At 40.1% G+C, this 288,358-nt stretch overlaps 7 protein-coding genes across 15 annotated transcripts; 3 read left to right on the forward strand and 4 right to left on the reverse strand.

Moving 5' to 3' along the window:
* The first annotated feature begins 14,087 nt into the window (after positions 1–14,087).
* On the forward strand, positions 14,088–20,563 carry sox11b (SRY-box transcription factor 11b). The gene is made up of 2 exons (XM_041805627.1): positions 14,088–14,842; positions 17,537–20,563. Exons 1-2 carry the CDS (start codon positions 14,289–14,291, stop codon positions 18,111–18,113), a joined length of 1,131 nt encoding a protein of 376 aa, XP_041661561.1. The 5' UTR covers positions 14,088–14,288; the 3' UTR covers positions 18,114–20,563.
* Positions 20,564–44,422: 23,859 nt separating this feature from the next.
* Positions 44,423–79,315, reverse strand: kidins220b (kinase D-interacting substrate 220b). Of its 5 annotated transcripts, none has more exons than XM_041805046.1 (29): positions 79,170–79,315; positions 75,410–75,565; positions 74,895–74,993; positions 74,619–74,717; positions 73,833–73,931; positions 72,482–72,583; positions 72,091–72,189; positions 71,648–71,845; positions 71,292–71,390; positions 70,210–70,308; positions 70,023–70,121; positions 67,371–67,548; positions 67,035–67,199; positions 65,997–66,176; positions 65,737–65,902; positions 65,492–65,643; positions 65,124–65,413; positions 64,746–64,886; positions 63,093–63,330; positions 61,828–61,919; positions 61,195–61,339; positions 59,970–60,132; positions 59,679–59,857; positions 57,461–57,696; positions 55,363–55,482; positions 50,817–50,954; positions 50,642–50,740; positions 50,048–50,278; positions 44,423–49,335 (listed from the first exon to the last, which is right to left on the reverse strand). In XM_041805046.1, exons 2-29 carry the CDS (start codon positions 75,539–75,541, stop codon positions 48,127–48,129), a joined length of 5,247 nt encoding a protein of 1,748 aa, XP_041660980.1. In that variant the 5' UTR covers positions 75,542–75,565; positions 79,170–79,315; the 3' UTR covers positions 44,423–48,126. The 5 variants fall into 5 exon arrangements, with proteins under 5 accessions (XP_041660980.1, XP_041660981.1, XP_041660979.1 ...); XM_041805047.1 differs by having other exon boundaries at positions 61,828–61,916; positions 75,410–75,568; XM_041805045.1 differs by having other exon boundaries at positions 75,410–75,568.
* A 1,840-nt stretch (positions 79,316–81,155) lies between these two features.
* Positions 81,156–97,745, reverse strand: mboat2b (membrane bound O-acyltransferase domain containing 2b). Its single transcript, XM_041804506.1, has 13 exons — positions 97,549–97,745; positions 94,048–94,193; positions 92,671–92,748; positions 90,417–90,512; positions 90,258–90,313; positions 90,129–90,183; positions 88,044–88,227; positions 87,400–87,592; positions 87,114–87,217; positions 86,931–86,995; positions 86,642–86,774; positions 85,489–85,640; positions 81,156–83,392 (listed from the first exon to the last, which is right to left on the reverse strand). The coding sequence occupies exons 1-13, from the start codon at positions 97,636–97,638 to the stop codon at positions 83,215–83,217; spliced, it is 1,530 nt and encodes a 509-aa protein (XP_041660440.1). The 5' UTR covers positions 97,639–97,745; the 3' UTR covers positions 81,156–83,214.
* A 2,219-nt stretch (positions 97,746–99,964) lies between these two features.
* cep43 (centrosomal protein 43) lies at positions 99,965–136,490 on the forward strand. 5 transcript variants are annotated; one of them, XM_041805826.1, is made up of 21 exons: positions 99,965–100,122; positions 104,619–104,672; positions 104,754–104,808; positions 105,496–105,584; positions 108,206–108,325; positions 110,039–110,065; positions 114,819–114,875; positions 114,966–115,036; positions 115,126–115,187; positions 115,301–115,362; positions 117,159–117,230; positions 119,851–119,904; positions 123,740–123,930; positions 125,352–125,402; positions 127,622–127,696; positions 132,603–132,662; positions 133,120–133,241; positions 135,279–135,353; positions 135,438–135,471; positions 136,123–136,210; positions 136,301–136,490. In XM_041805826.1, the coding sequence occupies exons 1-21, from the start codon at positions 100,039–100,041 to the stop codon at positions 136,379–136,381; spliced, it is 1,584 nt and encodes a 527-aa protein (XP_041661760.1). In that variant the 5' UTR covers positions 99,965–100,038; the 3' UTR covers positions 136,382–136,490. The 5 variants fall into 5 exon arrangements, with proteins under 5 accessions (XP_041661760.1, XP_041661762.1, XP_041661761.1 ...); XM_041805828.1 differs by lacking the exon at positions 127,622–127,696; XM_041805827.1 differs by lacking the exon at positions 119,851–119,904.
* A 566-nt stretch (positions 136,491–137,056) lies between these two features.
* ccr6a (chemokine (C-C motif) receptor 6a) lies at positions 137,057–150,165 on the forward strand. Its single transcript, XM_041804685.1, has 2 exons — positions 137,057–137,138; positions 145,768–150,165. Exon 2 carries the CDS (start codon positions 145,774–145,776, stop codon positions 146,923–146,925), a length of 1,152 nt encoding a protein of 383 aa, XP_041660619.1. The 5' UTR covers positions 137,057–137,138; positions 145,768–145,773; the 3' UTR covers positions 146,926–150,165.
* Positions 150,166–162,158: 11,993 nt separating this feature from the next.
* Positions 162,159–165,726, reverse strand: LOC121521070 (kelch repeat and BTB domain-containing protein 11-like). Its single transcript, XM_041804793.1, has 2 exons — positions 165,059–165,726; positions 162,159–163,998 (listed from the first exon to the last, which is right to left on the reverse strand). Exons 1-2 carry the CDS (start codon positions 165,449–165,451, stop codon positions 163,243–163,245), a joined length of 1,149 nt encoding a protein of 382 aa, XP_041660727.1. The 5' UTR covers positions 165,452–165,726; the 3' UTR covers positions 162,159–163,242.
* Positions 165,727–210,481: 44,755 nt separating this feature from the next.
* Positions 210,482–283,859, reverse strand: kif26aa (kinesin family member 26Aa). The gene is given in 14 exon segments (XM_041805814.1): positions 210,482–210,718; positions 216,933–217,083; positions 221,927–221,947; positions 224,267–224,457; positions 228,933–232,059; positions 235,580–235,742; positions 238,399–238,555; positions 241,540–241,723; positions 244,630–244,901; positions 245,486–245,579; positions 247,181–247,393; positions 252,854–253,046; positions 279,711–279,771; positions 283,508–283,859. Coding segments are annotated over 14 exon segments (5,367 nt in total). The 3' UTR covers positions 210,482–210,530.
* Between the last annotated feature and the right edge of the window lie 4,499 nt (positions 283,860–288,358).

Genomic DNA, 288,358 nt, shown 5'->3' on the forward strand with positions numbered 1-288,358 from the left:
AGAGGGGAAAAATCTACAGATTAAACAGCACTGAAAAACTTTGGTTAAACTCATCAAAGATAGAAAAAATACTCTCTTCAAATAATAGATGAGGAAAAAATCATAGATTAAAAAAATCTATACATAGAAAAAAAGATTTACAGAAACAAAGGAAAAAACCCACGAATAGAAAAACATTCTAGAAAATAGTGAAAAAAACAGCAGAATAAAAATAAAGCTTAAAAACACTGAAAATATATTTTTTTAAACTTTAAAAACCTACATAAACTGTGGGGATATATATAGAGAGACAGATAAAAAATCAACAAAACAAAAAACCTGACAAAAATTACATGAATAAAAAGTCCAGCAAAAAATGTTCCATATAGATGATTAATAAACAAAAAAATAAATAAATAGATGAATGAGTGAATAAATACATAAATAAATGCACTGCATCAAGAAGCAAAAAACTTAAAAAAAAAAAATGAAAGCAAAAACAAAAAAAAAAATAATCTGAGTTTTACGAATTAATGGCAAAAATTGCAGCAAATAAATATATCAGTGAGTAAAAGGCATAAACACATAAAAAAAGAAAACAGTTGCATACAAAATGAACAGCAAAAGAAAAAAAAACGTATCATCCCATAAAAAGCGCCCACACCCAAAACAAAACAAATTTACAACAAGAAAAACAAAAACAAAAACAAAAAACCAGCATCCTCAGTCAACAGCAACCACCTCTGCAGATAAAATAATCTAAACATAATAAAACATAAAGAAAGATAAAAGATAAAGCTGCCACTGTAGAAAAATATAGTGGTGCAGCAAAATCTGTGCAGTCAAAACAACGGACTCTGGTCTTTTCAGTAAAGCTAATCACATTTTCTTTGGCATCAGAACAATTTATTACAATCAAAGATTTTAAATGAAAGTGCAGATTCGTTTAGGAAAAGTCAGGGACCAGCAGCACTGTAGCTTTAAATTCAACAAAGTCCTGCCTGTTATAAATGTGAAACCAGCCAACATGGCCGCCATGGCCTCTCTAGTTTTAATGTAAGGCCAGCAGTCAGCCTCCAGCACATGGACCAGGTCCAGGACTCCAGGACTGTCATCAGGTCAGAGCTCAAATCTGAAACACCCGTGCCAGGTCTGAAACGGACCGGACCAATCAGCATCATCTGAGAATGGGGCGTAGCGATCTTAAAGAACAGTGAAAGAAGAGAGTATGGACTCCTTTACCAGCACGTTTTCATGTTCTTTATGTTTAACATCCTAGCACGGTTTTTCTGATGGATAACCATCTTCTCAACGTGTCACTAGAAAAATGATGGAGGGCTAATTTGTCTCTGAACAGCTCGTTCTTCATGCAGCGTTAAAGGCTGACAGGGCCCCACCCATCACCCATCTCTGTTTAACATGTGTATGGGGGTGGGGGGGCATCTGTGAAAAAAGCCTCTTCTCATCAGCTAAACCCTCGTCAAACACAGCAGCCGCATGTGAAAGAGCTTTTACCACGAGGACAGTTGGGATCAGCTGCAGGGGGCTCGAAGGTCTCCTCATTTGGTCCGTAACCCTGAAACAGGGAAGAGCTAACTGGTGAAAATGAGGTCTTAATGGTTTACACTCCCACTATGGCCATGGTAACGTGACGTCACACTCAGGGTGTTAAAGCAGGCCAGACTGTTAAAGTCTAAGAAACATCAAGACTCTGACAGCTGATTTTGTTCTCCTGACTGAGAGGAGACGACAAAGATGAGGGATCCTGAACTACAGAGAGATCACCTCAGATAGGCTGTTTCACATCTCCGTTGCATTATGGGATATGTTTCAGCCTCTCAAAACAAAACGTCTTTCTCATTCATTACAGGCCAGCCCCAGCAACAAAATATATGATTTAATGGATGAGCAGCCCTATGCAAAGAACACATGAACATTTTCTCTATTAGCTACCTGATCTACCTTCCACAAGCTTATATGATAAGCATCAAGCAGGAACAGCACACATTCCTGCCTTTCCTGTGCCTACGAGGACAGCCTGAGGCAAAGCAGCATCAGTGACAGCAGCATGAACAAAGGAGTAGCTGGGGTGGAGGAGGACGCGCCCCGAGAATCTCTTAGGCCCTGTCCACACAGAGACGAAAACGATATATTGCCGTTTCGTTTTGGAAAAGTTTTCTGTAAAGACGGAGTCGTTTCAGAAACCACTGAAACGACTGAAAACGCTGTAGTACATATGCCAAGCCTGTAAGTGGCGCTGTAACGCTGCCACAGAAATGCACCAAAGTAGAAGAAGAATATCACAGAAAACTAACTCAAACTTTTTTCTAGTTGCCCTTCTGGTTGTTCCCCGCGTTGGATTTAGGAATATATGGTTTATGCATTTCGCGGTGGTGGTAAAGGAGCATCAGATTTTGCTGTAAAAGCCGTAACAAGCTGAGTAGCTTCTGCAGCACGAACACAACCCTGTAATACGCCATTATTGTTTTGACCAGACCTGCGCAGGCGCCTTAAGGGAGCTACTCTCTGTGTGACGTGATCGTTTCAAGAAAAATGTGGATAGGCGTCCACACGGAGATGAAACGGTAGTCGTATACGGATTTATGCACTCTGGGACCTGTTTTCAAAAAGTATCGTTTACAGTCACCTGAAACGCCGTTTCCGTGTGGATGAAATGCCGATCCGACAAAAAACTTTAGCATATACACCTGAATTCATTTCCGTGTGGATGCAGTCTTAATTTTTAAGCAAAAACGTAAAAATTTTTAGGGGGGGAAATGAGATTATAAAGTTGTTTATTTACAAGAAAAAAATCAAAATTTCAGAGTTTGAAGCGTAGGATATTTACAAGACAAACTTTCAATTTACGATTTTATAAAGTCTTGAATTTTGACAATAGAAACTCAAAAAAGTCAAAATTCTAAAATCTTACATTTACAGTGTTAGGCCAAAATTTACAAGAACCAAACTGAAAATAGTGGTTGGATTTTTGACTTTAAAATCTCAAAAATACTACTTTATGGTTCACTTACATTTACAACTTTCAAAGTAAAATATGTTGAATTCTTTCTTGCAAATTACTGACTTTTTAAACTTGAGAATTTAGAGATATTTCTTAAAAAAAACAAGTCCTCTTTATTGTTGTTTTCAAGAGTGGCCACAATACACTCATAGTAATGGATAGTTTACACATTAATTTTGGCAACAACAAGTTTATGTGCCTGTTCTGTTCTGATTTTGTTCATGAAAACAGTTCAAATTGATTTGAATTTGTCCAAGTGGGTCCTGGGGGGCTTAGCTTTTCTCAGACCGGGGGGGCGGCTGAGTATTCATAGAGCTTGACTGTGCACCGCAGGGTTGATGTTTTACAAGCTTTTTATGAAAAAAAGTCCAAACGAGACATGATTGTGAAAAAATAGCTGTAAGCTGTAAGGGTTAAGATCTATATTTTTAATGCTTTATTTAGGGCTGTCAAAAGGTTACTTTTTGCAGGATAAATCTAAAATTTTCTGTATTTAATTGCAATTAATTGCACCCTTTTTATGATATTTTAAAATCCCACTTTCCACTAAGAACTGTTTTTCTGAACTTTTGGATTTTTCTGTCTTAACCCATACGGACCCACCATAACACATGACCTTTAAAGGTTAATTTATGAAGTCCCTGAGTGAAACACACTCATCATTCTGATCATGCCATATGGCTGGCCCAATGGGGGGAAAAAGGGTAGATCTTTCTTGGACTCAGCCAAACAGGCGGCCCACTGAGGTCAGCAAAATCACGATCCATTCTAAAGTTAAGCTGTGATAATCATATTTTATATTTTTGAAAAAAATATGTACAGTGCTTAACAAATGTATTAGACCACCTGTCATATTTGTCTCAGAGACCATCCAGCACCATGAAGTGCTTTAATGCGGACTCTTTCATTTTCAGTCAGCTCTCCACGTTTTACCATTTTGAACAGGAATGAGGAATTTCAAACTGAATTCACTCAAATTTGAGCCGGCTCACTGGGCTTCTCTGAGAAGTCAGAAATGAATCAAGCATAACATTCAACCACTAAAACTATTTTTTCTGTTCAGGAATGCAAGTAAATAACTATAATTTGACATATTAATTAAGAAATATTAATGTGCTTTACTATTTTTTTCAGGTGTTTTTTTTATAAATCAGTAAATTTGAAAATTCATGGATAACAATAATAATTCTATTTTAGCATTAAAGATATCATTTGGGTTAAAGAGCTTCTACATACTGGTGTATTAACCTTTGCAGAAACATAAAAATGATTTAGGTAATTACCAATGCTGTTAATTTAGGGCAGCTGTGGCATAAACCTTACTTTGGTTAGGGTTAGGGTGGTTGAATAAATTTGTTAAGCACTGTATATACGTATATAAACGAGATAAATGTGGCAAAAAAGTAGCAAAATGGCCTGATATGGTAAACAGGGCTAGACATTGATAAAAATGAGTTAAAAGTGGAAACAAATGGAATGGATGTTGAAAAAACTGGAAAAAAGGAATGGAAACAGTAGTGAAAGTGTTCAAAAGAGGAAAAGAGGATTAAAGTGGAAAATATTTTCTCCAAAAAAATGCATCAAGGGGGTAAAATGGTTGGAATATGTTGAAAAGCGGTTAAAGAGTGGCAAATTGACCAAATGGATTAAAGAGGCAAAATGGGCAACAATTGGTTTTAAAATAACCAGATAAACCAGTATAAACAGGTTAGAAAGTGGCAAAAAAATTAGTTTATACTGGAAAAGAAGAGCTAAAAGTAGCATACAGTCACAAAACTTTAATTCTAAGATGGGCAAAAAATGGGTTACAGAAAGGCAACAATGGTTGGAAAATGTTGAAAAGGGGTTAAAAAGTGACAAAAATGGGTACAAAGTGGCAAAAAAGTTGCAAGAATGACCAGATGAAGCAGGAAATTGGGTTCAAAAGTGACAAAAATGAGTTTTAAGTAGAAAACATGGGCTAAAACTAGAGAAAACATCATAAATGAGCAGGAACAGCGGTGAAAAGGGGTTTAAAGCCCATATTCTACAGATCCAGCACACATGCACTGATGTCATAAACAAATCATGACTGCAGAGGGCCCATTTACTTTGTTTTATGTGTTGACTTTTGTTGATAAATCTTATTGATTTTGAACTATGCTGTATAAATTTAAATGAAAAGATATAGTTAGTGTTGTGCCCCCAATCATTTTTCTATCAGGAGAACTGGGTGTGGGTCCTTATGGGTTAAACTAAGGATGATGACTTTTCTCTTCATGCTGTTATAGGTAGACTGAAGATCATAAAATCAATCAACAACAAAAAAATGAATTTGTTATGGATCATAAAGGAAACAAGTGAACAGTAAAAAGGTAAATCTTTGATAATCAAAGGTTCAGAGGACTTCTGACTCGTCCACTGAGCTGTCTGAGAGTTTTTAAAGTGAAATGAGACATTCAGGAGCAGTCAGGACTTATTTTACATCACTGTGTCTGCAGAGAGACGCTGACCAGGATTAACCACAGTGGGCTGAAAGTTACAACAAAGCATGAGATTAATCAGGATTAAAGAAAATAGTGTACTAATTGTGGACCTTGTTTAATTGCAATTAGCTCAACTAATCTTGTAACTCCTTCAGAGGAGTCATGGGTGTCTTGGTGGTCTCTCTCTAGTCTCCTTCTGGAGGACGGTCTGATCTAGGCAGATTTACACATGTGGATTTAACAGAACTCTGGGGGATGTTCAGAGTCTTGGAAATGTCTTTCCCCTGACTTTTTAATAACCTTTTCTCTAAATGGCCTGGGGTGTTCCTTTATCTTCATGGTGTAATGCTAGCCAGGAATACTGATCAGCCAGTGACTGGACCTTCCAGACGCAGGTGTCTTTATACTACAATCACTGAGACACATTCACTGTCCTCAGGAGATCCCCATTTCACTTGTGAGACCACTAGCACCAACTGTCTGGGCCTCTGTTGGATTAGGTCGGTCCCTTTAAAGAGGGTGAGTATTTATGCAGTCACTAAAAGGGTTTGACATCACAGGGGTTTAGTACTTTTAATAGGCACTCTAAGTTTATGAATGCATCCTTCTTTATCATCAATAGTAAAGACTCCGTGTGGGGCGTTATTTCTTGTACTGGCTGGTAGAATGGATTCCTTTTCCCCATGGGACGCCCCGCCCTAACACAGCACCACTGTATCTGTCACAGCTATGAAACTAAAGAGAATAAATGAAAGATGTTGATTCTGACAGATGGAGTTTTCCAGTATTGTCTGGGTCCATCCTCCACCGTCTTCATGCTCCTGCATCAGGAAGACTTTTAGAGAAATGGAACCAAATGAAAAAGCAAAAGCACTGCAGCACATTTTCTCCAGCAGAGTTTTCTGCAGAGTTCACGTCCTAAACATCGAGCCTGAGTTCAGCCTGAGGTCGACTCGTCTTCTGCAGCGACGCGACAGGATGGAGAGGTGTGTGTTTGTGTGTTTGAGTCTGCAGCAGATCAATAGAGGAATAAACAGAGACAGCAGCAGCTTCCTCTTTAAAATTCTGAGCACTGACAGTTCTGCTGCACCTCAGCGAGAGCAGGCGGGGACAGACGAGGACGGATGAGGACAGACGGGGGAGGACAGGGAGAGCCTATAGGACAGCCTAAGGAGGCCAGTTCAGCAGCTGTGGACAAAGGGGGATAGGGATCACATGAGCAGGTATGATGGATGCTGATGAAAACAACATGATAGGATATAGGATGCAGTCCAAAAATACACAATCCAACACTAACCACTACCACAGGTACGAAATACCTCACAACAAAATACAACAAGGTAACTTACATCTGCCTAGTCTAGTGGGGGTGAGTGAGGGCGCCTCCCCCCAGCTCTGCCTCCCCCACCCTCTCTCTCTGTAGCTTTAGGAGTCATGTTGGTGATAGAAGTCATAGTCCTGCTGTAGTTGGAGTCATGGTAGAGTCAGGCTCCCACAGAACCTGGGCCCCTGAAAGATCCAGAGAATGGCCCCCCATGTTTGGATTTATTGATATCACTGTGTGTTGGATCAGTGGTGTTAGCATCCCGGCTAGCAGCTCCCTCAGTTTGGAGCGGAAAAGTGTGTCGATCTATTACTGGGCTCTGATGTTGGAATGGTTTATTTGTGGTGCCACTTAAAACCCACTATTGCCATTTTTACACAATGTTTGCCACTTTTGTCCAAACTTTGCCCTTTCACCCATTTCTGACAGTTTTTTTAGACAACATAAACATATTTCCATTTTGGGGGCCACTTTTAACATTTTGCCCCTCTTTAATGCCCACTTTTGCAACATTTTATTGAAATTTGTTGCCGCCTCTTGCCATTTTTAAGGGTTTTGTGCTATTTTTTGGCCGTTATTTGACCATTTTTGCCATTCTTGCCCATTTTTTGTAACATTTGGAACTTTTTTGCCACTGTTATTGTGTTTTTGGGCCTTTTTCACCTCTATTTGTAACATTTTTACATCTTTCTGCCTACTTCAGTTGTTGTTTTTTTCCCCTTTTTGTACAATGTTTTTGCCAATTTTTGCTGCATTTAATCCAGTTTTGCTGATTTTTGCCCATTGTACCCCTTCTGACTCATTTCTTGCAGTCAACTTTTGTCACTTTCCTTAGATTTTCTCACTTTGAGCCCATTTTGCCCATTTATGCCACTTTTGATCATTTTTGCATGTTTACACCCATTTTGCTAATTTTTGCGTTGTTTTTTTTTTTTTTTTACCATTTTTAAACCCTTTCCTCCTTTTGTGCCCCTTTCTGCAACGTCTTTTTGCCACTTTTGCCAGTATTTGCTATTTTGTGCCATTTCTTGAAGCTTTTTGTCAATTATTGCCACTTTGAGCCATTTTGCCCAATTATGCCACTTTTTGACCATTTTTACCACTTCTTTTTTAACCTTACCTCATTTTTGCCACTCCTTTTGCCACTTTATAGCATTTTTTAAAACAAATTTCCATTTTTGGGCCATTTTTAACATTTGGCCCCCCTTTGTGCCCATTCTACAACATTTTATAACATTTTTTGCCACCTTTTTGTCCACCCATTTTTGAGGGTTTTTTTTTTGCAACTTCTTTACCACATTTTTGCAGCTGTTTGACCATTTTTGCCATTCTTGCCCATTTTGTTGTGACATTTGAAACTTTTTCGCCACTGTTATTGTGTTTTTGGCCTTTTTCACCTCCATCTGTCACATTTTCACAACTTTTTCCCTTTCAGCAACATTTTTTGCAACTTTTTGCCTACTACAGCTGCTTTTTTCCACTTTTTGTACACTGTTTTTGCCCATTTTTGCTGTATTTAACCATTTTTTAAATTTTTATCCATTTTACCCCTTCCTGCCCATTTCTTGCAGCTTTTCGTCAACTGTGTGCCACTTTTCACAGATTTTTTTTATCTCTTTGAGCCACTACTCCGCTTCTATGCCAATTTTTGAACATTTTTGCCAATTTTTATCCACTTTTTCATTGATTTAGAAATATTGCAAAGGTCACGCTCACACAAGGCAACCAGGGCATCCAGACCCCCGAGGGTGTTTGACTAGTCTGAGTAATCGACACGGCGCTCAGGGACCGTACACCTGGCTGAGTGTTTGTCAGCTGTATCAGACCTAAACAAGATAAGCCATGATGTGAGTAAAGTCAGATAAACGTGAGAGCAGCTCATCGAGAACTGGGGAGGGGTCATCACGTCTCAGCATAGTATGAAGGTGAATCTGCAGGGAACCTGCACACAAACATTAAAATAGTTTTAGAAGAGAAAGAGCTGATAGGCAGAGCTGCTGTAGGTAGAGTGTGGACCTCACATAGAGACGATCCTCCAGGTATCACCCTGACAGTCTGGTGCATGTCTCACTCTCTCCAATTATCCTGATCTCTCTTCAGCTATCAAGAAAAGGACAGCTATGGTGAGGTGAAGAACACACCTGTGGAGATGATCGAAGGCTCACCTGGTGAGGATTTGTTGTTTGTTCGACCTGAAGCAGAACATCTGTCAGGAAACATGAGAAGAGTCTGACTGCAGGCAGGAAACTCAATCACTGCAGACGGCCCAAACATGAACTCAGCACATCTTTCTACACACATATTTCATATATTTATTTTATATATTTTTTAGATTTTTATTATTTATTTTAATTTTGTTTTGTTTAGTTTTGTTCAGTTTAGTTTATTTTTACTTTTTGTTTGTTTTATTTTATTTTATTATTTATTTTATTTTATTCTATTTTATTATTTATTTGTTTTATTTATTTATATTTTATATTTTTCATTTATATTACATTCACATATTTCTACCGTTTAAAAGAGACTGACATTTCAGGAAATTATGGATAAAAATAAAAAAGACCAACAGGTGTGGAGTTTGGCGAGTCTGCAGTGATCTAGATCATTTTACATTTCAGCTGAGGGGATTTTAAAAATGATCCTAAATTCATGGAGACCTTAAAAAACCATGAGCATGTTTCAGCATTAAGTCATCATCAGGAAGTCCATCCTGTTCATGCTGGTTTGTTGATACTGATCCCTGCTTAGATTACCAACTTCAGGGGTTGATGGTGAATAAACATGCAGTCAATTGGAAAAAAAATAAAATCCACAAAAATTGGGTTACTGAGTAAAATGTAAATAATACAGAATGGACCAAAGATTATTGAAAATGGACTGAAGCAAAATGGAAAACTTTTCTGTGGTCACATGAATCAAAATTTGAAATTCTTTTGAAACCATGGACGCCCTGTGCTGTGGACTAAAGAAGAGAGAGAGCATCCAGCTTGTGTTTCAATATTTAAAATGTTGTTTATGTTCTATTGTGAATAAGATATAGGTGTACAATACAATACAATACAATACAATACAATACAATACAATACAATACAATACAATGCAATAACTTTATTTATCCCCGCAGGGAAATTCAATCGTCTGGAGTCTCTCTCATCTGTTTACGGTAGAATTATAAAGTCTAATTGCTGATGGTATAAAAGATTTTCTAACTCTTTCCGTCCTGCAGCGCAGAGGTAGGAGCCGTCCACCGCCGTTGTTTCTTTGGTCATTTAGGGAGATATGAAGTGGATGATCCATGTTCCTCAGAATGGCCTCCACCTTCTTCATTGTGCGTATGAGATTTGGCAATCATTGCAATGTGTTTTATTTACATTTTACTCAGTGCTCCAACTTTTTTGGAACTGGGTTGTAAGAGGTTGTATTAATATGTGTAATTATGTGAAAAATCTGACTGGGCACCATTACTCCTTAGGGTCAGATTAGGCTCACAGAATAAAGTTAGAAATAAAGAAAATGATAAATCAGTAGCATCTAAATATTAAATAAATGTTTTTACAAAGATTCAGATGATACATGGAGAAAAATAGAATAAATATATTTAGTTTTAAAGCATTGCTTAAAGCTATACACATTATAACAGAAACAAGTATTAAAGGATCATCGTGTGATAAAGACAGAGAGGTTACCGACATTTTCCAACTTATTTAAAAAGTAAAGCTGTTTCCATGGAGAGAAACAGACCATAATAAGAGCACTAAAGGAGGAACCTTTACAACAAGGTGTGACAATCACTGTGCCTGAATGTTTGTGTGTGAGAGGCATTCATGTGCAGATCAGTGAGGAAGGAGCTGAGATCTCTATCAGTGGCTGATCGAATACCAAAAGACTGGCAGCTGATTGGCTGATGGTTTGTTTGTGTGTTAAAAGGGAATAAAGCCTGCTGTATAATGCATTAAACCTGCCCTACACTCAAAGGCCTACAGCCGACGCTCACCTCCTCACACAAATAACTATGTACAACGATTTAGACATCAAGCCATGTGATTGGACAGATGGGTAGCAAAGGCAAAATGGAACCAATTGGCAAGCATTGGGGGCCAAAAGATCGGTTCTTATTTCTGAGCTGAGTCAAGTAATCAAGATCGTCACAATTCCCATCACATTTAGCAAGCCTGGCCATAAATTGAGCCTATAGTGTTTGTTCAGGCCGCATTATTGAGATCAGCTGACTGCCAGCTGATCTGCTCAGGCATGTTGCTGGCTAACCACCCCCATGCTGTCAAACCGCTCTAGCCTGGCAACAATTTGCTGTGCCCTCTGCAAGCCGCTTTGTGCAACCCTCCTCCGCCCCAGCTACTCCTTTTTTTCTGCATCTGACTTAATCAGTGTCTGCTGTTGTCATCGATGCCTGCTCTGCTCAGGGGTTTTTCCTACTTCTCTCCCTGCCTCAGGCTTTCCTTGTTGGCACAGAAAAAGCAGGAACATGTGCTGTGTTGCTTTCCATGTTGATCCTAGAACATCCAAACCGACAAATATAAACAACAGCAATGAGTGCAAATGAATAGACAGGGCAGTCTGTAATGCAGTTTACACACAGGGGCGTAGCTAAGGATTTTGGGCCCCCAGAAAGAATTTACACAGGGTCCCCCTTATCTAGTGAGACAAGCAACATATGTTGAGTCTTTTTTACAAATATCTCTGCATTTCAATGTATTTTTGAAATATAATTTCCCCCATTTGTGAGCAACAGTTTTACTATGGTTACATTAAATTTAACTGCAATATTTCGCAGCACTGGACTATACCATTTGGACATTTTTAAGGGAGGAGCAGTATTGTAATTGACTCTATTTTATGTGGATTTCAGTCTGTTGACTGGTTTATTTAGTCCAATGTTACTCAACCCTGCTCAATTAAATTGTTGAAAAATGTATTTGCAAGAGCCACAATCTAAGTGGTAAGGCAATTAAGATACATTAAAGGTAGAAAAAAAGGGGCCAAAAGTGGCAAAAATGGGAAGATAAAGTTGCATAAGAGAGCAGAAAGTGGCAAAAAATGGGTGGGAAGTGACCAAAAAAATGAGTTAACAGTGGCAAAAATGGTCCCAAAGTGACAAAAAAATGTGTCAAAAAATGAGTGTAAAGTGACTTAAATAGGCAAAAAATCAGAAAAAGAATGTGGGAAAAATGGGGGAAAAGTTGCATTTCATTACAGAAGGCAGCTTAAATAGGCCAGAAGTGGCAGAAATGGGCAAAAAAATTGCAAAAAGAAGGATGAAAGTGTCAAAATGGGTGAGAAGAGGCAAAAAGAAATGGCAAGAATTGGCTTAAAGCGGCAAACACTGTGAGAAAAGTGGAAAAAAAGGGTGAGAAGTGACCAAAAAAATGAGTTAACAGTGGCAAAAATGGTCCCAAAGTGACAAAAAAATGTGGCAAAAAATGAGTGTAAAGTGACTTAAATGGGCAAAAAGCATGAAAGAGTGGTAAAATGGGAAATAAGTGGCATTTAACCATACAAGGCAGCTTAAATGGGCATTGACGATCACTGCTTTAGTCTCTTTTGATTTAATAATGTCACTAATTACTAAGAAAAAATAAATCCAAATACATTTCATTACAGGCTTTCCAAGGGCCCCTCCCTACTGTGGGCCCGGGTAATCGGTACCCTTTTTACCCCCTGTGCTACACCGCTGTTTACACAACCAAAACGAGAACACAGCATACAAGTTTGTGGTATCTGACGCCCTGAACAGAAGCTAATCTGAGATAATACGACATCTAAACGAGGTCAAACATGTTTAAATAGGCCTAGCACATCATTACAGATGCTTGGCAACGACAACAATTAACATCTGTACAGGCGTATACAGAGAAAGTGTTGTAGGCATGGCGCATGTTGCAATGTTTGGATATTTGCTGATTTCCACAGGCTAAAATCATGACAGGGTTTTTTTTAAAAACAGGACATATTGGTATTTTACTGATTTTTGTCGCGACATGTGACACAAAGTCCAAAAACGGAACTGTCCTGGCTAAATTGGGACATATGGTCAGCCTAGTTCAGAGGTCTAATCTGTGATAAAATATCGTATAGACCTGTTTCAGAAGTAGTTATTTGAACAGTGGCTCCCTTTAGCTGTGCTAGCTTTACCTAAAGCTAACATAGCTAAGCTAGTTATGTAATTAGCATTACTACATAAGACAATGTACTGAAAAATTTGCAACGGGAGATTTAGCAAATATAGCTAAAGCTGACTCAGCTACGAAAGCAACTAGTTGTTTAGCTTATGTAGCTGCTTTTTGAGTCTAGCTTCAGCTATATTAGCTATGTAGCTATACCTAGCTTACACAGCTAAGAGGGCTACCTCAGCTATGTTTTCTGTGTTAGAAAGTTTTCATGAAGGACAAGCTTTTTTGTCCTGACAGCAGACTGTTTACGTGGCCATCGTTTTGTCAGTGGTTTTGCGGGTCTTATTTTTAACTTTTAATATTAAACATAAGATATCGAATCTATTACCCTAAACAGGGGTTTGTTTTGGTAGTTTTAGTGTGTATTTCTATTCCATTTTTGCCTGGGTATACTGAACTTGGAGAAAGGCTGGTCTAAAGATTTTCAGAAATCATTAGATGATGAGTGGGGAATAACAAATTTTTATATCCCCAGCACAGAGAATAAATGGGTCAAAATCGCCAAAAAAAAAACAAAACAAAACAAAAACAAAAAAAACAAAACAAAACAAAACAAAACAAAACAAAAAAAAACAAACAAAAAAAAAAAAACAACAACAACAACAATCTACCATGGGGGAAAGGAAATGCATAGATGCATGTCCGTTTCTCTGAGCTACATCACTGATTTTTTTTTGCCACAACTGCAATGTATAACAAAAATATGCGTATGTGTCATTTCTCAATACAAAGGTCAACACAATACAGTCAATATAGGCCTACAGAATAATTTACGTAACTGTGTAATGCACACATTGAAAATTCATAGAGGGACTGAAAAATATCCATCTTAAATGTGTTTATTTTGATCCAGAGGCTCTGTGAGTGTCGCCCCTGTGATTTAAACGTAATAAACATCGATAAAAACCCGTTAAATATCGATCACTTTCACTGGATTCACTGAGCCTATCAATTGAAAATGAAGTAACGGCTAGACGCTTGTGGGAGGGGAGACGGGGGAAGGCTTTGGAGAGCTGATTGGTCGGGAACGCTGCGGAGGCGGGAAGGCTTTGGAGAAGAAAAGTGGTGATTGGTTGAGGGCGGGAACGTTGCGCGCATGATCAGCCGTTTAATAAGACGCCGGTTTGGAAGTTTAAACTGATAAGAGATGCGGTCTGACTGAGGAGTAGGATCACGATAGGAGAACACGACAACCGGGCAAAATTTAAGTCGAACGGGATAAAACAGACAAGGTGAAGCCGTGTTTAACTGGTGGAAAAATTAACTGGGTCAAAGAAGAACGAGTCCGTGGTGTTCGAGAGATTCGGAGCATGGTTCAACATACGGAACATGGCGGGTTGGGGATTAACAGTCATCCCGAACAGAGAGCGTTGCTGCCGGCCTCGGCGTGCAGTCCTGTGCCGCTGAAGCCGGACTGGTGTAAAACGGCATCGGGTCACATTAAACGGCCCATGAACGCCTTCATGGTGTGGTCCAAGATCGAGAGAAGGAAAATAATGGAGCAGTCTCCTGATATGCACAACGCGGAGATCTCCAAACAGCTCGGTAAACGCTGGAAGATGTTAAAAGACACCGAGAAGACGCCGTTCATCCGGGAGGCCGAGCGGCTCCGGCTCCAGCACATGGCCGACTACCCCGACTACAAGTACCGGCCCAAGAAGAAGCCCAAGACCGAGGGAGGAGCGTGTCCAGCGGGGAAGTCTGCCGCTCAGTCCCCGGAGAAAACAGCCGCCAGGGCCGTGAATAAGTCCCACTCCGCCGCCAAAAAACTGCCCAAGATTAGGACCAGCAAGCCGGCTGTGTGCTCGGTCAGACCCGGGACAAACCTCCAGCACCTCCAACAGCACCAGGACCCACGGTACCGGTATGTGATAGGGCTGGGAAACAGAGCCAGTTTTAATTTTTACTCAAAAACTTTAAAATGAGAAACCATGTAACGATTGATCTAGTTATGTCAGGGCTGCTCATTTAAAGCACAAATCAGATATTTTCAGCTGAATTAACATAAATTATCAATAAATCTGGATTTGTTTCTGTAGACATAAATGGTTATTACCATAACAGAGTGGGGAACTCTCATATGATTAAAGGATTAAACAATTTGTAACTAATATAGTCCATTGTAGTAAAAGTAGTGGTCCTGGTTGCCTATTATTGGACAGTGTCATTTTTAATGATCAGAAATTGCAGGCAAGTACCTGCATGTTGACTGATATGAACAAATATTGTGACAACATTTAGGAAAAATGGTAGAAAAGGGGGTGGAACTGGTCAGCAGCAAGGGTCTCAAGGGTTCCACCCACTTTACACAAATATCCCCAACCTATCTGAGCAACTTAGAAATTCACCAGCAGTTATTTTTATTCTAACTTGAATAATAATGACTTTATTTGTATAGCACATTTAAAAGCAGATTTGTAAGCGCTTTGATGGTAAACACAATTACAGATAAGACAAAGCACCATCACACAACAGGATAACAAACCCCAACAACAGAAGAACCCATGAAAAACTCAACCAGCATTGTAACCCCAACGTCAACAGAACCAAGGAGACACATTATTAAAAAAAAAAACAGAACCAAAAAAAGAAAAGTGCATATCCTCTTAAAATACACCGTAAAGACCCAGAAACCTTAAGTCTAGAGTAAAAAATAAAGACCCAGAATCACCTAGACAAACTCAGGCAACACAAGAACCCAACTACATTAATGGAGACCTGAGGACCAGAGCATAAGATATTAAGAAGTGATAAAACAGTAAGAAAATATAAAAACAATTCCAGTGTGTGGAGGCTGATAAGTAAGAATACATAAATTAGGAACGGTAAATGCTCAAATCAAGCAAGGTATAAAATACAGAATAGAGCAGTGTAGCTGCAGGATAAAATAAGGAAATTGAGAAAGTAGAAATTTTAAGAGAGGGAATTGACAAAAAGAGGGAGGAGATGATTTAAAGAAAACGGAACACAAAAGCTAGTCCACAAAAATGAGTTTTAAGAAAAGCGTTAAAGGAGAAGACTGATTCAGCATGCTTTATCTCCTGGGGCAGGTTGCTCCAAAGTCAAGAGGCCTAATGGAGAAGGCCCCATCACCTTTGGTTTTAAGTCTCGACTTTGGAACGGCCAGGAAGCCCCTGCCTGAGGCTCGTAGGTGGGTTAAAAGTTCCGTTTCGTAGATCGGCGCCAGACCCTCAAATACTAAAAATAATGAGTAAAACCATAAAATCAATTTTAAAACCTTTAAGGAGCCAATGCAGGGTTGCTTAATTGAGGTGATTTGATGCTTTCTGTTAAAACCAGTAGGAAGAGTTTTTAGTCATTAAAACAACTAGCTTAAAGACCTCAATATAATCTATTTAAAACATTTAGGCAGGGAAACAATCCTGTCATTTTATGAAATCTAAGGAGAATCAAATACTAATACCTGTTGGACACCATGGAAACAAGAATAGAAGTCATAAGCATAAAAGTTGGGCACTTCATTGTTTACAGTCTTTAAAAATTGCTAGCAACTTACTGCACACTTAAATATCACAAATACATTGGAATACCAGGAGAAGTGAATGAAACTGGCATGAAGCTGTTGCCGGTACTGAGTTTTGAAGATAAGATTGTCAAACTTAAGTTTTTCTTGTATTAACGATGAGTTTATTGCAGTAGGAATGGGCAACGGTCGTCAAATATTTATCTAATCTAAAATGCTTAAAGATTCTGAGAGTAAAGTCATCTTTTATCTCAACTTCACCAAAAGCCCACCAAAACCTTTATACATCCATGACATGAGACTTCAATATTTACCTTTCATTTTTTCATATTACCCTTAAAGAGCAGGTTTCAGTGCAAATGGTCACAAAATATAATAGATCTCACTCTCAATAATTTTATTTTAATCAGGCATCTACAAATTCACCTTTTTCTAACATTTGTCTCTGTTTACAAATTTTGCCGCCCAGCAATCCCTTCCCAAGTAGTATCAACGTCTCAGAAGACAATTCTTAAAATCTGGAAGCAAGTGGCATAGATGAATTCAGCCAGTGTCACCAGTTAAACAGTAACACTGGTGAAATAAAGATGATGATAAACAGATGGTAAAACTTCTTACTGTATGTTGTTACTTCTCAGACTTTAAATATAACTTTAAATCAAGTATTTTCTGACCATCTAAAAACAAGATTCAAGTTTACATCTCCGTGATTTTTAGAATTTGATCTGTTCGTACATCAATGGCCATTTCGATGACCTGGAGCTGTCGGTTCCTGGGGCTGAATTTTTGTCTTGCTTTAGCCATAGAAAGCACTTACTTGCAGGATATAAGGTTTTCAGAATTAAGTGATGGAATTTAATCCTTCAAATTAATAGATGAATTTAGATATGATTTTGGCTAAAGCAGTGCAGCCCTAGATGGGGGTTTGAGATCAAAAACATGGCCCATGAATGGTCTAAAAGTTGGTACATGAACTATTAAACACGCATCCTCAGGCAGTGCATGTGGGGAAATAAAAGCAAATCTGCCGTTTTAGATCAGTGATGAATCTGAACTTTCGTTTGCCCCTTTAAGGTTTAAACGGGAATTCACTGATGATGACGAGGATGACGATGATGACGATGATGATGAAGACTCTGAGGAGGAGCAGGAGTTTAAAACGGAGGAGGAAGAGTGGAGCCTGAGTCCTGCTGCTGAGCCAGAGGGCGGGCGCCTGTACGAATCATCAGGCCGGCTCTTCTACAGCTTCAAGAACATCACCCGACAGGGCGGGGGTGCCACCACCGCCTCCTCCTCCTCTTCCTCCTACTCGGCCTCACTCTCTCCGGCCTCCTCGTCCCGCTCCGGCTCCACCTCCTCCTCCTCCTGCTGCGGGGACGACCTGGACGAGCTCCCCGCCGAGGGTTCTGACTTCACCCTGAACGTCCTGGCCGGCCTGCACGCCTCCTCCGAGCCGTGGAACTCGTCGTGCAGCTCAGCTGCGGGGAACTTAAGCCTGTCATTGGTGGATAAAGACCTGGACTCACTCGGCAGCGAGGGCAGCCGCGGTTCCCACTTCGAGTTCCCGGATTACTGCACGCCGGAGCTCAGCGAGATGATCGCCGGCAACTGGCTGGAGGCCAACTACTCGGACCTAGTGTTCACATACTGATCTTTGAGGAGGGGCCTATCAGCGTCATTGGCCCTGGAAGAGGCTCTGGAGGAGGGGTGAGGAGCTCCAGAGCCCGTCAGGGAGTGGGCTGATGATGCTGCCTAGAAGAGGATCACCGTTTTCAGGGAGGCATGCTGCGGTACTTCTGCAAAAGAATGAAATAAATCACCACAACAGGGTTTTATGGATTTAATTTCTGTTGCTCGGGTCAATCCAGAACCCGATCTATGCATTAAGGTTATCCAATGATCCGATACTTAGGTCCTTTTTGATACCACAGGTGTTAAAATGTTACTCTCAGTTATCAAAGTCATCAACAGATACCCAGATTTTAATAACATTTCACCAGCAGCAATGTGGGCAATACATTTTTACAGTTTAGAGGAGTTTACCTGCAATTTTGATCAATGAAAAAAGAAATAACCCGAGTATACTGAAATACTGCAACATTGCCATTGTACTTTTGCAATTCCAACCATGCACAGGAGTTTGCCTAACATTTATGGTGATTAAATACTTCTGTTTCAACACTCAACTCTGGGCAGTTTCCCAGGCAATTCACTAGTGTTTAACTGTTTTCCATAGAACTGTTGGAGACTAAAGTATCTGTTGAAAATTACAGGTAAATCCCATGCATACAGTCTAAATTGCACAAAAATGTTGGCAATGTTGCCCTACAGAGAGATTTGAACTTCTATATTGCTTTTAAAAATTCCAAGTAAGCTCTTGCATGGTAATCTTTGTAGTTATGTTGCCAATGTTTTTGTCCAATCAAGACACGGTGCAGGATTTGCCTTTGATTTTGGTTGTTAAAGACCAGCAAAAAGGTCTTTGAGGTGTCATGCTTCAAATTCCCAAATTAACTCAGGCATATTGCTGAAAATGCACAAATATATTGGAAATATTTTTGCATTGAAATGTTGCCAGCGTATAAGTGCATTTTGGGCAGCATGCAGGATTTTGTTTGCAATTGTCAATATTGGGTGCCTCCAACTGAAAAACACTGCAAGTAAGGCTGTGCTTATCATCAAATGTGCATGAAAACATTGGTAAAGGTTCTGCACAAAGACATTGCCAACTTGTTTGTACAATTAAGACCATGTGTAGGAGTTTGCCAGCAATTTTTTTACAGTCAATAACAAGAAATTACCCAACATTGGTTGTCTGAATTAAAATTCTCTTCAAGTTGCTGTGCCATAGACTTAAATGAGTTGAAAACAAAAACAAAAAAAATACCACATGGAAAAGTTGCCAATGCTTCTGTGCAATTCAGACAGAATGATTGTTTCTTGCAATTTTTGATGATCACATTTTTATAATATAGACTGGCACACAACAAGTTGCACAGAAATCTTAAATGGCTCTACATGGAGATATTGCCAACGTTCTTGTGCAATTTTCAATAAGCTCTTGTACATTTAGTTGAAAAAACACATCGTCAGTGTTTCCATACAGAAGTGTTGCCAACAATTGTATGCAATCTAGAAAAAAATCCATGTGGTTCTTGCAGTTTTTAAAAACACAGTTTAAAAGAACCTAAGGAAAATTCTGCAAGCTTCTAATAGTGTAAAAACCCAGTCCAAGATCCCATGTGGGAATGTTGCCAATGTTGTTGTGCAATTTAGGACAGCAGTAGGAGTTTTGGGCATTTTTGTTGATTGAAGTAATCCAGTGTTGGGCGTCTAGGACTTCTCTTTCTGTTGCTGTGGTATCAAAAAGGTATCGGTATCGTTTGATTTGGTCCAACTTCATATCAAAGTCTGTACCCGTCTATGCATCCCAGTCCAGATCAGAACCGGACTTAAAATCAGGACAAGACTCTTTATGTTCCTCCACGCCTTCAGGAATCTTCTACGGGACTCTCTTTAGATAGTTTATACCAAGCGGGGCGCTGCCATGAAATGTTGAGTTCCAGCCCCACGCGGTATGGCAGGAAGCTTTTTTTTATATTCTCCAAACCGGACATACCTCATGTTTTTTTACAGAGTTCAGAATAAAAGTATTTTCAGGATTATTTTTGTACAGTCAAAGGGAATGTTCAGGCACTTCTTCTACATTTTCATTCGGACTGATGATTCTTTGTTACAGAGCATGTTGAGGGTTCGATTCCCTGCAGCCTGCCTTGTTTGATGCCTTGCTGTTGTTTTAAACCAGTGTACAGACGAACAGGAAGACGAGAGGAGCCTTTATTGTGAAAGGGTGTTGTATATGTTGTGTAAAATAGTTAAAATTTAGGAGTTTATGTATATCCGTGTGAATGAGTCCAAACTGGATCTTCTGTTACATTTTTCATATCCTCGACGGCACATTTTTATTTTTTCTCATTATTTTTGTGCAATATAAGAAAAAAAGGAGCAGTCTGCGTTTTTTGTAGCAGAAGGGAAACTGCGTTAACTCGTCCTTCATGATGAAGTGTGGATGTGACATCTGAATAAATCAGCTGGAACTGAGACGTCTGCTCTGTCTGATTATTGATCTCTGATTGATTATTGGGAGGGAAACTTAAAGAGCTAGGACTACATGTTCTCTCAATAAGAACCTTACCTTACACTATTGATTTTTCAAAATTAGAAAAGCAAAGCTTCAAGGGGAGCTTCATATTAGGCATCCTGGTCCAGGTCAGAGTATCTACTAACTGAGACTGCAGAGGCAGTCTGGGAAGCCTGGGATCATCAGTCCTGGACAGGACTTTTCTGGGGGCCTTGAACTTTGAATTTTCTCCTGTGGTCCTTGAAAGTCAGTCTGACCTGTTTCCAGGTCAAAAGTAACTGACAAGTGTTGAGTTTAGTGCTTCTAAGGTCTTCATTTAGTAGATTTAAAAATAAATGTTCCTTTCTATTTCATATAAGCCAGGGGTGTCAAACTCGATCACAGCAGGGGCTGGATTCTGACGTTGGGTCTAACCTGAGGGCCTAGCAGGGTCGATATTTAACCATGAAATGTCAACCTCGCTTTCACCAGAAATGACTTATGGGGGAACAACTTAGCACTGATAAATAATTTGATATTAAAAAAGTCAACCTGATAAGTCTAAAGGCTCAATCTAAGATGAAAAAGTCAAACTTGTTGGTCCAAAGGGTAAAAACATGACATTTAAATTCAAAATAATGCATTTTAAAGGCAAATATGAGATAGAAATTGATATCATGATTATTGATGGTGAATATATGAGATAAAAGTCAAAATCACAAGTTTAAAAGGTCAAATATGGGATAAAATTGAAAATTGTGATTTTTAAAGGTAAAAAAAAAGAGATAAATTCCAAATCACTAGTTTTCAAGGTCAAAATAATACGATACAATTTTTAATCATTAGTTTTAAAGGTCAAAAATAGATATCAAAGTCAAAGTCAGGAGTTGAAAATGTGACAATGTAAGAAAAAAGTAAAAATCGTGAGTTTTAAAGGTCCAAATATGAGATACAATTCCAAAGTCAAAATATTGCTCAAAATTTGAAATTGTTGGTCTGAATGGTCAAATTATAAAGAAGGTGCTAGTGTGAAAAGCGAAAGAAACTTTTATTTTCAAATCTACTGAATGAAGACCCAAAACACACTAAATGTCAGTTACTTTGACCTGGAGAAGGATCAGACTGACTTTCAAGGACCACAGGAAGTCTGTAGGTATATTTAAGGCTCAATTTCATGTGTAATATTGTCCTTGTTTTTCTAAGAGTTAAGTGTTTTCCAGGTCCTTGAATGGTAGTACTTTTCCAGGGCTTACTGGGAAATTTTGCATTTGAAGCATTTAGAACAGGGGTGTCAAACTCAATCACAGCAGGGGCTGTGAATCTGGATTTAGGTTTAACCTGAGGGCCTAACGGGGTCAACATTTAACTGAAAACTGTCAACCGTGTTTTCACAGGTAATGAATAACAGGGAAAATTAAAGTGTTGATAAATGATTTTAAGATTTCTAAAAGAAAAAAAAAGTTAAAATGAGTAAATATCAAAGCATCGATGTTAATGTGTGTCCATGTCAAATGCTAAATAAATGAACAAGTTAAAAGGCTCAGAATCTAACATAAAAAGCCAACTTTACAAGTCCTAAAGATCAAAATACAAAATTAACAGTCAAGATAAGGTTTTCAAAAGGCAAATATACAAGATAAATTTCAAAATCAAGAGTTTAAAAAGTCAAAATAAAAGATAAAATTCCAAATTGTGACTCGAAAAGGTCAAAATATGAGATAAAATTCTCAATCGTGAGTTTAAAAAGTGAAAACATGGGATTAACAATCAAAGTTAGGAGGTCAAGATTTGATTTAAAATGAAAACTTGTCAATCTAAAGGTCACAATATGAGACAAAAGGTCAAAATATGAATTTGAAAGGTCAAAATATGAAATAACAATTCAAAATCCTAAGTTTCAGTCATAATCTTGGGATGCAAAATGAAAGCACAAATTAATTTCTTTCCCTCTAATTATTTCTACTCTCTACTTTTTCAGATTTTTATGAATTAACAAGGTTTTTTTTTTTTTTTTTTAATCTTCAGGGGTTAAAATTTACATTTTTATACAGGAGTAAACCTGCAGACCTCACAGCAGCAGGCCAAGTCTAATTAAGATATGATCTCGCGGGCCGGGTAAAACTGCACCGTGGGCCGCTTTTGGCCCCCGGGCCTTGAGTTTGACACCTGTGATTTAGAATAAATTTGTTAAGACTCACCAAAAGTTTTTGAAAGACCTTTAAAAGCGTTGAACACCTTTAAAATCCAAAAAGAACACCAAATAAAGGTATCAGTGTTATGAAGCATACAGAAGGCACAAATATATGAAAAACTTCCTTGTTCTTCAGAGTTAACATTTGACAAAAACATTAAAAATCCTGGACTTGTCAGGGTTTTTCCACGGCTCAAAGAGCATCCTTGAAGGACAGCCCGGTCCTCTGTGATTTTCCAGGTGTAAATTCACTTTTTGACACCTTTGTATTTAACACCTCAAATGTCTGAATTTTAAAGTCTTGACATTTGTTGTTAGGGTTATTTACATAAAGATAACGGGTGTTGTGAAAAGTCTTCACCTAGCTTTGAAAGGTATTGTTGTTCAGTAAAGATGGTAGATATTGGCAGTAGTTAAAGATACATAGAAAGAGAGAAACACATTAAACAATCTAAAAGCTAGAAGCGAGGGAAGCAGAAAGATGTGAGTTTGTTGTAAATCTCCTTAAATAAACAGCGAGGTGTCACGTCTTATCTCCGCTGTGTTTAACGAGTCAACAGATTAACGAGTCGACTGAGACGAGCCGTCCAGACGTCTGATGATAAATCTGATTAACGTGGCTCTTTAAACACCGTCAGCAGAAAAAGGTGATTACTGGGATCAGCTTTAACAGTTTGACGGATTAAAGATGTTTTTGTTTTTGAACGCAACTCTTCAGTCCTCACAGCAGGAGGGCGAGGAGCACACGAGACCTCTGTGGGCCTGAACCGTGTCCCAAATGTAGACGTAGACCAGCAGTCCACATTATTTATGTGGAGACAAATCTCAGATCCAACATCCTGGACATGGGCATGAAGTTCTACAGGTTCATCTAAAAATCCACAATGTTGTGAAAAAACATCCATCCATCCATTCATCCATCCATCCACCTTGCATCCATCCATTCATATACCATCCATCCATTCAACCATCCATCCACCTTGCATCCATCCATTCATATACCATCCATCCATTCATCCATCCATCCATAAACCATCCATCCCTCTGTCCATCCATCTTAACATCCATCCATAAACCATCCATCTGTCTGTTTGTCCATCCATCCATCTTACATCATCTTTAAACCATCCATCAATCCATTTGTCATCCATCCATTTACCGTCCATTCATCCATCCATTCATCCTTATAGAGATAGAAACACATCTCTATTAATCCCAATGTAACTTTGAGACTAATCCATCCAGGCATCCATCCATCCATCCACCTGTTCATCCATCCATCCATCCATCCATCCATCCATCCATCCATCCATTCACCATCCATCCACCTGTTCATCCATCCATCCATTCACCCATCCATCCATCCATCCATCCATCCATCCATCCATCCATCCATCCATCCATCCATCTCTCCACCACCAGGATAAGTTTTCCTATCGATAGGTCTTTTGCAGAGGACTGTATGCATCAGTTGAGAACTGCAGATGGGGGGCAGGTAGTGATTTCTGCATGGATAAAAGCTACCAAAAGGCCATGATAGCAGCTTTTCATGACTATGCCAAGTGTTTCAAAAATGTTCATTTAGCTTGGATTTAATTCAAAAAGTTAAACTTCTTTATATTCAAGATTCAATTCAACAAAGTGAAATATTTGAAGAGTGTAATCTAGTGATTGCTAAGAGGAACCATCGCTGTATGGGACAAATAGGCTTCCCACATAGGACAAACAGACTTACAGGGTGTCTCCTGGTCACCTCCTTTATATAAACTGCTAACAAGGATTCCTGGAATTTGTCAAACATTTTCTGGATTTCCCAAACCTTCACGAGTCTCAGAAATTTCTCAGGATCATATAAATATTTTTCAAAAGTGAATTGGTATTTTGCCATCTTTTCTGTATCTTGCAGAGGTTGGGGGATCTTCTAAGCATTGTAATTTTACTACAGCTGTCCCTTTGGTAGCTGTGTGGACCTAGAATGAGGTTTCTTTGTTTTTCTTAACATCAGCTGATTTTATAAAGACATTAGCCCATCAGATTTGAACATCTTCCCTCTCTGCTCACTGTTTCAGCGTGGTCAAAGATCATTTGGTTTCTCCACATCATAAAGAGTGCTGTCTGGGGTGTCGGCCGGCAGAATAATCCGGTGTGATTGGCAGCTCAATATGAGAGCTGTTGTGATGTTCTCGTGTCTGGATCAGTTTAAAGCTGGGGCTATGACCTCTCCTCGTCCTCTTTAAGGCCTCGATGAAAGAGAGCTCATTTTACCTGGAGCAGAGACAAAGACCCAGTGTTTGGTACGGTGAGATCATAGGCCAGAGAGGACGGACAGCGCTCAAATGAGCCGTCATCAAATACCAGAACGTTCACCGACCTCTGCTCCACCAACGCTCTCCTGAGAGGGACTAAAGGTTGTCAAAATGTCTAAAAGACTTTTATACCATGTTCTTTCACAATGACACTGTAGGAAATGGGATATCAGAACTAAGATCTCAAACACTGCTGGATGAGTATCATCCATCCATAAATAATCCATCTATCCATATACCATCCATCTCTCATCCATCCATAAACCATCCAGCCATCCATGAACCATCCATCCATCTATTCATCCATCCATGCATCCATCCATAAATCATCCATCCATCCATGAACCATTCATCCATCTATCTTTCCATGAACCATCCATCTATCCATCCATCCCTGCATCCATCCATCAATCCATCCATCCATAAGCCATCCATCTATCCATCATCCATCTATCTATCCATCAAGCTATCCATCCATTCATCCATCCATCCATCCACAAGCCATCCAGCCATCCATTCATAAGCCATCCATCCATCATCTATCCACCAATCCATCCATCCATACATCCATCCATCCATTCATCCATCCATAAGCCATCCATCCATCCATCCATCCATAAGCCATCCATCCATCCATCCATCCATCCATCCATAAGCCATCCATCCATCCATCCATCCATAAGCCATCCATCCATCCATCCATAAGCCATCCATCCATCCATCCATCCATAAGCCATCCATCCATCCATCCATCCATCCATCCATCCACCACCAGGATAAGTTTTCTAATCAGTAGGTCATTTGCAGATGATTTAGGTGTCGGTGAAGAACGCCATGATTTTAGCTGTTCATGACTATGCCAAGTGTTCAAAGTGCAGTGTCCTGATTATTGATAATTAATATTAGGCAGAAAAACAAGTTAACATAAACTCATGGAGAAATGGCAGCAGGCAGGAATGAACCCTCTGAGCCCTCAGCAGACATGATTTCAGAAAAATGTGATTATTTCCACTGGGATAGCTAATGATCAACATACTTATAGTAATGCTTGGTTAAATTCAAACCTCTGATTATGCCGGGAGGGGATATTTCACATTTCTCTTTATCAAAATATGTGAAATAAACAAATGTTCACCAGTATCTAAGTCTCTCCTGATTGAAATGGGGTGTCAAAACGTTACCATTCTTAGCTGCTGCTATTCTCAGATATTCAGTCGTGACTTCTTGTTGGATACAGACCTGCTTTTATTGGACGATCAGATTATAACATGAACTTGCCACAGAGCATACAGGAAATAAGTGAACAGTGCAAAGATAACACAAGGTTCAGATGATTTCTGACTCGTCCAGAGATCTGTCTGTGAGTTTTTAAAGTGAAATGAGACATTAAGGAGCAGTGGTGAACATAGACTAACTGATGTGTGTTAAAAGGGACAATAAAACTTGCAATTAATCAGATTTCAAAATTAGTGCACTAATTATGTTTCTTGATCGATTAGGATTAATGCAAAAATAATAACATAACATAGAGTTTGAATAAAACTGATGATAAAACAGATTAACATGTCTTGCTCATTCACCACTGCACAGGTTAAAGTGAACTGTTTCCCTTATTTGACTTCAGTAAAGTTGGCAGCCTTAGCTTTAAATTCTGCAGTAATGTTGGCTGTGAGAAATGTAAATATGCATTCAATCAAAGCAGACATGAGCACGATGAAAATGAAGAATGAAGACCACGGCTGATCCAGTAAAAAGGTCTGAACTCTTTAGTGTGGGTTTTTGTTCTGCTGATCAAAGCTGGTGAACACACACTCACACGGATACGGTGTGTGGATATGTAGGTCAAGTGTTTAAACTGTGTGTGTGTGTGAAGCTGCACCAGAGAGATGCTCAGATTTAATTTCATGCACACTGATCCCTTCATTTTTTTCATATCCATGTACATTCATAGCCTCTGAACTTTGGGGTTGCTGTGATAGAAGAATTTTGATTTGATTCATATAAAAATGAAGCTTTGAGCTCGCTGCCTGAGTCGGCATCCACAGTTTTCAGTTGGTTGGGCTTAACTCTAACCTTTATCTAGGGTTTACACTGACGTCTGATGTCAAAGAACTAAAACATAAACTTAAACACAGGAACAAATACTCTTCTTCTTAAAGGGACATTTCAGAGTTTTTGAAGTTAGGTTGTTTGAGGTACTCTGCAACAGAAGTGCCATGACCCTTTAGAGCAGTGTTACTCAACCCTGCTCAACCAAAGAGCCAAATTGTTGAAAAATACCTTTGCAAGAGCCACGATGTAAGTGGTGAGAAGTGGCAAAAACAGCTTGAAGTAGCAATAAAAAAGTAAAGGTGGCAAAAAATGGTCCAAACCTAGAAAAAAAGTGGCAAAAATATGAGAGAAAATGGGCAAAAATGGTGAAAAAGCAGCCAAGAGTGGCAAAAAGGGCAAAAAGGAAACAAGTGGTATTTAATGGCAAAAGGTAGCTTAAATAGGCAAAAAATGGGATAAAAGCGTCAAAAAGATGTTGTAAAAATTTGCGAAAAAAATGGAAATAAGTGATATTTAATGGCAAAGGTTAGCTTATACAGGCAAAACTGAAAAAAGGGGCAAAATGGGATAAAAGTGGCAAAAAGAGGTTGAAAAAATGTGCAAAAAAAATGGAAATAATATTTAAAATAATAATAAAATAATATTTAATGGCAAAGGTTAGCTAAAATGGCAAAAATGGGATAAAAGTGGCAAAAAAATGAGGAAAAAGAAGCAAAAAGAAGTTGCAAAAATGGCAAAACAGGAAACAAGTGGTATTTAATGGCAAATGGTAGCTTAAATGGGCAAAAATGGTGAAAAGGGGCAAAATGGGATAAAAGTGGCAAAGAGATGTTGCAAAAATGTCAAAAAAATGGAAGTAAGTTGTATTAAATGGCAAAGGGTAGCTTAAATGGCTAAAAATGGGATAAAAGTGTCAAAAAATGGGGAAAAAGAAGCAAAGAGAAGTGGAAAAAATGGGCAAAACAAGAGTAAGCAAGTGGTATTTAATGGCAAAGGGCAGTGTGAATGGACAACAATGAGGAGGAAAAGGGGTGAAAATAGTGAAAAGGGCAAAATTGGGATAAATGTGTGAAAAATGGGATAAACGGGACGATTAAGTTCGACAATTAAAGCCTTCTCTATAAGTCTGGGTAACAACTGATCACTGTGCTTACTTTCTGAGGTCAAAGTTTCCCTTTTTAAGGTTTTCTGGGGGGAAATATTTCAAATTAAGACACAAAAGAGCCACAAATAATCACAAAGAGCCACATGTTGAGTATCACTGCTTCAGAGTGTTGACCCTTTTAGCATGACACACTAAGAAAAGCTAGGCTTTATGGGTAGCAGACAGGTAAAGCTGCTCTGCATCATTTAGCAAATCTGGGTAAAAATGGGCCAAAAGACAGTACTGGCTCAATTGTGTGGCCTTTCTGTGTGGAGTTTGCATGTTCTCCCCGTTCATGCGTGGGTTCTCTCTGGGTACTCCAGCTTCCTCCCACCACCAAAAACATGCTCATTAGGTTGATTGGTGACTCTAAATTGCCCGTAGGTGTGAGTGTGAGCGTGCCTGGTTGTCTGTCTCTATATGTCAGCCCTGTGATTGACTGACTAGTCCAGGGTGTACCCCGCCACTCGCCCAGTGACAGCTGGGATAGACTCCAGCCCCCCGCGAGCCCCAATGGTGTAAGCAGTATAGAAGATGGATGGATGGATAGTGCAATATGGCCTCATTTAAGATGTAGACCCCTTTTCTTGAAACTGAATTATCTTTTATGAAGCAAACCATTTGGACGATAAAATCAGACATCAGAATTCTCTCGAAAAATAGAGAAGAAGAAACTGAGCCAACTCTGGTGGAAAAAAATTAAATAATTGCAAAATGACATGAAAATTAGTGACATATTGTCCCTTCTGATGAGGCAGCTGTTTATCAGCAATGTGTGATGATGAACAGCAATCAGGTGGCGTCTCATTTCTTAACCCTTAACACTGTTTCGAGGGGCAAGGGGAAGAGGTAGACGAAGGGGAAAGGGGTAGAAATGGGATTGGCCCTAAATAAACCCCCGGCTTAAAGCTAACTCCACACACTTTGGACTTTTGAAAAATGCCCAAAAAATGGACGGTTTGGTACTGAGAGGAGGGAGGGGAAAAGGATGGGGTTTTCCAGATGAGGTGGGAGTGACGTCCCCTTGCCAGAAAGTGACACGGACTCCTGCAGCACTGCTGCCTCAGAGTGATCTTTAGAGGTGGGGGATTTTTCCCCTCCAGAGTCCCCTGAAGCAGGCTATTTCTATAGTGTAGTGGTAGACCGTGGTGGTCCTGAGCACTACATGTTGGCTCCAGCACCGGCATTGCTAATACTACTACTACTACTACTAATAATAATATAATAATAAACTTATTTATATAGCACTTTTAAAAACAAGGATTTACAAAGTGCTTTGACATGCAGAAAAACAAAGCAGCAAGATTAAAACAACAAAACAACAACAAAATGAGAACACTTAAGGGGAGGGAACCTAAACAAGATCAAAACCCAGACTACATGTTCAGCTCAACAACACTGTTACTGAGACATTTTTAGAAATAAAATTCCATGGAAGTCATTAGAGCTTTGATAGATTTCACATGACATCGACAGAGCTGAGACAACCTGAGACGTCATTAAAACAAAGACATCATAAGGACCCACGATTACTCGGCCAACACATGAACCCAACCACAGAACCTGAGACCAAAGGACTTAAGTTTTAAAAAGCAAGTAAAAGACAAGCAATAAGAACTAAAAGATTAAGAGAAGTAAAACTGTACTATTGGATTTTGTTGAAAATTCTCTAAAGTTTAAACTTCACACTGAGGACCCGATCACTTACAGTTCACAAAGGTTCCTCTGGTTCGATAGTAGACACAATAACTCTGCTTCATGTTTCCTGTTTTTATGTGTCAGCACGTTGACTCGTCCAATGACAGACAAAGAAGTCAGACGCACACACACAGTTACACACAGATACACGCTGACAAACGCACACGCTGTAAAACCCAGACGAGGTCAGACAGGGCCAAGCGCCTGCTTCCTGTCCCTCATTTCCCACCTTCCTGTTCTGACCCCGGGCTGTGTGAGAGAGAGAGAGATTAGGTCCTCCCAGTTCACCAGTTCATCAGTGTGAGGCAGAACTGGGCAGGAAGTGGAGTTAAAGTAGGCCGATGATACACACAAACACAGCCGTCCCATTTAATGTGGAATTCCAGCTCTACTTCAGGGATCAGATCAGTAATCAGAGACGGTGCTTTCAGATCCTGACCAGCTCTTTATCCGGGACCATTTTCACTTCTATTAAACCGAGCAGATAAAGCAGGAGTTCACCAACAGTTGAAGTTAAAGTTACAGCAGTGGCTGAAGAGTGGTCATCAGAGTGACTCTGAGTATTCAGTATTCTGGACAGGGTTGTTTGTCAAAGAAACATGACTAATCAGTGAAGCTCAGATTCATTTCATCCTCTGAGCTGTACAGAAAACGTGGAAGAAGGAAGAGAGTCAGTGTTGGTGTAGTTTTTGTTCTGACTCCTCCTGAGTGTCAGAGTCGTGGGCGTCCACGTCACGCCACGCTGCTGCTGCTAATGAAACCTTCATGGTCTGTGGAAGAGGAGGATTTAACCTCCACGCTGACACAGCAGAGGAGGAGAGGATGTAGGAGGAACAAGTTTCATTCTTTAAAAGCAGAAATGTCAGTGTTGTGTCCAAAGGTTCCAGAAATATCAAAGGCTCCTTCAACAGAGTATTTTTTTCCAGTATTTGAATCCTCTCTGTGTTCCTCTGCTGGTTTTAATGGGAGCCAGTCTGGAAACCATTGACGGCGTTACAGTCAGGCCTCGCTGCTTCTACTTCCTGCTCTGCTGTGTTTATGGGACGTTTGCTCACATTATTTCCTCTGTTTGAACCAAAGAACTTTCTGGAAACACAAACACTGAGCTGGTCTTTTCTCTCTCTGATGTCTTTGGTTTAAATATCTGAATATAAAAGCACCATAATGGCAGTTTCAATCATTTTTAAACCTTCTGAAATGAATTGATCATTTCAGTTTTCTCAAGGTGATGAAGATTTTTATTTACAAGTGACAAAAGTAGGGCTGTACATCATTAATTAGTTAATCACTGAACTTCAGTTGTTAGTCACAATTAATCTCATTTAAAACCTCATCAGTTTACATTTTAAAACAAAGTATTACACTTATATTGAACCATGTGACCCTTTGTTGGCTCTCTGATTGGTCCACTGACCAACCAATCAGTGTTCTCCTACCACCAGCAACCATTACTGAGCCACGTCCTGTTAGACAAACTTTCTGAAGTCGGCGTAGCACTGAGAGTGTGACTTTAATTTGGTAATCCATGTGTTTCTTCTATGACATTAGGCTGCTATCTAGTATGAAAAAAATCTAAATTCTGACTTTGCAGCTGGAATACAAAACCTGTCAAGTTGGAATTCTGACTGAATATGCAAAATACTCTACTTCTGAGGTTCAAGATAGAGTTTTAACTTGAATCTCTGAAGAATTCTGAGTAGAAGTAAAATGGATTTAATATGTAAACTTTATACTAGTTTAAAAGTCTGTGTGCATTGATAGTATGGTTGCAAGATGTGCAAAGGCTGCAAGCATGCTGACTGGACACTGTGCAAGTGTGAGCATGAAGTGAGGACTTTTACTACAAGAAGCTTCTTAAGGTGTTTGAGTTACAGTGATTAATTAGTGCAATGTACAAATGAGATAAGGCATTGTACCACAGGTACAGTACCACTAAGTTACACTGAGTAGCTTAATTAGTCCAATGTGCATATGAGGTTGGGAATTTTACTGCAGTGATTTACGTTACAGTAAGTAGATTAATAAGTGCAATGTGCATATAAGATAAGGCATTTTACTGCAGTGATTTTAGTTACATTAAGTAGATTAATTAGTCCAATGTGCATATGAGGTTGGACATTTTACCGCAGTGATTTTAGTTACACTAAGTAGTAAATTAGTCCAGTGTGCGTATGAGGTGAGGCATTTTACTGCAGTGATTTAAGTTACACTAAGTAGTAAATTAGTCCAATTTGCATATGAGGTCTGGCATTTTACTGCAGTGATTTTAGTTACACTGAGTTTGATTAATAAGTGCGATGTGCATATGAGGTTAGGCATTTTATCACAGTGATTTACGTTACAGTTAGTAGATTAATAAGTGCAATGTGCATATATGATAAGGCATTTTACAGCAGTGATTTCAGTTACACTACATAGATTTATTAGTCCAATGTGCATATGAGGTTAGGCATTTTTTTCACAGTGATTTCAGTTACAGTTAGTAGATTAATTAGTCCAATGTGCATAAGAGGCGAGGCATTTACCACAGTGATTTATGTTATGGTTAGTGCAATGTGCATTTAAGATAAGGCATTTTACTGCAATGATATGAGTTACACTAAGTAGATATATTAGCACAAAGTGAAAATGAGATAAGGCATTTTACCATAGTGAGTTAAGATACAGTTAGCTCAATAAGAGCAAATATGCATATGAGGTGAGACATTTATTGCAGTGATTTATGACACAGTCAGTTGATTAATTAGTGCATATTAGATGAGGCATTTTACCACAGTGAATAAAGAAACGTTAAGAAGATTAAGAAGAGTGATGTATATATGAGGTGAGGCATTTACCGCAGTGATTGAAGTTACAGTCAGTAGATTAATTAGAGTAAATGAGCATGTGAGGTGAGTTTGATACCTGAGGAGGTGATACAGTTAAATGTGATCTTTCCTGCTGAGCCAAACTTCTGTGCAGCGCTGTCATCGTCTGATTTCAGCCTCTTATCCTCCAGTCGGCTCCCTCTCTTTCGTTCATTTGCATATTTTCAGTCAGCCTTCAACTTCCTCATCAGCAGACCAGGATGTAAAAACACTCAGAGGTCATCAGCGAGTTATTTTTAGAGGTCTCTGTTATATCAAGCACTTCATCAAAACCACAGGAGGATTTATTTTTAGCTGTGAAGGCCTGGCAGTAAAAGAGCTCTGCTTACATGTGATTGGTGGTTTTTAAACACTGATGTGTTCCCAAGTCTAACAGAATCTTCTTTTTGTACATGAGGAATCAAACTCCTGAATCATACAGGTTGTAAAAGTTTTTTCTGGCTGTTGTTTGATTGCTTTTCTGCTTTATTGTGAAGGCTGAAGTCAAATGATGTTAGACAAAGGTTCTCTTATGGAGCTTGGCAACAAGACGTCACACCCCGGTCTGCCATGGCGAGCTGCCATGATGTGTGGCAAAAGCTGCTCAAAAGGGGGGTAATATAGCATTTTCAAAACATAAAAGCCTTTTCTCCAAAAAAAAAAAAAATCTGTTTTATTTGTGATGTTAACAGTAAGGATGGGTACACTGACTAACATTTGGAAAGTCAGACTTTATAGCCTGGCCATGATGTGCACAAACATCAGGACACAACAGAATAAAGTAGAAAGAATTGAAACAACATCGAGGGGAGGGGGAATATTATGGCAAAGTAAAGGCAGAAATTGGTAGAGTGGGTTAAAAGTGGCATAAGTAGGCAGAAATAAGAGCTGAAAAGTTGTTAAAGAGTGTCAAAATGGAATAATTGGCCAAAAAAAGTGAAGAGGAGGCAAAAACTGGGATAAAAGCAGCGAATATGGTTTAAAAAGGTAAAAAGGAGTAAAAAATGGTAAAAACAAAAAAGTGGCATAAATGGGTAGTGAAAAGGAATTAAAATGTTCTTTGGTTAAAAAGAAGCAGAAAGTGGGATAAAAATGGCAAATATGGTTTACAAAAGGTTGGATAAAAGTGGCAAAAATTGTCATGAAATGGTGAAAGGGTTAAAAAGTGGCATAAATGGGTGGTTTAAGTAGGGAAAAGGGGTTAAAATGCTGCAAACATTGGTTAAAAGTGAAGTAACTGGCCAAAATAAGTGGTGAAAAGCAGTTGAAAAGTGTCATAAACTGAAAAAAGTTTGTAAAAAGAGGCTAAAAGTCAAATACAAATGGCAAATTTGGTTTACAAAAGGCAAAATGGGCATAATATGGGGCAAAAATGGTCTTTAAATGATAAAAAAAGGGGTTAAAAAGTGTCATAAACAGGCTTAAGATTGGCATACATGTTTTAGAATGATCAAAAGAAGGTTAAAAGAGGAAAAAGTTGGATCACAGTGGCAAATTTAGTTTACAAAAGGCCAAATTAGGTATAAAATGGTGAAAAGCGGTTAAAAAGTGGCATCAATGGGTGGCTTCAGCAGTGAAAAGGGGCTGAAATATCACAAAAATTTGTTAAAAGCGGCAAAAATAGGAAAACAGTTCAAAGAGGCAAAAGTGGGTTTAAAAATGTTCAGAAAGAGTGTTGAAAAGGAGTTTAAAAAGTGGTGTTAATAAACAACTTGAACATTAAAAACCTAATAAGAGCTTGGCAGTCTTTCCAGCACAGCTGTTAGCAGGAATGCTAGCACCAATGCTACTGATCTAACACATGCATTAAAAGCATCAGTAAATCACGGATGAGGAGAGAACATTCACGTGTTTTTCTGTGGGCAGGCCTGTATGTGGCCGCCACTGTAGCAGCTGTTAGGGGTGTTACAGGATGCACACACCTCTGTGAACTGTTGGATTCATTTTAAAAACATTTCCATGCTAACAGGTTTCTGTAGTCCAGCCGTAGCTGTGTGTTTTTGACATCCCGGCTTCTCTCACAGAGTTCGACTGTCAGCAGTCCTGTCTCTGAGCTCTGCAGGCCGCTCCTTCGACCTCATGGCTCGGTTTTTGCTCTGATATCATTGCCAGCTCTGAGGCCTTCAAAGTTAGAAACTGCTTTTAGGAGAGTTTGTTGTGGATCCATACTGAGCTGAGAAACCCCAGAGGCCTTATGGTGCTCCCAGAATCCTCTCCTTGACCCTGTCCTCCCGGGCTTCCCGCTGGCGACCTTTGTGTTGATAATCTAAAACTCTACGGTGTCATTTCCATATTCTGAAAAGCCTCTTCCTGTTTTACAGCGGGGCAGTAAAGACAGCAGCAGAGAGGAGTTAAAGATTGACACGAGCTCTCACTCCTCTCTTTTATTGTCACTCTGATTTCTGCTGCATCTTTTCTCTCCGACCTCCTAACCTTCCCGGCCTATTCACCGCCTCCTTCCAGGCTCTAAAATTATAATCAGGACTCAATTTTGAGCTCTGATGCTGAAAACGATGTCTTTGACCTCAGTGACTTCTGTGTAACCTCCTGTTCTTATTACCCAGAAGCCTCGGCGTTGGTCTCAATTATCCGGAGCAGAATCCTCCGATTTATCAGCCTGGAGAGGATCCAGCGCCGTCTTTGAAGTGCTGCCAAACATCTGATCAGAGAACAGCAGATCAGCCCGAGTATTTCCTCTGATACGCGTCTTGATTCGTGTGATTGCTCCGCCGCTTCACCCGGGATGGAAACGCTCGGGATGAAAGATTCAGGATGGGAATTTAAGAAAACACGTCCAAGCTTTGTTCTGAAATTCTTCTCGTTCAGCTTCACGAGGTCCAGATGAGAAACAAATACTGTAAACAAGAAGAGACTTTTACGTCTTTAACAGCCAAAAACAAGCCTGAAAAGGTAAAAAATGAGAACGGGATGGATAGAGAGAAGAGATAAGAAGATAGGAGGATCAAGTGAGGACATTTTTATCACTGCAGGGATGTTCTGTACTGAGATTAACATTTCTCCACAATAAACCCCTGAAAAGGAGGGAACAAGGGTTAAAAACTAAAGAAAAAGCTCAATAAATATAAATATGTCATTCCTCTGCCTCTTCTTCTTCTTTATCTTTATCATCATCACCGCCATCATCATCATCATCATCATCAACACTCCACTGTACCAGGATTTATTTAAGAGAACTGTTGCTGGATTAAATAATCCTGTAAATATCAGCTAGCCTGAATAAGACATTCAACGCTCATTTGTTTCCTTTCCTCCTTTCTGCCGGTCTTTACTTTTTCCAAACAAAAATGATTCTCTCCTAAGTTTGGACTGAACCTCCAAAGACCTGTGTGTAAATATGAGGACAGAATATTTTGGCCTTCAAACTACATAGTAAGGCTGAATCCCAATTCTCCCCTTAACCCTCAATCTTAATAACCTGACACGCCAGATGGATTTGTTTCACTCATCCATCTGGAAAACCTTCAATAGTAAACGTTTGGGAAAGGGCAGAGGCTTTAAAAAAAACTCAAGAGTGTGATTGGATGAATGTTCTGTCTGTCACATCTTTACGGGCCAATCAGAGCAACATAACACGTGACATAGCTGCGACCTAGGAGCGCGTGTGCAGCTACCGAGGAATAAGCGAACCATGGTGACTGAAGAGCAGTGATTTTCAAACGGTTTCTGCCCAAGGCACACCTAAGGTAACCTTAGTAAGGTTAAGCCAAAATCTCAAGGCACACCATATTTAAATAGATAGAAAATAGACTTTTTAAATAATGTTACGGTGGAGGTGGCCTATAAGGGGAGATAAAGGGGAGAGCTTTCTGAGGTCCAGCCAACTGGGGGATCATGGAGATGGCAAAGTTGGGCAAAAAGGGGCCAAACAATGCGTTAAAATTGGGAGAACTTGTTGAAAGTGTCAAAATAGTGGCAAAAATGGGTTACAAGTGGCCTAAAAGACTCAAATGTTATAAAAAAGGTGGTAAAAAATGGGTTAAAAGTGATTAAAAAAAGGCAAAATTGGGCAAAAAAAGTGGTCAAACAAAGACAAATATGGGTGAAGATTGTCAGAAATGTAGCATAAATGGGTTGAAAGTGTCAGAAAGGTGGTGAAAAAGATCATGAGTGGCAGAAAATGGTCAAAACAATGAAAGTGAAGTGGACACAAATTGCCAGCATAGAGCCCAGAGGGTTAAACATGTAGTCTGTGAGCAAATCTGATTTAAATGATCCAGTCATAGGTGTTAGGACAGCTGTATCAAACAGCTTTGAGTATTGTTTTATTTTCTACTAGAATAATAATATTCAAGTTTAAATTTAGAACTTCTTCCTCGTGGTGTTTTGAATATTTCCCATCGTCTGATTTTATTAAAGGAAGAAGTGAACCAGAGTCATGGCGGATGTTAGATCCTCATCATTGATCTAAACTTACTGTCATCTGTTTATCCACTGAGAATCTGTCTGTTCTTCTACTGTTAAATAAAGTTTACATGGAGAGAAACAAAGAGGAGCCTGGTATATTTGATCATCACATTATTTAACATGAAACTAAAACCAAAATAACATAGCAGTGTTTATTAACAGATGATAAATGTATTTTAATATAACATAAATGTACATTTCTGTTTAAATCAGCCTCTAAAAACTCTCAATAAAAAAACATCCAGCCTCTCAATAAACAGACCAAACATGTTTATGTTCACAGACAGCGCCCTCTAGTGGTCAAACATGACTATAACCCACTCCCCAGTCCCTCAATCCTTAACATAGAATTTATTTTCTCTGTTTAGAGCTGCTGTTTGAACCTCCAGATATCTGCAACCAGGAGATTCTTCACTTATAGTAATAATATAATATAATATAATATAATATAATATAATATAATATAATATAATATAATATAATATAATATGATATAATATAATAAAACATAATATAATATAATATAATATAATATAATATAATATAATATAATAAAACATAATATAATATAATATAATATAATATAATATGATATAATATAATATAATATAATATAATATAATAAAACATAATATGATATAATATAATATAATATAATATAATATAATATAATATAATATAATATAATATAATATAATATAATAAAACATAATATAATATAATATAATATAATATAATATAATATAATATAATATAATATAATATAATATAATATAATATAATATAATCTTGTATGGAGGCTAGTCCTCCAAGCAGGCAGGGAAGGTTCAGTCCTGATCAGGTCCGTCCACAGTGTGAGCTGGGCCCCTGACAAACCCAGAGAATGGCGTTCCCCAGGTGTGATTTATTGATGATGTCAGTGTATGTGTGATTGATCAGTAGCATTAGTGCTAGACTTTATGTTAGAGCTGAAAAGTGTCAAACTGTTATTTGGTTGTGATGTTGAAACTATACATTTGTGTTACTTTTCAACCGCCTTTTCCAGCCATTATTGCCACATGTTTTTGTCACTTTTAGCCTATTTTTTCAAGTGTTTGCTTCTTCCAGCTGCCTTTTTGCCTGGTCTGTTTGTCACCCGTTTTTGCCACCTTTCTGTGGTGTTTTACTGTTTACTTGTGACATTTATTGTGGTAACTTAGGGTTTCTGGAATCCTTTGTGCTGGCTGCTAACTTCACTCTGCTCTTCCTGAGGCCTTCCCCCTCCCCCTCCTTGGTACTGAGGAGAAGATCCACACCTGCAGGGAGTTGTTAATCTACGCTCCCTACTTCAGACCTGCTGCAGTTCTCCTCAGCGCCTGAGTTTTGTCTACTATCTCTTGTGGTAAACTCCAGCTCCAGGCACACACACACTCTCAGGAGTATTTTTTCAGAATATCTCCAGTGCTTTATCTTTGTGGATTTGTTACTGACGTGTCTCCTCCTTCCCTTCCAGTGTCTCACTCACCGCCTCACAGCAGCCCAGCTTCAGCACTCTCCCTCGTTGCCCTGACTCTCCCTGGACCCGCGGATTCCCCTTTACCCCAGCACCTAACCTGTAAAAAAAAACCTGTTCAAACTGCTCCTCTGTCTCCGGTTACTGGGTTCAAACCACCACTTTACATTACACTTTCGCCCATATTGTGTGGGTTTTTGGAAGATTTTTTTTCAGGTTTTATCTTTTTTTGGTTTGTTTTTTTTACTTTTTCCATTCTTTTCAGAAACTTCAATCATCATTATTTTTTAATATTATCATTATCATTGACTCGTTCTTTCCCTTTCTTGCCTGTATTTTGATTTTTTGTCCCTTTTCACAATTTTCTGAAACTTTTACCCATTTCTGCAACATTTTTTTGCAACTTTTAAAGTTTTGCTGCTTTTAACATATTTTATTTGTGGGCTGCCCCCCAGTTTTGCCGCTCTTGGCCCTTTTTTGATGCTAAAACCATTTTTACACTTTTAGACCATTTTTGCATTGTTTTTTGTGCAACTTTTAAGCTATTATTGCAACTCTTTTTGGCTACCTTGCCCTATGTTTACCACGTTTTTCCCCTTTTTTGCCCATATTATGAATTTTGCCCCAATTTCACCATTTTCCACCACTTTTACTCATTTCTGCAACATCTTTTTTACAACTTTTGCATACTTTAGCCATCCTCATATCTCTGCCCAATTCTTAAATTTTTTTTGCCCAGTTTTGCTTCTTTTAACTTTTTTTTCTTTTTTTGCTATTTTTCTCCAATTTTGCCACCTTTTGCCCATTTTTGCCAATGTTAGCCTCTTTGTTTCCATTTTTGCCACTTTTGATCATTTTTGCATTGTTTTTTTGCAACTCCTTTTGGCTACCTTACCCCATTTTTGGCACTTTTTAACAATTTATTCCACTTTTTATTGCAACTTTTTTTCCATTTGTGCAGGTTAAAAAACAAACAAACATGTATTTTTAAATCCATTCCTGCCACTTTTTGCCCATTTTACATCAAATTTTTAAAACTTTTTTCCTTTTTTTTTTTTTTTTTTTTACATTTTTCATCCTTTTGGACACTTTAATAATTATAATTATTAATACTATCCTTATTATTATTTACCAGTTCTTCCTTTTTTTTGGCCATATTATGATTTTTTCCCCCCCATTTTCACCATTTTCCGCCACTTTTACTCATGTCTGCAACATCTTTTTGCAACTTTTGCCTACGTTAGCCATCCTCACATTTCTGCCCGATTCTTTAATTTTTTTTTGCCCAGTTTTGCTTCTTTAGACTGGTTTTTTTTTTGCTGTTTTTCCTCCAAATTTGCCACCTTTTGCCCATTTTTGCCACTATTTGATCATTTTTGCATTTTTTTCTTTTGCAACTCCTTTTGGCTGCCTTACCCCATTTTAACCCTTTAACCCATTTATGCCATTTTTTTTACTATTTGAATCAATTCCTGCCCATTTTCATCCATCTTTTTACTCTTTTCACAATTTTTCTATTCCATCCCTAAAAGCTTGTCTCAGTTCTTTCTACTTTATTTTCTGGCATCCTGACATTTGTGCATGTTGCGGCCCAGCTATGAAGTCTAACATTACTTTCCTAATCATTTAGATGAGTTTGCCCATCCACAATGTTGGCATCACTAATAAAAAGGTGATGTTTTTAGTGAAAAGGGGTTTACATTTTGAAAAAAGCTCATCATGAATTAAAAAAAAAAAAACTGTTCTGTTGCTTTTATTCAGGTTAAAACATCTTATTATCAGATTAACTTTACTATGGACCAGGGTTTTGCTGACCTCCATGGGCCCTCAGTTGGGCCGGCCCCAGAAAGCCCCCTTCCCTCATGGGCAGCCTTGGCTCTGTGATCTCTCTCCTTGATTTCCTTCTCTGTCTTCTTCAAATAAGACAAAAGCTCAAAATAATCTTTACAGTGTATAATTGTATCATGAATGAGATTCAGTAGCAGATGAAGTTGAGCTTGTCCCCACAGTCCCAGTTCTCCCAGTGTCCCTCCTTGGTTAGAGCTCCGCAGCGTTTCCGTGTTGGACACTGGTAGTCCTGATCCTGTCCTTCCGGCCATGCCTCGTACACCAGAGGGTCGCCGTCCACCCACAGCCAGCGGTCTCCAAAGAAGCGAAGGCCGATCCACACTCGCTCGGTGATGTTGTTGTGCTGGATCTCGCTCAGGGCCAGGAGCAGTTCAGTGTCCGAGTGCAGGCTGGTGAGGTCGATGTGCTCCTCTCTGCAGTGCTCCAGAGCTTCCTCCCAGGTCTTCTTCACACCGTCCACCATCAGTTTGAAGCAGAAAATAGACTTCTGTTCGTCCTTGGAGCCAACCATGCTGCTCTTGTTCCAGTACGCGTACTGTCCCTGAGCTGGATCGAATGGAATATAAGACAAGTTGGTCGCTTTTGCTCCTCCGGACCACCTCCATCCACTGTGATCATGGTACAAGCCGACCCATCCAGTAGCATGTCGTCGTCCAACCAGAACCTGGAAAACCTGGAACTCCAGGCCATTGGTGATTGGAGAAAGATCCGTGCAGCATTTCCGGCAAAATTTCTGAGTGATCTCCCAGGTTTTTTCCCTCCTGAAATACGCATGCTTTGCAGAGAGACCGCCCAAACTTAACAGGATCAGCACAGAGAGGAGAATCTTGTCCATCCTGAGTCAGTCCACTTCTGTGAAGAGAGTTCCCTTTAATTCCCTCACGAGAGGAACATTTGCATGCATCAGCCTGAACTTGGATGTCCTTTCAAACTATTTAAATAAAGTTTCTGCCATTCAAATCCCCTGAGAGTGGAGATTAAAGGTGCTGCAGCCTTTTTGACCCTGACTGCAGAAACACGAAAGCTTCTCTGGTCGTTTCACATTACGCATAAAGATTCCTTCCCCTGGTTGTTCCACCCTCAGCTTGGAGGATTTCTGGTCTACTCTCCGTCACACTACCACCACCATGATTGGCTGTGAGCAGGGCCTGAAATTCACCTTTAGGACTGGGAGGAAATCTCACAGCACAGAGCAGCCATCTTCCCAGAGTGCTTGACACTCCCCTCTTTACCGAACAATCACACGTGACAGGCTTAGACATGGTTGACCACCAATAGTAAAATCCGCCACTAAGAAGGCTGACGTCGCAATATTTCCCTAGACAACTTTGTGTAGAAAAGCCTCTATTTCCAATTCCCCTTTAAGGCTGAAGAAGTCAGACAGGTTTTAAAAATGTTTACAGGTGAGGCTAAAGGCTCACACCAGGGGACAGATGTTGATCTGTGCCAGGACTAACGATGACCTTCAGAGGTCAGAGGAGCCTCATTTAAGGGTCAATCTCATCGTCAAAGAGTGGGGAGACTTACCTGTCTTTCTGACTTCACAACACAATCCATCATGAGTCTGGTTCTGATCCAGGTTCCATCATGAGTCTGGTTCTGCTCCAGGTTCCATCATGAGTCTGGTTCTGATCCAGGTTCCATCATGAGTCTGGTTCTGCTCCAGGTTCCATCATGAGTCTGGTTCTGATCCAGGTTCCATCATGAGTCTGGTTCTGATCCAGGTTCCATCATGAGTCTGGTTCTGCTCCAGGTTCCATCATTAGTCTGGTTCTGCTCCAGGTTCCATCATGAGCCTGGTTCTGATCCAGGTTCCATCATGAGTCTGGTTCTGATCCAGGTTCCATCATGAGTCTGGTTCTGATCCAGGTTCCATCATGAGTCTGGTTCTGCTCCAGGTTCCATCATGAGTCTGGTTCTGCTCCAGGTTCCATCATGAGTCTGGTTCTGATCCAGGTTTCATCATGAGTCTGGTTCTGCTCCAGGTTCCATCATGAGTCTGGTTCTGATCCAGGTTCCATCATTAGTCTGGTTCTGCTCCAGGTTCCATCATGAGTCTGGTTCTGCTCCAGGTTCTATCATGAGTCTGGTTCTGCTCCAGGTTTCATCATGAGTCTGGTTCTGCTCCAGTTTCTATCATGAGTCTGGTTCTGATCCAGGTTCCATCATGAGTCTGGTTCTGCTCCAGGTTCCATCATGAGTCTGGTTCCGATCCAGGTTTCATCATGAGTCTGGTTCCGATCCAGGTTTCATCATGAGTCTGGTTCCGATCCAGGTTTCATCATGAGTCTGGTTCCGATCCAGGTTTCATCATGAGTCTGGTTCTGATCCAGGTTCCATCATGAGTCTGGTTCTGATCCAGGTTCCATCATGAGTCTGGTTCTGATCCAGGTTTCATCATGAGTCTGGTTCTGTTCCAGGTTCCATCATGAGTCTGGTTCTGATCCAGGTTCCATCATGAGTCTGGTTCTGCGATCTTTGTGAAGAGACTGCAGTAACATGGGTTCTGACTTGGAGCTGTAGCTACAGATCAGTGCTGATGAAGCTGTTTTAGCTGATGACATGATGATAATAATGTTCTTCATATTTCATGTTTGCTGTTCGAGTTTCAGTGATTTGTTGAATCTTTGCGTTGCTGCTGTTCTTGGTCTGACTTGAACAAATACGGCTAGATCAATGTTAACCCTTTACCTACTGACCCAGCGCTGGCGCTGTGTTTTATATGTCTGGAGTATTATTACCGTAACTCTGTCAAAGTTTGTCCAATCAGAAAAAATCCAAGGGTGTTGGAAAGCTGAGAATTGTGGGCATGCGCACATATATGGTTGATTACGGTACTAGCAACCATCTGACGGTGGCATTCATAGCAAAACACCAGAAGTGTTGCGAGACTTTTACACAGATCTCAACACTGTAACCCCTTGAATGTTTGCTCAATCTAAAAAATTCCAACGCTGACAGAGAGCTGAGCATCTGTGCTTTCTGGCAATATGACGTGTGGTATATATATCACAGTAATGTCGAACAGCACCGCAAAAACTGCAGCTTTGGCAGAAGACGAGTGAGAAAGGAGAGTGAAGGAAGAGAGTAAAAGGAGAGCGAGCAAGAGTGGTGTTATGTTTTCAAAAAATAGCGTTAGATAGTGGCATTTGTGCGTGTCTGTCATGTGCAATAACAATATGTTACTTGAGAATGTTGAGATTGCATTTTTCCACCTTTATCTGCACTAATTGTCGCCTATGTATATAGTTATCTTTTGCACTGTGTTTTGCACACCCAGAGTCCTAGACTCCAAAATGACTGGTGATTGTTCTAAACATGTATAGGTTCACGTTTCAAATGTCAAACCTAAACTTCATGAGCAATAACACAATTTCTTCTCATAAAAGCCATGAAAAACAAATCTGTTTTTGTGTTTTTCTTCTTTTAAACTGCTGACAATTCCATATAATGTGCAATAATCATTGACCAGATGTTGGAAAGTCAAGTTCAAGTACTCCTGGGAAAAGGGACCAAAGCTCTCAGACTTAGGGCATTTCCTGACTATTTTACAGCCATAATAACAAAATATGTCCAAATTGCCATTTTTAGACTCAGTGGATAAAGGGTTAAATAAACGAAGAAAACAATCCTGCTGATATGTTATAGAACTGTCGCCTCCTGGTGGTGAAATTCTACTCTTCCTCGTTCCAGTATAAAACATATTTTCTAAAGTAGTTTGTTGGAGATTTGACATTTTCAAATACTTTATTCTTCACTGAATTCAAGGCTGCAGATTTTTCACCGTTATTTAAAAACATAAAAATTAAAAGTAAATTAAAGTCAGGCAGCTGTTACATTTAACATCAATGTTTTATTTGAGTTCATGTTAGCACAGTAAATTCATATTTAGAGCTTCAAGGACTCAAACATGGACATGCAGATTTACAGACGACACACAAACACAACATCTCTGATACTGAGAACTTTTTTTGATAATTAACCTGAAGATGTTTTCTTTTAAACGTTCATTCTTAGGTTTTATTTTATTGTTCTTAAAAGTTTTCATTATCTGTTTAATTTTAAAAACAATATTTGAGGCAACATGGCATGCAGTGATTTGTTCTACTCTTTGTTTTAATTTTTGTTTTTCATTTATTCTGTAATAATTTGGCACTTATCTTTTCAATCCTATGAAAACTTTGCCCAATCCTGTTCTTTAATACTCGATTGATTGGTGAATTTATTGACCAACGGATCAATTTAAACCTCAGTATCATCTCTGTCTGGACTTCACAACATATCAACACGATCACAGATTTGTTCGTTCGGCTCTTTGTCACAATAAAACGTCACAAAAACACTAAAACAGTGATGCAAGTTAATAAATAATACTGACAGATCAGCAGCGTTTTCACACACTCAGCATGGTTTTACTTTACCTTGTTTTAACAGCGTCAGAAAATATACATTCACATTTTTTCATTGGAATTTTCTTAGAACCCTTTGTTTAATCTTTTTAAAACAATGTTTTAGGAAAGTTGGACACTTTTAGATTATATTTTCAGAGAATAAAGTCAGAATGATTGTTCAGTTGTAATCTAAGCATAAAAACCAATGAGGGGCGTTCAACCACAAGTATTTTAAAGGTCAACATTTCATGGACTATACTGTCAAATGTCTCATTAATGTGGATGTAAATGTACGACTTTAATCAGCATTGTCTTGTAAAATAAGACGCTTTAAAATTGCACCCATAATCCTAAACAAATTCCGACTTCATTGACTTTAATCTTGTAAAATTAGGACTACTATCTGGCTTTCCTTTCATAAAACTACCACCATAATCTTGTTATAGGGCAACTTTAAGCTGGTAAAGCCAAGACCATGATCTCATTGTACTGCAACTGAAATCTTGTTAAAATGTAACTATAATCTTGTTAAAAATTTCATTTTTAATCTTGCTAAATTACAGCTTTTATATTTTAATGCTCCCTTCAATTTTGACCTGGTGAATGTGATTAAAAAACCCAAACAGAACAGCTTTGAAATCAGAGCTGAGTGTGTGAGAAACTCAACTGCCTTCACAATAAAAGCACAGCAGCTTTCACAATAAAAGCACAGTGAATCTTAAAGTTTCAACCATGTCCAGAATTAGTCCTTTTTTTCTAATTGTAAGTAAATCATGACCTTGTTCGAACTTTTCTGATGTTTTTATGAACTCTATACGATATTTTCAAACATCTACAGTAAAGATTTAATCCTGCACACGTCTGAATGCTGACATCTGATTGGTCGGTTTGACTTCAGTTTTAGAGCTTCATATTAAATTTATTTTCATAATCATTAATGATGACATTTTAGCAGCACAAACTGTTTAACCTTCACAATAAAATGTCCAGGTCCTAAATGTGAAACCGCCCTGGTTGTTTTCAAATTAAATAGATTTCCTTTGATAAAAGTCTGATTTTATTTAAATATTTCTGATCAAATTTTCTCTGATTTTAAGGTTGTTTTTTTCTTTAGCTGTGTTTTTAAACTTCCAAAGCATCTAAATATTTAAACGTTGATTCCTGGAGACATCACAACATCATCAACATGCAGCGCCTTCACGTTACAGTCACGTCTCTATTCCACTCCTACATATTTCTACTGACTAGGTTGTTTATTTATCATGCAGCTAACTGAACACTGATTAACTGATCATAGCAAAGACAGAAACTACAACAACACAGACGGCCTCTTCAAGCCCACAATTTAGTGTTTTAACATCGAGAATATTTGAGTTTCAGCCTAAACAGGAGCTGACCCGTGATGTTTTCTCCACATGTAAGAGGTAAGGTTGTCATTTTTTTAGCTTTTAACACCAATTTTTAAAATTGCAATCTGCAAGTTTTAGGGCTGTCAAGATTAATGACATTAATCGCAACTAACTGAGACCCATAAGTAGTAGATATTTTAAATTGTGATTAATTTCATGCTTTATTGTTTAATCTACCTGTAAAAGGAGGTCTGTATCCAAACAGGAAGTCAATTAGCCTTAGTTTAAGACAGTAGAACAATCCAGAATGACTAATGGTGTTTAAAAAGGGGTTGAAATTATGTGATTAATCGCAATCAGCCACAATTATTCTGAGATTAATTGCAATAAAGCACAGAAATTCTAAGATTAATAGCAGTCAGTGGTAGAAATTCTGAGATTAATTTCAGCGACTCCAGAAAAAATTGTAGATTAGTCATGATCAACCACAAACATTTCTAAGATTAATCACATTTTACTACTGAAATTCTAATGTGTATCACAACAAACCAAAGAAATTCTGAGATTAATTGCAGTCAACCACAGAAATCCTTAAATGAATCCAATTTTAACTATAGAAATTCTGAGATTAATAGCATTCAAAGATAGAAATTAATTGCAGCATCTACAGAAAAACTCAAGATAAGTCACGATTAACCACAGAAATTCTAAGATTAATCAAAATCAACCCCAGATAGTCTGAGATTGACTGCAATCAACTACAGAAATTCTGAGATGAATCACAATTAACTACATAAATTCTGAGATTAATTGCGATCAACCATAGAAGTTCTGAGATTAACTGCAGTCAACCACAGAAATTGTGACAAACCACGGAAAGTTAGAGATAAATAATAATCAATCACATAAATCCTGAGATTATTAGTGTTCAAAGATAGAAATTCTGAGATTAATCGCAGGATCTACAGAAAAACTCAAGATTAGTCATGATTAACCTCAGAAATTCTAAGATATATCGCAATCAACCCCAGAAAGTCTGAGATTAATTGTAATTAACTACAAAAATTCTGTGATTAATCATGTTTACAATACTGAGATAAATTGTGACAAACCACAAAAGTATAAGACTAATAATCTGAGATTAACTGGGTTTTACTACAAAATCACAACTGACCACAGGAATGCTGAGATTAATCCCAACAAACCACAGAAATTAAGAGATTAATTATGATTTCACACAGGACTTCCAAGATCAATAGCAATTAACCAAAGAAATTCTCAGTTTGGTAGTGATTTAAACGCAGAAATTCTGAGATAAATTGCAACAATTCACTGAAAGGTTGAGATTAATTGTGACAAACCACAGAAATTCTGCGATCAACTAAAGAAATTCAGAGGATAACTGTGATTTACAAAAGAAATTCTGAAATCAATCATGACAAATCACAGAAAATGTATCAATCCCAATACACCATAGGAATTCTGCGATTAAAACTGCAATTAACTACAGAAAATCTGAGCTAAATCCCAACAAAACTCTAGAAAACTGAAATTAATCTCAATTACCACAAAATTCAGAGATCAATCTTAATTTAACTCAGAAATTCTGAGATTAATCACAATTAACTTCAGATTTTCTGAGATATCAATTGTGACCAACTTAAAAATTCTGTCATTTACTTCAATAAACTGCAGGAATTTAGAGATTAGTCTCAATTATAAATTGTAATCTTGACAGCCCTAGTTCAAACGATTTGTTTCTGCAGACCGTCTCCTGATGCTTGTGGTTGACCACGCTGAGCTCACAGGATGCTCTCCCGCTCCTCGCCAAAGGTGACGGTGTCTGAGGAGACGGTGCAGATTTCAGGCGGGTCTCCGGGTTTCAGCCCCCTCTTCAGGTGGACGACTCTGACGTTCTCGTTGTTCGGCCCAGGTCGGGTGGCGGTGATGGAGGAAGTGGTGGAGGCGGTGCCGGAGGTCGGGGAGATAATGGCGTCACTGGAGGAGGAGGTGGTGGAAGAGGCGGGGTTGCAGGAGGAGGAGGTGGAACCCTCTGCGGGGGGGCGTGCTCGGTTGGCGTGCTGGGCGTTGGTGTTGTTGTTGAGCGTGACGTTACTTGGCGTGCGGTTCAGGTTGAAGGACTTGGATGAGGGCCAGGTGTCCTCGGGCGAGCTGGCGAGCAGGCTGCACTGGTCTTCAGAGCAGATGGACATGCGGGCGACGGCCGGGTCCTGCAGGCCGCTGAGGCTGCTGGGAACGCCTCGCTTCCTGGCCTGGCTCTCTTCATCCAGCTCGATCAGGTTGGCCCTCTCCAGCTGGGACAGGTCTGCCTCTTCATCCTGCAGCGAGTGGTTTGGTGAGCTCTCGTTGGAACGCACGCCGGAGTCGGACGAGTCTTTCTTATCCAACATGGCGTCTGACAGGTAGTCCTTCCCCTTCAGTGCCAGTGATCCTCCAGGGAGTTTTGGGTCAACTGGTTTCTTCCCGTCTTTGAGCAGCGGGGCGTTGTCAGACTCCTCGGACTCTTCGTCATCACTGGTCAACTTCTGGTAGCGCAGGCCGCCCGCCGCCTTCAGCTTCAGGTCAGCAGCGCCCTGGAACAGCCCGCCCCTCTCTGCTGAGGTCTTGCGGGTCAGCAGAGATTTGGATGACCCGTGCTCGCCCTTCTCATCCTCCTCGGTGATGGGATCTAAAGCATCCCCATTGGCGGAGAAGTCGGTGCTGTCAGCGGGTGGTTTGGCGCTGCTCCTCTTGTTGAAAGACTTGCGTGCATCCTGCTCGCTGCCATCCTTGTTCTTGTCCTCTGATGATGATGTCATAAACTGACCCGGCTGTGGTTGGACAGGTCGCTCCCCGCCACCGCCACCCATCTCCAGCTGAGCCATCTGGGCAATGTACTCCTGGTAGGCATTGCGATACTCGGCCTGCTGTTTGTCGGTCAGTTTGGCGATGTCGTTGGATGACTCCTGAGAGTTCAGGCTTGTCATGCTGGCGGTTCTGTGAGCGCCACCCTGAGGACAGACAGAGAACAGCAGAAGACTGAGTTTACCGCCATCAGATGGCCTAAAGAGAAGCCGACCAAAGAAACATAAGCAAATTAGCAGCTTTTATTCTGTTTATGAAAAGATGATGCTTAATATTCATCAATGATCTTTTACCAGAAGTAGCAATGATATGAGACTATAAGAGCCACAGATTGATTAATTGATTTATGAATGTTGGTCATCAAATCTCAGACCTTTGGAGGATGTTTTCCTCACCGTGTATCTATTGGTCCAACTAATTAAAATGAGAGATAACGAGTGTAAGGAGCTAATATAGGAAATCAGTGAGTAATGGGATCCTTATTCACAACCTTTTCTAAACTATGAAAGTAAAGTTCAAGTGCTTGTTGACAGGGATTGACCAACACAAAACTATTCAAATACACAATTCCAAAAAAGTTGGGGCACTGTGTAAAATGTAAATAAAACAGGATGCAAGGATTGCCAAATCTCATAAACCCAAAATTTATTCACAATAAATGTGTTGCTGCCATCAAATTCAAAATTAGCTTATATTTTCATGAAAAAGCAAGAATTTCTCATTTTCAACATCTGATATGTTGTTTGTGTTCTACTGTCAGTTAAATATGGTTTATGAGATTTGCTAATCATAACATCCTTTTTTTTATTTACAATTTTCTCAGTGTCCCAATGTTTTTGGAACTGGTGTTTTATTTACCATCCACTGCATGTTCCCATGTCTCGCTGGCTCGTCCAGCCCTACGTTGCTCAGCTCCTCAAAGCTCAGGTTGAAGCTGTACATCGGTGAAGCGTCTGTGTTGGCGGCACCGGCGTGAGGCGGAGCCACAGCTCGCCTTCCTGTCTCAATGTGACCGCCCACCATGCTGCCCTGTTCGCTGGCGACTTCCTCCTGCAGCACCTGGCTCTCTATGAGACGCATGTCCAGAACCTGCAGAAAAGAAAGACAGTGAGGTATAGGTTAAACATCCGTGATGCATTTTTGAAATCTCTTACTTATTTGGGATTAGTAGGACCTGATCAGCTACAGTATTTCTAAAAAAACATGAAGTCCTCATATGAGGACAGAGGGTCTGTTGTACTGTGTAACACCGTGAAGACACCATTGAATGAGGCTAACAGGTCTAAGTTCAGCAGAATTAACAGTAATGCTGCAGATATGATGTCCTCATCATAAAAAAATATGATGTCCTCATTTGAGGATGGTTAGAGGTTAAATAACTTCATTAGAGAGTAAAATGAGGACACAAAAACCTTTAGATGACAGAGCATTTCTACTCAAAGGTGGACTAACCGTGGCTCTGAAGAGCTGCCAGTCTCCAAAGTTCATGTTCATCTCCTTCTTCAGCTCGTCGATGTTACACTGAGACAAAACTCTGCCGTTAACGTTCGCCTGAAAACAACAAAAACACCCGTTATTATTGCTCTTTCAACCATTTCCTAATTCATGTAGTTCTGCACTCACTGACCTTCCTGATCGTGGCGCTGTACTGTCCCATCATGCTCTGGTCGATGCCTTCGATCTGTCGCACGCGCTCACAGACGGCCTCTGTCGTCATGGAGCTGAGAAGGATGGCGGGAGTGCCAGACACCACAGAGGCCGAGCCCTGAACACAAACGATCACAGATATTAATCCCAGGACAAAAAAGCACTTAGAAAATGTGTTTATATTCATATTTGTAAAGTTTTAAAACTGTTGGTGAGAAAAAGTCAGCTAGGACGCACAGGAGACAACACACGGGAGAGAAACACACCGGCAGTCGGAAAGGCTGGCTACACACAAGAGGATTTCAGGCCCGGTTCATGGGCTGGTCTAACTGACTGTCCAAGACTACAGTACAGATATGATTATGTTACAGCTCCTGACTGAATCAGCCACCTGAAACCGAAGATGTCAACCAGCCCCAGGATTCTCATGTCTGTCGAATCTCCACTGTGAAATCCTTACTAGCATATGTGCTGACTCACCGTTAGGCTGGATCAGAGGATTACGATGCTAAAAATCAGTTAAAACTGTCCTTTTTTCCTAGTTTTCACATTTTTAAATCTGTCAAGATCTGAAAATTGTCTCGTGAACAGCCAGCCAAACAATCATTTTCACTGAATATCAAATTTTAAACAAAAAATTCCTACCAGATCTTCACTGGCATTTAAAACCTACCTAAACCTAAATTCATCCAAAACCATTCCCTATTACTTTTTCATGAACTTGTCTTTCTTTTGGGCTCTCTGTCATCTTGTCATTATGATAAAACTGACCAAAGTTAAGCGATGATAAAGCCTGAAGGAAAATGTCTAATAGGAACATCTAAAGAAGGTAAAACTGATTCTTCTTGATTAATGTTTATTTAAAACTCTGAATACTATTTTATGTCAAGTTCTTTATAAGCAGAACGAACAGTCAGTATTTGTGCCACATTTTGTGTTTACTTTTCTTTATGATGCTTTCTTACAGCGTGTAGGCAGGGACCTGTGTGATGTGAGGGGCTCAGTGAGGAAGCAAAGGGTTAAAAGGTGCCAAAAGGTGTTTAATCTACTCTATTGAAGCTACAGGCTAGTTCAGGCAGGCAAGGTGCATGCTGGGAGTTGTAGTGGGCTGAGCACTTCAGAGGGTGTTAGGCCGTGCCCCTGTTTGTACCCCGTATTTAGATCCATGCTGGATATTCAGATACCAAGTGGAGACATCTCTGCAGGGCTCTTTGTTTATCACCGTTAGAACTCCTCGATTATGATCATGATTATACTGATCAATATGGGATCACGATTATTAAATATGTTTTCTCACTATTTTTGATTATTTATCAAGCTTAAACATCCTCAACACATGAATACAAAAACATTGGCTGTGCTTTTGAGGTAGTGATGATATACTTCTATGTGCAAAATATCAACAAAATTTAGTATGAATGGTAAAAACCTACAAACAAAACAAGTGAAACACAGCATGCAGGGTCAGAGAATTTTCCAGCCAACAGATTTTTAATTTGATATCAAAACTCGGCAGTTTCCCAATTATTGTTGCAAAAAAGGGGAAGAAAATATGGAAAACCACACCCCTGACCCTTTCAGGCAGTTCAGTTTAAATAGAGCGGTGCTAACCTGAAACGCCAGATGGATTTGTTTCACACATCCATCTGGAAAACCTTCCATAGATGGTGTTCAGGAAAGGGCAGAGACTTCGAAAAAAACTCAGAGAGTGATTGGATGGACATTCTGTCACATCTTTATGGGCCAATCAGAGCAACAAAATACGTGAAAAATACGTGAAAATACGAGGAGTAAACTTCATAGAGAACTACATAACGTGAGCCATGGCGACTGTAGACATGCCAGTACACGACTTTTTTCATTTTTGAAAAGAAAACAACTCACTGCTGTTCCTTGTTCTTCTTTTAACGAAGAAATGTCATCAAGTTCTGTTAAACTGGCACTTTAGCAGCATCCACGCTAATGTCTTCTGCCATAATTGTACCGGTCTCTTGTTGCTGCTTGTCAACATCACGGCTCCGCCGCGCCTGAAAGCACTGCCCCTCGTCGCTGATAGGTCCTGACACTTTCTAACTGGGCCGAAACGGTTCAGATGGGAGCTTTGAAAGATGGATTCACCAGTGAGAAACACGGAAATGGGTGAATCCATCTGCATTGCAAGGTTAGAGTGGTGCATTTTAGCACTTCTGGTTCCTTCATCTGAAAGTCTACAAGATTTTTGACTGAGTTTACGGTTAAATGCCTGAAATAAGGTCAGTGGTGAACACAAGCTCAAGAGAGTACGCCCCCAGGTTCGGGGCTAACTCCCCACATAAGGTCATGAGAGAAAAATTCGAGAACGGCTTGTTTTAGCACATTTTTTCTGAAAGGTGAGAGGGAGGGGATGGATTTTTCTGGTACTTGAGGGGATTGTGGACAGGCCAGAGGCACATATTTTTGTTAGAAAAGTCTGAAAAGTGATTTTTGCATAATACGTCCCTTTTAAATGAGACAGATTTCCCATCACAAGGACCAGAGAGGGCAGACATCAGCTGAAGGAAACTGGAGTAAGATCAGAGTTTAAAGTGCTAAACCATGAACTGTTCTGAACCAAAGAGGACATACACGAGCGTTGTGACACCACTCCTCCAGGCTTTAGACTGATGCTATCATCCTAGCTGCTCATGTTAACATTAGACTGTTCAGTCTCCTAGGAAACATGGTTATTACTGCTAATTCTTCACATATTGTTGTTATCATCATCACTGAAATTATCTGCAAATCCCAGAAAATCAATCAAGATGGATTGGTGGTCAGGGCAGCAAGAAATGTGCAAATCGTGAACACCGGCGCTGAAGTTTAGTCATCTTGGTATCTGATTATCCAGCATGAATGTTAAAGCAAAATACAAACAAGGTCTAAGAGTGGGAGCATACAAGAGGGGGAATAAAGGAAGTGACGTTAGGGAGGGTTCAATACCTGGTTCCGTTTTAAAGATGAACCCTTATACTGCAGACAGACAGAGACATAGACAGACACACAGACGAGTGAGGAATGAAGCACAGCTGGAGAGAAACATCTGGAAAAACACGGAACACTGATGGACAGCATGGAGAGAGGACAAAGTGAATTTTCCTTTTCCTGGTTTCAAGTTCAGATCATCGGACAGGAAGGAAGAAACCAGAGACAGCTTTTTCAAAGAAGCCCCGAAAACCAGAGAAGAAGAAGATAAAGGGGAAGAACAACAAGGAAACAACAGAGTAGAAGAAAATGCAGAAGAAAAAGAACCAGGTAGAGACCAAAGAGGAGAGGAAGAGGAGGAAACAGAAGAGGATGAAGAGGAGGAACAACAAGAGAAAGACTAAGAGGAAGATCATAAAACAAAAGAAGAAGATGAAGAAGCAAAAGGAAAATAAGAGGGAGATGATGATGAAGAAGAAGAAACAGAAGAGAAGAAGGAGGAAGAACAAAGACTGAGAGGAAAGAAAAGAAACAAAAGAAGAAGAAAAACAAGAGGAAGATGAAGAAAAGGAAGAAGCAGAGGAGGAAGAGGAACAATTTGAGGAAGACTAAGAGGAAGGTAAAGCAATAGACGAAGAAGAAGCAAAAGAAAAACAAGAGGAAGAAGAAGATGTGGCTTCCTACACATTTTTAAAAAACAGATGTCGAACAAAAGGAGATAAACAAGAAGAGTAAGAGGGAGAAAACAGGAAGAGGTAGAAGGAAAAGCAAAAGGAGTAGGAAATCAAGAAGAGGAAGGGGAAAAAGGAGAAGAGCAAGAAATGGAAGAAAGAGCGAAAAAGGAAGAAAAAGAAAGAGAGAAACAAGAGGAAGAAGGAGGAAAAGGAGGAGGTGAGCAAGAAGAGAAAGAAGGTGACAAACAGGAAGCGGAAGAAAGAGTGAAAGAGAAAGGAGAAAAAGAAAAGAGAAATAGGACAAAACAAAAAGAGGAAGAAGGAGCAAAAGAAGGCAAAAAACAAGAAGAAGACCAAAAAGAATAAAAACAGAAAAAAAAGACCATAAGACCAGGAACAAGGGAAGAAGAAGCAAAAGAAGGAGAAAACCAAGAAGAAGAAGAGTAGGAGGAGATGAGCAGAGGAGGAGCAGTGTTTCATGTTAACAGCAGAAGAAAATCAACCTAATCTAAAAGCTGGTGCTCTGATTTTGAATGTGATGTTTAATAAAGAAAACTTACACATAAAAGAAATAGTGAAGAAAGTAAGTAAATGTTTAAATTTGAAAATTAAACTAAGAAATCAGTCCTTAGTTCAACTGAAGTTTCCTTCTTCATCAGTAAAGACAAATTTAATCAGCGACAGAGTGAAATTCAGCAGGAACATAAGATTTTCTGTTTCCTTCCCTTTGATCTTTCTCTTTTGGTCTTTTTTTCTTCTCTGTGAATAAATCAGACCGGGTCTGTCATACAGTCAGTGAAACAAACAACAATAAGAACAGATGAAAGATCAAATCATGAATCACAGCATTTCATCCATGAGTCAGTAGTTATGATCCTCTGGAGCTCTGGTTCACGTGTGTTTTATACTCACGGGTGTGACGGCGTCCCGGCTGAGGGAGTTTTTGCGTGGTGGGCGTGGATGGAAGTATGATGTGTAGGAGGTGGCCACGAGTGGGCGGGGCAGCTGGTAAAGGTGATGGGGGAAATATGGCTGAAGGGGAAGGGGGGGGTAGAAAATCAAAATTCATGGAGATGATTCAACGAGAAACAACAAGAAGGAAGCAACTTAAAAAACATTAAACGGTGAATCTGTGCAGGTCATTTTAGTCCGTTTTATGAATCTGTAAAGGAGGATGATCGATGCCGTCAGCTGGCTGTGGTTCGTCTTTATGAGATGTTAGCGATGCTGCTGTAACTCCTTGATCTATTTTAATACTCCTCCTGATCTGAGGCGTGGTTGTGCTCAAGTTCACGGCATTCTGTCACCTTTCCTGCTTAATGTGTACATGAATGATCGTTCTGAGCTGTTAAAAGCTTGTAGGACTGGATGTTTGGTGGGTGACAGACTCATTAACCCTCTGATGTATGCTAATGACTTGGTCGTCCTGTCACCTTACACTGCTGGCCTACAGCAGCTTCTCAGACTCTGTTACAGTTATATTTAAAAAAATGTCATAATTACAGTAAGAACCAAAGACCATCAAAAGCGGCTCCTTTTGTTTTAACCCCTTAAAGCCTGTTGTATCATATTTGGTACATACTTTTATGATACCTCTATCTAACCAATATGATCATAAATTACTAAAAAAAACTCCTGAATACAATCAGAAAAATTATTTAAAAAACGCCCTCAAGTGGATTATCAGTTACCAAAAACACCTGCTGTATCAAATAAGGTAAAAAAAATATATTTAGTAAATTTCATGGAAATTTTGATTTTTTTGATTTCAGTAGAAAGTGAAATATACATTTCAATTTCAAAAAATGAATATTTTCTGGCAATAATTTGTGTTTTCAGGCTTTTTTAAAATTATTTTATATTATTTATTAAATATATTTTTAAATTACACTTTTGCCGCTTTACACCAATTTGGCCAAATTTTAACACATTTTTGCCACTTAAAATCAATTTTTTTCAACTTTTAAACCCTTTCCACTTTTTTTCTGCCTATTTTTGCCACTTCTAAACCAATTCTTGCCACTCTAGTGTTGGCTCTGTTGACCCATTATTGCAACTATTAACCCCTCTTTGCCACTTTTTACACCACATTTCACAATTTGATATGCCCATTTTTGTCAGTTTAACCCATTCCTTCTAATTTCTGCCTCAGCTAACCCTTTTTTGAAAGTTTCTGTGAATTTTCATCCCATTTCACTAAATTTCCACCTATTTTTGGCACTTTAATGTCATTTCAGCCACTTTTTAATCCCGTTACCACTTAATATGCCTGTTTTTGCCTCATTTATGCCTTTTTTTGGTTATTTTTGCCACTTTTATCTAATATTCAGCAATTACAACCCATTTCTGCTCTTTTAATATCCAATTTCACCACCTTTTCCACTATTTTTTTGCCATTATTAACCCATTATCAACGTACTTTAATTCCGTTTTTAACAAAAGGATTTACATTTTTAAAAGGGCTACTTGCTACACAAATTAATCAAATTTTGTTTCTTTGTTAAGAGTGGTTATTATTCAGGTTAAATATAAAATACCACAGCTTAACGTTACAATGGACCATGATTTTGTTTGGCTACAGTTTGGCTGGGCCCCAGAAAGTTCTCCCATTTTTCCCCCCTATTGGACGGCCTTGTCCACACAAACTATTCTTGAATGTGCATGTCTGTGTTCAGCCACCTTCAGGTACGGGGGGGGGGGGGGGGTCCCTGGCACATTTATTGTGGGGTTGTGGGCTGAAAAGGTTGAGAGCCACTGGTTTAAATGACTGCAGAGATTCAACGTCAGCACAGAACAACAACAAACACAAATGATAAAAGGTGAAACAGAACCAGGTGAGCCGCCGTGTGATGACATCACAGACTTACCTTCATGTGGACAGTCAAGACGAGTCGATGTTTGGGACTAAATGTGAGCTACAGCTTTAACAAAACCTGAAAACTGCTCAGAGTGGGCGTTTACGTGTCACTATGAATGACATCACCAGCCTGTGGGCGGGGCCTGAACTCACCCTGTTGTAGAAGGGGTGCTGCGGTCCAGCCATGCCGCTGTAATAGCTGCTGTGAGGCTGTGGGGAGACTACGCCCCCTGCTGACTGGTTGAAAGGACCGGTGAAAGAGGCGGATGGCGAGATCGCTGACGACACTTGAGAGTAGACGGAGGTGGGGCGGGGCTGAGCCTCCTGCAAGGGGAGAGGGGGGTAGGAAACCCCGCCCATGTTCATCTGCTCACGAGCCGCTCGAACATCTGGAGCAGAGAGTCAGAATTAGAGAATGTTTATATCAACGTTGATAAAAACAAGTGTGATGAACTTTAACATATTTGTAAACAAATTAACAATTAACAAAGTTTAATATTGATTAACTGTTCAAACCTTGAGATACAACAGCAGCAACACAACTAGCTGAGGTAATTTTGCAGTGTATCTACCTGCTATGATCTCTTTGACTTTAGGGTGGTTTGTATAATAACATCAGTGGTATTTACAGCTTCTTTGCTGTGCATTTACCCCTATAATTTCCAATTTCTCAGAGGAGTATTTGTGGTACTTGTAGCATTTTTTGCACCTTAGCTACCAAACACCATACGATCATGTTTGGAGCAGTATCAGTAATTTTCCAAGTTTTTTTTGCAGTGTATTAATCCACTTTAATCTTCTTTTTATTTTTACAGTACCAATGAGAAGTATTTATTTACCCCCTCTGATGTTTTACTCTTTCACTGATTTTATAAATCAATCATGGTCAATTTAATTTGATTTTTTTTTAACAAAACAAACCTCTTAAATGTCAAAATGAAAACAGATTTCTACAAAGTAATGTAAATAAGATAAAAAATATATAAGCTACAAAAGTGACTGCATAAATAATAACCCTGTTTTCACTTTAATATTAAAGAGTTTTTTTTTATTTGTTTTTAGTTTAAAAAATCAAATTATATTGACCATGATTAATTTCTATAATCAACAAATGAGTATAACATTCAGGGGGCTGATGTAATTACCTGCTATAATTACCTCAACCAAGGAGGTTGTGTTCAGTTCAGTAAAATGCTATTCTCTCCCTTTGTCTGGTGAATTCAGGGGTGTGTTTATAGTTTTGTTGTGATCTAGTTTACCCTTTATAACAGGGGTGTCAAACTCAAGGCCCGGGGGCCCGCCAGATCACATCATATTTTTGTTATACTGTCCCACCAGTTTGAGGTCTGCAGATTTCCTCTAGAATAAAAATATGAATTTAACATTGATGAATCTAAATATCCTTCATAAATCAAAAAAACTTTAAAAGTTAAAAGTAAATATAATTGGAAAAAGTTAGGGATGTGGGAAAAGAAACTGATTTGTGTTTTCATTTCATGCTTTCAATTTCGCATTTCAAAATTCTAACTTAAATATCTGATTTTGTATTTTTATGTCATTTTTTAATTCATACTTTTGACTCTAAATCCCATATTTTGAACTTTTAGACTCTCAATTTAAAACTGAAACTCCTATTTTGACCTTTAAACTCATTATTTTGACTTTTATCTTGCATTTTAACCTTTTAATTTCATAATTTGGATGTTTATTTAAGATCTTGCCCTCTTAATTTCATGATTTAAATATTTTCCTGACATTTTGATCTTTCATCTCCTTTGACTTTTAATCTCATATTTTGAACTTTTAGACACATAATTTAAATTTTAATCTCAGATCTTGACATTAGAGCTAGGGTTTTTTTTTTCCCATAATTCCTTACTGACGAAAATAGGATTGACAGTTTGTGGTTACATGTTGACTCTGTTATGCTCTCAGGTTAGAACTAAATTCAGAATCCGGACCCTGCTGTGATTTAGTTTGACATCCCTGCATTATAATCTCTGTTTGTTTGGACTGTAATAAGCAGTATTTGTGATGTTTTTGCATTTCATTTACCAGCTATTATCCCCCTTTGGTTGTAGTTGTATAAGTTGTATGTTTTGCAATCTATTAAACACTCTAATCTTTGTCTGGGGCAGTATAAGGTGTATTTGTGGTGCTTTTTGCAGTAATTTTACCTGTAATTTTAAGCTCCCTTTGTTTGGAGCTATGTGCAGTATTTGTAATATTTTTAGAGGTGTGTTTACTTGCTAAAAATCTTTCTTTGAATAGGGGAGAATTTGTAGCATTTGTAGATTTTTTTTGCAGTATATTTGTGTACTAAGATCACCTTTTTTTGTGCAGTACTTTTGAATTTTTGTGGCATATTTACCCGCAATGATTTCCCTCAGTTTTGGGTCCAAGTTGACTGTGCAGGGCAGAAATGTGCGGATGTCTCTGGCATTCAGGACGGGAGTTCTGGATGACAGGAAGACCTCAAAGCTGCGAACGTCTCCATCGATCTCCAGCAGCGGCTCCACATCTTTTGTGGTTGGGATATTTTTGGAAACTCTAAGAAAACAGAAAACAGACGAGTGATTTCCTGATTCTGCAGCTCATTCTGGATCAATGTGATAAAACTATAGATGAGTTTATTTCTCTGAAAATGACTACGACCTCTGACCTCTCATAGATGGTCTTGAGTGTGGCTTGATCGGGGACTCCATCAGTTTCCTCCAGGTACAGGATGAGCCAGGATGTCCTGTAGGGCCACTGCTCAGTCAGGTTGATCCAGGACGCCAGACGGTCCCAATTAAAGCTGATCTGATTGGCTCTCAGCAGACGACCTGATGAACAAACAGGAAGAGGAGGCGTTTGATTTCTGTTAGCTTCAGGATAAAAATCCTAGATATAACTTCAATATTTTCATAAAAGAATCAGAACTTAAAGTTTATTAAATAACAACAGAATAAATATAATGTGTAAGCTTCTGACATCATTTTTTGGCGATTTTGACTCAAAGTTTACGTCCCTGTAAAGTGATCAATAAAATAGATAATTTAGGTTTATTGTATGACAGGCCACTCTGTTACAAACCACCAGGCCAAATTTCAGGCAAATACAACATCTCTAAGTTTATAAATTAAGCTTCCACATTGTGAAAAATGAGGCAGTAGTATCTGCTCTAGGATGGTGTGGGCGTGGCGATTGAATGTGCCTTTTAGCATCGCAATGCTAACAACAGACAGGAGGGATTGAAATGCTCCTGCTTGGAGAGAGACAAAGCCCCAGTCCACTTCTTTTAAACAACCAGGACTAAAGACAAGTAAAATATGGATTAAAAAATAATTTCAGCAGGTAAGATGTTTATTCCTGCCTGGTTCAAGAGAAAAATAGACAAGCTCTCCAGCAATTAGCCTGCCCCCTGACCTTACAGTGAATTATGTCCAGAGCAGAGACAGAAATCCGTTTTCTGTCACAAATCTCTCTTTTATGGTGCTTTTGGTGTCTTTCATGACTAATTAACAGACTGTAGTCAGTCTAGGTCCACCTTTTCGGGTCGGATAGATATGCTTGGTACCCCAACAGAAGGATGCTTAAAAATGGGACGGTTAGGTTCACTTGTTTTGGTGCTTTCCCCAACTTTTTCCTGTATTAATACAAATAAAAGCTTAATGAACCAGACGACTTTTAACCTGTACCTCTGTTCTTAAGTCAGACTGAACCGCCAAACCAGACTTTAAAGATGTATCAAACTTTTTTATCCAAAGATTTTAATAGAAATTTCTCTGGACATATAAACATCAAAAGTCTGCTGCAAACTTTATCTCCTTATGTGCACTGATCCCACTCTTCATCGATCAGTTATGATATTGATTCTATGATTGGATAATCAGCTGATGATTTACCTGTGACAGACACGATGTTGAGCAGCCTCCTCATGGTCTGCGGGCTGATGTCACTGAACCAATCCTCCGTCACCATCAGCTTCGTAAGATCGAATGACATCTGGCGAGTCACTGAGCGTTGCATCTGACGACGCCGGTGTGTGTCCTAAAAGCACAAATCAACGAATCAGAAATCGATCAAAGTCAAAATACATAGAGTGTGCTTAGGGGACTGATTTTATTTTGTTTTTTTCTTAACTGGTGTCAAAATTGAATCAAATGTGACTAAATGAATCGGTCAACAGACTGGAATTTGTATCAAGTGGAATAAAATAAAACACTGGGGCCCCCCGCTCTTCCCTTAAAAATGTCCAAATGGTATAGTCCATTATTTGCAAAATAATGCAAGTAAATGTAATTTAACAATAGTAAAAATATTGCTCATGAATGGGGAAATTATGGTTCAAAAATACATTAAAATGCATAGTTTTTTTGTTAAAATGATGCAACATTTGTTGCTTGGCTAGCCCGCTGAGGGGGCCCTGTGTAATATTCTTCCTGGGGGCCCAGAAACCCTAACAACGCCCCTGACTTTAATAACAGAAACAGGAAGGAGCTGCAGATAAATAATCATACATGTGTACGTACACTTACCCTGCGGTTTAGCGTCGTCTTGCTGCCAAACTTGGTTAATTCTCCCAGACTGTGCTGAGATAACTTCCTGTCCAACTCCTCATGCCAGCCTGCTAACACAAAAACAGATTCATAAATTCAGATCATCATAAAATCTAGTTTACAGGTCATTCCTGTACATGAGCTGCAATCTTTTTGAACCTCCTAAAGGTTTAAACCATTCTCCTGTGTAATGATTTAAAATCCCTTTGGTAAAGTCTGTAACAGTCGGTTTCTGTGTGGCTGTGTTGCTCTTCTAGTACCATCCGTTTTTAGTGTATGGAGTTTGCACTTCTACTAGCTGTAATACAGTAGCTGAGCTCTCAGCCTGCAGCTATAGACAGACTCGGAGCTCATAAGTCGCTCTGCCCTTCTCTGCCTGTCACAGTGTTCTCTGTCAAACCCTCGCTCCACAGTTTACTTACTTAAAGACTCTGTAAAGTGATAATAAATCTGTATTTAGGTTTTTATAACAGATCACTGTTTTATGAACCCCCAGGTCAAATTTCAGCCACAGAAAACATCTCTAAGTTTATAAAATTAAGCTTTAAAATCATGAAAGATGAGGCCGTAAAATCTGCTCCAGGATGGTGAGGGCATGTCTGTAAAATGAGCTGTAGCCACACCCACTCACAGGAAATGCAATCCTCTCAGAGAAAAAAAAAATGCTACAACATGATTGGATGAAAAGTATGAAAGCACTCCAGCATTAGGCCCACCCCTTGACCTTACATTGACCTTATGATCAGAACAGCTACCTGGCTCTGTGCCAGAGAAGAGACAAAGTCAGTTTTCTGTCTCAAATCTCTGTTATGAAGCTTTAAATCAGTGTTACTCAACCAAAGGGCCAAACTGTTAAAAAGTACCTTTGCAAGAGCCACAATCTAAATGGTGAAAAGTTTCAATAAAAATAAGTTAAAGCTGGCGAAATAGGTTGAAAAACCTGAAAAACAGCGGCCAAAAATGGATGAAAAGGGGTAAAAAAGGCAGAAAAAGGCAAAAACTGGGTGAAAAGTGACAAGAACTGTGGAGAAAAAGTGGCCAAAAAAGGATGAGAGGTGACAAAAAAATGACTTACAGGTGGCCATAATGGTAAAAAAAAAAAAAAGTGGCAAAAAAATGAGTGAAAAGTGACTAAAATTGGCAAAAGCAGCAAAAAAGTGGGGAAAAATGGAAAAAGTGATATGTAATGGCAATAGACCCCTTAAATGGGCAAAAAAAATGCAATTTGTGAAAAGCATGGTTACCTTCTGTGTTGGCTGCATCCCCATTAGCAGGCGCAGCAGAACACATCTTCTTAGCGCTGGAGAGTCCTCGGCTGTTGAGGAAGACGGGCAGGTGGACGATGTTCCTCATGTAGTCGTGTCCATTGATGTTAGAGTCTCTCAGCACGCTGTTCAGGTTCTGGTTGATGGCCTTGATGATGATGTGAGGGTCGCTGGCGAAGATGGAGATGAACGGGCCTTTGGAGAACAGCACTCGCACCTGAGAGCACAAACACGTAGGTCAGTGACCCGACAACAAACCTATGAACCGTTTACTGGATGGAAACATGCTGTGAGCCTGCTGTTGAGGATTTTTTTTTAATCTGTTGATGTCTTCTATCATTTTGGGGCTTATAATGTTCATATTGTGGCTTTTTAGATTAATATCCATGCCTTTTAATATTCATGTAGTGGCTTGTTGTTTTCATATTAAAGCTATCTGCATTCTCTCAGTGCCAATCAAGTGCTCACATTGTATCTTCAGTATGTGTCTGTTGGCTTTTTGCCTGCATTCATGGCTTTTCCATTTCTTATTTGTCTTTAGTATTTTTGTTGTGGCCATTTGCATTCATGCTGTAGTTGCTTTTGCTTGTTTTGTAGCTATTCTTATTCATGCTATGGCTTGTTGCACAACTTGTTGCAGTTTGCTCTTGTGTTTTGGCTTTTTTTTTGCTCATGCGGCTTTTCACCCCCACATCAGTGCTTTCTGCGCTCATATCATGGCTTTTTACTCTCAAGTTGTGGCCATTACCCCCATGTCAGTGTTTTTTTAACTCATTTTGTGGCTAACTACCCCCATTCGAGTTCAGTGCATGCACTAATTTGTTGATTTTCTTTTTTTTTTAGCGCTCATGTTGTGGTTCCTTGCACTCATATTGCTGCTTTTGCACACGTTCGGGCTTTTTGCAATCATGATGTTGCTCCTTATACTCATGTTGTGACTCCTTGTACTTGTGTTGTAAGCACTAATTTTGTGACTTTTTGCGCTCATATTGTGGCTCCATGTACATATATCATGGCTGTTAGCACTCATTTTGTGGCTTTTTGTGCTACTTTTGTGCCTTTTTGTGATAATGTTGTGGCTTTTTGTACTCGTTTTGAGCCTCCTTGCACTCATCTTATTGCTTTGCACTCATGTTGTGCCCTTTTGCACTAATTTTGTGGCTTCTTGCATTCAAGTTGTGGCTACGCTAATTTTTTGTTTTTTTGTGCTCATGTTGTGGCAGTTGGCATGTTTTGACTTTGTACCTTCATGTTGTAGCTGTTTGCGCTATTTTTTTTTTGGCTTTTTGCACTCGTGTTGTGGCATATTTCCCCCATGTCAGTACTATTCAAGCAAAATCAGTTTCTTCTTCCACTGTTGTAGTATTTTGCCTGTATGTTGTGGCTGTTTGCACTCAGGCTGTGGCTTCTTCCGCTCTAATGTAGCTTCTTGCACTAGTATTGTCTCCTTTTGCACACATGCTGTTGCTTTTTGCCTCGATGTGACTTTTTGCATCATGTCAGTGGTATTTATACATAATTTGCTGCTTTTCGCAAGAAGAAGAGAGAGATAAAGACGAAGAGAGTCCCAGTTGTGTACAGCTGTTGTTGTAGCTGTTTGTGTAGTGGTTGCATAGTGTTGTATCGTCTCACCGTGTCGAGCATCTGCAGCACTTTGTCCTGTTCACAGGAGTCCAGACCGTCAATGACCACCGCCAGCCTTGTCTGATGCTGCGTGAAGCTATCAATTGTCTTCGCCATCCTCGCCATCAGCTCCACCTCGTTCTTCAGCACCTGAGGGGTGACATCATCACATTGAGCTGTACCTACTGCCTTCAAAATAAGAGCCCCCTGCTGGTTTAGTCGGAGGATTCAGTGGTACTGATTTCATTCTTTAATGTCAGTCAAAGGTGGTTTGATGGTTTCTACAATGAAAACGAGACAATGACAAGCTAAAAACACATAATTAAGGCAGTCAGGACGATATAACCACCAACAAAAGCTGTAAAACATTTCATCTTCATATCTCACCTTCATGAAGCCCTCGCTCTTCAGCTTGTTCATCCTGTTGGCGGCGCTGTGGAGCCTCTTCCTCTGCGAGTTCAGCACAGAGTCGGTCACCTGCCACCAGGTCCTTACATTCAGCAGCAGGGCCAGGCCCACCACGCTGCCGATGGCGATCAGCACGGCGTTTACCGTGCGGTTATCCCCGTCCACCTTAAAGACGGCAAGCAGCGCCATGCCGGTGAGCAGGCAGGAGAGTACGAAGACAAAGAGTATGAATGATGGGACGCAGCACGTCTTCTTCCACTTCTTCTTTCCTGAGGACAGAGGCGGAGCTCAGTGAGTGATTGTTCACCTGTGTGTTTTTATAGTGTGTATTTGTGTGAGTGTGTTACCCTGCGTCTCCTCCGTCTTGAACACTCTGAACAGACGCGTGGCGAGGAAGCCAAACTCTCTCTCGCAGGCGTCAGAGAGAGTGGCGATCATCTCAGCCATTGACGTCTCTCCTCCTACGCTTGATAGCCTGTTGTAGTCGGTGAAGAGGAACCTGCAGGGATGCACGATGACATCATCAGCGTATGTGCGATTTTAACCTTTAACCTCGTCAACCTGAATCCGTCCTTGCAGGTGACGCTGTTACCTGACAGGAAGTGCTCGGGTGCTCTGCTCTGGCAGCTCAGGCGGGTTTACAAACATCAGCTTCAGCAGCAGCTCCAGGTACCCGATGTGACGTGCTAAACGAGTGCTGATAAGCCACGCCCAGTTCCAGCTCTCACCCTCACGGCGCCCACCAAAGTACACCACCACTGAGCGGGGGAGAAAACTTTATTTAAACAACTGAAAAGGGAAAAGGATCCAACTTTATTCATTCAAAAAAGAGAGAACCAGTTGGTTTCTCACCAAAGAAGAGGTAAAGCAGAGCGAGCAGGCTGAGCGACACAGCCATGGCGAGCTTTGGGTCGACGGTGAAGCCGAGGACGACGGCGACAGAGCCACAGAGCAGCAGAGACAGAAAGACCACGAGCCAGGAGAACTGAAACAACGGCTCGATCTGCTGCCCAGCAAATGTCTTCATCTCATCTGAGGAAATGGAGAAGGTGAGTTAGTGTGTAACGTTTGTGTGCGTCACAGTGTAAGCATCATCACGGTTCAACTCTGAAAGGATTTTAGTCCAAATTAAAGATACTGGTATCTGATAAAAACAGAAGTCCTGGGCCTCATTTACCAACATCTTCCAATATATGTTGTAAAACCTGACATTTTGAAATCATTTGTACCTGCTCAAGCATGGATACCTGTGTGTGGAGATAGGTTTATTTTATTTTTTGTTTTTTATTTTTTTAAGATTTATTTTTGGGCATTTTTGTGCCTTTATTAGATGGAGGAGGACAGTGGATAGAGTCAGAAACAGGGTCAAGAGTGGGGGTGAGACATGCGGTGAAGGACCTCAGGCAAGATTCGAACCCGGGCCGCCTGCGTAGACGGGGAGTGCCTTTAACCACTAGGCCACCTGCTCCCCTGGAGATAGGCTTTTATTTTGAAAAAACTTGGTTTAAGTTGATGAAAATGCAGTAAAATATAATTAAAATTACATTTCATTGTGTAGGCTTTGTTTCTTGGGGAAGTGGTTCCTTTAAATCTTTTTAAAAGCAGGTTGAAGATATTGGAGGAAGATCAATCAGGCTGTAGATGTTTGACTGATGACTTTCTGCTCCGTGACTCAAGAGTTGATCTGTGTTAAAAATGTATTTCTGTTTCGTCTGTAACTCTGTTAAATGTGCTGCTGCCTGTTCCAGCCTAACGAACTTACTTAATATAATTTTTTTTTTTTCTAAGCATCCTCACTCTTTGACAATTTAAAATAATAGATAAAATGTGATATCAGAAAAGTGCTGTCACATATCTGAAATGATCACAACCCTTGTGTTTGTGACTCACCCTCCAGCTTTTTGAGCAGGAAGGACTTCCCGCTGCCCCACTGAGCATACAGACCCACACAGATAGGCGGCTGCATGGTGGGCTCGCTGAGGATGTCGGCGAGGGCAGAGCTGTACAGATCATACCCCAGCATGTCCCCGTCTGTCTCTGTGGGGGATAGATGACCTGCAGGACACACAGCTGAGAGTTAGTCTGATTTTGCTTTGTCTATGTGTGTATTTCTTTGTGTTCATATGTGTTTTTTTTCATCATGTTTGTATGTGTTTTTATTGTTTATATGTGTAGTTCATCATATCTGCATATTTAAAGTTATGTGCTAGTGTAAACTCAACATACGCGCTCCAAAGATCTGCGTCAGGATGCTCTTCTGGTGGCTGCAGTCGATGTTGTATGGGGTCTCTCCCGCCTTATTGGGCCGGTAAAGCAGGCGGCCATCTTTGGGGTTTCTGAGGAGGAGCTCAGCCAGACGGCGGCTTCGCCCACGGATGGCAATGTGGAGAGGCGTGTCTCCTTTCTGTGAGAAAAAACGGAGCAGAAAAGTAAGCAGACATTAAGAGGATAAGAATATTGATCTCTCCCTTGTAAAGATGGCAGAGGAGAGGCAAGAGTGCACTGTGTCAGACTAACATCCTACCAAATATTCTGGTAAATATATGGTCAAAAATATCTCATTACATTTGTTTGAAGACAAAATCTGCTGACAAGTCAAAACAAACATCTTATTTTGAAGGATAAAAATTTAATAGGCCTGAATTTATTCTGATGGATAAAAAATCTGCAAATAAGGCAAGAAAAGGTACACATTAAGATCAATAAGATATTTTGTGCCATGCTAATATGCCGACTTAAATGCCAGATTTACGCAGGTAAGAGCTTCTCTATTGCAAAGGATCCAATAAAGAATTTGTGCTGATGAGATGAAGACGTGAAAGTGCACAGACTTTCCCGACCCAGTGCACTCAGCCTGTGTTTTGCCACAGTGGAACAGTGGAGCATCAGTGGTTTTGCACTTAGATCACATCACAAATTGGACAAATTTTATGCTCATAAAAGACATAAAACAAGAAAAGAGACTGTAAACTTCTTCAATGAGCTGATTTATTTAAAGGTGTGATATTAATGCATGCTGCTCTGACGTTTGATATAACACTGCAAAATATAAAATGACATTTTAAACTCACCACTGCTCCTCTAATTCTTCAGCTCACTTTCAGTTGGACAATTTCTTTCAAACAAAATGATTTATCTCTTTCTTATAGGAGCTAAGAGGCACACATGGCAGCAGAGATATCTGGCTGCTAACGTGTTTCATTTTCACACATTTTATTCTAAAGTGACTAATGCTGGGTTCCTACTGGTTCCACAGAGCATTGTTGTTAAAAGTCTATTTTGGGATACACAGTAACGACTGACTGAGGTGAAAAAAGGAGAAACAAGAAGGAGAGCAGGGGAGAGAGAAATAGCGCTGATTTAACACTTGGTTTTATTTGGTGTTAAATAGCACCACTTTACTGCCTGTATCAGTTAGCACTAGGGGTGTAACAGTATTTGTATTCGTCCCGGTCCATCACGGTACGGCTGTCACAGTTCGGTGCGCGCAGTAATAAGACGAATATGTCTGAGTGAGTGTTAAAAAAAGTTGAGTTCTCACTTCAATCCAGGTGACGGCAACGAGCCTAAAAGCTGCCAGCAACCGTCATTTCAGAAGAAAGAGCAGTTACAAAAACAAAGGAAGAGTGATGGCGCATGTGGAGTTAGAAGAGCTGCCGGCTTCATTTAAATCACCGGTATAACAATGGTGCTCTGGCTCTGTGAGTCATATTAACTTTACCTTCAACTATCAGCCTCAGAGGAGTGAGAGAGGGACTCTGCAGCTGTGTCATAGGTAAAGTTATCCTCAGATTTCACATGGCTTTAACCTCTTTATCCTCCAAGATGTGCTGTGAAAAGTTCTTCCAAACTTTGTAATAGGTCTTATTAGTTAAAAAAGTAGTCCAGTGCTGAAGTCAATGTTGAAATCAGCAAAAAAGACGCTAATTTGCATACTTAAGCTAACTTGCGGTTGTGTGATGATGTGTTCAAGTTAGCTGGGCAATTTTAGTGTTTAAAGAATGGGTATAAATATGTCAATATATCAATGAAATAACCTGGTTATTAAAAAATATATTTATTTATTAATATTTTTAACCAATGAAAAACTTTTGGAGGGAGGTCAAAGCACTATTTATTATTCAAATGTAATTTATTCAGCCTATTTATTTTAATACAATTTAATTAAAAAGTGAAATTAAATTATATTTATCTGCTTTAATCACCGTACTGGAAACATAACAAACCGTGACTTAAAAACCGAGGTACATACCGAACCGACATTTACCGTTACACCTCTAGATAGCACTGGTCTTTGTGGCTTAAGTTTTATTTGTAATGAGGCTGATTTGGATCTGAGTGGAGCAATTTCACATAGAATTTTGAATATTCCACCTCCTACTACTAGTTTACATAAATGTAAATGGGAAATGGCACTCTGGATCAGCCACAATTTAATTTGCCATTATAACAGCTGAAAGAAAAACAGAGCTGTTATTTAGTTGATGTGCTCCCAAGTATCTCAAAATGAGATAGTGATTAGTTTCTAATTTAGTTTCATGAAGCTCAACAAAGCTCACAGTTTCAAAAGAAAACATCGATGTTTTTGTAGAAGTTGTTCTGCATTTTTTGATGGATTCCTAAATGTGTCTAATGAATCTGATGTAGATTCCTTAAAAGTTGGAGTATTTTTTAATGATACTGATCATTGAAATAACAAATATTTAGTATTTTTGTGTTTAAAACGTCTGATTAAAGCTATGGAAACGTTTGAAGAATGTTTATAACCAGCATGCATGGCACAATAACAAGTAAATCCATCAGTGAAACTTATGTTGAAGGGTAAAATCCAGCTTCCACTTCCTGTGGCGAACCGTTAACCTTTCTAAATGTTGTCACCTTGTCCACAGCCGAAACTTTGGCTCCTTTATCCAGCAGAAGCTCCACGATCTCGATGTTCCTCATCTTGGTCGCTTTGATCAGCGGCGTCTCTCCGTCCTGACGGGAAGCAGCACACTCAACGTCAAAGCTCTGACATCACACCCAGGAGGGGGCGTGGCCTGTGTTGGGTGTGTGGAGGACTCACCTTGGTGCAGGTCTCAGTGTCGGGGTTACACTGCAGGATGTCTCTCACCATGGTGGCGTTTCCTTTTTCTACGGCCCAGTACAGCGCAGTTTTACTCTCCTGGGACACAAAGACATGAAAACGTCACAACACTGGCACCAACTGTCCACATTAAAGCTGGCAAACCTTTTCTGATGATTCACTGACTGTGTCATGGGAGAGACAGAGAAAAACACATGTTTAAGCTGTTCAATTCTTAGTGTTGAGATGTTTTCATTGTGAAAAAAACTGTTTTGTAGTATTAATTTAAAAACAGTGTTAAAAAACAAATAAGGGGTAAACCAACCCTTGAACTTTGTTTTATTTTTCTAAAATCATTTTTTTTTTTTTTTAATTAGGCCTTTTTTAAGAGTTGTCAGGTAGCCTATTCTATATTTAAACAACTTAAAGCTGATTTAACTCACAAAACAAAATAATTTACTATTATTGTGTTTTATTATAATTGTAGAATTATCCCCAGTCCATAAAATATTGATGTTTCAGTGTTTTTTTATGAACTAGACTGAAGTATTTTACCAGTTAGGTTAAATTATAACCCTTTGTCAAACTGGACCTCTGAGAGTTATGATTTTAAACATGCGGTATAAAAAAAATTAATAAATCAGGTTTTTAAAAATTGACAATGCAATGCAAAGTACAGTAATATAGTTTGGTGGTACAGTTTCACAATCTCTAATATTTATAATTATCTCAGTTTTCCTGCTGTCGTCTTTTGATGTAAACATGAATTATTTTGAAGAGATGTAAAATAAAATTCCTGACCATGCACCGTCCAACTATTACTGTCCTAAGCTCTTTTTACCCTCCAGGCCCTTTGCATCACTCACATGACTGAAAGCTATAAATATTTATAAAACCAAAACATTATGACAGCCTAAAGTCCTACCTTATTAAAGATTGCAAGTTTATAATGTAAGGACTATTTTTACTGATAATAGCACCTTTTTGTGGACAGAAATAAAATAAAGTTTTAAAATGTGCATGAATACCTTATTTTAAGTTTCACAACCCTTGTTGTCCTGAACATCCTCACGCGCTCTCACCTGTCCTCTGATGTCGATGTCGGCGTATTTATGAAGCAAAGCTCTGACGATCTCCACGTGACCCCCCCTCACTGCTCCGATCAGCACCGTATCCCCGCTCTGCAACACAAACAGACCCAAATATGAGGTTACTCTACATAATTATTAAGGAGTGGTAACACCAAGTTAACATAATAAAAAAAAAAATAAAAAAAAGTAAAACATGGAGGCAGGTACATTTCAAAAAGCAACAACATTCATGTACACCAGTGGAGAGATTCTCCAAATTCAAGGCTTTAATTGGACTCCAAACTAACACATCTCTGAAGTTGTGCAGACAGAATGAAAAAACACTTAGAGAAATCATTTCATCTCACCCGGTCTGGGATGTTGACGTACGTCCCAGCGTCCAGCAGGTCCTGGACGATCTCGGTGTAGCCCTCCTTGGCGGCGATCATGAGCGCAGTGTTTCCGTCTTTGTCGGTCATGTTGACGTTCGGGTTCCTCTTTAGCAGCTCCTTCACCACCTCAGTGTAGCCGCCACGCACCGCCACAATCAGAGCTGTCATCGAGTTCTGCACAGAGAAATATGCAGATTAATTTCAGAGGGATGCCTGATTCTTCATAAATGAAGAGGATTTTCTGTATTAATTATTTTTGTTTATTGTGTTAAAACGAGATAAAAGTGATGGATAGGACCTTTACTGCAATAAAGAACAATACTGTGTTAATACTACAGTATTAATGGCAGCGATAGCACATTAAAGGCCAGCAGTGTTTTCTTAGTAATGGCTGTATATCATCACTGTAAGTCCATTACCGCCCCCTCCTGGTCGACATCGGCTCCATTCTCCAGCAGGTGCATCACACAGTCGAAGTGTCCCTTCCTGGCGGCCCAGATCAGCGGGGTGGTCCCATACTGTCATAAACATACACATGGAAATATTCACAACATGCACTTATGTAGTAACAGTTTATTTCTTTTTATTGGCACTGTAGCAGCAGAAAGTCTCCCTGAGGTCTGCAGGAATAAATCTGAGAACTGTGTTTGTGTCTTAAAACCTTTCACAACATTGCTGCTGTTTAGTTTGTGTTGGATTGTATTGATCTGTTTCATACTTTTATGTTGTTTTCAATGCTCTGACTGTAATTCTTGTTCTGTTTTGCTGTTTAGTACATATTTGTTTTGTTTTGGTGTAGCAGTGCCTCACCTTGTCAGAACAGTTGACTTTGGCTCCGTTCTGCAGGAGTATTTTCACGATGTCGGCGTGTCCTCGACCCGCAGCCCAGATGATCGGATACACGCTGTACTGCTGCAGACGCACAGAAGAGGCACAAACAGGCAGCAGATGTGAGTAAAACAAGATCCAAGACTTAGGATCCAAGATATTTGGCATCAGTGAGCTGCACTGAGTCGTATTTTGGGTGGAGCTTTAAGTTGTGATGATAATGACATTTGATTCTTTATCTTTACCTGCAGATTTCACATAGTCTGTGTCAAAAGTGTTTCATTCATGATGCAGTTTTGCTCTGATTAATGACAGCCTCACCCACCAGGGACTTTACTGAAGCGTAGTAGATCTGGTTCTCTAGCTCATGGTCTACTACTTTTCTCTGGAGCTCAGAAATACCTTCTCATACAACCACAGAGGAATGGACTCCTTACTATTGACGTCATGTTGGACTAATGGGCTGTTTAGGGACTACAGTGGTTTTTTTTTTCTATTTTGTTGTATTTTGTGTATTATGTCTACTTTTTACATTTTGTCTGGCCCCCTTCCAAACGCATCTGAAAGCTGATATGGGATGTCCTTTTCATATCTCTGTTCATGTTTTACCAGATTTTTTTTGTATTTTGATGAACAAAATAAAATAGATCAAATCATAAAAATGTTAGAACAGTCCAGTAGTGTTGGGATTCAGGCATTAGTGTGTTACCTGTCCTTTAGTGTTGGGGTTCAGGCATTAGTGTGTTACCTGTCCTTTAGTGTGGGGGTTCAGGCATTAGTGTGTTACCTGTCCTTTAGTGTTGGGGTTCAGGCATTAGTGTGTTACCTGTCCTTTAGTGTTGGGGTTCAGGCATTAGTGTGTTACCTGTCCTTTAGTGTTGGGGTTCAGGCATTAGTGTGTTACCTGTCCTTTAGTGTCGGGGTTCAGGCATTAGTGTGTTACCTGTCCTTTAGTGTCGGGGTTCAGGCATTAGTGTGTTACCTGTCCTTTAGTGTGGGGGTTCAGGCATCAGTGTGTTACCTGTCCTTTAGTGTGGGGGTTCAGGCATTAGTGTGTTACCTGTCCTTTAGTGTCGGGGTTCAGGCATTAGTGTGTTACCTGTCCTTTAGTGTCGGGGTTCAGGCATTAGTGTGTTACCTGTCCTTTAGTGTCGGGGTTCAGGCATTAGTGTGTTACCTGTCCTTTAGTGTTGGGGTTCAGGCATTAGTGTGTTACCTGTCCTTTAGTGTTTGGGTTCAGGCATTAGTGTGTTACCTGTCCTTTAGTGTGGGGGTTTGGGCATTAGTGTGTTACCTGTCCTGTAGTGTTGGGGTTCGGGCATTAGTGTGTTACCTGTCCGGTAGTGTTGGGGTTGGCTCCGTGCTCCAGCAGCAGATTGGTGACATCCACACGTCCTTTGTAAGCGGCCCACATCAGAGCCGTCCAGCCGCCCTGTAAACATGTAAAATAAATGTCATTACAAGACGTAGCCAAATAAACTGGATCCTAACATAAATGAGGATGACAAAAGCAGAGGGGAAAAAAAATGTTGCACTGAGAAACAATGAAGAGGAGGGATGAAGAACATGTGATGAAAACTAAAACAAACTTTTTAAAATACTTTTACAACAGTTATGGTATTATTAAGTACTCTTGTTTAAACTCGACAGCTGGGATAGGCTCCACCCCCCTTGAACCTCAATTGGAAGAAGTGGTGTAGGAAATGGATGGGTGTTTATACTCAGTATCCATGAGCACCCAAATGTAAGTACTTGTATTTCTACTTGGTCTGGAAAAATGCAGTATCGGGCATCCCTACATAGGTTTTTTCTAACATGCTCAAAAGCATGGTTTGAGTCTGTGCCAGAAGTTAAGAGAGGAACCAGAGTTCAGCCCATGCAGTGCATGTGCACTTGTTTTATTTCAGCAGAGTATCAGCGTCTTTTATTCATTTCACTGTCCTGAGTAATGTCTGCTTGTGTGAAGGTGTGGTTTTGCCTATTATCAGTAGAAGTTTTTCACTTTGGTTTTTTACTTTGTTTAAAACTCTGTCTTTCCTCTTTACTGCCATTAATTCTAGGAGCATTACACAGAAAGGTGCGGAGCCAAAGAACCCTTCTAAACACTGGTCACTCTCACCATGTCTCTGTGCTCGATGTAGGCGCTGTTTTCCAGCAGCTCCTTCACCACATCCTCATGACCTTCCTTCGCTGCAGAGATCAATGCCGACCAGCAGTCCTGAACAGAGAGAGAGAGAGGCGGTTACCATGGGAACAAGCTTCACAGAGAAGACTCATTTGTCTGTCTCCCAGCAACTCAGGTCAGATGGAGGTGTGTGTGTGTGTGGAGGCAGAATATGATTATTTTTTTCTGGGTCAGAAAAGAGAAGCCCAGTGGTGTGTTTGATTTTCTCACCACATCATCCAGGTTGACGTTAGCTCCTCTCCTGATCAGCTCCTGGACGATCTCCAGACTGCCCTGTTCAGCCGCCAGCATGAGGGGTGTCTGACCATTCTGTCAACACATAAACAAAAAAAAAACCAACAAAAAAACAAGTCAGACAGCAGTAACGGGAAACCTGGACATTTATTCTAACAAAATGTTAGAGGTTGTTGCTATGTTAAAACTTTTTTGACACCAAATTCAGAGTAATTAACAAAAGGCATTACATTACCAGCAAACAGACTTGATGGTAATGCAAATATAATAGCACCTAAACATCAGTAGTATCAATTTATTTGGTATAAAAATATATATTGAATAAAAGTTTAAAAAAGGTAAAAGAAAATGTTTATATTTGAAGTAAAGAAGAACGCTGTGATTGATAATTCAAGATAAAAACTCCTTTGAACTTAACCATTAGAGTAACAGACATGTTATCAGGTCAGTTAGATCACTATCAGTGTGGTAATAAGAATAAAGTCACGTACGTCACTGCGTCCGTCCACCTCCTTGAAGCGGTCCAGGTGAGCTTTAAGGGCGGAGAGGTTTTCCTCTTCCACGTAGCTGAACAGGTTCTGGATGGCCAGAGTGGTCATCTTGATGGACGTGGTGGTGTCCATGTCTGCGGTCTGTTACTGCGCCCCCTACTGACAGGGGACAGAACAAAGACACATCACGACTCCCTCCTTTGTCTTGAAAGGTGTTGTCATTTCAATGTAACCAGACTTCCAACAGGATTTATTTGTTGAAAAGTGTATCAGTGTGTCCTTTAAGAGCACACTTATATCAGCATAAACATATTCACACATCTTGGACAGTAAGCAGGAGTGAACCAGTAGTTTTTACTGTATTTATTCCTATCATACACATCTGATTTGTGAAAAAGGCATGGTTGTATTCATTATGTTGATTTCTGACACTACTGATCAATCAAATAAAGACTGGATTGTAAACACCATATAGAAATGTATTTCTAACTTTAATGATGAAGAATAGAGGATGATGAGAAGAGCGCTTCAGGATTCTGGTGCCCCCTAGTGGACAATCTTTACACACTAATCTCTGATACTGTCCGTGATGTTAACTTGCTTTTATTATAATATTAAAGTTCTGATGAACTACCATCCATGACATTTAAATCCTCCTGCAGTTAGCATACTCCTCTCAGTATGACTGAAGTTTGACCCTCAGCGGCTTCCTTAAAGTCAAACCTGGTGTTTCTCTGTGCTCTGCTCCACACTGATAAAACTTCACTTCAGTCACAGAGGATGAAGGGCCTTTAAGGCTGGTTCTCTAATTGACTGTCACCATGGAAACTACCTGTGGGAGCAACCAGCCAATCAAAATTCTGCTCTGGACATCAGTACACAACCCCCTGGCCTTTCAAAAAAAGGAAAATTGAGATTAAAAAAATAATAAAAATCTAGACTAAAAAAAAAGGAAAGTCTAGATATGAAAACATATAATCTAGATTTTTAAAAGGAAAATCTACTTTGAAAAACGTGAAAAAATATAAAGGAGAATCAAAGTGGGGTTTTTTTTCTAAGAAAGGTTAAGTCTAGATTTTTTTCCAAAAAAAAAAAGGAAAAAAGAAAATATGTCTTTTTTTTTCAAAAAGGGGCAGGATAAAAAAAGATGAAGATAAAAGAAATGTCGTTTTTCAAAAAAGGAGAGGTTAACCTTTTGAAAAAAAATGTAGATTAAAAAAAAGAAAAATCTATTTTACAATAAGACAACCTGCATCTTAAAAAAAATCAAAAACGATATTTTAAGGGAAATTCTAAACTTAAAACAAAAAGTAAGGCAATTTGTGTTTGGTACATTATTTCTTTGTTGTAATAATGCTTCTTGAAAATAAATCTTATACTGTTGGAAAGCCTGTTTATTATCCTTTTACATGATGCCACATTTGTAAGGAACATGCATTTGTGGGATGAGCAGCAGAGCTGAGTATGTGGGCTGTGCCCATGAAAAATGTGCCAAATCTTCTCTGCCAATGCCAAACAGCTGATTCTGCCACTGACTCTTGTTTGGTGTTTGATGGATTGGATGATTGAGGTTTGAAGAAACAAGACATATTGACAATTTAACAGTTTATTCATTTAACAAACAGGAGCCTCAGTAGCGAGTAGAAGAACCATACACAGCCACAACAGCCTGGCTCCTCCTCCTCATGCTGGTCACCAGCCTGGTCACACACTGCTGTGGGATGGCATCCCATTCTTCAACCAGCATTTGTCGCCAGTCAGCCAGTGTGGTTATGTTGGTCACTCTGGCACAAACAGCTTGCTCAAGCTGATCCCACAGGTGTTCAATGGGGTTAAGGTCAGGACTGCTGGCAGGACATTCCATCCTCTCCACTCCCAAATTCCGGAGGTAGTCTCTGATAAACCCCGCTCTGTGAAGGCGAGTGTTGTCATCTTGGAGGATAGAGTTCTTGTTGACAGGGTGAGAAAACAATATTCTCGGGGTGTTGTCTTCTTGGGACGCCCACTTCGCGGCCTGTCTCTGACATTCCCCGTTATATGGAACTTGGCCCTCAGTGTGGAGATGGTATTAGGGTTCACTCCAACTTGGGCTTGCAGAACACCAGCGTGAAGTTGCCCAACCGACAGGCCCTATCCAGATCAGTCAAACGTAGCATGCCAATTCTTGAAGCAGACATCTACTGACCACTGTAGCAGGGCCCGTGCTCACAGGTGCTGCCAATCAGGCACCTGATTGGCAGCACCTGGGGGTACCAGAAGCTCAAAACAAGAGTCAATAGCAACAGCAAAATAAGCTCTTTAGCACTGGCAGAGAAGATTTGGCACATTTTTCATGGGCGCAACCCACATACTCAGCTCTGCTGCTCATCCCACAAATGCATGATCCTTACAAATGTGGCATCATTTAAAAGGGTAATAAACAGGCTTTCCAATGGTATAAGATTTATTACCAAGAAGCATTGTTACAACAAAGAAATAATGCACCAAACACAAATTGCCTTACTTTGTGTTTTAAGTTTATTTTTAATACCTCTGGATACCATATGACACTAATGATCGGTGTTGTTATTGGTCAGTGTCACTCACAGAGGCTCAGTATCAGTCTCAATGAAACAAACATGTATTGGGCTTCCCTAGCACATGGTCAAAGTATAACTGATAAATACTAAATGTACTGGTTCCAGTGAATTTAACCCAGAATAACTGACCAACTGCAGAAATATGAGCACACATTAACAGCTAGTCTTACTTTCTAAATACAATTCAAAGGTTATACTGGGATTATGATGTTTAAATGTATGTTAGTCAGTGTTTCCAGTCATTATATTTGCATCATCTCTCATCTGGACCTCCTCATCTGTTTCTTTTATTCTCTGAGGAAAACACTGAGTGTTTACTGCTCCAACAAATTAAAATAAATTAGCTGCTGCTGTTTTTGATTAGAATTACGACCCCAGTCTCTGCTGGGAATCTCTCAAGGGAACTACAGAGAAACTGCAAGATAATTAAAGTATTAAAAACAGGGATGAAGACATGGGTCTGTCAGCATTTACAAGTCGAATTTAAACGTATTTTTGTACTGTCAGACATCCGGTTTTAGCAGCAAGGCTAATCAGTAACATGATAAGAAAAAAAAAAAAAAAAAACAAGGCTGTGATGTGATTTGAATATCCATCCACATGGTTGTTGTCATGTTTTTTGTTCCAATGAAGCAGCACGAAGAGGAATTATTTTCTTTTTTAACCACCATCAGATTATTTATAATAAAATTGATTCATTGCATATAATATTTGTATTATAACTCTGCACAGGAATGTAACATTATGTAATGCCCTAATATAAAAAGAACACCCGATTATATTTGATCACTATTAACGGCGACTGTACGCCGAAGCTCCCTGTTAAATAGAGGCTTCGGTTGTTAGCCCCGGTCAACTATTTAATTTATATTTTACCATTACACTGGTGTCATAAACGATTTGGTGTTAGTAACGTTACGCCGTGCTGTTAAAACACAGTACTAACCTAAATAACCTTCACACTTTAAGTCAAGATTCATCGATTTAACACAGAAACAATACGTTAAATTAACTGTTTTACATTATAAAACACTGCTTTATTTCACAGGAATCTAACATTTAACCGTTACTGTGATTTTTTTCTCATCGGTTCAGCGACGTCATAAGTGTCAATCAAATACTAATCGATGACACTAGAGGATGCTGTCGGTTAAAACGAAAAGAAAAAAACGCGTTATTACCTTCAGAAAAGAATCGGATTCGGTATAAATGCTCTTGGTTCGGGTCTTGAGGCCCGTTTCACGGCGAGTTTGTCTCCGTTTCCTCGGCCTGTGTTTGGATGACAGCCTGGGTTCATTCTCCATCCGCAACAACAGCAGCCATCTTTGATCAGAACAACAAGCGAGCGACACCCACTGCGAGTCGCCCTATCAAGCCCGCCGAAACAAGGCGAACACTTCCGCTTTGACGTGTCAAAATAAAAGCGTAACTATTTATGCTACATTTCGAGGGTCGAATTTTTCCGAAAGAAAAACGCTACAACTGCGTAATAAGTCGTGTTTTCGTAGCTCGAACGAGAACCTGATAGGGAAATCGATTTGTTAGTGTTCATTCTACTTGTTTTTCCACTCAATTAACGCATAGGCTAGACTTGATTATTTATTTTGAAGGTGTCGTTCTAAACCGTTACCTCAGATCGTAGTTCACAAAAGAGGCAGCTTTATTTTCACAACAATAAATGCAATTATTTATTTATAAATGCTGCGGTTTCACCTGTTGTAAAATTCCATCAGTGTTAAAGCGGCTTACATTATTTTCAGACCCATAGCTTTAATACGAGAAAAAAAGAATATGGACCAAACATGTTCCAAACAGCCGTAAACAAAACAAACATAATCATTGATTAATTACAGTGAAAAAAAGAACGGTTCTGGCAGCTGAGAAGACTGATGCTGCCATTTTGATTTTGTCCATCAAATGATAGGTGCTGGCTTTATTGGAGGCCACATAATAAAGCATCTTTCTATCAGGTACCAAAGCCAGAGAACTAGATGACATATCCAAATATGAAATAAATAGCCTACTCACAAAGCCAGCAGTACTTCATCAGCTCTTAGAAGAGCATCACATCTCAGTTTATAGTAATATTTTAACATCTTTTGGTTGCTATGACAACCAAAAGGGGCCTTTGGGGGGCTTGGACTTTGGTCTTGGGACCAGGGGTCCTCCCCAGGGACTTTTCTGGATCATCAGAACCAGTCTGATGCTGTATTATTCGCTCTTTGCTCTTATTGACATTCACATTCACAATGCTCATCTTCATCAGTGAAGATAACTTTAGCCATATACAGTGTGTATAGATATATGTAGATCATTCTTTTTCAGTCCCCCTGGATATTGAGGCCCGTGGCAGTTGCCTGCCAGTTCTTTGCCTAATTAAACAACCTATGGCCTTGTCTTTACTGATGTGTGTTTATATGTGAAAGATATTTTATCTGTAATCATGGCTATATACAGTGAATTCTGCACACGCTTGTAAAGATTACAGCCCAGTTACTCAGTAACAATAAAAATGTAGTAAATAACTGATTAACAGGTCCACACCATCCTGGAGTTGCTCTAATCCAGGTCCAGTATTGGTTTATTAGGGTGTAAAGTTCAGATAGTATGTAGCAGAAAGATGTTATCTTCCTGTTTTTCCTCTGCTGACAGGCACGTCCAAAGATGAATCCTAGCCCAAGACTTTATAAAGAGTCTATCCAACCTTCACCAACTATATATAACCCCAAATACAAGTCAAGTTTCCAAACTAATGAATGAGAAGTTGAAATAAGATTATTTCACATAAGATAAACAAAGACCAACAAACTAAAGAGAGCAGGCAGGCTGTTGTGCTCCAAAGGGCCTTAAGATAGTCATCATGGGTATTTGTATAAAGTTGCTTCAACGATTAGGACATGTATTTTGAATGTAAATGAGGGAATAGATGTAGTTATACTATTTCTGCACATAACTTTGTCCTGCCTAAGGGTGACTCACAAAAGCACATCCATACCATTCTCGAGCACCTAAGGCTGCACCCTAATTTAACTATTGACTAAGATCAAGGACACTTCAGCCTCCTAACCAACCACTGGTCAAAGCAAGTGAGCTAATATGGGTCCTAATGCAAGCAGGATACAGTTCACACCACACTTCAGTCTCATTTTCAGAGTTTATTTCTTCAAGTTTGCAAATCATTTTCCTCTTCTTTGAACCAGATCTCTTCACATCTTTCATCAAACCTCAATCTTTAAGGAGTCACATCAATGACATAAATAACGTGGACAAAAAGTGACATGTACAAATGTAAACACGATGTTCTCCTCAGTAACAAGAGTTCATACTGACTCTACGAAGAAGCTTCCTCCTTTTTCATGTAGAAACTAAAAGAAATAAGGCGTCTGAGTGGACTAGTCATTGGCACTTTTTAAAAAATACTGTGAAGATGTGGTTTAATCCATTATAACACAACAAGACAGTCTGGGAGGTCAGACTGTTCGAGGAATGTGGAGGTGAGCAATCTGCTTCTTTGTTCATTCATTTAGTCATTTAACCTCCTAAGACCCTGCATGTACGTCCTATGGTTTTCCTATAACATCTAAGAATTTCTGATATTTAAAACTTCAGAAATAATTGTCCAGAATGTTCACTGAAGTTTAGGTACTATTCTTAAAATGTTGGGAGAATTTCTTTTATAATTGTTAGGACTTTTCTAGAAAATTTCAGGGAATTTGTTTGGGGTTTTCGGACAGTTTGATTGGTAATTTTCAAGAATTTTGTGAAAACTTTGGATTTGTTTTTTTTTTTTTCATGAAAATTTTGGAAATTTGTTTGTATCTGGAGGGAATTTATTTTTAATATTTTTAATTTCTGGGGTAATTTGCGTATAAATTTGGAATATCTTCATAAAAATTTTGGCAATTTATTTTTATTTTCTTTGGAACTTGATTTTTTTTTCATTTTTATAAAATTGTGGGAAATTTGCTCCAAATTTTTCACAAGTCCACATGGAATTTTTGATAATTTTTTAATATTTGGGAATATTTACCAAAATTTTGCGGTACTTTTTCGAGGAAACTTTAAGAATATCTAAGATTTTCCACAGAAATTTGTGGTAATCTCTTTGAAATGTTCAGGAATTTTTGAGGTTTTGGAAAGGAAAATTTCCAAGGAATTCAGAACTTCAATCCAGTTGTTTATTCCCTGCAGAAACAGGACTGTCGGAAGATTTGTAAAAATCAATTTTTTGGTGATAATTTATTTCCATTTAAAGATAAAGCTGAGCTATTAAACTTTTCAGATCCTCCTAATCCCAAATCAGTGGGAGACTCTGAAAATGAATTCCAAACAAAAGCTCAGGTCTCAGGAGGTTAACCAGTTTCTCAACCTGATATCAGGCTCTTATTATATGCTCTGTTCCCTTTGCCTCCTGTCTAGTAGGGTTGTCATCATATCTGATTTTAAACTTTGATAGTAAAAATCAAGCAATGCTTGTATTTTTTCATACCACAGCAAAAAGAGTCCAAGGTTAGGTGGATTTAGCAATAATGGACTTTCATTTTGGATGAACCACTAGCCATTTAAAGCTGACCTTCTGGTTGCTGATTGGTCAGCAACCAGAAGGTGATTCATAGCAATGATTCATAAAACCAATGAAAGGGTGAAAAATTGAAGGTAGTGAACACTTTTTAGAGGCAGTGTAAATGGATGTCAGGGATTTGGTACTTTTTAATACTGTCTGTATTGAAAAGACAGGTTGTAAAATGTAAAAGACGTGGTATCAAAGCATAGCAAAGTATCAGGTACTTTGACAACCCTACTTTCTTGTCTTCCCTTCAATGATTCATTCAGCAGAACATGAAACTGGATCAGTTCATTTCTACAAAGATGGCCATGGCAGTTCAGGCAGTCTGAATAGTTCTTTCCACAGTTTCTCCACAGGAAGTGACAGAAAAATGTATTTATATAACCTCCATCAACACGCATTCCTCTCAGTCTGCCACCTTGTCATAAAAAGTTCCCGCCTGTTGGCTGTGCTGAGTCCAAACGGGGTCCTGGCAGTTGTACATCTTCGTAAACAGTTTGGTTGTGAAACGTTTCATGACAGGCCTTAGAAATCAGGACCGTTTGTGTCCTCCACGCCCATCAGGGAGCCTGTGCCCAGACCAGAGGAAGATTTGAACAGTTTTATTCCACCTCCTCATCTTTTTATACAAGTTCACAGAAATAGAAACGCTGCCGATCTCATGTGGTTTTCTCCTTGCGGCTGTAGTTGCTGTCTGTTGCCTCTGAGTGGCCCTGGACTTCGTCTGGCACCTGGAGAAGGTTCTTCTGCTGCTCTTTGAGGCGGAGATGTCTCGGTTTGACGGGTAACGCCACGGCGAGCAGGATGCAGCCAATATGGAGGCTGAAGTACCAGGACCTGCAGGGAGGAGAAAAGGGGAGGATTAGACACAATCGAAGGTTTCTGATACTCCTCAAAGATTTCTGGTCAACAATAGTTTTACTCCTTTGGTACTTTATGATCACACACATTTTAATATATTACAATGTATGGAGTCAGGGGCGTAGCTAGGAATTTTGGGCCCCCAGAAAGAATATAAACAAAGGGCCCCCCTTAACTGGCAAGCCAAGCAACAAATGTTGCATAATTTTTTTTTTACAAATATATATGCTTTTTAATGTATTTTTGAAGCGTAATTTCTCCATTTATGAGCAATATTTTTAACATGGTTAAGTTGAGTTTACTTGCATTATTTCACAGCACTGGACCATACCATTTGGACATTTTTAGGGGAGGAGTTGAGGCCCCCCAGTATTTATTTTACTGTATTTGATACAAATTTCAGTCTGCTGACCAATTCATTTTGTTTCTTTTGATAAATAATGTCAGTAATTACTCAGAAAAAATAGATAAAAACACACTTTTAATTGTAGGCTCCTCAAGGGCCCCTCCCTACTGTGGGCCTGGGTAATCAGTAACACCCCCACCCCGTGCTACTCCCCTGTATGGTGTCATTATTGCTGCAAAACATGAGACTGCATTTCAACGTATATTCAGTTCTTCCAACAGACTTCATTTTGGCTTTAAAAAGTACTTAAATTACTCAGCGATTTAAGCTGGATTCACTTTTAGCCATCTTTTTACAGATGTTAAATAATTTCTGTTAAGGTTTGGTTATTATTTTTGGGTCTCAGACATTTAAAACTTGTGTGTACAATGCCTATAAAAAGTATTCACCCCTTTCATCCTTTTACTGAATTTATAAATCAATCATGGTCAATAAAATTTGGCTTTTTTAAAAAAACATAACTCTTCAATGTCAAAGTGATAACAGATTTCCACGAAAAAATGTAAGTTAAACCAAAAGTAAATGTAATGTATAAAAAGTGATTCCGTAACTAGTTTACAGCCAATTGGTTCTAGAAGTAACACAATTAGTGAAATGGGGATCATTTAGTTGTAGTATAAAGACAACTGTGTCTGGAAGCTCCAGTCACTAGTTAATAAGTATTCCTGGCTACCATTACACCATGAAGACAAAAGAACACACCAAGAAACTCAGAGAAAAGGTTACTGAAAAGTCTAAGTCATGGCATGGATACAAAAAAATTTCAAGGTACTGAACATCCCCTAGAGTTCAGTTAAATCCATCATGAAGAAATGGAGGGAATATGGCACTTATGTAAACCTGCCAAGATCAGGCCGTCCTCACAAACTGAGTGAGCGTGCAAGAAGGAGACTAGTAAGAGAGGCCACCAAGATACCTATGACTACTCTGAAGGAGTTCCAAGCTTCAGCGGCTGAGGTGGGAGAGACCCTGCAGCGGTGAAGCACGGTGGTGGCAGCATCATGCTGTGGGGATGCTTCTTGAAAATGAATGCAGCAAAATGGTTTAAAGACAACAAGGTGAATGTTCTGGAGCAGCTGCGTCAAAGCCCAGACTTCAATCCAACTGAGAATTTGTGTCTGGACTTGAAAGGGCTGTTCATACATGATCCCTGTGCAGAGCTTGAGCAGTTTTGTAAAGAAGAATGGAGTAAAATTTCAGTGTCCAGAAGTTTGAGTCTGATCGAGACCTATCCACACAGACTCAGAGCTGTGATTGCAGCAAAAGGTGACTACTAAATACTGACTTGGAGGGGGTGAATATTTATGTAGTGACTTATTTTACATGACATTTTTGTATTTAATTGACCTTAATGTGTAGAAAATTGTTTTTTTTATTTGACATCAAAGAGTATTTTTTATATTTGTCAAAAAGCAAAATTATACTGACCATGATTGATTAATAAAACCAATTAAAGGTTAAAACATTTAAGGAATGAGATCTTCTTGATGAGATAAAAGCAAATGTCTCCTGAAGAACAGCACGGCAACAACAGGCAGAGCAAACATGATTGGTCCATCCTCTACCTGTTTCCTATTGGTTAGCACATGAAAACAAAAACAATCTAAACTCCAGTAAAACACTGACACCAATCTAGTACAAAGACAAACTCGTTCCGTTCGCTGACCTGTAAAACTTGAGCGATGGACCCACAGACAGCAGGACGAAAGGCACCACCGTGTAGCAGATGGCGATCTGGGTGGCGGCCCACGTGATGACATCATAAACCAATTTATGGGTGGATGACTGCAGGAAGTATGGACGAACGTTGTGTCGAACCTGTGACGACAAAGTATCTATTAAAGAAGCTACAGGAAGGTACAGAAAAATCTGAAATAAAGGTTCATCAGATCACAGCTAACATAGAGTTAGTGCATCTGCCTCGTACAGAATTTACTAATACACAGTAATGGTTAGTGATAATATGGGAAAGCTTCAATAGGAAACGTTTAGAAAAAGGCAGAAGCTTTGAAAAAAGCTCAGAGGGTGATTGGATGAACATTCTGTCTGTCACATCTCTACAGGCCAATCAGAGCAACCAACATGTGACGTAGCCGCTATCAAGCGACCGAGGAATAACACAAAACATGGCGACTATAGACATGTAAGTACTTGACTTTTGTCGTTTTTGAAAAGAAAACAACTCACTGCTGTTCTTGGTTCTTTTAATAAAGAAACAGTCAAGTTCTGATAAAACTGGCATTTTAGCAGCATCCACGCTAAGCTCTTCCGCCTCTCACTGCTGCTTGTTTACGTCACGCCTGAAAGCACTGCCCCTCGTCACTGATTGGTCCTGTCACTTTCTAACCAGGCCCAAACGGTTCAAATGGGAGCTTTTCAAGATGGATTCGCCAGTGAAAAACAAGGAAACAGGCATATCCATCTGCTTTGCAAGGTTAGCATGTGGTTGGTTCTCCACGAAATCCATGAGCAGAAAAACATTTCAAGCAAGGAGAGGAAGTTCCGTATATGGGCAGAGAAAAATCAGAGGGTGTTAGTTTCATAAACAAGCGAGAGGAGCAAAATATCAGGTATTAATGGAACATTTGAAGAAAAATCTGAGCATAAGATTGTTACGTCATGCTCTCAACACACTAAAATGTGCTCTTGAGTTTTGCAACAATAATGACTCCATAAGTTAGTGTCAAATCTCGTCTTCTGTCTTTTATAAAGCATCATTGGTTTCATGACAGGCGCTACACAAATCTATTAATAAACTATTATTATTTTCATTATTAGTAGTAGTAGTAACTCCTTAGCTAAGAGCAAGGACAGCTCACCGCTCTGGCAGCCAGCGTGATGACGATGCCGGTGAGGAAGGTGAGGTAGTAGCCTGGATACGCTCCATGCCACATGGCCGACAGGATGAAGGTGGCTGCTGTTGGGTGGTAGGGACAGCGCTCGTAACACACCCTGCCACAATAACACAAATGCACAAGTAGAAACACACATTAATGCTGTTACCCCATCCTAAATCAGGTTACGTTCTCTTCTCCTGCTGGTTGAGAACACTAGATTTCGACTACAGTGAAAAACATTAGAAATAGATTTAATAAATGTGGTGATCACCTTTTCAGCCAGTGAGCCGTCTGAATGTTCCAGTTATCGAGGAAAACTTTGAAGCTGGTGGCTAACTGAAACAAAAACACGAACTGTTTACAAAAATATGTGTAAAATGGATTTATCATAGCGTATGGCTTTAGCAGAGATTAGCACATCCAAGGACAGTTTTCTCTGTCCTGCTGTCCTCACCTCGATGTTGATGATCCTCAGGTTGGAGATGAGGTCCCAGCGGGGGGAGCCGTCCGCGTCGTAGCCATTAAAGCCGAAACCAGCGGCGTTGTTGATCGCATCCGCTGAGGTTAAAAAGAAATATATTAGACTGATGAATAATGGCTTCAGGTGATGTTTGGTTACTCTACATGTGATCTGCAGAATATTTTGTTTTATTTTAACAAACTTTAAGACAGTGCTACACTCAGTGCTCACACATTAACATAAAAAAACACAAAAAGTAAAGAGAGTGTCAGACACTGACCGAGCGTCCAGACAAAGTAGTACTTTGGTCTGGTGGTCAGCATGGACAGGTACAGGTAGACCACCTGAGCATAGAACGGCGTGTTGGCGATGAAATCGTCGTCGATGTTTCGTTCAACGGGGAAAACTTTACACACGGACAGAAAGACCAGCAGGCAGAAGAAGGAGGTGGCCACCTTTCGGACTACCTCAGTCTGCAGAAGCACAAACATCTACTTTTATGACTTTCTGTTTCTGTTATTCATGAAAACCACAGCAGAATTATTCTCAGCCTTTAGTTCCTGAGAAATTTGCAAAGGCAAAGTCTTTCCAGGGATTGGCGGTGAAATTGTGACCTGAATTTGGTTACTACTATGACCACAATGGAAGTTCAGATCATGAACGATCACAAAGAAAACTTAGATACGGTGCATTCAGAAAGTATTTAGGCCCTCTTCACTTTATCTACTTTTCTTATGTTGCAGCCTGATGCTAAGGTTGAAAAACAAATCATTTGTGATTTCATTAATCTACACTCATTCATCATGACAAGGTGAAAACACAATACTAGATTGTTTCTAGGAAATTTATAAAAAACTGTGGGACCCATAGGATGTGAAGCATGTTGATGGAAAGTAAGGGTATATTTTTGGCCATTTGTCATACGTTTGGCGAGGGCTCGCTCTGTCTCAGCTTGCCGTAGGACTTCCTGTCAGCCTCCTGCTCTCTGTGGCGGCGAGGCTCTCCCTCGATGAAGGCGATGTAGTCGTTGTAGGAGCAGGTGGGTCCGGCCAGGATCCCCATGAAGTTACAGTTGTAGCTGAAGTACTCCAGCAGACTAGGCATCCTCCTGAAAACATCAACACAAGTAGGAAGATTCTTTAGTGAGTCAGTAATTCTGAGAAGTGTAAAAAAGTTTAAGGATCAGATTTAGCAGCAGAAAAGAAGCTCAAACTAGGGCTGAACGATACTGGGAAAAATGACAGTGCAGTATCTTTTTTTTTTTGGATAAAATCCTGGCACAAAAAGTAGGGAAATTTGTGTTGGGTAGTTATTTCTTTGTTGTAACAATGCTTCTTGGCAATGAATCTTATACTGTTGGAAAGCCTGTTATTTCCCTTATAAAAGGTCTCACATCTGTAAGGAACGTGGGAATTTGCTTGAAAGTATGAAAAGTATTTTCATGGAAATTCTGGGGATAAGTTTGTATGTATTGTCTGGTGGAAATATGTTTTGAGTTTTGTAGGTGCATTTTCACAGGGATTTGGGAAATCTGTTTGGATGTTGGGAGAATTGGAAGGGAAATTTACAGGAAATTTGAGAAAGGTATTTATAATTTGGGGGAATTTGATCTGAAGTTTGTGGGTATTTTCATGCAAATTTGGGAACTGTATTTGTTAATTTTTGTAACGTTGATTAGGAACTTGGGCAGGGTCCTTGGTATTTCAAGAATTTTCATGGAAATGTCTGAATTTTTTTTTTTTTTTTACATTTTGGGGGAATTTCACACCATTTTCATTGAAATTGGTGGAATTGATTCGTAACTTCTTGGAGATGTGATAAGGAATTATGGGGGAATTGTGCTTTGAAATTTTGGATATTTTGGGAAATTTGCTTGGAAATTTTCAAGTATTTTCATGCAAATTTTGGGGATATGTTTCTGTATTTTGGAGTGTCAATGGATCTTCGGGGGGGAAATACGCCTTGTATTTTTTGGTGCATTTTCATGGGAATTGAGAAATCTGCTTGGATGTTCAGGGGAATTTTGTGGAAATTTGAGAAATTTGTGTCTACATTTTTAGTAGAGTTTTAAGGAAGAATTATTTGTAAATTTGGGGGAATTTGGGATGGGAGTTTGGATAGGGGTCCCTTGAGAAATTAGAGAATTATTACGGAAATTTCAGGGATTTTTTGGGGGACATTTTGGGGGAATTTCCCATTATTTTCATGGAATGTGTTGGAATGCTTTTGTACATTCTTAAGGATTTTATAAGAAATTACAGGGGGAATTTGCCTTAGAATTTTGGAGAATTTGGTTTAAAATGTTCAGGAATTTATCTGGATTTTTTGGGTCATTGTAATTGTAATGTTTTGTTTTATGATAATATTTGAGGAAATATTGGGGTACTTTTTTGCGATAGTGTCAAATATGTTTAAGATCTTTCAAAGAAATTTCATATATTTCTTTTCATTTTAAGCATTTTTTTGGGTCAGTTTTAGAAAGAGAACTTTCCAAGAAATGATATAGCTTTTAGTAGAAATTTTGTTCATCCTCTTGTTCATCATCACAATTAGCATCCATCCATCTCTGAATGACTGACACCATTTCTTACTGACTGAAGAACCCCAAAGGCTGACTAACTGGCCCACACACAGCAAAAATATGCTCTAAAGCTTGTCCAGTACTATATTTCTCCAGGAACAGGACCTTCAGGAGATTTGGAAGCATCATTTTTGGTTAAAAAAAAACAAAAAAACAACCTAATTTCCATCCAAAGACAAAGCTGATTTTAAACTTATCAGGCCCTAATTATTCTTAATAAGCAGGAGAAACTAAAAATGCATTCCAAACAAAAGCTCAGGAGGTTATTTTTGGTTTAACCACAGTTTTAGTCTTCCAATTCATGATGTTTATTTAACAAACATTGAACGTGCTTATGTTTAAATATGGTGGATAAATTGCAGAATAAACCGCTGGGTAATATATTTGTTGATTTATAACAATGAAGTTTATAAGGCACGAAAACAAACCTTATTGCTAAAATCTTCTGCCCTGGAGTCAGCTGATCCTCTTTTCTTGCCATTCCTGCAGAGGAGAAATACAAACTGAGAACAAACTGCTGCTACCAAGGAAATATGTCTTTTACTGAACATCTTTACCATCATGGATTTCAAAGGCGATGCTTGTGATCTTCTGTGTTATCACCATCATGGGGCTGCAGAGGGAGAATACATAAACATCATGGATAAAATAAATCTATCATCTATGTAAAATGATAAAAATATCTGCAGTATTCAGCTGTGTGGCAGGCGTCTCACCCCGTGAAGTCAGCAGAGTACATGCCGTAGTCAAAGACGTACACCCGAGTGATCTGACACAGACTCAGATAGCTGAGAGCCACCAGGAGGCAGTACCTGCAGATAAAACAGCAGTTAGTGCCCCCTACAGGCTAAAGGTTTCATTACAGACACAGAACGACAGCAGGGCAGTGATAGCCTGAGGGTTTCAGACAAGTAGAAACCTCCTGTGTTATAAAAATAACTCCAGTATGGCGGTGAAAACACTGCAGTTCCTCTAGCTTCCACTAGGGGCTGTCTTCTCTTGTGAGTAAATCCCCATAAAGCCCCATGTTAAGACATCTAAAGTCACAGTAGAACAAAAAATGTTTGCATAAATCCTGGCACATAGAAAACACAGTCCCTACAGCTTATCTCTCTCTTTATTTTATTGTATTGTTCAGTCAAATTTAAAACTATTTCAGGAGTGACTAAACCCCCAGACCACCCTTTTCAGCTGAAAACCTGGACATACTTATATTTAGTAGTGTTGTAATCCTCTACAGTGCTGTGAAAAAGTATTTTCACCCTCCTTTTTTGCATATTTGTCACACTTAAATGTTTCAAAGATAACATGAGTAAATGGAACTGCAGTTTTTAAATGATGATTTCATTTATAAAGGGAATAAAGCCATCCAGACCTACCTGGCCCTATGTGAAAAAGTTATTGCCTCCTAAACTTATAACTGGTTGTGACACCCTTTTAGTTATCAGTGAGTCTTTCATATCCCTGTGGAGGAATTTTGGCTCACTCTTCCTTGCAGAATTGTTTTCATTCAGCTATACTGGAGGGTTTTTGAGCATGAATGGCCTGTCTAAGGTCACACCACATCTCAGTCAGATTTAAATGCAGACTTTGAGTCGGCCACTCCAAAATCTTCATTTTATTTTGTTAAGCCATTCACAGGTGGGCTTGCTGGTGTGTTCGGGATCATTGTCCTGCTCGAAACCCAAGTGTGCTTGAGGTCATGAGCCAACATTCTCCTTCAGGATTTTCTGGTAGCGAGCAGAATTCATGGTTCCATCAATTACAGCAAGCGGTCCAGGTCCTGGTCCAGCACCATGTTTGAATGTTGGCCTGATATTCTTTTGATGAAATTATGAATATTTTCCCAGAAGTCTTGAGATTTTTTTAGTCAAACATGAGACGACCCTTTGTGTTCTTTTTGGTCAGCAGTGGTTTTGGCGGTTCTGGGCTGCAGGCAGGCCAGTTCAGGACCTGGACTGTTTTACTGTGAAGCCAAGCTGTTGTGATACAGTAGATGATGTGTGGTTTAGCATTGTTTTGCTGGAAAGAGACGTTGTCTGGATGGGAGCATATGTTGCTCTAAAACCTCTTCCTTTGGCCTTGGAACTTAACTGAGTCAGTGAGGCCTGCAGGTCTTTAGATGTTGTTCTGGATTGTTCTGGGACCTCCTGGATGAGTCGTCGATGCACTCTTGGAGTCATTTTGGTAGACCGGCCACTTTTGGCACGGTTCACCACTGTTCCAAGTTTTCTCCATTTGTGGGTAATGACTCTCACTGTGGTTGGCTGGAGCCCCAAAGTCTTAGAAATGCTTTTTTGTAACCCTTTCCAGACTGATAGGTGTCAGTGACTTTGTGTCTCCTCTGTTCTTGAATTTCTTTAGATGGCACCATGATGAGTTGGAGATCTTTTAGCCTACTTCACTTTGTCTGACAGGTTCTTAAGGGATTTCTGGATTCTAGAGGTCCGACAGTAATCAGGCCTGGGTGTGGATAGTGAAACTGAACTCAGCTTTCCAAAACAATGTGGTTAATCACAGTTAAATGATGATGTAACAAGAGGGGGCAATGACTTTTTCATACAGGGGCAGGTAGGTTTGATGGCTTTTTCCCCTTGATAAATAAAATATTCATTAAAAAAATTACTTTTATATTTACTTAAGTTATCTTTGTCTAATATTGAAATTAGTTTGATGATCTAAAACATCTAAATGTGAAAAATGTCTTAAAAAAGAATCGGGAAGGAGGGAAATAGGTTTGGTAAGTTAATAAAGCATGAATGCAAGGCATCTGAAAAGATCCAACCTTGTTTAAAATGCTTTTTGCTGTATGAATAAACCATTTCTTATAAGTCCCTTCTTCTTGTTCTCTCAGCCTGGTTTAAACCTGATCCCCCAAACACCACCTACACCATCAGACCCTCGCACACTGTAATCTGATTTTTATCGATGGATAACAAACAGTGAAAATGTGCTCTTTCTGAGGCTTACTTGTGCATGTGTTGGACTCCAGTCAGGATCATGATACCATAGGTGAGTCCACTCTGAACCAAGAAGTGAAGGGCATACCTGGAAAACAAAGTAATCATAATTAAAGCCCGAACCTTGGAAGCCCTAACCCTATTGAAACTAATGGAATTATTATTCAAATAAATTGTGTTTTCGGGGCCTCAACATGCTGACAAACTCACTTAAACCTTCCAGAAAAATGTTCCCTGGTAAAAAGGTATGTCTTCTACTGGTTTTGTACCAGTCCATTGCATAGAGGCCCAAAAGATCACTTAGGAGACTGGGTAGAAGCTACACCTATGTATAATGACTGGACAAAAAACAATCTCTTGGATGATCCTCTAAAACGTACAGAAAACGCACTACAAACAACTTTTGGTCAATTTTGGCGATTTTATCTGTTTTGCAAATTTCATGTGTTTGCGAACTCCGACGAGGGATTTCATCGGATGGACTTCAATTTTGTTTTGCTCATTCTAGACAAGTTGGGCATTACAAGTCAAAAAAAGCTTGAGTTTTTGCAATAGGTTGGGGCTGTGACCAATTGCCAAAGTTAGAAAAGTTTTTTCAGCTTTTTTGCAGTCTTCCAGGAACAATAATTACCCACAACTCTGCAGTGCTGATGTCAATACCAAACTTTACAGGAATGATCACAGATTGATCCCGAATACATCCATGCATCAGTTTCATCACTTTGTCACAGCACCCCTTCTGGTAATTGAAAATGTCCTCTGAATTTTGATTTTTTTTTTCCCCCTCAAAAACGACTTTAAACATTCAGTCCCCTCACACCATTTAACTTAGGCTTATGATTTTGGCTCTGGATATGAATCATCTTCAAACCTACAAAAAGCCTCTTGGACCCATGATAAAATCTCAACAGGATACTCCACTAGCTTCATTTCAATTTCAAAATAAGACATTTTATGATGTGCTAAATGACATTAACCTGTTGTAACTTTTGTCTAATTCAGTGTTCTTACTCAGTTTCTGGCAGTTTCACACTGAACACGCCCACATACAAACATCTCATCAAAGCGCCCTCTACTGGTAACAGGAAGTTACAAAAAGAGATCATTTGTCTAGTCCTCTTACAGTGCTGAAACTAGGAAGCCCAGAATTTGAACTGAACTACTCAATATTTTTCCACAACACTGATATTTTTATTACAGGACGCCTCACTGTTGGTGACAGTTCACTATCTCGCCAATTTCACAGGAAGTTGGTGTAACTCTCGTGTAAAACGTCTGATTTTGTTCAAATTTCACATGTATGATCAGGGTTGGCCCCTCAACACATTCAAAGGTTAATTTCATGGTTTTGCTAAGTAAAGGAGTTTGAGGTTACAGTCCTCCTCACCAGCCAAAGCAGAAGAGAGCGAAGTAGAGTCCCAGTACGGTAGCCACCACGTGTCTGATGAACGGACTGGTTTTACTAGGATGGAGAAAGAGTCGAAACCAGAAGGCTGACAGCAGAGCGCAGAGCTGACAAACCACAAAATTTACCTGCAGAAGACACAAAAAGATGAAGCTGGAGGTTAGCTTTCAGTGATTCCATTATGATGTTGGTTTCTAAAGGTTTCTGTGAAGGAGATCTGAAAATCTCAGAGAAGAGTTTATGAAGAAAACTGAACAGAAATCATTAGAGCTGACGGATCCTGATCCAACCACAAACTGTATCAGCTGCTCTGCCTGTTTTTATCTGATAGTTTCTCTCTTTCTCCCTGGTTCTATTCGAGGGTTTCACCTGTTAAACAAAGCTGCTTCACTGCCACTATGACTTTACTAAACTTTGCTCAATATTAAGCTAATGGTGGATTCATGTTGGCTCTTTATTAGCGTTAAAACAAATAATGAAGTGTAGATCTGTTGGACTTGGACAGAAGAGGATTAGGGTCACTTAACTTTTTTTTTAGATCCACTATTTTCCTATTTTGATTTTAAATAAAGCCAGAATATAAGAAATCTAAGATCAAAGTCTGAATCCTGAGATTGAAAGAAGAATTCTAAGAAAAAGGCAGAATTCTGTCTTTAAAATAAGAATGTTAAGACTAAAGTCAGGAATTCTGATGCAAAAAAGAAGTCTTTAGATGAAAATTTAGTGCGAGTCAATCTTTGAATCTACTAAATCCCAAATTTGTTCAATAGGATTCAAGTCCGGACTTTGACTTGGCCAGTCCATCAGTTCCAGTACTCCAGATTCCTTTTTCTTGGTCAAATAGTCTCTGCACAGCTTCGAAGTATGCTTGGGCTCATTGTCTTGTTGGTATATGAACCCATGACCAATCAGATTCAGTCCAGAAGGGATTCCATGATGCACTAAGACGTTGTGGTAGATGTTCTTGTTCATGATACCGTCCATTTTCACAAATTTGCCCACGCCGTATCCACAAATAAAACCCCATACCATAATGGGATCTTCACCGTGTTTCACTGTGGGTGCAATGCATCCGGCATCAAAACCTTCTCCAGCTTTTCTGCGGACATAAACACAACGATGCTGACCCAAGAGTTCAAACTTGGACTGGTCCGTCCAGAGTACCTTTTTCCAGTCATCAACAGTCCAATGTTTGTGCTCCCTGGCAAATCTGAGGGGTTTCTGGATGTTTGCAGGCCTCAATAATGGCTTCTTAGCAGCTATTCTTCTCTTTAAGCCTTGTTCCCTCAGTCGTCTGCTTATGGTCATTCTGGAGACTTTCTCAGATGCTGATCTAGAAACATTCATGTCTGCCTGAAGATCAGCAGTGCTCTTTCTTCTGCCTCTAGTTCTTCAAATCTTGAGCTGTCTGACATCTGCTTCAGTTAACTTTGGTTTCCTGCCTCTTCCTTGGTGCATTTTCTAAGTACCAGTCTCGGCAATTGACTGCAAAGCATACTTGACCACACTGTGAGAACACTTTATGTCTTTCCCTGTTTGTCTCAGAGACCATCCAGCATCATGAAGTGCTTAAATGCGGACTCTTTCATTTTCAGTGAGCTCTCCACACTTTACCATTTTGAAAAGGAATGAGGAATTTCAAACTGAGTTCACCTTTTTATACCCAAATTTGAGCCGGCTCACTGGGCTTCTCTGAGAGGTCAGAAATTAATCGAGCATAACATTCAACCACTAAAACTAATTTTTCTGTTCAGGAATGCAAGTAAATAACTATAATTTGACATATTAATCATAAAATATAAATAATGTGCTTCACTGTTTTTTTCCAGTTTTTGTGTAAATCAGTAAATTTGAAAATTCATGCATAACAATAATAGTTCTATTTTAGCATAAAAAATATCATTTGGGTTAAAGAGCTTCTACATATTGGTGTATTAACCATTGCAGAAACATAAAAAAATGATTTTGGTAATTACCAATGCTGTTAATTTAGGGCAGCTGTGGCATAAACCTTACTATGGGTGGCGGTCTAATGAATTTGTTAAGCACTGTATACATACATATATATATATATATATATATATATATATATATACATATGTATTAGGGGTGGGAATCACTAGTGGTCCCACGATACGATATTATCATGATACTTGGGTCACGATTCAATATTATTGCAATTTTAGTCATTTTGCAATACAGTGAGTATTACGATACAATACATTGCAACCTACATCGTTTTTTCAACTGGTTAGCTGATTTAGCAGTAGTCTTGCCCTCATGTTTGTCGTATTTCCACAGTATTTTATTTTCATGTAGCACTGAAAACCTCATGTGTCATGTCCACCTCATTCTTGCTACAATTATATATATATAAATAACACAAATACTACAAACTTACTAGAAATATATGTAATATAGGAGTAGTCATTGGTAATAAATATATATTTCAGTGGTAAAATCCTACATATTGGAGCTTTTTATTTTTGTTCATTTCTTTTAAATGAGGAGAACATCAGCAGAAATGTGGATCAGCTGATCCAGGAAGATCTCCAAATTTAACTTGATCATCTGAGTCCTGATCAGGTCCCTGGCTCTCAGCCAATCACAGAACAGGATGTCTACCTGTTACTGCACTGAAAAAAAAACAAAAAACCCAGAGACACACCTGACACACCAGCTGGTGATGTCTGGTGCAGCTTCTTTAGCATTTCTGACCATTTTTGTCAATTTAACAGTCCAGAACCACTTCAGTTTTATCACATTCAGACCATTAAGATTGATATAAATATAAAAATTATATTTACATACATATGATTACATGGCCTCAACATACATAGGTCAGGACAGCATGACTGGATGTAAAAAGAGAATTTCAGAGATGCAGATTCTCTCAGAAGTACAGACAGGCAGAAGTAGAGGGAGGTTTTAAAGCAACATATGCTCCTATCCAGACAACGTCTCTTTCAGATTTGAAAATCCTTGCATTCTGTTTTTACTTACTTTCTACACAGCGCCCCAACTTTTTTGAAATCTGGGTTGTTTCATGGTGTATCACCATTAAGCTTAAAAATAAAGAGATGTGAATTTTGGTCCATATCCCCCAGCACTCACATAATTCATCCTGATATAAATGGTGTGGTCTTAACCTGTTTGAAAATGCATTGATCCATCTTTAAAATTAGGATTGTTGCCCAGCCCTAGCTTATTTTTCAGCCTTTAATAAATCAGCGATTTCATTTTTCTGCTGCATCGTATCCCTGGTCGTGTTTCTGGTCTACATTCCTCCTTTTTGTCTCTTTGAGGCCTTTTCTTCCGTTAAACACGGACGGCGTCTGTCTGCACCGCCCGGTTCATCCCTTTCTCCCCCAGTACTGTCGTCTCTCTCAGGCCGAGCATGTCGCATCAGATTCGGCGTGAGAGAGCCCAGAAGCCGGCCCCAGAGCCCTGTAGCTCGGTGTTTTTCCCCCCGGAGGATCTTACCTGGTCCAGCGGCAGCTCGGTGATCTCGCTAACGGGCTGCAGGAGGCTGGAGCCGGTGCAGGCCGTGGAGCGGGGGTCTTCGGCGGCCATGGCTCGGTCTGCGGCCGGCTCGGCTGCTTCTGTGTCCGGCTGCAGAGGCTCGGGGGGCGGCGGGGGCTCCGTGATCCGCCGACGATCTGTCTGTGTGTCCTGATGCTCCTTCCTCCCCTTCTTCCTGCTCCTCCTCCTCTTCAGTCTGTCTGCCACCCCCTTCCTCTGATCCCCCTCACATCCATCCCTTTCCTCCCCCTTGCTCCCCCCTTTTCACTTTCTCCTCTTCTTTTATCATCCTCTTTAACCCTGCTCCTCCTCATCTGCCCTCTTTGTTTCTGTTTCTCTCACTTTCCCCTTTTCTCTTTTCTCGCATTGTACGGAGGCCGTCAACTGCAAAAACAAAAGCTCGACTAACGATGTATTAAAATAAGTAGCTCGAAATTAATAAAAGGAACTAATTATTTCACAAAATGAAAAACTGTTTAAAAAATTTATTTCCCCTGGATTAATAAAGTCATTTTTTTATTCCAATTATGAAATAAATACGTTTATTACTATTATTATTATTATTATTATTATTATTATTGTTGTCATATATTATTGTTGTTATTGTTGTTATTAATCTTATTATTATTATTGTTGTTGTTGTTATTGTTGTTGTAATAAAAACTCTAAACAAATAACATAAAAAACCAATCATTTTCACAAAAGAAATATTTTTATAACTCCAAAAAAAAATTTTATTGAAAAAAAAAATTACCTGGGGAAAACATGCCGCTGAAATCGTACTTTTTTTCAATTCTAAGAAAACATTGAATTTTAAGAATACTGAGATTCAAGCCAGAATACTGAGGGAGAAAAACAGATTTCTAAAACTGATTGTTTCTTAAAAACAATCACAAATAGAAACAATAACCCCCTAAATTGTTTTTATAAAAGATCAAAAGACAAAAAAAAAAATTTCATATAATGCAGAAATATATGACTCAACAAGCGCAACAAAAAAGACCATTATGATTTTTATTACGTTTATGAAATACATATGTTTATTATTATTATTATTATTATTATTATTATTAATGTTATTATTATTATTGTTATTGTTGTTATATATAACATAAAAACCAATAATTTTTATATAAGAAATATTTCATAACTCCAAAAAACTAAACCAAAAATGTATTGGAAAATAAAAAGTCCCCTGAGGACAAAATCGTACTTTTTCTCAAATCCAAGGAAACATTGAATTTTAAGTATACTGGGATTCAAGCCAGAATTTTAAGCAAGAAAACAGTTTTCTAGAACTAATAGTTTCCTGTGTACACTTCAAAAAATAGAAACAATATCCCTTATTGTTTTTTTTTTCTTTTTATCAAAAGAAAAAAAAACCAGTTCATATAATGCAAAAATATATGATTCAATAAGAACAACGAAATAGAATGGATTCTGATTTTTTCCTTTTCTTTTTTTTATGATGATGACAGAAAGATTTACAAAAATCCAAATCTACAGAGCCCTTTGAGGGACACGGCTGAAAAAAAAATTAAACACACCAAAAACTGTCTCATGAGCAGAAGGGGGGTTGTTCTATGGTGGCCCTGTAGGTCAATTGCACAAATATTCACCTGGCTGCAAAGAAAATTTCACCAACTAAAAACATGTTTTAGGTTTTATTTATTAATTTCTTAATTTTATTTTATTTTATTTTATTTGCACTTTGCATTTTGCTTAAGCTTTTCAATTTTAATGAAATCTTTTTTTTCTTAACTATTCAGGGAAGTGTCTCTGTTTTTCATCAATTTTTTAGTTAGGTGGAAAATCTGACATGAAGATTTCATAACACATAAAAAATTTAGTTACACTTCAATAAAAATATTCCACCAAGTGTAAAAATGCTGAATAAAAAAAAATGCAAAAACATTTTACAAATAACAAATAGAAAAAATCCACATTTTGAGGAATGCAAAGAAATCCATTTAACTTAAAATGATGACTTATATGCGGATATACTTCCCTGAATAAAAGCAAACAAACAAAAAAAAAAAAAAAGAAAAAAGAAAAAGATTTAAGAAAAAATAAAAAATATTGAGCATAAATTATGTCTACAAAAAATTTAAAAATTTATTTTTTTCAGTTATTACAATTTACAAATGACTCCTTATTATTTGTTAGTTAATGTAGTTGGCCCTCTGGGCCACCATAGACACATAAATAATTATAACAATTTGTGTGCCTAAACGTTTTAATGTCCAGAAAACTTTTTTTTTTTTCATTCTTGATTAATATCACTGACTTTTCTGACACAGCGGGCCCAGCAGGTGGCGTCAGTCCGCCTCAAATGTCCCCGTAAGCCTGTATTTAATAGTAGAAGAAGAGCCGCAGACTTCCGGGTGGTTTGTTTTGGTTTGTTGTCCTGACAGCAGCCGTTAGCTTTCGTTAGCATCAGTTATCTTCATCATGTCAGCCACAGAGGACGACACGGAGCTGAGAGACCTCCTGATCCAGAACCTGGAGAACAGCGGAGTCCTCAACAAGCTCAAGGTCTGACATAATTGTTGCTCTATATTCATAATTATTTATTTATTGTTAAATTTAACCGCTTTACTGGTCAGGGAGGCTAGGCTAGGCTAATGCTAGCCTGACGGTCAGCCAGTGAAGTTTAGAGAGATGTTGGCTCTCTTTAGTTCTTTAAAACTTTGTTTAAACCAGGACTCTGCTTTTCTTTATCATTTTGAATTTCTCTTTAAACAGAATTAAAGGTTATGTCGTTAAGTGTTCGCTACAGATCTACTAGCCGTTAGCATTAGGGATGCTAGCTGTGCTAATATTGTGGTTTATAGCTCTGCTGATGAGAAGGAAAAAAAATACTCAATTTACCCTCAGGGGAAATGAACAGAAAAATTACTGTTCGTAGGTTAAAGTATAATAACTTAAGTTTTAATTCACTTGAGTCTAAGTAAAGTTACCGCCCTATAAATGACCGATTTAAAAGTAGAGTCCTAAGTAAAAGCTTACATGAGTCTTATTTTTATTCTGGAGGGGCTCATTCTTTCTTGCCCCTCCACAGTCACAATCAACTACGAAAATTCGACTGCCCAGCTATGCTGTTTAAGCAAAGGATCACCATAATGATGAAACAATGCATCATCAAATGTAGGGTGAAAATGAGTCCTTTGAGCCACTGACCATCAAGTGTTTGTGTCAGCCAATCAGCTGGCCAGTTTCTAATACAGGGACTCATGACTCCCTATGTCTTACCATTTAGCTTTATTTATTTACTCAGTGATGGATGTTTTATAAAAGCAGATGAGGGCGACACTTCCCCAAAATATGTTAAAGTAGAAGAAACAGGTCTAGTTTTTGAAACTTCTGAGAAAAGTTCAAGCATACAAACACTTCTGAGCTGTAGTAGTGAGTAAACTGAAATAGTGACGTTCCACTCCTGAATTTAAGCGCTTTAAGTTGTCAGAATTGCAGTGCTGCAAAAGGCCTGCATAACATTTTTGATCACTAGACGTTGAATGGACAGTGGTGGGTCAAGAAGATGAGCTGGGGTGTTTCCTGGGCTAAAAATGTTATTAGCAAGTGCTGACCATGAGGTTTAAAGGGGATAAATTTTCCCCTTTAAGACAAGTTTATATTGTTCTCAGAGGTCCCCAAAACATGTCTGTGAAGTTTGTTGCTGACAAAACACTCCAGTATTGGATTTTTGCATGTCTAAAAATCCCTCTGTTTCAGCCCTCCTCAAAACGAGCTGTTTCTGTGGCTTTAAGTCTTAATTAGCTGTCTGACTCCGCCCATGACCACACCCCTCTCAGGAAATGGATGCAGCACTCGTGATATTGCAGACACTTTTCTTTTCCAAAGTTTAGACTGAGATTCGAGCCATCAATCTCCCAGACCGAAGTCAGCAGGGTAACCCACTGAGCTATCCAGCATCTCAGCTGGTAGCTGAGAGGATCAGTAGAGGAGGGCAGAACTTTCCTCCAAGTGGGGGAGGGCCAACCAAACCTGGGGGTGGGTGCTTAGGCCCCTGGCGAGGTCACTAGATGTAAAATCTAAGAATGGCTTGTTTCAGCACACATTTTCTAAAAGGTGGAGAAAGAGAGGGGGAGAGGGAATGGATTTTTCTGGTACTTCAGGGGATTGTGGACAGGCCAGGGGCACATATTTGTGTTAGAAAAGCCTAAAAAAAGTGACTTTTGCATAATATGTCCCCTTTAATGACTTTGAGCGTTGAGCTCAATAATCTAACCTTTCCGTCCTTGAGTCAGGTCAGACTTTTGTTCAAATTTTGATAAAAATCAGGGCTGAACAATTTGCAAAAATAGTCTAATTACAATTTTTTCCCCCAAATATTGCAATTTTGATTTATTATGCGATTATTCTTGGGTTAATCTTATGTATTTTTCGACAAATTCAAACAATAAATAATTCCATAAATAAGACCATGTGTATTGAAAAAAATGAAAGTATTTCCAAAGCAATTAAACCATAGTATTATGAATCTAAATATGGGGGTGCAGCAAGCTTTAAGCTATAAAGGAGGTGGCTGGGGTGGAGGAGCTGAGGCTGGCTACCAGCTGCTGGGGTATGACTTTCGTTAAGTACCACTAGCCTTCATCAGTTTTAGATAGAATGAGTTAACTGTTTTTGCTCATATTGCAAATGTGATGTTATTTGCTTTGTTTAAGGGTATTATCATTTTTATGTCACTCATTTTGATTAAGAAAAACATAAATAAAACCCAAAAGGAGGATTTTTGTAAATCATTATAAAAAATGGACACTTGAATGTTTGCATAATGTGCATAAAATCTCTGCCGCTGCAAAAAAATGGATTTATTAAACCGATATTTGACACATTTTAAGTTATAGAAATATTGCACCTTCTGCGATTTGAACATTGCAGCAGGTCATACTGTGATTTAATCTAATTTGGATTAATTGCCCAGCCTCCAAAAAGTCCAATAAAATGTTCCTGAGGCATCGTGTTCACACCAACAGCTCTACAGCAGCACTTACAGAAGGACTTACAACCCTATAACATAATGTTTCCAGCCTCTGGCACTGAGGCATATAAAAGACCAGGAAACCTCCTTTACATTTAAAATCTCTTTTTCAAGGATTTCCAGGCCAAGACAGGCAGCAACACAGCTGTTACAGACAAACAATCATCAGTCATACGTACAAACAGAATACCAGAAAACATGAAATAATTAAATAAGCAAGCATTTGTCCAATTTAGACCACAATCACAAAACCAATTAGATCAGGCAGAACGTCCTTTTACAGTTTATTCCAAGAATATTAACAGTATATCTTTATATTTAGGTATTTATAAAGTTATATACAGTCATGGACGAAAATGTTGGCACCCCTGAAATTTTTCCAGAAAATACACTATTTCTCCCAGAAATTGTTGCAGTTACAAATGTTTTTGTCAAACAACATGTTTATTGCCTTTATGTGCATTAGAGCAATAGAAAAAATTTGAAGAAAAAAGCCAAAATTGACATAACTTTACACAAAACTCAAAAAATGGGACGGACAAATTTATTGCCACCCTTTTAAAACTGTGGGTAAATCATTTTATTTCCAGCATGTGATGCTCATTTAAACTCACCTGTGGCAGTAACAGGTGCTGGCAATCTAGAAATCACACCTGAAGCCAGTTAGAATGTATGAAAGTTGACTCAACCTTTGTGTTGTGTGCCTGTGTGTGTCACACCAAGCATGGAGAAGAGAAAGAAGAGCCCAGAACTGTCTGAGGACTTGAGAAGCAAAATTGTGGAAAAATATGAACAATCTCAAGGTTACAAGACCATCTCAAGAGATCTTGAGATTCCTTTGTCCACAGTGTGTAATATAATCAAGTATTTTATAACCCATGGAACTGTGACTAATTTCCCTGGACGTAGACAAAAGAGAAAAATTCACAAAAGAATGCAACGCAGGATAGTTGGAATGGTGGATAAACATCCTCAGTCAACTTCCACACAAATTCAGCCTGTCCTGCAGACTCAGGGTGCAAAAGTGTCAGCTGGGACCATACATGGTCATCTGAATGAGATGAAGCGCTATGGCAGGAGACCGAGGAGAACCCCACTGCTGACAAAGACACATGAAAAAGCCAGACTGGAGTTTGCAAAAATGTACCTGAGTAAGCCTCAATCCTTCTGGGAGAACATTTTGTGGACAGATGAGACTAAGGTAGACCTTTTTGGAAAAGCACGTCATTCTACTGTTTACAGAAAACAGAATGAGGCCTACAAAGAAAAGAACACAGTACCTACAGTCAGACATGGTGGAGCTTCAAGGATGTTTTAGGGTTGTTTTGCTGCCTCTGGCACTGGGTGCCTTGACTGTGTGCAAGGAATCAAGAAATCTGGAGACCATCAAAAGATTTTGAGCCGCAATGTAGGGCCAAGTGTCAGAAAGCTGGGTCTGCGTCAGAGGTCATGGGTGTTCCAGCAGGGCAATGACCCCAAACATACCTCAAAAAGCACCAAGAGATGGTTGGAGACAAAGATGGAGAGTTCTGAAGTGGCCAGCAATGAGTCTGGATCTAAATCACATTGAACACCTATGGAGAGATCTCAAAACTGCTGTTGCATGAAGGAACCCTTCAAATCTGAGAGACCTGGAGCAGTTTGCAGAAGAAGAGTGGTCCAGAATTCCAGTTGAGAGGTGTAAGAAGCTTGTCGATGGTTATAGGAAGTGATTTGTCTCAGGTATTATTTCCCAAGGGTGTGCAACCAAATATTAAGTTGAGGGTGCCAATAATTTTGTCCTGCCCATTTTTTGAGTTTTGTGTAAAATTATGTCAATGTTGTCTTTTTCCTTTGGATTTTTTGTGTTGTTCCAATGCACATAAAGGAAATAAACACATGTATACCAAAACATTTGTTGATTGCAACAATTTCTGGGAGAAATGATGTATTTTCTGGAAAAATTCCAGGGGTGCCAACATTTTTGTCCATGACTGTAGATACTGTGACAGCCCATGTTTTACTGATTTGTTGTTGTCTTGTGCAGGCGGAGATGAGGGCAGCGGTGTTCCTGGCGATGGAGGAGCAGGACAAACAGGAGGTGATGGTTTACTTCCCATCCTGTCTGCAGACTTTTTTTCTAGTTTACTGTGTGCTTAATTTGTTTTCCTCTGATTTTCAGAATAAAATTCCTCTGATCAATGAAAACCTGAAGAAATTCCTCAACACCAAAGATGGTAATGCTTTTATTCCTTTTTTATTTTTATTTTATTTGTTTTTTATCCATCCACATACCCATAAATACGTCCATTGATTTGTCTGCCGATCTGCCTTCTTTTTTTTCTAGTTTTCTTCATTTGCTTTATTTAATACTTAAATTTCTAGACTTTATCTTTATGATTTCTTTCCTTCATGGACTACTTCAAGGTATTATTTTTGTGTAAAAGTCACCAGATGATCATCTGACTCTTCTTCTCCTTCACACTGCTGATTTTTTTGGTGTCAGCTGATTATTTTCAAGTGAACAGCACAGCTTTGTTTTATTGATGAATGGTTTGCTGCTTGTAGAGATGTTGTAGTTCATTTTTATCCCCACAGAGAGGCGCTGTGATGCCATTAGACGACCCTGAGCTGTCACCCTGGGGCTGCTGTAGTTTCCTTTAGTTCAAGTTTATCTGGTTGCAATTCCATTAATGTCCATCTGAGATAAAACAGGGAAACAGGACTAAAAGACAAACACAGACAAATCTTTACATGAAGAAATGTTTCATGATTAAAAAATCTTTATTGATAAATGTTTAACTTCACGCCTGCTCTCTTCATTTTCTATTCTGACTTTCTTGAATGTGTTCAGCAGTGAGATGAGCTGCCATGACTCGGATGTTGACCAGGTTCTGACCGTTGTTTCTTTTTTTTCCCTGCAGGTCGTTTGGTAGCCGCTCTCATTCTGGACTTCCTCCAGGTCTTTAACTTGGACTTCACACTCGCCGTGTTTCAGCCAGAGATCAACTCCGTGAGTATCCCAGAGAGCATTGGTGTGTGCGGGCTGACGCAGCATCTCTGTGGTCTGTGGCTGTAAAAATCAAATCTCAGGTGCTGTAATCCACATCCTGTTTCCTGGTTTCTGTTCACACACTGTGCCGCATCAACCCAGGCTCGCTTTGATAACCTTAATTTTCTGTAGATAATCCACCAAACGGCATAATTTCTCTTGTGGATCCATTTTTTTTACAACTTCAATCCCAAAAAAGTTGGGGCGCTGTGTTCAATGTACATGATAGTAGAAGTAAATGATCTCATTCCACAATAAAACATAAACAACATATCAGATGTTTAAACTGATACATTTAACCATTTCATAAAAATATTAGCTCATTTTGGATTGAAGTAGGGACAGGGCCATGTTCACCATTGTGTAGCATCCTCTCTTCTTTTAACAACAGACCGTAAACATCTAGGAAGTGAGGAGACCAGTTACTGGAGAGGAATGTTGTCTCATTCTTGTCTGATGATGGATTCTAGCTGCTCAACAGTCCTGGGTCTCCATTGCCACATTCTTCCTTTTACGATGCTCTAAATGTTTTCTTTTGGGGAAAGACTCTTCTACTGTGAAGCCATGCTGTTGTGATGGATGTGGTATATGGTCTAACATTCTTGCTGAAATAGTCAAGGCCTTCCCTGACAGAGACGTTGTCTGGATGGGAGCATATGTTGCTCTAGATCCTCTCTCTACTTTTAAGTATTGATAGTTCCTTTCCAGATGTTAGAGCTGCCCACGCCACAGACACTGATGCAACCCCATACCATCAGAGATGCAGGCTTTAGAACTGAGCCAGGAGAACAAGCTGGATGCTCCCTTTCCTCTTTAGTCCACAGGACACGGCGTCTGTGGTTTCCTCTGACCACAGAACAGTTTTCCATTCAGCTACACAGTCCATTTTAAATGAGCTCTAGGCCTGAGAAGACAGCGGCTTTTCTTGATCATGCATCTGACCCTCAGTGGAAAATGTTTGAACATCCTTGCCTTATGGTAACTTTCACTACTGGATCTTTGGACCACCAAGTTCCACCAATAAGGGCTTTTGTCCATAGCCATTTTTTTTTAGCACTGGAAGCACTGATAACCTCAATTTAAGAACCTCTCCCCAGTCTTCAGCATTGCTAGATACATACTTTTAAGAGAGAGCTGGGGTGGAATGTGTCAAAAATCTTTTTAAAGATGGTGTATTCATGTCTGCTGCTCATCTTGAGAAGGAGTATGGAATCCCTGCAAAGACTAATTACTTCAGATACTTCCAGGTTGGAGATTTTGTTAAAAAGATGTTCTCCTCATCCCTCGAGTTACCACAAAGTGGGTGGATAGATGGGCTATTGGACAGGAATCCAACTCTTAAAGGAATGGTTTCCATGATTTATGTGATTATCTAGAGGGTGGCTTCTCCATTTCTTGATCCTGCTCACATGTGGCCCCCTGAGCCCATGCAGGGATTTCCAGTACAGAATCATGCCTGTTTTTAATGCTGTGGCCCTTGAGGGTCCAAAGACCACCAGCATCCAGGCTTGTCCCTGGCTCACAGAGATTTCTCCAGATTCTCTGAATCTTTTGATATTCTTATGATATTAATCTTATGATATTAAAGACTGTAGATGGTGGGATATTCAACGTCTTTACAATTTTACATTGAGGAACATTTTTCTGAAATTGTTCTACAATTTGCAGACACAGTTTTTCACAGATTGGTTAACCTGTGCCCATCTTCACTTCTGAGAGACTCTGCCTGTCAGAAATGCTCCTTTTATGCCAAGTCATTTAACTGACCTGTTGCCAATTAATTTGATTGGTTGCAAAATGCTTTTCCAGCTGTTTTTCATCAGTATTACTTACTTTTCCAGGATTCTGTTGCCCTGTCTCTACGTTTTGTATAACTTATACAACTGAGGATATTGAGGACTGGACTTAGTCAGTGTGAGGAAATGTTGCTGATAAGCAGCCAGTGATCAATGATGAGTTGATTTAAAGCCATCAATACTTAAAAAGCTTATCCTTCTTACCAGGGATGCTCCATATCATCAGCATAATGCCGACATTGGCAGATATGAACATTTCTGCTGGAGTTTTTGGCTAAAACATTAGCATCACATTTAGGCATAGTTAGAAGAATTCCTTGTAAGTTGACAGAAGGGTCAGCTTTTATGCGTGCTCTCTGTTGCCCCCTGTCTGTCACCAGGTTACTCCAGCACCATTTGTATCCTCAAAAAGGCACACTAAAAGTTTGGTTTGACTTTTTAACACAGAAGGAAAACTATTCGGCTCACTCCGTCAAAGACTTTTCATTACAAAGAACCACACTTCCTGTTTGTACGCCTTCTAAATAAAAGCTAGATGAATACTATTAAAGGAGTAAAGTGACGTTCACAGAGAAGAGTCTAAACGGATACCATAAAAACAAAACACGTCTGTAGTATCACCATCCAAAGCGATATGTGTTTGCAACAAAAATAGCTGTCCTAGACACACAGTAATGGGTGATGTTTTTATTTTTTAAATCATCAAAACTTGCAGAAAAACTCCTACACATTACCCATATTCTCCTTCTTTCCTTTCTGGTGTTCATTTCTCTGTTTTTTCTGCAGCTGAACGGTCTGGATGGTCGGGATCTGGTCAGCAGAGATCTCGCTCTGTCAGAGTCCGAGGTGAACAGAAACTCTCCTCTGCTGCTGGAGCTCGTCAGGAGAAGACACAAACCCAATGAGGTGAGACTATCGACAGGGCTGTCCAAACTATGGCCTGGGGGCCAAATGTGGCCCGCAGACATATTTTGATTTGCTTGCAGCATATTCTAGAAATAAAATGAAATATGGCCCACATTTGAATGTTGACACCCAAAATAATTATATCTTGTTTTCTAACTCCCTTATGAGTTTTGGCAGCAAATAGCAGTACCAAACATTTTCCAGGGGCAGAGCCAGCGGCAGCTAGGGGCAAAGAGCACCCCCTGAAATCTGATTGGTATCCCCAAAAACCTGAAAATTATTGCCCTTTTGTCTTATCAGCCATCAAATCAAGCATTTAGCGTTACTTCAGACAGGCCAGAGAGTCGAGCTCTGCCCCAGTCAGCTGATCTCACGCAAGCTGATTTACTGTTAGCACACTATTGGCCAGTTGCTCTCATGCTGCCTTATTTAAACTTCTCTTGCCTGACCACACTCTGCTACTCTCTCTGCAAGCCGCACTTGCAACCCTCCTCCACCCCAGCTCTTCCTTTATTCTGCTCATGATTTAATCAGTGTCATATACTTCATCTTGTGGAGGCTGTGATCACCATAGCGACCTGGGAGTCTTTCAGACACACAAACGTCACGCATCAACACTCTCTTAAACTGTAACATACAAGTGGCTTTATTTTACCGTTTTTAAAGCACTCATCTGAACAATATAATAAAACATTGTGCTTTAGTTTAAATCTTGAGACAATATTCTAAATGGATCTTTTTTTAAATGTTTTTTTTTCTTTTTTTACATTTTTCATTAATCAGGTATCGCACTCTTCAGCACTTGTGCACTTTTCAACCATTTTTATGCTTTTTAGCTATTTTTATGCCTTTTAGCTGTTTATGCTAGTAATATTCTCTTCATTGGCACCAAATCGGCACCAAACTAAATTCTATATTTTGAGCAATGATTTCACATTCTCTGCAAATCAGGTAGTGCACTCTCCAGCTTTTATGCTTTTTTTCAGCTATCTTTCCACTATTTTCAGCTATTTTCATGCTATTTTGAGATATTTCTATGCTTTTTCAGCTAGTGAATGCCATTTTCAGCTTCTTTTAGGCTGTTTTCAGCTTTTATTATGCTATTTTTAAGGCTACTTTCAGCTATTTTTAGGCTACTTTCAGCTATTTTTAGCTACTAAATGCCATTTTTAGCAACTTTTATGCCATTTTATGCTATTTTTATGCTATTTTCAGCCATCTTTTTGCTTTTTGGCTATTTTCAGCAGTTCTTCCATGAGTCAGCTCTCAGCATTCCCACGCAATTTCAGCAAAAAATGCAATTTTGATCTAGTTCTGTATGTGGCCCTCAATGGAAAATGTTTGGACACCCTTGCCTTATGGTAACTTTCACTGCTCTGAAACACCTGGATTTTTGGACCACCAAGTTCCACCAATAAGGGCTTATGTCCATAGTCGGCTTTTTTAGCACTGGAAGCGCTGATAACCTCAATTTAAGAGCTTCTCCCCAGTCATCAGCGTTACTAGATATATACTTTTAAGAGATACAGATATCTATCCAATACGATGAATTTGTCTGAGCATACAGAGTTCCTTTTCAACACCTGATTTTATGGTATTCAATGTTCTTGTCTAACTAATAATGTGTTCAGTCAATAACTTGTCTGATCTGCTCACCTGTAACACCTGTAATGTCATTTTAGCATAAATGTTTTATTATTTCTTTGTTTTCAGGGAGACCGAGGAGGAGGCATCACAGCGGTAGGCTTTGTGTATTTATTTTCTTTCTTTTAATATTATATCTCTGCATGTTCTTCTATTCACAATGTTCTGCTATTATTATTCTGAGCTGGCTACATGCAAGACCATTTTGGGTCTAACTTGCCCCCAGAAAGGCTGCAGGGCTTGACCCAGTTCTAGACCTATAAATAATCCTCAAGTGAGTTTCATCCACACGATAATTTTACTGTTCAAACCAGGTGGAAACCTCGCTGATCTGGAATCATAAATATCAAACATGTTTGACAATTAAGATTCCAGATCAGCTTTTGGAATACTGACAGTAGCCAATGAGAGCAAGCAGACAAAGAAATGTCCACAAATTGATGATGTCGATTTTTACAGCTCACAAATGTAGCAGTGAACAAAAAAGAAACTGTTCTTTGTGAGAGAAGGGGAAAGAAAACCCCAAAAAAGAAGACCAACTTGTCAGATTAAGGTCTCTGCTCATTGAGTCTCTTATTTTTGGGTCTGTAATTAAAAAAACAAAACAAAACAAAACTCTAAGCTCTTTATTAACAGCATAAATTCATAGAGCATGGCAAATGGTACTTATAGTGCTCTGTAGTGCTAGGCAATCAATCAATTAAATTGATAAACTGGGCTTTTCAAAAATCAAGATTTTGAAAATTGAGATTTTCTGTTAAACTTTACTGCAGTAACACCTGAAGCAAAAATTACTTTAAGAAGCTTTAATTCTATGTTGATTCTGGTAACCCTGTAAACTTTTTTTTCTTTATACAATGCTCATGTGTAGCTACAGTGTTCTCAAACAAAAAAAACCCCATCCTGCTCAGTTTTAATAATTATTTTCACTCTGAATCCTTTTAGTAGAATCTGAGATTAAAGCTAGTTCTGTGGCAGAGATGACAAGCAATCAAATACAACACAGAAATAATCAATATTCCTCTGATGGTCTTGTTTACTTGTTTAGATCATGGGGAGACATCAGCATTACTTTCACTGTTTCTTAAGCAGAAAGAAACCTTCAGAAGATGAGTTTTAATATAAATAACCCTCCACAGTGGACTTTTAAAGACAAGTTTACAACTCCCACTTTGATGTTTAAAGGAACATTCAGTTAAATTTTGTAATGCGTCATTGATAAAAATCAAAGAAACCTCTCTTTTTATTTGAAAAAAAAGGGAAAAAAACATGAGTCAAGTTTGGTACAAATTTTTGGTGGATATCCTCATCAGACAGGGGAAAATCAGGGTGTTTAAAGTCAGGTTTTGCAGGGGGTGAGTGAGTGAGTGCGAAGGGAGCTGCAGCCGCTGCTCTGAATAATGAATCAACCATTTAAGAGGCTTGGAACGATGTGAAAAAATGCTAACATTGAACCTGTTCTGAAAGAAATAACAGATGAATCTTTCGGTGTCAGTGGGAAAGTTTGATTAAAACAACATGAGATTGTTTTTCTTTATCTGGATGAAAACATAGATCAAAAGCAGAGTCTGCCGACAACGCCAGCTGGCCTCTTTATTTTTTTTCTGAAGTCCCGTTTGATCCTGAGAGATTCTGGTAGATCTTTGATCTGTAAAAACTTCTATGTGAAATGTTACCACAAACAGTAGGTGTCTCACAGTCTGGATGAATCACCAAACAGTTTGATGTTTTTATCTTGGAAAGCTTAGCTGAAGGTTGAACGATCGTCTAAACCAGGAGTGTCAAACTGAATCACAGCAGGGGCCAGATTCTGAATTTGGTTCTAACCTGAGGGCTTAACAGGGTCAATATTTAACCACTGACTGTCAACCTAAATGATTTTGAAATTAAAAGGTCAACATGATAAGTTAAAAACTCAAAATCTGAGAAAGAAAGTCAAAATGACAAGTTTTAAAGGTAAAAAAATTACATCTAAAGTCAAAATAATGTTTTTAAAAGGAAAAATATAAGATAGGATACCGAAACGATGATTTTTAGCAGTCAAAATATGAGATGAAAATCAAAATCATGTGTTTTAAAGGTCAAAATATGAGGTAAAATGTCAAATTCATGAGTTTTAGAAGCCAAAATATGAAATAAAATTAAAAATCATGAATTTTAAACGTAAAAAAAATAGATAAAAGCGAAAGTTAAGACTTGAGATTGTCAGCAAAACTGAGAAAAAATTAAAACTCATGATATTAAACAATCAAAATGTGAGATAAACATCAAAATCATGAGTTTAAAATGTCAAAATGTGAGATTAAATTTCAAATTCATGAGTTTTAAAAGTAAAAATATGAAATATTAAAAATCATGAGTTTTAAAGATTAAAAAAATTTAACAAAAGTCAAAGTTAGGAGTTGTAGAAGGTCAAAACATGAGATAAAAGTCAAAAACATGACTTTAAAAAGTCAAAATAGGATTTAAAATATAAAATTATGAATCTAAAAGGTAAAAATATGAGATAAACAGCCAAAGTTATAAGATATTAAGGTTAAAATATAAAATAAATACTCAAAATCATAACTTTAAGTCACAACTGTCAGATGCATAAATGAAAATATAAAGAAAACACAAATTTCTCCTGCATTCCTGACTTTTTATCAAATTATTTTTACTGTTTACTGTCTCTAATTTTTATAACTCAGCAAGGATGTTATAAATCACCAAGGTTTAGTTTACATTAATATACTGGAGGAAACCTGCAGACCTCATACTGGTGGGCCAGTTCTAATAAAAATACCATATGATCTGGTGGACTGGGTATAACTGCACCACACCCGGGCCTTGAGTTTGACACCCCTGCTCTAGACCCTTGGTTCGCCATAGTGGGTCAGGGCCCAAGGTGGGTTGTGGATTTGTGGATGGAAAAAAATACAGGTGCATCTCAAAAAATTATATCATGTGGAAAATATTTTCCCCTGTAATTTACTTTAAAATTTTAACCTTCTATAAATTCCACCCTCTGGTCATATAAAGTGAAATATTTCATGTGAAAAATTTCCACTCTGAGGCGTCCCCCCTCTATTTTGGCAGCCAGCAACACAACAAAGTGACATGTTTTGACTCCCTGCAGTTTTTCTTTGTTTTGCCTCCAGTGACAACACTTGATGTCGTCTGTAAAAGGGTCGGTACAGAACACAAAGATGCAGGTTCTAGTCAGGCCTCATCATGTTTCCTCTATCTACAGAGCCATCTGTGTCTGCTTTTACTCCCTGTTGTGATGAAAAGAGACAGAACTCCTTCAACGTGACACGTCTGCGTTTTAAATAATGTTATATAAAAGTTAAAGAGAAAGCAAAAGAGAACAGGATGACCACAAAGTCAAGACTAAAATAAGACAAAGGGAAGTTGCCGACCTCTGTAATTACATAACAAATCTAAAAACAAACAAAAACCCTGACGGCTGACGTCTACACTCAGAGACTCCACGTGTTTCTAAGAACCCCACAGAGCTTCAGAAAACGCTGCTGTGACTGTTTTCAACCCCAACAGTGACTCTGACTGTCTGTGTGTGACCCCGTCGGAGAGATCTGGTGCATGTTTGGTTTCCTGTTGATGTCAGTTTGTCCTGATTTCTGGCGGTGAAGCTCAGACTGTTTCATAATACACACTTCACACTGAGGTCACCGTGATTTTAGCTTCTGCCTGAAACAATCTGTTATTTAGAGATCAGTCATATCCAAAAGTACCAAAGCTTTAAAAGAAAAGACATCTATTTATTGAGGATGATCTGAAGGAGCGGAAAGAACCCAGAAAAAATGCAGGACAACTCCTGCATCTGTCTGACTGACCCATATTTCTGACTGACAGATATGAACATTTCCGCTGATATTTAAGGCAGATAAATCAACCATACTTAGCCACAGAATTTGTGGAGTTTAATCAGAACCAACAATAAAAAGTAGCATGCGATATATTTCCAGTCTTAGATTTTTTAAAATTAAACTTTATTCATAAACAAACAGAGAAAAAGGGGCAGAGGTCTGATCTGGAATGAAATTATGTATAGACCATTTTTAGAAGTAGTAAGAGGAAGGGTGGCTCGCCTTAGCTTTGATAGCTTGGGCTAAAGCTAACATAGCTATGCTAGCTACGTGACTAGCCATTCACATTAGCCAGTATAGCTTAGTTGCCTTTAGCAACGGGAGCTTTAGAAAACATAGCCGAGCTAACATAGCTATATGAGATAGCTGCTTTGTGAGCTTAGCTTTAGCCATAGACAGTATATACGTAGACGCCTCATTGACTGTGTTTACCCACTGCAGCTATACGTCAATGTGTCCGCCATATTACCAGAGAAAAGACCATTTCATAAACAATGTTGTGATCATTATGAGTCGTTTGTATATAACGTGGAATACCTCTGGCAAGATGGCAGTGGCGTTGACGTACGGCCCACCAATGAGGCGTCCACGTATATAATGTCTATGGCTTTACCTATTTTAGCTACATAGCTATGTAGCTCTATTAGCTACATTATCTTCATAGCTACATAGCTTACATCGCTGCCTTTTGAGCTTAGCTGTAGCTATGTTAGCTCTGCTACCTTAGGTATGTAGCTGTTTTCTGCGTGGCTTACATAGCTTCTTTGTTAGCTTAGTGTTAGCTATGCAAGCTACGTTAGCTATGTAGCTGTGTGGAGTCTCCCAACTGAAAGAATCAATTAAGGTTTTAGAAATGTAAAAATTTGTCAGTATTAGCCGTGAATATTGGCATGTTTCTCCTTTCCTCCCCATTTTAACTTTTTATGATGTAAATGCAGAAAATGTGAATTTCTGTTGATGTTTCTGCTTCGTTTTCTCAGGAGCCGACTCAGAAACAGATCGCTCACGCTCGGAAGAAGTTTGACTCCTATGACAAGGTGAGCGCTAAACACCGCTTTGTGATGTCATCCTTCCACAGCCAATCACGGCCTTGGAATTACTGTTTTGTGTTTTATATTTCCTTTCAGGACGGGAGCGGCTCAGTTTTAAGAGAAGATCTGAAGAATGTGTTCACAGATTTATTCCCCAGCTTGAACAAGTTCGTCCACAGCATGAGTGTTTTCAGCATCTTTGTACCAAGATGAAGTGTGATGTAGCTGAACTGTGATTTCCTGTTTTTTCCTGCAGGAACATGGTGGAGAGGTTTGTCACTGATGAGCTGAGAGCTGCAGATAAAACCTTCTCTAAAAGTAAGATTGTTTAACATCAGTATTATTTAAGTATGTTTTAAATACAGGCAAACATGTGACAGATAAACTCTCCAGTACTTTATGGACTTAATTACACACGTTTTTGTTCACAGCGGTCGACTTCCAGCTGTTTCTGGGGTTTTACAGACGTCTGTTCTCCCAGTGCAGAAGTGTGGTGAGATTCACTCAGGGTTCTTTTGTTTTATATTACTGCAGTTAGAAAAGGTAAGCAACGGCTTCTAGTGGACCACCACTCCATGATAATTGTACCAATTGTTGTCCTAAATCCCTCCTTCGGACCAAAGTCAGCAAAAGCCGGATCATCGGATGGTTTTTAAGATTATCTTCTACAGATGATCATGTTCAAGACAGTCTTGCTGCAGACTGTTAATATCTGACACCCTTTGTTTAAGAACCAGAGCGCTGTGATGTTCTGGTACAATGTATTTCCAGTTTTAGATTTTTTTAAAATGAAACTTTTTTCATAAACAAACAGAGAAAAGAGGCAGAAGTCTAATTTGGAATAAAATAACGTATAGACCCATTTCAGAAGCAGTTAGAGGAACTGTGGCTCACTTTAGCTTCAACAGCTTGAGCTAAAGCTAACATAGCTATGCTAGCTATGTGATTAACACAACTACATTAGCCAATATAGCTTAGTAGCCTTTAGCAATGTGAGATTTCAAAAATATAGATGTGCTAACATAGCTACATGTGTCTTTGTATGAAATAGCTGCTTTGTGAGCTTAGTTTTAGCTACATCAGCTACGTAGGTATGCATCGACATTATCTATGTAGCTACATTATCTACATAGCTAGCGTTGCTAGCCAGCTTAAGAAGCTGCTTTTTTTAGCTTAGCTGCAGCTATGTTAGCTACGTTGCTATGTGAAATATGAAGCAACTCCAGCTATGTAGTGGTTTTCTGCATAGCCTACAAAAATTATTTGTTAGCTTTGCTTTGGCTATATTAGCTACATAGCTATGTAGCTAACATTGCTAGGTGGTGTAGGTAGTTGCTTTTTGAGCTTAGCTGTAGCTAAGGGAGCTATGTTGCTATGTGAAATATGAAGCTACCTTTGCTATTTAGCTGTTTTCTGCGTAGCTTACATAGCTTCTTTGTTAGCTTAGTTTTAGCTGTGTAAGCTACATTAGCTATGTAGCTATATGAGGTCACACACACTGAAAGAAAAAAAATAAGGTTTTAATGTGGGTGGTAGATTTTTGCTAACTGTGGTTGTAAGCGGGGATTCAGGCCCACAATAGGAACAATTATCTTGTAGCATGAGGCCCACTTCAGGTGGATCCCTATAGACAGACTGAGAATATGAGTTGGTGGATTACTGTGGGGTAAAATTTCACTCATAAAGCCAAATGTCTGATCGGAGTCAAAAGAACAGATATATCACCAATACTTATACTATCATGCTTTTATTTTCCTAAGTTCCACCTGGCCTAGAGACATGATTGGATATTAGGATGTGCTGAGTTTGAAATCTGATGCTCTTCTATTGGCTGATAAAGGACTGTTGGATATCTGAGTGTTTATATTTCACATATAGGTATGTTCTGTAGTTCTCTGGCTTTGGTACATGAAAATACGGTAGATGATATTTGGTTCACTCACTATGATTGACTTTAGTTGAATGCGTAATTTCCTGACATTGACTCGAGCCTCAAATGCACCAAAACCACCTTTGAAGAGATTTCCACCTGAAGCACTCAGAATGTCTTATTTTCAGCTTTTAAAAAGTCTTCAAAATGTCTGTCTCTAGATGTGGAATAGTAAAATACAGCAGAAATCGAGAAGCCCTTTAGATTTACTGCTAATTTCCTTATATAAGGATGTTTAGAGGCTAAACCAAGAAGGTGAATGTGGTTTAGCTTTAGCTGACTGTAGTGAACCTCTGATGCGTTAGACTATTAAATAGATAAAAAGATATTTAAAATCTAACATTGTTTTCTATGTTTAGGTCGTTCATGACTCTGACGTTGGTCAGACTCACGGTCCTGAAGATAAAATCAGCTCCCCATCTGTCAGTAAGGTATGTCTGCTGGTTTTGTAGTTATATTTGCGTGGTTCTGACTTTATTTTGAAGTGTGAATGCAGTCTCTTACTTCCTTAGATTTCATCGATTAATTTCACAGAGAGATTTGTAAAGTTTCTTTACAAGAAAAGCTTTGTAAAAGTTTAGAAATGTTCTAAAACTTTGAGAATATGACCATAACCATGTCCAGTCAGTTTTATTTGTAGTTTTATTTAAACAGGGATATAAAATATCCTGGTATACATGTTGAAGTCTGTTTTTTTAAAGTTGGAGATGGTTCAGAACATCCTCGTGCACAGTGATTTTGATTTTACTCAGTAAAGTCCACAGCGTGCTGTGTCTGTGCAACTTTGTTGTTCTTTTAGTAGTTTGATAATTTATGAATAATAACAACTTTATTTGTTTAGTACGTTTAAAACCAGAGCTTTACAAATTCCTAGAAATGCATCAAGAATTTACAGAGAGCAAAGTACAAAACCCTGGCCACACAATAATCTAACCAGTGCGAACAAGGAAACATAATTTTATAAGTTGCAGAGATGGGCAGAAAAGATAGTGAAATGAGATTAAAAAGTGTAAGAAATGAGTTTAAAGTGGCATAAATTGGCATAACAAATACTAAAACGTGGTAAGGATTGACAAAAATGGGTGTGAAAGGGCAGAAAAGGGGATAATAGTGGCAATAATGGGTCAACTGTGACAAGAATTGGTTTAGAGGTGGCAAAACAGGTCAGAAGTGTTGGAAAGTTATTTTAAGGGAGAAAAATGAGCTAAAAGTGGAAGAAATAGGCAGAGGAGGTAGTTAACTGGGAGAAAATTGGTAGAAACTGGTTAGAAGTGGCTAAAATGGGCATAAAAAGTGATAAAAGGGGTTAATAGTGGCAATAATTGTTAAAAGTGGGAGGGATGGGCAAGAAAGGTGGTGAATTTAGATTAAAAAGTGTCTGAAAGGGTCTAAAAGTAGCAGGGACAGAAAAGGTGGTGTAATGGGATTTTCAAGTGAGAAAAATGGGATTAAAGTAGCAAAAAATGAGTCAACAGAGGCAGAAAAATAGCTGTAAAATGGCAGAAATGGGTTGAAAGTAGCAAAAACTGGCATAACAAATACTAAAATGTGGTTAGAATTGGCAAAAAATGGGTGTGAAAGGGCAGAGAAGGGGATAACAGTGAAAATAAAGGGTCAACAGCAGCAAGAACTGGTTTAGAGGTGGCAAAAATGGTCAGAAAAAGTGTTGGAAAGTTATTTTAAGGGAGAAAAATGAGCTAAAAGTGGAAGAAATGGGCAGAGAAGGTAGTTAATTTGGAGGAAAAATTGGTAGAAACTGGTTAGAAGTGGCTAAAATGGGCGTAAAAAGTGATGAAAGGGTTTAATAATGGAAATAATTGCTTCAAAGTGGAAGAGATTGGCAAAAAAAGGTGGTGAAATGAGATAAAAAAAAATGTCAGGAAGAGGTTTTAAGTTTCAAGAAGGGTCAGAGAAGGTAGTGTAATGGGATTTTTAAAGTGAGAAAGATGGGTTAAAGTAGTAAAAAATGAGTCAAAAGAGGCAGAGAAATAGCTGGAAAAAGGCAGAAATGAGTTAAAAGTAGCAAAAATGGGCCTAACAAATAGTGAAATGCAGTTAAAAGTGGCATAAATGGCTATGAAAAGTGATGAAAAGAGGACAACAGTGGCTATAATGGGTCAACAATGGCAACAACAGGTTGGATTGTTTTTTAAGTGGCAAACAGGCATAAGAAGTGGTGGCAATGGTTTAAAAGTGGGAGAGATTGGCACAATAGTGGTATACTTGGATTTTAAGTAGGAGAAATGTATTAAAATGTGGCAAAATTGGTGTAAAGTGGCAAGCGTGAGGAAAACGAGGCAAAGATGTGCTAAAATTATGCAAAATAGAGAAAAAGCAGGCCATAATAGCAGCAAAATTTGGGTGGGGAAAGCAGTTAAAAAGTGGCACAAAGAAATGATTTCAACCTCAGAACTCAATAACAGTTTGACACACTTTTCAGCTTTAAAATGAAGTAACCGTTAGCCCGGGCGCCAGCACCAATGCTACTGATTCCATCCCCTGAGTTTGTCAGGGGTCAAGCCAAATCCGTGGGCAGGCCTGGCTCTTTTTATATTCTTCATATGTCAACCTACGGGCTGGGGTGGCAAGATGAAAGCCTTTTCTTATGAAGAAAACCCTCCCAGCCTGGCTAAATTTGCAAAAATGTAAGTGAAGTCTTCCAAATGTCTCGTCCATAGAGTATCCTCTGTTTGGACATCATTTTAAACGTTTTGGTGCAGTTCCATATTGTTTCTGTGTCAGACACCATACCATTCTCACGGTGAAGCATGGCAGTGGCAGCATCATGTCAAAACATGTCCACATACTTCTGTAGAAGTCATAGCTCTATGCTAGCAGGTCAAAATAAGCAGCTGGTAGATTTTGAAACCTGTAGCCTTACAGTGGAAGGTAGACAAAAACGTGATGACGGTACTGATCTACTTTGAGTTAAGGAGTTTTACCTAGCTTTGAAACGTTACAAGTGTAAAAGTATCAGTGTGTCACAGCTGATGTCAGTGCCAGGTGTGTGTCAGGTATGTATCACCTGATCGGTGTCCCTGTCATGCACAGATCCCCCGATTAAAAGGCCAGAATCACAGAGGACAGAGTCAGACAGCAGCCAAGGTAAAACCACGAGGAGCAGCTTGACTTTAGCTTCACGCTAACACTCACTGCTCTCATAATGATCAACACCTCTTCTTACTAACTTTAACATCACATCTTCTATTCAGAGAGACGTCATCAAAATCACAGCCCACGCAGAGCACCCTCACCGATAGGACCAGGATGTTTTTATTTGACTTTTTTCAGTCTTTGCTACATCAAGCTGGGTAGAAGCATGGGATTTAAGTAATCAGAGGGGTTAACATCAAGAGTATGAGTGAAGAAATGAAGTCAGTAGAGCTCAACAGTGGTTCCTGAAGTAAAAAAGATCACATTCATTTTCTCTGGAGTAGATTTGAGCATACACCATCCAAGTACAATATCAACCTCGTTTAAGGAGAAAACCTGTTACATTCATAATCTAGGGAGGAAAGAACTACACTACCCATAATCCTAGAGTGCTGCAGTCATGTCTCTGATTCTGTTACATTGGAAATGTTGAAACCAACCCTGAGAACTTTGGCTTTTTTGTTAACATAATAAACTGCATAAGGATGAATATACAGCCCTGATTTTAAAAACGTTGGGGCGCTGTCTTAAATGTAAAAAAACATAAACAGCATATTAGATGTTGAAACTGAGACATTTTAACATTTTCTGAAAAATATTAGCTCATTTGGAATTTGATAGCAGCAACACTTCTCAAAAAAGTAGGGACGAGGCAACGTTTACCGTTGTGTAGCGTCCTCTCTTCTTTTAACAACAGTCTGTAAACGTCTGGGAAGTAAGGAGACCAATTGATGGCGTTTTGGAGAAGGGTTAGGGTTTTTGAACTGTATGCTGATAACAAGATGGAGAGTTCCTCTCCTCTTCAGTCCACATGACAAGCGCTTTCTACATCCGTCCATCCATTTTCTATTCTGCTTGTCCCGCTGAGGGTTGCGGGGGCTGGAGCCTATCCCACCTGTCAAGATGCAGGATACATCCTGGACTGTTCGCCAGTCAATCACAGGGCTGACCTATAGAGACAGACAACCAGACACAGTCAGATACAGCCAATTTAGAGCAATCAATTAACCTAAAAAGCATGTTTTTTGGTGGTGGGAGGAAGCCCAAATACCCGGAGAGAACCCACTCATGCACAGGGAGAACATGCAAACTCTGCACAGGCCCTGTGACCAGGAAGTGAACCAGGGACCTGTTGCCTCACAGCGCTAACCCCTGCGCCGCCGTGCAGCCAGCTTTCCACATAGATTATCACATTTTGATTCATCCAACCACAGAACAGTTTTCCATTTTGCCCCATGTCCATTTTAAATAAGCTTTTGACCAGCAAAGACGGCAGCGTTTCTGGATCCTGTAAGGCCTTCTTCTTTCCACGATCCAGCTTAAACTTTCATTTGTGGTTGGCACGGCCAACTGTGTTGATTCTGGAAGTGTTCCTGAGCCCATGCAGTGTTTATACCCTGATCTGTTGTCAATTAACCTAATTGGTTGCAAAACGCTCCTCCAGCTGTTTTTCATTACCACTTACTTTTCCCAGCTGTTTGCCCCGTCCCTACTTTTTTGAGACATGTTGCTGCCATTAAATTCAGAATGAGCTAATATTTTTCATGATATCGTAAAATGTATCCATTTCAACAGCTTATGTTTTTTTAATGTTCTCTTGTGAATAAAATATGGGTTTATGAGATTTGACAATCATTGCATTCTGTTTTAGTTTACATTCTTCACAGCGCCCAAACTTTTTTGTTATGGGTTTGTAGAAGGAACGTCCATGTATGTTTAAAAAAAGAACAGAATCCCTACTGTGTGTAGTTCCCTGTTGTCACAGTGGATTGTGTGATGATAGTTTGCTGTTTTCTCTTATTTCTAATCCTGATATGTGCTGAATCAAATGTTTTATTGTCACAATTATTCAGGAAGTTTGTTGGCTTGGTTTAAGGTTTAGGAATATTGATATAAGGCGTTTGAATTGATGGAGAAATGTACTTCCGGGTAGTCACTGTTGAGCTTTATGTGACTCAAGAGAAGGTCAGATCATCTAAGGTATGTGGCGTGATGAGGAGACTACCCTTCCTGACATTTATCAGTGAAACTAACACCATCATCTCTTCTCATCATGTTTCTTCCATCATTTTTTATCATTTTAACTTCAAACAGGCTATGGATGGGTTGTTTTCAGTCATGTCACAGCGATGAACTCCAACTGGGGGGCAGGAAGTGATTTCTGCATGGAAAAAGCCTTATCAAGATGAGTGTTGTTCATGGCTGTGCTAAAAGTTCAAATTGGAAAGCAGGAGCTTCTTGACAGTCCCAAAAGTACTGTCATAAAGATGAATGGTTTAAAAGCTCACTAAACAAAGGCAGACATGGATTAAAATCCTCCAACAAGATAACACTTGTGTATGCAGCAACCACAGGGATTCTCAAGCAATCAACCTCCTGGAGTAAACAAAAACAGCAGTCATTCAGTGCTGCTTCTAGTCTGAGATTGCTGGCCCTAATGTAAAATAACTGACTGCATGAATATTCAACCCCTTTAAAGTGTCTGACCTATTTCAACAGAGATCCAGATAGTGTTAGTAATCTCACAGGGAAATGGGGATCAGCTGATCACTGTGAATGTGTCTCAGGGATTTTAGGATACAGACACCTGTGTCTGGAAGGTCCAGTTACTGGTTCATCAGTATGCCTGGCTACATTACACCATGCAGACAAAAGAACACTCCCAGCAACTCAGAGAAAAGGTTATTGAAAAGAATAAGTCAGGGGATGGATACAAAACATTTCCAAGGCTCTGAACATCCCCCAGAGTTCATTTAAATCCATCATGAAGAAATGAAGGAATATGGCACATGTGTAAACCTGCCTAGATCAGACCGTCCTCACAAACTTAGTGAGCGCGCAAGAAGGAGATTAGTGAGAGAGACCACCAAGACACCTATGACTACTCTGAAGGAGTTCCAACCTTCAGCAGCTGAGATGGGAGAGACTCTGCAGACTTTGGTCTGATGAGACCAAAATGGAGCTTTTTGTTCATCAGACAAGACGCCAAACAGTGACATTACTACAAACACGCCATCCTCACTGTGGAGCGTGGTGGTGGCAGCATCATGCTGTGGGGATGCTTCTCAGCAGCTGGCTCTGGAAGGCTTGTAAAGGTAGACGGTAAAATGAGCCGAAACATACAGAGAAAGATACACAGAAATGGTTTAAAGACAAGGTGAATGTTACTGGAGTGACTGAGTCAAAGCCCAGACCTCAATCCAATAGAGAATTTGTGACTGGACTTGAAAAGGGCTGTTTGCACACGATACCCGTGCAACCAAAGTCCAGATGTTTGAGCCTGCCTGAGGCCGATCCACACGTACTCAGAGCTGTGATTGCAGCCAAAGGTGATTCCGCTAAATACTGATTAGAAGGGGTGAAAATTTATGCAGTCACTTATTTTACATTTTATTTTTCTGTGTAATTGACATTACTTTGTATAAATCTGTTTTCACTTTGACATGAAAAAGCCAAATTACATTGGCCTTGATTGATTTATCAAATCAATAAATGGGTTTAGAATAATCAAGGTGATGAATACTTTTTTTAAGGACTTACTGTGTTTAAATTTATGGCAGCATTCAGGATGACATATCCGATTTGCATTTTGGAATTTCCAAACTTCCGTCTGAGATCAGATGTAACCCTTCGTTAGTTGTTGATCATCATGGAGCCCAAAATGTCGATGTTGCCCTCATTTAACTTTTCTTCTCTATAACACTAGCTTGGATTAGATTTTTACCCTCCACTCGTCACATCTTTGAATGTTTAACCCAGAGCTGTTGTGTTCTGTGCCATTGATCAGGGCTCATCAGACGGTGTGACATCTCAGGGTAAAGGAGACTCCAAGCACAAGCAGACATCCGACATCAAGGCATCGTCCACGGGTCAGCAGAGAGAGCGGGTGGACCTGGACCTGGAGGTGGAGGATGATGCTGACGAGGGCGACTCATTTTTCGATGACCCACTGCCCAAACCACAAAAGACCTATGGCTGGTGAGGAGCTTTCCCTAAGACTTAGACTTCAGCCAGGCATTTATATGTGGCCCCATGCCACTGTAGTCACCTGCTTCACTGTGATTGGACCAGCCTTGGTCATGTGATCTTCATCTCCACAGACTAGCTTACCATAAAGACTAGCTTTAGCCAGCAGCCAGTCTAACTGACCAATCAAGGCAGAGGCAGACCAACAACTCCAGTGGGGTCGAATCTATTTTTTTTGTCCCCTGGTGGGTTAACAGAGTCATTTATCAGCTGTTTGTGCTTAAAACGCACCTTCACCTGCAACAAAAAGCTCAGTCTCTCTTCTTTAATATCAAACGCGAAGGGCCAGATTCACAAAGAATGGACCCAGAATCTAGTCCAGCATTTTCACACAAAAACAAATAAAAAAAAATAAAATAAAAATAAGTTTAGGCTGGCAAAAATAAGTAAAAAGCAGTAAAAAAGTGGAAAAAATAGGTGAGATGTGACAAAAAAAATGAGTTACAGGTGGCAAAAACTGAGCAAAAAGTTACTAAAACAGGCAAAAAAGTGGAAAAAAGGTGGGAAAAATGGGCAAAAAAGCAGTAAAGGGTGGCAAAATGGGAGGTGAAGTGGCAAAAAATGGCAAAAGATAAAAACGTTGAAAAAAGCAGGATAAAAGAGGGGTTAAAATGGCAAAATTGGACAAAAAGTGGGCTGAAAGCAGTAAAAATTGATTTAAACTGGCAAAAAAATGGGGAAAAGGGACAAAAATTGCAAATAGCAATGGAAATAAATAGAAAAAAAAATAAAAGTTGATAATTAAGGCCAGCTGTATAGGTGTGGGAAACAAACAGATTAATGGCTAATTTCTGAGGTCAAAATTTCCCCTTTTTAAGGTTTTCTGGGGGAATATTATTTCAAATTAGGATGTAAAAGAGCCACAAATCATCAAATGATTTGTGATGTGGCTCAAGAGCCACACGTTGAGTATCACTGACCCAGGGTAACCCTAATGTAGGTCTACGTATCAACCTAGAGGAAACTTAACATAAGGTGTTATTTAGACCTACGCTTAGCCTAATGTAGGTTTCAGTCTTGTCTCATTAGGCCTACAGGTCTACGAAAATGAGTTCTGCACTTTCAAAGTTGGATACTCTTTGGTATGAGATTTATTTTTGTAGTAAGGGGGCAGTTTTGTTTGCGTGCCTTTGCACATGCTTTGAGGATTGCACACCTCTTTTCTCCTCTTTGCACAGTTTTAACAGGCACAAAAAGCAGCAAGGTCCTTTTCTAATCATAATCACCTGCAGTCATAATGGCCAGTTTCACATCTGCAGCCCTTATAAAGGCAGAACTGTAATGTTTTAAGTTTTTATTGCTCTTGACTCTAAAACCAAACTCCATCCTGAGATGTTGTTTGTTTTCTGTCTCTGCTGCCTCGTGTATCGCAGCTCTCCGTTTGGAGAAAAGGATTCATCAGAGAGGACGAACAGTCAGAGAGAGTGAGTATCAAACTGGAGCTCACACAGTCTACACATCGACTTCAGCTCTTAGGTCAAAATTCATTTTGTTTCTTTTGGTCTAACTGCAGACTGGATTTAGATGAACATATTCTTGGTACATACCTGAAATATAAGGTCTCTTTACAAAGAGAAGCCTTCTTTAGGGATTTTAGCTCACTAGCCAGCTTGATGGCTGGTTTGTTGCCTACTGTGAAATCACTAGCTAACGTGTAAAAATCGGTCCAACACAGTCGTCTTCTCTCTGGTTCTTCACAGTGAGATTGTCTAACTGGCTTCTTTTTAACTGAAGCCTTGTGTGTGAACTAATGCCATCAAGCTGTATCAAGAGAGATCTCCAGAGTTACATAGTGCTAAAAGCAGGTGACTGGGGCTCTCTGTGGAAATGGGATAGATGCCATTCTCCTTGTTGAAGACCGTCAGAACAACATTTAAACAACTGTTTTAAAGTGGAAAAAGTTAAACATTGCTGCTTTAACGTCTTGAAATAAAAATAAAATATACATTAGGGAAGCTGATAAAGAATCCAGTGAAGCAGTGTTTCATAACTCTGGGTTTTAAGACGATAATGAAAAGTTTTTCTTCTTTAAATTGAAAAAGTAAAAATCCCTCTGCTGATGAACTCCCTCTTTAGTTAGTAAACTCCCTCTTTAGTTAGTAAACTTCCTCTGCTTTAGCCTTTTGTTTTTCCTCTGCTCTTCCTTTCTGTCTCTCTGCTCCTGTTTTCATTGTGTCACCTCAGGATACACCAGACAACTTCAGAAAATCCTCAGATACACAGAAATCAAATTAATCATGTGTGCATTACAGCTATGGCTATGGGACAGCCAATATTAATTTTTTCAGAGCTGATGCCGATTCTGCTTATTGGTATGGTGCATAGAGAGAGTATTTAGACCCTTTTAACTTTTTAAAAATGTTGCAGTCAGATGCTACAGTCTTAAAATTTGATTTTTATTCCCATCAGTCTTCACTCAATATCCCATCATGCAAATTTATGAAAAAATAAAAAACTGACATGAAATTGACATTTGTATTCAGTCCCTTTATAACAACACTGTAGCTCAGGCTCCTCCCATTTCTCTGGATTTTTGTTGAGATGTTTCTACACTGTGACAGGAGTCCACCTGTGGTAAATTAAACTGATTGGACATGATTTGGAAAGGCAAATTTTGAGGGCTTAAGTTGTAGATGTTACGTATTTAAACATCAATATTACTAGTGGTATCCTCTAAAGGCCCATTTATACTCCCTTTACATATGAAAATGTATACGTCCTTTTCAAACGATGTTACCGTCACTGCTCATATACTTCACGCGTCCTCTACGTTGGTATGGATGTTAACCAATACATCCAGCAGCCCAGAGTCAAAAGTTTATGACAACAACAAACTCAAAAACAAACATGGTGACTGTGGAGGAGGTATCGATATTGTACCTGTTGCTACCCGATCCGTCCCGGAAACCCGATTTGTACTGCGCATGTGCAAACACGCATCTACAGCCACGTCTACATAAATTAATTCTAACCCTAACCCTAACCAGTGGAAATTAAAATGCTAAACCTAACCAAGCTGATCCGATAATTAGCCTGTGTATTTCAGGATACATTGACTGTAACTTTTGTCCATATATACTAATAAATTTTGTCCATATGTTCTAATAAATTAGTGGAGTTTTGGGCTGAACCATCAGACCTATGTCAGCTGAGATCTTTTTCTCTAACCCAGCGGTTGTAGACACGTTTGCACATGCGCAGCACAAATCGGGTTTCCGGGGCGGGTGGGGTAGCGATAGTACCTCTGCATAAAAGACGTATCCGTATCCGTATTTAACGTTGGGCATAAATGGGCCTTTAGATGAATCTTTAAATAATGTCATTCTGGATATCGGCATAAATCTAATAATGTGCATCTTTTATATGACTCTTTTTGAAGTGGCAAGGGGGCACCCAAAATCCAGGGGTAGAGGTAAAGTCCAGAAATGTTTGCATCAGATTTGTCCGTATCGTCTCCTGGCAGATCAGAAAAGCTGAGGCGATCCAGTGAAGTCTGGTGCATCCTGTACGTCTCTTCGAGCTCGTCTCCTCTGATGTCTCCTTTTGTGTCTTTATTTCACTGCCTGCTCTGTCTCCTTGCATCCTGACTTCATCCTTCCCTCCCTCCTCTGTTCCTGCGACTCCCCCCATCCTCACTCTGCAGTGTTGTCAACCTGAGGGAAGAGGGTCTTTCTGGGCCGGTCGTGTCCACCATGAGGCGAGGCAAAAGCCTCAGCGAGTGAGTGTGCACGCTCTCCATGTCTAACATCAGAAAACAGTCACTCAGCATAGAGAAAAGGTGAAAGAATGAGGGAGTTAGGGTGGCTGTCTTTACTTAGATGCTTTAATTTATGTCATTGAAGGAGCTGGAAGTGACAAACAGAAGTCATGTTCTAATAATCCTGCATTGTCAGGCTAATGAGAACAAGGCGTTTGCATGAGAACCAAACTTCCCTTTCTCCTCAGTGTGTTTGTTTCTCCCTTTTGTGGCTTGCGTGGTGGCATGATGGTATCTATTTCTGACTTAATGAGTTAGCTTTATTTCCATTAAACTTGCAGTGTGTTTAACTTTAAATAAAAGGTTTCATGTAGGAGAAAGTAGACCAGACGTAGCCGGAGGGAGAGAGAAATGAGCTCCGTCTCTCCCCTCGGGTTTGACCTAGTTAGAGCTGAAGGTCAAAGTTTGCTTTTCTGAATAAATCTATGGCTTTGATTGGAAATTAAGTCCACAATTTTAAATATTTCAGTTAGGGCTGCATGATTTTGGCTAAAAACAAAACCTCGATTTTTTTCTCTGAAATCTCAATTTTCTATTACGATTACGATTTTTTTGGTAAAACCACTAAGTACAACAGAATTAATTATTTCAATTTTTTATTTAATAAATTGGCAAACAATTTGAATAAATATAAAGTGCAAACCTTAAATAAAGACAGATAAATCCTCCTAGGGATTAATAAAGTGACCCCGCTTTCACCAAACTTAAAACATTTACTGTAGTTCTGTGGCTTTATTAACATAAAAGAGATGCTTTCTAATTTTTTCCCACTCATTATTAATCCTTTAGTAAAAGGGGGAGGGACCTCATATTGGTCTTTGCCCTGGGCCTCCAAATGACTAAAACCGGCCCTGCCTCACACCTGCAGCTCTCCAGACACATCATTTCACCCTGCCTCATTTTGGAGCTTTGGTTTTATATTTCTGCTCTTCTGACAATATTTATGATCATTAGTGCATTAAAGATCAAATAAACACCCACGTTTGCACAAATTTCACTAGATATGACGTTATCTCCACAGGCTGCTCTTTGATGACGCACATTGGCGTAATTGTCATAAGATCTGGGTGTGAGAGAGCATCGGCAGGATGTGGCTGGAGAAATAGTTAAAACGAGGAAATGGGAAGTTTCAGATTAAACACGACAGAACACTTTAATGAATGACCTTACTGAAGAGACGCAGCACCAGCGGACTTCCTCTTCTCTCTTCTCTTACACACACTCCTCCATTGAGCGCATCCGATGGTAATAAAATACGGATTTAAAATAATAAACGCTTAAATTTGGAAGTTAAAGCCTGTCTTCTTTATGTGGGTAACAGATTTATTGATGTGACTGCCATGAATCTTTACTGATGACAGTGTTTACCTTCATAAAGTGTTTTAGTTAAAGTTTGTGAAACTGTCTGCATGTCAGCAGACACACTCAGCCAATGGAGGCAGCGACACAGTGCATCTGGCTACTCGGGGGCTCCGTGGTAACAGAAACGAGAGAGGAAGTGATAAAATTAATGAACAGAAAAGCTCAGAGTTGTGCTTGCCCATTGGCTTTTTGAAGTTGCCCCGGGCATTCGGGCAACCGTTAATGTCGGACCCTATATGTTGTAAGCGCGCAGCCCGGAGACGTAAGGGAGAGCCGTACCGTAATTACCCTAGTTAAAGGGAAAGCCGATTTTGTGATGTTTATATTTTCCAAACTAAAAAATCTGATTACAATTTAATATCGATTTATCGTGCAGCCCTAATTTCAGTCCTGTTTATGACACCACTTATAGTTTGTATCCCAAAGCACATTAACCTGGAAAGGCAACACCTCCAAATCCCCTCTGAGGATCATCTTTCAGGATGCTACACATTTATTCCTAGACTGAGGAAGGCGTGGCCTGCCTTACTCTGTGATTGGCTGGTTGTCGTTGTTGCCTTCATTGGTTGGTCTGATACAAGGAAGCTATCAGGACTACCCAATCAGAGTCAGAGCAGGGCGCGCCATACTTAAAGGTTCTTTGGGAAAGCCATGAAACGAGCTGGTGGTGCGAATGGTTTCCCTCATTTAAATTTCATAATGATCCTTAAAACGTGAAGCCAAGCTGCAGACGCTGATGTTAAAGGTGTTCATATACTTAAGGTTTTTTTTACAATGCACTTCATAGCCTAGATGGATGTATTACACAGGGCCTTTAACCTTTGATAGGTGGCTGATGTAAAAATCATACCCACTTCAGCAGGAAATTCCTCATCACTGACCATCCAGGACTATTTTAATATTTGTGTTTTGGCTTCTGCTGATTTCCCAGCATGCCTCAGTGTGGCTAGAGAAGAAGAGAGCAGGAGAATGTGCATGTACTATAACTAAGGAAGTCTCTAGATAAACTGACAATGAGCCTCAGGCTTCTTCACTCCTGCTTTTAGATCCTCAAACATCATGGAGAAAACTCTAAGCGGTCCTGAGAGCTCGGTTTGAACTGAAATACTTTCTGCATGAGTGTGCACGACCGCCGAGTAAACACTGATCTGGATTTATGTCTTTATGTGAGATGGAGAGTTAGGGCTGGAAATAAGTGGCAGTGAAGATTTACAGGCTTCTTTAAGTATGACAATAGATCTGTATGATTTAACCAAGACAACCACGAATACCCATGTACCTAGAACTCTAATCGCTGGTTAAATGCAGTCAGGGAAGTTTCAAAGGTGTGAGCTGGTGTGATCGTTTTTCTAACCGTGTCCTAACAGTGTGCAAGCATTAGATGTCATATTTAGCAGCATCCTTTAAACTTTGCTCTGTAAATTACAGTTTCTTGTTAATCAGTGTGATCTCTAGTCCTTTTATTTTGAAGGGACGAGTGGCACCCAAGGTTAAAGTTTGCCATTGTGTTAACAGAGTCAGAGTATAACATCTCAAGCATGCATTTGGATATTTTTAATAGAGATGCATGATATTATCAGTGGTATCAGTATTGGCAAATATTAAACTTTCTGCTAATATTTAGATCCGATAATTAGCCTGTGTATTTCAGGATACATTGACTGTAATTTTTGTCCATATATACTAATAAATTTTGTCCATATGTTCTAATAAATTAGTGGAGTTTTGGGCTGAACCATCAGACCTATGTCAGCTGAGATCTTTTTCTTTATTCGTCCTCATTATTTAAACTTTAAGGTGTTTTTAAGAACTAAAGTTTGTTTCCTTAGTCATCCTCAAACCTTAAAGTGTGTCTAAATGGACTAAAATTTGTTGTCTGAAAAGCTTATTTAAATATTGGTATCAGCTGAAATGAATTGGTAAATTTCGGTATATTTGACATCAGCAAACATTGAATATCGTGCGTGCCTAATTTTTAATTTAGCACTACCTGTCAAACAGGCTAACACGCTCTATGAGTGAGAGAGGGAAAGAAAATCATGAAAACTTTTTTTGTAGGACACTCTTGGTGCATGGTCCTCTTCCTCACTCCTTCATCAGTAAACCTTTATTTAGATTTATACTGAGCAAAGTTTAACTAGGAGGACAGGTCTAGATTATTCTCTTTAGTATGCAGTTTATGAAAATCCAACATTAATCCACCATCTGCTCAACTCTAAGCAAAATTAGATTCACTTCTGTTCAGTTTAATGAGCTTTACTGGCAATTCATCTGCCTGTACTGCCAAAGAAAAACAAATAATTCTAAAGAAATATTCTATACAGTAACAGAAAAACAGACGAGGTTAGTATAATGTTTATCCAAATCTAGGTTTAACTTTACAAATTACAGATTCAAGTTCAATGTCTACATTTTAAGTTTTTACAGATTAGCATGTAAAACTATGGTGAAAAAAATCATGCAGCAAAGACAGAGAGGTGAGGAAAAAGTTCATTTGACAGGGAGATACAGAGAGGAAAAGGGAGATGCATGAAAGAAAGAGGGAAACTAGAGCAAAGAGAAGAGGGAAGATGCAAAAAGGAAACAAGGGGAGATCCAGAAAAAAGAGATGAGGGAGATGCAGAAAGAGAGACGATGGAGGTGTAGAAAAAGAAAAGAGGGAAATGCAGACAGAGAGAAGTGGGAGATAAAGTGGACAATAGAGTGATGCAGAAAGAGAAAGGAGGGAGATTAAGAAGGAACAAAATGAGGGAGATGTAGAAATAAAAACACTGAATAAATTGATAAGAAGGGAAAAGGGGGAGGTGCAGAAAAAAATGAGAGTGTATGAGGGATGGGTTGCTGCAGAACAAATGAGGGGGTAGATGAGAAAAAGAGAAGAAGGGATGCAGAAAGAGAGACACAACATGCAGTAAAAGAAAGGGGGAGATTTAGTAGAAATGAAGGAAATGCAGAGAGACAAGTAGTAGATAAAAGACTAAAGAGGAGGGTGACGTAGACGGAGAGGGGAGTAGGTTTAAGGGGACAAAAGGGAAGACATAGAAAAAAACAAGGGAAATGCAGACAAAGAAAAATGTATGGCTCTCATGACCATTAATCTGTCTATTTTCTTGGATATGGATCGAATGTAAGTAATGATGGTAACAATATGAGAAGAATCAGCAGTCATAGTCATGTCTGATAGAGGACTGAAAGCTATAATATTAGCATTAGCAGCTGAGATGATGTTGATAAAGGTGACAGATATTGATAACAGTTAAAGTAGAGCTGACGGATCCACAGCAGCGGGCCGTCTGCAGAAGATTCCAGACTGTTCATATCTACGTCACTGTGAGCGCAGAGAGGAAAATATGAATGAGGCAATGAGGGAAAAACATCACAGAAACAGGCGAATCAAACTGATGCCGCTGACACTCACTCATGTCACATACTGTTAGGACACTGTGTCAGTAAGGTGCTGTCTTTCATCTTCTGTCTCTCTTGTCCTCACTCCCTCCCCTCTCAGTCTCTCTCTCCTGGCTGCTGACTCAGAGGGCGAGCGAGACGATCCTCCCTCTGAGCTCAGGTGAGCTTCAGGTGTCCCTCTCTTCTTGCCTTGTCCTTTTGCTCCTTTTGTCTGTGTAGAACACTTGAAGCAGAGATCTGTGCTAAATTCTACTGGTTCATTTACAGATTGATTAGACAGCTGGTCATTGCTATCGGTTGTTTATTTTATAAACGTTTTTACAGTGCTAGAGTCCAAATTTTCCCTCTAAACATAAATTAGGATTCTTTTCCTGGTCCACACAAAGGTGGGTGTGTTCAGAGGTTTCCTCAAATACATCTACAACCATCAGTGCAGAAAATAACTGTTTTCAGAAAGACCCACCTGTGTCTGAACTGGACCATCATCAGAATCCAACAGTAGAGGTGTGATTTAGACAAAGTAAGAATACTGAGAGGATATTTATAATAAACTTTGAAAATGTTTAACTTTGTTGACTCTACCATCCATGACTGACTTTGTGCTCTCCATATCCCAGGAAAGCGGAGGCGTCTGGGGCCAGAGAGAGTCCGGTAGGGTCGCTATCAGAGGCTCCGAGAACAGGAGGAGGAGGAGGAGGAGGAGGGAGCAGCTTGTCGGAGCAGAGCCACAGCAGAAACGGTCAGAGTTCATTACTTCATCATCAGTTTGTCTGTAGAGTCTGAAACAATTGTTCTGAGGCTGTTTCTTCAGCTATGGTTAAAAAGATGTCTCTGTGTTTTTGGAGTTGGGTTGTATAAAGACCTTGGCAATAGTAGAGGCGTTAGCCTCCAGAGGCTTCAGTCTGTCGACAGTTTAAGGTTCGGCTGAGTAAGAGGCATGAAATATAGGCCTAATTTTGTTACTTCCTGCTGCCAGCAGGGGGCACTTGAGTTGTTTACATGTGGGCATGTTTGGTGTGATACTGTTGACCTGGGGGAAACAAAAAGCTTCAGCAACACTTGAACAACTTTATCAGATCGACACGTTTCAGTTTGTGGCCTTCATCAGGGTCATTAAGAAACACACAGCAAACATTTAACTACGAGTATGTCTGTTAAAAATGAGAGTAATGAGAGTTTTATCTCTCAAGGTTTTTAATCTAGCACTTTAAAATGACCCCAGCATGCACTTTAACCCCGCCCTCACTTCCTCTCAGCATTCTAACACAAATTTGGTGTCAGTTTCCTGTAAGACCCTCCCCCTGCCTTTCTGACAGCGTCTGTTGGTCATAAATCACACCATCATTAAATCAACCCACTGGGACTGTTTTCTTATTGGCACTGACTATGGCCACAAGCTGAAATGTGTGGTCTGCTAAAGTTGTTCTCTAAACTACAAGTGTTGCTGGAGATTTCTGTTTTGCTTCTTCATTCTCCATAAATCTTGGAAGTCAGAGAAGTTGTGCCAGAATTACCCACTTCAGTCTGTTACTGCTGACTCGCCAGAAAATTCTGAAGAACATAGAAGAATGCAAACAGAAGCGAGAACACTCATTCAGCATCATCAAAAAAAGTTTTATTCTAAAATGTAAATGAAGATAGTGGACTTCCTGTTAGGGTTTGTGTTCCAGATTCAGGATCAATGTGAAATTTGGTGATGAGTGAGATAAAGCACTGAAAGGTTTAGTGGGATTATGTTGATGGATTACTGCAAACAGAGTAATAAAAAGTTATCCATCTCTGGGCCCAGTGACGGCCCTGTCCTGGGTTGAACACTCAAGATTTGGACAAATTCTGATCTTCATCTTGTGTAGAATGAATAAAAAAACTGGAGTCAGTCAGATAAAATCCCTCAAAGAGTTTGTTAAAATGTGAAGCCTTATTGGTAGAAATGTGAAAAATGTACCCAAAAATGTTTTTAGTGTGCCTCCTGTACATTTTAGAGGATGTCCCAAGACATTTTTTTTCCCAGACATGGAATATATGTGTATCAATTCTAACACGTTTTCATTTTATTTTATTTATTTAACCTTTGTTTAACCAGATAAAACCCATTGAGACCGAGATCTCTTTTACAAGGGTCACCTGGCCAAGATGTCAGCAGCACACGTCATAAAACAATACATTTCAGGGACAGAATACAACAATAAATTAAAACAAATAGTACTTTTTGAAAGTGCATAGGTAATTGCAGATAAAGTAGCTTGTGGATGATAATTTTCTGGAAATTTTGGTGAGTTTTTCAGCATGTTAAAGCCCCAAAATTAGCGATTTAGTTTCCGAAATAGAACAAACGAGAATGGCTAGAATTTCTGTTGGGTGCTCGCTCTGAGGTCAGGCCCTAACAAGGCCAGTCTATTAAGAGAGCATAAGAACTTAAAATATGATAGAATGGACGGGGATTGAAGGCCTTAACTCAAGCAGAGCCAAAGGTCAGGGGATAGAAGTGTGTTTTTAGGTTTGATTTATAAACAGGCAGTGAGGGGGACAGTCAACATGGGGGAATAGACAGCCCCCTCTCTCTCAGCTGGATGAGGCTGAGGTATTCACTTTTGTGTCTATGCAGTGATAGTAGAGGAGCATGTTGATAGAGGGGGGTAAATATTGTAGGGTCTGTTGTTTCCTCTCTTAGTTTAGTGGTGGAGCGTTAAACCTAACCACCTGGCTATCTGACACCTCTTTCTGCCGTTCAGTTTGATACCAGTGAGTTTAATAAAAGCTTCTTCTCTTCCTGCAGGAGCATCAAACTCCAGAGAGAGAGGATTCAGAGAGTCCAAGACCCCCATTGATAAAACAGGATCTCTGCATTTAGGTACAACTCAGTCCATTACTTGTCTTATAGGGAACAGTTCTAATGACAATGAGAGATGATAACGTTAAACTCTTTATTTTACAGATGACGATGTCGAATACGACGACGACTTTAACAGGTAGGACCGACAAACTTCAGGTCACACCTTCCATTCACACTCTTTCACTTCATTCACTCCATAGTCACACACTGATGGCAGAGACGGTTCAGTCAAAACAACAGTTTTTTGGCTTTTTAATAGGTTCAATCTATCTGGGTATTTTTGCCCAAATGATGCTGTCTCTCCTCTTTCTTGGTGGGATTGTTTCATCTAAATAAATGGTAGTAAATGGGAAAGACGTGGTCAATAGGGAATAGGCATAAAATATCTTTTATGAATCACCTGTAATCTGTGACATTGTTTTAGTTGATACATGGATATCAAATCTTGACATCTTCAGAGCAGAACCCTCCAGTTATCTTTGACTTCCAAATCAGGGGGCGCTGTTGCAGTGTTGTTCACACACCTCACTGGTTAACCGAGTTACATCAGGTTGAATAATCAAATGTCAGTTTTATTTCTTTTCTCCTCTCCTTCTTCGAGTAAAGGCACAGTTCCTGTGAAGTTTAGCTTTCTTTTGTCCTTCGTTGTGTTTTGTTGCTCCGGCTTGAACTGTTGGCAACACGTAGGCGATGAGGATGGTTACCGGACACGTGGTCACCCTCTGAATAAAACAAATCAAGAAAGAAAATGTTAGACAATAAAGGTTAATTGTTTTCTGTTTTTTAGTCATCGGTCCGATCTCTCAAAGAGTGAGGTCAGTATCGGTGAGGAGATTGAGGAAGTCTCCATCGAAGGACCGGAGAACAGCGATAAGGTGATCACATTGACCTGTTGGAGGTTTTCTTTTTCCGTACTGTCCCTTTAAATGCTCCCATTAACCCTCATGATGCTGTTTGTTGTGCAGTTTGATGAAACCACCCAGGACCTAAGCGTTTCTCAGCTCAGTCAGAGTCACGGAGCCGACTACATGGAGGAGGTGGCCTGAACTTCCCATCATCCACCACGCCACAAGCTCCCATCATGCATCTCTTTGTATCAACGATATTTAAGTCTGTACAGTTTCAATGAGAATAATAAATCCTTTTGTTTAAAGAGCTTGTTGATGACTGGTGTCGGTCTTGTTTCCATTAAGGTGGGGGGGAAATATTTTAGGGTCTGTGTCTAAGGAGGAGAATCAAGCTTACAATCTTAGCTTAGAAAAAGGAATAGTCATGTTTGCTGAAAAACTACGTAGCATCTGGTTGGTGAAACAACCCGGTCTGAACCCTCTCATTGGTGGAAGTCTGACCTTTGACATAATCAACATATGACACAATCATTTTGACAACATACTTATTCTGGACTCGCCCGGTCATCGTTGGGTGTGCAGATCTGGCCTAAAATCTGGCTTTAAGTCTTCTAGTCAGTAGCCAGATGTCCCTACAGTGACATTTTCCAGTTCCTCCTGAGGGGTTCTAAGGCCAGATGGGGTATTTAATCTCCTCCAATGAGGTCTAGGTCTACCCTGGGGTCTACCCTGGAGTCGGCAAAAGTGGTTTTGGTTCTTAAGCAGATGTTGTTTTAGAGGTGGAAGGAGGAAATTTGGAGCGCACTTGTGAAGCGAGACAGCGAGGTCTCTCTCTGTCTCTCTCTCTCTCTCTCTCTGTGTGTCTCTCTCTCCCCTCAGCTGTGTATTCAGTGTGTTGAGCAGCAGATTTATCTCCACCATCACCAGGACAAGCAGCACGACCAGACAGCGACCGGTGAGTTCTGCTTTTTATTTCTCTCTAACTTAACTCTTTCTTTTTTTCTGTCTGCTTATATTGTCACTCTTTCATGAAAAATACCTGTATTATTCTTCCTCTACTTCTTGTTTAGCACTTTATTCTCACATCTGGTTTTAATGCCTCTCCTTTAGTTTCTCTTAAAGTCTTAAACTTCTCTCTTTAACTCTTAAACCCTGATCAGGAGGTTAGGTTAAAAACACTGAATATTTGTACTAAATTTTTCCATAACTGATGATATTATTTGTCAAATAAGATTCCTCTCACTTTGGGTTGTTTTACCTTGAAATTCAACAGGAAGTGAGGTTTAAAAGGTGATGTTTTTTTTTAACAATGTTCAGGAAACCACAGCACGTTTTTAGAAAGAAACTAACGGTGACTCACCTCACAAAACCATCAGAATCTTCTATTTCTACTTTCACTTGTTTGTAATTTTCTTGTTTTTGAGACTTTGAAAAAAATTAGAGTCTTGTATAATAAGCTGCCACTATTTAAAATAAAATAGAGATGGGATCTCTGTTGTAACAACCAAAATTCCAAAAAAAAGGACGCTGTGGAAAATGTCAAAAACAGAATAATTGTCAAATGTCATAAACTCATATTTAATTCATAGTAGAACATAAACTACATATCAGATGTTGAAACTGATTTCATGAAAAATACTAGCTCATTCTGAATTTGATGGCGGCAACACATATCAAAAATGTAGGGACAGGGCCATGCTTACCATTCTGTCCCCTTCTCTTTTAATAACAGTATGTAAAGTCTAAAGAGATTAGTTGATGGGTAAGGAATGTTGTCCCATTCTGGTCTGATGAAGGATAGCTGCTCAACAGTGCTGGGTCTTCTTTGCAGGATTCTTCTTTTTATGATGCTCCAATGGTGAAAGGTATGGACTGCAGGCAGGCCAGCTCAGTACCCGGACTTTTCTCATGTGAGACCATGCTGTTGTGATAGATGTGGTCTGTGGTTTAGCATCGTCTTGCTGAAGCAGACAAGGTCTTTCCTGACAGAGACGTTGTCTGGATGGGAGTATATGTTGCTCTAAAACCTCTCTCTGCTTCTCAGCATTGATAGTTCCTTTCCAGATGTTAGAGCTGCCCACGCCATAGGCACTAATGCAACCCCATACCATCAGAGATGCAGGCTTTAGAACTGAACAGGGAGAACAAGCTGGATGCGTCCCTCTCTTTAGTCCACAGGACATGATGCCCAAAAATAATTTCAAATTTTGATTAATCTGACCACAGAACAGTTTTCCATTTTTCCTCGGTCCATGTTAAATGAGCTATGGTCCAGAGAAGATGGCGGTGTTTCTGGGTCCTGTTCACCTATGGCTTCTTCTCTCCATGATCCAGCTTTAACTGTGGATGGCACGGCCAATTGTGCTGACAGACAATGATTTCTGGAAGTGTTTCTGAACTCATGGAGTGATTTCAGTACAGAATCATGCCTGTTTTTAATGCAATGGCCCAAAGGGCCTGAAGCACCACATTATGTAATAACGCCGCATTATGTAATAATGTAATACATTTTCCATCCATCATGTAATAATGTAATTTTCTAAACCACTAAGCGGTTAGGGTTGGGGCAAGGTAGTAGGCTAAGTGTTTAGTCTAGAGCCCTGAAGGGGGGTTAGGTTTAGGCATAAGTCACTTAGCAGTTAGTGTTAGGGCAAGGTAGTTGGGTAGGGCATACCTTGGAGCCCACACTAAGTCCTATGGTTAGGGTTATTACATAATGCAGTGTTATTACATAATGTGGCTTTACAGGGCCCCTTCAGCCTTGTTCCTTGCTCACAGAGATTTCTCCAGATTCTCTGAATCTTTCTGGTGATATTCTGGACTGTAGATGGTGGGATAGACTAAGCCTTCACTATTTTACATTGAGGAATATTTTTATGACATTTTTCCACAAATTTAAAATGCAGTTTTTCACAGATTGGTGAACCCCTGCCCATCTTTACTTCTAAGAGACTCTGCCTCTCTAAAATGCTCCTTTTATACCCAGTCATGTAACCAACCTGTTGCCAACTAACCAAATTAGTTGCAAAGTGCTCCTCCAGCTGTTTTCCTTAGTACCTCTTACTTTACCAGATTTTTGTTGCCCCATCCCAACTTTTTTGAGACATGTTGCTGCCAACAAATTCAAAATTAGCTAATATTTGTCATGAAATGGTAAACTGTCTCAGTTTCGACATCTGATATGGTGTTTATGTTCTATTGTGAATACAATATAGGTCTATGAGATTTGGCGATCATTGCATTCCGTTTTTTTATCTTACATTTTACACAGTGCCCCAACTTTTTTGGAATTTGGGACATAAACTTTATGTGCAGTTCTAAATGTCTGATCCAAATAAAAGTCACATCAAATTAAATTAGAAAAAATGAGGGTTGTCTTAATTTTCACATTTGACAAAGAAATTACCTCCATTTCTACACCTCTGTCCCCATTTGAGCAGCCATGTTTATGAGTATTCACAAGGCAGTCTAGGAGATTTTCTCTAACACAGTTAGGATTCTCTTCCATTCCAAAAATAATAAGGACACCCCACCCAATCTGTAATTTCTAAAACTTTGGAAAAGGGCACGGGGGGAAATTTGGATTGTGCCCAAGTGTTTATGCCTGATTATGTCCCTTTTTTTCATATTGTGTTTTTTTTTTTTTAGCAAGTAATGAACATGAGGCTTCATCACCTTGACCTTTGACCACCAAAATCCTATCAGTTTTTCTTTGAGTTTGAAGAAAGTCCCTCAAAGGGTTCACAAGAAGAGCCCAGATAGACGGACAAATTGTCTGATCTACCAGTGTATTAAGTTTAAAATTCTGGTTTCATGACGTCCCTGGAGTAAGTCAACAAAAATAAAATGGTACGTCATTTTCCTGTAATCACTAAATTTGTCCCTGATGGGTTTCTGTAGAACCACTTGTCACTGTCTTCATTTCTCTGTGCTGTTGATGACGTTTGAAACCATCATTCCTCTATGACAGGGGGCATGAATGGCTAGTTTCAAGGAAGTCCTTTGAGCTTTGTAAACAGCTGAAAAGTGACACAGCAGTTTTAACCACTTGGCCTCATCAACACCATCACGCTGTGTCTATCGGTCCTCACAGAGACAGAATTATAGATCAAATTGAACGTCATCGTTCCTTTGAGAAACAGGAAAAATCAGTTCATTCTGAGTGAAGCTGTTTTTTTATTTCATGTTTCCCGTCTTACACGCTGAGATGATGACTAATCTTCATCAGCGAATAGTTAGAACTGAAATGTGAAGATTCATTAATTCCAAATTACATGACTCAAAACCTTCTAACAAAGGTCACGTTGATTATCATCCTCTTTTTCTAGGTACACAAAGATTTCAGCAGCAGAAACAAACACTGAGTTTGATTCTCTGGTGTTTAACTTCAACTGACATTTGAAATATGGGAAGTCTGAAGGAACAAAAAAAAAAAAAAACACATAACAAGCAGAAGTTGAGAGCAGGAACACTGTTTGAGGAAGTTTTGGTTCTAAAAGAAGACCACTCTTTTTCTCCTTTAAGCTCTGTTTGTTTATCTGCAGACTGGCAGAAGTGCAGCAAACTTTAAAGTTAATGAGGCTTCACACTTTTATATCCCCCCTGAAAACAGGCAGAGACAATCAGACGTCTCCTGTCTGTTGATGGGAGTCTGCAGTGACGCCGTATTTTTGCAGGCCAGTCCTGAAGTTAGCATCAGATTTTTTCCATCAACTAAACAACCCGACCATTGCTTTTTGGAATATTAAGCTCTGATCTTTTCTAGGAAAGACTATTCTTAGTGAGAACATCAAAATGTGAAGTTTGAATCAAAATAGCACGAGTGCTAAACACACAGAAAGTTAATGTTGAGGAGAATAGGTCAAATTGTCAAGAAAAAGATGTAGAAATGAGGGAAAAAGACATTAAATTTGAGGAAAAAGTTGAAATGTTAAGAACATTCAACATTTAACAAGTTTAGAAAGTCAGGGAAAGGAGTTGAAATACTGAGGAAAGAAATCTGGAGAAAAAGTTTAAATTATTTATTTATTAAGTTCATTTGATAGGGACAATGCAAATTACATAGTGCAACTTCAGCCTGTCACAAAAAAGCGAGAAGTAACTAGTGTTTCACATGTAGAGATTATAGCTTTTGCTAGTTTCTATATCCTGTCCCTTGTTAGGCTTTTAGAGAATGAAAGAAAGTAAAAGTTGAGATATCAAGTTTGCATAGAAATTGCATAAAGACAGTTACACTTGATTACAAAAACCTAAAAGACAACATAGTAAAATGTTACATCATAGATACATAAAATTACAGTAAAACATGGAATAGTTAAAAGTGCTCACATCTCTGATTTTATTTTAGCCACTCTAACATTTTTGTTAAGTCTTTATGTCTTGTGTTAGGAAGTCATGTTGTGAAAAAAGTGAATAAGTTGAGAACAGAAGTTGAAATGTTGAGAAAAGGTCAACGGGAAAAGAACTGAGGTATCAATAAAAAAAAATTGGAAAGGAGTCAGAAAAGTTCATAATACTTAGGGAAATTAATTGATCAAATGTGTAAAACTGTTGAAATGTTGAGAAAAATATGTAAAAAGGAGTGGACTGTGAAAAATGAAAAAAAATTAAAATGTTAAACAAAGTCAACATGTCACAAAAGTCAAAATGCAAAAAAGCTGAAATGTTAAGAATTGAATGACCATTTTCTAAAATATCAATTGACTTTCAATGGAAATGTTGATGAAAAAACATAAAATGGCATGCCAGAAAGTTTGTCTTACAAACAAAAAGTCAACATGTCTTAAAAGCTCAACTGTCACAAAAAGTGAAAGTGAAAGAAATGTAAATGCTGGGACAATAGAAATAAATAAAGTTGGGATGGTGATAGTAGAAATGTTCCAGGTATGGTGACATATTGGAAAAAAAAAAGTTGAATTCTTGAGGAAAAAAAGTTCTGTCAATGGGAAAGTTAAGAGTCAAGAGAGTATAAAAATGCTGAGAAAAAAGTTTAAATGTCAAGAGAGTTGTGAAAATCTTAAGGAAATTATTGAAATAGTAAAGAGAAAGAAGTTAAGATGCCAAGAGAGTTGTGAAGAATGTTGAAAAAGTTAGGATAGTGTAAGAAAAATAAAATGTAAAGGCTATGGTGAAAATGTTCAGGAAAAGGTTGAAATAGTGAAAAGAAAAAAAATGTGTTAAAATGGCAAGAGAAAGTGGAAAAGTCAAGAGAATAGTGAAAATGTTGAGATAAAAAAGTTGAATTGTACAGAAAATAATGAAAATGTTAAAAATTAAAAATCTAATAAAAAGGGTGTTGAGGAGAAAGTTAAGATGTCAAGGGATTTTAAAATATATTGAGGAAAAAAGCTGAAATGTAATGAGAATAGTAAAACTATTGCAACAAAGTCATTTAAATGTCAAGAAAAATGTGAAAATGTTGAGGAAAAAGTTGGAATAGTGAAGAGAAAAAGTTAAGATATCAAGAATGTTGTGAAAAAGGTGGGTATAGTGTGAAAAAGTAGAAATGTTGAGTGTAGTGAAAATGTTGAGAAAAAGTGAATTGTCAAGAGAATAATGAAAATGTTAAGATTAGTAAAAAAGTTGAAATGTTGAGGGAAAAGTTAAAATGTCAAGAGAATGTAGAAAATGTGGAATAAGTTGAAACAAAGTTTTTCAACAGCAGGGATCTAATAACATGGGAAAATACAATTGAAATGCAAGACAATACTGAAAATGTTAAGAAAATTGAAAAGTTGAAAGATTGATTTAAAAAAGTTGGCATAGTCAAAATGTTGAGGGAAAATGTCAAAAATATAAATTTTTAAGATAAAATTGTTAAAACGATGGTATTAAAGTCATCGATAGTTGTTTTATTTCACCAGTTTGTCTGATTCTTTTTCTTTTTTTTTTTTGTTGTCTTTTTGACTTTTCCTGAAGTGGCCATGAAAAAGAAACCATATTATTTTCTTTCACACGCCAAAGCCTTAAAATCCTACATATCTTTCCATTTAGTCATCTGTTTATTTTGAAAAGGAGAGTGTCTTTAACTGTAAGAAATTCTGGTCAATCAGGAGCATGTTCCCCCTGTAACACATGTTTTTAGGCCACTTGTAAATGCCCCTGTGTGAACACAGGTTCATTCGAGGTAGTTATGTAACAATGGAGTAGATCAGTCCTTGATTCAGACCAGAGCAATAGTCTATGGGTGTGAAAACGCCCCTTTATATTCTTCCATATTTACTTGAAAATCTCTCTAAGAGATGGAAATGAGCTTACTTCAGAAGGAACATGAACAAACATGGTTGAGATACTGAAGTTATTGTGTGAAGATAGTGATATAAAGAACTTGTGAAGCTGATGTTGATGAAGATGTGAGAATGTGTGAAGATATTGATAAATAGAACGTGTGAAGCTGATGATGATGTAGAAGTGAGATGTACAGAAGGTTATGTGTGAAGACATTGATAAGAGTGCATGTGCGGGTAGATGAAACCACAGATTACAGATAAAGTGGGTCACCCCACATTTCAGACCATACTGACCTGTTTTTCTGCACCAGCCTCCGAGCATTCACACACCTGAAGACAAACACATTCTCATTTTCAACACCTTCATCAACCACAACTGGAGCACTCGACAGCAGCAGAACAAAGTGTGCGGCTGCTGTTACACTAATAATCCAACAGTGTGGCATTTCTGCTTCATCTGAATATCTCTCCATGTCAGTGGTTTAGGGTTTTACATCACTCTGTGGGGAAAGAATCAAAGAAACAAGTCACTTCTCTACTCTGGAGGCTTTAGTGAAACAAATTGAAAACAAGACTTTTTTTTTACTTAGGGGAAATAATTTAGAAAAGAAAGGTTGAGAAAACTGTGATAGCATGTTTTAAAATATTACAGCCTCCCTTATCTCTGCAGTCTGAAATAATCACTCATAAAACTGACAAAAGACGTACAATACAATTTTATGGTGGTAAAATTAATCTCCTAAGATGAATTTTCCTGGTATGCAAAATGTAACCACAGTGGCCTAAGAACTCCAGTGTCCTATATAAGGGCTAAGAGCTCCCCACATAAATTTAAGGATAAATCTCTTGACATAAAACAAATTTTATGGGTTTTGAAATTAGTCTGAATATCCAGACAGGAGTTTTGTATCAAAGGGAAAAAGCCGAAATGTTGAGGAAAAATGTCAACATGTTAGGACAAATACAGTAATGAGACAAAACACAAAAAAGAGAAAAAAATGCCAGAAAAAGTTGAAATGTTAGGGAAAGTATAGGGAAAGTTGAATTATTATAATTATGCTTGTGGTGCAAATATAGAATAGAGGAGAACTCAAATTTTAGAATTCTCCGTGCGTGAGACGTGCTGCATTTCTGAGATCAGCCCTTACACTGGCTGCCAGTCTGAAACAGGTTACTGCAGAGGAACAGTGAGGATCACATCATGGAACTGGGACATCATGGCGCCAGCACGGACCAAAACATGGCGGTCTCCTGGTTAATTTATAAACTCAAATGACTCAAAATGCAGATATTGAGTGAGTATTTTAGTTCAATAAGTATATGAGACATACAAATATCTATCCAACAAGATGAATTTGTCTGATCATGCAGGGTTCCTTTTAAGAAAAACAGTTGAGGAAAAAAGTTAAAATGTTTAGAAAAACATTTGAAATGTCAACAGAGTAGTGAAAATTGTGAGTAAAAAAGTTAAAATGTTTAGAAAAATTGTTGAGATGTCAACAGGATAGAGAAAATGTTGAGAAAAAGTTAAAATATTTAGAAAAACAGTTGAAATGTCAACAGAATAGAGAAAATAGTGAGTCAAAAAGTTAAATGTTTAGAAAAACAGTTGAAATGTCAACAGAATAGAGAAAATGTTGGGTAAAAAAGTCAGAATGTTTAGAAAAACAGTTGAAATGTCAACAGAATAGTGAAAATGTTGAGAAAAAAAGTTAAAATGCTTAGAAAAACAGTTGAAATGTCAAGGGTATAGTGGAAATGTTGGGTAAAAAGTCAAGAAAGAATTTAAAACAGTTGAAATGTTAAGAGCTTAGTAAAAAGGTGGGGGAAAAAAGTTAAAATGTTTAGAAAAACAGTTGAAATGTAAAGGGTTTAGTGGAAATGTTGGTTAAGAAAGTCAAGAAAGAATTTAAAAAGTATCCAAAAAGTAAGTGTTGGGAGGAAAAACTCGAAACCTTAAAAATGTCAAAAAGATTTCTCGTAAGAAAAAAGGTTAATAAAAATCACACTGCTGAGTTGTGTTTGGGTTTTTCAGAGTAACAGACACTCTAATGTATAAGTATGTTGTGCTTGCAAATGCTTAGCTATAGCATTGTCTCCACACAGTAGCAATAAATCAGGTCTGAGTGTCAAACGAAAAAAAACCTCAGAATAAAATCAGCTGTCTGTACATATAGTGATAGAGATGTCTTTCTGCCTTGGTCTTTTTCCTTAAAGACTTTGGTGAACTGTATCTTTACATTTTTTTTATATTTCACCTCTGACAAACAACATTTTTATTTAGTGTTTTTCTGAATTACTGCCTCCTCACTGTTGACCCCAAATACATGCTCTGCTTCTGTTCTTTGTTTGCAGTTGCACATGATGATGGAGGTCACCGACTATGGAGATTATTCCAACCAATCATATTATGACTACAATTCCACAGATTATCCGAGAGAAGAACCATGTAATCACCTGAAGAACCAGAGTGTTGAGCTTGTGATTGGTCCTTATGTCCACTCCATCATCTGCATCCTGGGCTTCGTGGGGAACAGTCTGGTGATCGTCACCTACGCCTTCTACAAGAGGACAAAGTCCATGACTGACGTCTACCTGCTCAACGTGGCCATTGCAGACCTGGTGTTTGTGGTGTTACTGCCTCTCATCGTCTACAACGAGCTGACGGCGTGGTCCATGGGGCCGGTCGCCTGCAAGCTACTGCGTGGCTCCTACAGCGTCAACCTCTACAGCGGCATGCTGCTGCTCGCCTGCATCAGCACTGACCGCTACATTGCCATCGTCCAGGCCCGCCGCAGCTTCAGACTGCGCTCTCTGCAGTACAGTCGCCTCATCTGCACCATCGTCTGGGTCTTTGCCTTACTGCTGTCCGTCCCTTCCTTCTACTTTTACAACCGGTATGATGCATCTCCCAGTGAGAGCTTCTTTATCACTGAGGAGATGGACTGGGTTCCGGACTTTGAGCCTTCTCATTATGTCTGTGAGTTCAAGTTCATGGACACCACTATAGCCAAGAAAGCAAGGGTGGCGATACCCAGCACCCAGCTGGCTGTGGGTTTCTTCCTGCCACTGCTCATCATGGTCTTCTGCTACACCGCCGTCATCATCACCCTGCTCAAAGCCAAAAACTTTCAGCGGCACAAGGCGGTGCGGGTGGTGCTGGTGGTAGTGGCGGTGTTCGTCATCTGCCACCTTCCCTACAACGTCACACTGCTGTATGACACCATCACCATGTTTGGAGAAATGACATGTGAAGACTCAGATGCCTTACTCACAGCCAAGACAGTGACGCAAACCATTGCCTACCTGCACTGCTGCCTGAACCCGGTCCTGTACGCCTTTGTGGGGGTGAAGTTCAGAAACCATTTCAGGAGGATCGTCCGGGATGTTTGGTGTCTGGGGAAGAGGTACATCGCACCACGACGCTTCTCCAGGACCACCTCAGAGGTTTTCATGTCCACACGCCGTTCGGTTGACGGAACCAGTGAAAATGGCTCGTCTTTCACCATGTGAGGATGCCAGGCGGGTTCATCTGTGGCTCCGTCTGATGTGGAAGAGAAAATGTTGGAACTGCGATGCCTAGCTCAAGGCCTGATTGTCCTGGAAGAAAAACCAGATCTAAGTCTATCGTTTTATAACCTGTGTTGTTCAGGCTGTGCAACTAAAGTCACAATGTCAACAAGAAATTACCCTTTTATTTAACAAGAATCATCTCAAAGTTTAAAAGCCTGGTATCAAAGCAACCCCGTTTATCAAAGCACTCCTGGACCTTGTCTTCAGCTGAGACAAAACACCAGACTTTTACAGATAAATAAATTCTCTCCCATTTAAAATCAGACTTCATTTTTACCACTGAAACGCCGGACAGGAACACATCTAGAGATAAAGTATGTTGACAATTAGATGGACTACTCTTGTGCAACAACAAAAGCCAAATCAGGTTTCACTGAAGTACCCCCCCCACATTCAGACAGTCCACCTAAATTATTAAGCTAAGAAAAGATGGCAAATATGACCCCAAGTGAGTTAACTGAATTAAAAAGTTATTGGGATGTTCTGCAATAAGGACGGTCAATGCTGACAGGTTATGTCATGGTCAGACTGCACAATATTTCTGCAATGATTTGAAGGTCACTGTGTCAGATTAGGCAATCACAGAGCTATTTGTGCCATGACTCAACCAATGAACATGATGGACTACGCAGTGGTACCCCACCAGTCATCAGGACCATTGGGATGATGCTGCAAGGAGGACAGATGGGGCTGGACGACACCTGGAAAGAAGCCTGTAAACAAACGTTCTGTGTTTACTGTGCTGTTTTGTATCTATTTGTCTGTCCAAACATTTTGATGAATGCTGTGCTAGCTTGATGCTAAAACTAATGGCAGTTACTCACTGGGTTGCCATTTTGGGCCAGCATTTCTGTTTTTTCAGTCTGTCGTGGTCGTTCCTCAACAACATATCGTAAATGCAGGGATTATGACAAAGATTGACCAACTTCTCCTCTGTCTCAAACTTCCACTCTCACAGCACCAACTTCATCACTCTTCTTACCTTCAATGTTTGTTTAGTTTACTTTTGTGTCTTTTGCATGTGCAGAGCACTCTGTACTCTCATTGGTCACTGGCATGACAGAACGCCTATCTGTAAGGAGATTGTTAGGCTTCACAGATGTGGCCTTGAACCCCTAGACAGCTGTAATGGGCTATGAAAATGGTTAGAACATGTAGCCTGACCCTGCCTTGGTTAAAACAGGCAATAAGGGCAAAAAGGGGAAAATATATCAGGGGAAAACATTTGAACACGTAGGTTATAAAGTGTCAAAAATAGGTAATGGGTGGTAATTCAGGCAGGAAATGGTTAAAAAAGGGGTTAAAACGTGTCAAAAATGGTTTACAAAGGGGTAATATGGGCAAAATATGGGCAAAAGGCATTTGAATGTGAAAATGGGGTATAACTGGCAACTATGGGCAGATAGGGTGGTAAAGATGGGTTAAAAATGATCAATAGAGGGTTTTAAGTGGCAAACGTGGGCAGAAAATGTAGTAAAGAGGGGTTGAAATTTTTAAGAAATTAGTAAAAATGGACTAAAATTAGTTTAAGAATAACAACAAGTGGTTAATGAATACAATAAGGGCAAAAAAGAGAAAAGAAGCAGGGAAAATTGTGAAAATAGGTTTTAAATGGAGATTATTGGCAGAAAAAGTGGTAAAAATGAATGAAAATGGGTTAGAAGTGGGAAATAAAGGTGGTAAAAAATGTTAAATGAGTATCAAGTGGGCAGTGTGGGCAGAGAAGTGGTAGAAATGGTTTACAGGGGCAAATAGGGGCAGAAGATTGATAAAAAATGGTTAAGAAGTGTCAAAAAAGGGTTTATATGTAGCTAATATGGGCAAAAGGCATTTGAATGTGTTGAAAATGGGGTATAACTGGCAACTGTTGGCAGATAGAGTGGTAAAGATGGGTTAAAAATTATCAATAGAGGGTTTTAAGTGGCAAACATGGGCAGAAAAAGTGGTAAAGAGGGGTTGAAATTTGTAGTAAATTAGTAAAAATGGGCTAAAATTTGTTTAAGAATAGCAACGAGTGGTTAATAGATGCAATAAGGGCAAAAAGAGAAAAAAAGGCAGGGAAAAATTGTGAAAATAGGTTTCAAATGGCATATATCGGCAGAAAAAGTGCTGAAAGTGGGTTAAAAGTGGCAAATAGGGGCAGAAAATGTGTTGAAAATGGGTTAGAAGTGGGGAAAAAGGTAGTTAAAAGTGTCAGATGAGCGGCCAGTGTGGGCAGAAGAAGGTGATAGAAATGGGTTACAGGTGGCAAATAGGGGAAGAAGATTGGTACAAAGTGGAAAAAATGAGTCGAAATGGTTCACAAATGAGAATGTGAGCAGACAGTTGGCAGAAAAAGTGGTTAAAAATGTCAAAAATGGTGACAAATGTGACAAAAACTGGTAAAAAGAGGCCAAAAAGTGGCAAAAAGGGTGTATTTGGTCAGGAAGAAGTGGGGAAAGAGAGTTAAAAAGTAGTGAAACAAGGTTGAAATGAACACAGATAAACATTTTCAACATTAAAACCCAACAAAAGCTTGGCACACTTTTTAGCTCCAAAATTGGGAGCTGTTAGAAAAGATTTTAGTTCCAATGCCACCAAGCAACAGATTTACTGATGTCATTGATAAAACCTAACTGGGTGTTTTAGGGGCCCTGCCAGTTCTGTGGGCAGGCCTGGGTAACATGATGGACAAACTCCTTACACAAGTGTGCTCGGGTACAGAACAATGTCACTGATGTAAAAGCAGAAAAGCGGGGGAGGGGGGAGCAACTGCACCTGGGCACACGATGAAACAATCATATATGAAGGGAAAACACCTTCAGTTTCACTGATGTAGCAGTGCAGCGTCAGCTTTAAAGGTCAACATCATATAATAAATGAATTAAACTCCATAATCAACAGAAGGGGAACCATTTATGGAACGCTGACAATATGGATCTAAAATACTTCTATGAGAAACTCACATTAATGGAACTTAGACATCTGATTCATAATTTAAACACAGTTAATCTGCTGAGAGCTTTTTAAAGTTTGTAAGGTGTTTTATTGATGTGTCTTCTTTCTTTTTAAATATTTTTCTGTATTGCTTTGTTTAATTTTGCTTAACACACATACCCATTCATGCACACAGAGGATCCTGAACTTGTTGATGTTAGCGCCTCCTGCTGGATGAACTGTGCGACTTCCTGTCCTTGTGTATGGCAGGCACCTTGGATAAGAGATTGAATTTATTTAAAATAAAATCAGTTCAAATAAAGCTGGATACAAGTTTCATATGCAAGCTCTGATTTCTGAATGAAGTGTTTAAATATTTGATGATTTATTAAATCATTTTTTACTACAAATGTGAAGCTTTTTAACTTTGCGTACAGCCGTTCCTCTACACCATCATCACTTTAAACAAAGGCTGACTGCACACCAGATGATTTACAAATACAGCCTCTATAAAAACTATTCACCTTGTTGGATGTTTTACCCTTTTTAATGAGTTTATAAATCAATTATGGTCAATATCATTAGAATTTTTTTAGGGGAAAAAAAACACAAAAAAACCTTAAATGACAAAAAAATGTCAACTGAATAAAATATGTAATGTAAAACGAGTGACTGCATAAATATTCTGTAGTTGTAGTTCTCTGTCAGACTGAATAAGAATGTCCTCCAGCGTTTACCGTCTACCTTCACAACCCTTACAGAGGTGGCTGCTGAGAAGCATCCCCACAGCATGATGCTGCCACCACCATGCTCCACAGTGGGGATGGTGTGTTTGTGGTGATGTCAGTGTTTGGCGTCTTGTCTGATGGTCAGAAAGCTCCATTTTGGTCTCATCAGACTAAAGAACTTTCTTCCTCTTGACCACGGAGTCTCCCACAGTCCTTCTGGTGAACTCTAGTCCAGATTCAATCTGAGTTTTCCTCAACAGCGTCTTTCTCTTCGCCACTCTCCCATAAAGCTCTGACTGGTGAAGAACCCGGCCAACAGTTGTTGTCTGCAGAGTCTCTCCATCTCAGCTGCTGAAGCTTGGAACTCCTTCAGAGTAGTCGTAGGTGTCTTGGCGGCCTCTCTCACTAGTCTCCTTCTTGCACGCCCACTCAGTTTGTGAGGACGGTCTGATCTAGGCAGGTTTACACATGTGCCAGTTTCCTTCCATCTCCAACATGGAAAGAAGGTTTTCTCTGACAACACATGACTGATGTTCAGGTCGGGGTCAGGTAGCAGAGCTTGCAGTGCCCCAAAATGCACCAAATAAGAGAAGTTGTCACAAAGAAGTCTAGCCGTCACCTCCGGCCATTAGTCAACATCCAGGTCTCAAAAGAACAGTAAGACTGGGAGGACCAAGAACCAAAAGACTGGCATCCATCCGCATGTTCAGATACTTTGAACACCACACCTTTCTTACTAAGTGAACCCATCGCTCCATGTCCGAGTCCAAGTCTGCAGTTAAACTCAGCTTCACAGTCAGCAGGTCGATGGATTACAGCTTCACACAGACTCAGCCTCCTCACTCAGCAGGTTAAGAGCCCTCACAAGGACTAGAGCATGGGTGTCAAACTCAATCACAGCAGGGGCCAGATTCTGGATTTAGGTCTAACCTGGGGGCCTAACAGGGTCAACATTTAACCATAACTGTCAACCTCATTTTCACCAGTAATAAAGTATGATAAAAACAGCACTTTGATAAATCATTTGGATATTCAAAAAGTTAAAATGATAAGATTAAAGGCTCAAATCTGAAATGAAAATTCCAATTTATTAGTTCAAAAGATCAGCACACGATACTAGAAATAGAAAAGAATGTTTTACAAGAGCAAATATACGAGGAGAAAGTTGAAATCACAAGTTTGAAATTAGGAGTTGAAAATGTCAAAATGGGGCTGGAATTCAAAATGATGACTCAAAAAGTTAAAAAAATATGACTTAAATCCAAAATTGGGAGTGCAAAAGGACAAAATATGATATAAAAAATAAAAATTATCAATTTTAAATGTCAAAGTATGAGAAAAAATTAAATCATAAGTTTAAATGTCAAAATATGGGATTAAAAAGCCAAAGAAAGGAGTTGAAAATGTCAAAATATGACTTACCGTTTAAAATTGGAAATCCAAAAGATAAAAATGTGACATTTAAAGTCCAAATTATGAGTTGAAAAGGTCAAATGATGAAATGAAAAGTCAAATCATAAGTTTGAGTCGTAATCTTGAGATGCAAAATTGAACATATAAACTGAAACACGAATCCCCCACCCCACCCCCCAAAACTTTATTGACTTTTTAAAGAAATCCTCTCACTCTTTACTTTCCAGATTTTTATGGCTTGACAAGGATATTTTAAATAATCATGTTGTTACATTTTTATACTGGAGGAAATCTGCAGACCTCATACTGGTGGGCCAGTTAGAATACAAGGCCCCCGGGCCTTGAGTTTGACACCCCTGGACTAGAGTCTCCACAAGGATCACAGCATCATCAGCAAAGTCGACATCAGTGGTCTGGACATTGCTAAATGATAAGCCCCTATTACCCACACCAGTGTCCAGTCCATACTGGTACTGAAGAGCGTAGGGCAGGGGTGTCAAACTCAAGACCCGGGGGCCAAATCCGGCCCATGGAATGATTATATATGGCCCGCAAGAACACATCATATTTGTATTATAATTATTGTATTATTATTGACCTTTTCAACTCATAATTTGGACTTTAAATATCACATTTTTATCTTTGGATTCCCAGTTTTAAACTGTAAGTCATATTTTGACCTTTATAACTCCTTACTTTAGCTTTTAATCCCATATTTTTACTTTCAATCATATGATTTCATTTTTTCTCATATTCTGACATTTAAAATTAATAATTTTTACTTTTTATATTATATTTCGACCTTTTACACTCCCAATTATGAATTTAAGTCATATTTTTAACTTTCTGAGTCGTCATTTTGAATTCTAGCTCATATTTTGACATTTTCAACTCCTAATTTTGGATTTTTAATCTCATATTTTGAACTGTCAGACTCACAATTTAAAATTTTAGGTCATATTTTGACTTTTAAAATCATGATTCAAATTTGATCTCATATTTTGACCTTTCAAATTTCAAATCCAACTTTCTCCTTGTATTTTTGCTCTTTTAAAACATTATTTTTCAATTTTGTATATTGAGGTCTGATCTTTTGAACTAATAAATTGTCATTTTTATTTCAGATTTGAGCCTTTAACCTTATCATCTTTACTTTTTGAATTTCCAAATGATTTATCACAGTGCTGTTATATATATATATATATATCTATATATATATATATATATATATATAGATATAGATATATATTCTCACTGGTGAAAATGAGGTTGACAGTAATGGTTAAATATTGACCCTGTTAGGCCCTCAAGTTAGACCTAAATCCAGAATCTGGCCCCTGCTGTGATTGAGTTTGACACCCATGGCATAAGAGTTAAGACGCACTCCCACCTCACCCCAGAGTTAACTGGGATTAAGTCAGAGTTGGAGCCACCACACTCCACAGCACTCTCTGGACCAGAATACAGGGCAGACATCGTCTGGACGAGCCAATGTGGGATCCCACAGCGCTCCAGAATCCCCCAGAGAGCATCTACTAACTGAGTCAAACACCTTTCAGGAATCCTGAAGTGCCAGAACCAGGTCTTCTGTAGACCACTGAACCATTATTTTCAGTGACTGGATAAATGTGATCATGTAAATGAACTTAAATTCAGGCTGTTCTCATGGCAGAGATTTCAAATTTACCTGTTATGTGCTGTGTAACACCAGATGGCGCCATCCTCAAATATTACTGGTTCAAGGTGGCGCTCTCTCCAGAGCTGTGACAGGAAGAAGTGTTGATTCAGACAAACAGCCCAGAATTCATCATCAGTGATTTTAAGTACCAAACACAAATAAACGCCACATATTCATTTTCCAAAAGCCACAAACCACAAAACAAACCCACATTTGGTTTTTAAAGATGTCAGCAGAAACCTCTCTGGCCCTGCTCTGCTTCTCTCTCAGTCTTAGCGTGTGGAGGAGCTTGAAAAGTTCAAAGTTCACAGCTCCTGTTGCTGAGGGTTTGGTAAGAACATTCTGTGACTGTTTGTTGCTGCAACTCCAAGAGGAAGGAAACAGTTTGTCAACGTGTCAGCAGCAGCAGAGCAGACTCTTTATTGATTTATTTTAACTGCAGAGAGACAGAGGAAAGAAAAAGACCCTCAGTTTCAGCCTTTAGTTCCAGAACAAGCAGAGCTGAGTTTTCTGCAGCATCACAATCAGGCAGCACGACGAAACACAGCCAATACAAGAGTAAAAGTACACCGCATCAAAATCAGGAGACAGACCCAATAACAACAGGAACATCTGACAGCAATACAAACACACTGCCAAGGAAACATTTCCCCCTTTCCTGATTTCTTATGTTTTTTTGCATATTTGTGAGTGGTTTGACTAACTTTCAATGAAGTGAAAAACAATCCATGTGGATATCTTGATTCCTTTAACAGTCTAGGAGTAACCAAAGTATTTCACCACCATGCACACTAAAATCTTGGCCTGAATTAACGGGTGCCTAACAGAAAGTTTGTGTCATGTTTTTGGTCTGTTTTAATGTTCTTTAGAAGTGTTTTTTGTGTTAGTCAGAGTATCAAAATATGAAAGAAGCTGGTGAACGAGTTATTTTCTTAAAACTCTGACAAACATATCCACAGATGTAAAAACTAATCAGCCAGCAAAGCTTTTAGCAGTCAGTGACTAAGGAACAAATCAGCTTCTGACAGATGAATAAAATAAATCAGACCCCTAAGGAGCACAGCCTGAAGGCAGACACCCCCCCCCCCCAACAGCCCTCAAACTGTAGGTTATGATGTCAGCGTATGGCTGTGTTGGCTCAGACCTTCACTGTAGATGAAATATGGATGAGTCATTCTGAACTGAGGCTCATGAATCACCAGTTTAATCACATAAAGACTGAATGGAGAAGGCTGTTAGGGTGGAGCTGTGTTTACCAGACATCCATCCTCTCATTATCCATCCATCATCCATCCACTCACCTGATCCATTAATCCATTCATCTACAAAGCCTACAGCAATCCATTTATCATCCATTTGTCCGTCCTTAACCTGATCCATCCATCAATGCAGCTCATCCACAATCCATCAATTTACCTGATCCATTCATCCATCCATCCATCCATCCATCCCCCCTTTACCTAATCCATCCATCAATTCACTTGATCCATTCATCCTTCCATCCTTGACATGATCCATCAATCCACCAAACCCATCCATCCATCCATCCATCCATCCATCCATCCATCCATCCATTCTCTAATCCATCATCCATCCATTTTCTAATCCATCCATCCATCCATCCATCCATCCTTCCTCCATCCATTCTCTAATCCATCCATCATCTCATCCATCCACCCATCCATCCATCCATTCTTAAATCCATCATCCATCCATTTTCTCATCCATCCATCCATCCAACATCCATCCATCCATCCATTCTCTACTCTATCATCCATCCATCCATCCATCCATTCTCTAATCCATCCCATCTTTAACCATGTTTCAGAAGTATGCCAAATTTAGCAGGATAACTTAGAGGAAAATGTTGGTCTAACACCGAATCTACAGAGTTAGTCAGGACTAAGTAAACAGAGTAGAGAGGATGGTTCATATCTCACCTCTGGCTTCCCCTGTCTAACAGCATTATTAAAACAAGAGTTTAACTTCCTCTATTAACCACATCCTGCCTGTGTCAGATGAGCTTTGTTGTACGTGTCTATCCATGTTTATGTGTTGATACTAGGAATGGGCGGTATTACGGTAATACCGTAGACCCCGGTGAAATTTGGAGAGAGTATGACAGTATTAAAAAATGGATACCGCCCAATCCTAGTTGATACGTTTCCAAAGAGGCTTGGCAGAAAGGTCTGGGAACCACTATTGTATCAAATCCCAAAGAAACTAACCCAGATGTGATGTAAACTGTTCCCACAGTTCAGTTTTACTTCTCTGTCTTTACAGAGCCGTCTTTACTGTGACATGTTTACCCAGTCCAGAGTTTCTCCTCACGTTCTAACCCTCCCTCAACAGCCTGTTTCCTGCAGAATCCACAGAATCACATTATCATCATCTGCACATCCATTAAAGCAGCTTTAATGATGACCAGCAGGATATTTCCCCTCAGTTCATGTTTGTGGTGATCTCATTAAACCAGCTGATTCATAAGTCAGGAAAACTTCAGCAGCAGTTCATGAGCTTTATACCAGAGCTTTCCTCCAAATAAAAACATCAGACCTCTCAGAAAACTTGACATCTGTTTGTGATCTGAGTCCTCTGGTGGTTTGATGGCCACTGACTCAGCAGGAAACAAAGATGTCATGTTACAGGGCAGGCGAGGTCGACCCATCTTCACTGTCTGGTTCCTGCTGGCATCCATCACAGGCTCCTTTTATCAGTGTTATCTGTGAAGCAGAGAGCTCTGCAGTCACTGGGCTACTTCCTGTTAAACAAACTTACAGAGTCTCAACAGTCAGGCGCAGGTAATTTAGTAGCTTGAACATCTTTTTTAATAGTTCACTGTTAAGAGAGAAAGCGTAGTTGAGGCCTTAATTTCCCAATCTAATGTGTGATTAAGGAGAGAAAGACTGACCGAGCTAAAAACAGGTTTGAAGGTTAAATTGTTTAAAGTTGACAAAGCAGCATCACATTAGGCCAACTCTGTCTCCAAACGAGTTTGCATTTCTTTTTAGTTGGTTCAGTGAGTTTTAGATCCATCAAAACTTGTTAAGATGGATTAAAATCCTGTTGCACATTCAGGAGAGCTTGACTGTATAAAGAAACATGAGTATATAAAACTGTATCATCAGCATAAAGATGAATTTTATTATTTTGTATTGTCAATGTCCCTAACCCTCAGATGGTAAGAAAAATATATAATTGCACGACACAAACTCGTGACCAAAAATGACAGCATACATAAACAACAACAACAAAAATTTATAAAACATACATTTTTTTTTTACTTTTTAAAATTATTTTTTTCAATCAAATTCGGACATGATCATAAATATCATATATCTTTTGACTGTTAGGAATTTAACCTATTATGTGACAGCTTAAGTGCAAAACCCTGATTTTTGTGATAAAAAATGAAACACATAAAACTGAAACCTATCAAATGCAAATTAGATTTCCTAGATCAGGGGTAATCCATTAAAATTCAAACAGAGAAAATGTTTTAAACCAAAGGTCCAGAACACCATAATGTCTACCTTGAGTTAGTGTGATATGTGGATCTGGGTGCGATTTTAGGGACTTGTTGCACTGATAAAATATGAAAGTGTGTCTACAGCTCACCTGTTTCTCCGTCTGTGAATCTCTCCTTTAGGGCCTTATAAAATCAGTTTTATCTTTTGCCAAATTCCATTTTAATATTTTAGAATTCCGTTTTTAACCTTTCCACTAATTTTACCATAAAAAGAGTGTCCTGTTTATGTAAACGAATAAAATGTTCACTAATTAAATAGAAATAACCTTAAATTTATTGAAAAATGGCCACCGTTGGCCCATGAGCCACAGTTTGGATAACCCTGATATAAAATAAATATAACCTCAGTGTAACAGTCAGATACTTCCAACATAAGACACATTCACATTGAAGTTAAATGGTTAAAAGTAAACCTGTTACCTAAACTTTCTTACTCTCTCAGTCTTTAACGGTCCATGCAGTGTGGTGCTGCATTGTTCTACTCCTGACTGTAACGGTTCTCTCCTCGCTGTCGGTCCGTCTGTTCATATTAGACTGCGTTAATGCAGACACGTGTCGCGTCGTTATGCAACCAAAGGGAACTGCAGTATCTACGGGAGGAATTATTAAGCTAATTGATACTCCAATGGAACATCATTTAGACTGCGGGGCTTTGAGTCCGTCCGACTCGAGTTAGAAGCCCTCGAGGTGTGGGTAGTGAGAGGTGTATCTGTGCCTCGTGCAGAGTCTCCGTGACTCTCAGGTGTGGTGAGGTAAAGTAACTCGAAGCACAGATGGGTTTTCTTGAAGGTTCATCATGTCGTCCCGTACTGCCCCGCGTTGAGCTAATGTTTGCCGCTGTTTCCTGCAGCTGCTTTGACATGCTGTTATTGTTTAGGAGGGGGTGGGGTGAGTGTTTGTTACGTGAGGCACAAGTTGTGTCACGCTTTAGTGTCCCCCTGGAACATATTCTTCAGATAAACGTTCCTCTTAATAAAAAACATAGTATTTCAGTCAAATTCATTCAAATTTTCATGATGTCCACATTAAATAGTAGATTCTGTTTATATTATTATATTGGCCATAGAGTCCTAGACTCCTTGTCTCAGCACGCTCGTCTTTTTGTCTACTCTTTTTGCCTTTCCAATGATTGTAGGTGCGGGTCCAGGTCCGTATCAGATGGCGTCTGTGTCCAGACCCGGACCATGGTCCGCCATTTGGTGAACCCTGTCCTAGATGGTGATTATCACAGCCTTTATTATGTTAATGAGCAAAAACTTTGATTTGTATGCATTATTATTATTTAATATTATATAATACTTATTAAAACTGTTTACCCAGAAGGAATTGGTAAACTTGTCACTTTTTGATTCAGAAAAATATACAAAAAACAAGAAAAGGAGGAATATTTGTAAACCATTCTAAAAGAAATGCAAAATGCAGCAGACCATATTGCGATTTATTGTAATTTGCAATTAATTCCCCAGCTCTATTTCTGTCCAATATTTTCATTTGATCATTTTACGAATTGAAAACAACAGCTGCTTAGGTCTGTTAAAATGGTCTTGACTCACTGAGTGCATTGTTGCTGTCTAAAAACAAACAAACAAAAAAAAAAAAAAAAAAAAAAAAAAAAAAAAAACTACATAAACAACGTATATTTTGGTACTCTGCCTTAAACTCTACACGGCAGCACTTGCGTCCAATTGAACCTGAAGCACTTGATGGCACTTACTGATGTTGTTTCCTCTTGTCTAGATCATTGCTTGTGTTGTTCTTGCTCTCAAATGTACGTCGCTTTGGAGAAAAGCGTCTGCTAAATGACATTGTAACATTGTAACATTGTAACATTTTAAGCCATAATACTTGTAGGAGAGTATATCTAAGCTATATTTAAGGTTTGCATTTAAGTCTTTCTGTCATGTCAAAGCTCACCAACACAAAAACATCAGTAGAAACATGATCTTTGAGGAGTGACAGCAGTAATTCTTTCTCTCTGATCTCTCTTTAGTGTTGATAAAAAGAGGAAAACTTCCCCGTCTTGAACTCATTTACAATGCTGTAGATGAAGGAAACACTCAGACTCATGCTGTACTCATCCTTCTTTTATTGAGGCAGGTTAGAAAAACATTCACAGTCACATTACAAACATTAACCAGGCTGTCCAACATTGCACTGATGATTCTCCAGTCGTCACACAACCAGATTTTCAACTTTGATAAGAAGCAGTAAAAATCAAACAATAACAATACTTGATCCATTACCACACCAACAACAGCAGACGTCCTGGACACCCAATACTGTGAAATTTCTGCTTTTAAATGAGCAGAAACTGCAGGGAAACTCCTACGCGGGGTCACTGTACCAATGTTTCCATAAATAGCTCAGCACTCTCTCTGTTTTTAAAACACATAACATACGCTGTTTGCAGATGACACCATGTTACTGCAGAGAACTCCAGGATGTGGGGCAGGAAGTGATTTGGTATTTTAAAGCGCAGAGGCGCTTTAGAGACTGCAAACAAACTATTAAAACATGTTAAATATCATATATAACAACCTTTTAATGACAGTTAAACTCTTAAAGAGTCACAAGCAAGACTTTAACATTGGACTTTGGTTAAAAATCCTCACATTCAATGGTTTCAGATTATTATATTATTGTTTCAGCTCATTCTGCAGGGTTAAAGAGATTACATTCATAATAAATGAGTTGTAAAGTTGTGTTTTTCTGCACCACATTTTCTAGAATAAATACAATAAATAAATCATAAATACACCAGACTGCCCCAAAAGACCACGGCATGCTCAGGCTGCTCCAGCTGAGTTTGTTTTATGTGTTTGGTGAAACTCAGGTGGGTGGGGATATATACTACACAGCTGCAAGTTTAACTCCACCTGGCTGTAAACAAACGCACCTCATCATAAACTACCAGTGTATCTTTGGAGTTCAACCGGAGACAGACTTTTCTGTTGATTTTATTCAGTCCATCCTAGTAAATTTAGAGTTTTCCTTTAAAGCACGATAGTGAGAGGATGAGGGAGAAAAGCTGTTAAAGAGACACTGCAATGGAGATGAGGGAAACCTCAATTTCTTCCAAATATTTTTCTTAATTATGTTCTGAAGAAAGTTTCTCAGAGAAACCTATGTGGGAATCACGACACGTTCTGAAACTGTGAACTGTTTTCTCCTGTGTTCTTATGCTGATGAATGTCAGGAGCTCGCGACCTGGAAACACTTGCATTTCCTTATTAGCGTAGACATACACTACTTTTATGCCCATATATGGGCATTAGACTGCAGGGCAGTGTGCAAACACAGAAGGCCTACGGGAGTGAGAGAAGAAGAAGGAGGACCAGTAAAATCGAATTAACGGTAAAAACAATCACAGTACGCTGAAATGCTTTTATATTTCTAAAGTAGATGTAGTGCTGCTACAGAATACACCAAAAGATTAAGATTTAACCCTTAAGCCCTGCAAAAAAATCACTCATTTACCCTTAAGAACAAAGTTTATAATATGAGTTAAAATGCAATAAAATCATGATAGATCAATATTTTTCAAAATGTGTTTTTTCTTACTTCATTTATTGGAGGGTTGGTATTGACTGCATTTCATGATTTTGACAATCAAATAAAAAATTTAACTCTTTAAATGCCAGTTTTGATCATTAACCAATTAAGTCTAAAGTTAAAAACAGATAAATTAAATATCCTTTAAACTAATTCTATTTGTAAAGTCAATTAAATGCAATAAAATTATGAAACAATCTTTTTTACTTTATATCAAGATTTAATCAATCAAAATTAACCATTTAGATGCCACTTCTGTTCAGAAATCTACTCCCTATTGTGAAAAACTGCACAAACTTGAATATTCTAACAACCAAATAGGATAGACATACACCACTTTTATGCCCATATATGGTCATGAGACTGCAGGGCAGCGTGCAAACACAGAGGGCGCACAGGAGTGAGAATAATTATCAGTAAAATCAAATTAACTGTAAAAACAATGACAGTAATCTGAAATGCTTTAATAGTTCTAAAGTGGATGTAGTGCTGCTCTAAATGTCAATGCTTTAAGATGATGGAACATCATTTAAACACATTTTTACCTGCTGATGCATGCATACCTGTGTGTAAAGATAGGTTTTATGATAAAACTGCTGAACGTGCTAAATTGATATTCAGAATTTTACATTTTGCAGCTAAGATGAAACACTGCATGCTTCAATGAATGCTTGGCCATATTTAAATCATGCACTTCTGTATATGAAAAGAATTAAACTGATAAAAATGCAGTAAAATAGCACCAATATTATAATTTAATTTGCCATGCTTAAACCTGGAATATTTAAATGCTGATGAGTGCAAAATAAAACATTTTATCCTGTCATATCAGGACTCAAATGTTGCCGGAGTGTTCTGGGATGTTCTTAAATTTAATTTGTAGCAAAGACCAAACCACAGAAGAAAACTGACAGGCAGGCAGTGTTAATTTTGGCAGCTATTTTTGATTTCAGTTTTAGTTTTAATCTTGAAATGAAATGCATTTTAGTTTATTTATTTTAGTCATTTCTATCCTTTTTAGTTTTAGTCTAGTTTTAGTTGATGAAAACTCAAAACATTTTAGTCTAGTTTTAGTCTATTAAAAGTCCTGTCATTTAGCCTTCACTTTTAGACCAGGCATTTATTCTCTTGCCTAATCTGGTACCAAATCATCATAGTGTGTTCTCTGCACCCTGCCAAACCTGGGGTCCCTGCTTTCTACAGCTGAGAGGCAGAATAGCTACAGCTGCTTGGTTTTTAGACATATTTACCCACAGTGGAGAAATATCACAGATTTTGAATGTCTGACGAAAACTACATTACATTTTAGTCTAGTTTTAGTCATCTTGACAAAAACTAAACTTTTTAGTTTAGTTTTTTTCAGTTTTGGACATCGCAGATCTATTTTTGTTAGTCATAGTCTAGTTTTGTCATGGAAAAAAGGCTGTTGACGAATAATTTTAGCCATAATTTTAGTTGACGAAATTAACACTGCAGGCAGGAAGACATGAGTCCAATTTTTTCTAAAGAACGATTTATAAATGAGGCTGAACGTCCTGTTGGTGTTTGATTGGCTCAGAGGTTTTCATCGCTGACTTTGTAACTGGAGACTGGGGGTTTGAAACCCAGTCAGAGATACAGTTAGTATCCAGTGTGGGCCCTTGGGCAAGGTCCTTAACATCAGAAACAGCTGTCCCAGATGTATGTCACTTTGGATAAAAGCATCTGCATCTCTTTAACAGCTTTTCTCCTTCATTTTGTCACAAACATGCTTTTCAAGCACACGCTGATGCTACTCAGCTAATAAATGTCCCTTGGTTCTGGTTAGATTGAAAACTCAATTCAACGCTTGAGGGAGTCATGATGTGTTGTTCACGGATGAACTGATTCCAAGAGCTGGCTCTTTTTCTGAGCGATGGAAGCATGCTCCCATTCAAGAGGGGTTTCCTTTGTTCTATATAAAGAGCCTCTCTTATGACTGAGATCTTGAAAAAGAGCTGCAATTCCTGCAAATAGACCAAACCTAGACAGATAAAGTAAAGCCATGCTTATTGAGTATTGGCAGATTGCTGCAGATTACACGGGGCGGTCTTTAATGCGGGCCAGTACAGGTTTTATCCACAAAACAACTGAATCTGGATGAAGGCATCCCAGGCCATCCCTGTATGCAGCCTGAGCTACCAGATACCAAACATGTTTTTTTTTTTTTTGTGGTGTGTCCACACAGAGCACGAGGAATTTCCTCTGGCATCCTATAACCAAGATCCGATGGTAAAACAAGATATAACCCAGGTCAGAGACTCAAACTGCATCAAACACATTCATCTTTAACCTTAGCTGAGTGAAACCACCATCCTCAGTCCTGCAGACCGTTCAAGTCTCGACTTTCACTCAGAAACAAGTAGACATGATTACAAAACTAAAGGCACAGTCTCATGGGGACACATTTATCCCAGATTGGATCACTTATCCCGGTTCAGAGAGAGGACAAAAGGCACCAGGGCTCCTCGTGACTCTGATGGCGGGGGCAGCACCTCCTGCAGGAAGTCCTCCGCCTCCTCTCCCACCTCAAACTGCAGCGTCTGGCTCCGGTTCACGCAGTAGATCCGGTCTCCGAGCACTGCGCAGCGGAACGGCAGCGGGTTCTGGAGTGGGAAGAAGGCGCCACCGAGCCACGCCTTCACTACAGTGTTGTACTTGTGCACGCTCACCCCTGCTCGCTCCCGGTCCACGTCAAAGCGGTACACAAGACTGCGGTGCGCCACCATGTCCGTGGAGCGTCGGCGGCTCTCGTTAAACGGACACTCCTCCCACTCGTCGCGGCGGGAGTCGTACCGGAGCAGGCGGTAGAAGAGCGAGCCTCCAGACACGAACAGCTCCCCGCCACATGATGTCGCCTCATGAGCCACGGCAAATGAGCCTTTGGGCAGTGGAGCCACCGGACTCCACCTGTCGGAGCGGGGGTCGTAGCGCTCCACCGTGAACAGACACTCCCCTCCGATGGCGTAAAGGAAGCCATCCATAGAGACCAGTCTGAGCTGGCAGCGGGGCTGGCTGAGTGGGCGCATCGGGGACCACAGGCCGGTCCTCGGGTTGAAGCAGAACACCCGATCTGAGGCTTTGGAGCGGCTCATCCCACCTGCTACAAACAGGTAGTTGAATAAGGTGCACATCCCGGAACCTTTAGCTGGGACCTCCTCCGGTAAGCTGGTCAGCACCTGGGTGGGAATTGGACATGGCATGTTTGTAATTCCAAGAATTAAACAAAAGCATTAAACAATTCAGCAAAAAGTGTTTTTAACTGCACTCATTTGTTAAATGCTTAGTGCTTCTACTGCTCTGCATGAGTCTGGTCTTGCTCTAGTTTGTCTACTTGGTCAGCATGAGCTGGTTTTCCTTGACATATCTACCTGTTCATTATGAGCCTGGTTCTGCTCCAGGTTTTTTCAGAATCTACATGAGTCTAGTTCTACTCAAACTTTCAGCCTGTTCATCATCAGTCTGGTTCCACTGAGGTCTCTGCCTTTTCAACACAAGGGTGGTCCTGCTCCAGGTTTCTGCCTGTTCATCATGTGTCTGGTTCTGCACCTGGTTTCTGGCTGTTCATCATGATTCTGGTCCTGCTTAAGATTTCTGCCTGTTCATCATGAGTCCAGTCCTGCTTCAGGTTTCTGCCTGTCCATCATGAGTCCAGTCCTGCTTCAGGTTTCTGCCTGTTTACCATGAGTCCAGTCCTGCTCCAGGTTTCTGCCTGTTCATCATGAGTCTGGTCCTGCTCCAGGTTTCTGCCTGTTCATCATGAGTCCAGTCCTGCTTCAGGTTTCTCCCTGTTTACCATGAGTCCAGTCCTGCTCCAGGTTTCTGCCTGTTCATCATGAGTCCAGTCCTGCTCCAGGTTTCTGCCTGTTCATCATGAGTCCAGTCCTGCTCCAGGTTTCTGCTTGTTCAGCATGAGTCTGTTGCTGCTAGTAATTTCTGCCAATCCACATGAGCCTGGTTCTACAAGTTTGGTTCTATATGAGGTTTCTGTCTGATTACCATGATTCTGGATCTGTCTGAGGTTTCTGCCTGTTAAAGGAACCTTTTTATCCCCACTGTAACTTTGCTAAATATTGCTCAGTGCTGACCTCATGATGGATTAATCTTACAATTGTAGATCCGCTCTCTCCCTCAATAGCCTTAAAAATACAACCTTAAGCCTTAGGATAACATTTTTTATCAATCAGAGCTATACTAATAAAGACTGACTGGCTAATTAAATGAGAGTCACCCACCCACCTCCCAGCACTGGCTCTCTGGGTGGAGACAGAACACCCGCCGAGGGCTGCAGTCCTCCATGCCAGGCAGCAGTGGGCTCTCCCCTCGCTCCGACACCTCACGGGTCTCCGCCACCGCCAGCACCTTCCTGCCCTCCATCCTTAGGTCCAGGATACGTCCCCTCTCCCCTGCGGTGAGACGACCAAACAGCCCCGGGCTCTGCAGCACCTTCAGGTAATGATCGCTCATGAAGCGGTAGATCCGCTCCTGTTCTCCCACCACGCCGCATCGCTTTGCTTCATTCAGCAACTGGAAGCAGTTCTCCACGCTGATCTGAGGCGGCTTGTCTGCGGCTGCTGAGCCAAGGTGTTGACACCCATCCCCCGAGGACTGTCCTTCCTCTCCGGTCTCCATGTGTCTGCTCCTGATCGCTCTGCTCTGGACACAATAAACGCCTCGCTTCTCCTCCCCTCCTTTATTCTCTCTGTTGTCTGAAGTTTTCTCCTCCTCTCATGCACACATCTGATCTGGCTTTTTTGTAGTAAACGGATGCCCCCACTCCTCCATCCCCTCCTCTTCCTCAGTGGGGCTCCGCAGAAGATGAAGCCGAGCTTCCTTGTCTGCTGTCTGGGGAGGTTTGGTGTGTCTCCTCCCTGCAGAGCTCGGAGAGTCTGCGGACAAAAGGCGGACTGTGGCTCACACTGGGCGCTGTGTGCCGAGTGTTAACGCCCCTCACACTCTGAGGAACAATGAGTATGAGCAGAAACACACACGGCTCTCTCTCTGCACAACTCCTTTGTGCCGCCGCTGCAGGGTCTAATACTGAGCACGTGCAAACACACAGAGAGTATTCAGATATAATGCCTCATTTTTATTCATTATACTGCAGGGATGTCACTGAATCCTGATACTTTAAGGGAAATATCGCTCTAAAAGTGTGCTGTAATGTGCAAAACTCTCGTAGTCTCACAACAGCCTACTGGATAAATTTCAACTAGGATTTACAGCAACTTCCTCTTGCAGAAGATCCCGGAAATTATGCAATCCTGATTTTATCAGACCTCAGTTCAGGTTTCAGCCCCATTGATGAGGGTGTGACGTGACTGAGAGGCGGGACTGACTGACTAAATCAGCAGCAGGTGTTCCTGATTGCAGGTAGGAGAAACTGCAAAGAGACAAAAGGACAGTAAGTTGAAGAATCCATCAGGTCGGCTCTGCACCCTTTGTCAGGGAGAGCTGGAGCAACGAAGACAGGTAAAACAGGAGTTTGTGCCCTTTTTTGAGATTGTTAGGGCCAGGGCCGCCAATTCTAGCTAGGGATGGCGTGATTACCCATTTTCCAGATTAATTGCGGTATTGAACTTTTCGATTATTTAATCGTAACGTTTCCTACCGTCAATTTCCAGAAAAGATTATGCTGGGAGCCATATTGGTACGACAGCGCAGCTCACTCAAGTTACATAACAGCCACGTGTCACCGCCTCTTGTTGCTTCGTGCAGTTGCAGGCGGAGGCGTGTCACAGTCCCAAACAAGCTACAGCATGGAAGAGGAAGAGCTGTTCCCTCCAAATAAACGTTGCAGTCAGCCATGTGGGATTTTTTTTTGATACAAAAAAAAAATGACCAGAGTGTAATTGTGGAGGACGGCCAGCCTAGATGTAAAACATGCCACAAGAAAGTTGCCGTGAAATCAGGCAATACTTAAGCACCTGCGGGATAACCACACGGCGTTGTACGCCAAAGTAAAGGTAAATAGTAACTGGGTTAAGACATGTCAGTGTTTGGGGTGAGGATCAAAACCGGGGTCCATAAGGACCTGGTTCTCTGTTTTTGAAATACCCGAAATCAGTAATGTTTTCTGCTACTACTTGACGATACTGCTATCGAGTCTCACAGGCTCTGTGACGTCAAAATAAGACTGGTGTAAAAACATACATCAGTTCTTTCAAGGGGAACATAAACTAGAAGTGCCATGCATCACATCAAACAAGAATGTACCTTAAACTGTCTGCTTGAGGAAAAAAGACGCTGCCTGTGAAGCAGGCAGGCTCACGTATTCCTCACTTCAGCTGCTTCAGGACAGTTTTCTTCTTCATCTGCTCAGATTAATGCTGATAAATGCTCCAAAACTTTGAGACGGTCCCGTTTGTTAACAGTTTTAATCCAGTGTAGAAATCTGCGGTGGAATCCACAGAATTGAAGTTAATTAGCGAACTTTACGAGCTGAAGACGGAAAATATGATGCGTTCAGGTAACCTCAGTAAATTAGACAACTGTATTATATAGTTATGATGTGTTCAAATACCACATAAAAATGGGAAAATTTAGTTTTTGACGAGAAACTTTCATAAATACAGTTGAGAATATGAAGAATGTGTTTATATTTGAGGGATATAAAATAGATGTGATTGACTGAATTATATTTTTTTTACTCAAACACTACTCAGCTAAGACCACTCGAGTATGGGCCATCCAAATGGGATTATTATCATTTTTCTTGTAATTTTTGGTTACTTGACATTGTTGATATATTATTTTGTTATGAGAGCATCCTAGGATGGAAATAAATTAAAATACAAGACCTATAAGGAGTGTTATGTGATTTTACTTATTCATGGTAGTGTGAAATTAATTAATGCAAAAACAATCATGATAATCGTAAAATCGCAATTATTTCTCTGACAATAACTGCACCGAGAAAATCTGTAATCGTGACATCCCTAATTCTAGCCCATTGAAGCAATGCAGAAGCTGGCTCCAGTCTGCAAGCTCAGACCTTGCACATGTTTTAATGTTGTATAATGTTAACTAGTTTAGGTTGGGCTGGGATTTTAGCAGCGAATTGTCTGTAACCTGTGTAGAGCAGCTGGGGGGTTTCTCTTTCTGGTAATCATGTCACATGTGCGATTTCAAATGTGTGATTGTTTTCCCATGAATGTAATTTGCAGTTCCTCCAGTAGAGGGTGTTAGCGTGCAATTTTCAGATGTCTTTTATGTCATTGAAGGCAAAATTATAACATTCAAATCCCTGTTTTGCTTGACAGACTCTCTTTCACAAAAATGCATTTTTCTCAGCTTTCTAGAAAAAAAGTGGTCTTTTTGGTGAAACTAACCTCTATTCAACTTCAGATAAATCAAGAATGGAGCAAGGTGCAAACAAACGTTTTTTTTCCATGATGAAATAGAGAGATTCTTCTTTCATTTGAGCTATTTGGTGTTTTCAGAGTCATAGTACAAAATATTCTGTGGGTCTTGAAAGATAACTCAAAATGGCCAAAAACGCTGGCACAAGCCACTTTCCATTTTATACAAAGGCTGGCACTCAATGAGTTAAAAATATGGAGTTTGCTGCAGTAGTTCTTTTCAGTTTCAGATATTTAATTTGAAATCATCACATGTTTTTGCTGCTGCCTGTTTCTATGTAAAGCAATCACAAAGTTGAAATAAATGCACTGGGAAAAAATGAGGTTTTATGCATTTTAAAGTATTTTTGATCTTTGAATAAGCTTTATTTAACCTTTCACATAAAACCACCAAAACAACAAGAAAAAAATATGATAAAAAATCCTGCATTAAATCAGGTATCATCATGTGTGTTTCAGAATCGGATCAGGACTGAAAAAAAGTAGATCGCCCAGCTCTTATAATATCAGAGTGAACAGCAAATCAGTCTCAGAAAGAAACAACTGGTTGTTTACATGCTTTTCCCATGTAAACTCATAGTTCTCCCATGATCCTCTGCTTTCTCATCCAGCTGCTCAGGGCTGTTCTCCATTGCATACCGCTCTAGGAATGCGTGCGGTGGGCCAGGGTGCACGCCGTCACTTGGAGCAAAGCACTGCGCGCCTGGAATGTGGCGCAGGTGTAGTTTGTGGAAATCAGAATCAGCTTCATCAGCCAAACATGCTTGCTGAATAAGGAATTTATAATGTTCCAGTATCATTAAGAAGACGCTTTTGTCCAAAGTGACATCAGAGAGGAAGTACAGCACAAGCAGAGATCTAGACAAGAAGACACTGCATCAGGAAACGCCACAAAGTGCTTCAGGTCCAATCAGATGAGGATGCTGCAGTGTTAGAGGAATATGAGGGTGCAACACGGAGGCGGTCGGGGTGAGGGAGGTGAAGCTGGCTATAAGATGGCCACAGCAGGGGGTATGAACTTATGTTAAAGGGATGCTTCAACATTGTGGCAAATTCGCCCATTGCCATAATTCCTATAGTCTTAGTAACAGATTCTTTACCTTCAGTTGTTGGTGCAAGCTATTTTTAGATTCACACATTTACATTCACCACACTATGAAATAAACATGGAACATTACGAGATGGAGATGTTTTAAAGCTAAATGCAAAGCCGGAACTACACCCCAGACATGGCTGCTGCACTGTGTCACTCCGCCCAGTGGTTTACTCAAGAAATAGTTCCGAGTGTTTGCTTCATGTGTCGTAATGTTACATAATTAAACATTATTATTTCATTGCGAGGTGAATGTGCAGGTCACAACGTGTCCATGAGAGCGTTTTGGAGTTGTTGGATTGTGTATTTAATGAGTTTGATGAGGGAAAGCCGGAAATACCGTCTGCTTACATTGAGTTGGCACAGCAGGTCCGAACTCGGCAGCGGCGATCTAAAAATAGCTTGGACCGACAACTGAAGGTAACGAACCTATTACTAAGACTATAGGAATTATGGCAATGGACGAATTTGCCAAAATGTTGAAGTATCCCTTTAAGCTTCATCCATATTAGACAGTAATAACTAGTTATTTCTGCTCATATTGCAAACTTGACTCCTATTGCTTTATTGAAGGAGATTATCCTTTTTATGTCACTCATTTTGACTAAAACAAAGGATACATGAAACACAAAAAGGATTCTTGTAAACCATTTTTTAAAAATTACACTTTATTTATTGCATAATTTGCATAAAATCTCTGTTGCTGCAATAAATGAATGTAATATACAGCTATTTTGACAAATTTCAAGTTAAAGAAATATTGCAACTTCTGCGATTTGTAAATTGCAGCAGGCCATATTGCAATTTCAGCAAATTTGCAATTGTAAAGCCCTACATTCTGCTAGAGTTGGGCGGTGAACCGGTATTAATACCATCAAGGGTAAAATGTTTGCCATGGAATGGATTTCTGCAACATCGTCATCACCGGTTTAAACGCCTATGATGTGCTGTGATGCACGCGTGAGGCAGATTCGCTCCCACAGCTGGCGCAGAGAGCGAATTGACACAACTCAGGCTGAGTCTAGTCCATAGCACGTGTAGCCAGTTTATTAACTGAACGTCGAGGACTCTTGCCGCTGTAACTAGGCACAGTTAGCGGGCAAAAACGTGTTTTTTTCCTCTCAAAGTCTGACGGCTGTACCGCAACTAAGTCAGTGTGCTGTCTCTGTCAGCCTGCCTGGGGCTTTAACACAAGCTAAGTGCTGCTTTGGCTGGTCTCAGAGCCCAGCGCTGCAGCTCTTCTTTTTACAACGGAATAAACAACCGTTTAAAAGTCTATTTTAACTTATGAATTTCTTTTCTGAGTCCACAGTGAGTCAAAGATCTAGGCTGCAATGTCAGAAAAGCTACTGTAAACTAGTCGTATTTTCCGGTACGATAACTCAATGCTAACACAATACTTCCATCAAGCTCTTCAAAATAAAAGTCCACGGCTGTTATTTTTCTGAAATGCTTTTATTGTGAATGCCTTTACTATGAAACATGTTCAAGTCATTAGCAGCTTAGCACACCTCATCAGGTTAGAGATGAAATACGAAACTTGGAGTGCAGTTAGACAGAAGTAAACCTAGAGAGACAAATTTTGTAATACTGTGATATAATACCTCGATCATCAAAGGCAAGAAACATACCATGAAATGATTTTTAGGCCATATCGCCCAGGCCTACATTCTACCATTGAGGACAGCAGCAGAGAAGAGTCCAGCTAAGTTTGTAGTGTTCTCTAACCCTTTATATACTTCTCTGTCGATCCAGCTTAGTCTAAAAATTCAACTCAACTGAAATGAAAAAAGGGAACTAAAGTTTATCAGAGGGAGCGTTCCAAGAGACAAAGAGTGAATGACACATGAAAGGTTGTTTAGTTTTAAATACCAAAAGATAAACAAAAAACTTTATTGGTATTATCTAACATTTACAAGGAGAAGAGAAAACATTCCAACAGGCAGTAAAATATGAAGGTAAAGGATAAAAACATGAGATCAATAAAAAGGAAAGAATATATTCTATTTCCTGACAAATGGCACCACCTAGTGGCAAGATGACAGAATTACATTTTATATCATAGAGCACAGCTGTTTTCAAAGTGTGGGGCAGGCCTGTCCTGGGGGGCGCCACGGGACTTCAGGGGAGGCACAGAACCATAAACCAAGAAAAAAGGGATTTGCTTTGCTAGAATCTGCTGTGATTGCGGTGAACTGGATGGTTTTATAGTTACTGAAGACAACATTATAGTCAACTCTTAAAGTTAGGGCTTTCCTCTATCAGCCCCAGTAGTGCTCTACAGCCACAGGTTTTGATTGATAGACAAAAATGTTTTTAAAAAGTTTAAATGTTTGTAATCTTATTTTCACATGAGTGGGGGTCCACAGAATAAATAGTTTTCTCTGAGGGGAGGCTCATCTGCCACACTTTGAAACCCCCTGATATATCACACTATGGATCTGGAATATCTGGATTTCATATTTCATATTTTTAAAATCAAACATTATAAATGGCTTTGGCTTTGGCTGGTGCTGTTTGCTGGAAGTCTTCCTGCTGTTCCTCTCCCTCTGCAGTGCTGTGAAAATGTTTTTTCTGCCTTCTTGATTGTTTTTGTTTTTTGCACATTTGTCACACTTAAATACTTCAGATCATAAAACAAATGTTCAGATTAGACTAATATAACCTGAGTAAATATAAAATGCTGTTCATGAAAATATGCAAATGATGATTTCATTTATCAAGGGAAAAAAGCATCCAAACCTACCTGTGAAAAAGTCATCACCCCCTAAACCTAAGAACTAACTTCATATCATTGTGGAGGAATTTTGGTCCACTCCTCTCTGCAGAATTCTTTTCATTCAGCCACATTGGAGCATCTCAATCAGATTTAAGTCCAGACTTTTACTAGACCACTCCAGAACCTTCATTTTGTGTTTTTTGAGCCATTCAGAGATGGACTTGCTGGTGTGTTCTGGATCATGGTCCTGCTCCATAACCCAAGTGTGCTTGAGCTTCAGGTCATGAACTGATAGCTGGACTTCCAGAGTTTCTGGTAGGGAACAGAATTCATGGTTCCAGGTCCTGGTCTAGACCATCGCACTACCACCACCACGTCTGACTGTTGGTCTGGTGTTCTTCTGATGAAATGTTGTGTTAGTTTGACTCCAGATGTGACGGACACACATTTTCCAAAACTTTTGTCTGGTCAGTCCTCAGAGTATTTTCCCAGAAGTCTCAGGGATCATCAGGATGTTTATAGTCAAATGTGAGACGAGCCTTTGTGTTCTGTTTGCTTAGCGGTGGTTCTGGCCTTGGAATTCTCCCATGATGCCATTGTGGCCCAGCCTCTTTATGATTGTTGAATCATGAACTCTGACCTCAGCTGAGTCAGTGAGGCCTGCAGGTCTTTAGATGTTGTTCTGGTTTCTTCTGGGACCTCTTGGATGAGTCATCCCTGCGCTCTTGGAGTCATCTTGGTAGGCCAACTACTCCTGGGAAGGTTCACCACTATTCCAAGTTTTCTCCATTTGTGGATAATGGCTCTCAGCATGGTTGGCTGGAGTCACAAAGCCTTGGAAATGTCTTTGTAACCCTTTCCAGACAGAGAGATGTCAGTGATTTTGTTTCTCATCTGTTCTTGAATTTCTTTAGATGGTTCCATGATGGGTCTATCTTCATCAGTAATCAGGTCTGGCTAGTGAAGCTGAACTCAGCTTTCCAAAAAGTGTGGTCAATCCCAGCTAATTCATGATTTAACAAAGAGGTGCTAATGACTTTTTCACATAGGGCCCGGTAGGTTTGACGGCTTTTTCCCTTAATAAATGAAATCACCATTAAAAAGATGACATTTTTACTCAGGTTGTCTTTGTCTAATATTGACATTTGTTTTTATAATCTGAAAGTTTCATGCAGGTTGGGATGACTTATCTTTACCTAGCCTCAACCAGGGGCCCCATGAACAAAGGTGGGGGACTTCTGAAATAGAAGTACCAGCAGACAAAAAAAAGATTGTTATACAAGGTTAGAAATGTGCTCATGGGTTTCTGTTGTTCTTCACTAAATCGTAAATTAACACATTCAATTATTTCATGCATAGTTTCATTACAGAGCGTCTTTTTTGTTCATAGGGCTCTTCTTTCTTTTTAAACTCATTTAAATGTATTATCCAGTAGAATAAATCCCTTGAGATCAGAATTATTACATTAAAACTGTAATAAAAAATTTAGATGAGATTATCTGAAGGTAATGTTGGTTTATATATTAAAGTATGTCTTCTTCCATTGGGGTGTAAGCTGCAGCTGTGAATGATGTCAGTGACCTGCAGAGGGCGCTGCAGAGCTGTACAATGATCTCAGTTCAACTTCAGTTAAACAAGCTTTATTGGCATGATGCTACAGTGCTGTAGTGCATCATTTCATCAATTACAGCACAAAAATGCACACAAAAATACTTACATTTTACAAGCCTAATGAAAACGCTTTTATTTGAACAAATCTCTAGAGCAAGTACAACTCTGAAAAATAAAATTTCTGCTCACTGTAAGTGAAATATCAGTTCTTCTGACACTAATCAGACATTTTGGTAAATTGATGCTATTTTACCACACAGTAATCCACCAGTTTATTATATCTATAAAGATCTACCTGACTATCAATAGCTCCAGTAAAGTCAGTTTGGGCTGAAAGACCTGAAACTCCCTGTTGGGACCAGCAGTCCTCCACACTGACCTTTTTGGATAATCAGATCTATTTTGGTGCTATCTTATTCAGTGTTGGCCACTCATTTACACTCAACATACACATATTAACTGTTGAAAGTCATTTAAAATGTGACTTATATGTGCTGCTCACCTGTCATGACTATATCTTGAGGATTCAGGCGGTTTTCCACCGTCACCTGATGGTAAAACCACCTTTCTGTGTATAATGTGTGTAGACAGTCATGGACGAAAGTATTGGCACCCCTGGAAGTTTTCAAGAAAAAACACCATTTCTCCCAGAAATTGTTGCAGTTACAAATGTTTTTGGTATACACATGTTTATTTCATTTATGTGCATTGGAACAACACAAAAAAGCAGAAGAAAAAAGACAAAATTGACATAATTTTACACAAAACTCAAAAAATGGGCCGGACAAATTTATTGCCACCCTTTTAAAACTGTGGATAAATCATTTTATTTCCAGCATGTGATGCTCATTTAAACTCACCTGTGGCAGTAACAGGTGCTGGCAATCTAGAAATCACACCTGAAGCCAGTTAGAATGTCTAAAAGTTGACTCAGCCTTTGTGTTGTGTGCCTGTGTGTGTCACACCAAGCATGGAGAAGAGAAAGAAGAGCCCAGAATTGTCTGAGGACTTAAGAAGCAAAATTGTGGAAAAATATGAACATTTTCAAGGTTAAAGACCATCTCCAGAGATCTTGAGATTCCTTTGTCCACTGTGTGTAATATAATCAAGAAGTTCATAACCATGGAGCTGTGGCTAATCTCCCTGGACGTGGATGGAAGAGAAAAACTGACAAAAGAATGCAATGCAGGATAGTTGGAATGGTGGATAAACATCCTCAGTCAACTTCCACACAGATTCAGGCTGTCCTGCAGACTCAGGGTGCAAAAGTGTCAGCTCGGACCATACATGGTCATCTGAATGAGATGAAGCGCTATGGCAGGAGACCGAGGAGAACCCACTGCTGACAAAGACACATAAAAAAGCCAGAATGGAGTTTGTAAAAATGTACCTGAGTAAGCCTCAATCCTTCTGGGAGAACATTTTGTGGACAGATGAGACTAAGGTAGAGCTTTTTGGAAAAGCGCGTCAGTCCACTGTTTACAGAAAATGGAATGAGGCCTACAAAGAAAAACACAGTACCTACAGTCAAACATGGTGGAGCTTCAAGGATGTTTTGGGGTTATTTTGTTGCCTCTGGCACTGGGTGCCTTGACTGTCTGCAAGGAATCAAGAAATCTGGAGACCATCAAAAGATTTTGGGCCGCAATGTAGGGCCTAGTGTCAGAAAGCTGGGTCTGTGTCAGAGGTCATGGGTGTTCCAGCAGGACAATGACCCCAAACATACCTCAAAAAGCACCAAGAAATGGTTGGAGACAAAGATGGAGAGTTCTGAAGTGGCCAGCAATGAGTCTGGATCTAAATCCCATTGAACACCTATGGAGAGATCTCAAAACTGCTGTTGCAAGAAGGAACCCTTCAAATCTGAGAGACCTGGAGCAGTTTGCAAAAGAAGAGTGGTCCAAAATTCTAGTTGAAAGGTGTAAGAAGCTTGTTGATGGTTATAGGAAGTGATTGGTTTCAGTTTTTTTTCCCAAGGGTGTGCAACCAAATATTAAGTTGAGGATGCCCATCATTTTGTCCGGCCCTTTTTTTTTGAGTTTTGTGTAAAATTATGTCAATATTGTCTTTTTTCTTCAGATTTCTTGTGTTGTTCCAATGCACATAAAGGAAATAAACATGTGTATACCAAAAACATTTGTAACTGCAACAATTTCTGGGAGAAATGGTATATTTTCTTGAAAACTTCCAGGGGTGCCAATACTTTCATCCATGACTGTATGTGTAGTTGTGGTCTACAGGTGAAGCATTGAACAACTGTCTGATCAGCTGATTCTGACAGATCCTCTGATCATCACTGATGTGAAAACTGATCCAACATCAGCAGAACAGAACACATGGATCAAACATGTCACTATGGCTGAGCACTGTCAGATACAAGGGGATTCTGGGTAATTAAGGCAGGCACGTGAAGCAGTCTTTTCTTCCTGTGACAATAAAACATCCAAAAGGGCCAAAAGGGACATGGAGCACTCAGAGTCAGACTGTATGAATACAAACACACTGACAGCAGCAGGACAGATACAACATGAAAGATGTGACTGGATTATGTCAGAGATTCTTCATAATGAAGCGTGAACTGTTAGAGGAAGCAGCATGCTGCGTCTCTTTCATGTTTTCTACAGCTTAAGGCTCATTTACTCTAAATGAACATCTGACCATCACACCATCAGGGACTACATGACAATGTATTCAAATCCATGTACTTTAATATGGAGTTGTCCTCCTTTTGCAGCTATAACAGCCTCCACTCTTCTTGGAAGACTCTCCGCAAGATTCTGGAGTGTTTCTGTGTGAATTTGTTCCCATTCATTCTGTGGAGCATTTATGAGGTCAGACTCTGATGTTGGACCAGAAGGTCTGGCTCACAATCTTCATTCTAGTTCATCCCAAATGTGCTGGACAGGGTTGAGGTCAGGGCTCTGTGTGGGCCAGTCAAGTTACTCTTCAAACCATGATTTTATAGTCATATAGATTTTATATGTGCACAGGGTCACAGTCATGTTGGAAGAGAAAAGGGCCTTCCCTAAACTGTTGCCACACATTTGGAAGCATAGTATTGTCCAAAATGTCTTCAAGACAGCCCCATACCGTTATCCCTCCTCCACCAAACTCCACAGTCAGGCAGGTAACGTTCTCCTGGCATTCCCAGAACCTAGACACCCATCTGACTGCCTACTGCCCACTACATAAAATATACAGAAATACTCCTGTACAAGTCCAAATATACAAAGAGAAACAATGTCCTGACAGCTGCACCGTAAACCAAGTATGTACATGGGGGTGAGAACATTGCACAGTTGTAATATTGCACATTAGCCCATGTAAACAAATGAATTAATAAATAAACACACTGATAGCAGTAGACCGTAATCAGTAGCAGCATACATGCCATCTCAAGTACTGAGGTGTTTCCAAATGTTATCAATGAAGTATAATCAGTCCAGTTTAGACTCACCAGTTAACCATGCACAGGAGGAGCATGCAAAGTCAGCACAGGAAGGCCCTGACCAGGAACCAGGAACCTTCTTACTGCGAGGGGACGGTTCTAACCCCTGTGCCGCCGTGCAGATAATCCACCATGGAGAACATGAACAGGGTTCTGCTCTAGGAACCACACTGCTGAGTTATACAGTATCACTAAGGCCTGTTTCCAGAAAAAATGACATCACTAATGACATCACTAATTATGCGAAGCATCTCGTTAGCCCTGTGGACATTAACCTGGTGTATGTGTCACTTCTAAGTGTGTGTGTAGCTCTAATGGCTGATGACAGGTCCATTAGAGTCCATCAGACGAGGCTGATTTCAATTAGACTTCATAATGAGACATCAACCACTGCTTCATTTCATTTATTCTAGCAGATAAGATAAAACCTGACACGGTTATAAAGCCGTCCTCTCCAGAAATAAAAAGAAAAGTAACCGTTAAAGTTGCCGTCATACCTTATTAAGACATTTAATGTTTGGATGTTCAGACTTATTTCAGTGCAAATAAAAACTGAATGGTGTCATTTTATTTTACTTTATTTTGACCTCTTATGGACAAAAACATCATGAAATCAAGAAACTAGAAACCTAGCTTATATTTCATGTCTATAGGATTATTTTCAAACATGTTTCAATAATATTCAATGTCACTTAAATAAAGAGGAAAAAGGATGGAAGTCACAAAAGTGATGATGAAAATGAAGGTGATAAAAAAATGCATGTGATTTGAAAACGTAGACATAAAATCTAGTCCAGCACTGATGAGACATGATGATAATGATTTAGAGTTAAGATGCTGTTACCCAGATACATGTAGTTCACCTGAGAGACTCGTGGTAATGAACAGCCTCACAGGAAGGTGACTTTGTGGTGCGTTTGAGGCCTCGAGGGCCCACGTGACATTCTTGTTCAGCACACAGATCGTTCATGTGCCGAGGCTTTGTCTTCTGCTGCTGTTTAATGTTACACCAGGGCTCCTGTTCTCACGCTGGAGAGAAGACAACATCCTGGGAGATGGTTTGTCTTCAACAAGGGTGAAGAAGAATTTAAAGCAGGGACTCTTACTCAGTGACAGGTGAATGTTTTTGTGCAGGAGTGGACCTATTCTCCTCTAACACACATTTAAAGTACATTATGACAGTGATAATCATTGTAACAACCGCATCATATCATGTTTTCTAAAGGAGCGGTATTAAAAGTACCAGAATATTTCAATGTTTTTGACCTCACAACTTTAAATGGGATATTTGGGTCACAGAGGAGTGGTCATAATAACATCTCTGGGCTGATCGGGCTGTGATGGAAGGGCCTGATGTTCTATCAGAAGTCTCCTATGCTTTTAGCCCACTGGTTATTATAAAACTATCAGAAACCAATAGCAAATGTTTGAATAAATTAAGTACAAATAAAGCAGTTGTCTTAAGATTGAGCCTTATGGAACTCCAGATACTATTTCAACCCCTTTTGTATTTTTTAAACCCATCATGCATTACTAAAATAATTCAACTTAAGTATACTTAAGGCCACTTGTTCCCTACCTTTTATCTTTAGGGCGCCCTATTTGTGTCTGAGAAAAACTAAGCCAAAAAAGGGGGGTATTGCAAAAAATGTGTTAAAAGTGTCTAAAATTGCAGAAAAACAGTTGTGCAAAGTGGTTACAGAGTGGTGAAAAATGGGTAAAAACAACTGGTAAGATAGGCCAAAGAGGTGAAAATAGGCGATAAATTGGTGAAAAGCAGTTAAAAAGTGTCAAAAATGTAAATGGTGTCAAATTGGCCAAAAGTTGCAAAAATGTGGCAGAAATTGAAGGCTACAGTGCTGACAGCGGTTAAAAGTAGCAAAAAGTAGGTTAAAAGTTGCAAAATTGGGGAAAAATTGGCAAGTAAAAATGTTCTTGGGGGTGCACGACAACTATCGCGGCAATAACTATCGGGCCGATAACAGGAAATGATCACGTCATTCCGATATGTCCGATACCATGATGACTAGCCCTGATAATAAATATATATATATACATATATATATATATATATATATATATATATATATATATATATTGTCAGCATGGCAGTGCTGGCGTTTGTCTTCTCTCTCACGGGACTACACATTCCGAAACCACAGGTGACGCTCCCATACACGACCCGCTGTTAAGCACCAGAGAAGAAGAGGAAGCAGCCCCTGTGCTAAAATGCTAACAACACGGTGGCGTTATTCAGTGTTTACGGGGACCATATGTGTAGAATTTGCCCTGCAAAGGTTGCAAAGAGTAGAAAGAAGTCCTCGGCGGATCTTATAAGTCACTTAAAAATCATCACCCTACTGACTTTAAAACGAAGCAGCAGCAGCCACTAGCCTCAGCCGCGGGCATTAGGACCGAGTCAACTGCTAATACCAGGCGGAGCGCTGATCATAAGCAGGCATTGAAAACTGCAGAAAGTTTGCCAGAGCCAAAAGGTGCAACGTTATAATAACAAAATCAGTCTACCAGTCTCCTGATCCATCGCTACTTTCACAGACGTGTACCTGCCTGCTCTGTTTGACGTGGTTCAGTCTGATCGATGTTAGGAACAGAAGTTTAACCACAGACCACGGTGGACTTTACATTCTTAACCTCTCTCTGATATGACTTATGTCAGTGCATATTTTTGATCTTTATGTAAAACACCAGCTCGCTTTAATTCTGGCTTAAGCAGCAAAAAAAAAAAAAAAAAAAAAAAAAAAAAAAACAGACCCCCAGATATCTCCATTTGTTCAGCGTAACAGCCTGTTATCATTTGTTTTTATGGGGGAAAACCTGTCAGTTGTTTGTGTATGCTGTACTTGGTACACAAATGTTTAACTAAAAAAGGTTAACTATAATAACAGTTTTTTTTTTTTGAAAAACACGAGTGATATTAGTTAAAATTAGTTATAAATATCATTGCTCACTACACATTAACCCCTTCTTACCCCCAGATGTGCATAAACACATCAAATAAACTTCTTTTGTTAAATCAACAATTGAAAAAAATATATCGGTTATTATCGGTTATCGGTCATCAGGAGAAGGAAATTAGCAGTTATCAGTATCGGTTAAAAAAAATACTTATCGTGCATCACTAGATGTTCTGAAGGAGGCAAAAATGGATCAAATGTAGCAAAAATGGACAGAAACTGCTAAAAAAAAGTGTCTGAAAAAAGTGTCCAAAGGGGAAAACAGTGTCAAACATTGGTTAAAAGAGTCAAAAACTGGTTAAAGGTGTCAAACACTGTAGCAACAATGGATTACAAAAGCAAAAAATAGCTGTGTGTCAAAAACGGGTTCAAAAATGGCCAAAAAGTGGTAAAATGGAGGTAAGAGCAGAAATATTGTGTTCAAAAGTTGTAAAAAAGGGTTAAAAGAGGCTAAAATGTGTCAAATGTGGCAAAAATGAGCAGAAAGAGTGATGAAAAGGATTTAAAAAGTGGCTTTTATAAGCATTTTTAACATCAGAACCCAATAAAAGCTTGACACACCTTTCAGCTCACAGTGCCGTAGCTGTTGGCCAGGATGCTGATGTTGGGCTGACTACATGCTGAACTCCCTCTTCTGGAGGGAAAAACACACTATTTGTCGTACACTGTGACCCCATGTGACCTCATTATCAGAGGGAGAAACCCCTCGGCTGTTCTACACAGGCTGCACACTCCCCACTAAACTCCCAGCCCACCCGACCAAGCTTTAAACAACAGTAAACAGCATTAAAAACACACAAGACTGAAAGGTAAAGTTAAAGATCAACTAAGCTTACCTGATAGTCAATTTTAATCCCAACTGTGTTAGTTCTGAGGGATTTTTACTGATTTTTAAATTGATTATATGTGTTTTATGTGTTTGTTTGCTTCTTTCAATGCTTTCCTATAGTCTTGGAACTGAGAGAGAATAGACAGAAGTTTGAAATAAAATCAATGAAATGTAACCCTCAGCTGTTACTGTTATAGATGTATAAACATCTCTGAACCCCCAGAGCTCATACTGAGCATGCTCAGTGAGCCTGTTGATGCAGCACTGACTCCAAATATGTCTTTGCTCTGCAGTAAAAACCTCGTTTGTCTTTTTGATTTCTTTGTTTTTCTTCCGTCTGCAGACCTGGGAAATCATCTCACAGACACACCTGTGTGCAGCACCTCAGGCAGGCCTCTTCTATTACACAGAGGAGGAGGAGGTTCACAGTCAATTATGCTTTGATGGATAGGTAGGGTGATGTGTGTGAGGCTGTGTGACTCTACATCCAGCCAAGCACCATATGAGGACTGTATTTTAGTCCACTTTGTCTGGAGCCTGATCTACGCTCTTTCAGTAAATCTCTACTGTTGCCTTCACTGTAGATTAGGGCTGAACGATTTGCAAAAATAATCTAATTACGATTATTATTGTGATTGTGATTTAATGTGCGATTATTTTTAGGTTCCCAATCTTATGTGTTGTTAAAAAAGCACAAGCAATAAATCACTTGTTGTTAAAAAGAGAATCATTTTAGATAAATAAAACTAGGAATAAATAACTTTAAAAAAGAAAAGCCATTTTGATTCATGTGGCAAATTTAATATCAATTTCTATATTAAAGAGGGGGATCTTTTTTGTTATTCTTGTTTTGAATAAGAAAAACACAAACGTGAATAAAGTAGGATTTTTGTAAAGAAAAAAAAAATCACAAAAGAAACTGTTTGCATGTAGTGTAGACCAGTGGTACTAGAGGTGTAGCTCTGGAGCCTTGTGTGGCTCTTTTATGTCTTCATTTTTAATATATTCCCCCTGAAAACCTTTAAAAAACTTTTTGGGGGGCATTGTCACAATTTTTTCAGCTATCTTTTGTCATTAAATACCACTTTTTTCTCTTTTTTTGGGCCATTTTGCAACTTTTTTTTGCCACTTTTCCCCCATTTATTCCACTTTAATCCAGTTTTTGTCCCTTTTCACCATTTTTTGCCACGTTTTGCCAACTTAAGCTTCCTCTTGCCATTAAATACCACTTGTTTGATTTTTTCCCAAATTTTTGCTTCTTCTTTTTCCCACTTTTTTTACCCATTACTTGCCACTTTTCATCTAAATAAGCTACCTTTTGCCATTAAATATCATTTGTTTCCTGTCTTTCCCAAATTTTTGCCCCTCTTTTTGCCACTTTTTCCCATTTTTGACACTTTTTGCCCATTTAAGCTACCTTTAGCCATTACATACCTCTTGTTTCCTATTTTTTTGCCCATTGTTGCTACTCGTGACTGCTTTTTGCCCATTTTAGTCACTTTTCACTCATTTTTTTGCCACCTTTGGACCTTTTTTTTGCTACTTTCTGACCATTTTCCACATTTTTTCCAAATTTTCACCCCTTTTCACACATTTTTTCTGCTTTTTGACCATGGTTGCTGCCTTAAACTTATTTTTATTGCTACTTCATTTCATTTTTGCCACTTTTCATCACTTAGATTGTGGCTCTTGCAAAGATGTTTTTCAAGAATTTGGCTCTTTGGCTGAATAACACTGGTGTAGAGCTTAAAACATCTATTACAAAAAAATGTATCTGGTATTCCGACACATTTCAGGGTAAAGAAATATTGCACTGTCTGCGATTAGAATATTGCAGCAGGCCATATTGCAATTTAATCTAATTTGCGATTAATTACCCAGCCCTCCTGTAGATCCATGTAACCCTCGACCCCACTCAGAAGCCTAGCTGACCTCCTCGCTGCCTCATGTCTACATCTCTTCCCTCTGAAGAGCAATAGACTTTGACATCCTAGAATTAAATTGATATGAAGTGCTGTGACTTCTGTTTGAGAGAAGAAAAACAATCTCACATTATCAAATCAGCATTTTAGCAAGTTATAGCAGAGCTCTGATATACCTGCACTCATTACAGACCAGTAAATAAAAACAGTATAGCAGCGGTCATCAAGTACATCTGCACAAGGGCCAGATTTAGTCTCGACAGAATCTCTGGGGGCCGGACTTCCACATTAACAAAAACTAAATAAATATTTTGGTCTGACTGAAATATTATTGTAGTAGTATTTGTGTTTTCTTTCACAACGCAGGATATTTTTGGGCATTACCAGTGAGATCTATTCCTGTCATCTATAATGCAGCAGGCCACAAGGAGCTAGGCCTGAGAATGCAGACCCCCCCCCCATTGTGATTTTGTACAAGTATTAACTCATTTTTGACTCTTTTAACCCCTTTTTGATACTTTTTGCCTCTTTGACACAATTTTTGCAAGATTTAACCCCTTTTGAACCACTTTTCCTGCTTGTTTTATCCCCTTTGTGACATTCTTTTATCTATTTTTGCCACTTTTTATGCTGCGTTCAATTGTACTTGGAACTTGGGAAGATCTGGGTCGGAAATTCCGACTTCCGAGGTAAATGAGTTTCATTGCGTAAGCTTGGAAAACATGGCCGGCTGCAGTAAGCTGATGTTTGTTTAGATGTTTTACGAGGATCAAAAATTCCTGCTGGGGAAATTTATTAGCTACTTGAGAGAGAGAGAGAGAGAGAGAGAGAGAGAGAGAGCGAGAGAAACGTCGTATGCTGTAAGCATGACTTGAACGCACCAGCGAGGGGAATCCTGCATGTGTCATTGAACTTAAACGGGCATCAAAGCGAGCTGTGCAGAGGCCTGTACTGTAGAAACACAAACGCTAAATCAGACGACACATAAAAGTAAAAGTTGAGGAGAAAGCGACTCTGTTTACTTCTCACAGTGTGCGACGCCATTTTACTATCACGTCATTCCGACCGACTCGGGCTGCTTGGATCCTACCTGAAAGACTTCACTATTTTATTTCTGGATTTGTCTGAGGTTGGTGGAGGAAATGGAGGAAAGTTAGTACTTCACAGCTCTAAATGGACCTCTACGCTGCAGTTATCATCAGAAAACTTCTACAAACATTGCTTATGATCCCACACTTCACAAAAATAGTGATTTGCCACAGCTGTTGTGTCATGCTTCGTCAAACTGTGCCTGTCCTGACGCTAAAATCATGCTGGAGACGTCCTGAATAGCTCATAATGGAGAGAAACTTTCACTTTTACTTTGTGTCACAGACTTTAAAATGTCAAAATCACCTTAAAAATCGCCTTAAATTTGATTTTTTAAAGTGTGTAGGAACCCTGCAAGTATCAAGAGCAGTGATACTCAACATGTGGCTCTTTTGTGATGACTTGTGGCTCTTTTATGGCTTAATTTAAAATATTCCCCCCCAGAAAACCTTAAAAAAGGGAAACTTTGACCCCAGAATTTATCCATTGCAAGTCACATTAATCACTTTGTTTCCCACACTTGACTTTAATGGTCAACCAAATTTTTTTTGTCTGTGTATTTTCTTTGCCATTATTTGCAAGTTTTTGCCACTTTTAATGCATTTTTACTGCTTCAAGGCTACTTTTGTCCCTTCTTTTTTGCCACTTTTTGCCACTATTATCCATTTTTTACCCCATTTTCCCCAATTTTTGACTCTTTTATCCTGCTTTTCAATAGTTTTGCCTTTTTTAAGCTACCTTTTGCCATTAAATGCTACCCCCCCCCATTATTGCCACTCTTTGCTGCTTTTTGCCCATTTTAGTCCATTTTCACTCAATTTCTGTCATGTTTTTGCCACTTTTGACCATTTTTGCCACCTGCAAGCCATTTTTGTGTCACTTCTCACCCAATTTTTGCCACTTTCTGTCCTTTTTAGCCACTTTTCCTTCCCCATTTTGTCACTTTTTACCCAGTTTTTGGCATTTTCTGGCTACTTTTCCCTTTTCTCACCCTTTTTTTGACACTTTTTAACCATATTTCCCCCTTTAACTTGTTTTCATTGCCACTCTACCCCATTCTCACCACTTTCCACCACTCTCTGCAAAGGCAGGGGGCAGCCACGTTTAACCCTGGATCACGCTGGCAGCTGTACTCCTGTCAGGGATAGACTTAGAAGGAGCACATTAGCATGGGCTGCTGGGTCAAAAGCTGACTCTGGTGCTTAAACCGTGGTATATTTTGACCAAAGCACAGCACAGAGACTGACTTCTACTGTGTCTAAAGCTGGAAGAATGAGCAAGCACATCTCTGGCTGCAGCTGGCGTCAGTGCAACAGCATCCATCGTTTTCAGTCTCTGGATTGAACTCAGTAAATATGTACCAAACTCTGCAGCATTTTTCCTGGAAAGATTTGTTTCTCTACTCTTACATTCCTCTGGAGCCGTTCTCTCTGCAGGTGGCTGATTGGCAGCGTCCTCCTCTTCTTCTTCTTCTCCTCTGATCTCTCTCTGCTCTTCCCCGTAGACTCCCCGTGTTTTCTCACTCTTCACCGGCTGACATCAGAGGATGAAGACGCCTCGGCGTGCTCTTTCTTGCAGGCGTCAGAGTCGTGCAGAGATGATAACTTTATAAAGACGCCTTCTACATGCAGAGCAGCAGCTGCAGCTAGAACTCCTGCTGTTATTAACCCCGGCGCACGCTTTTACATTTGTTCTTTCTCTATCAGCAGCTGACAGATTCATGGCTGGAGTGCTCTTTAAATTCATTTACAGCATGTTTCTGCTAACAAAAACAAGTCCCTCTCTTTAGCCCGGAGGGCTGGACAGACATTATTTCTGAAATGTGGACTCTTCAGACCACAATTTTCCAGTTAAAATGAGCTCAGTGTTGGTTTTCGTCCTTGCTCCTTATTTGCAGAGATTACAAACTGTAGATAGCTAAATCTCTGTATTCTTTTGCAGATATATGTTGAGGATCGTTGTTTGTTTTAACCCAATCATGGCACTATCACAAACTGAGCCACCTGCATGTGGAAGTTACAGGTTTATTTTCCCTGTCCCAAACTTTCTGGAACGTGGTACAGGCATCGAATTCAGCATTCATTATAAAGAGAAAAAAAATGTTAATCAGTTTGAATCTTAAATACCTTTTCTTTGTGCTGTATTTAGAGTTACATAATGTACATTTAGTTTGCAGATAACGTCATGTCAGCAAAGACTCCAGACAGATTAACAGGAGTGAGGTCTACATAGAGAAGCTGGATCAGAATGCCAAAGTTTCGCTCTAGCTCTAGTCTAGTTCGCTCTGTTAAACATTTAAACTGCGGGAGGAAAAATAAAAGAATTGTGCTTCTTTTGAGTCCTGAAACGAGCGACACATCCAGGCAAAAAGCTCACAGAGAAATGGAAGTAGACATGGTTTAACCCTTAGAGGTCCACTGGCTATTTTGCCATTTTGTTAATTTTCTTTTGACAAAATAAACCACGACATTACCTCAACTTTATAAAAGGAAAACTATATTTTTAAAAGTTTAATTTACTGTATTAGATATAGGGCCTCCAAAAAACACAACACCTCACAAAAATAGATTTTTAAAACTGATATTTAAAAGAATATATTGTCATTTCTAAAACAAAATTACAACATGCTGAAATTCTGAATAAATACCAGTGCCAGTCCTGTACAGCAGGGTCCACTGTCCCCTTGTGTAACACTGATTTTTATATCAATCTAAAATGATCATATTTCCTGTTTTACTTGGCCTATTGACATCAAACAAAAACTGAAAGAAAGCTTAAAGATCAATGATTTTACTTTTCATCCATGCATGACTTTAAACCTGCTGATGAGGAAGAAATTCATCTACAGTGTGAGAATACAAAAGTAAAGGCTGATCAGCTGCAGCTCTGTGGATGTTTAAACTTTAATGATGTTTGCACTGTTCTCTGCAGGTTGGCTGTAGTTAAAGACTGCAGAGACACTATAGACACATCATTCATTATTAAAGAGACAAATATCCAGCAAGAGACTTCATAAACAGAAGAGGCTGCAGGTTTAACTACAGCTGTCTGCTCTGGATGTTTGGTTCAGTTTTATACGGATATGTGATCGTTACAATATGAGGAATTTATGCACTGAAATATTTTTATTCTTAAAAAATAACTACTCTCATGGCCCCTGATAAACCCAGAGAATGGCCCCTGATAAACCCAGAGAATGGCCCCTGATAAACCCAGAGAATGGCCCCTGATAAACCCAGAGAATGGCCCCTGATAAACCCAGAGAATGGCCCCTGATAAACCCAGAGAATGGCCCCTGATAAACCCAGAGAATGGACCCTGATAAACCCAGAGAATGGACCCTGATAAACCCAGAGAATGGCCCCTGATAAACCCAGAGAATGGCCCCTGATAAACCCAGAGAATGGACCCTGATAAACCCAGAGAATGGCCCCTGATAAACCCAGAGAATGGCCCCAGATAAACCCAGAGAATGGCCCCTGATAAACCCAGAGAATGGCCCCTGATAAACCCAGAGAATGGCCCCTGATAAACCCAGAGAATGGCCCCTGATAAACCCAGAGAATGGACCCTGATAAACCCAGAGAATGGCCCCTGATAAACCCAGAGAATGAACCCTGATAAACCCAGAGAATGGCCCCTGATAAACCCAGAGAATGGACCCTGATAAACCCAGAGAATGGACCCTGATAAACCCAGAGAATGGCCCCTGATAAACCCAGAGAATGGCCCCTGATAAACCCAGAGAATGGCCCCTGATAAACCCAGAGAATGGACCCTGATAAACCCAGAGAATGGACCCTGATAAACCCAGAGACTGCCACTTTTGTCCCATTTTTTCCTGTTAAATAAAATGGTGGCAAAAATAGTTTAAGCACTTTTTCCAGACCCAATGTTTCCACTTTTACTATTCTTATTTTTTACTTCCCATCACATTTGTATACTTTTTACCCCTTTTTTCTCCTTTTTGCAAAATTTTCACCCCATCTCATTGTTTTTTATCCAGCCAGTTGTCACTTTTTCTGCTTTTTTTTGCCACTTTGTGTCCATTTTTGCCACGTCTTCCTGTCTATTTGCCTCGTTAACCCTGCTAAAAGCGTTTCTGTGTAAAATTAATTTACTAAACAGTAAAACGACTGTTTTGGTTTCATAGATGGATTTCAGTACTGAGGAAGAAAAGCTGTTAAAAGTGGACATCCTGGGGTGAAACAGGATAAATCTAAATACTGTCACACAGGACTGTTTTCATTGAACTCTGGTGTTACTCCAGGAATTGTCCGTCTCGAGGGCCTGCTCTCAGCTCTGTTGGTTCCAGTTCAAAAAGTCAGACGAAACTCAGACATGACCCTAAAGTTGAAGAGCTGTGTGCAGTTTGCTCACTTTTGCTAAAAATCATCCACTCTTTCTTCTTTTGGCTCTTTTTTCCCTGCTGTCAGCCATAAATCAGTGTTTGCTTCTCTAATTGCAGTAATGTTTGTTATCTAGAGGACGTGAGCTGCAGATGTCTTCAGATGACGTGTGGAGGTGTTGCTGTCTGACAGCAGCTCACTTCCTGTTTGATCAGAAGTTTATCTAAAGGTTTATTTATTTATTTAAAGACACGAGGCTTCAGTTCAGTCGGAGTTCACTGATCCGTCTGACCTCACAGTGAACCGTCTCACCGACACGCTCGCTGCTAAAGAGGCACTTTACTCTCTCTGTTCATCCTCTCACATCCATGATTGTGACGTTTATTCTTCTTCTACTGTCTAAATGTTGGTTTAAAGTCTCATCTGTGACTGTTAGTTTATCTTCTCACCCTGCTTACTCCCAGAAGATTACGATGTAATAGTTTTAGCCTCGCATCTTAGAGAATGATGTTTCTGAGAGCAATACAAAACTTGCCAAAAGTGTGTGTGTGTGTTTGTGAGTGTGTGCACACACAAGTCTGGGTTGGGGCTGGGTGGTTCCACCTATCACTGTTTCCAGAAAAAGACATTAAGTTGTGCAGCAGTTACAATATCTGGCTCTATAATCAAAGATGTAAGTGCAGATCAAACTGCTGCTTTTTTAAACAAGTTCTTAGTTTACACACCTGCTGCAACACTTTTCATTATTTTGTGTTTTTTCACATTAAAATCAAGAGGATTATATGCTATTAAACTGAATTTTTAAGCATTAAATTCCTGGAAATCAATCAAAATTTAACCCTTAGAGACTCCTGAGGCCATTTTGTGTCTTTTTTGCTCGTTTTCAGTTTCCTTCCTGGCCCTAATGTCCAGAACAACATGAAAGTAACCGCTATGTCAGATAAAACACACAAAAAAACATATTAAAGTACCCTTTAACTGGATAAACGGGATAAAGCGACCCCAAAGTCCTCTCTCACAGGAAAAAAAAGCATAAAATGCCATCTAAAGCGGCCTCTTATAAGACAAAACATGACAAAGGGCCCTCAAGGCTCTCTTTCATGGGAATAAATGGATAAAGTACTCTCCAAAGTGGCCTCTAACTGGACAATACATGACAAAGTGCTCTCTTAGAATCACTTTCACTGGACCTTTCCATTGAGCAGCATGGGATAAAAAGTCCCTCAAGTGTTATTTCATTGAAGAGAATGGGACTAAGTGCCCTATAGGGATCAGTCTTACTGGACAAAAAGGAATAGTGTCCTCATAGGTGCCCTCTGTTTGGTCAAAACAGGATCAAATGCCTTTAAAGAACCATTCCATTAAAAAACAGCATTAAGTGCCCTCAAAGTCAATTTAAATGGATCAAAATGTCCTCTAAAAGCCATTTCATTGACCAAAACAAGATTAAGTGCCCTACCAGGTGAAGTGTATTTTTAAGGTCTACACCTGACCATGCCATGAAAATAAAGGCATTTTAATGCTTAAAGTGAATGCCTTGGAGTTTTCTTCCTGTTTGTCAACTTGGTTTTCAATGAACTTAATGGGATTAAGTGCCCTTAATGTGCATTTCCATTCAATAGAATAGGATAAAGTACCCTCCAGAGGGCCATTCCATGAATCAAAATTGGATAAAGTACCCTCCAAAGGGCCATTCCATGAATCAAACTGGGATAAAGTACCCTCCAAAGGGCCATTCCATGAATCAAACTGGGATAAAGTTCCCTCCAAATGGCCATTCCATGAATCAAACTGGGATAAAGTACCCTCCAGAGGGCCATTCCATGAATCAAACTGGGATAAAGTACCCTCCAAAGGGCCATTCCATGAATCAAACTGGGATAAAGTTCCCTCCAAATGGCCATTCCATGAATCAAACTGGGATAAAGTTCCCTCCAAATGGCCATTCCATGAATCAAACTGGGATAAAGTTCCCTCCAAAGGGCCATTCCATGAATCAAAATGGGATAAAGTACCCTCCAAAGGGCCATTCCATGAATCAAAATGGGATAAAGTACCCTCCAAAGGGCCATTCCATGAATCAAACTGGGATAAAGTACCCTCCAAAGGGCCATTCCATGAATCAAACTGGGATAAAGTACCCTCCAAAGGGCCATTCCATGAATCAAACTGGGATAAAGTACCCTCCAAAGGGCCATTCCATGAATCAAACTGGGATAAAGTTCCCTCCAGAGGGCCATTTCATGAAACAAAATAGAATTAAGTTCCCTCCAAGGTGCCATCCATGAAACAAAAAAAAAAACTAGTCTAAGACTAAAATGTCCTGTAAAGTGCATTTCCACTGAACAAAATTTGACAATGTGTCCTGTGATGCACGTTTTCACAGATCAAAGTGCGATTAATGCCCTCCAAGGTGCCTTTCCATTGAACAGAAGGGATAGGTGCCCTCCATTGTTCATTTTAAGTGGTTGTGATGAAATACCTTCCCTACCAGAGGATTAAGATTTATGAAGCAAGCCCTGTGGCAGTGGGGGGGTTAGGACCCCTATGGGGTGTGAGACAGATATATATATATATATATATATATATATATATACATATATAAAAAAAAATATATATATATATATATCTTTTTCGAAATTGATTTTAAATGCTATATTTTACCCAATTTTTCATTAACAACAAATGCTTATTATTAGTTAAATTCAAAATAACAATATGGTCCTTTGGTAAAATTTATGCCAAATTCAAAGTAATATTTAATTAAAGCTGCAAGCCGCGATAACGGGCCCTCGCAACCCGTTGCATGTCGAGGTGTTACGCGAAAGCGGATATGTAACAAGGCGCGCTGCACCCATGGGTTATGTGAGCTTTGCAACACTCACACTGTCACAGAAACAGAGGGTGAAACCAGTCATTTATTTCCAGAGCTTGCCATTATTTTGGCAGTAAAACTAACGGGAAGGTGGCATGCACCCTGAAAATTTTGAATGCAGCTCCAAATTATGAACAAATCACTGTATTGTAATTTTCACAGCTCCTCTTTCTGCTCTGCTTGGCTCAGCCACTGTTTCTCTCTCTCTCTCCTGCATGCTTGCAGCCTCACTCCCTCTCCCTCGTGTGCACGCTCACTCCACAGGAGAAAAAAGGCCAAGTGGCTAAAAGCATTAACTGAATGTTCCAATCATTGGTGATGAAGACCGACCAGAGGAGCAAATAGAGAGCTCAAGATGTGTACACGTTTGTTTCATCATTTTTGTCAGTGCTTTTATATCTATTTATGTCTCCTCTCAACTATGAAAATGATCTTCAGCAGCAAAGATCATCACTCATGGAGATGTGCAACTCTAGTATGAAAATGGTCTCCAGCAGCAAAGATTGTGGATTGTAGAGATGTTCTACTCCAGATGTGAAGTCTCAGAGAAAGTGCAGCTAGCTTTAGCCTGTGTGTTAGCTCAGTTGGACAGGTAGCTGTCCTGGAATCATGAGGTTGTTGGTTCAAATCTTCTGTGTATTTTTGAAGCTGCTGGTGTAAATGGCTGACTCAGGAGTAAAGAGGACTGCCATAGAGTTGGAAGGTTGTGGGTTTGATTCTTGGTGTATTTTTAAGTCCAGTCCCCAAAAGCAGAGATCAGATCCTCTGAGAAATATGAACAGGTGTGTGTCTCTGTGGATTAGTGGAAAAGCTAACTGACTGTGAATCAGTAGTTCACAGGTTCAAATCTTACTATGAGTTCATGCATTTTTAAAAGTCTGAGTCCAAATCTAGACTTCAGGAGACCTGTACAGGAGTTGACATTTCAAATCTAACCAATGTCTTTACGTTTTCAGGAATGAGATGTGCAACTCAAGATGTGAAAATGGTCTCCAGGAGTAAAGATTGTCGATCCTAGAGATGTTCTACTCTAGTATGAAAATGGTCTTCAGCAGCAAAGATTATCACTCATGGAGATGTGCAACTCAAGTATGAAAATGGTCTTCAGCAGCAAAGATTGTGGATTGTAGAGATGTTCTACTCCAGATGTGAAGTCTCAGAGAAAGTGCAGCTAGCTTTAGCCTGTGTGTTAGCTCAGTTGGACAGGTAGCTGTCCTGGAATCATGCGGTTGTTGGTTCAAATCTTCTGTGTATTTTTGAAGCTGCTGGTGTAAATGGCTGACTCAGGAGTAAAGAGGACTGCCATAGAGTTGGAAGGTTGTGGGTTTGATTCTTGGTGTATTTTTAAGTCCAGTCCCCAAAAGCAGAGATCAGATCCTCTGAGAAACATGAACAGGTGTGTGTCTCTGTGGATTAGTGGAAATGTCAGCTGGCTGTGGATCAGAAGTTCACGGGTTCAAATCTTATCATTGGTTCATCTATTTTAAAAGTCTGAGTCTAAATCTAGACTTCAGGAGACCTGGACAGGAGTTGGCCTTTCAAATCTAACCAATCTCTTTAAGTTTTCAAGATTTGAGTCCAAATAAAGAAGGAAAAGCCCCTCTGAGGCTCTGCTGCATGTCTGGCTCTGTAGCCTACAGAGATAGTGGACTGACTGACAGTCTGGAGGTTCCAGGTTCAACTCCCATCTTGGTCTCAGTGAATTTTAAAGCCACATCCTGAACAAAGAGGATAAAAGCGCCAGGAGAAGAGATGGTAGTGTGAAAGGTATGGCGGCGGTGGCACAGAGGACTGGACTAGACCAGTTCTGCAGGGGATGCTGGGGTTCAAACCCCACTGTGGCCGGTACCTGGATCAAGGCATGCCTGATGGAGAAGGGGGGACGCGGCGCGGCGCCCCCCTGGGGAGCCGTGAGATATGTAAGTAGGGGGTTATGCAACAAAAACGCAGACACAGCCAGAGTTTTACAAGATGGAGTCTTTATTTACATGCATGGATGATCACTGAGCCCCTCATGGGGACTTCATCTCTTCCACTGTAGAAACACTTACCACACTCTCCTCCAGGGTCAGGGTACCAAAGTATTTTTTATTTTGAAAGGGTATTTGAACGTACGGAAATCAAGAAAACGGACAACTTCACTCGTTTTTCGATTCTGGACACAAATGGAAAAACGAGTGAGGTTGTCCGTTTTCATGATTTCCGTACGTTCAAATGCCCTTTCAAAATAAAGGATACTCTGGTACCCTGACCCTCCAGGCCCTTCAGGTCCTCTCTGGTCTGCTCCCTCTGCTCATTCAGCAGCCTGCAAACAAAAACCACATCAACTCACATTCCACATAAATAAACGTACGGATGAGTCCTTTACTCACATGAGTTTCTGCAGCTTGGCGTCCTTCTCCTGCTCTTCAGTCTTCAGTCTGTCGTAGTCTGACATCAGCCTCTCCTGCTCCAGCAGCAGACCCTGGTTCAGACTGAGAGGAGACGCTCGCTAAGCTCTGATTGGACGCTTTTTAACGGCAGAGTAACTGTCTGGAGAAATGTCAACAAACCACATCAACATAGATTCAATTTGTTCTTCTGGTTTCTGGAAATTTCTCCCAGCAGTTATTTGTCTTCAAAAATGGTACAAGGCAGAACATTTCTGAAATGATAGACCTTTACATCAGTGGGTTCCGACCTTTTTCTTTGGGGTCCCTCTACTCTAAACACTCTAAAGCCCCCCAGGACAATCTTTGAAAAATTAAACATCATTTTGATTGTTTTATTGACTAAATCCCAGCATAACAGGCCTGCATAAACCAGTTCTTCATAAATATCTGCATATAAACTGGGAAAAGAAAATGACAACAGAAGAAGCTGTTTTCCTTCCATAAGTCCTACAGTTGATCGCCTAATCAGGAGATTTTTCTTAGTAGGATTGATCAGTGAGGAAATGATCCAAGAATGATCACATTATCATTATTCCCCAGACTCTGAAGAAACATTTCTATTAACTGTTTTCAGTTTGGATCCTTTCTAAATTCACTAGTTCAGAATGTTAAATCCTGACATTACAAACTTGAAATTTTAAAGTGCATGATGAAATAATTTAGGACTTTTGAACTAGAAAATTCTGAGTCCAGGTTCTTGAAAAAATATGACTTTATCATCTCAAAAATGTACTTTTAAATGTCACCTTTTTCCAACAAATGTACAGATCCTCTTTATTTTGTTCAACCTTTAAGAGGGCTCTAATACTTCCTCTTATATTATATTTTCAATCATGACTCTATAAATCAAAGTTCATTGTAGGCGCCCCCCTAGGGGTGCCCGGACTCCAGGTAGGGAACCTTCACATGACAACAATGTAACAGGTGTGTGTAGACTTTTAGAGCCAGTGTAAAGCCAGACTAATGTAACAGGTGTGTGTAGACTTTAAGAGCCAGTGTAAAGCCAGACTAATGTAACAGGTGTGTGTAGACTTTAAGAGCCAGGGTAAAGCCAGACTAATGTAACAGGTGTGTGTAGACTTTTACAGCCAGTGTAAAGCCAGACTAATGTAACAGGTGTGTGTAGACTTTAAGAGCCAGGGTAAAGCCAGACTAATGTAACAGGTGTGTGTAGACTTTTACAGCCAGTGTAAAGCCAGACTAATGTCACAGGTGTGTGTAGACTTTAAGAGCCAGGGTAAAGCCAGACTAATGTAACAGGTGTGTGTAGACTTTAAGAGCCAGTGTAAAGCCACACTAATGTAACAGGTGTGTGTAGACTTTAAGAGCCAGGGTAAAGCCAGACTAATGTAACAGGTGTGTGTAGACTTTTACAGCCAGTGTAAAGCCAGACTAATGTAACAGGTGTGTGTAGACTTTTACAGCCAGTGTAAAGCCAGACTAATGTAACAGGTGTGTGTAGACTTTAAGAGCCAGTGTAAAGCCAGACTAATGTAACAGGTGTGTGTAGATTTTTACAGCCAGTGTAAAGCCAGACTAATGTAACAGGTGTGTGTAGACTTTAAGAGCCAGGGTAAAGCCAGACTAATGTAACAGGTGTGTGTAGACTTTAAGAGCCAGGGTAAAGCCAGACTAATGTAACAGGTGTGTGTAGACTTTAAGAGCCAGTGTAAAGCCAGACTAATGTAACAGGTGTGTGTAGACTTTTACAGCCAGTGTAAAGCCAGACTAATGTAACAGGTGCGTGTAGACTTTAAGAGCCAGTGTAAAGCCAGACTAATGTAACAGGTGTGTGTAGACTTTAAGAGCCAGGGTAAAGCCAGACTAATGTAACAGGTGTGTGTAGACTTTCAGAGCCAGTGTAAAGCCAGACTAATGTAACAGGTGTGTGTAGACTTTCAGAGCCAGTGTAAAGCCAGACTACAGTCGTATGCAGCTAAAAGAGGATTTTACATCCTTCCTCATTAGGATCACACACAGTAGACAGGCGTAATGACTGTCACTACTTTGATTTGAAAAACCAGTAAAAAACAAACTTTAGGATAATTTAAACCAGCATAAAGTGGTTCAGTGAGAACCAATCAAATCTGTGGAAATATCCTAGATCTTAAAAACATGAATAGGTTTGTTGATATTTCTACTGCTTCATTCATCTCTGTGGACTTGAAGTCGAAATTTTAGGCCCAGTTTAGACAGTTTTAAACTAAATTCCTGATCCAGTTCAAGTCTGGTCTCAGACAGTTTTTAGTCTGAATGAGTAAAACTCAACATGTGTCTTCACTGGGATGGTTTGTGGCTCTTTCACCTCAGGAATGATCCATATCAGTCACATTAATCAGTTTGTTCCCACTCTCATACAGGAGGCTTTATTGTCAACCTTTATTCTTTCTCTTAGTTTTTTTATTACCCTTATTTCTAATTATGCTCCCTTTCTTTCCTTTTATTGACACTTTTAATCCATTTTTGCCTCTTTTAGCCCATTTGTGCCACTTCTTCTTGCCAGTTTTGTAGTTTTTGCCACATTCATCCTGATTTTTGCCATTTGTAATTCTTCCCTCTTTTTAGCAATTTTTTGGCCACTTTTCACCCAATTTAAGCTGCTTTTGACATTAAATGACACTTTTTACGTTTTTGTCACTCTTTGCAGCATTTTGCCCATTTAGTCACTTTTCACCAGCAATTTACCACATTTTTGCCACTTTTGACTATTCAACTGAATTTTCACCATTTTCATACCACATTGTTGTTTTTTACACTTTAAGTCACTTTTTCACGCATTTTTTTAGCCCACTTTGCCACTTTTTGCCCCTTTCAGTCACTTTTCACCATAATTTTTACCACATTTTGGCCACTTTCTTACCATTTTTTTAATCTGTAAGTCCTTTTTTATGTTGCTTCTCAACCATTGTTGCTACTGTTCACATAGTTTTTGCCTATTTTTCGCCTATTCACCAATATATTTGCTGCTTTTAGCCATTTTAGTCACTTTTCATTCATTTTTGCATCTTTTTGCCCATATTAGTAACTTTTCACTATTTTTACCACATTTTTTGCAGCTTTTTGACCAATTTACTTACTTTTATCTATTTTTTAACAAATTTTTGCTGCTTTCTGACCATTTTTGTCATTTGTAACTTTTTAATGTCAATTCTCACCCATTTTTTGCCATTTAATTCCAAATTGCACCTTCTCATCAATTTTTTGCTGCTTATTGACCTTTTCAGTCACTTCTCACTATTTTTACCACTTTTTTTTGCTGCTTTTTGACTATTTTAGTCACTTTTCATTAATTTTTACTACATTTTGCCACTTTCTGACCATTTTTATACTCTGTAACTCCTTTTTTAATGTCACTTCTCACCCATTTTTGCCACTTTACACCTGTTTTGTTGCCATTTTATTCCAATTTTGCACCTTTTCACCATTTTTTTGCTGCTTTTGGTCATTGTAATCACTATTCATTTGTTTTTACCATATTTCTGCATCTTTTTTCCAATTTTAGTCACCATCCACTACTTTCTAACCACATTTTTTCAGCTTTTTGCCATTTTAGCCACTTTTCACCATTTTGTATCAGATTTTTGCAGCTTTTTGACAATTTTAGTCAATTTTCATTAATAAAGATTTTTGCCGCTTTTTGCCCGTTTTAGTCTCTTGTTACTATTCTTTTTACCACATTTTTGCAGCTTCTGACTATTTTTATCATCCATAACTTCTTTTTTTTAATCACTTTTCCCCATTTTTGCTACTTGTCACCTATTTGTTGCCATTTAATGCCTATTTTTTGCCTTTTCACCAGTTCTGTTAATGCTTTTTGGCCATTTTAGTCATTTTTCACTATTTTTAGCACATTTTTTGCTGCTTTCTGATCATTTTTGTTATCTGTAACTCCTTTTTTGACACCTTTCACCCAGTTTTTGCCATTTTATTCCAATTTTGAACCTTTATACCATTTTTTCTGCTTTTTGACCATTTATGTCTCTTTTGATCCATTTTTGCCACTTTTCACCTCTTTAAATGTGGCTATTGCAAAGGTATTTTTCAACAATTTGGCTCTTTGAGCAGTTTTCAGTAACACTGGTCTAAATAATTAGTTTATTTATTTTACTGCAGACTTTGATTCAAATATCTCATGCCATGTGTTTCTTCTTATGTCTGTGGTCTCTAACATCTTTAAATATGTAGTTGAATTTAAAACAGTCGGACTTACTCTGTTTGCTCATCCAGCATCCTCTGCTTGTCTTCGATCTCGTCTCTGTCGGCTCAGCTGTTTGTGGTGAGCCTCTCTGTGGTTCTCCAGCTGCTCCTCCAGAGTTTTCTGTGCCACACAGACACAAAGACATTCAGCTATTCCACATTTCTGTAACAGAGATTCTCAGTGACGTGTTTCCTCCTCACCTTGATGTCCCGTCCCCATCATGTCTGCTGATGTCCTCCTTCTCCTCCTCCTCTCCTGACATCTCGTGACTTTTCTCTGATGAAAAACAAAGAGGAAAATTCCATCAAGTTAACCTGTTTTTACCTGAGCTAAGATGTTTTAATGGTTAATATAAATGTGAGTATAAATGTGCGAACCATGAGCCTGCAGCTTAGCGAGCTCCTCGGTCAGAGCGTCCTGGCTCTCCTCCAGCTGTCTCTTCTTCTGCTCCATGTTCTGCATGTAGTCCCTCAGAGACTTGATCTTGGCCTGGTGCTGCACAGACCACACAAAAATGTGCTGTTTGTTTGTGCTGCTCACTTCCTGCCAACGTTTATATGTTCCCATTTTTTAAATATCTATTTATTTTGTGGTTGACTGTCACTAGGAAGCAACCCGACTTCATCTGTCCACACAAACATTTGAGTGTCAGCCATGTTTGTCTGTTGACACCACCAGGAGGAAGGAAAGGTGTGCATGCATGTGTTTCATTGTCAGTCACACTGCCAACTACTGGCCTGGCATGCATACTACAACAGATTCAGGCACATTAGTGGATCTGATTGACATTTAAACACCAAACCTTAAAAAAACAAACAAACAAAAAAACAAAACACAAAGAAGAAAAGGGATTCTGTTCTCAGAGGATAGTTTTTGTGTAAAAATGGCTGCAGTGATATTTATGCTAAATGTGCTGCTATTTGACCACAAAAATAAAAATGGCAGACTTCCTGTTTGTTTTACGGCATGGGCCTGAAAGGCTTTTTTGTAGAACTTAAAATGACGTATAAGCTCAAGAATTTTCAAAATCCTCAGATAATGCTGCTGCAGGGGCTGATTTTTTTAAATTACTGAGCCAAAAAGCCACGCCCACCGCCAATCGTCCCATCAATCATCTCGTTTTGCTACTCAGTAATTGTAGCCTTCCCACCACTCTGTCTAAGATGTTGAAGCTTACCTTACTAGAATAGAGGGTAGGTGGGTAGGTGGGTCAGTTTAGGTTTTAAGGTAGCTACCCAAAGGTTTACCTGTTGCAGTTTTAAAACACTAAAAACGCTCAATCTACGTTCTTCAGTCAATTATATAAAAATAAACTGAACCCAGACAACGTGGTTATAGTAGAAAAGAATACTAAATTTTACTGCAGGATTTTTTACAGTACAAAATATGACACTTTTGAGACTTGCAAAACGGCTGAAAGAAAAACACTGTCACTAAAGGTCAGTAACCTAACTCTTTTTTAAGTGTCTCTTAAATTTTAAACCCTCTTTTGAGTCGTTTCTAAATCAGGATAGAAGCAGATAAACAAAATACCTCTCTTAAGTTCCTTCAAGCAAATATAACAACACTTTAACCTCTTTGTCTATGTGGGCCCACACACACACACACACACACACACACCCACACCCACACACACACACACTCAAAGAAAAAACGTTGCAGGCCTGTGAAGTTTCGATGCGTTGCGACCGTTTTTACTCCTCTTTCCCCACAGCAGCTTACAGTCACATACCCTTCGCTCCAGCTCCCCCTTGCGCAGCCGGGTCCAGGCAGTCTCCCCCTCAGGCAGAAACACCACAGGTCACTCACCCGAGCCGTAGAGTCCAGCTCCGTGTATCAGTCAGTCCTTCCTGGTTGGCAGCTCCAGCAGCAAAACTCAGACTTGCTTCTAGCTAAAAGTCCTCAAGCACACACGCTAATTATAACCTCACTAACGTCCGGTTAGCTGGGGAATGTGCGTCAGCATTGGACTCCAGAAGGTTCTTTCAGTTTTTTCAACGCAAAATAAACTTACAAAACATGCTAACAGGCTAGCAAAAAGAACATAAGCCCGCTAACGCAGCCGTCCACCATTGCTCCCCCCCCCCCCCCCCGTGTCACAGCTCGCCTAGCAACCGGCCACCTACACTGACCAATCCTGAAGCAGAGTAAAATCACATGTCCATTCTCATGATACTTCACATTACGCTACATTCTCTTTCACAAAAACTTAAAATACATCTGTTTTATTATTATTTCTCTTTTTGCTTCCTTTTAAAGACTTTTATCCTTTTTTTTCTGTTAATAAGACATTAAAATCATGAAAACATTACACATACATAAAAATTTAATCTTTAACCCCTTATCTTTTCACCGGGCTACATAATTTTCAGCCAAGTTTCGTGGGTTTACACGTTTTGTAAGCACCAGAAAATTCTACTTACTGTTACATGGCGAATGAAAAATTGTCACCACCACACCATTGTAGGTAAGGAGTCTTGACCTTCAAATTTGAGTAATACCAACCTTGAGGGATGCCCCTGGGCTAATTTCAGCAGGATTTGGCCAATCTTGTAATAAATGGAATTTTTTAGTGAGCACCAGCCACTTTTATCACATGATGAAGCATTTCATTTCAAGGTGCCGCCATAGCCACGCTGTTTGACTAATGAGAAAATCCTGAATAACTTTGGACCTAAGACATCTCTTCTTGCTCTACACCAAAGATCAAGTAGTTTGGATGAACGCCCTAGGACGAGTTTGTTCAAATACGACCCCTAAAATATGGCTTGTTTTATCAAAAAATTCAAAATGGCTGACTTCCTGTTTGACTTAAGATGTGGGTCCAAAATGATTTTTTTTCCGTCCTAACATGACACATCTGCCCAAACATGTTCAAAATCCTAGGTTAAACCTGCTGGGGGGGCTGAATTTTTTAAATGTTCTAGGGGGTGCCATTGAACCAATAGGCCACACCCACCCACAAAATGAACATCAATCATCTAAGAATGCAATGAGATTTTTTTTTGTCAAATTTCATTGCTCTTGATGTCTTATAACCATTAGAAACATCTACTTCATGTTTCATGGCAAACAAAAAAATCGCCATGGCCACGCCTTTTAACGTAGATGTTTGACCATTGTATATGTGTAAGGCCAACTCCTTGGGAACAGCCTGAGCTAATTTCAGAATGATTTGCCCAACCATGTAGGTACTGTGATGTGAAATTCAGGAGTAGTGACTTTCTGTTGCCAGGGGGTGGTGCTACATGATTTTTTAAAATTTCAAGCATGGATGTGTTCTGGCCTGGACTGCGATCAAGCACATGAAATCTGTCTCAGGTATGACCATGTATACCAGAGTTATGACTGTTTAAAATTTTTGGTGAGACAAAATGGCAAATCTTGACTTTGTCGCCCCGTTGAGTCCACGCCTTCTGACGAAAAGTCAATTTTATTTTTCACAAAGCTAAATCCACTTCTTTAGTCCTTCTTGATACCAATTTGAAGTGGATATCTTGGATATTTTTTAAACTGTAGCTTGCACCATAAACCTTGACATTTCCTGTCACCACTAGGTGGCGTTTTGATCTGTAAAAAATCCCATATGATTTGGTGCAGGCTATGACCATCAGTATTCCTGAGCAATTTGAGTCCAATCGGACAATACACAGCTGAGTTATAAACTACTTCCTGTTTACCAGAGAAATATGCAAATTTGAGGGCTCACCATGGCTACACCTTTCGACTAATGAGAAAACCCCGGATAACTTTTCATCATCCATGTCTCATGTAGCTCTTTGCTAAAGTACAAGTCGATCGGATGAAATCCCTCAGAGGAGTTAATCCAGTTATGACACCTGGAAGAGGCCAGCACCTTTTTTGCATATTTATTCAAAATGGCGGATTTCCTGTTGGAGATAGAGTGTAGGCCCAAGAGGTTTTTTTGTAGATCTCCCCAAGCCGCACCTGCACACAAAATTTCATGAGTATATGACAAAGCCAAAGGAGGGGGCTTTAACTTTGAAAACTGTTGGGGGCGCTATTTTTGCAATTCTGAATTTTCATGTTGAAGACCTAAAAAATATCAAAATTTTCACGAGACCGGATGTAGGTGCAAAGTTTCCCACGAACTTGAAAATGTTAAGGGTCTCAAAAGTCCATGCAACAACGGCAAATGCGTAAGTAAAATAATCCTAGCAAATACAATTAGGTCCTCGCACCACTCGGTGCTCGGGCCCTAATAATCTTTCAAATCTAAGTCTCCACATCACTGCCATTGAATTTGCATGTTTGACTCCAACCTCCTTCAGGTACGGTGGGGGTCCCGGTCTGTGGCACCTCTTTTTTTTGGGGTAGGGTGCTGAAATGTTTGAGAACCTCTGCTCTAAACTCCCAACATGCATGCCATGATCCAGTACCCCTCAGGGTGTCCTCACAACAGAGAAAATGTGGTGCTCCGGGCCAGTAGTGATAGTGGACTAAACTGTAAGCTCCTTGGCACAAAGTCTGTTTCTGACCTCCTTACTTAGAATAAAATAACTAATTATTCCTTGTCTTTTTAAATACAGAGGTGAGGTGAGTTTAATCTTGTAATTAAAGCACTGAATAAAAATGCAGGTGTTTTATTATTTCCACTCCTGTCCCTCACACAGAAGAAATGAGAAACAAAGAAGAAATGTACAGCAAGTATTCACAAACGTGACAAGCTCTTTAATTTTCAGTAACAAGATAATAACTGACGAGTGAGAAATTAAGACGTCTGTTTCAATCCCAGCTGACGGACCGCGGCGAGCAAACAGACAGCGAGCGGGTCATGTGACGAACGCTAATTAAAATCTAGACGAGAAGAGGACAGATTGTTTCCTCTCCTGATCGACGGCTAATTTACTCTCCTAATGTCTCAATAAAAAGGCAGTTCATCCTGGTTACCATGGCGCCCAGAGGCTGCCAATGATGGATGACCTCCAAAGCAGAGCGTTTAATGTGAGAGAGAGCTCTGCTTAAAGATAGATTCATCACCAAACGAGGGTTGTCATAATATGAGTTTGATTCTAATCAAAATCAGAGGATAGTGATGCCTGTTTGAGACCACAGAAACAAAAAACGAGTCCTAGAAATTCAGTTCTTCATATCAAAGAGTACAGACCCTAAGCCTAACTACTGCAGACTTTCTAGTACAAAAATATTTCCACAAACATTGCTGATGTTGTACCACTAAGGTTGACCAGTGGATTTTAAATTTTTTGGCCACATGCACTTTCCGGGGCCTGATCCAGCTCATCTCATACTGGGTGCCCTGGACCCCAGGCAGCTGGTCCAGAGGCCAGAGATGATCGCGTGGTTCATGAAAGGCAGAGGTTGACAGAAAGGGTCGTAAAAATTCCGTCATGCCATCTTACAGTCAGTCATTATAATTTTCTCTTTAATATCTGTAATATGATGTAACTCAATGACTTTATTTCTAGTGTTTATTTAATGAAGCACCCTTTCCAAACTTATATTCAAAAACAGTCTTTGAGGTTCTGCATTTTTAAATGGCACTGAGAGGAAGATGAACACAGCAGCAGCGTTTACTCCTCGTCATTTTTACGCAGTGATGGTGGAACAACAATCCCCGTCTTTAAGCAAGCAACTATGAACTGAGCCATTTAAGATATCACGTACAGCTTTAGGGATATTTTTAATATCAAGATGTTGTAGTTGACGACCATAGCTGGTAACAAGTTGTTAAAAGGCTGCACTGTGGACTGTGCACATTTTTGTCTGCTCCACAGGACTCGTAATCCGAAAAAATGTCACACACTCAGACCTTGCCTACTGAGCCAGGTGCGTTTGGCCTTGGCTGCAAAAATCTGCAAGCCTGTGTCTCTGTCACTCCTTTAAAATCCAGCTGGACCCATCCTGACACAGAGCTTCATACAGCACACGCTCATGCATCATAGCGCTGAGACAAGCTGGAGAGACAGAGAACAACTTTTTAATTCTGTCTCTGTTGTGACCCGTCAGTAGGCTACAAACATACGCCTTTATCTGTTATATTTTCATGGTTGATAACCACATACACGGGAAAACGGTGGTTAAAGTGAAGTTTCAGTAAGAGAGAGAGAGAGAGAGAGAGAGAGAAGGGGGGGTCGGGTGGTGGTGAGCGAGCAAGAGAGAATAAAGCATCAGGCGCTGATCTGAATCATCATTCACCATCTCTGTTATATTTCCGTGGTTGATATCCACATGATAAACTTTGGTGTCTAAAGTGAGGTTTCGGTGGTGAGCAAGTGAGGTGGAAGCAGTGGGAACTGTTTTGAATCATCAGTCACCTTGGACTGATACAAAATTTTGCATAAAATCGAACCTGTTCCGAAAAAAACTGGAACGAATGAAACAACAATTTCGGCATCAGTGTGCAGACGTGATTAGAACAACAGGAAACGGGCTCATTATGCAAAGGCCTCAACACTCTGCATGCCAGCCTGTGTACTGTGTACTTTATTTGTTATGCTGTTTTTATCTTTGCACTATCCAAAGCCTAAGCAAGGAGATTTCATTCTGATGTGCACTGTTTGCTGTAAATCTGAATGACAAAAAAAGTCTAAGTCAAACTCTTACAGGAGGCAGACTGTACCAAGCGGGCAGAGCTGTAAATGGTAACTGTGGGCTAATGCGAGCGCCAGGAGGGGGCCCTTTGGACGGCTGCAGGGGTATACTTTACAGCCCAGCTCATCACAGTGGCTGAGCCATCTGAATCCCGCAGTTTCTATCAAGCATCAAAGACAGAGAGATGCTGAGCTGTTGTCAGTCCTCTACCTGACTGATATCAGACGGTTAATTTTCTCACTGCTGGACTGCTGTTAGTGTTGGTGTTTAAACTTTTATCTTCCCTGTCAGCGTGTTTGTGCTGTGAAGGGATGAAACCGTCAGGCTCACTTCCTGTCCACTGGCATGACATTTACAGATAGAGATACCAGTTTATCTCCAGGCTGTGGACGCTCTCAGACTCAGGTGTCTTTAAGCAACAGCTGCTGCTGAAGGCCAGCTCTGAAATCAATAAGACGAGCTGAAATGTCAGGTAAAAATGTGACTAAGACGAAGATAGGAGATTAAAATGGTCCATGAAGGAGCTGCAGCTGGAGTCCACTTTATCCCTGGGACACTACAGAGGAAATGTGTATGACTGACTTATTATGGTGAAATACCAGACTCAGAGAAATGTTCTCCCAGTAGTTAACCCAAGGAATTAGCTCTAAATTAAGCAAAAACGGCTTCAGGAACACCTGTCCCAGACGTAAGTCGCTTTAGATAAAAGCGTCTGTAAATGACATTATAAAATCTTGTCAGGCCAGCCACTCCTGGCAAGGTTCACCACACTTCCAAGTTTTCTCCATTTGTGGATAATGGCTCTGACCATGGGTCACTGGAGTCTCAAAGCCTAAGAAATGTCTTTGTAACCCTCTTCAGACTGATAGATGTCAGTGACATTGTTTCTCATCTGTTCTTGAATTTCTTTAGATCAGTGGTTTTCAAAGTGTGAGGCGGGCCTCCCCTGGGGGGCGCCACAGAGCTTCAGGGGAGGCGAGGAACCATAAACCAGAAAAAAAGTTATTTTCTTTGCTAACTTCTACTGTGCATGAAGCAAAATGAATAGACTTACAGTAACTTTTGTCATTTAATACCACTTTTTCTACTTTTTGCCCATTTTTGCCACTTCTTTTTGCTACTTTTTTCCAATTTTTGTCCTTTTCACCATTTTTTTTTGCTTGCCATTTTTCATCCATTTAAGCATCCTTTTGTTACTAAATAACACTTTTTTTCTTACTTTTTGCCCATTTTTCCACTTCTTTTGCCACTTTGTTCCAGTTTTTGCCATTTTTCACAGCTTTTTTTTTTTTTTTTACCCATTTAAGCATCCTTTTGTCACTCATTTTTTTGCCCTGTTTTTGCCACCTGTTACTCATTTTTGTGTCACTTTCACCCATCTTTTTTCACTTTTTATCCCAATTTTTGCTGCCTTTTGACCATTTTTGCCATCTTAAACTTATTTTTACCGCTACTTTAAGCTCGTTTTGCCACTCTCCACCACTTAGATTGTGTCTCTTGCAGAGGTATTTTTCAACTGTTTGGCTCTTTGGTTGAGTGACGCTGCTTTAAGGATTATCAGAGCAGAATAATCAGGAAGTATTTGCAATAAATTCATTACTGAAACCAAATAACTGATTACCTGGTAAAGACGGATGTTTAAGAACATTTGCAGACCAAAATATCAAAGATATAAAAATGTTAGAAGTATTTAAATCAGACATAAAGGTTTTAAAATATGGTTATGTTTTGTTTTGTTTTTTTTAATCTGAATCTTTATGTGGGTGGGGGTCCACCCAATGAATAATTTTCTCTTCGGGGAGGTTCGCTCTCACACACTTTGAAAACCCCTGCTTTAGATGGTTCCATGATGTGTTGGAGATCTTTTAGCCTTCTTCAGTTTGTCAGACAGTTTCTCTTGAAGGGGTTTCTGGATTCTAGAGGTCTGGTAGTGATCAGGCCAGGCCTGATAAGGGTGTGACAGTGGATTGTGGTAAATCAAAGTTAATTCATGATTTAACAATGACTTTTTTACATAGTTCCAGGAAGGTCTAGATGGCTTTTTCCCCTTAAAAACTGAAACCATCAAAAATAAAATGCCATGGTATGTTGTACACAGTTTTAAAATGTATAGTCCCGGTCCTTTTCATTTCCATTTGGGTTTAAAGTTTCAGTGAACATAAATCTCGAGATTATCAGTCACCATAATGGACATGACTTCCTTGTTTGATGCTGAAATTGAAATAAAAAAAAACATGTTGATCATAAAAAGAGCCACAAACAATAAAAACACGTCTCATTAAACCAAAAAGACTCTTATCTTTATTAACATGTTTGACACGATGCTGTCCACCCGTTCTGTACACGTACGTCCTCTCTCTCCCACTCTAATCTTTTCTTTATAAATAATTATAAAACTGTACAGTACAAAACAAATAAAAAAACAAGTCTGAATTTATTATTAAAGCTCACATGGAGCAAAATCAGTTCAGAAAATTGTTTGGCAAAACTCTCCACTCTCTTCTTGTACAACAAACACATAAAAACAAGGATTGACCTCAGAATGTCACATGATTTAAAAAAGAATATTTTCATGCAGAATGTTTAAAAAGAGCCTGAGAACATTAAGAGTTTAAAAAAAGACTTAAAATGTTTGAACAGAGAAACAAGCATTTGAATCCAACCTTTATTCCCACTTTTTGTTCTCAAAACAAGACAAACGCCTTGACTAAAAAGATTTTTTTATGAAACTGGAAGTTTTAGTCTCTCTGATCTTCATGTAAAATTAATCAAACATCCAAACAAGGTCATTCGTCATGTCTCACTTTTAGCTCAGTCATCATCCCATGTTTGACTCAGTCTGTCTGCAGGCTTTAGTCTGACTCATGCAATAAGAGGGGCTTTCAACACTCTCTTGGTGTTATGGTTTGAAGTGTGACCATGCTATCTGGTGCCAACATTTTGTTGTCTCATTTTCATTGCATTTTCGATGAGCTAGTTCTGATACTACGACTAATGCTGGGCTTACACCAAAAGATTTTCACAGTCACAGACTAAAAACTGAAAGTCTTTAGTAAATTTTTGGAGTCTTATGGCCCTTTTCCACTGGCCCGTCTTAGCCCTACTCTACTCGACTTGACTCGACTGTACTCGGTTTGTGCTGCGTTTCGAAGGGCGCGGTACCTCGTACCAGATACTATTTTTTAGTACCTGCTCTGCTCCGGTTCCAAGCGAGCTGAGCCGACACTAAAAGGTGACGTCGACCGACTGCCAGCCACTGATTGGTCAGAGAATGTCGCCATTTTTAAAAAACAAGAACAGGTACTAGGACTGGTGGAAAAGGTATCCAAACCGAGTAAAGTTGAGTAGGGCTGGAACTGTGTAGTGGAAAAGCGCCATTACTGGAGTCACGGCGCGCTCCCGACATCTCTATCGTTAAGTTTGAGGTGGTAATCTGCGCTGTTTTATATCAGTCTTTTCCTAGTCTTGGAATTGTGATTAAATCAAACGGGTTTGATATCATCGCAAGTCGCAGTGACGTAACACTATCAACGACCAATAGATGAGCTCTGACAAAACCGGAAACAGGAAACCTGCCGGTCAAAACAACCACAAAAGCGGCAGAGCAGCAAGAACCACCAGCAGTGAAACGTCGAAGGTCCCTCCCGACCAATATGGACCATCCAGCAAGAGGGGCATGAAGGGAAAAAATTGCATGGTGGGAAAAAATTGCTAAAAGAATCTAGTAGTAGTCTTGTAAATAGTGATCCTGCAAGATTCACAGTCTGTAAAATCTCAGTCTGAAGCTGGGTTTCCATTACACCTAGAAATACGCAAAATCGAAATAGCGCAATAAAAAACTGGTAATGGAAACACCTGAATTTAAAAAAAAACCTAAAATATCGCTAAAAAGTTTTTACGCTTTCATGAGGAGGTTTTTCAGGTGTTTCGATGTAGAAATATATCGCAAAAGTGCAATGTGAACACTTTTTCTACATTTTCAAGTCACGGGATGTGACGTACGGTGTCACGTGACCAGTCACTCTGAGACAACATGGCGCGGTACGTGTAGACAGAAGAAGAGACGAGACTTTTCTTAACCTCATACTTCTACCCTTATGGTTGGCTTTTGCCATACATACGGACTTTACCTCTGAACTATCAGCCGTTGCCTTCGTCTTTTGTTCAAAATTATCAGGGCAACCACCGTAGATGTAACCAAAACCATACCAACACACAACAGGTTTTGAGCGTCAAGCTTACCTGCAGCGGATTCACACGAGACGAGATTTTACGAGAATTGCAAGGCCTAAACTCCCTTCAATGGAAACGCATTCAAAGCACAATTGTACTTAATCGTAATTTAAGGAATATTACTTTTATTTTGTGAAAAACTGTAATGGAAACCCAGCTTGAGACTAGGCTGTGACTAAAAACTCTAAAAACTTGTCTTTAGATGTGAGCAGGTGTGAACTGATAGTTTTCCAAGAGTCTTTTCCAAATCTTTTCAACATCTTCTGATGTATGGGTAGCTTAAGACTGAACAGATGGAAGTTGTTAAAAGTTGAGTCGTCTTCACTTTAAAATCCAAAAACATCTTTTTCAGATCTATTTTTCTGAGTAAATAGAAAAGGAGCAGATTTTACTGCCTCATTTTTCATGATTTTGTAGCTTAATTTCATAAACCTAAAGAAGTCTTATTCAACTGAAATTTGACCTGGGGGTTCACAACACCCCCAGGGTCATGCAACAAACCTAAACACAGATTTATTTTCTCTTTACAGGGACTTTCAAGTTCTTTAGGTTCCTTGTCCTTATTCTCTGGCAGCCTGTTGTTTGTGCACACCAGCCCAGCCATGAAATCTGACATAACTGTCCTAATGGTTGTATCAGTGTGCCCTTCCACATCGTTACCATCACCAAAAAAGGCAATTTTATTTTATAAAAAGGTTTAATTAAAAAAAAAAGGCTATCCTCTACTACAGCATGAATAAATAGATAAATAAAAATCTTTTTCATTGCTCTGATAAGAGTGGTTATCATTCAGGTAAAATATAAAGGATGGTTTTCACACATAAGCTTTTCAGTGGATCATGATTTTCCAGACCTCCATGGGCCCCGCGTTAGACTTGACCCCAGAAAGCTCTCCCCTTATGGGCCACCTACTTTTCCAAAACTTGCAAACTATGGCGTACTACTTGACAAAAATGGAGGGATAGAGTCCCCAACATCCCTAGCTTCACCAACATTCCATCCACTGCTTTTGAAAGATGATGCCATCTTCAAAGCCTGTAAAACATTCAGTCCTTGCCTTTTCCGTGCAGGCCAGTCTAGGCCCCGCCCTCTTTTTTACTGTGAAGCTGAGATGAAGATCATCCCTATCATGAAGATGCAAACAGACGTCTGTAAGGCAGCAAAATAATCCAAGACTGAGCTTTGAAGTAGAAACTGAATTATCAAGCACTCCGTCCTCCACAGCCACATCATGTTTTTGCATAACAAATATATTAAATCTGCTTTTTGATCAGCACCTTAAACAAACAGATGTGATAATAAATATAAAAACAGAATAAATAAGAAAAATATTAGCTAGAAATAATCATGTTAAATAAGAGAATAAATAGAAAGGCACTTCCAGAGCTTTAGCCTTCTTAATCCGGTCGAGGAGCAGCAGTTTGTCCGTCTGGTTTGAAGAACAAACGTCCGTCAGTTTGGGAGAAAAATCCTAAAATGTCTTATTTCACATCAGAATCTTCTCCATCAAAACAGATCTGTTTTACTATTTACTAACAGTGTTTTCTTGCATTTTTATCTTATGTTTTGTAGTTTTTAGAGGTCTATCTTCATATGAATGTTTGTTTTCTTCTGTCAGATGAAGGTTCCCATCATGCCGTTGAAACTTCATCCTTACCTTTAGAGGGTAAAAGGCAGTTGTTCTATTTTGGGAAGCAATCATCCTCGGGCACAATCCTGTCATCCTGAAATGTGTTGGATGTCCTTCTGTTTAATTTCATAGAGTTAGAGCTCCAAGAAGAATATTTTTTACTCTACAGCGCCTCCTGCTGGGTCTCTGCCTCTGTTTTTTAGCCTCCTGATCATCCATCCAGCAGTCATGGAGATATTCCAGTCAGAATCCATGTGTCCAACAGTTCTGCTTACACCTCCTCCATGTAACAGGGTTTTCCAGGAGGGTTTCCATTGCAGTACCACTAGTGACCACTGGGGACAGATGTGCAATGTTGGTGGTTGCCTCCTCTCTCACACCTCCAACTCCTGCTGTCCTCCCTGGGTGTCTGCTTTGGCTGACGTCCCCGCAATGTCGAAGCACGTCTCCATCATGACTCTGGATTTGCAGAGGTTGACGCAGTACTCCAGCTCCGCTGTGACCTGAGCCAGAGCCTCCAGGTACTCCTGGGACTCCCGGTCCAGGTCCTGGTCTACATCAACTGGAAAGAGGACACAGAGATGAGTTATTATTTGAATATTAACTAGAACCACCACTTGATAATTACAGACATCCTTGAGGTAAACAGTTGTCTAGCAGTGAAAGTTCTGCGGTGGTTTGAGAAGGTTCAGCTCCTAAGAAGATACAAAGGTCACTGTGACCTTATGATGTGCAAGTTATCAGTGACCTTTGAACTCCAAAATCGAATAATTTCACCCTCAAGTCCAAGGGTAAGTTTGTGCCAAATTTGAAAAAAATTCCTCGATGCATTCTTGAGATGTTTATATAAATACTAAAACGCATTACAAAAGCTAGTACTATTTGACAGGAAAGTCAGAAAAAATGTGTCAAATTTGCCCAAATTTTGCCCTATTTAGTCCACTAACAGGACACCAAATTTTGTCATCTTTGTCCACTTACTGGAAACTCACATTCTGTCAGTTTTTCCCCCAACAGGACATAAAATTTGTTCAAATTTGTTCCACTTTCAAGACATATACTTCTGTTGAATTTTGTCCACCTACAGGACAAAAATTTTGTGAAATTTTGGCCCCTATAAGGGAAACTGATTATTTAAAATCTTTGTCCACCAACGGGCGCTAAATTTTGTCCAGTTACAGGACACCAAAGATGGCGTTTTGTAGCATTTTGTCCATTTACAAGGTACCATAGTGGGTTTAAATTTTGTCAATTTACAGAACAGCAATGAAGGCATTTTTTAAAAATTATTATGTTCACAAATAGGACAACAAGATAGAGGGTGTTTTAAAGGAAATTTGTCCATTTAAAGATGCCAAAGAGTTTTTTTTTTCTAGTTTTGTCCACTTAGAGGGCACTCTAGAGGGAACTGTGTCATGCTTTTTTCTCAAACAGGTGTCCACTTTGTCAAATATGAGGTGGTGGTGGTGGTGGTGGTGGGGGGGGGGGTTGAACACCCCCTGCCCTCTGTGAGTCCACCAATGCCTTTGACCTTTGACATTTTAAATAAGTATGAATAAAATCCCTCTTTCTCGAGATATCTGATTCACAAGAATGGCCATGAAACATAAAAAAAGTCTGAGTATCTTTCAAAATGTTGTGTAGTTATTTGATGTTTCATTTCATGATATCAGATTTAGCTGGAACAGTTCATAAAACATCATCGTCTTCTGTTTATCTTCAGACTCACATAAAGACACCACTCTCCATAACACTTTAAGAAGCAGAGAAAGGATGGCGTTCTTGTGATAAAGGCTAAGAATGAGTCCGTAGTGATGTATGAGCTTGACTTTACACCGTTCCTCCCCCAGCCAATCAGAATCCTTCATGTGAAAACAGGAAATAATGTCGTATTGATCTGGGGTGGATTCAGGCCATCAGGTCTCAGCACGGCCTCTGCAGAGAGAAGTGTTGTATATTGACAAGGAAACATCTGTTTCTTTAACGATGAGTTCAGAAGTCATCTGTCAAGAAAAAAAACATGGATAACGATCCCTCGATATGATCCTGGGTTGTCTGCGACACATGAATGTCAGATGGCGGCTGGAAGTGGAGAATGGCAATCAAGAGTCAGTGTATATGGAAAGGAATGCTAGTCTGTAAAGTTTTAGGTGGACCTGCACACTGCAGAAAATGTCTACATACACCGGCTCTGACCCTGCACTTCACAGATAAGTGATTTTTACCACAGGTGAACTGATTTACCTGGCGTGGAGGTGATTGATATCACTAATGACTTCAGACCTACTACAAAACGTCTAGTCAGACGAAGGGAGACAAGGGTCTAGAGGAGTCTAGTACTGAACTAAGAGGCTAGCAGTGCCTCTTTAACAGCTTTTCTCCCTTGTCACTTGTTGCCCTTTTCATTTGAATGACAGGAGCTGGCTGAAGGGCCTCCAGATCATTTCCTTCCCAGTTTGAATGGTTGGCCCAGCTGTAAACATCACAAAACTGGCACTTTTGTTAGTGCTTATCTATGTAGAAACCACTTCCTGTCCCCCATCTGGAGCTCATCTTGTGACGTTATCTAAAAACAAAATATAAGACAGTCCAGAATCCATTACTCATACAGCCCTGACTGCCCTTATAATCTGAAAAATGCATCGATGTTCTTGAAAACGTCCCGCTCCTTGTAGTTTTTATTGTTTTAGATCCTCATTAATCAGCCGTGGTTTCTCCCTGCGGCTTGCTTGTTTCTCCTCTTCAAACACTCGCTGCATCCCGAGCTGCTCCGTTTGTTCAGGAGCCACAAATAGAAACACGACAGAGAGGTTTAACCCGAGGCCGCTGCCACCTCCCGACACAAATCACCGGCTGTGTTTGTGTGTTTGGGGTCAGGAGGAGGCTGAAGAGTCTGATGATAACCATCTCAGTAGAAATAATCCTGACTCACCTCAAACACTCCTTTGTGCGTCTTCACATCACATATTTGAAAGAGCTAAAGTAAAATAATCCTCCAGTGTAGATTAAATCAGCTGTTTATCAGATCCTGGAGCTGGTTTTAGCAAAATTTACCCCACTGAGCTGCAGAGTCGCCCTTTAATAAAGAGATCACTGCCGCAGTAATAAACCAACAAACACTCCTAGAACAGAGCTGAAGGACATAATAAGACGTTTTACATTTTCCTTCTTGTATAAATTCTCTAATGTTCCTCCAGACCCCTGCAGGAAGTGTCCTAGGCTTTGTAGACGATTTGTCAAAGTGGTCAAACCGTGTAATTACAACCACAGGCCGTCGCATGACGCACACTGACCTGATTCAGATTTCTTCTCCTTTACTGAGACTGCTGAAGAAACAGCATGTGTTTTTAGGTGCATTAACTTCCTGTCAAAGATAATCGATCCGTTTTATGGCTCTGCACCAGAAATAACCGAGACCAGATGTTTTCAGCTTGTTCATCCTGTCATTGTGAACGTGGTTTCTCAGGAACTTCTCTACTATACTCTGTACTCTGTCTCAGGGACAGATTTGACTACATTCTGGAGGCCAAAGGTCCATCCATCCATCATCTTCTGCTCATATGAGGTTGGGTTGCACTGGTAAGTCAATCCAGACGTCCAAGCAAAGTTTTTCAGTTCCTCCAGAGAGATTCCGATGTGCTCCCAGGCCAGACGGGATATGTAATCCCTCCATGAAGTTCTGAGTCTACCACGGGATTTTCTCCCAGTTGGACAGGCCTAGAAGACCTCCACAGGAAGTGACGAGAAGGCATCCTAATCAGATGTCCGAACCACCTCATCCGGCTCCTTTTGAGGTCCATCTGGATGTCTGAACTCCTCAACCTTTCTCTAAGGCTGATCTCATTCAACCACAAGTATCTGTGACCTCGTTTTTTTCAGTCATTTCTTTCGGAAATGAAGAGCTTTGCCGTCCGGCTCAGCTCCCTCTTCAACATGACAGTCCAGTCCAAAACAACCGATGCTGCACCAGTCCACCCACGGTCCATGCTACCCTCACTCATGATCAAGACCCCGAGATACTTGAACTCCTTCACTTGGGGCAGAGACTCACTCCTCATCAGGAGGGAGCAATACACCGTTTTATGGCAGAGGTGTAGGGCAGGGGTCATCAAGTACATTGACACATGAGCCAGATTTTTCTGACACTTTTTAACCAGTTTTCAGTACTTCATTTGGCCTTTTCTACAACCTCTTTTAAACACATTTTTGCCCCTTATTGCCCGTGTTGCCACTCATTATCCCTTTTTAGCCACTTTTTAGCCAATTATTGCCTCTGTGTGTCACTCTTTAACCTCTCTTGACTACTTTACCAGCCTATTTAGACTATATTGTGCCAATTTTAACCAACTTTTGGAACTTTTTGCTATTCTTTATCCCATTTAACCACTTTTCCTGCATGTTTTACCCCATTTGTGCCATTCTTTTATCCATGGGCTATATTTTGCCAATTTTAACCCTTTAATGCCTGAATATATAAATTATAGCCAGAAAATTCTTATTTTTGGGAACTGAAATGTTTATTTCACTTTCTACTTAAACCCCCCCCCCCAAAAATTAAAATTTCCATAAAATTTAACATTTATATTTTTTGTATATCATTTGATACATTAGGTGTTTTTGGTAACTGATAATGCACTTGAGGGCATTTTTATCATTTATCAGATTGTATTCAGAATTTTTTTTTTAGTAATTTATTGATCATATTGATTAGATAGAGGTATCATAACTATGTACCAAATACAACAGGCTTTAAGGGGTTAACCAATTTTTGGAACTTTTTGTTATTCTTTAACCCCTTTTAACCACTTTTTCTGCATGTTATACCCCTTTGTGCCATTCTTCTATTCATTTTTGCCACCTTTTAACCCCTTTTCATTACTTTTTTTGCCACTTTTAACCAATTTTGATACTTTTTGCCCCTTTTCTTCCTCATTCTCCAATTTTTGCCACATTCTAACCTCTTTTTACCACTTTTTCTTTCAATTTGTGCCATGTTGACACTTACCACCCTTTTTGTTTCACCACTTCTTAACCCCTTTTCATTCCTTTTTGCTGCACCATATTTGCCGATTTTAATCAATTTTTGATACTTTTTGCCACTTATTGCTAATTTTGTCACTCTTTATTCCCTTTTGCCACTTTCCAGCCAACTATTGCCTCTGTGCATCACTCTTTAACCCCCTTTAGACTACCTTACCATCCTATTTGTGCTATATTTTGCCCATTTAAACCAAATTTTTTGTACTATTTGATGTTTTAACACAATTTTTGCAATTCTTAACCCCGTTTAACCACTTTCCTGCATGTTTTATCCCCTTAGTGCCACTCTTTTATAATTTCTTTTGCCACTTTTCAAATTTTTGATACCTTTTGCCCTTTTTTCCTCTTTTACCTATTTTTGCCACCTTTCAACCTTTTTTTTCCACTTTTCCTGCCAACTTGTCTCCCTTTGTGCCACTCATTTATCCATTTTTGCCACTTTTCATCTATTTTTTCCCCACTTTTTTTAACCCCTTTTCATTACCTTTTTGCACATTTTTACTACTTTTAACTAACTTTTGTTACTTTTTGTCACTTTCTTTCCTCTTTCTCCCATTTTTTCCACATTTTAACCTCTTTTTACAGCTTGTCCTGCCAAGTTGTCTCCTTTGTCCCATTTTTACATTTACCACCCTTTTTTTGCCACTCTCTGACCTTTTTTCACTTCTTTTTCTGGCCATTTTGCAACATTTTAGCCAGTCTTATCACATTTTTAATACACTCTTAAAATCTCTACTAATTTTTGCTTGCAAGTGAACTTCTGTAAAATCAGATTAAGTGTTAAGTCATTCTAAAACTATTTCAATAATAATTGTTTTTGGGGTGGATTATAAAAGCTGCAGACATTTAAAGTCAAAAGATACCCTTAAAACCACAACGTCTTCTTTACCTCCTTCTGTAAATTGAACGATCTTATGGGGGCCCAATAGGTAGCTTTGGGGGGCCTCTTACGGCACTCGGGCTGCCAGTAGATGATCAGTGGTGTAGGGTGTCCTGGTTTTTGTTGAATAGGGGGTAAGATGAAGTGCTAGGGCTAGGGTCTTTCAAACAGAGATTTTTCAGAAGCACATTCACAGCAAAAATGTCCGCTGTTGTCATTGCATCTGTTTACATGAATGCTTTCAATGACTAATGATGATCAGGAAGTAGCGGGCCGTCCCATTCAAAGGGTGGAGACACCTTGTAACTGTTTCATGGGCCAAGGGGGCATTTGAAGTCAAGGGATAGGGGTAAAAGTTATTAATGGGACAAAGCCTGGATCTTTGGACTAAAGGTTGCCTAGTCTGGTCCCACTGTAGTAATTTCTGACTATCATAGCTCTAGGATGTCCTCACACAACACAGTTTGAGTCTGACTTTAGGGCAGATTTGCACCTTTGTGAGCCAGTCATGGAGCATGTCCCGATATAAGGCTCATCACAAACAATTAGTTGTCCATGTTAAAGACTGATAGTCAGGAAAATGTCAAAACATTTCAGCCCAGTTTAACATTTTTTGTACTAATATTATGATTAACAAAACCCTGATTGTGTTTTTTTTTTGCTGCCACTACTGATACTAACTCACCTTGAGCAAAACATCTGAAGGAGCAAAATGGTGTAAAAAAACACAAGGATGTATGTCCCCTAAAGGCTTCCATACTTTGCCACTGTTTTTCCCAGCTAGCCCATTTTTGGCCCTCGCCCCCTCAGTAGAGAAGCAGAGCCTTGGTATCTAACGGAGCAGACATGTACTCACATTCTCCGCTCCACCTGCCGGGGTGGAGCATCAGCCGGCTCTTGGCGTCCTCCAGCTCGGCCTGCAGCCTCTCGTGTTTGCTCCTGAGCTCTCTGATCTGCTGCTGCCGCCTCTCCAGCATCCTGAGTCGGGCGTTAAAGTAGAGCAGACCCTGAGGACCAGAAAGGAGACGACCTGCTCAGTTCAGTCGCTCTGTGACGAGAGGACGGAGGGAGGGATGCTAACCTGCTCTCAGACTTCACTCTGCTGGAGTTAATTAAGAGGCAGCCGCAGATAAAATTAGCAGGAGGGCTAATCTGCTGGTTTGAGACTTAATCTTGGGGCGAACGCCGAGCGAGGGATTAAGGACAGCTGAGGGCAGAGAGGTGACGGAGGATGATCAGTGTCGCCGCTCTGCTTCACTTAATTACAGCTTCATGAAAACACAGGAGGTAACGCTGCTCAAAGACTTTAAGAGGACTGCACTGAAGAAAAATCCTTCCATTCATTCTTTTTCATTTCTTATCATTTTTTTAGAAATAGGTTCTCCCTTTTGTTTTCTATTCATAACTGTATTTTAGATATAAAAGCCTGGATGTCACTGAACTTCTCGCAGCCAAATCCAAGAGTTAAATCCTGGGTTAAACCTTTAAAACGGGCCTGTCTACAGAAATGACCAGGTACCTGAAAAGCTCAGGAAGGGTTGCACCGTATACTGAAATTTGGTTCTTTTTTATTCAAACAATATGGTACCAGAATTTCCTGGCATTTGGTACCACAGGTACAAGTGAACAACAGAGAACCAAGCATGCTGGGAAAATTAAGAGGTTTTACGTGGATCTCCACAAGGTGGCAGTGTGAGCAAGGTAGGCAGGCAGTGAAGCAGACGCTGTCAGCGTCAGTCACTAGAGCAGTGGTTCTAGTGGAACTAGTGCACCTTAAGGCAGGTCTAGGTGTGCCGTGGGAACTTGTATCATGTTATTACTACAACTTTATGGCAAGTACTGTAACCAGGCCTGGCCACAGATCTGGCTGGACCTCTGAAAAACCCCAGAGAATGGGCCCTCCGTAGGTGGGAGTTATTGTTGATATTGTTGGTGCTAGCATCCTGGCTATCAGTTTCCTCATTAAGAGCTGAAAGCAGCTATTATTGGGTTGAAATTGGAGTTGAAATTATTACTTTATGCTATTTTTAACCAATTTTTCTACCCATTTTTGCCACTTCTTCTGACAACTTAAACCATTTTGGTGCTTTTTTAAATCATTTTTGGCAATTCTTATTACTACTTTTGACCCATTTTTGCCACTTTTTAGGAACTTTTTGCCACATTGAACCAATTTTTGCTATCTTTTACCACTTTTTGCCCTATTTTGCTATTGTGTGGCCTTTTTGCCATTTTTTCCCCATCACTTTTAACCCCTTTTTACCACCTTTTAGCAATTTTAACCCCTTTTTACCACATTTCTGCACCTTGTGATCTTGTGACCTCCAAATTGGAAAAGTGCAATAGAATGGCCCTTAAGGGGGCGCCAGTGACCGAGTGGTTAAGGTGCGCCCCATGTACGCGGACGGCCCGGGTTCGAATCCAGCCTGAGGCCCTTTAAACGCATGTCTCTTCCCCGCTCTCATCCCTGTTTCTGACTCTATCCACTGTCCTTCTCTGTCAAATAAAGGCACAAAAATGCCCAAAAATAAACCTTTAAAAAAAAAAAAAAGAAAAGGAATGGTCCTTATGCTTGGGACTCTGACTCGGGAATTCGGGTAGGATCCAAGCAGCCCGAGTCGGTTGGAATGACGTAGCAAAATGGCGCTGCACCGTGAGAAGTAAACAGAGTCATTTTCTCCTCAACTTCTGCTTTCATGTGTCGTCTAATTTAGCAGTTGTGTTTCTACAGTACAGGCCTCTGCACCGCTCACTTCGATGCCTGTATAAGTTCAATGATGCATGCAGGATTCAAGTCATACTTACGGCATATGATGTTTCTCTTTCTCTCTCTCCCTCAAGTAGCTAATATATTTCCCCAACAGTAATTTTTAATCCTCGAAAAACACCAAAACAAACATCAGCTTACTGCAGCTGGCCATGTTTTCCAAGCTTATGCAATGAAACGCATTTACCTCAAAGGTCGGAATTTCCGACCCGGATCTTTCCAAGTTCCAAGTACAATCAAACACAGCATTAATCCTTTTGGACTACTTGTAACCCGTTTTTTACCACTATTTTGCCAATTTCAGCTCATTTTTTGGCCACTTTTTTTTTTTTTTTAACAATTTTGCCCTTTTTTATTACTTTTAACCCTTTTTTTTAACCACCTTTTCATAACATTTAATCCTTTTAGACGACTTGTAACCCATTTTTGCCAATTTCATCTAATTTTTGGCCTTTTTTTTTTTTCTTTAACCAATTTTCTCCCCTTATAGGCCACCTTCACTGTAACATGATTTAAAAACTCTATTTTGTATCGATTTAAATATGGTGTGCCTTGAGGTTTTGGCTTAACCTTAGGTGTGCCTTGGGTGAAAGCACTAGAGCACAGGTTTCAAACTCAAGGCCTGGGGGTCAAATCCGGCCCGTGGTGCAGTTTTACCCGGCCCGCAGGATCATACGATTTTTGAATTAGAACTGGCCCGGGGGTCTGAGGTCTGCAGATTTCATCCAGTATAGAAATGTAAAGTTAACCTTGAAGATTTAAAATATCCTCTGTTAAGTCATAAAAGTATTAAGAAGTAAAGTGTAAAAATAATGAGATGGAAAGTTAGGAATGGGGAGAGAAATTAATTTGTGTTTTCATTTAATATTTTCAGATTGCATCTGAAAATTCTGACTTAAACTTAGCATTTTGACTTTTTATCTCATATTGTGAACTTTTAGATTTCAATTTTAAATTTCAAGTTATATTTTGAAATTTCAAGATCATGATTTCAAATTCAATCTCATATTTTGCCCTTTTTAACTCCTAACTTTGAATTTTAATCCCATTTTTTGACTTTTTAAACTCACAATTTAGAATTTCAAAGCACATGTTGAGGTTTTAGATTCACAATCTTAATTATTACGTTAAAATTTGATCTTTTAAGCACAACATTTTTGATTTTTTATCTCAGATTGTGACCTTTTCAAGTCCTAACTTTGATTTGTTATCCCATATTTTGACCTTTAAACTCATGATTTTAACTTTCTAACTCATATATTTGCCTTTTGAAAACATTGTTTTCACTTTTGATTTTGTGTTCTGACCTTTTTAACCAATATTTTGACTTTTTATCTCAGATTTTGAGCCTTTAAACTTATCATTTTGATTTTTTAAAATCTCAAAATCATTTATCATCAGCTTTTTTCCTGCTTAAATGTGCTACCTGTAAAATTTAGGTTGACGGTTTATGGCTAAATGTTGATCCTGTTGGGCCCCCAGGTAAGTTTTAAATTCAGATTTCGGCCCCTGATGTGACTGAGTTTCACACCCCTGCACTAGAGGGAGCATGTCCACTACTAACTACAGGGTCTACTGGGATGCACCTTTCTGCTACTGGCAAAGCTTCACCTCCTCCAACCCAGCCTCCTCCTTTTTGGCACAAAGCTTGTTCCATCCATCTATTTTCCATACCGCTTATCCCTAATGGGATAAGCGGGGGCTGGAGCCTATCCCAGCTGTCATTAGGCGAGAGGCGGGGTACACCCTTGATTGGTTACCAGTCAATCGCAGGGCTGACATGTAGAGACAGACAACCAGGCATGCTCACATTCACATCTACGGCCATTTTAGAGTCACCAAATATCATAACGAGCATGTCTTGAGTGGAGGGAGGAAGTGGAAGTACCCTGAGAGAACCCATACATGCACAGGGAGAACATGCAAACACTGCACAGAAAGGCCCTAAATGGTTAGCGAACCAGGGACCTTCTTGCTGTGAGGCAACAGCGCTAACCCCTGTGCCGCTGAGCAGCCCTGCCCTGAAATTATAGTTAAAGAAATACATTAAAATGCAGAGTTATTTGTACAAAATGAGGCAACATTTATTGTTTGGCTAGCTGTTTAAGGGGGGTCCTGTGTAACATTATTTCTGGGGGCCCAAATTCCCCAGCTACACCCCTGCTCTCAACACAGCAGTCTGTCCAAATATGACACACTTCTCACTGATCTCTGCTTGCATTGGTGCCAATGCACCATTCTGCTACTGCTGGCAAAGCTTCACCTCCTCCACCCCAGCCTCCTTCTTTTTGGCATAAAGCTTGTTGAACCCTCATTGTCTATCCCAGCTGTTACTGGGCGGAAGGTGGGGTACTTCCACTGGTCTCCAATCAATCCAAGAGACACACAACCAGGCATGCTCACACTCACTTCTACGGCCAATTTAGAGTTTCCAATTAACCTAATGAGCATGTTTTTGGTGGTGGGAGGAAGCCGGAGTACCCGGAGAGAACCCACGCATGCACGGGGAGAACATGCAAATAAAAAAACGTTGCATCTGTTCATATTCCTGCTTGTTACAAAGCCATTTCTCTCTGTTTTTTCAAATGTTGTGCACCACTTAAATCTGCACAAACCGCTGCACTTTGGCAACTTCTGCTTTTTTCCTTGAAGAATTTTTCTAACAGGATCTTCAAACGACAAATATTAACTGAGTTTGGTGTCTATGTTAGCATTTCTAGCTATTGTAAGATTGTTTCTTTGAGTTATGTTAATGTATAACCTTAAAATCTGCAACACATAAACATAGTAAACAGATATACTGACTATTGTGATTTCATATATAAGAGCATTTTACACAGGATTATTGAAATAAGGTATTTTTGCAGCCAAAATGCATCCACCCCATGACACTACGGTGCATTATCAGCATGTTTCACAACACTTTTTATCACCTCATAATTCACCGACAAACATAAAACTTCCTGATGGAAAAGGGTAAAAGTTTTATCTCTCTGTTGGACAAAGAAAAAAAAGTGTGTTGTTGCTATCCTGTTTATTTCAGACTGATTTAAAGAGGATCATAAAAAGGTTTTACAACTCACCTTTTCAACATCGTGGAATGGCTGCAGAGAGAAACAGAAACATGGAGTTAGAGTTTATCGCTCTGTGTGTCTCAGTAAGACAAACTCACTCCTTCTCCCTCTAATAGAAAATAAATCAGAGCTCCCTGTAAGTGAACGACACCCTCCTCCTCCTCCCTCCCACCAAGCCGCGAAGGTTAACGAGCCGCTAACATGGAGAGACAAGACGGCCATAAAGAGCAACCAGGTGAGGACGAGCTGTCATTCATCACTACAGAACTCCTCCTTCTCCCTCTCTCTTCATCCTCCTCCTCCTTCTCCTCCATCCATCACTCACCTCTAAACTAATTAAGACCAAACTGTAATCGACTCACTGATAAACTCAGTTGCTGATAAGTCTGACCTTTGGCGCAATGCTGAAGGTAACTGAGGGCCGGTCATGGAGATGTGATAGAGCGTGATGAACTTACAACCATAATGAGCAGCAGCCACCCCTCCAAACGGCGCCTGTGGAGACGCATGTTTCAGCATGAACGCCGAATCTGTATGAAAATATCTATAGGATAAGGTGTTTGCAATATCATTTGAGATAAAGAAGTGGAGGAGTGCCATTAGGAATGAATGGACCCACAGGCTGCAGTTATTATCAGGATGTACACTATATTGCCAAAAGTATTCACTCACCCATCCAAATAATTGAAATCAGGTGTTCCAGTCACTTCCATGGCCTCAGGTGTATAAAATCAAGCACCTAGGCATGCAGACTGTTTCTACAAACATTTGTGAAAGAATGGGTCGCTCTCAGGAGCTCAGTGAGTTCCAGCGTGGTACTGTGATAGGATGCCACCTGTGTAACAAGTCCAGTGGTGAAATTTTCCCCACTCCTAAATATTCCACAGTCAACTGTCAGTGGTATTATAAGAAAGTGGAAACAATTGGGAATGACAGCAACTCAGCCACCAAGTGGTAGGCCATGTAAAATGACGGAGCGGGGTCAGCGGATGCTGAGATGCATAGTGAGCAGAGGTGGCCAACTTTCTGCAGAGTCAATGGCTACACACCTCCAAACTTCATGTGGCCTTAACTCAAGAACAGTGGTAGAGAGCTTCATGGAATGGGTTTCCATGGCCAAGCAGCTGCATCCAAGCCATACATCACCAAATGCAATGCAAAGTGTCAGATGCAGTGGTGTAAAGCAAGCCGCCACTGGACTCTGGAGCAGTGGAGACGTGTTCTCTGGAGCGAAGAATCGTGCTTCTCCATCTGGCAATCTGATGGACCAGTCTGGGTTTGGCGGTTGCCAGGAGAACGGTACTTGTCTGACTGCATTGTGCCAAGTGTTAAGTTTGGTGGAGGGGGGATTATGGTGTGGGCTTGTTTTTCAGGAGCTGGGCTTGGCCCCTTAGTTCCAGTGAAAGGAACTCTGAATGCTTCAGCATACCAAGAGATTTTGGACAATTCCACGCTCCCAACTTTGTGGAACAGTTTGGGGATGGCCCCTTCCTGTTCCAACATGACTGTGCACCAGTGCACAAAGCAAGGTCCATAAAGACATGGAGGAGAGTTTGGTGTGGATGAACTTGACTGGCCTGCACAGACCTTGACCCCATAGAACACCTTTGGGATGAATTAGAGCGGAGACTGAGAGCCAGGCCTTCTCGTCCAACATCAGTGTGTGATCTCACAAATGCACTTCTGGAAGAATGGTCAAAAATTCCCATAAACACACTCCTAAACCTTGTGGGAAGCCTTCCCAGAAGAGTTGAAGCTGTTATAGCTGCAAAGAGTGGACCAACGTCATATTAAACCCTATGGATTAAGAATGGGAGGTCACTTAAGTTCACATGTAAGTCAAGGCAGGTGAGCGAATACTTTTGGCAATATAGTGTATCTGCATACATGCTGTTCCTCAAAGCCAAGGACCCTCACAGTCTTTCTAAGGACTGAGTTAAAGTGACAAAGATAACACCAGAAAGCTACGTCACCAGGTCATATTTGGGCCACTTCTGCATCTAAATGTAACGGCCCACTTTAACCATGACTGTTTGCCCTTTGTAAGAGTGATCCAGAGTTAGTTTCAGCCAGTACTTCCACCATGGCAAGCGCCAATACAGAGACACCTTTTCAAAACCTTAAGCCCTCCAAAAAAAGGATTTACTGGCAAAGATAAGGCTTAGCCTGAGCCTTTAAGCATTTTTATGTGTTTTTTATGTGTCTTCAACTGCAACGTCACCCATAGGCTTATAACAACCTCTGACAAAATCTTCTCTCAGTTTTTAGGTTACTTCGTTGTCGTTTGAGCCGGTAACTCAAATAGTGCGGGAGACTGAGAGAGAACCGAACAGATGGAGTCCACCTCACCTCTGACCCCGCTGTCACCTCCCTCCTCCTCTGCAGGCACTCCACATCATCAATCTCGTACACCTTGATCTCAAAGGGCTCCTTCAGGGCGCTGCCCAGCGTTGGCAGGTCCACCCACTGACCTCCTACTTTCCTGCCCAGAGACGAAGTGTCAGGGAGGGGGGCGGGGATCAGACGGCGCCGCTGGAAGCCTGAAACAGAAGTCAAAGCATTTAGTGAGAATTAAGTGGAGAAGGGATTTGGTTTGTCTGGTGCCCCTAATTCAGGTGCAGATTGTAAAACGGGTGCATAACATAGAAATAAAACATGCATTCAAGTCACTAAATCAAACCTCTGTAAATGTGAAAATTATCAAAACATGAATGCAGTTTGTTAAACATATGCACAAAGGAGAAAGCCAGCCAATGTTCATAAAACTAAAACTGAACTGTCATTTCCTGGGATCTTTAGGATGAGAGGTTTGAGGAGACTTAAAGACATTTGGTGGAAGTAATGTAACATTTAATCTATCCCTTTCTTTAGTGTGGTTCCCTGCAAAGGTCATGGCTTTTACTTTCAGTTTCATTCTATATTTGTAGCAGGTGACTGTTTTTCATGATCAAAGCATTTCCAAGGCAAAATTGCTTCTTTATGCTGACGACACTGTAATGTCCTACTCTGCACCCTGCACTCTACATGGGGTGTACCTCCTTGTCTCTACAGGTAGGCATAAAAAAAAAATACTAAGATTAAAAAATATTACAGTCTGAGAAAATTAACAATCTGGAGAAATCTCTGTGAGCACAGGGCAAGGCTGAAGGTCAGTGTTGGATGCTGTTGATCCTCAGGGGCCACTGCATTATAAATAGGCATGGAAATCACTGCATGGGCTCAAGAACACTTCCAGAAATCATTGTCTGTCAGCACAGTTGACTGAGCCATTTAGAAATGACAGTTAAAGAAGAAGAAGCCATATGTGAACAGGATCCACACATAATGCCATCTTCCCCTTTAAAATGGCCTTAAGTAAAATGGAAAACTGTTCTGTGGTCAGTTCTAAAGCCAGCATCTCTGATGGTATGGGGTTACATTAGTGCCTATGGTGTGGGCAGCTCTAACATCTGGAAAGGAACTATCAATGCTGAAAAGTAGAGAGAGGTTTTAGAGCAACATATGCTCCCATCCAGACAACGTCTCTTTCCAGCAAAACAACGCTGAACCACATACCACATGCATCACAACAGCATGGCTTCACAGGAGAAGACTCCAGGTCCTGAACTAGTCTGCCTGCAGTCCAGAGCTTTCACCAAAAGAAAACATTCAGAGCATCAGAAAAGCAAAAAAGCCAAAGAAGACTGTTGAGCAGCTAGAATCCTACACCAGACAAGAATGGGACAACATTCCTCTCCCAAAACTCCGAAGCTGGTCTCCTCACTTCCCAGATGTTTACAGACTGTTGTTAAAAGAAGAGGGGATGCTACACAATGGTAAACATGCCCTGTCCCTACTTTTTTGATGTGTTGCTGCTAGTAAATTCATAATGAGCTAATATTTTTCATGAAACGGTAAAATGTCTCAGCCTCAACATCTTATAGGTAGTTCACGTTCTATTTTGAATAAATCTGGGTTTATAGATTTGCAGGAGCCTTGGTTTATTATGTTTGTGGGCTGTTTGAAGCTTCACTACCTTAGTCCTGTATCAACCACCTGTGCTGCTAAGTCTTAAACCACCGCCTTCAAACCAAAAACCCTGAATTCATCTTCAGCGGCTGTCAGAGAGCGTCTTTATAATTTAATTTAACGATTACCATAATCGCTGAGAGCCTCACCACGAGCAGCAGCGTGCTCTGAAACAAACAGCCGGCAGAGATTATTAAACACTGGCGCTCTAGAAGTGAGGACTGTACACTAGTGACAGATTGAGGAGGAGTGTGTGGGTGTGTGTGCTGTGGAGTGGATGGGGGTGATAATTGGAGTTGGATGTGTACACGGGGGAACGCCGAGGCGTCATGAATTATTCATGAGGCAGAAACAAGCCGAGATCCACAGACTGATGGCAGGCAGATCACACGAGGGCTGGTTCCATATGCATCAGGCTGCCTGACCCTGGTGTCGCCGCCGCCACTGCCGAGCTGCATGAATCACAATCAGATGCTGTGAGCTGACGCCACAGAGGCAGAACACACCAGATAATGTGCGAGGATGTCGATGTTACGATAACAGCGGGCGCAGGGAGGAATTCATGCGGTGAAATAGTCTTTGATGGATGCTCCCACAGAAATAATAACACCTGTACTCGTCAATGTGCTCAGCATTCATGGAAATATTGAAGTGAAGAGCTGCTCCCTCCCCATCATCGCACACTCTGATGGATGGGAGCGATTTTGGAGAAAGTCATAAATATGTTAATTTCTCTGTGAGGTTTCCAGGGGAGTTTGATGGCTCTTTTACTTTGTGAATCAGAATACTGAGAGAAAACTTGATGAATGACAAATTTGAAGTTTAAACTACCGTTAACTGTGACAATGCAAAACCTCATTTCAGAAATAATTGGATATGATGATAAAAAAATGCTGCTGTGTATTCCAAACATTACTCAACAGACGCCCTTTTTATTTTCCCTCCATGACTGTGAGCGTCAGACATTAGACTAGCTTTGTACTGATCTAATGGCCCAGGCTGGTGGGTCAAGTGTACTCCTCCGATCTAGGACTGGGTCCCTATTGTGACACCACAATGTGATGAAAACAAATACTCAGCATGGCAGAAATCAAACTGTCCTTTTCCTCAGTTTATCACTGTTAGCTAGAGGTGTGGTTTTCAAACTTTTTTCGCCCAAGGGACACCTAAGATTAAGCCAAAATCTCAAGGCACACCATATTCATATCAATACAAAATTGACTTTTTAAATAGTATAACAGTCAATGTGGCCCATAAGGGGGGATAAAGGGGCCAACTGGGGTTGGCAAAAGAGGGCAAAAGGCAGCAAAATTTGGTTGAAAAGTGACAAGACAGAGCCAAAAATGGGTAACAACTGGCATAAGGGGCCAAAGAAATGGGTTAAAAGTGGCAAAAACACATTGAAAGTCGCAAAAAAGTGTCAAAAAAAATGTGTTACAAGTGGCCACAAAGGGTTAAATGTTTTTTTTTTTTAAAAGGTGGTAAAAATGGGGTAAAAGTGATTGAAAAAAATGTCAAAATTGAGCAAAAACATGGCCAAACAAAGTGAGCGGAAATTGGCAAGAGGGTGGCAAAAATGGGTTGAAAGTGTCAAAAAGGTGGCAAAATAGGTAACAAGTGGCAAAAAGGCTTAAAGTTGCTAAAAGGTGGTAAAAGGGGGTTAAAAGTGATGAAAAATGGCAATAAATGTCCAAATAATAGCAAAGGTAGGCAAAAACTGGCAAAAAGGTAGCAAAAATGGGTTAAATGTGACAAAAAGTATTTTAAAAAGTTGCAAAATTGCAAAAAAAGCAGCAAAATAAATGGCAACATAGGTAGAAAAATTGGTTAACTTGGTTAAAAGTAGCATGAATTAATAATTTCAACACCAATTTCAACTCAATAATAGCTTGCCAAATGAGGTTAACTGTAAGCATCAATAAATCACAGCTGGAGAGGGCCCATTCTCTGGGGTCTTTTCAGGGGCCCAGCCAGATCCCCAAGGGACGCCTTGACTTGTCTCAGGGAACACTAGTGTGCCTTGACACACCATTTGAGAACCACTGAGCTAGAGGTGTGGCGCTCATCTCCTTTGCACCAAAATAAAAAAAAATCAGTCTTTGGTTGTATAGCACCAATTTATAACCAAGAGGGCAGGTCTAGACTGTACCATTAACCCTACCCTTGATGTAGAATTTTAGACACCCAACATTAAGCACCATTAGCTCTAAACTAGCAGTATTTAGCCTTTTACAGTTGTGAGGACAACCTTCCCTTTAAAGACGACATATCATGAAAAAAATTACCTTTTCAGGCTTTTCTACCAAAAATATATCTCCCTGGCCTGCCCACAATCCCCTCAAATACCCACCCCCCCTTTCTCCGCCTATGAGAAAATGTGTGCTGAAACAAGCTGTTCTCAGATTTTCTGAGAGGGACCCAACTGCAGTCAAGCTGGCCAACATGGGCCTCGCTGTACATCCAATCCATGCTGGAAGACCCAAGCAGAAGTTTCTTCTTCGTGTTGGACTCAGCTGCCAGTGTTTGTCAGTCTTTTTCGCACCTAAGCCTAACCCTTGGTGCTGGATCTCAAAGGTATCACCTTCCCCACTGCCTTACCCTGAACCTAACCATTCAGGTTTTGATGCCTAAGCCTAACCTTAGACGTACGGACTTCCGGTTGAGACTTCCGGTATGGCTTGGATGTATATCGGCCATCTTGTCTGCATTAAGGTACTCTTGTGGACACTGGCTAATTTGTATATTCAATTTGCTCCAAAAGAATCTTGAATAGCATACTATGAGCCTGACAATATAAAGTTTTACTACACATGTTAGATATTAAATTATATGCGGCTTTCGAGACTTGGACCATCTCTCCAGGAAGCTACAATAATATGGGAATATATGAGAGAAAGCATCAAGTTAGGTTTAGAGTGTTGATAAATTAAAAACCTAACTTGATGCTTTCTCTCTGACAATGCAAGTTAATTAAGAACCAAAGGACTGTTTTTCAAAACAAACTCACCATTTCCTCTCTTCTTGGGTGATTTAGAAACTCTGCTTCTATTTGATGAGGACACCCCGCTTTCACTCATGGAGTCATGTGCTGAGGAGGTGCTGCCGGTGGTCTCGCTGTCCCGGATCATGCTTTCATAGCCGCTGCTCCCTCCACTGTGGTAAAAAAGGGCGGTGCGGCCCATGGCGGGGGGAAGCTCCCCACTGAGAATGCTGCTGTTATCGCTGCCATGCCCACTGCTGTAGCGCTGTGGCCTCCGAGGTGCAGTGATCTTGCTGTAAGGTGAAGGAAGTGGCGTATTGTTTGGCGATCCGCTTACACTACTAGTCCCACTGTCAGTGCCATCGTTTTCTGTCACACCAGAGCCTCTTCCCAGTTGCTTCCTTTGGCTCCCGGTGGCCAGCTCGCTGACCCGGCTGTTTGCTGCCCTGCTGATGGCCTGCTTTGTTCCCATGATTGTGCCCCTTCCCATCTTAGCTCCTGTCCCAGAGCGTGCTGGGGACTTTCCAGTTGGGGCTAGGCTAGTGTGGCGGACTGCCTCGTTATCGGGAGGTTTAGTGGAGGGGCTCAGGCCCTTGGAACTGCTTGCAGACAATGTTCGAACCTTTGCACCTCCAGGTATTGCTGCCCGTGAGCTGCCATTACCTTTATTCTGCCCGAGTTTGCTTGGTGATGCAGTGACACCAGATGAGCCTTGGATAAAAGAGCTGGATGTAGAACTGGAAGGTGGAACTCCCAGTTTTGGCACCGACCTGTTGGACTTACTGTTCTCCTTGAAAAGTTCAGGCTTGGACCCTGCTAGTGTTTGTCCGTCACATCTCTCAAGGGACATTAAACTCCCATAATATCGAGAAGATTCTGTTTTGGCACCCCTTGTCTTCAGGCTTGAGGATGCCCTGGCAAATCCATGATCAGTTTTTAAACTGGAGGTCCTGTGGCTGAAGGATTCTGCTCGGAGCCTGGTGGTGAATTCTTCCTCTGAGGTCGATGTCCGAGTAAATGAGGGTTTTCCTAAGTCACTGCTTGTTTTTAAGGCACTTGGAGATAGCACAGTCCGCGTTTTCTGTTCTTGGCTTGACTGTCTGACGAGTTGAGCAGGGGGAGAGATGTTTCCAGATCCAGACTTGGAGATCCCACTACTCTTTTGCCCATTTGACTTTTTTCCCAGTGATGAAAATCTGAGGGTGCCCGTCACTGAAGTGGCTTCAGGACCCCACTTTGATTCAGCGCTCTGGGAAGAAGAAACAGTACCGAGGGTTGTTGCACCTCGGGTTAGACGTGGCAGCTTGATGAGGGTATCTGACCTCCTGCTGCTTGCCTTTTCACAGCCATCCACAATCCTTTGGGCTGAAGAAGACAGTTGCCCCTTTGGTGTCCGGGGTACACTGTTACTGTTCCCTCCTGGCTTCTTGGATGAAACAGTACTTATGCCAACTCTTGGCTTACCTGCAGAGAGATGGTCAACCTCTCTGGATTCAAAGTCCCTGCTTCCCTGAAGCAAGACGTCATCATGTCTACCGTCCTGTCTGCTGCCGCCCACAGTTGCAGATGAGGTAGGCTTGGTTTTCCTGGGAAGACTGGAATGTTCAGTGTGATGGGAACTAAGGGCTGACATATTTAGAGTATTCCCTCTTGCTTTTAGGGAGCCTTTTAGAGAGAACTTGGTTGAGTCAGGGGAGAGGGGGCATTTGGTGAGGGAAGGTTTGTTTGGAGTTGCAGGATCACTATCCAGCTCAGAGAAAAAGATTCCACTGTCATTCAGGGAACTCTTGATGCCATGATGCAAAAACGGCTGTTTATGGAATTTACTCGGCAAGGTTAGCATTGATGCGGTCTCTGCTGCTCGATTTTTGTCCCTTAAGTAAGAATGTGAATGTGTGGCTTCACTCGACCATGAGCTGACCGCTGGCTGATCATCGCCTTGCTGGGAAAGGAAGCATTCCTGGTAATTTCTTCCAACATCAGGAGCAGGTCCTACAGCTCCTTGTTGAGACGTGTAAGCATCGTATTCATCATTAATACTGCTGATAATGCTGACGGGGCGAGAGCCGGATGCGGATGCCTGCCAGGAGCAGTCGGTGTTGAAGCTGAGGAGGTTGGAAGGACGGCCATTGTCTGGGACGAGGCCATGTGGAAGCTCTTCAACTATTGTGAACACAAGCTCATCCTCCCCGTTCAGCTCCACAGGCTGCTGGAGTGTAACGGTAGTCCTCAGAAAATCCCTGTCAAGACATCTTCCTAACAAAGAGGCCCGAAGATTGTTGGCCTCTACGAGGCTTCTGTCTGTAAGAAGGACCCGTTCAGTGTCAGCAGACCCTTGCCTCAGTGCCTGTTGACTCATTCCCACAGGTGGAGTCCTACCAGAAACCTCCCTGAATTCTGTCCGAGGTAAGGGGGGTGAAGTAGGCGGTCTGGGCAGACCTCCTTTTAGGTGGACCTTTTCTCGAACTACAGGCTCTGAATCCTGGGATGAACTCCCACCAGGCCTTGCCGCACATGACTGAGAGATGCCTGCCGAAATTCTCTCCCCATCTGCACTCGTCCGCTTGGAAGTTTCCACTATTCCTTTGGCTGAAAGGAATTTAAGGTCACCTTGATCAGGTTTAGTTTTGCATAGGGCTGGTAAGCTTTCCAAGACCCTGAATGAGGAGTTCTTGTCAGATTTTGGTGGCAAAGTTGCCTCAGTGGGTTTGGTTGCTCCTGTCTGAGCCCTGAGCCCCGCTGTAAGTCCTGCTTTTCCCTCTGAGCTGAACGTTGCAGGGCCTTCACTGCCATCAATGCAGTCAAGCCTCTCCTGCAATTCTGCAAACGTATTACACTTGAAGTGGTCACCATCTGACCTGGGCGCATCCTTGACTCGCTTTTTGTTCAGAGAGGGAATGATGGGGACGAAAGAAGGCGGCCCTTCGTTGTCGCTCAGCTCTCTGTCGGAGATTGCCGCCCCTCCAGGCCCGACGTAGATAACGGTGTCGCAGGAGTGCTCACTACTTGAGGAGTAGTCGGGATCACTGGAGAGAAGAAGGGGAATGTCTGGATCCAGGGCGATGGTCCGAGGGTGGAAGGATCGAAGAGGAGCAGGTCTATGGGACGGGCCTTCCTCACAGGAACTTTCCCCTCCGGATGAGCTGGAGGCATACTGCAGATAGAAACAGAATAAACAGCATTAGTGTGTTCCACAGCCATCATCCTGAGGCCAAATCCATTCCTAGAGAGTCTTCTGTCGATACAATGTGAGGTTAAAAGTACAAACTGTGCACCGGATAAAAATTCATGTCAGTTAGATTTATCAGCTTGTACCTCCTGTTCCCCTGTTTCTCTTTGAATCTATAAAATCAAAATACAGCCTCTAATGAGAGTGAAAGCCTTTCTCATCTCACCACAGAGGGTACTGCCCCCAGAGGAACAGTCATATTGATTATCTGACATTTCATGGTTGAAAAAACTCTGCGGGTGGAGGTGGTATGACACTTTGACTTGATAATAATGATCTAAATTATAGATTAGAAGGTTTTTACAGGGACACCCTCAGGATACATAAGAAACCTATGCACCGCAGAGTAAATAAGACAACAGTAATACATCTTTTTTCTTAATAGCATATTAAAGAAACTTGAAAACAAATCATAAAAAAGGTTTCTGCAGTTGTTTCCCTTCACATCCTGCCATGAGTAGAAATCTTACATTTTTAAAGTGATAGATACAAGCAGACCCAGGTATATTCTATTGGAATAAATTAATGGTGTTACATTTTTTATTTGTTTTTGACATTATTTGAATTTTAAAAAATGCATTTTTGATACCTCATAAAATTCCTTTTCCATCAACATCATTTTCTTAGCAAGAATATAAAACCTCCTAAACTTTAAAGTTATTTTATAATTTTTTTTGAAGCCAAAACATCTGTCTCTGCAGCTTTACCTGCATGAACCCCCATACTTTTTTTTTTTTTTTTTTTTTTTTGGAGCTCTGCCTGGCTAAAGCAAAAACTCATAACAAAGGAGGAGCTGGGGTGGAGGAGGGCTGCAAAAGCAAGTGAGTGCGAGTGGCCAATAGCATGCTTAGAAGCCATCAGCTGGCTGTCAGCTGAGGGCTTGCATGAGATCAGCCGATCTTAATCATATGGTGGTGCTTGACTCCATGGCCTGCCTGAACTAATGCTATATGCTCGACTTATCAATGGGAACGTCAGATGATTTGATTAATTTTAGACATTGATTTGAATTTAAAAATGAATTTTTGAAAACTTTACCTTTCATAAAAGTCAGTTTCCATTAACATCATTTTCTAAGCAAGAATATACAACCTCCTGCACTTGGAAGCGGTTTGCAACAAATGCAAAAACATCTGTCTCTGCAGCTTTACCTGCATGAACTTACATATTTTTGGAGCTCTGCTTGGCTGAAGCAAATACCAGTAATACATCAAAACGTTTCTTGTAGATCTGGAGAAATCCATGGATCTCTATGGCCAGACATATTCTTGCTGTTTCACCTTGTTGCCAGCTGTGTCATGAGAATTCTCATATATAAACATGTCTACATGCAACATTTGTTATTATAGGACACCACTAGAGGGCGCACCTGAGATTGAGGCCATATACACCAACTAGTGTGTGGGATGCTGACTACAAACATGGGGACACTTGAGGAGGTTACAAAAATGTTCATTCTGAGATCAGAACTAACATAACTTATAAATATAAATATGAATATTTGTCTTTATAAGTAGTTATCTATTTGCACTTGTTGCCATTGTTTATATTGGGCTGTGTGGCTGTTCTAGGATTTCCCTGCCCTTCAGCGAATCTACATGGAACAGCACAGGTTCCTGATTTTCCTGTGCCTAAGAGGAAATCTTGAGCAGGAATCAATGACAAAAAAATTACACTGATAAAGCCAGATGCAAAATATAGGAGTAGCTGGAGGTGGAGGAGGGTTGCAGAATCAGCTAGCAAAGGGAGCAGCAAAACGTAGTCAGCCTAGAGCCGTTTGAAATATAGCAGCATAGGAGCAATCAGCCAATAGCATGCTTAGAGCAGATCAGCTGATAGTAAGCTGTTGATGGCTTGCATGAGAATCAGCTGATCTTAATCACATGGTGGCGCTTGACTCCATGGCCTGCTTGAACTAATGCTATATGCTTGATTTATAAATAGGAACATCAGATCAGCTCATAGTGATGACTGGTGGTCAGAACACACCACCTGCACTTTGTTTGGATATGGACATAACACTTATAGTGTACTGGTTTATTTAGTGACTGTGTTAACTTGTGACTATTAGATGTCACAGCAGCCAATGACAGAAAGAGTCCAAGTGATTAACACATTTAGTTTTTTGATTCTAATGTTAAAATATCTTTATCAGGTATGTATTCAAGAAAAACTGATCTGAGGGTGCTGACAGGAGGCATGAATATTTTGCAGTAGATGGCAGCATGCATGTAGCTGGTTTGCAAAACTGCCAAGAAGAAGAAAGAAGAAGCAAACATGAAAACCACTTCATGACCAAAAATCATGACCTCAGTGAGGACTGTTCATGAATCTTGCTGGCAAAGGAGTCCATCCTGCCACAGTGGATAGGTTTTTAAATGACTTTTAAGATGCCTGCAATGGCTATTTTTTGTATCTACTCATCTACGTGCAGCTCAGAGGATCCATACTGCATGGATACTTCCACTTTAGAGGATTTATTTTTTCCTTAGCAACTCAACTCACTGACTAAAACCTACGACCGTTGATAGGGTGAGTCGTAGCAGACCATTTGGTAATTAGATTTTGATGATTTTGGCTGTGCATTTAGAAAAATTGCCAAGGAAGGAAGGAAGGTTTGTTGATACAATCATCTCAAAGAGCTGATGCAAGTCTGTCCTGTATCAGGGCATGGTTGCATTCACGTCTGCTAAGTACCATGCCAAAGTCCAACTGTATCATGCCCCAGACCACCTCTTTTAGTCGACCCTAGTACAGTACGTTTGCATTCACATTTACCGGTGAGAACTAGACTTTGGGCTGAGGTGTGTGCTTGGATCTGAGCCTGGGCCCCTAATGCAAGAGCACCCTTATACAAACAGAAATGGGCGTACTCGGCAGAAAGTCTCTAGGTAACACGGACACTTTTTGAACTGTTACACCAATCTTAATCTTTTTAAATCAACAGATTGAAATGGCAGCTTATGCAACTGAATGTCTTGTCTTTATCAGTTTGTCTTTCAAATATTAATTTGTTTTCTCTGCTGCTTTACCTCCACACAGCCCTCACCTATCATGTGCATTGTGTGTCCTGCATACCTGCTGCATTCATTTTTGAGGGTGTGCACAACCTAAACACCAAACCAACACTGGGCATGCATGGAGGCCATAATACGTCTACATTCCTGGTATTAAAAGCAAGTATATCTTCAGTCTATGAGTGTAATGTGTTTTGATTAAATCTTTTTCTGCATTTGGATGGTGGGGACTCTCTCCAATGCTGTTTTTGTTGAAATATTCTGAACAGAAGAGGCCAGCAGAGCTTCTAATGAGAAGTTTAGTGACTCTAAATACTGTTTTTAGTTTTTAGTCGGGTCACTGTTGAACTTGTGTTGGTTGGATCTTGAAATAGTCAGATTCACAACTCTCTTGCAATGTTTTGCATAGATAGATAAAAATAAAGCACCTTCGACTTCTTCTTCCTCATGCGATGGATGCGGGAGGCCAGCTGCACCGTGGTCAGCGTCTCCATGTAGTTGGCCGGGGAGTCGGAGATGTGGGCGATCATGGTGGTTCGACAGTTGATGTTGCCAAGGGATTCACTGAGCAGCATGGTGAGCTTGCTGTCCCTGAATAATACATCAAGAAACCCCTAGTTAGCCCACCCCCCAAAAAAGGGGGAAAAAAAGAGCAGATGCACCACAGGCCTAAGAAAACCCCACAGGATTCCAGAAACCATTCATTACCCCACGCAACAGTGGGCTACCGATAAGCAAAAGGGAACATGAAGGATCCTTCATTTCACTTTAATGAAGTTCACTTTGAACTAGGCGTAACATGTGTTCTGTACATGGAAATGTAGTGAAAGGTCCGTGCAATCCTGCCTTTAAAGAACCAGGGAAGAGCTGCAAATGACTGCAGTTTCAGCTTCTTTTGATAACTACTGAATGGAGATCCAGCACATCATTGCCGAGTCGTTCTCTGCCAGTAAAAAACATGCTAAACAACTCCCAGTTAATTCTCCATTAGATTATATTTAACTGTGATCCACCAGTCTTTGCATTTCTGTCATGGACTAGCATTAGACAAAGAAATTTATGTTGTGACTCAATAAAAAAAAGCATTTCAAAGTCCCTTCAGAGACAAATTCGGACCCCACTCACTCTCAGAAGATTATGACTCACACTGAAATGTTTCAGACCACATCAAACAAACATTTGTATTACACAAAGATAACCCTAGTAGATAAAAAATGCAGTTTTTAAATGCTTGTTTCATGTATTAAGGGAAAAATCATCCAAACCCACCTGGCCCTGTGTGAAAATAGCATTGCCCCCATTGTTCAATCATAAAATAACTCGTTTTTAACCACATTTTTTGGTCTGATTACTGCCACACATGCTGAATCCAGAAACTTCTTAACTAGAACCTGTCTGACAAAGTGAAGTAGGCTAAAAGATCTTCAAAACATCATGGAACCATCTAAAGGAATCAAGAACAGCTGAGAGACAAAGTCACTGACATCTATCAGTCTGAAAGGGTTACAAAGACATTTCTGAGGCTTTGGGACTCCAGTAAACCATGGTGAGAGCCATTACCCACAAATGGAGAAAACTTGGAACAGTGGTTAACATTCTCAGAAGTGGCCAGCCTACCAAAATGACTCCAAGAGAGCATTGACGACTCATCCAGGAAGTCCCAAAAGAACCCAGAACATCTAAAGACCTGCAGGCTTCACTGACTCAGTTAAGGTCAGAGTTCATGGTTCAGCAATACGAAAGAGACAAAAGAGAACACAAAGGCTCGTCTCACATTTGGTTAAAAACATACTGATGATCCCCAAGACTTTTGGGAAAAGATTATGTGGATTGACGAGACAAAAGTTCCGGAAGTTGTGCGTCCCGTTCCATCTGGAGTCAAACTTACACAGAATTTCATCAAAAGAACATCAGACTGACAGTCAAACATGGTGGAGGTAGTGTGATGGTGTGGACCAGGACCTGGACCACTTGTTGTAACTAACCTCTCATTTCCACATACGGTGTCCGCGCTGTGATCCGCTGGCGCATGCCTGAGGCGCCACTTCGCTCTGCTTCGTTCGTGATACATTGCAGGTCTATTTTCAGCGCTGGCCGCTGCTAAACCGTGTCAACACTCGTCGATCAGAAAGCTCCAAAATAGGAAGTCACAAGTGTAGAATATCCGGTTCTTTCAAAATACAACACAATGCACGGAAACCCGGTCGCAAATCATCACGATATCGACATGTCTCATCCTGCAGTGAGAGCTAGGGGTCAACAAGAGGTCAGTGGGTCACAGAGCTAAAACGCCACCATTGACGAGGAAAGGTTAACTTTTGAGGACATTTAGCCAAAGAATCTTACATAAAACCACAGATCCTTAAACCAAACATTAATCTCTTAACTTCCTAATGTACTCACCCAATAGTGGAAGCAATAATATCACAGACTTATATTGGAAAGGATGATAAATTTAGCCCTACAGGTAAAATAGTCTGTTGACATACTATTGCTGTGTGAACTTGCAGTTCTCCAGTGATCTGAGGGAAAACCCTCCACTGTGGCTACACTTAGGTACTAGGAAGTAGCTTTTTTCACACAAAGCCAGGTAGGTTTGGATGACTTTTTCCGTTAATAAATAATATTGTCATTTAAAAACTATATTTTTTATTTACTCAGGTTATTTTTGTTTAATATTAAAATCTATTTAAGTGTTTAAGTGTGACAAATGTGCAAAAATATAAGAAATCAGGTCAACTTTTTCACAGCGTTACAGTTTCCCTTAGTTTAGAGACAACATGAATTAAAAGGTAATGATCTCATTAGCCTGCCTCTGCTTCAGCAGCCATTTTCAACCTAAAATTGTCTTATAATGTTGTAGAAATGTTTGAACAGAACAAAATGCAAATCAGCAGAAAATCTGATGGAAACAAACAAGGCAAGACTAAAATATCTATACAAACAATAGGATGTAACAGTCTGTTCATTATATGGAGACACAATGAAGCCCTGAGCCAAACAAGCACTAACAAGCATCCAGAGCTGAATAATCATGTTAATTAGATTTATAATGATTTATTCATCACATGATCAGCCTTTTAATAATGACATAAGCTCATTTCAACAGATTATTTTTCTTCCTGGCTCATTTGTCTCCCCCGTCACTGCTCTGTCCTCATAGGGATCCTTGGTCCATCTGTTATTTAACCACTGACCTTTGACCCTCTACTGGGTTCATTTAAATGCCCTGAGCGTGCACTCATACCTGTAGGGAACATGCTTGGCCCCGTTGGCAAGGGCGAGGATGACGTTTCCCAGCGCAGACAGGGACAGACACTGACCCCCGCCCCCCTCTCTGGTCCTGCTTATGTCCGTCTCACAGCTACCCAAATCCAGGAGGTGGAGGCGGCTCCGCCCGGATACTGAGGGACAGAAATGAGACATGTTTTAAATACATACAGCCTCGTTAGCTGCTCATCAATGCTGAAAGATCAGTAGGTTAAAGACTGGTCGACTGATTGATTGGTTTATGGTGTGAGGCATAGTCAATAGCCGTTTTAATAATTGATTGACTTTTAACATGTTAGCTTCACAAGAGATGACAAAGAACCCATGGACCTTCAGGCCTTTATGATGCCCATTAAACAGGGACACGCATACGTTAAATTTACCCTCTGGGGGGGTGGATTTAAAGATCACTGGCCCCTACTCTTCTAATCACTAGTACACAAGCTTTATCTTAATTCCCAAGAAAAAAATCCCTGATTATACCAGAGAGACTGTTTCACATGTCCATCTGAGCAAAACTCCGAAGAGGATGTCTGGGAAAGACAAAAACTTTAAAACAAAACTTGGACAGTCTTTTAGTCATACTGCCTGTCACCATCCATCAACTCTTCAGCAATTTTCTTGGATGGATAGATGGACGGATGAACGTATGGATGGATGGATAAATAGATGAATGGATGATAGATAGATGGATGACGGATGGATGGATGGATGGATAAACATATGGATGTTGGATAGATAGATAGATAGATAGATAGATAGATAGATAGATAGATAGATAGATAGATAGATAGATAGACGTATGGATGGATGGACTATAGATGGATGGAGAAATGGATGATGGGTGGACAGTTGGATGGATGGACAGATGGATGGATGGATGGATGGATGGATGGATGGATGGATGAACTGATGTCTGCTTGGATGGATGTTGGATGGATGGCTGGATGGATGTTTGGTTTGCTGGCTGGATGGCTTTATGAATGGATGATGAGTAGATGATGGATGGACGGGAGGACAGATGTTTGATTTTTTGGCATATTTGAACCATTAGATTTAAATAAGTAGAGTCTAAATTCTTTAAATATTTTTGTCTTTAAGTCCAGACATCTCTGTTCTCTGATGAAATATAGAGACGTGTATTAGTCTGACATCTCTCTCTGCTTGTTCTAACTGCCTGTTCTTTTCATTAAGCTGGAGAAATGACCGTGTGGACGATCAACAGCCCACATCAGCGATATTTAAAAGTGCTGAGAGCAGCTGAGTGCACTCTTTTACATCCAGCAGTCTATAAACAGGACACAGAGGCTTCAGGCCTCATTAGCCATGCAGATTTATTCCAGCTGGACCAAGAGGCAGTGAAACACTAATAACTGTGGAAATGTGTATGTGTGACAGGTAATGGTGGGCGGAGGTGGTGTTAGCGTGGCCTCTCTGATAGTTAATGTTTTCTCAGAGCATGTCAGAGCTCAGAGTGAAGCTCATTAGAAGAAACATGTTTAAGATTTGTAGCAGAGGAGAGAGTTATACTCTGGTCTAAAGGAGGAGTGTCTGTAAAGCTGCTCTTTCTTTATTATAGTGGCCTTTCCTAGACTCACCCTCTATGTCCTCTCTATGCACTTCCTCTCTGTTTGCACACTCCTGTGGAGGGTCCGCCACATTGAGAGCCGCACAAAAACCTCTGAGTGTGGAGTGGGAGTGGGCTGTGAAACTCTTCAGCAGTGATACTGTATAAATACTGGCTGAGCCTGTGTTAACAATCTTTATTGTTCACCAGTGAAGGTGCTCCATAATGAAGGGTTTGTTTTATCATTAGAATAAATAATAAAAGCTCTAGATAGTGCAATAAGTGTAGAGGAATGTAATCTAAACAGCACAACAAACAGCATGTGAAGCAAGACAGCATAGAGCAGCAGATACAGCTTCATACTGGACAATGCCACGCAGACTGCATCCATCACACTGGTGAAACACTGCAAAGCGCCCTCTAGGATGTTCTCTGGTTGGTAGTAATAAATAAATAATGCTCTCTAGAATCTGTTTCCTGTAGACGAAAAATGATAAAGTGCACTTAAGGATCTACTACTATTGGACAAACCATGATAAAGTGCCCTCTAGTGTGTTGCTCTCTAGGATCTCCATCCTGTACACAAAAAACTATTAAGTGCACTTAAGGACCCCCTACTATTGGACAACACAATATAAAGTGCACTTAAAGATCATCTACTACTGGACCAAACAAGATAAAGTGCACTTAAAGATCTCCTACAATTGGACAAAACAAGATAAAGTGCACTTAAAGATATCCTTCTATTGAACAAAAAACTATAAAGTGCACTTAAGGATCTTCTACTATTGAACAAAACATGATAAAGGGAACTTAAAGATCTTCTTCTGTTGGACAAAAAACTATAAAGCGCACTTAAGGATCTTCTACTATTTGACAAAACAAGATAAAGTGCACTTGAGATCCCCTGCTATTGGACAAAACATGATAAATTGCTCTTTAGGATCACCTACTATTGGACAAAACATGATAAAGTGCACTTAAGGATCTTCTACTATTGCACAAGACAAGATAAAGTGTACTTAAGGATCTCATTTTATTGGAAATTACGTGATAAAGTGCCCTCTAGTGTGTTGCTCTCTAGGATCTTCATCCTGTAGACAAAAAACTATAAAGTGCACATAAGGATCTCCTCCTATTGGACAAAACATGATAAAGTGCACTTAAGGATCTTTTACTATATGACAACTCAAGATAAAGTGCACTTAAGGATCTCCATCTATTGGACAAAACATGTTAAATGGCACTTAAAGATCTCCTAATATTGGACAAAACACGATAAAGTGCATTTAAGGATCTTTTACTATTGGACAACTCAAGATAAAGTACACTTTATGATCTCCTACTATTGGACAAAGCACAATAAAGTGCATTTTATGATGGCTTAATGACAGACGAAACATGATAAAGTGCAGATGAGATGCCGTCAAGATGTCACTCCCTGGTATGTTCTATCAGTGGTGTAAACATGCTACAGTGCTGTCAAGGATGCATTGCTGATCACATGATAAATGATCATATGAATCATCATTCACAGATAATTACGCCCACCTGCTGCCTTGCTGCTCTTGTCCAGCCTCTCCTGGTTGACGTGCAGGGTAAACAGGAAGTGCGAGTTCCTCCGAGCTTCCTGGTCGTTTGGCGCCCGGCTGCTCCTCCTGGCTGCCAGGGCGGCGTCAAGGAAAAAAGCAGCTCTCTCTGCACAGGTGGCTCTCAGCTCGGTTTGGTTCTGCAGCTGATGGAGAAAGAAATAAGATGAGAACACTCTACAAAGTAAAGACCCATATCTTATTAAATATGGGGGTCCTGTTTGTGACCATGCTTTTGTTGACACATTGTTGGCACCTCAGTAGTATTCATAACGATCTTTTTAGAAACTGCTTTGTGTGCTTTAGCAGCCTGATAAAACTCAAAACCTTAATGTTAATGAATCCTGCCAAAGCTGACACCAGAGGGCCTGCCTCTTCTTTATTTTGATAGGTCAGAAAAGAAGTGGCATGTATGAATGCAGCACTGTTCCGAAGAGGAATTTTAATCAACTTAAAGCACTGTGAATGCAGCAACACTACCAGAATTTCTACACCAGAGCAAAAACAGCAGCTTCGACACAGACAGTTCATCACTTTGCTCATCCATACTGCCTATACTGATTAAAATATGTTTATGTGTTGAATAGGCCAATCAATAGTCACTTTAAATGTGTCGGCCTTCTTCAGTAATCTAAGAGAGACATGCCAGGTTCCATGTCATCGTTCCATTGACAGAATGCAGAGAATTAGAGGACATTTCCAGCATCTCACTGTGCCCCTCCTGTTGGACTACATTAAACAATATGGGGGCTTTAAAGAGACAGAAATGCTGCAACAAAGTCAGCAGAATAAAAGAAGTCATGGTGGGCTCAAAGACGTCTGAGTCAGAGAGAAAACGACAGACGTGACAGACGAGTTTCCCCAAGATAAAACCGAGAGAAACGATAAGAGGAGAAACGAGACAGAATGAGGTTCGATAAAGAGAAAAGACGACAGGAAGAAGAAGAAGAGGAAGAGAAAATTAAAGAGATAGGATTTTATAAAAGTGTCATACAGGAGGAGCCCAGGGGAGATGAAACAAGAGGAGACCAGAGTAAAAGCAGGAAGGTCATGGCTAATTGGACGGTGGTGGACAGAGGAGAAGTCCCCGGGGTGAAGAGGAGGTCAGAGAGGAAGGGAAGGAAGTGAGGAGAAGGAGACGCCAGAGAGGAGGCTGATCTCAGCGATATGTGAAGAAAAATCACATCAGTATATCTTGAGCTGTATGATGATACACAGTATAAATATATAGACTTTATCTTTCTGTGAAGACATAAGAAATAGTTGTCACAATACCAGAATAATAAACTGATATGATTCTAGTGGCAAACCATGTTTAAAACCTGTTTGACAACATGGCAACAAAATAGAAGCCCCAACCGCCCAGTATTGAGTATTTTTACAATCTTTGACAATTAAAAATTTGCAGACATACTCACACACGCTGTACAAAAACACTGGTAGCATATCTGTACACTGAGGTTGCCAAAATGATCCAACCTCTTCAATCCCATGTCTTTCAGAGTGATCATGTCTCCATTATTTTAATGATCAGTGCTGTCAGAGAACTTCAGGATCTGTCTGATTTTTAAACAAAAGAGGAACACTGTCTATATTGCACGAATACTTTGGCAACATTTAGAAAAGTGGGTGGACCTTTGAGCCTTGCCTGTGCGCCAACATTTCCAAATATATAGCCAACACATTTGTGCAATTTCAACAGTGTGCAGGAGTATGTCTGCGGTTTGATATCAAATGGGAACCAACATGACTGCATTCTTGCCAATGTTAAAAATTATTTCTGAATTTTAAAAAGTCACATTAAGCCTGAATATTTAGTATACAACCAAAAATCCCCAAAACATTGGGGGGCTGTGTTTAATGTAAATAAAAAACAGAATGTAATGATTGTCAAATCCAAATTTCATTCCCAATAAAACGTTAACAACACATTGGATGTTGAAACTGAGACATTGATTTTGAATTTGATGGCAGCAACACATCTCAAAAGTTAGTAACATTACTGGGTATTAAAGGAGAATTTGGAGAGGCAGAGTCACTCAGAAATAAAGATGACCAGAGATTTTTCAATCTGTAAAAACTGTGGACATTTTCATAAAAATGTTCCTCATATAAAATTGCAAAGACTTTGAATATCCCACCATCTACAGTCCATAATATCATGAAAGGATTCAGATGGAAATCTCTGGAAATCACAGCATGGGCTCAGGAACACTTCCAGGACTGTCTGTCAACCGTGCCGTTCACAAATGACAGTTAAAGCTGGATCATGGAGAGAAGAAGCCATGTGATCACATCGTCTTCTCTGGGCTAAAGCTCATCTAAAAAGGACTGCAGCAAAATGGAAAACTGTTCTGTGGTCAGATGAAACCACAGATACCCTGTCCTGAGGACTAAAGAGGATTTGGACCATCCATCTTGTTCTCCTGGCTCAGTTGCATCTCTGATGGTATGGGGTTGCATTAGTGTCTATGGCGTGGGCAGCTCTAACATCTGGAAAGGAACTATCAATGCTGAAAGTAGAGAGAGGTTTTAGAGCAACTTATGCTCCCATCCAGACAACGTCTCTGTCAGGGAAGACCTTGACTATTTCAGCAAGACCATGCTAAACCACATACCACATCCATCACAACAGCATGGCTTCACAGGAGAAGAGTCCGGGTCCTGAACTGGCCTGCCTGCAGTCCAGAGCTTTCACCAATAGGAGCATCACAAAATGACGAATCCAGCAGAGAAGACCCAGGACTGTAGAGCAGCTAGAATCCTACATCAGACAAGAATGGGACAACATTGCTCTCCAAAACTCCAGCAGCTGGTCTCCTCACTTCCCAGGTGTTTACAGGCTGCTGTTAAAAGAAGAAGGGATGCTACACAATGACATGGCCCTGTCCCTACTTTTTTGAGACGTGTTGCTGCCATTAAATTCAGACTGATCTAATATACAGTGTTCCAACTTTTCTGGAATTTGGATTATGAATAGTATTAGGTTGTCCAGTTCATCTTTTAAACTCAATGAATTTCCTAGCACTAGTAGGGGACTGATTTTCTCTACCTGGGATCCACAGAGGGGGTCTTCTCTCAGTGAAACAGCGGGGCCCGGGGCCTCCTGTTGGCCCCCGGTTGAGGAAGAGGAGAGCTCAGACAGAAGGTCGGTGAGCGTCTCCTCCCGGCCAGAGATCTCCACGGCCGACACTCTGACAGAGAAACGAGCTCCGGACTTCTCCCTCCGCTCCTCGATCACTTTAAAGAGCCATGAGATCGCTGTAGGAGCCACGCCCAGACTCTGGGTGGAGCAGTCCCGACCAATCATGGTGTAGGTCTTACCTGAGGGCGAGACAGCAACCAGTATGCATACATTTAGTGGAGCTACTGGTTATTGGCTAGGCCTTTAAACTGTACTACTGTGCTTGTCACGGTAAATATGCAAAGGAAACAGATGATTTCTTGATGGGAGCATGCTCCAGCTACTACCAAAGGTGGCATCATGCCCCTTTTCAGCTACCTTGAATAAGCTAACAAGCAATAAACTGGCTGGATGTCCAACTGTGAAACACAACCAGTATTTACAATTCTGCACAACTCATACAAACTCTACACTGAGTCTTTGAAAGGGACTAAAATGCATGCTGTCTCTTTAGCTTAGGGTAATATATAAGGGCAGATGCCAAGGTGACTTCTGCTACAGTTAGCATTTATGATGTTTGACTTCAAGGCCAAAGTCTCGTGTGGAAATGTCGGGGTGCAGAATGCCCCGTCCTGTTTGGGTTTGATTGAGGTGTATATATATACATGTCAGAATAAATCTCATGTTGAACTTGCATAATGACTGGACACTGCCTAACTGTGTAAACACACCGAATGATGGGTTAGATAAGTTTGAACATGTCTGCATGTGTGGGTTTATGTACCGAGATTGGCATGTCCAAAGCAGAAGATGCAGCCGTCTGCTCCATTCACGACCGACTGGATCACCTCAGCAACCGTCCCCGAGCACACCTCAGCCTATCAGGATAGAGATCCAATCAGTGCCGACCAATCACAGTCAACAGACAAGCGTTGGATGTAAGCATGTGTATGATGAGACAGAATGCAATGCAAGTTTTATTACAGAGCGCTACACAGAGCAACTCAGCGTGACTGAAATGTTTAAAATAGGTCAGGCTAGTCAGGTCTGTTATGAGAACAATACTGTTTCAACACTTTCTTGCATCACATGCAGTTTAAGGGCTGGTGTACAAACCCCTCAACTTAAAGCTCTGAAGGCCAACACCCTTTCAGCTTTAATGCAAATACTAAACCAGACGTTACATACAAAACATGTAAGGCATCAGGGAACAAAAAAGCTACCTGGAGTTACCTGTTTAACACTCTGTAAGTACTGTTTCCATTTCATCTCTCCAGTTCTAAGAGTCCCAGAGTTTTGGTTTAATATGTGACCATGTTATCTAATGCAGCGGTTCTCAACCTTGGGGTCGAGACCCCATTGGGGGTTGCGAGACACTAAGGGGGGGTCTCCAGATTCCTAAAAAAAAATACGAATATTTTTAGAATTCCACTGTTGACACTTTTCTACCAATTAAACCAGTTTCATCTTTTTTTTCTCTGAAATATTAACAGGTTTTTGCCATTTAACACTTAGTTTTGCCATTTTAAACCTTTCACCACTCTTTTCTGCCTGTTTTTGCCACTTCTAAACCAATTCTTGCCACTTAAGCCAAATGTTGACTCTGTTGACCCATTATTGCCAGTGTTAACCCCATTTTACCACCTTTTATGCCCATTTTAACTATATTTCACTATCTGATATGCTCATTTTTGCCAGTTTGACCAAAATCTGCCCATTTTTTCTTTCTCAGTTAGCACTATTTAGCCAGTTTATATCGATTTTTCTTCCCATTTCACCAGATTTCCACCCATTTCTGCTAGTTTACAGCCTTTTCAGACACTTTTTAATTCTCCTTTACCACTATTTATGCCCATTTTGCCACGGTAACCCATTTTTGCCTTTTGTTGGTTATTTTTTCCATTCTTATATAATTTTGCCACTTCTAAGCAATTTTTGCTACTTTTAAGATGCAACTTCACCTCCTTTTCCACCATTTTTTGCCTTTATCAACCCATTTTTTCAAAATTTAACCCATTTTAATTTTTTAACAGAACAGATATACATTTTTAAGAAGGCTATATACTACACTAATAATTTAAAAAGAGATTTGTTTCATTGATAAGAGTGGTTATTTTTTCAGGTTAAATACTAAACAAGGATATCACAGCTTAACTTTACAATAGACCATGATTTTGTTGACCTCCATGGGACCCCAGTTTTGCTGGGCCCTGGAAAGCTCTCCCCTCTACCCCCCCATGGACGACCTTGTCTCCACATGACTATTCTTGAATGTGCATGACTGTGTTTAACTACCTTCAGGTACAGTGGGGGTCCCCGGTCTCTGACACCTTTATTTTGGGGGTCATGGGCTGAGAAGGCTGAGAACCACTAAACTAATGATTGGTCCTGGTGACTCAACAAGTAAGCAGTAGCTGAAATTGACTGACATGTAAAAGTCAAATTACACCTGAAAATGGACCTGACTCTCCTCTCTCACCTGTGAAGCATCCTGCGTGAAGACGGCATCAAACGTGAACGTCTTCGGAGCGGAGGAGGACGATCGTCTCTGAGAGGAGGACGACGAGGAGGTACCACCGGATGACGTCTCGCAGAGGGTCAGCTGCTTCTTCCTGCCGTCCACCTTCAGAAGGGACATGGACTCGGACGACTCGCTGCTGTGGACCGAACAGATCCGGACCATGACTCTGACCTGGAGGGAGACAGACAGACATCAGATGGTGATTTATTTGACAATCATTGCATTTAAGCAGTTACTGGGCCTATAGGGCTTTTAAAATAACAAAAACCCATGAAATTTACAGACTGATGGCTGTCAACATCCCTCAGCTTCAAATGAGTGATCCAACAACCATCCTGCATTTCTATCATCCATCCATTTAACTGCAGGTAGAGCAAACTGACCAGGATGTCCCTCTCCCCGACTACACTTTCAAGCTCCCTCTAGACCAGATGGGACCTTTAGTCCCTCTAGATGGTCTACCCCAGGGTCTCCTAACTATTGGACATGCCCAGAAGAGGTTTACGGGGTAAGCATCAGATGCTCTAACCACCTGAGCCAACTTCTTTTAATGCTAAGGAGCAGTGAGCTCCCTGCAGATGTTGGATACTTGAAGTCCTTCACTTGAGGCAGAGACTCGGGTGAACTCAGACTGAAAAACACTCTGATATCAGCTGGAGGTCATCGGCTAAGGAGGCCAACAGTCATCTGCAAAAAGAAGCGATCAATCCTGAGGTCCCCATGGCTGCGCCTTAAGATCCAGTGAAAAATCTCAAACAACGCTGGGAACACTTCTGACTTTTTGTTTTTTTATTTGCCTTTGACTTAGCTCTACAGGGACTGGATTGCCCGTAGCAATGGTCCCAGAACCCCAAACTCCCAATTAGAAACTTCTAGAGAAAGCTGAATGGGTTCAACATTCGTAAATTTTAAAAAATATTTTACTAATATTGCACCAGTGTCTAATATCGGCATCGGTCAAAGGTTGTCCTGTTAACAGTAATCGGCCCATCTGCAAATAATGAGGCAGCATGTGGCAACATTTTGCTGTCTATACCCTCCTGCACATGCATCTTGGATGTGGTTGCAATTTAACGTCTTTCTACTCCAGCAGCTTTTTAAAAACCATTCCCTTATTTACAGAATGTAAACATAACATGTTATACATTATCATGATTCTGATCATGTTTATCGCTACAGGATAAAACCACCACACCAGATAAAATTAATGCACATGTATGTCAGGCTATTAAAAAAAACAAGAACAAAAAGTCCAAAAACAGGATTTCAATCACAGAGATGAATGAAAATTAATTATAATTTCAAATTTGCAGTTGTCCTCAACAGTCCACTGTATTCACTGTAATAGTGTCTTTTTCAGGCAATTATAAGCAATGCTTTATTGGAAAATGCATGCCAGCATTGATCTTTTTTTTAAGTCTCCAGTTTGAAAAATGTTGAGCCTGAGCTAGCTAAAGCTTCATGCTTTGGTCCAGCTGAGTTTCCAGTGAATACTCCCCATGTACAGTCATCTATAGACCTCTCTTTAACACAGTGGTTTTCAAACTTTTTTCACCCAAGGCACACCTAAGGTTAAGCCAAAAATCTCAAGGCACACCACATTTAAATCGATAGAAAATAGACTTTTTAGATAATGTTACAGTGAAGGTGGCCTATAAGGGGAGATAAAGGGGAGAGCTTTCTGGGGCACAGCCAACCAGGGTTTCATGGAGATGGCAAAAATGGGCAAAAAGTGGCAAAACAAAGTCAGAAATGGGCAAAAATGGTTAAAAAAAGAAAAAAAAAAAGTGGCCAAAAAATGAGATGAAATTGGCAAAATAGTGGCAAAAATGGGTTACAAGTAGTCTAAAAGGATTAAATGTTGTAAAAAGGTGGTAAAAATGGGTTTAATGTAATAAATTCACCTATTTGCCAAATTTGGCAAAATTTGGCAAATAGGTGGCAAAGGTGGCTAAATAGATCACAAGGTGCAGAAAAGTGGCAAAAGGGTTAAAGTTGCTAAAAGGTGGTAAAAAGGGGTTTAAAGTGATGGCAAAAAAGGCCACACAATAGCAAAATAGGGCAAAAAGTGGTAAAAAGATAGCAAAAATTGGTTCAATGTGGCAAAAAGTTCCTAAAAAGTGGCAAAAATGGGTCAAAAGTAGTAATGAGAAGTGCCAAAAATGATTTAAAAAAGCAGCAAAATGGTTTAAGTTGTCAGAAGAAGTGGCAAAAATGGGTAGAAAAATTGGTTAAAAATAGCATAAAGTAATAATTTCAACTCCAATTTCAACCCAATAATAGCTGCTTTCAGCTCTTAATGAGGAAACTGTTAGTCAGGATGCTAGCACCAACAATATCAACAATAAGTCCCACCTGCGGAGGGCCCATTCTCTGGGGTTTTTCAGAGGTCCAGCCAGATCTGTGGCCAGGCCTGGTTACAGTACTCGCCATAAAGTTGTAGTAATAACATGATACAAGTTCCCACGGCACACCTAGACCTGCCTTAAGGCACACTAGTGTGCCTTGCCACACCATTTGAGAACCACTGCTTTAACAATACCAAAACAGATGGGGAAAATTCTTTGTTTTATGTTGTATTATTCAACATCAGTAGCAGCTACAGTGAGTCTGAAACTTCAGTTTTCCCTTTCCAAAGACACCTTGTCTGTGCTTGTACTCCATATGGTTGAAGCACAACATTCAGTCTTATTTGGGCATTCTTGGATAGGCATGTTTGACCAATTTTACCCAGAATGAATTCTCACCTTGCCTACTTGTGCCTGCAGGTTTGGCAAGTGCATGAAGCCAAAAAAGACTGCAGCAGGAAATCTCAACCCTGTGGAATAGCACGTTTAACATGATGCATCTTGAAAACTTCTCCAGGTCCACAAAACTCATGTCAACTGAATGTGGCTGTGGTAGAACCAGTCAGAGGCTGGGATATAAGGATTTACAATATGAGTCTATAAACACAGAACAGGAGCAATGATGTGATAAAAACAGACGGCAGCAGGAGGACGGCTCGTATTTCAGTCAGGTTTATCATCTCTCTGTGGCCATAAAGGGAAGTTACGACAGCCGATAGCTCTGTCAGACATGTTCTTTATGTCTGTTTCTTTCATTTCAGTCTTTTTGTCTTTCTTAACCTCTGGTTATATCTGTTTTACAGTTTTCTTCATTAATTGTATTTCTTTCCTTATTTCTCTTAACTAACTCCTCATTTCCATATTTCATTGTTTTTGCTTTAACTTGATTCATTTTTCAGCACACTCTTCTCATTTAAATTTGTTTCTATTTCTATTAAATATTTTTGTTTGTATTTTATTTCTGGTTCTGGTTCTTCTGTCTGTAAATCTTCCATCTTTTGGAATCAGCCGTGTGGTGGATTCCATGAATCAAACACTGGAACTACAGGGCAGTCCAGAATCCTGGGTTTAATAGTTTGTAGAGAAACATTCAAACAATTGTAAAACTCATCTTCCCAGAAGCCTTTGCAACGGGACACATTCTCCTCTCTGAGAGGAGAAGACTCTGCAGGGGGTCCACAGCTAATAAAAGCCAGTGTGGGGTCACATCACCTCCTTCCACTGTGCACTTCATGCTCCCAGCTTCACCCTACGTTTTAGCGCAGTCAGCAATCGGCCTTCCAACGATGTCTTCCAGACATCAGTGCTGCAGAAAGCCCACCCTCCTTCTCTTTGCTCTCAAACCGACAAACTTCACAATAACTCAAACTTTCACCATGTGATTGTCTTCAGGATCATTTGTATTATGTGGACTCTAAATGAACTATAGGATTACTAAATCTAGCTCAAAACTCAAACATCAGATTCTACTTTATACATTCCACTGAAGTAAAGTGGAGTCTGCATGAACTGAAGGAGAGGGAGAAGAGGAGGTGGAGGAGTAAGAACAGGAGAGAGAGGTCAAAGAGAAACATGGAGGACGAAGAAGAATGACAAAGACGCAAAACAGAGGAGAAAGAGAGAAAACAGTGAAGAGTACAGTAGATGGTAGAGGATGACAAAAAAGAAAAGGAGACGGAGGAGGAAGACATGGACCGGGGGGGGGTGAGGAAGAGGACAAGAAGGCAGAGGAAGAGGACGATTCAGAATATAAAAGAGGGGGAGGAAGAAAAAAGGATATTGGGGATGAGGAGGAAGATAAAGGAGATGATGATGAGGAACTGGTGATGAACTCCTCCGTGTTAATAATCAGATCTGCTTGTCTTCGCTGTAAACTTACTCAAGAAAAGAGAGAGAGGATGAGGTTAACCCTTAAATCCCTCAGCTATTTTTTAACCATTCTGTCTCTACTGCACTTATTACCTAAAAAGCTTGTGAAACATCAACTCTGTGGTGCACAGGTAAGCTCTAAACATCCTTGTTTTCAGGACAACCTGGGCTTTCAGAATATGTGTGCTGCAGTAATGTCACTTAAGTTTAAAAACAGGTATTAGACTATAAAGACAAAGGAAGAGTGAATTTAAAACTCAAGGATTTTGTGTGACATGGTAGATGGTAACAAGTTTTTTTTTTTTTTGCATGAACTTGTTCTGCTATCTCTTAAGGACCATAAAGTGAAAAAATAATCGTTCTGTGTCAAAAAAAATCTTCAAAACATTCACATATTTACAAAAAAAAAACAAACAAACCTTGCTCTTCTTTATAATGATGTTTTTTTGGCCATTATTCAAAGCAGTTCCTGTCTTCAGTGACACAGAGGGACACGTCACGGCCTCTCTGTGTCTCCTTCTCTACATTATGAGTCATTCAGGCTCTCTTCTGCAGTTCCTGAGTGTTTGCACGTGTGTTTTTTCACAGAGCATAGACATTGGCACAGTCTGCCATTGGTTGTCACAGCCCATGTGACATCTGTTTTGGGAACTCCTGATGGGTGACTAATGCTAAGCTAGCAGAAGAAACAATAGAATGGATTAAATGCCCTTTAAAGTCACCCAAGTTCCAGGCTCACTAGAACAGTCTTTGTAAGGGAAACAAAGGCATGGATAACATCATTAGAGGAGGATTAGATTGAGGGCTGTGACAACCAATGTCTAGACGTTCTAATGTCACGCCAAACAGTGCATGGGTAAACACTAAGAAACTGGAGAAGAGAGCCTGAATGACTCATAATGGAGAAAAAGAGACACAGAGAGGCCGTGATGTGTCCCTCTGTGTCTCTGCAGACAGAAACTGCTATGAATAATGGCTCATAATCAGCCAATATGAAAAAAGAAAAAGGACTTGTTTCTCTAAAATGTCAGTATTTTGAAGACTTTTTGTCCCACAATAATGTAGTAATTATTCCTATTAATTAAGAGATTAATAATTATCTTTTAATGGTGTTTATTTGCGTACTTATTCATAGCAGTTCCTGTCTTCCGTGACACAGAGGGACACGTCACGGCCTCTCTGTGTCTCTTTCTCTACATTATGAGTCATTCAGGCTCTCTACTCCAGAGAGGAAAAGTTTGACATAAAGTCTCAGAGAGTTCATTATTATCCCCCAACACAAAGACGGTCATTTCCCACAACCTGTTGCTCTGATGTCACAAACTGGATCCATGAGATTCTTTCATCATGAGTATCCACCGATCTCTGCTCTGATCTGCAGCAGAGCACCATGGGTAAAAGCCTGACGTCTTACCTTCCCCATTCCTGGCGTGTCCTTGACCTTTGACCCAGCCCGGAGGAGGCATGGTGGGATGGCGGGTGGCGAGAGCTGCAGGGCCCCGCTGAAGCCTCCAGTGTAAAGCAGGGGGCCCGGGGCCTCACCGGTTGGGGAGGCAGGGCCAGGCTGGGACTTCTTCCTGCGGGACAGACTGAGCTTCTGAGCCGCCCTGAAGGATGACACAAATGATAAACTAATCAGTTTATTAACTTTATGCTTTGGCAGGGTGCGAGACAATAGTGCAGAACGTGAAAGAGATTTTTGAAAATGCTTTATCTCATTTAGAGCACTCAGCTGTTGTCAAAATGTAAAAATGTGAAGCAGAAAGTAGAAGAAACTGTCGAGAACGAGTCTTTCCTTCTACCTTCTGAAAACCGATCCATATTATTGAGCAGTTCATCGGCTTTCACGGTGAGTGATGCTGAAGAGGAACGGCCTCTCTTCAACCCTGGAAGCTGCAGCGTTCAAAGAGTTAACCATATGACTGTGATAAACTAACACAGCTGAACAGAAAGAGACCTCAGAGAGTAATGAAAAGAGCCCAGATCTGCTTTTTAGCTGTGGGAGGGTGAAATCCAGTTTAAGATGATGAAGTGGCTTTAATTTTACAGTGTTATATTAAAGTTAACAGTCCCAGAGCTCCCAGAGTGAACTCACTGTATGGTTTCATCCACTACACCTGCTTATCTCTGCTTTATTTCTTCTACTGTTTCAATGTCTTATGTAAGGCTTTCAGAATTTTCACTAGGTGGATAATTTTAAATGCCTAGAGTTTTACAGGAATATATTTCCCATTATTTTTATATTCTGTATTACAGAAAAGTACACAAGCTTTAAAAAGAAAGATCTTTAGTTATTTTTTGGACCCAAAAAAAAAGTGTCTCCATTATCTTGATGGATGATTCCAGAGTCATTTTAGTCCCTCATAAGGATAGAAAACATGTTTGATGCACAGAAATGTCTCAAGTAAAGCTGCAAAGTAAGAAAAACCAAAAGAAGTTTTCACAGCTCCACCATCTTTATGCCCAGTGATAAATATACTGATTGCAACATATTGCAATAATGTGATATAACAAATCCTTGGCTGTCAGCTCACACAGCTCTACATGGCATTAGAGGAAGGCGATATAGCATAAAATTTTGGGCCTTGTGTTCTTTTTCCCTCAGAGGTGACCATATCATTATGGTCGTGTTACAAATTTAAAAGAGATGATTGATAAAAATACATGTTCAGGTATTACAACCTCAGTATCTACTTAAAACAAGCCTGTGATGGCATACTGAACTCATGCTGAGTGTAAGATCACAGAAAAATGATTTTACAAGTCTCTGTGTTCACTTCTTTGTAACTGCACCTGCAGTTTTAAGTTTCATTTCTCTCCTGCTGAGGTGTGCCAAGCTGCTACTAACAACACATTGCCTAATTTGGTGCTTGAATAAAATAAAAACATCCTTTTATTGTGAAGTACTTGTCAGAAATGCCATGCTTATCAGTGATTTATCGAAGCTTTTGCAGTGATTACAATTATGTTTTACGACTGCTTCTTCAGCCTTGTTTAACGCCACAGCCTGTTTTTACACACATCACTGACTTTAAACAACTGAGCCATGGGTTAAAACACACCTTTAAACAGTTGTTTAAGCTTTTATAAGATAAATTGCTGAAAAAAAAACAGATCTGGGCTAAAATCAAACTGAGTTGCATCACTGCAGTGAACAGCTTGTGTTAAAGCCCCAGAGAGACCGACAGAAACACTCTGCCAAGTGAGCACACTCGCTGCATGTGTCTGTTACTACAGACATCAAACTTACAGATGAGAGAACACAGGTTTTACCTCACTGCTGTGCCTCATATTGATTAGACTGATACAAACAGGTGAAATTTGGCTTGTAAGCTGGCTGTTCTTGAGGGTGAAACATCCTGATGACTACACTCAGACTACCTGTTGTCTGTCACATATCACTCTGCATCAGTGAAGCGTTATGCATGCACTTCAGCACAACAGCAAAACCTGTGGTGACAGCAGTGTTAATTTTGTCAGCACTTTATCATTTAGTTTTAGTTATAGTCTTTTGCCAAAAATATCTTTCAGTTTTAGTCATTATTTAGTCATCTAAATTGTTTCAGTTTTAGTCGACGACTTCCCAACATTTTAGTCGACTAAATTTACAGTAAATGTAGTCAACTGATTGGATTTCTCCCCAACTTACCCCGTCACCACGCAGCAAAAGCAGCTGTGATTGGATCTCCCCTGTATCTCATCCCACTTTTCCACACAGCCAAAGTAGCTGTGATTGGATATATGCCTAACTTGCCCCCACTTTCTACATGACGAAATAAGGTCTGATTGGATAAAGTCTCCGTCAAACATTTTCGTCTAGTTTTTATTTGTTGACTAAAGTATCAATAAATTTAGTTTTAGTTTTTTGTCCATGTGCACTTGTTTTATTAGTTACTGTCTCATTTTCTTCAGGGGGAAAAAGGCTATTAACAAAAATTATAATGAGAATAATTAGTCAACAAAATTAACACTGGGTGACAGTTTTTCTATCAGCAATTCCATAGCAGAAATCTTACGGTTGACGTTACTGATACTGGTCTACTGCCCACAACCATGGAACAAGGCCCGATGAATGAAGCTGTAGACAATTCCCAAATGCAAAATGGTCATCAGAGATGACATGACAACTAAAACAGACACGAAGAAGGCCGTCTGAACCACATAAAAACATCTGCAATGTTTTGGTTGGGAAATTTTGCCAACATTTGGTGCTAATTAAACTTCATTGAGGATTCTTTTATTCAAAAAGGAGAGGAATGACCCAATATTGGGTGCCTTGAACCTTCATTTTTGTTGCTGTGGGTGTTGATATTGGCTGATTTTTATCCTTCATTATAAAAAAGTAAAAAAAAAAAAAAAAAAATCTGTTAGTTGCATATTTATCCCCAAATTTAACTTTAGTTTGAGCCCTAAGATAAATAAAAAACTGAGAACTATGAGGAACTGAGACCGGATCAAGACCACAAGCAATGTCATGTTTACACAACATTGATTTTAGTTGAAATGGTTATGTTTTTATCATGTTTTCATTGTTAACTCATCAATACCGCTTCCAGTTATCATGTCTGTAGGCAAATTTGGCTGTGCCATCCAAAAATACAGGTTAAAGCTGTATCACGCAAAGAATAAGCCTTATATGAACAGGATCAAGAAACACTGCTGTCTTCTCTGGGACAAAGCTCATTTGAAATGGACAGAGGCAAAATGGAAAACTGTTCTGTGGTCACATGAATAAAAAAATTTGATTTTTTTTTTTGTCAAAACCTCGGATGCCGTGTCCTGAGGACTAAAGAGGAGAGGGAGCATCCAGCTTGTTCTCCTGGCTCAGCTCTAAAGCCTGCATCTCTGATGGTATGGGGTTGCATTAGTGCCTATGGCGTGGGCAGCTCTAACATCTGGAAAGGAACTATCAATGCTGAAAAGTAGAGAGAGGTTTTAGGACAACAGACAACATCTCTGTCAGTGAAGGCCTTGACTATTTCAGCAGGACAACGCTAAACCACATACCACATCCATCACAACAGCATGGCTTCACAGGAGAAGAGTCTAAGGCCTGAACTGCTCTGCCTGGAGTCCATAGAAAACATTTGGGGCATCAGAAAAGGAAAAATCCAGCAAGGAGATCTCGGACTGTTAAGCAGCTAAAATCCTGCATCAAACAAGAAATGGGACAACATTCCTCTCCCAAAACTACAGCAGCTAGTCTTCCATGAAATGGTCAAATATCTAAGTTTCGACATCTGATATGTCGTTTATGTTCTACTGTGAATAACATCTGGATTATGAGATTTGAAAATCATTGGCCTCTGATTTTATTTGCATTTTACAGTGCCCCAACTTTTATGGAACTGTTGTTGTAATCTTGTTCCAGTCAGTAACCATGCAGTAGTAGATTAACGATGATAGCTACAACTGTGTCAGGTGGAATTTTAGAAAAGTTTCCAACAATTCAAGCCAAGCTCCTTTGCAGTGGTGTACGATAAATGACTGTTCTAGAAGAGACCCATGAGCACCTTGACTTCTGCTTAAACTGATAAAAAAAACATAAGGACAGAAACACACAAAACAGGTAATATTTCTCTGCATTTACAGCTTCTGAACCAAAAAACACGTTTCCACTTCTAGACATTATGTTGTCTTCAAATCTTGAAACAAAAGCTTGTAGCCCTAATCAACATGGTCAACTCTGGTTTTCGTAGGTTTGTCTCAATCTTACAGAAAGACAAATCTCAAGTTTTACAAAAATAACAAACTAATTTTTCCCTGTCAAAAAGGCCTAAAATATTCAACAGAGAGAGAGAGAGAGAGAGAGAGAGGTGTTGGCATCAGGAAAGAGGAATACTCACAGTTCTTTCCAATCCATTATCAGCTCAAAGTTTTTCTCTTTGAAGAGGATCCAGATCCAAACTTTCTCTCATCATCTGTTACCATGGTGAAGAACCAGTTTTAATCCAATGAGACTGAGATGAAAGAGTATCACAGAATCCTTATCCAGCCTCAGCGATCAAAGATGTGACTGATGGAGAAACTTCAGTGAGGAAATCCCCAAAAAAAAGAATCAGAGGAGAGGAAAATGTTTTCAGCATCAAATGAGTCACACAGAGCTCTCAAAGAGGTGCAAACTGTCCGATATCCAGACTAATGAGAAACCAGAACAATCCAAAGACGTTTGGTCAGAATCATTAATGTTGGACAGGGATTCACTGTTTTTACAGTCGGAGCAGAACTCTTAAGATCTTGTTTTGTCACATTTGTCTTGCTATCAGAAGCGTTCTCTCACACCTCCTCAGGAAACTTTTCAAAAATGTTGGCACATCAGACGTGGCTCAGTAGGAAGAAACAGTTGTCTTGCCGTTTCATCGAGGTGTCTGTGGTCAAGACACTTAATGTTGGATGGATGTCGGATGTTTATGGAGGGGATTGGTTATCTACACAGCAGTCTTCACCATCAGTGTGGCGTGAACTGGTGTGACCTGGTCGTAAGAGCCCTTCAAGTGCTCAGAGGACTAAGAAGTGCTATAAAAACCTCAAACGTTCACTGAATTTATCCTTTCATTTGAACATGCAGTGGTTTTATTTCCCTTTTTAGTACAACTAATTTTTTCCTTATTTCACATGTAAATTTGCATATCATCTGCAAAGCAACATAGCTAGCAAATTCACTTTTTTCTTTGCTCCTTAAATTAAACTTTCCTGTATTGTTAAACTGTAGGTATCACAAGACGATGGTTTGCCTCAGTTGTAAGGCTTTCATACTTCAGTATCACCATTTTTAAAAAAATGGATTAAGCCTTTTATAGGATTTTATTCTGTTCTTTATTACATCGAATAGTTGAAAAGTCCAAATTGATGCTTACAACATCCTGAAACCCCTGCCAACGTCCTGTCTTATCCTATAGTTTCATCTCTCCACATGTAAATCTGGGTATCATCTGCAAAACAATATATCTGGCAAAATTCACCTTTTCTCTGTTCCTTATATTAAACTCTACTATGGTGTAAAGCCTAGCGATGGTTTGCTTTAATGGTGCTAAACTTTTAAAAGACTTTTAGAGGATTTTAGGTCATCCTTTATGAAATCAAATGTTTGAACAGTCAGAATTGATATGAAAAGAACCAGAAATCCCTGTTAATGGATCTATTCTATCCTGTTTTTAATCTCTTCATGTAAATATGTGTATCATCTGCAAAGAGACATATCTAGCAAAGCTCACTCTTTCTTTATTCCTTATATTTTTTCCTACAATGTTAAATTTTAGGTAGCAGAAGATGATGGTTTGCCTCAGTTGTAAAACTTTTTGCTTATTATAACCTTTTTTTTTTTAAGCATTAAGCCACTTTAAATGATTTTATTTGATTATCTGTTTAACAAAATGGTTGAAAATTGATGCTTAAACTATCCAGAAACCCTTATCAGTGGGTCTGAAGTAGCTTCTATCTTTATCTCTCACAAGTAAATCAGTGTATCATCTGCAAAGCAGTATATCTAGCAAATTTAACTTCATCTTTGCTCTGCATTTAAACTTTCCTCTAACATACAACCTTAGGTATCAGAAGATAATGGTTTGCTTCAGGTGTAAAGTTTTCTTTCTTTACTAACACTCATTTATTAAAAGCCATTTTCAAGAATTAGTTTGTTCTTTATGACTCAGACGGTTGAAAAGTCCAAACTGATGCAAAAACAGAAACCTTAGACAATGGATCTGTCCTGATTTTACCAGATTTTATCTCTTACATATAAATCTGCAAACCATCTACAAAGCAACACATTTAACAAAAATTCCTAAAATCAAACTTTTTGCTGATGTAAAACTTTAAATATTAGAAGATGTTGGTTTGCTTCAGTTGTGAGGTTTTCTTACTTCACTGTCACTTAACTTTTAACCCTTTAAATCCTGAGTTTCTGGACTCTTTTCTTATTTTAACCTTAAAAGGCCCAGAAAATGTCCTGTGAGTACATGCTTTTGCCCATTTTTCCACAAAACTTAGAACTTTTAAAATATGGCAGTTATTTACATTTTACTGCATGTTAAGAGTGTTTTACCAGTTTAAAATGAAGAAACACAAAAAACGGGGGAACTTTAAGCTAGGATCTTAGTGAGGAAAGGGGAAATTACAGTTACAACTGTGGCTGTGAAGCACAGTTTCTCGGCTCTCAGAAACTTTGAATTTTTCCAATAACACAAACAGTTATGCAATTATGGTCATGCAAAGTGTGCTTCAACAGCGCGTCGTCGGTGACGCGGTAGGTTTTAAAGGGTTAAAAGATTTGGCCATTTTATTCCATTCTTCATGAAATCAAATGGTTGAAAAGTCCAAATTGAGGCTTAAACCATGTGGAAATCCCTGTCTTATCTGTCCTATCCTCTGTTTTTATCTCTCACGTGTAAATCGGAGTATCGTCTACAAAGTGGCAAATTTAGCAAAATTTACTTCTGAGGTCAAACTTTTATTTGTGCCTCACATTTTCCTGCAACAAAAGACTCAAATATAAGGCATTTACAATTCATTATCAACATTTTTTAAAGAATTTGGGAGTTTGGGAAGATTTTGTTTTTTTATCAAATAAAATGGTTTTAAAGTCCAAACTGATGCTCAAAACTTCTAGAAAGGCCCGTCCATCTATCGGGCCAATCTCCGTTTCTTTTCTCTTCAGTAATAGTGGGAGAAACTTCCGGCTTTTTCTTGAAGCATGCAGGGCTTTTCTCTTTGACCAGAATGCTTTATTCGTCCAACGATTGCATTTCTATTAGAATGATCTATCCAGAAGATGCCGGTGAAGTCATCATCAATGTCAGTAATTTACAAGAATATGACTCATTTTCGGTGTAAAACTTCCCGTATCACTTTGTTTTGGATCTGTGCCATGTTTTCAAAGACATTCTCATTAAATACCTTCAGGAAAAGTGAGGTCTACTAGATTTGAATCATCCATTAATGCAGTAAGAATCCATCAGTGCATATTCCATCCTTGATTTGCCCCACAGGGACAGAGTTTGTAAAATTCGATTCACTTGAATACTTGTCCTCAGATTATCAGTAAACAGACTTTTATCATCTACAAAGAAGCGTCTCCTTCCCTCCGAACACCTCGGGGAATCCGATGGTGACACTCCAACAGGTTTCAGTCGTTCGTCAATCAAAGTGACGGCAGTTATCACTTCATCCTTCACACATCGATGAACCATCCACCCTCCCGTCTGTCAATCAGAGCCCTCCGGTTTCATCTGAAGTCTGCAGGATCAGAGTCCGTCCGAGCTTCTGGAAGTTTTCATCGGAAAAAAATGACCAGACTTTCTGTCCAGGCATGGTCTGATAAAGAAAAGTCCTGCAGAGGTGTGAGGAGGTCCAGCTTTGTTTGCAAACCAAGAAAAGAGCCAAACGTTGAAGCAAATCTCCACCCGGAAAACTAAAATTTAGATCTGTCCATGTGCTTTTGTTGCTCCTCTTCACCTCCTCTCTATCTTCATCTTCGCTTTAGTCCTCCTTTAAGTCTCCCTGCTGGTGTCTGACCCCTTTTCCTCTCTTTTTTCCCCTGTCTTCACCTTTACTTAGTCTTCTCTTCTCTCTTGTCCTCTTGCTCTTTGCGTCTCTTTTCTTTAGCTTCATCCCCTCCCTTTCACTTTACCCCTTTTTTCTCGCCATTATCCTCCATTTTCCTTCAAATCTTTCTCCTTTTCTCCATTTCTTTTACCTCCTGATCTCCCTTTTTCTCCTTCGTCCACCTTTCCACCCTCCCTCTTCTCTCCTGTAGCTCCTCAGTCTGTTCCTGCAGTATCGCTATGCTCTTCCTCTCCACCCCTCCCTCCTCCTCCTCCTCTGACTCCAGAAGAGAGAGAGAGAGAGCGAGACAGAGAGAGAGAGAGAGAGTGAGGGAGAGAGGGAGGGATGAAGGGAAGCAGCAGCAGAGGAGGAATAAAGGATTAGAGGTAGAAATAAAGGAGTGAATGAGGAGCCGGTGGATTCCTGCCTCTCGATGCTGTTGTTGCTGGGAAACGCTGGCGATGCTCCAACCATCCTCCCTTCGTCCGTCCGTCTGCCTCGCTCACCTTCCCTCCCTCTCCTCACCCATCCTCCCCCCCGCCCCCTCCTCCTCCTCCCTCTCTTCACAGCCCCGCCTCCTCCTCGTGTCGACACACAGCAGCCGTGAACACATACACCGACACACTTGACATGCTACATGAATACTTCATGAGATAACAGACCCCCCCGCTGCCCCCCCAATCCTGGACTTCAAAGACACTCAGAGTGCAAGTGTTGATATAAAAACAACAGATTTGCTGACAGGTCATTAAATCGTCTGATCAAGCCAAAGAATAAATAAATAATGACTGTGTGGTTTACTTCATTTAATGTTCATTTTAATGACTCAACTTAATTTGATTTAAACATACAGGAGGTAAACTCCTCCACTAGGGGGCTCTCTGCATGCTGCTCACCACCTCTGCTGCCTCTTTCTGTTTGAGCTGAGGACTGTTTGATAAAAAGCTGCTCTCCAAAATAACTAGAAAGTAACCCACTGTTTGGTTTCATGGATGAATTTATCATAATGAGGGAGAGAAGCTGCTAAAAAGTGTCCTAACTGGTTAGCACTGGGAGCGATTCCTGAGTGATTTGTGACAGTCTTATAGCATGAACCTAGCATGAGTTGCTAGTTTAAAAAACAGGGATGTCCCGGTCCAGATTGCAGCCAGGCCTTCACACAGATATGGCTGGGACCCTAACAAACCAAGAAAATGGGCCCTATTAAACCCACAGAATTGGCCCTGATAAACTCAAAGAATGGGCCCTAAAAAACTAGAAGAATAGGCCCCTGATTAACCCAGAGAATGGCCCCTGATAAACTCCGAGAATAGGCCCTGTTAAACTTAGAGAATGGCCCCTGATAAACCCAGAGAATGGCCCCCTGATAAACCCAGAGAATGGCCCCCTGATAAACCCTGAGAATGGCCCCCTTATAACCCCAGAGAATGGCCCCTGATAACCCCAGAGAATGGCCCCTGATAAACCCTGAGAATGGCCCCTGATAACCCCAGAGAATGGCCCCTGATAAACCCAGAGAATGGCCCCTGATTAACCCAGAGAATGGCCCCTGATAAACCCAGAGAATGGCCCCCTGATAAACCCAGAGAATGGACCCCTGATAAACTCAGAGAATGGCCCCTGATAAACCCAGAGAATGGCCCCTGATTAACCCAGAGAATGGCCCCTGATAAACCCAGAGAATGGCCCCCTGATAAACCCAGAGAATGGCCCCTGATAACCCCAGAGAATGGACCCCTGATAAACCCAGAGAATGGACCCTGATAAACCCTGAGAATGGCCCCTGATTAACCCAGAGAATGGCCCCTGATAAACCCAGAGAATTGGCCCCTGATAACCCCAGAGAATGGGCCCTGATAACCCCAGAGAATGGCCCCTGATAAACTCCAAGAATGGGCCCTGTTAAACTTAGAGAATGGCCCCTTATAACCCCAGAGAATGGCCCCTGATAAACCCAGAGAATGGCCCCTGATTAACCCAGAGAATGGCCCCTGATAAACCCAGAGAATGGCCCCTGATAACCCCAGAGAATGGACCCCTGATTAACCCAGAGAATGGCCCCTGATAAACCCAGAGAATGGCCCCTGATAAACCCAGAGAATGGACCCCTGATTAACCCAGAGAATGGCCCCTGATAAACCCAGAGAATGGCCCCTGATAAACCCAGAGAATGGACCCCTGATTAACCCAGAGAATGGCCCCTGATTAACCCAGAGAATGGCCCCTGATAAACCCAGAGAATGGCCCCTGATAACCCCAGAGAATGGACCCCTGATTAACCCAGAGAATGGCCCCTGATAAACCCAGAGAATGGCCCCCGATAAACCCAAAGAAAGGTTCAGTACATTTTACATCATGAACTAAACTCATCTTTGCTGTTTGGGTTTTGGTTTCACTTTTCTGGATCTACCAGCTGAAATGTCCCAAACACCAACATTTAACTGAATATATAAAATTTCTCCCTGAGATTCTGATCCTGGATCACAGCTCCTTACTATCTGGGGCTAAAATAGAGAATCAATATGCGAGCATGATTTAATGGGTGATGAGATATCAGCAGGGGCGATCAATACTGCATCATATCATAAAAAACTCTATCATCTTTGCAGAAGAGGGGTGAAAGTATCTGATCTATCAGAGAGCCTCCACAGATCCATATCCAGTCCAGTCCGGTGAACGAGACGCCGATCGATGTGAGGTGAGCCGCCTGAGGTGATCTGTCAGAGTTAGCCTGCAGAGAGGTGATGATCAGACCAAAACAGACCCAGGACCAGCTCAGTCTCTACCTACATGTGTCATCAGTGTCCAAATATAAGGTTCAGGGAGAACTGAAGCCAGGAAATGACTAAAATGAGGCATTATTTTGAAAATTAAAATGGCTTACTTCCTGTTTGAAGACTTTCTGTGTATCTGTTTTAGACTGACTTTATGGGCTCTAATCTGGAGTGACCTGGGGGAAAGGAGCCACAGTTCATAGATCACTGGGAAGACAAGCTCCACGCATGGGATGCCACCTAACCGCTGGGTCACTGTATGTTTCCTAACCTTATCCTTCCTCCCTAATGTCGTGACTGTTCTCTGGAAATTAGGTGGTATTTTACCCTAACCCTAACCCGAACCCTCTAACCCAGTCGTTCCCAACCCGGGGCCCAGAGACACCTGTTGGGGGGGGGGCAAAGATTTCAGGGGGTGCGCGGGACCCTGTCTGCTCTGACATTGTCAAAATTCAATGTTCATTTTGAAAAAAAATCATGATTACAAACTTAATGTTCAATGGAGTATAGGGGCCAACCTGAAAGATTAAAATATAAGGAGAATCTGTAACTTTCTAATCAAAAAGTTCAAAAATTTGTTTGGAAAAAAAATCTAAATTTTTGAGATTATTAAGTCTTATATTTACAACATTTCAGAGTTTCAAAAGTCAGGAATTCACGAGAAAAATACCTCAACATTTTAGAATTTAAAAAGACTTAAATTGACATAAGACACTCAAAAATTAATAGTTCTGAAATCCCAATTTTAAAACAGTGTAAAGTGAAAAATTTACAAGAAACCAAACTGAAAACAGTGGTCAGATTTTGACTTTTGGGCTTTATAATTTTAAAAATTCCTATCCAGGGTTCAGGGACATTAATCGCTTTTAAAGTCATAAAAATGTTTTTATTATTAATTATTTTTTAAACCTGATTTTTTTTTCTTGAAATGAGTCTTTCTTTTTTCCAAGAGTGGTCCCAATGCAGTGTCATAATAATGGATAGTTTGGACATCGATCTTTAGTCAAGAACAAGTCTATATAGGTCTGTTATGTCGGGATTTTGTTAATGAAAACAATTTCAAATAATGTATACTTTTTCCGAGTGCGTCCGAGGGGGGCTTAGCTTTCTTTGATGCGAGTGGTGGGGGCCCTGAGGAAAAAAAGATTGGGAACCACTGCTCTAAGCCTAATATTAACACTAGAAATTAATTCAGTAAAGACTCACTTTAATTCAGTAGGCCAAAAACAAAAAAGAAATTACTGGGGAATATCAAGCAAGTGATATAGAAAATTATCTTTTTATTTTAGAAACGACTTGGTAAAATACCACCACCTAATTACCAGGGATTCATCCATCTATTTTCTTCCGCTTATCTGGGGTCAGGTCGTGATGGGAGCAGGCTTAGCAGGTCAACCCAGACATCCTTCTCCCCAGCAACATTTTCATAACCTTGCAAAGCAGATGGATTCGCCTGTTTCCGTGTTTCTCACTGGTGAATCCATCTTGCAAAGCTCCCGTCTGAACCATTTGGGCTCGGTTAGAAAATGACAGGACCAATCAGTGACGAGGGGCAGGACTTTCAGGTGTGGCGGAGTCGTGACGTAAACAAGCAGCAGCAAGAGGCCGGTGCAATTATGGCGGAAGAGATTAGCGTGGATGCTGCTAAAGCGCCAGTTTTATCAGAACTTGACTACATTTTTTTGTTAAAAGAAGAACAAAGAACAGCAGTGAGTTTTTTTCTTTTCAAAAACGACAAAAGTCGAGTACTTACATGTCTACAGTCACCATGGTTCGCATTATGCAGCTCTCTACGGAGTTTACTCCGCGGTAGTGGCGCACCTCGATAGCACCCACGTCACATGTTTTGTTGCTCTGATTGGCCCATAAAGATGTGACAGACAGAACGTTCATCCAATCACCCTCCAAGTTTTTTTTTCAAAGCCTCTGCCCTTTCCCAAACACCTTCTATGGGAGGTTTTCCAGATGAATGTGTGAAACAAATCCATCTGGTGTGGCAGGTTAACATTTCCAGCTCCTCCTGGGGGATTCTGAGGCATTCCCAGGCCAGATCCCTTCAGCAAGGTCTAGGTCAACCCTGGGGTCTCCTTCAAGTTGGACGTGCCTGGAAAACCTCCACAGGGAACGGACCAGGAGGCATCCTAATCAGCTCTTAATTACCAGAGATGTACCACGATATTACAAGGGTTATTTTTTGGTTTAATACCTTTTTGTTGAGTGTGGTTTATTCTGAGTGCCTTACATAGTGACAGTAAGGCAGCATATGAACTAGATTATGATTTGTCTTTATGTTTTGCACTGTGCCTTTATTATCTATCTTGATGCTCAGTGTTTTATGTTTAATGCCTGGTGTGTATGATGTTCAATGTTGTCTTTTTTGGGGCTGCAGTATGGGGAAGAGCCGACTTTCTTGCTCTTTGGGACCCTAAAGCTGATCCTGATCTTGATAATGGGATGTTTTTGGCGGGGAATCAGACAAAAAAAAAACTTGCTTAGACTGGAGTTTGTGTAGTGTAACTTGAGGATAACTCAGTAAAGCAGACACTAATGACTAAATGAAGAAAAATCAAAGCGTCTCATACGTTAAACTCCCTCCTCTCCCTCCTCTGCTGTCTGATTTACATCCCTGAAACTTCTCAAAGTCAGAAACTGCTCTGACTTGTGTTTCAGTGACATCAGAGCCTGCATGGTAAATCAGCCCCCGTGTCGCAGGTCGGCGTTTTGGTGCATTGCTGCAGCTCTGGAGCTCATTCGCTCCGATGCAGGGAGTCGGTCTGCTCTCAGATTTTTGGATAGCAGTCTGTCAGTCAAAGAAGTCGATAAGAACGCTCGGGCTCAGAGCCAGAGATCCACTTTGGGGAACTCGACCCTACTGGGTGGGGATCTTGATTTAATGTTCATCTTTTTGGGGGAGTTTTATCAGAGAACATGTGGAGAGGTAGAAACGTTCAGGGTATCATTTTAATCTTAGAATGGAGTTACAGTGAGCTCAGGGGGCAGCTGGGGTCTTAAAATAAAATTTGGCAGTCTTTCAGGGTTAATTTCATTTAGTGCTATAAATCATTGATTCCTGCAGAAGTTCTCCATGTTTCTCAGCGTCCTTAACAAAGATGAATGAGGCTTCATCATCTCTCTCCTAGTTATGGAGCGTTGAATGTGATTTCCAGCTCATTCTGGAGTCATTTAGAAGTCAGGCCAGATTTTAGAGTGATTGCAAAGCGCTTGTACTCCAGTGTACAGGGGGGAACCTGGCATAGCATCCAAATCTGCTTCCAATCAGTGGAGTATCTACTGATATTCAGTCCTTTGACTTGTACTTGCTTCTTTGTTTTTTGTTTTTTTGTGGAATGATGTTTTTTATTGTTTTTTAATGAAGTTGCTTCATGCAGGATGTAAACGGCGTACACCCAGCTCATCTCCCAGCTCTCCCAGCCAATCACAGCTCATTCTATCAAACATGTGGTCCATTTACGTCCTTCTCAATGCCAATCACACCACCCTGCTGTTAATGCTCTGACTCCACCACCCCGGTCTCTTTGTCTAACAATACCGTCAATAGTATTGATACAGACGACATTTTGCTGTCTATCAATACGGTCGGCTTGGTTTCCTCCACAATAAGCTGCTCTGGCAGGTGTTAAACATGCAGCAAAAAAAACATAAAACAAGAAAAAGAATCAGGATGAAATCCTGGCTACAATGAAGTCATCTATCAGAGGCACTATGACCTAGAATCTTAAATATCAAACACGTTTGATAGAGCAGAAAACATGTTGACACATGAAAATTATTCAGACAAATAATCGTTTGCAACGAGCCTCCACTCGGGATACGCCTGATCATCAGAGGAGGAAAATCTTGCCTCGAATCAGGCCTAAAATCCTGTAGTGGCCTGAAGCTCCAGTTTTTTCCTTGTACCACTTTTTAACCTCTTTTAACCACCTTTTCAGCCCGTTTTTACCTCCATCAAGGAGGTTATGTGATCAGGTGGGTTTGTTAGTTTGTTTGTTAGTTTGCAGCATAACTCAAAAGGTTGTGGACAGATTTTGATGAAATGTTCAGGAAAAGTCAGAAATGGCATAAGGAAGAACTGATTCTTTTTTGGGAGTGATCCGGATCACTGTCTGGATCCAGAATTTTTTAAAGGATTCTGTACTATTGGGAGATAGGGCTAACGGCGGAGGTCTGCGCTGTTACCACTTTACACCAGGAGATGGCGGGCATGAGTAACTTCAATCCCAGCAGCATTTTTGGGTGTGTTTCTATTTAAAGTTTTGGACTTTATAAAGTTTGAAAGACGCACGCCCAGTCGAGGAGACGAGTTGGAGCGTAACAGAGAGAAAGACAGCGAATTGTAGCAAGAATACTCACAATGCTGGGAGGAATAGAGGAATATTCACCCTCTGCCATGACTTCCAGTCATCCAGTGAGACCATGGGTGAGACTGTCAGTGCATCTGTTGGCACCAGCAGGCAATGCTTTCACCATGACAGTCCACCCGTAGCGAAACCAATGCTTAGCCTCACTGTGTTTCCACCCCATCAGGGAGGGAGTAATTGGCAAACGCCGTGGTGGGGGGCACATGGGGACGGATCCAGGAATTTTTTAAAGGGTTCTTCACTACTGGGAGATAGGGCTAATGGCGGAGGTCCGCGCTCTCCGAGTGCTTTTCTAGTTATCATTTTAATTAGAAACTTTTTTCCATTTCAAGCACTTTTACACATTTTACCTCTTTGAACTATTTTTTTTTACCAAATTTGCCCCCCTTTTCATCACATTTTCCACCCATTTTTCCACTTTAAACCCTTTTCATCCTCTTTTCTGCATTTTCCACTTTTGACCCATTTCCACTTTTAACACATTTTGCCAATTAAGAACAATTTTGCCACTTTTTATCCATTTTCCCCCTTTTGTTCTGCCCATGTTTGCCTCTTTGTACCTTTTCTTTTTGCCTCTATTAACCCTTTATCCACTTTTAACCAACGTTTGCCACTTGTAATCCACAGACTTTCATTGTGATAACAGAATATCCTGCTTTTCTTTATCATTTGTTTCATGGTTTCTTGTGTCCTGGACTTTTCATATTTGCATGTGAATCTGTAAGAATGCATTTATGATAAGCTGACGTAAAATACGACACGGGACAATGATTTGTACTGAGCAGGTTTGTGGCCATCAAAATGTGGCATTTTTAAAACTCTATTTATGAATATTTCATTCTTTTCTTTGTTTTGAAATTGTGGGCTTTTATCTGAATCTCCCGCCTGTTTCCTCTAGTTGACAACCTCATTACACCAGTAATTAAATCTGAAAAAAAACCTTTGCACTGATTTTGAAATTGAAAAAGTTAAAAAAATATTAAAAAAAAAAATTAAAAGGCTCACAATGTGAGAAAAGTAAATTATTATACCAAAACAGTTAAAACATGAAATTGAAAAATAATGTTTTTAAAAGGCAAATAATAAGAAAGAAGTCAAAATCAGGAGTTTAAAGGGTCAAAATATGAAATAAAATTTTTAATCATGAAATTAAAAGTCAAAATGATTCAATTTTTAAAATTGTGAGTCTAAAAGGTCAAACTGGGGTTATGAAGTCAAAGTTAGGAGTAGAAAATATGACATGAAATAAATGATAATTAGTTAAAAAGGTCAAAATATAACTTGAAATTTAAAATTATGAATCTTAAAGCTCAGAATATTATATAAGAGGTCAAAATTATGAGTTGAAAGGCTCAAAGTATGAAATAAAAAGTCAAAATCCTAAGTTTGAGTCCTGCTTGTGAGATGCTAAATTGGAAATATGAAATCAAAACACAAATTAATTTCTTTTCCCACATTCCTGACTTTTTATCTAAATATTTTTACTCCTTACTTTTTCAGATTTTATGACTTAACAAGGATTTCTTAAATCATAAAGGATAAGTTCACATTTTTATACTTGAGGAAGTCTGCAGACCTCAGACTGATGGGACAGTTAGAACAGAAATATCAGACCATCTTGCGGGCCAATTTAACTGTTTCACTGGCCGGATTTGGTCCCTGGGCCTTGAGTTTGACACCCCTGCTCTAGTATAATAACCCGGACAGTTGCACCATATTGGTGGTTGACAACTTTTTCATGAACATCCTGACTTTTTCATGATCCAACAGATTTCCTGAAATGTTCCTGGACTGAGTGATTCCTGACTTTTTGAACTGAGAGGTCTCCTGAATTGTTCGGGGACTTAGAGGTTGACCTTCTCTGGAGCTTACAGGTTTTCTGACTTCTTCTAACCTGACACGCCAGATGGATTTGTTTCACTCATCTATCTGGAAAACCACTCATATACTGCGTTTGGGAAAGGGCAGAGCCTTTGACAAAAAACTCAGAGGGTGATTGGATGAACATTCTGTCTGTCTCTGCCAATCAGAGCAGCAAAACACGTGACGTAGCCGCTACCGCGGAGTAAACTCCATAGAGAACTGCATAACGTGAACCATGGTGACTGTAGACATGTCAGTACACAACTTTTATCATTTTTGAAAAGAAAAAACTCACTGCTTTTCTTTGTTCTTCTTTTAACAAAAAAATGTCGTCAAGTTCTGATAAAACTGGCGCTTTAGCAGCATCCACGTTAATGTCTTCCACCATAATTTCACTGGCTTCTTGTCGCTGCTTGCTTACGTCATGACTGCACCGTGCCTGAAAGAACTGCCCCTCATCACTGATTGGTCCTGTCACTTCCTAACCGGGCCCAAACGGTTCAGATGGGAGTTTTGCAAGACAGATTCACCAGTGAGAAACACAGAAACCAGCGTATCCATCTGCTTTGCAAGGTTAGACATCTTCATGGTCCAAGAGGTTTCCTTAATGTTTGGGGACTGAGAGATCTCCTGATTGGTTTGTGGACTTAGAGGTTTCTGGACTTTCTCTGGAACTTACAGGTTTTCTGACTTGTTTGTATACAGAGAGAGTTCCTCGATTGTTCATGGACTGAGACTTTTGTGGACCAGGATGCTTTTTGACTTAGTGGACTGAGATCATCCCTGGCTTTCTCATGAACTGAGATGATTCCTGAACTATACATGGATGGAGACTTTTTCCTCAATTGTTTGTGGTCAAAGTCATGGACCAAGACCCTTTCCTGCCTGTGTGTAGACTGAGATGTTCTCCACGTTTAAACAGCAAAGTCTCACTCTGTCCTCTGAATTATGGACAACTCCTCCTTCTCTCCGTTCCTCCTTCATGTTGGTGCTTTTGAAGCTGAATGTGGGATGAGCGTAGATGTGGGGGGCTTAGCGTCTCCGTTTCATGTGTGAGGACATTCAACTTTAATAATCTCATGATCTCAGACACAGAGAGCTCTTCCTCAGGAGGATGAATTAACACACGATGAAGGCCTGCGTTCAAAGGCACCCCACCCTCCTCTCCGTCCGTCCTCTGTGCTCTCTGTACCATGAACAGCAGCTAATGCATACATATCAGATGGGGGGGGTGACTTTGCCACTGTGGGGTTTGTCAGCGATAATTACAACTGAAACTCGGCAGCTTCCAAACAGAGACGCTGTGAAATCAGCTGACACCAGCCAACACCTCCAGTAACCCCCGACACCCTCGGCACCGCCCCCGCCGCCACCGCCCCCACCGAAGGAGCTCCGTTGGCTGTTTCCATGTCACATGCCTTCAGGGCTTTTCCTTTTAAATGAATGTTGGCACTGGGGCAGCAGCTTGTAGGCCTTTTTTTCTATTTGTCGCAGTGATGCGGGGTCCTTTCTGAGCTGGAGGGATCGACCCTCCACCCCTGCAGTTTAAAACCCTCAACACTCATTTTCAGCGATCAGACTGACAATCTGAGCTCTACAGAAGCCATCACACCATTTCAACCGTGCTACTCTTTATCTGAGAGCTGGATGTGAGACGGGGGTGTTAAATGCTCGGGGCAAATGATGCAGAGATGAGCAGCGAGGTAGAGAAGTCTGAGAAGCTGTTGCTCCTTAAAAGTGTTTTAAAAGCTTCTTTTTTCCCAGAGCTGGATTTCAAAGATGACAGTGATGTGAGTCACATGATTTCACGTCAGGTTTCAATCTGAAACCAAGAGAAGTGTGTCGGTATCTGAGTGAGAGGTTTCATCAGGAGGGTCTTCAGGATGTAAGGCCCTGCACCACACCTCCATTACAAATAAGACCCGCTAAAAGATTTAAGGTAAAGCACAGTAAGTATAAGTGCCAGGACTCCCCTTAAACATCTGTTTTCAGTGTGTCACACAATCCCAGAACTAAGCCAGCTGATCAGCGTGGACATGACAGATTAGATCAAAATAAACTTCAGGTTTGTTGGGGAAAGACTCTGCAGAAGTTCAAACCGTTTCTACTCAGCCGTTAGTCGTCACTTGTTTATGGTCACATATTATGCAAAATACACTTTATCGGGCTTTTCTAATAAAAAATGTGCCACTGGCCTGTCCACAAACCCCCCAGAATCAAAAAAATTTCACCCCCTCTTTCTCCACTTTTCTACTGAGGTGAAATGGACGTGTTTATTTTTTTAATACGCACAAGCGAGATACAAAATCGCCATTTAGTATCACGCGCGCACATTTTATTTGGATCTCGCGTGTGATTTCTCTGTATCTCACATGCGAGTTGTACATATACTATTTCATTCGCAAGAGATACGAATAAAACCCACACACGAGATTCTAAAATGCATGCACTAGATACAGAAATCATGTGCACGAGATTTTTTTTCAGCAACAAACTTCACAGGCATGTTTTGGAGACCAGTGTTAATTTCGTCGACTAAAACTATGACTAAAAATGTTCGTCGACAGCCTTTTTCCATCCAAAACACTGCAAATAGAGACAGAGAATGGGAATGACAAACACCACGGAGGCAGAGACATAGTAGAAGCCTAGAGTAGAAGCCATGGGGAAAAAAAGCACAGCCAATGGTGGTGGAATCTGCCTGGTGATGTCAGAATATGCAAATTAGATGAGTGAATTTACCCCCATCACAAAGTTTGGGTCATACTGAAGAGTTTCCTCATTTACAGTATGCCTTTATCTCTAACCACTTTCAAGCTACAGTCTTTTGAAATCTTGATATCAAAATTGAATATTTTCTTGAAAAAACTCTGGCACCCGAAGGGTTAAACCACACTTTAAAGTTTAATGATGAGCAAAGACTTCAGCTGAAGCAACTCTTTAAGTCCTGGCAAAAACTCTGTAAACTGATTTGAACGTACGGCTTAAGGCGACCACCATGTCAGAGCTCTAGTGTATTTTATTACAGATTAAGATTAGAGCATCGTCTCTTATATAGCGAGCCAAATCCAAACTAAAAACATGGACTCCTTTCAGCACCAATAAAGGCCCCTTCCTCCCATGAAGCCCTGGGTTAGTCAGTCCCTCTTCCCCCCTCCTACAGCACCCATGTGCATCAAAAATGACTAATGTAATATCATTATAATATTTTAACATAAGTCCTGTAAATACCCAGCTGTGGTAAACCGTCTTGTTATGAGGTACAACAACTGCTCTTCTTCCTTCTTCTCCTCTGCGGTAACGCTCACATTTTGTCTGGGATTTCTCTCCTCACAAACAGACAGATGGAGGCAAAACATCTCTGGCTGCCATATTGTGATGACTCCCACTCGTCTGCCAACGTTCTCACATTGCTTCATGTTAACACGGCCGTCTCCTGTTGAACTTCCAACTGTCGACTCCTCGCTGTCTGCTGGCAGAGCGCCTGAACTCCCCGTCTCTGCATCCTCTCCGTGTTCAACAGCTTCTTTGTTTTCTGGCTCATGTTTCTCTGACTTCATCTTTTTGACAGTCAGATATTTGTTGTTATATTCTTTGTTTCTCAGAAATATAAAGAGCCATCAGGTTTCATTTTCACCTTTGAAAGCACCCTGTCTTTACTAATTCACTCTCATTTCATTATGGGCACACACTGGGTGGTGGTGGGGTGAATATCTTACTCCTATAAATGGCGGTGTGTCTGTCTGTGTTGATTTGGACACCACACTGTTGATCTAACTGTCTCGGATACTTCTCAGAAGACTACTTGGCTGTATTGGTTTGAAACTGGTGCCATAAAAAAATGCATAACTATGTACAGATTTTCAATAAAATCCTAAAATGTCATCACTCATGGACTTCTCTTGTGTTATGAAGTGACTGTGGAATGTCAATACACCTTAGTGCCAACAGAGGGCACCAGAGTGAGGTGCACACAGTAAGTAACCTGAAGTGTAGCGGCCTGAAGGGTGGAAGTTGTTACCACCGTGTGAGCCATGTTTTAACGTACAAAGATGTTGTATTAAAGTCAGCTCAGCTGAGGAAAAAGCGTACTTCATTGACAACAAAGAAATCCCATATGGGGACAAAGATAAGAGCCAACGATACAGGCCAAGGAAGAATGTCAGCAATGAATGTTGACTACCGTGCTGGTTTTGCGAGTTAAGGGAAGCTAACCTTTTGCTAGGTGACAACATGCCACTCGCTACGACCTTGGCTGCTCCAGTGGGTACTGTTGCTTCACTCGAAAGCAAGTCATTGCTGTAGGAAGAATACTGAGAAATTCTGGACTATTTGTGGCAAACAACATTGATAGAGCAGAGAAGAAACATTCTGCTAAGTGGTTCAGTGCACAGACATATGAACTGGTAAGAAATTTACTCCATCCATCCATCTCCGTCTGCTTGTCCGAGGCCAGGTCGCAGTGGTAGCAGGCTTAGCAAGTCAACCCAGACATCCTTCTCCCCAGCAACACTTTCCAACTCTTTCAGGCAGATCCCAAGACGTCCCAGACCAGACAAGGTATATGATCTCTCCAGCGCATTCTGGGTCTTTCTCTAGGTCTCCTCCCATCCAGGCATACCTTGAGACCTTCCCAAGGGGGCGCCCGTGAGGCATCCTGGTCAGAAGCCCAAAAAGTATAACCTTGCAAAGCAGATGGATACTACCATTTCCTTGTTTTTCACTGGCATATCCATCTTGCAAAGCTCCCATCTGAACCGTTTAGGCCCGGTTAGAAAGTTTTGCGTTATTCCTCGGTAGCTGCACACTCATAGCTCAATAGCTGCTACGTCAGTGCTTTGTTGCTCTGATTGGCCCGTAGAGATGTGACGGACATAACGCTCATCCAACCACACTCACAGTTTTTTTTTTTCAAAGCCTCTGCCTTTTCTCAAACGTTTTCCATTCAAGCTTTCGCAAATGGATGTGTGAAAGAAATCCATCTGATGTGTCAGGTTACGAAAACTATAAAAAATATAATTTATTAGTTAAAACTTTAAAGTCTGATTGTTAAATTATACACAAATTAATTACGTAAAACTCATCCATCTTCTTCCGCTTATCTGGGGTCAGGCCATAGTGGTAACAAGCGAAGAGGGTGAACCCAGACGGTCCTCTCCACCACAACACTTTCCTGTTCCTACTGAGGTTTTTGAAGGCACTCCCTGGCCAGTTGAGAACAGTATATAATTCCTCCAGTGAGTGCTGGGTCTGAATCAGGGTTCAAACTGAGGGTTAAGGGGAGAATTGAGATTCAGCCAAATGCTCAGGAACCAGTCTGGTCTTCATAACTCATCTGCAGGCGTCACTTGTCAAAATGCACAAAATGTTGTGTTGTCTTGCTTATTTCAGTAAGACAATGTCGAGCCAGGAGTTACAACAGCATGGCTTCAGAGTGAAAGAGGGCTGAGCCTATGACCTGCAGGGAAAAACCAAGGATGGAACGTTTTATAGACTTTAAAGGATGGCATCATCCCTGTGGTCTTTTGCTCTAAAAAGCAGAAACCTCTGGAGCTACCAGTGTGAGAGCATGGAAGAAAATTAGCACAGTTAGCCTGGTTACCACTATTAAGTCGGCTCCTTTTCTAACTGCATGTAAACGTACCAAGTATATCGGGATGAAACCATGCAGAGTGTGTGAGCGTGCTCTCTGCAGGGAGCTGCAGGCTAATCGAGCCTTCAAAGATACTCAGATAAAAGCAGAGTGACTCCACTGCCTCCCCTCAGCCCTCACCACCCACCCACAGATGCATGCAGGGAAGTCTTTGAAGTGAATGCTGGGTAAAACGGACCCTGAGACTCATCTGAAGAGCCTCAGCGGAGCTTCAGTTGGGTTTGAGAAGCAGAAGTGGGAGGAGGGCAGAGGTTCACGGAGCTCAGTATTTATGGAGGGTTTACAGCAGCTCACAGGTGTTCTCTCACCTGCTCTCTCTACAGAATGTTAATAATTGATGGTGGTGTGATGTCACCAGCTGCTTTAATGATGTGGAGCCTTCTGTTGGCACTGCAGACTCCATGAGGAAACAAAGGAAACCCAGACTCTAACTAAAAAAATCCTCCAGTGGCACTCAACAATAAGTTACAACCCCAATTCCAAAAAAGATGGGACAATGATTTTCAAATCTTGTAAACCTGAGACATTTTACCATTTCATGAAAAATCTTGACACGAAGGGAATGTTACATGTGTAAACCTGCCTAGATCAAACTGTCCTCACAAACTGAGTGAGCGTGCAAGAAGGAGACTAGTGAGAGAGGCCACCAAGACACCTTTGACTACTCTGAAGGAGTTCCAACCTTCAGCAGCTGAGATGGGAGAGACTCTGCAGACAACAACTGTTGGCCGGGTTCTTCACCAGTCAGAGCTTTATGGGAGAGTGGCAAAGAGAAAGACAAGAAGAAGAAAGAAGAAGAAAACTCAGATTCAATCTGGACTAGAGTTCACCAGAAGGCATGTGGGAGACTCCACGGTCAAGAGGAAGAAAGTTCTTTGGTCTGATGAGACCAAAAAACACACTGCACATCACCACAAACACACCATCCCCTCTGTGGAGCACGGTGGTGGCAGCATCATGCTGTGGGGATGAACGTAGCAAAATGGTTTAAAGACAACAAGGTGAATGTTCTGGAGAGGCTGAGTCAAAGCCCAGACCTCAATCCGATTGAGACTTTGTGTCTGGACTTGAAAAGGGCTGTTCATACCTGATCCCTGTGCAGTGCTAGAGCAGTTTAGTAAAGAAGAATGGAGAAAAATTTCAGTGTCCAGATGTTTGAGCTTGATTGAGATCTATCCACACACACTCAGAGCTGTGACTGCAGCCAAAGGTGACTCTACTAAATACTGACCTGAAATAGGTGAACATTTATGCAGCAAATTATTCTAGCTTACAGATTTTTTTTTCATTTAACTGGCATTACTTTGTAGAAATCTGTTTTCACTTTGATATCAAGGAGGATTTTTCTGTCAAAAAAGCCACATTTTATCGGCCATGATTGATTTAAAAATTTAATGAAATAGTAAAAAATCAATAAAAGGAGGTGAATACTCCTTATACTCTCTGTACATGCTACCCTGGCTGGTAGGTAGGTTGAGCACACATGGTGGGCGTTTAATTTCCAGCTCTGCTGCATAATGAGGAGAGTAGAACAGGTGGGTTGATTCGGCGGTTTCTGCAGCACAGCTGATGTTCTCACTCTGATTTCAGTGTCACAACGCCGTACAGAGGTCTGGTAGATCATTTGAGTCACACCCCGGACATCACGCCGTCTCTGTTCACTCACCATCAGTAATTCAGCAGCAATTAATCCAGATGAGAAACAAACTGAGCAGAAATCCTTGTCACAGTCAAACCCCTCTGAACCCTGAAGGCCTCGCTGCTCCGCTGCTCTCTGACAGCTCCAACCACTCACAGTGGATAAAAATAGTAAATCTGCCAATTAAGGTCTGTACGCAGAGAGGAGTGAGGGTTTTGCATTAGGACGGGTTCTCACCACTGAATCTGGAAGATCTCATGAAACTGCAGAAACTACTTTTTTTAAATCGCTTAGATTCATTCATGAGATTCAGTGAAAATAATCTATATTTAAAGTTTCCTAGCAGTAAAACTCCTTTAAAATCCTTTAAGCACAGGTAACATCTGTAAAGTATGAACAGATTCAGTCATGGACGAAAGTATTGGCACCCCTGGAATTTTTCCAGAAAATACACCATTTCTCCCAGAAATTGTTGCAATTACAAATGTTTTTGGTATACACATGTTTATTTCCTTTATGTTCATTGGAACAACACAAAAAAAAAACAGAAAAAAAAAAAATCAAAATTGACATAATTTTACACAAAACTCAAAAAATGGGCCGGACAAAATGATTGGCACCCTCAACTAAATATTTGGTTGCACACCCTTGGAAAAAAATAAGTGACACTAATCACTTCCTCTAACCATCAACAAGCTTCTTACACCTCTCAAGAGGAATTTTGGACCACTCTTCTTGGGTGAGCTGCTCCAGGTCTCTCAGATTTGAAGGGTGCTTCTTCAACAGCAGTTTTGAGATCTCTCCATAGGTGTTCAATGGGATTTAGATCCAGACTCATTGCTGGCCACTTCAGAACTCTCCAGCGCTTTGTCCAACCATTTCTTGGTGCTTTTTGAGGTATGTTTGGGGTCATTGTCCTGCTGGAACACCCATGACCTCTGACGCAGACCCAGCTTTCTGACACTAGGCCCTACATTGCACCCCAACATCTTTTGAAAGTCTCCAGATTTCATACTGTAACAATTCTTTTAGACATACAGGAGAGTTTGTTTACCTGCTTGACATGTTTCAGCTACTTCCTGTAGCTTTTGTCAGAAGCGTCACATGATGGTGATGTGACGCCTTCTCCAGGACTGCATCCCATGTGTTTGAAAAGGTGTGGGCTCCCTCGTCATGATTTAGATTTCATGATTCCTTGCACACAGTCAAGGCACCCAGTGCCAGAGGCAGCAAAATAACCCTAAAACATCCTTGAACCTCCACCATGTCTGACTGTAGGTACTGTGTTCTTTTCTTTGTACGCCTCATTCTGTTTTCTGTAAACAGTAGAATGATGTGCTTTTCCAAAAAGCTCTACCTTAGTCTCATCTGTCCACAAAATGTTCTCCAGAAGGATTGAGGCTTACTCAGGTACATTTTTGCAAACTCCAGTCTGGCTTTTTTATGTCTCTTTGTCAGCAGTGGGGTTCTCCTCGGTCTCCTGCCATAGTGCTTCATCTCATTCAGATGACCACATATGGTCCCAGCTGACACTTTTGCACCCTGAGTCTGCAGGACAGCCTGAATTTGTGTGCAAGATGACTGAGGATGTTTATCCACCGTTCCAACTATCCTGCGTTTCATTCTTTTGTCAGTTTTTCTCTTTCATCCACGTCCAGGGAGATTAGCCACAGCTCCATGGTTATGAACTTCTTGATTATATTACACACAGTGGACAAAGGAATCTCAAGATCTCTGGAGATGGTCTTTAACCTTGAGATTGTTCATATTTTTCCACAATTTTGCTTCTTAAGTCCTGAAAACAATTCTGGGCTCTTCTTTCTCTTCTCCATGCTTGGTGTGACACACACAGGCACACAACACAAAGGTTGAGTCGACTTTTAGACATTCTGACTGGCTTCAGGTGTGATTTCTAGATTGCCAGCACCTGTTACTGCCACAGGTGAGTTTAAATGAGCATCACATGCTGGAAATAAAATGATTTAGCCACAGTTTTAGAAGGGTGACAATAATTTTTTCTGGCCCATTTTTTGAGTTTTGTGTAAAATCATGTCAATTTTGTCTATTTTCTTCTGTTTTTGTGTGTGTGTGTGGGTGTGTGTGTGTGTGTGTTGCTCCAATGCACATAAAGGAAACACACGTGTATACCAAAAACATTTGTAATTGCAACAATTTCTGGGAGAAATGGTGTATTTTCTGGAAAAATTCCAGGGGTGCCAATACTTTTGTCAATGACTGTATAATACAATATCACACCAAATTGCAATACTCTTTATCATCCCTGTCAGTAAATTGGCCTTGGACACAAATTGCTTCACAACAGCTGCCACCACAAAGGGCAGTGTTTTTAATGTGAATTATTCTATTAAAATGGGAATAAAGAGTAGGTTAAAGTTCTGAGGAGCGATGCGATCACTGACCTGATGAAGAAGGAAGCGGCAGCAGACGGAGGATGACTGGTCTGCGTGGCGATGCTGTGAGCTTCTGGTTTAACATCCTGACACAATCTCTTCATGGTGACATAATCTTCCTCTGCAGTGAAACCCTGAAACACGAGACACAATAGGCCAGATAAAACCATGACTGTGCTTCTATGCAGGTGACTGTTATCAAAATGAGATTAAAACTACATTATAATGGTGCAGATGTAAGGGAAAGTATAAGCTTGTTTATCTGGATTTCTTTCTGTTGATGTTTCACTTTGTTGTTGTCTGCATCATCATTTCACTCCTTCTCTTTCTCCTTTAAGCTTGTTTGATTTGTTAAACGCTGATTACTTTCTCCACGGGCCTGTGTAGATCCCAGAGGAGCTGCAGCAGCAGGAAACATGGCTGCCGCTGGCTCCTTTAGCTCGAAGTATCATTAGCAGCATGCAGAGGAAGCTCGGTAAGAAGAGGTCATTATCTAATTATCTCTGGTCATTAACGTGTTCACTGGCATCCAAACATCCTATAATGCTCAGTCACAATATGGCATCCTTAAAGAACAGAGGGCCTGGGTTTAAATGAGCTAATTTGCAGTCATTTAGGGGAACATCAGCCCCGTTCATGTACATTGGTATCTAACACTAATGCGTTTTATTGTGGCTACGTTAGCTCTGTAGCTACAATAGCTATGTTATCTACACTATATTGCCAAAAGTATTCACTCAGCCATCCAAATAATTGAAATTAAGTGTTCCAATCACTTCCATGTCCACAGGTGTACAAAATCAAGCACCTAGGCATGCAGACTGTTTCTACAAACATTTGTGAAAGAATGGCTCGCTCTCAGTGAATTCCAGCGTGGTACTTCTGCTTTATTAAATTTTTTCAATCAGGTTTTTCAAGTCCGGTTTTTAACTTTTAAATGTTCATTTCCAAACCTTGAACAGAAGTTTAACTGTTTAACTTATAAAAAAGTTTTTATGCACAAGTTTTTGTTTAGTGCACAGAGGGTGTGAACTGCAGCGTTCTTTCTCTACCAACAGGTCCTTTAGAGTAAAATTATACCATTGTATGTAATAGTAAACCCACAGTTGTAGCTAACCAGCCCTCATGCTTTCATTAGCATGAATTTAAGTGTTAAAAATCAGGACACAGCAGTTTCTCAGTTCTGTCCTGTAAATACTCATTAAAACTCACATGCATGTTAATGTAATTGTTGGATTAGGAGTTAATTATCTGAATCCATGACCTATCACATTATCAGTAATTTGATTTATGGGTTTTTTTTGTTGTGTGTGACCTGGTTCTGTCAGGACACAGCTCTTTCTAATCCTCCCTCCTCTTCTCGTATGTTTTTCTCTATTTTTTCTCCGTTCATCTTTAGGCAGAGATCTGTGGCCTGGTTATGGTGGATTATCTTGGAACAGGAAGCAGTAACCAGGAGTCCATTATTCAGCGGTTTCACTGAGACACGCTCTGCTAACAGCTAACAGGATTACACAGAGAGCTGCGGGCGGGCCGAGCATACGGCCAGAACGAAACCAGCGAGACACAAATGTGAGCCAGGAAACATGGGGACATGGATTCATTTCATGTTGGTGGATTTAAATGATCTAAAGAAAGTGATGTGGTTGGTTTAGTGGGTGTTTGGTGTTTGGTTTGTTTGCTTTTATTTGACAAAATGTTTCTGAAAGCTGCAGGTTCTAAGGCTGGAAACGTCCGTGATGGTTTCACAACTTCACTGATTTTAAAAACATCAGAGAGCGCAGACATAAGGACAGATTTAACTGAAATTTAACATTATAATCCTCTGAATGAATACATGAGACGAGGTCAGACCATGAGACCAGACCTGATGTTTGTAGTGACAGTTTCACAGTGGAAGTCTGGCAGAAACTCACAAGATCAAACAGGACTTTAGACGATAAAAACAACTATGGAGGACAGTTGGCGTTGTCGGCTGGATGTCCTGAACTGTGTTCTGTTTTGTTATCAGGTCAGGTACTACTCCACCAGAAGAATCACTAACTGGAGGCCTTGCTACAGAATCAACTCGGCCCCTCAAAACACAGAGAGTGGACCCTCTGTAGTTGTGATTCATCGATGATGGCATGTGTTGGATAATTAGCATTGGAGCTAGCATTGGTGCTAGCTAACATTGGTGCTGGCTATCACAGGTGCTAGCTATCATTGCTGCTAGCTATCATAGGTGCTAGCTATCATTGCTGCTAGCTATCATTGCTGCTAGCATTCATAGGTGCTAGCTATCAATGGTGCTAGCTATCATAGGTGCTAGCTATCATTGGTGCTAGCTATCATAGGTGCTAGCTATCATAGGTGCTAGCTATCAATGGTGCTAGCTATCATTGGTGCTAGCTATCGTTGGTTGTAGCTATTATAGGTGCTAGCTATCATTGGTGTTGGCTATCATTGGTGCTAGCTATCATTGGTGCTAGCTATTATTGGTGCTAGCTATCATTTGTTCTATCTATCATTGGTGCTGGTTATCATTGGTGCTAGCTATTATTGGTGTTGGCTATCATTAGTGCTAGCTATCATAGGTGCTGGCTATCATTGGTGCTAGCTATTATTGGTGCTAGCTATCATTAGTGCTAGCTATCATTGGTGCTAGCTATCATTGGTTCTAGCTATCATTGGTGCTAGCAAACATAGGTGCTAGCTATCATAGGTGCTAGCTATCATTGGTTTTTAGCCATCAATTTTCCTAGATATCATTGGTTTTTAGCTATCATTTGTGCTAGATATCATTGGTTTTTAGCTATCATTTGTGCTAGCTATCATTAGTGCTAGCTATCATTTGTGCTAGCTATCATTGGTGCTAGCTATCATTGGTTTTTAGCTAGCATTGGTGCTAGCTATTTTGTTTCCTGTTGTCTTTTTTTTGACCATTTTCCCCCTAATTTAAAAATGTTTGCCCCTTTTACCAATTATTGCCATTTTCTTGCCTATTTTTCATTCCTTACCACTTGTTGTCCTTTTAAGACCCTTTCTCCTTGCCTCTCCTTGTACATTTTTACAACTTTTGCACCTATTTTTTGCCACCTTTTGTCAACTCTTTTTTTGCTTTTTGGCCATTTTTCCACTTTGGTCCAGTTTAACCACGTTTTTTAGTTGTTTTTTTTGGGGGGGGGGGGGTGTTCTTTTGTTGACAATTTTTACGATTTTTTTTATTTATTTTTTTTTTGCCACTTTTGCAGCTTTTTGCCCTTTTGCCAATTTCTTTTCACAATTATTTAATTATACTTTGATAAGAAGTTATCATTCAGGTTAAAAATAAGATGTGGTTATGACAGCTGAACTTTACAAAGAATTATGCTTCTGACCTACATGAGCCCCTCGGTTTGGCTGGGCCCCAGGAAGTTATTCTCGCTATCCTCCTTTAAGGGCAGCAGGAAGTGCACTACACACGGATAAAGGTCAAATTTTGGTGTTTCTTGCCAAAGGACAGATTGTGCATTTAAATGAACTAGTCCACAGGGTTAAGGTCTGCCCCTCCACACAATCTGATGCTCATTTCATGGTTTTCCTGTCGATTATAAGTGGCCACTAACACCTCTAACATAGAACTTCCTACCGTCTTTGAATTTAACATGATAAAAATATCAGTCGAGCAGCGATCACTTCAGTATCTTAGCATTTTGATTTGTCATACTACCACCTAGTGGTGACAGCTAGTGCTACCTCATATACAAAATGTAATATGGTAATAATTTCCTTCAGTGCTGCTTGCAGCCCCAGTTTATGATTACATTCTGGTTCACTTAGGATACTGTTTTTGGTTCACTTTTATCATTTATTTTTTATGGGGTGTTAATGTCCCTTTATGCTCACCGTAGCGTTCTGTTGCTCTGGTCTGCTGCAGGAAACTCTCCACAGCCCCTCCAGGTAGTTCTGTGCATTCAGAGGGAGGGGGGTAACAGTGGCCAGTCCTCTGGCTCCGCCCCCACCCAGGTAAGTACTCTGGACTCCGCCCCATCCCCACTGAGCCCCGTCTTCCAAATGCTCCTCTCCTGAACATCTTTGCTGCTTCACCGGGAGCTCGTCGCCCCTCCAGCTGCTCTCTGCAGCCACATGGGGGTGTGGTCGGGTGGCGGTTGCGGGTGCTGCTGGGCGAGGAGTCATCTCCCTGCCGATGCCGAGAGCTCGACGTAGAGCGAGGCGTCTCAGCTGGTGGAAGGAGGCACCACAGACGTCACAGCGAGCATCGGGAGAGGCATGGCGACCTGGGCGAGGCCAGTGGAGGCGCTGCAGCTTACTGAGGAGGAAGGAGGCGTAGGCAGGGTCCTGAAAAAAACAGAGCGGGGCGGGAGATTGAATGTGATGCTGGTGAGTTAACGGTTAATTTTAAAGATAGAGGAGGTGAAGGGTCACAATGCCACTGGTCCCTGACTTTATAAGAAGTGTCTGTATTTCAGTTTAAAATGTTATTAAAAATGCACATGTGTTATCTTTGTCTAATGTCAACCTTAGTTTAATAATCTGAAACATTTAAGAGTGACAAATACACACAAAAAATAAATTAGGAAGAGGGCAAATGCTTTTTCACTGAACTGTAAATAAATAGAAAAATAATAAACATTCCTCAAAAGTCTTGGGGATCAGAGGCAGACCTGCTGATTGTTTCGCACATGACATTCCCTCTTTTTTCTCTCAATTTCCAAATCTATCCACTGTCCTATCAAAATAAAGGTGTAACTGTCCAAAAATAAGTCTTAAAAATAAGAGGAAAAGTTTGTATGTGGTAATTTTTGATGAGAACAGACATGAATTTTATGCAGCAGACAAAAGAGTTCAGACTTGAGTAGAAATTCCCTCACAGACTTTATAAACCAGCAGCTGCTCCGTCTGCACTTCATTCATCCGCCATCACAAAGACTGATCTGCCTCTCAGCCGTCCATCAACCAGCTGCTCGCTCGTACTGGCATAAAGAGTACGGCAGCAGCAGGAGGACATAAAGGCCATCAGCGTGTATGCAAACAGATTTACAGTCAGTCTGTCGGGATCATCAACGCAGGTCAGCTCTATAACAAGTGTCAGAGAGTGGGAGAACTTCACACGGAGACAGCCAATCAGAGAGGGCTGCATTAACACCAGGAGGCGGGGTTAAAGCCTGCAGATGGCAGTCCACAGAGGTGCTCAGTTAAACTGCTCTGAGGTCGGTCTCAATGTGAAGCTCCGTCTCTGCAGCGCCACTCGAGGTGTTTTACAGCTTCTTTGTTTGACCTTTGACCCCCTCTTCTTTGTCCTGCAGGGCAGCTGCCAGGAGGTCAAAGGGCGGTGGAAAGTTCACAGTGAAGTCAATGGGAATCATACTAGAGAGATGCACACAATCCTGCAGAACAAACCTGTAGAGTGATTCAGCTGAGGTCTGATTCTACTGAGACCGTGCTACATGAAGCTACATGTCCAAGCATCGTTATGACATCTGAAGACCACATTTACATCATGCATCAACATTCAGTTTGGACATTTAGATACCAAAATGGTAAACATGAATAATTAGTTCTCCCTGTTTTCTCTTTCTGGACGTCCCTCTGTGCCTCTCAAACCCTAACAATGGCTGATCAATATCAGTCTGGTTCTGCTGCAGGAATTGCTTTGAATATCAGATACAGATACATTTGCAGATACATTTGTATATTTTTGGACGAGATAAACAGACCTACATCGGCTTCGGTCCTAGTCTTTGTTGATCCACATTTTTAAACTTTAAAGTGTTTATAAGGGACTGAAGTTAAAGTCTTCATTCATCCTGAAAACAAATTTAAAAGTTTAAGTTTAAGGTGTGAATTTCTTGTTTAAAAAATCCCTATCAAGGGGTTTCCCTTGCACCTTGCCAGGTTGCTAACTATGGCCCACTATTGGTCAAAAATATACATGAAAAGCCACAACATTCCTGGCTTTACCAACATTCTGTCCTCAATAGGCCTGAGAAAGATGATGTCATCCTTCAGTCTTTAATTAGTAGGACTTAGAAAGATGATGTCATCCTTTAGTCTTTAATTAATAGGCCTTAGAAAGATGATGTCATCCTTCAGTCTTTAATTAGTAGGCCTTAGAAAGATGATGTCATCCTTCAGTCTTTAATTAATAGGCCTTAGAAAGATGATGTCATCCATCAGTCTTTAATTAATAGGCCTTAGAAAGATGATGTCATCCTTCAGTCTTTAATTAATAGGCCTTAGAAAGATGATGTCATCCTTCAGTCTTTAATTAATAGGCTTTAGAAAGATGATGTCATCCTTCAGTCTTTAATTAATAGGCTTTTGAAAGATGATGTCATCCTTCAGTCTTTAATTGATAGGCTTTAGAAAGATGATGTCATCCTTCAGTATTTAATTAATAGGCTTTTGAAAGATGATGTCATCCTTCAGTCTTTAATTAATAGGCTTTAGAAAGATGATGTCATCCTTCAGTATTTAATTAATAGGCTTTAGAAAGATGATGTCATCCTTCAGTATTTAATTGATAGGCTTTAGAAAGATGATGTCATCCTTCAGTCTTTAATTGATAGGCTTTAGAAAGATGATGTCATCCTTCAGTATTTAATTAATAGGCTTTTGAAAGATGATGTCATCCTTCAGTCTTTAATTAATAGGCTTTAGAAAGATGATGTCATCCTTCAGTATTTAATTAATAGGCTTTTGAAAGATGATGTCATCCTTCAGTATTTAATTAATAGGCTTTAGAAAGATGATGTCATCCTTCAGTATTTAATTAATAGGCTTTTGAAAGATGATGTCATCCTTCAGTATTTAATTAATAGGCTTTAGAAAGATGATGTCATCCTTCAGTATTTAATTAATAGGCTTTAGAAAGATGATGTCATCCTTCAGTATTTAATTAATAGGCTTTTGAAAGATGATGTCATCCTTCAGTATTTAATTAATAGGCTTTAGAAAGATGATGTCATCCTTCAGTATTTAATTAATAGGCTTTAGAAAGATGATGTCATCCTTCAGTATTTAATTAATAGGCTTTTGAAAGATGATGTTATCCTTTAAAGCTGATAAAACATTCCATCCTTGCCTGTTCCATACTCGCCAGTCTAGGCCCCCAGCTGTTATTTCAATCTAACCAGTACCCTTGAAGATTCATGTACTACATAGCGCATCAGCAGGTCCTTTAAAACCATTTTTATGACAACATGGGGGACGTTAGCCTCTCAGCTAGTAGCTAATTCACTCCCATTTATTCTTGTCACCAGCAGATTCACTACACACAGCATTCAGGGATACCAAGCCATGAGTTAATTTAAGAAAACTGATTTCAGACAAATAACTGAATGATAAAAATGAAAATGTCTGATGCATCAAACTCCAGTCTCTCTTCCTCTCCTGCAGACTGATTTACATTCATAAAAACTTTTCATTCACAAACCCATTATACGTTTCTCTCTGTAAATGCAACACAGTGACAAATCAGCAACTTTACCTCTCAAACAAAGGAGTTTTTGGTCTACTTCTGCTGTGATTGGTCCTTTTTTGAAGCGAAAGTAAAAACTGACCTGTAGAGTTCCCTGAGCTCTCTGATTCCTCCTGAAGGCCCTCTCTCTCTGACCCGTCTGACTGTGGATGAGCGGTCGGCTCCTCTCAGCCTCCACACGTCCGTCCGTAAATCTCTGGTCTTTTCAGAGAAGGTGACAGCGGGGCGTCACAGCAGCTGCACTCAACGATAACTTCTCTGCTCCTGAACCACCAGCATCAACACAACTCTTCTACCGTACAAAATCAGACACAGGCTGATCCCAAGACAAAAATGCCAGGATGTCCAACTCTCCCTGGTCAGTATTTGGAGCATGTCGGCCAGCATGCTTTTCTAATCTGACCCACAATCCTCTGCAGCAGAAGTCACTTCACATCAGCTGGCAAGCTGTAAGGGTGTTAAAAACCTAAAAATCAGCCACTTTATGAGTAATTTTTAAAAATTACTCTGCAGACTGACTGAGTGCTTTCTTATCATACTGCCTCTCACTAAGGACAGGGGGCCCAGGCCCTCATAAGTATCTGAAGTACACTGTACTTGAGCTCAATGCTACTACAACAAGTATAGTTACCAGTATCTCTCCATTTTATTATCACTGATAGTTAGCGTGGGATTTCAAGCCTTAACACTTGAAATCCCACGCTTTATCACATCTGCATTTAGTTCAGTCAGGACCACTTTGTCAAGAAACACACATGAGGTTTCTTTATACTGTATAGCAGTCATTAATTTGCTCTCATCGCTGTTATTTACATTTGCCAGTGTGGCTGTTCTGGGATCCTGCTGCCCATCCATAAGCCTATGAGGAAAGCATCAAGCAGGAACAGCACATGTGCCTTTCCTGTGCCTACAAGGAAAACCTGAGGCAGGAAGAGAAGCAGAAATAAACCCCAGAGCAAAGTAAGCATCAGTGACAACAGAGTGACGTTGATAAAGTCAGATAGAGCACAAAGGAGGAGCTGGGGTGGAGGAGGTTTGCAAAAATTAGCTTGCCGAGGGAGCAGCAAAGTATAGCCAGGCTAGAGCAGTTTAAACATGGCAGCATGAGCGGGATTAGCCGATAGCGTGCTTAGAGTGAATCAGCTGGCCGTCAGCTGATGAGGGTTTGCGTTAGATCAGCTCATCTCAAATATAC

The sequence above is a fragment of the Cheilinus undulatus genome, linkage group 14 (assembly GCF_018320785.1).
Source record: "Cheilinus undulatus linkage group 14, ASM1832078v1, whole genome shotgun sequence".
NCBI classification, from domain to species: Eukaryota; Metazoa; Chordata; class Actinopteri; order Labriformes; family Labridae; genus Cheilinus; species Cheilinus undulatus.

Excerpts from the sequence above, each read along its gene's own strand:
- sox11b (XM_041805627.1), top strand. The coding sequence starts at position 14,289 with ATGGTTCAACATACGGAACATGGCGGGTTGGGGATTAACAGTCATCCC. Across the intron at positions 14,843-17,536 it reads CACCAGGACCCACGGTACCG|GTTTAAACGGGAATTCACTG; the intron begins GTATGTGATAGG and ends TGCCCCTTTAAG.
- kidins220b (XM_041805046.1), bottom strand. The coding sequence starts at position 75,541 with ATGGACACCACCACGTCCATCAAGATGACCACTCTGGCCATCCAGAAC. Across the intron at positions 50,741-50,816 it reads ACAGCGCCACGATCAGGAAG|GCGAACGTTAACGGCAGAGT; the intron begins GTCAGTGAGTGC and ends TGTTGTTTTCAG. Across the intron at positions 49,336-50,047 it reads ATGGGAACATGCAGTGGATG|GGTGGCGCTCACAGAACCGC; the intron begins GTAAATAAAACA and ends GTCTGTCCTCAG.
- mboat2b (XM_041804506.1), bottom strand. The coding sequence starts at position 97,638 with ATGGCCGCCGAAGACCCCCGCTCCACGGCCTGCACCGGCTCCAGCCTC. Across the intron at positions 88,228-90,128 it reads CAGAAGATTTTAGCAATAAG|GAGGATGCCTAGTCTGCTGG; the intron begins GTTTGTTTTCGT and ends TGATGTTTTCAG. Across the intron at positions 86,996-87,113 it reads TGAGGATCATCAACATCGAG|TTAGCCACCAGCTTCAAAGT; the intron begins GTGAGGACAGCA and ends TTTTTGTTTCAG.
- cep43 (XM_041805826.1), top strand. The coding sequence starts at position 100,039 with ATGTCAGCCACAGAGGACGACACGGAGCTGAGAGACCTCCTGATCCAG. Across the intron at positions 114,876-114,965 it reads AGTTTGACTCCTATGACAAG|GACGGGAGCGGCTCAGTTTT; the intron begins GTGAGCGCTAAA and ends ATTTCCTTTCAG. Across the intron at positions 127,697-132,602 it reads CGAGGCAAAAGCCTCAGCGA|TCTCTCTCTCCTGGCTGCTG; the intron begins GTGAGTGTGCAC and ends CTCCCCTCTCAG.
- ccr6a (XM_041804685.1), top strand. The coding sequence starts at position 145,774 with ATGATGATGGAGGTCACCGACTATGGAGATTATTCCAACCAATCATAT.
- LOC121521070 (XM_041804793.1), bottom strand. The coding sequence starts at position 165,451 with ATGGAGACCGGAGAGGAAGGACAGTCCTCGGGGGATGGGTGTCAACAC. Across the intron at positions 163,999-165,058 it reads CAGAGAGCCAGTGCTGGGAG|GTGCTGACCAGCTTACCGGA; the intron begins GTGGGTGGGTGA and ends ATTCCCACCCAG.